This window comes from Anopheles stephensi, chromosome 2, assembly GCF_013141755.1.
Source record: "Anopheles stephensi strain Indian chromosome 2, UCI_ANSTEP_V1.0, whole genome shotgun sequence".
NCBI lineage: Eukaryota > Metazoa > Arthropoda > Insecta > Diptera > Culicidae > Anopheles > Anopheles stephensi.
The window spans coordinates 21,630,647-21,915,051 of record NC_050202.1 but is presented as its reverse complement, the minus strand read 5'-3'; the positions used below and the strand labels follow the sequence as shown (position 1 = coordinate 21,915,051).

The 284,405-nt window shown below is 44.4% G+C and overlaps 16 protein-coding genes and 1 long non-coding RNA gene across 58 annotated transcripts in view; 7 read left to right on the top strand and 10 right to left on the bottom strand.

Annotated features, from left to right (window-relative positions):
* Nucleotides 1–5,931, bottom strand: part of LOC118503182 (esterase B1-like) — an 11,500-nt gene extending 5,569 nt beyond the window's left edge. The window contains exons 1-3 of the mRNA XM_036036158.1: nt 5,071–5,931; nt 4,738–4,992; nt 1,532–2,562 (exon numbers count right to left, since the gene is read on the bottom strand). Of these exons, the coding sequence (XP_035892051.1) occupies nt 1,532–2,562; nt 4,738–4,992; nt 5,071–5,352 (1,568 nt within the window). The 5' untranslated portion in view covers nt 5,353–5,931. The remainder of the gene's footprint in view (nt 1–1,531; nt 2,563–4,737; nt 4,993–5,070) is intronic.
* A 17,519-nt stretch (nt 5,932–23,450) lies between these two features.
* On the bottom strand, nt 23,451–27,405 carry LOC118507434. 4 transcript variants are annotated; one of them, XM_036045909.1, is made up of 5 exons: nt 27,283–27,405; nt 27,136–27,199; nt 26,485–27,066; nt 26,023–26,422; nt 23,451–24,713 (listed from the first exon to the last, which is right to left on the bottom strand). In XM_036045909.1, exons 2-5 carry the CDS (start codon nt 27,146–27,148, stop codon nt 23,534–23,536), a joined length of 2,175 nt encoding a protein of 724 aa, XP_035901802.1. In that variant the 5' UTR covers nt 27,149–27,199; nt 27,283–27,405; the 3' UTR covers nt 23,451–23,533. The 4 variants fall into 4 exon arrangements, with proteins under 4 accessions (XP_035901802.1, XP_035901805.1, XP_035901804.1 ...); XM_036045912.1 differs by having other exon boundaries at nt 26,485–27,063; nt 27,136–27,219; nt 27,283–27,394; XM_036045911.1 differs by having other exon boundaries at nt 23,459–24,713; nt 26,485–27,063; nt 27,283–27,369.
* A 451-nt stretch (nt 27,406–27,856) lies between these two features.
* Nucleotides 27,857–42,219, top strand: LOC118506245 (protein FAM117B-like). The gene is made up of 5 exons (XM_036043116.1): nt 27,857–28,867; nt 34,983–35,360; nt 35,440–35,591; nt 35,668–35,916; nt 36,001–42,219. Exons 1-5 carry the CDS (start codon nt 28,561–28,563, stop codon nt 36,217–36,219), a joined length of 1,305 nt encoding a protein of 434 aa, XP_035899009.1. The 5' UTR covers nt 27,857–28,560; the 3' UTR covers nt 36,220–42,219.
* A 9,054-nt stretch (nt 42,220–51,273) lies between these two features.
* LOC118507108 lies at nt 51,274–56,762 on the top strand. The gene is made up of 3 exons (XM_036045110.1): nt 51,274–51,836; nt 54,694–54,821; nt 54,952–56,762. Exons 1-3 carry the CDS (start codon nt 51,738–51,740, stop codon nt 55,067–55,069), a joined length of 345 nt encoding a protein of 114 aa, XP_035901003.1. The 5' UTR covers nt 51,274–51,737; the 3' UTR covers nt 55,070–56,762.
* Nucleotides 52,978–54,187, bottom strand: LOC118507109. The gene is made up of 3 exons (XR_004905587.1): nt 54,048–54,187; nt 53,506–53,943; nt 52,978–53,246 (listed from the first exon to the last, which is right to left on the bottom strand). It is a non-coding gene; the product is annotated as an uncharacterized LOC118507109 (long non-coding RNA).
* Nucleotides 56,763–59,148: 2,386 nt separating the features above from the next.
* LOC118506867 (protein HID1) lies at nt 59,149–63,756 on the top strand. The gene is made up of 4 exons (XM_036044603.1): nt 59,149–59,614; nt 59,949–60,995; nt 61,063–61,153; nt 61,239–63,756. The coding sequence occupies exons 1-4, from the start codon at nt 59,549–59,551 to the stop codon at nt 62,708–62,710; spliced, it is 2,676 nt and encodes an 891-aa protein (XP_035900496.1). The 5' UTR covers nt 59,149–59,548; the 3' UTR covers nt 62,711–63,756.
* Nucleotides 63,757–66,619: 2,863 nt separating this feature from the next.
* On the bottom strand, nt 66,620–96,335 carry LOC118506298. Of its 7 annotated transcripts, none has more exons than XM_036043244.1 (6): nt 89,120–89,454; nt 88,215–88,701; nt 77,693–78,232; nt 75,468–75,689; nt 74,549–74,773; nt 66,620–68,144 (listed from the first exon to the last, which is right to left on the bottom strand). In XM_036043244.1, the coding sequence occupies exons 2-6, from the start codon at nt 88,622–88,624 to the stop codon at nt 67,952–67,954; spliced, it is 1,590 nt and encodes a 529-aa protein (XP_035899137.1). In that variant the 5' UTR covers nt 88,625–88,701; nt 89,120–89,454; the 3' UTR covers nt 66,620–67,951. The 7 variants fall into 7 exon arrangements, with proteins under 7 accessions (XP_035899137.1, XP_035899136.1, XP_035899133.1 ...); XM_036043243.1 differs by lacking the exon at nt 75,468–75,689 and having other exon boundaries at nt 89,120–89,188; nt 89,222–89,246; XM_036043240.1 differs by lacking the exons at nt 75,468–75,689; nt 89,120–89,454 and adding an exon at nt 95,124–96,335.
* Nucleotides 96,336–100,700: 4,365 nt separating this feature from the next.
* On the bottom strand, nt 100,701–104,229 carry LOC118508063 (ADP-ribosylation factor-binding protein GGA1). Of its 2 annotated transcripts, XM_036047518.1 has the most exons (6): nt 104,021–104,226; nt 103,762–103,922; nt 103,536–103,673; nt 102,965–103,451; nt 102,604–102,666; nt 100,701–102,211 (listed from the first exon to the last, which is right to left on the bottom strand). In XM_036047518.1, the coding sequence occupies exons 1-6, from the start codon at nt 104,052–104,054 to the stop codon at nt 100,959–100,961; spliced, it is 2,136 nt and encodes a 711-aa protein (XP_035903411.1). In that variant the 5' UTR covers nt 104,055–104,226; the 3' UTR covers nt 100,701–100,958. The 2 variants fall into 2 exon arrangements, with proteins under 2 accessions (XP_035903411.1, XP_035903412.1); XM_036047519.1 differs by lacking the exon at nt 102,604–102,666 and having other exon boundaries at nt 104,021–104,229.
* Nucleotides 104,230–108,188: 3,959 nt separating this feature from the next.
* Nucleotides 108,189–143,460, top strand: LOC118505783 (zinc finger protein 189). Of its 15 annotated transcripts, none has more exons than XM_036042084.1 (13): nt 109,479–109,631; nt 111,667–112,058; nt 112,164–112,452; nt 131,902–132,044; nt 132,125–132,192; nt 134,386–134,604; nt 134,775–134,914; nt 135,475–135,610; nt 135,690–136,182; nt 136,265–136,767; nt 138,355–138,998; nt 139,071–139,334; nt 140,330–141,455. In XM_036042084.1, exons 3-13 carry the CDS (start codon nt 112,321–112,323, stop codon nt 140,411–140,413), a joined length of 2,826 nt encoding a protein of 941 aa, XP_035897977.1. In that variant the 5' UTR covers nt 109,479–109,631; nt 111,667–112,058; nt 112,164–112,320; the 3' UTR covers nt 140,414–141,455. The 15 variants fall into 15 exon arrangements, with proteins under 15 accessions (XP_035897974.1, XP_035897973.1, XP_035897977.1 ...); XM_036042089.1 differs by having other exon boundaries at nt 111,667–112,062; nt 134,413–134,604; XM_036042083.1 differs by having other exon boundaries at nt 111,667–112,062.
* Nucleotides 143,461–148,619: 5,159 nt separating this feature from the next.
* Nucleotides 148,620–248,475, top strand: LOC118504922 (protein yippee-like CG15309). 10 transcript variants are annotated; one of them, XM_036040006.1, is made up of 7 exons: nt 148,759–148,827; nt 168,220–168,284; nt 239,675–240,330; nt 240,515–240,735; nt 240,917–241,134; nt 241,205–241,313; nt 241,383–247,750. In XM_036040006.1, exons 5-7 carry the CDS (start codon nt 240,989–240,991, stop codon nt 241,470–241,472), a joined length of 345 nt encoding a protein of 114 aa, XP_035895899.1. In that variant the 5' UTR covers nt 148,759–148,827; nt 168,220–168,284; nt 239,675–240,330; nt 240,515–240,735; nt 240,917–240,988; the 3' UTR covers nt 241,473–247,750. The 10 variants fall into 10 exon arrangements, with proteins under 10 accessions (XP_035895890.1, XP_035895896.1, XP_035895899.1 ...); XM_036040007.1 differs by having other exon boundaries at nt 240,424–240,735; XM_036040001.1 differs by lacking the exon at nt 240,515–240,735 and adding an exon at nt 214,244–214,331 and having other exon boundaries at nt 148,761–148,827.
* On the top strand, nt 148,774–205,679 carry LOC118504921 (ras-related protein Rab-23). 3 transcript variants are annotated; one of them, XM_036039995.1, is made up of 3 exons: nt 148,774–148,827; nt 168,220–168,284; nt 203,419–205,679. In XM_036039995.1, the coding sequence occupies exon 3, from the start codon at nt 203,827–203,829 to the stop codon at nt 204,496–204,498; it is 672 nt and encodes a 223-aa protein (XP_035895888.1). In that variant the 5' UTR covers nt 148,774–148,827; nt 168,220–168,284; nt 203,419–203,826; the 3' UTR covers nt 204,499–205,679. The 3 variants fall into 3 exon arrangements, with proteins under 3 accessions (XP_035895888.1, XP_035895887.1, XP_035895889.1); XM_036039994.1 differs by lacking the exons at nt 148,774–148,827; nt 168,220–168,284 and adding an exon at nt 189,648–189,784; XM_036039996.1 differs by lacking the exons at nt 148,774–148,827; nt 168,220–168,284 and adding an exon at nt 189,684–189,784 and having other exon boundaries at nt 203,806–205,679.
* Nucleotides 215,717–218,360, bottom strand: LOC118504919 (UDP-glycosyltransferase UGT5-like). The gene is made up of 3 exons (XM_036039990.1): nt 217,825–218,360; nt 217,336–217,753; nt 215,717–217,262 (listed from the first exon to the last, which is right to left on the bottom strand). Exons 1-3 carry the CDS (start codon nt 218,078–218,080, stop codon nt 216,380–216,382), a joined length of 1,557 nt encoding a protein of 518 aa, XP_035895883.1. The 5' UTR covers nt 218,081–218,360; the 3' UTR covers nt 215,717–216,379.
* On the bottom strand, nt 218,265–220,827 carry LOC118504920 (UDP-glycosyltransferase UGT5-like). 2 transcript variants are annotated; one of them, XM_036039993.1, is made up of 4 exons: nt 220,568–220,827; nt 220,259–220,444; nt 219,778–220,195; nt 218,265–219,709 (listed from the first exon to the last, which is right to left on the bottom strand). In XM_036039993.1, the coding sequence occupies exons 2-4, from the start codon at nt 220,371–220,373 to the stop codon at nt 218,827–218,829; spliced, it is 1,416 nt and encodes a 471-aa protein (XP_035895886.1). In that variant the 5' UTR covers nt 220,374–220,444; nt 220,568–220,827; the 3' UTR covers nt 218,265–218,826. The 2 variants fall into 2 exon arrangements, with proteins under 2 accessions (XP_035895886.1, XP_035895885.1); XM_036039992.1 differs by lacking the exon at nt 220,568–220,827 and having other exon boundaries at nt 220,259–220,558.
* Nucleotides 248,476–256,463: 7,988 nt separating the features above from the next.
* On the top strand, nt 256,464–260,922 carry LOC118506142 (WD repeat-containing protein 35). Its single transcript, XM_036042889.1, has 6 exons — nt 256,464–256,834; nt 256,923–257,213; nt 257,283–257,852; nt 257,920–258,322; nt 258,386–258,489; nt 258,603–260,922. The coding sequence occupies exons 1-6, from the start codon at nt 256,811–256,813 to the stop codon at nt 260,799–260,801; spliced, it is 3,591 nt and encodes a 1,196-aa protein (XP_035898782.1). The 5' UTR covers nt 256,464–256,810; the 3' UTR covers nt 260,802–260,922.
* Nucleotides 260,873–266,370, bottom strand: LOC118506144. 4 transcript variants are annotated; one of them, XM_036042893.1, is made up of 7 exons: nt 265,461–266,370; nt 263,516–263,614; nt 262,498–263,323; nt 262,010–262,431; nt 261,705–261,942; nt 261,556–261,639; nt 260,873–261,480 (listed from the first exon to the last, which is right to left on the bottom strand). In XM_036042893.1, the coding sequence occupies exons 1-7, from the start codon at nt 265,904–265,906 to the stop codon at nt 260,896–260,898; spliced, it is 2,700 nt and encodes an 899-aa protein (XP_035898786.1). In that variant the 5' UTR covers nt 265,907–266,370; the 3' UTR covers nt 260,873–260,895. The 4 variants fall into 4 exon arrangements, with proteins under 4 accessions (XP_035898786.1, XP_035898787.1, XP_035898788.1 ...); XM_036042894.1 differs by having other exon boundaries at nt 262,498–263,320; XM_036042895.1 differs by lacking the exon at nt 263,516–263,614.
* Nucleotides 266,371–266,498: 128 nt separating this feature from the next.
* LOC118506143 lies at nt 266,499–276,035 on the bottom strand. 2 transcript variants are annotated; one of them, XM_036042890.1, is made up of 11 exons: nt 274,391–276,035; nt 271,362–271,553; nt 270,952–271,294; nt 270,628–270,879; nt 270,287–270,421; nt 269,498–269,930; nt 269,366–269,399; nt 268,642–268,882; nt 268,487–268,570; nt 266,894–267,268; nt 266,499–266,818 (listed from the first exon to the last, which is right to left on the bottom strand). In XM_036042890.1, exons 1-11 carry the CDS (start codon nt 275,308–275,310, stop codon nt 266,603–266,605), a joined length of 3,225 nt encoding a protein of 1,074 aa, XP_035898783.1. In that variant the 5' UTR covers nt 275,311–276,035; the 3' UTR covers nt 266,499–266,602. The 2 variants fall into 2 exon arrangements, with proteins under 2 accessions (XP_035898783.1, XP_035898784.1); XM_036042891.1 differs by lacking the exon at nt 270,287–270,421 and having other exon boundaries at nt 274,391–276,031.
* A 2,168-nt stretch (nt 276,036–278,203) lies between these two features.
* LOC118507746 lies at nt 278,204–283,563 on the bottom strand. Of its 2 annotated transcripts, XM_036046748.1 has the most exons (9): nt 283,072–283,563; nt 282,586–282,979; nt 281,467–281,571; nt 281,289–281,402; nt 280,877–281,203; nt 280,171–280,756; nt 279,984–280,115; nt 278,652–279,911; nt 278,204–278,577 (listed from the first exon to the last, which is right to left on the bottom strand). In XM_036046748.1, the coding sequence occupies exons 1-9, from the start codon at nt 283,202–283,204 to the stop codon at nt 278,341–278,343; spliced, it is 3,288 nt and encodes a 1,095-aa protein (XP_035902641.1). In that variant the 5' UTR covers nt 283,205–283,563; the 3' UTR covers nt 278,204–278,340. The 2 variants fall into 2 exon arrangements, with proteins under 2 accessions (XP_035902641.1, XP_035902642.1); XM_036046749.1 differs by lacking the exons at nt 282,586–282,979; nt 283,072–283,563 and adding an exon at nt 282,216–282,471.
* Nucleotides 283,564–284,405: the final 842 nt, after the last annotated feature.

The following is a 284,405-nucleotide window of genomic DNA, read 5'->3' as shown; positions in this document are numbered from 1 at the left end:
TTGATTAAAACCACACCATTCTCAGCTCATTGCAGGGCACCTAAGAGCACACTGCCCAATATACTCTACCCATCCACTCGGATGGCTTACCGGTCGATGATTGATTACACTGAGCATCAGCAGTACCTCTCTGCTACGCCGAACGCTCTGGCCTGGCCTGTCTGCCTCCAATTTCAACCGCTGATGGATGGATTCGATACTTCGCCTGTCAAACCCGGCCCGCCGAGGCGACAGTATTTGCATTTGAAATGCGCAAATAAAGCGCGCGCGTATGAATAAAGCAAATATAATTCAACAACCCGGTGGCCACACGGACTCCCCCAGGCACGAAATGAACCCCCGCGACAATGCGCGAACGTCGAACGACCCCGGCGCTCGGTGGGTTCACATGATTCAATTAAATATCTGTCACGGAGCTCACGGGAGATACACTCCCGATGCTGGGAGACTGTGATGCGTTCAATTACTTGTGAAAGTTTGTCGGTATGTTTGTTTGTTTGTTCATGTGCTCTTTGACATGTTGTTACGGGGCATCGGAGACATCGGAAGTGATACGTACGTGATAAAGGGCAGACAGGTGGCCAAAATTGGGATTATCCTTGGGTGATGGGTGATAGATAATTTGATGACATGTGATGAGTTAATGCAAAGCTTCATTATTCTTGGACCGGTACAGCAATCTTAATCGTGAGAATCATAATGCATTCTTAGAATCTCAGTAGAATATGTAGAATTGAAAGCAATTCAAATAGGACATCGTAATCAAAACAAAATCATGTTTCTTAAAACAAGAATAAGCAAAAATGTTCAGGTGTTTAAAACCAAACTAAAGATTATAAAATACTAGCCGATAGATTTTCAACATTAATTGAGCAAAATATTTTAAATCTAAAATTGTTAGCTATCAGAGAGTTTTTTCAATATTTTTTAAATAGACTATTCCGATTTATTAAATAAATCTATTCCTGCTAGACAGGCCTATTAACATCAAGTAGCCTATGATTGCATATTTGACTTTACTCGTTGCATACTTTTAGGCGAATTTCGTTTTATAAACTGATATAAACCTATTTTAATTGCATTTTGAGGCAGTTAAAACCCAATGATAAACATAATTTATTCCTATTATTGAAAACTACATTAAATGATAAAATAACAAGCTTTTTTCCATAAATTAATTGAGCAAATAGTTAATAATCAAGAAGCAGTTAGAGGAATGCATGCAACCTCATGCTGCAGTAGATTTTAATGCAATTTGTTTTTAACAGAATGCATTCAATACCTTCAAATGCTGAATATGTAATAAAGGTTTAAGTGATCATACACCACACTACAATGATATTTGCTCTGCCGATCGCATACTTTCAGGCTGCTTTATGTGAAATGGTGTTAGCAAATAACCACAAGACAAGTATGTGAAAAAATATATGGCCACGAACCACCATGGCCCACTATGCACCATCCGACCATGCGCCAAATTGAAATGATTGATGAGCATTGCACACGAAACGCCCTCGCTGCACACACTTACCCATATTTGATAAAGTTGCACCACAGCCGCAGCATCCGGCGCTGTACACGACGCTCCGTGCGATACGCCTGCCCGTCGATATCCTGCCACCGGCGGCCACGGTAGAGGTAAGGCGTGAACAGATAACCCAGCTCGTCACCATGCATCGGTCCGGGCAAATCCGGCCGCACTATCTCGTTCCGGTAGTACCAGTGCTTCGCGTACCCGAACGCACCGTCGTACGCGAACAGATACCGGTACACCGGTGCCCGCTGCTGAGTTGCCGCGTGCCGGATGAAGTACTGGATGCCGTAGATAATGTCTGCCAGCGACGCGAGCTCCTGATGGAACCGACGCCTCGACACTGACCTGTTGGACCGTGCCTGCCGATCAACGTACTCTTCCAGCAGCCGGTGAATGATCGCGTTATCGTTCGGGAAGTTTATCGTGGTGTGCGCGAAATCACGCTCGAGAAAAAGGTTCCCGTGCTCGAGTGTCGTGTAACCGACCAGCAGCGGAACGTCACTTTCCGGCGGGCCGTTGCGTACCCGGGCGAACGGATCCGCACCAACGATCCGTAGGTCCGGCTCCGGCCGATAACTGTCATCGGACGGCAGGAAACAGTAGTAGTACAGGGAGAAGAAATGTTTGTGAAATTCTGGCTCCGACGACATGATCTGGGCGACCGGTAGGGACTGGAGCTGTTCGCGGCTGGTGACATCCCGTGTCCGAAGGTACTCCCGTCCGCACCGGTCCGCATCGTAAGTGTACGCCCAGGATTGCGTCATGCTGCCGCTCATGATGATCGCATTGTGGAACAGGCCCTTGGCAGCGGGCGAGTAGAGATGGTACGTCACCGAAGCGGCACCGGCACTCCAACCGCACAGCGTTACCCGGGCCGCATCGCCGCCAAAGTGGATGGCATTCCGAACGGTCCAACGCAGCGCCTCGAGCTGATCCAGCAGTCCGAGATTCGCGTTAATGCCGAGGTCCGGAAGTGAGAGGAAACCGAGTGCGCCCAGACGATAGTTGAACGTTACCACGATGATGCCCTGCAGGAAGAGCGATTGGTGCGATTAGTCATAATCCTGAACCTCGAGTGTTGGCCTGATCATCTGAAAACACCCCGACAGCGCTCGAGCCTACGGAGGATGACGTGCACTGTTACGAGAGCACCAGGCTACTGAGCCTAACTCAATCGGATTGCTAGTTTTATGGCTTACCGGTTGAAGGTGAAATTTAAATTCCGTTTAAAATTTGGTTTTTATTTTAATTAATCCCTTACAATGACGATGCTCTAGCTAGGGAAGTTTTACAAGTATTTTGTATGTCAACAGAAACTTTTGTTGGTTGAGTGTCATTTTCTACTACACAAAGTTGAGGATACATTAATCAGCAATAATGTGCACCAAAATCAATTCAATCAAATCACTCTTAAAGGTCGATTGCATGCAGGCTTAGCTTGATCAATAAATGTCATTGAAAGTCAAATTTTACGAAACAAATCATTTCCTTAATAAGAATCGGGCGAGAATCAACTGAAAATGAGCATATCAAAACCCTTCAAAAGGCTTTTTGCACTACCACTTCACACCATGTAATGAAAATTTAGTATAAGCCGGTATTCACACGATAGGACCGGAGTTCAAATCCCATCCGGAACGCAGGATCCTCGTAAGCAGGACTGACTATGCAGCTACTGGTAAAATCAAGTAACTGAAGGCCAGAGATGGCAGGCCCGAGACCTTTCGAGTATGTAGTGCCAAAAGAAATTATTGTACAAAAAAAATGTAAATAATAATGTAGCAGTGTTTCAAAATTACAAAACATATCTTTTCAATATCATTTTATATTTTTACACACAGTTTCTACACAGTAGATGCATTTAAAATAGAAGATAGTCAGGTTGACGAATCTACTTAACGGGTTTGGCTACCTTCAATGCAATTTTTACAGTCTAGATACAATACAAATAAAGAAAACTTGATAAACCTTTTGATATGACTTAACGGCGTCTAGCCGTCATAATTTAAATAAATAAATCTCTAGAAAAATTAACTGAGGAAAGTTTTTTTAATAATACACCGTACAACGTTAGAGCATTTATACAGAGATAAACCCAAACCCTGTATTCCTCAACGCAACGCAACGCAAAGTTACATTAAGCAAGATAATTGTGAAGAATGCACTCTGATTGTTTATTAAGACAATATTCTTTCTAGGCACTAAAACCTAGAAAGCTAGCTTTCCGTGACTTAGTTTTACCCGATACTGAATAGTCATTCCTCTCTCTGGACAGACTGGACTGACCATCGAATCTGGTTACGATTTGAACCCCGGTTCACCTCGACTACCAGATTTCCTCAATTTTTTTACTTTTTTATATTGTATACGTAATGTAGATTTTACTATTTACAGGCTCTAATAAAAAACAACATAAAAATTTTAAACAAAAATTGATCTTAGATACTATTTAAGCGTTTCTAGGTAAGTGACATAAATAATCGCATAGCTTGCAACATGTATTTGCAAGCCAATTAAATTCAATAATGAAGAAAGTATAATTTAAAACTGATTTGACTTGATGTTTCCTAGTTATTCAACTCACTTTTTTCTTCTTTCCTTCCTTGGCCTTATATCCTCAAGACGTCTCAGAGTCAGTAGTCATTTAGGGCGGTCTGAAAGGGATTTGAACCCCAGTCCTGCCGTGTAAATACCATCGCCGTAATCGCCTCGGCTACCGGATTTTTACAATTTAAATATTTTTTATTATTGTATAAAACTTGTAAATTTTACTATTTACATGATTGGCTCTAATAAAAGATAACATATAAATTTTAAACACACTTTAATTGAAGAAGCTCTTTAAGCGTTTCTAGGTAAGTGACATAAGTTAGTTAGTTAGTTACGAGTAAAATTAAGTCACAGAAAGCCAGAACTGGCAGGCCGAGACCTCTCGAGGTTGTAGTGCCAAAGAAAAAGAAGAAGAAATATCGGTTTCACACCATATAATATGAAAGGCAAAGTGGAGAAGCTGGATAACTCCTTAAATAGCGAAAACGCCTAAGACAATACGTAATCGCTGCTGAGGTTAAAAATTACTGTCATTTTGTTTTAACATAAACTAAAATATACATTACTGGTACTACTCCATTTGCAACCCACTAATACTAAATAATAGCACCAATCAATTAAATTCACTCTCACCTAAACCATCCCCTACCTACCTTCTCCACCAGAAACTCCGGCCCGAAGATGTCCGTCTCAGACGACCCGACCACAAACGATCCACCGTGTATCCATAGCATCACCGGCCACAGCTCACCGGCCGCCGCATCATTCGCCGTGTACACGTTCAAGTACAAACAATCTTCACTCGTTTCCAGCTTATCCGTGTGCGCGGGTGGCTCATACACTTGGAGGCACGCTTTCGAGACGTTTCGAAAGAGACGAGCCCCCTCGAGATAGTACGGTTGTGGATCCTGCCAAGAAAACAACGATCAGCCACACAAACCAACAGCGGTTTCGCGAGCGTCCATGGGAGGAACGAACTAACTCACCTCAAACCGAAGCTCACCGACCGGAGGCTGTGCGTACGGTATGCCCTCGTAGGCACAGTACGTCTTCCCGCCGTACGTGTGACGCCGCGAACCAACGGCAAGACCACGGTCGAATGCCACCACACACTCGGGCGATGATGAATCGTTGCGATCGGCCGTAGCGCGTTGTGCGGGTGAGCCAGCCGATGACAGTGTCACGACAAGCGTTACCAGCAGCGTGAGCGTTATCGACACGACCACCAGCACACGACACTTTGCGGTGGGCCACCGTTCGTTTGCCATTCGGTGGACCAAGGAAAGCTTAGCCGGTTCCGGAGATGATGACGAATCCTGTTCCTCCAAATATCAGTGTCACGGGAATGAATTGCACTCCAAGCGTCCGGTACGCAATCAGAGCTTTACACGAAGAAACCGCAACAACACTCCGAAATTGCACCCGCGTGCAATTCTTCATCGAATGCAACTGCCTTCCATGCCGGTGACTGCCAATTGCACATTGCACCAGCGTCACGGTCGCCACACACACACACACACACACCAAGTGCACTCGGTCGCTGTGGCACTCCTTGTAATGCACCTGCACCGGTTGCTGCTTCTTCTTCGCTGTCCACTTCGCCAAGATGTTTGGGGACAGAAATTCAAATCAGCCCAGCGCGCCAACACGGTGCTGGTGCATTTTTACGTCAACCATGGTACGGAAGGGCCATACACACACACACACATACACACCTTCAATTCAATTACACTCGTTTGTTGTGCATTCTGCTTGGTGACATTTCGGGTTGAGACCTTTTGCAAGAAGTGCTGGTGAGGTAGTGCAGTGATTGGCTCACGTTGGAGCTCGGAATCAAACTGAACGATCCGTATCGAAGGGTGTCGAAGAAATCCGAAATCATCGCTGAATGTTGCCTTTATACCACGGGGAAGCTAGCCATCTTCCAACACTCGTTGGGCCATCATGTTCTTTTTTATGCGTCCCCAGGGATGCATTTCGGAAAAGCGATACAAATCAGTTTGATATAGAGACGATCGGGTTGACGTCAGGCCCGGTAGGGCTGGATAGAATTTGAAGGTTAATCGGCGCGGGTGGTTTGGCGCGGGATATCGGAACCATATCTCTGGAGGAATGTGCGTTGGATCGATTTTGCAATGCTTGCAACGTCTGGCGATCGAACAAAGGAGTGTCTTATGATTACATGAGTAATAGTAAAATGGAATTATAATTTATAATATTTTGCAGACTGTAAAAAAAAAGTTATGCTTTCTGGGATCTTGTGGATAGTCTTCAAAGATTTCACAGGTTAGGCTGGTGTCATTAACATGACGTAACCTGTCAATCACCCCATGATGTACGATCCCACTAATTCCATGTACATTAATGATGTAATTTCTTGAAGCCTATAAATCTTGTCAGTGGATCTTTCGTGGAACCGATATTCAACCACCAACCCATTGCAGCCCGATAGTCATCAGTCAACTGTGACTCATGTGATTCGCCTAAGCTACCTGCAGTTTAGCCTCGAGCCTTTCTAGAGATCTGCGTTCTATATGTAAAATGCAACGCAAAATCATGATCAATGTCGGGGATATTATGCACTCATTCCCTGGAGGGGCTGATGTGTCCCACTTCTGAGACCGCTCTAATTGTTGATGACGACAAAGCTGTACCGATGTTCTCTTCGGTCAGATGTGCGGTAATAAAGCGCTTCTTGTTCGTATATCCGTTTACTTTAACGTTTGGTTATAGCAAGGTGAATGTATGAAGTAATTACAAGAGGATTTTTGTTTATGAAGGAATAGCTAATATTTTAAGAGTTTCTCCCAATGTAAAGCTCTGGATGCAGTACCTACGTACTCTTCATACATGAACAGCGTTGTGAGACAGAAGGTCCATAGAACGATATTCCTCTTGAAGTCTCTGGAAGATGGTGCGGTTGAGTCACACATCTCACACACATCTCAAGCGCGTTACAAGTTTCAGTCAATCTAACTACTCTTGGTTCTAGCCTAATTCATTTATTTTCTCGTTTATTACAATTCCGAAATGTGACGGCTTAACTCTCTTAAGATAAATTCACCACAAAAATTCATACACAGTGACAGATCGAGTCCCTTGGAGAATTCCTAACCAGAATGAATGTTGGAGGCCCGTAACACGTAGTTTTAGGAGGCCCCAAGAGGATATACTATACGAGGCTCTCTTATGGAGTTCAGGAGCACTGCAAATGGTCCCCATGGAGTCTCTCACAGTTTACAGCGGGACGCAGGATATGAGCAGGAAGCAAGGCATCAGCTTAGTTTGCTAACAAAATAATCCGTACTAGATCGTACAGATACTTTTTTTCTGAATTATATAAGTACGGTAGTGCATGTTGTATGTTTCTGGTAAGCAGTACTTGCGCTATCGACGTCTATTCACAAGTCGCTCAAAATCTAAAACCCCTACTAAACTTATGTTATCACAGGGTAATCGCCGAAGTGCCTAAAACCTATCTAAAATTATGAAAAGTAGGGACTATGTTGAATTTTTTTTTAGAGGAGATCACACTCGATCGATCGAGAAAGGCATTACGAAAGGCATCAACTATAAGTAATGTTGTGTCAAGTAGCTTTTTTGAAAGAGGAGGCCTCCTGGAAGCTCCGCGCTTACTACGGCCAAAGAGCTTGAAGAGTGCGAAGAGCTGCCTCATGAAGTCAAAGTGCTACCTCGTGAAGATGAAGAGTTTGAAGCATGTGAAGGAATCCCGTGAGGAAGTTGAACTTGAAGAGTGTGAAGAGCTGCCTCGTGAGGACGTTGAGCTCGAGGAGTGTGAAGAGCTACCTCGTGAGAGCAAAGAGCTTCAAGAGTCCGAAGAGCTTCCTCATGAGGTCAAAGAGCTACCACGTAATGGCGAAGAGCCAGAAGAGTCTGAAGAAGCTCAAAGAGCTATTTAGTGAGGTCAGAGTGTCATATTGAAAAATTCCTCTGTCTCTCTCTCTCTCTTGCACACAATTAACGTGAACCTCTTCTACTCTGTCTCGTTCATGCGGAAATGGTCGATGACGATGGGGCGTTGGTACTACTAGTGAAATATGCATTGAGCTTGAGAACCATTTTGAAATAGAAAAGTGCGTTCATATCCCTCAATTTATTGAGACGAGACCTCCCGGTAGCTGTCGAGCTCATTACCCAACACTAGTTATAAGTGTTCTTTGATAGTTATGTTACTCAGTAATTGGATGTTAGACAGTGGTATTCAGCATGGTCGGCATGCACGGAGCAATTGTCTCATACGATCTTTGACATGTTACCCCTTTTGAACTGTCTCACTGATCACCACATCCACAAAGAAATCCTTCCGAAATTTCCCGACACATCTTCATTAGTAAAAGAACCAAACAAAAAAAAGCAGAAGCCCCCTAATCTGATCCATCATGAACCAACGAACGGGGCCCTGCCCTTTCATTCGTCTGCCCACAGGCGAAGGGGAACAAACCCTTGCTCACTAAATTGCACACATTCCCTGCACGTTGGTTTGGGGATCAATTTGTAATTTCACCGAGCTTTTCCAAGCAATTAGAGCAATCGTCTCGCTTCCATTGCCAGCTGTAGGCCGTTCTGCCATTCTGCCTCGGCGTGTGATTGTACGTCTCGCTCGCTCGCTTAACAGAGAGTTAACACACATCGTTCGTAATCGTCAAGTTTGGGTCCCCGTTTTTCCTTACACGAGTCTTATGATTCCGTGTACGAAGAAGGAATGAAGCTTAACGCCGCACACACGCACACTGGGTCCGGGGCGGATGACTGTACGATTAATTTTAAACACATTCCCCAGCGTTCGTCGGTCGGCAGGCATGGCCGGTCTTATCTAATTTCACCTGTCGCCTGTTCTAGTTCGCTTGGGACGGAATGTTGGAAAAGCGTTTTTTTTTTCCGTGTGTGTTTTTTTTTCGTCAGCGTGCTCCGGTTCCTAGTACGCCCTCTACCATTAGCAAATTACATGTCTTCCATTGGTCCCGGGGCTGTCCCGGTGCATACGTCGTCATACACGGGACGACCACCAACCACAACCGTCTGCATCGGTCGAGTTCTTAAACGAAATACTCATTCGTGACCGTGCTCATTTGTGTGTCTGGCGGGGTCGGTTGGACAAGGCTCCAAGGGCACAAGCATCGGGGCACCTCCGGAGGATGGCGCTGCCGGTATTTAACGTTTTAGCACTGTGAAAGCAACAGCAAAAAATGTATACTGGAGTGATGGCAAAGCGAGAAAATTACACGAAAGGTAATCGTTAGAAAGGTTTGCCACAGGAGACGGGAGAGATCGGGGCCGGGCTGGCAAAAGGGTGCTGGTGGCTTACATTACATTTAAAAATACCTGCTTCATTTGAAGGGACTGAAGCAAATGAGAGCCTTCGGTACGGTGTCACGTCCCTTTTTTTTTTCTTTCCATGCTCTATCTATCGTTTATATCGTATTCCACCATTGAGTTGATCCTTGAATGGGACAGGTTATCAAATTACAATGATACACTTGATGTGCTGGTGTGTGTGGTGTGTGTTCTTTGTGTGCACAAAACTTATTAAAGATGTACGGTCAGTGTGGGCTAAAGGTTGTGCCTGAGGGTCCTAACCTTACCTTTCGGCGGGTTTGGATAGTGTCAATTTGGAGTGCTACACTTTACCATGGTCAGTTAGCTGTCCAAACAAACGCCACTGGTAAGGATAATTGTCATATTTTATTTTTTTCTTCTATTTATCTGCACTTTGATGTTTCTCCATGCCTATTTTTTGAATAAGTATGCTATAAAGTAAAATACTATAGTACTCTGCTTTTGATAAGAGAGTACGTAAGTCAACATTTTTTCCATCCTTTAAAGTATTACAATAACTCAGGGTTTTTTTTTTGTATTTTATAATGATCAAGGTTTTTCAGTTGATAAGGCAATAGCATCCGTTTTTATGGTAGGCTTCTTAGATGAAATAGCAAACAAAGCTAGTTGATTTGGAAACGGCTTCAGATGATATGGGAATCAAATACCTTCTATTGTGATGTCCTCAGATTATAACATAGAAGCCGTTGGCTGAAAACCCCTATAAAAGCTATTGCCTTATCAACTGAAATCCGCTGCATGTTTGTTTTCTCATGAGTGTCCAAAACGTTGAAAACTTCTTCTCCGTTTATTGCTTTTTTATTCATTCAGAACGGCTTTCCTCTTTCACTTTAGTCTTGTGCATATTTTCACGTTTTTATGTATTTATAAGTAACTAATAATCATTTTTCTTTTGCATGTTTTTTTTTATTTTGCCTCCCTTCATCAATTAGCTACCATAGAATCAGCTCTATTTGAATTCCTTCATCTTAGGTAGTTTTTATATTTATTTTTCACTTACAGGGGTTTTCAGTCGACAAGGCAATAGCATCCATTTTTATGGCAGGCTCATGTGATGAAATGACAAACAAAGCTAGTTGATATGGAAACGACTTCAGATGCTAGGGAAATCAAATACCGTTTAATTGTGATGTCCTCTAATGATATTGTCATAGTAACCGTTGATATTCCACGCACTTACTCGAGCGCTGAAAGGACATGTACGATATCAAAGGCTGCTATGAAAATCAACTAGCTTTGTTTGTCTTTTCTGATTTATGTGCACTGTTTTTATATTTTACCCTATGTTTCTTCATTTTTTGCCCATTGTTTAATTTTTTTATGGTCCTTTATTGTTGTTGCATTGTAAGTGTGTTTTTCTTTTAATGAGCCTTTTTATAGTAGATTTTTGCTTACATTTTCTTTATCCAATATACATTTTATCAAAAATAATTTAAATATCTTGTTATTGACAATACTTTTATTTGTTTTCTTCATGTTTTAATCCGTTTTTACTACTTTTTTCCAATATTTCATTTTTAAACTCGCTTTTTACATATTTATATCGCTTTTCCAATGAATTTATCATATCTACTGCATGTACTAGACTGTTACATTCTAGTTCTTCTAGCAAACATTAACTTCTAACTAATCAATATTCCAAACGTAAAACTAAATTAAAAATGCTACACAACTTTACAACATTTTCTCCGAATCCTTATTGCCAACAACGACCGACAGCTGCCGTGGTATGTAATAAATTTGCTCATTGATGAACCAGTCTACCGGGTTGTTGCCTTTCCGCGCACTCATTCATTCCCACTCGTTTGTGCAGAATGTGCAGTTAAAAAATAGGTGTGTAAACAGTTCGCAGCACTCACCTCGGTGCCATTTTAACGTACGTGAAGGTATTTCTCACCATCCCTTCATCGCTCCTACCTCGACCCCCTCTGTAATGAGGGGAAACCGTTAGTGAATTAAATTTTCTTAAAATTCTACCAGAATTCTACTACGGCGGGTTTGCTCGGGTTTTTTTGTACGTATGTGTGTTTCCGCTTCTACGGCTCCTTCCAAGGAGCTCCACACAGAAGAGCAGATGGATCAAATGGAAAAGTAAAAACCCTGTGCACGGTTGGTAATTGTAAAACTGTGTACGGTTGGGGAAAAGCGTTGGAATGCTTCTTCTTTTCTTTTTTTTTTTTTGGTGCCGTATTTTGTTCCGTACTTCTTTCGATATGCGGAGGTTCAGGGCAAATGTTTCGTTCGGAAAACTATGTGTACACACACACACAAGCGCTACACGTCAGTGGGAAGTTGTAAATGGAGATGAAATTAGAGCTGGGCAAGGAACAAACTTTGGTGATTTTGAGAAATATAATTTAAAGTGGAAGTGCACCGTATGTGTTTGTGTGTGTGGATCGCAGGTGATTGAGACCGGTGAAAAGTGATAGTTAGTAACAAGTTTGGTAAAGGGATACGTTTCAAGTGGTGGAAATGCGAGTTTAATTTACAGACGTAATGTGTCTTTCGGATGTTGTTTGGTTCGGTGAGAAGAAAAACTTGAGCAAACTGGATAGGGGGAAAAAATGGAATGGAATTTTATTGCTATGGCTATGGCTCCATTATGAAAAAAAATGTATGCTTGAAAGAAAATATACTTCTTATGAACAAAGTTTATGGAAATAAATATAATTTTTTCATAATTTAAAAAAAGTATATGAATTTTAGGAGGGGTGGCCTGGTGGTTGATGGGATAAGGACACCGGTCTTCATACGGACCGGGGTTCAAATCTCATCTGGACCGTTCCCCCGCGGTGAGAACTGACTATTCAACTACGTGGCATCATTAAGTTTAGATTGCCAGAAATAGCAGGCATGACCTAAAAGGGCAAGAAGAGAGAGAGAGAGAGAGAGAGAGCGAAAGAGAGAGAGAAAGAGAGTAAAAAATATTATAAAAAAGAAAAAAAATGAAATATAAAGAAAACTTATAAAAACAACAAAGGTATAAAGCAAAACAAAACCTTAAAAATCTACTCAAAACTGAACTAAATGCTCAAGTAAAACCAAACGAAAATAAAACTAAAATGAAAATCATGATATCACAACGAAATAGTCAACAAAAAAAACAAAAATAATCTCCTCAAACGTTGAAAAGAGAAAAGAAAATCAAAAATGCCTTAAATTAACATGATAACAACAAACAAACATAATGTCAAAACAATTTGCTGCATAATTAACAAACAAAACAGACTACACCATTTTAATTGCCCGCTAATCACCAAGGACGCTCGCTCCCGGGGCAGGTGTTCAAGGGCGCGCGCGGTAAACAACACGCCAATAGAGAAGAAAATTTATGTTTTAATCATGTTTCGCCTCTTCTGTTGTTCACCTACGGCCGGCCCGGCCGGACGGCCTCCCTATCTAATCATTGACGATATGATCCGAATGACAGCGTTCGTGCGCGTGTAAATATTTGCAAACGTGTGTCACGAAAAATGAACTCTCCTCATCTAATCGAGGTTCTTTCTTTTTCATCTTTTTTTATTTTGAATTACGAAAAAAATCGACAAGCGAAAAAAGGAATGAGACGTCTCCTATTATCAACCGTAATGTTGCTGCTCCAGTGCTCAGTGACGGTTGATTTCCGTTGATTAGCGTAACGGATCGGTGCTATTTTTTTACTCTATTCATGGTTTTTTGGGAAGGAGAAAAATCGACCAAGTGAAATGGTGTCAGCGAAACGTTACCTTTGTTTCGATTTTCCCGAACAAAAGAGAGCAAAGCAAGGGGGGAACAAGGGAGAACGAGGCCTTAGCATGACGACTTCATAAATAAACATAGAAATCAGTCAATGCCAACCTGCGTGGCTGCCTGTCTGCCTGTTGGTTGAATATTACGGTGAAGGACTCATTGCCCTGCTGTTACTTCTTTTCTTTTCGAAATTAAACTTTTTGCTCCTTGATTTGCTGCTCCTTCTTCCTTTGTGCGTTTCGTTTAACTTGCATTTGATTTTTCCTTTCTTCCACGACCTTTGTTTCGATTTCTAGTATGGTGTTTTGTTTATTTTTCTTCTATCGCTTTCCCCCATTTTTTCCCAAACTGTGCGTGGGTTTTCCTTAAAAATTATTACAGAGGTTCGCATGTTTGCTTTGCTTATTAACTTTTCCGCTACAGATTCATTGCTGATTCGGTTGTTTGATTCCCTCTTAGGAAATCAGGGGTTTCTGGATCGATGGCGGCATAACCAACCGTGTACAGGGGAGAGAAAGGAGATTAGGAACACACTCTCTAGTATGATTCACACATCAAACAGGCGCATAATGGACACGCTCACTCATACGCAAAAACCGAATGCCCCATTACAGCATTAACGGTAGGGAAATTCAAAGACAGGGCAAGGGATTCCTTTTCTTTGGTTCGTCCGGAAATGCTCAAATATAAGTTTCGCATTTTTTACTGTTGCAAATATGACTAATCCTTCTGGTCTGGGAAGGTGGATTTAAAATTAGAGTGGTTGCGATGCACTGCACCACTGGTTAACGGCCAAAATTAGCTTTCCTCTCGTGTTCCGAGACGTGCGCATTTCATTTTGGACACTGGCAAATGATTCACCCCGGTCATCATCCGATGCGTGTGTATCCGTTTGTTTGTTAGCCTTCCTAGGGCCAACGACAAAGGGTGTGAATTTTAATGGCTGTGAATAAGATGGTTCATTCATTACTGGCATGACAAAGTGTTAGATCGATTGAATCGACGCATCACACGTGGTATTGATGTGTGTGAGTAATTCGTTAACGATTAATTAGAGAGGCACGACACAATGTTACATTGAACTTCGTACGGAAGATGGCATGAATTTCGTGATATGCGTACACGACAGTACAGTACAGAGAAAAAATATTTGGAATTAGAAAAAAAGTTGAAAGTACAGAAATAAATATAATTCCATTAGTGTCATTGAGAAAAGAATCTATTTTAACGTTTGAATGATCTTGAGTGTATAAGAAACAGAGAGAATAAACTGAAAAATATTAAAGTTAAAAACAAATAGAATAATGTAAAACACATATAAACCAAAACGAACGTACAATAAATTAAACAAAAATAGACAAAAAAATCCTTTAACAATAAATAAAACAAAGAAAACATCCGAGAATAAATCAGAAAAGAAAAATAATGTTATAAGAATACAGGGTTTTTCAGTTGATAAGGTAATAGCATCCATTTTTATGGCAGGCTAATCCCCTCCCTCCCAGCGTACGTGCAAGTACGTACAATACCAACGGCTACTATGACAATATCATCTGAGAACATCACAAAAAAAAGGTTTTACTTTTAATGGCAACTAGCTTTGTATGCCATTTCATCGAAGTAGCCTGCCATAAAAATGGATGCTATTGGCTTATCAACTGAAAAACCCTGTATTTTGAAAACACAGCGCTCAGTTACTAATAAAATTTATCAAAAACATGAAAAAAATACTAGAAAATCATGGATTCGAGAGAAATTATGAATTTATTTTTATAAAATGGATTCAAAACATAACACACATACACAAGGCCACATTGTTAGCCATTTTGATGCAACCTGCTAGGACCCAAGCAAACACCAAAAGATGCCACATTCTTCTACTGATGTGTAGAATGTTCACAGAAAACCAGAAATGGCAGGCCGAGACCTCTCGAGGTTGTAGTGCCAAGGAAGAAGAAGAAGAAGGTCTGGTGTCTGGTGTAACCACGCAAAGAGTAAACAATAACCTTATCGCTTTTGTTCTGTGGGTTTGGTAACGATATCTACCATTGATCAGCCTATTGCGACATAAATTTCCTTCTCTTACCTTCTATCAATCTCGGTGGAAAAGCTATTTCAGGAACAGTAGATGATGCCCAGTACATGTTTCTGCTTTGACAACCTCTAGAAGCCGTGGCCTGGTACTGCTAGCTATCTGTGAATTTATCCGTAGCTGGACAGTAATTCCTGCGTAAGGGGAGGCGCTCTTGCTGATATTTGAACACCGGTCCTGGCCATGTGAACACTGGCTTCTCTATCGCCTCAGCCACTGGACCGCCCCGCTACACTACATTGCTAAATTGACCTAGTTGCTTAAACTCATTGCGTATTTACAACCACTGTCCGCACATTTCACATTGTAACGTGTGTTTAGCGATGAATATGATTGATATATCGAATCCCTTCCAACGTCGTACGCGGGAACGGAGGATTGACTATCCAACTATTTGGTCAATAATTTGGTAGAAAGTTTTGTAAACCATTTGATGCCCTGCATGGTCTAGCTAGTAAGTTGAGGGACTAATAAGAAGCTCCTTTTTTATTCATTTAGATCGACCTGATATGAACGACCACATATTAAAAAGGGGGACCCTATCGCTTCGAAATTTAAAAAACCAAGCCATAAAACTGGCTAGTTGTACTCAAGATTAGACGCAGTCCACAGGCGTAGTCTTTGGGCAATATTCAGCCAACGAGATTATGCATTTTGGAATTAAAAGTAGCTGATTTCACAAGAAAGCAGTAGTAAGGAGGTCTAAACGAAAGTTATCACTACATAGTTTTCAAGAAGAATAATCTAAATGTTTTCCATTCCTTTTTTATTCATGGAGAAAACCGGCACACAGAGACCCACGAGGCCTTAGGCGGTGATCATGCCCTGGGTACTGCCAGACTTTTACTGACAAAACCCTCCATAAGCCTTCGCCTAACATTTCCAGGTTAGCAGGTGGGATATTACTTCGGATATGAGAGGTTTAGAGTTATGCGTATTCGACACCGCGGTCCCGTGCTTTCCATCGTGACTCCGGAGCATCAGCGTTCAACCCGATACTCCCGAATGTCAAAGTCAGCATGGCACCGTGGGAAAAGCGGCCGACGGCAGGTTGTGCTGGTACGCCGAGGCCAGCAGTCGACGCTCACGCCTAAAAATAAACCATAACTATAGACGTCAACTATTTCCCGAAGGGTACGTCTCGGTGCCGCGCGTTGACTATTTGGTAAGAATAGTCAGGTGTTTTAGCTTCACAACCACCGAACTGGGTACTGAAAGAGCTAATGAGACTCTTCCAGTGTCTAGTGGAAAATAGTCACCGTGCAATACAAACGACTTCACACATATCATAGATCTCAGAGTCACAGTAGAGATCACTTTGCGACATATCATCTACAAGAAGATGAAGCAAGGACCAATGAACTGCCCGACTGTTTATAATGGTAGTAATTATGTGGTATGTAGCAGGTACTCTTATGGTAAAAATTGCCAAAAGGACGCATACACCATTTCACTCCAGGAAACCGGAGGAATGCGATCAACTCCAATCAGTGATGATTTTCAAATAGCGACACAAAACCTCACCAAGCATACAGTCATCATACGACATCAAGAATTCGAAAAGGTCTCCACGGCCCCGATTCAGATTAATCACGGATCACTGATGATCGATCAACGTCTTGTTGTCAAACGTTAGGCGTTTATTTAGTAAAACACTCGTTGTTCTTCACATTGGCCATGTTTTTTTTTTCCTTTAATCTCTCTTTCTCTCTAAAAAACACACGTATAACATGCCCAAGAGCTCACTATTTAAAAACGCCAGAAATTTCCACCCCTGAATCCACCACCGTACCACCACACGTAGCAAATGTACACCAGCAAACATACGAACAAGAAGGTAGCGATATTGGCCACGATACGACCACTGCGACTGTAGCATCTGTTAATTAGCAGAAGAAGAAGAACAACAACATCAAAAAACACATTGAAAACAAAAAATACTTCACACTTGAGCACGGTGTTAGTACACGACGCTGGTAGCGTACCCGCAATTCACCGGATCCAGGCATTGGCACGAACATCCCAGCAGCTCCAAAGTAGGCATGATGACTGCAGCCTCGATACTTCTTCTCACCTTGAAACGAAAAACTTTCCCACACGTGATGTGAAAGCTGGCAGAGTTGCTTTAGTACTTGGCAATGGTTTCAAACCGGGAGTGCTATATAACGATTCTTCCGATCAACGATAGCAACATATCTCAAACTGAATGTTTGAATGCTACATAGGTAAATATTTGCATCTCCTGCGCAGCGAGTCACAGCTGGATTAACTTTCTTTCCGATAAGCAATGAATAACTATGCTCAAACACGGAAGTCACTCAAACACACCACTTAATCATCGATTTTTTTGGAACAGAATTTATTGATGAGTATCGAGGTTTTAGCGTGACATTACAATTTGGACTATCACAAAACACTTAACAACTTAATCATACTGAATACTTGGTCGTCATAGTGGGCTTCTGTCGGATATCGTAAATGGCTTCCCTAATGCTGTTTGGGCAAAAGGTTTATTTTTAAACCTCTCGGTATTTGCACATTTCCTCACACGTTTCGTTTGGTTGTATAAAAATAAGATGTCCAACAAATTGTTGGTATATGACTGTGACTTCACTTTACGTGGCACCAAGCATGCCCGTCCGGGCGAGATTGATATAAGATATTTGGTTTCCTATATAGAAAGCTTTGGCAGAGGAATAGAACATTTACCAACTGTAAGGTTCACTTTAGCTCACTGAGATGAGGGTCGCAGTTGCGCCATCCTTCCAAGCGCTTCTTGCATCACTTAAAACCGTGATGCAACACTGCACTTCTTACTGCACTATTTGGAGAACGTTAAGCACTTCTTTACACCACTTATCACCTAGGTTCGGTATGGGTACTTAGATCACGATCATGAACTGCTCCAGAAGATGCCGACGAAATCCCGGAATGCGTTCTTGAACGCTTCGCCCGCATCCTTGCCGCGTAGAAAGTGAAGAAAGCCAACGTACACCAGAAAACACGTCAGTACGCACAGGAACACGTTGGTCAGCAACCGTGCCATGCAACCGTAACAGCTGGAAGAAGCGCAAACTTTCCTTCAGTAACAACATCCACACGATTCCCCGTGAACTCGCTACTAACCTACAAAGTATCGGTTCCATACACTGGGCGAAACATCCCTTACGCTTCTGTTGCTCCACTTTGCCCATTCTGTATGCTGCTTACGTCGTATTGGAACGTCTCTTGCTAAACACTCAGGTTGACACTTGTGACACTTGCGAGCGTGCGCGCGAAAGATGCTGCAGCAGAGATCTATGAGGGCGTAGAGTCAGTCGAGTACTGTGCCGCTGCGCGGTCCCGCCAAGGAGTTGTATAGTGGCGGAACCAAACGTTGTGGAAGGAAATACCCAGCGCCTGCTTCGTACGATCGGCGCGATCGACGAGCGCGACGGGGCGACGTACAATTATCAAAATAATTTACGCATCATCTCGTACGACGGCAGTGCAGTAGTGAGAAGCCAGCCACGCGCCACGAGAAATCCCTTTCGCAAAGCAAACTTCACAACATAGCAGACGCGTGAGAGAGAAAGACAACCGCCGTGCAACCGCCAATGTAGAAGGGAGGGGGGCCCCCCCAAACAATATGACTCAATGTCCCGGGCCCCAGACCAACTGTCAGATAAGTGAGTCACTCCAATCCCAGCCACAGTGTCGTGCGAGGAATCGTAAGGTTCGACGAGCCTCCGTCCGTGATGTGTGACCCACATTGGATGAAACCGGTTCACGGAACTGATAACTCGCCAACGGGTCAAACTACTTGATTGGATATATGCATGGATCTGCATACGCTAATGTCATCGTGAAGAATTCTCGTGATCGTGAAGCAGGAACCTGTTTCGCAACCGATCATCACAACACGATCATGCGTTTGATATCTTGCCAGTCTTCACGATTGTCACCTTTGCGTCGTTATCGACAGGGGAAAATCGGAAGTTACCGAAATTCCCACCTACTCTTCTACCAGGTTCCGCTTTGACTCACGACCAGTCGACGAACCGATCACCTCGCCTCTGAAGGTCTCCCGCGGGAACTACGTCACATAACAGCTGATGGTGGTGCAGCCGAATGAATCACAATCGTACGGTGCGCGCAGCACGCGCATATTAACACCGGATTGGCCGATTGAAATGCATTACGAGCCCACACAAGCACGCTCGCCCGGAGGACACACCCCTTCGATAGTAACAGGAGGAATGCAATATCAGTTTGGCGAGGTAGCTAGACTAGCGCGATCGGATACGAGACACGATTGATAAGTTGTGCGGAATTTGAATCAATTCCCGGGAAGAACTACGAATTAGAAGTAATTAAACACAGGCACAAACAGCATTTGAGCATTGTGCAGATACGGATGCCATTCCATTGCATCAAGGACAGGGAGTGCAACTCATCGCCCGGATCGTACCTTCATAATCCATCGTTCGATGATGACGGTTTTCTTAAGCGCACGGCTTACGGGTGGAATTATTCAAGGTGTAGAAATCACCGCACAGGAGAGCCGGCTGACGGGAGTGAGTGAGTCGTCAATTAGTCAGGCCGTCCGATGAGTCACGATGCATCATCCACAAGCGCAGTGTTAGCCCGGGACCGGGTGACAAACATATCTGCCATTGATGGATCCAAACTTTAACACCTTATAAGGGCATGATCTAACGAGCGATAGACGAGTTGAGGTGTCCGTCTATCGATCGGGATGCATTAGCGGAACGGAGCAGGGTGAGATAATTTAGGGTTGCTTTTTTTGGATTTTCCATACTGTTCCACTGTTCCAGGGGCAAGTAATGGAGTGTCTAAAGGGCTATAAGACAGTGGTTGAACAGTGTGCTTAGCATAGACATAGACATGCAACCGAATACGAGATACTTATCACCTTCATCCAACCGAAGAACGGTAGCACGGAATTCTCCACCTTCTTAGAAACGTGAACCGCCATCTTGAAATTGCACCAAGAGATGTTCTGAGGAGATAAGCTTATTGTTCAGGGACTTAAAACTCTTCCTCAACGATGTAACGTAGCTCTCTAAACTCTTTACGTGCTTTAAGCTCTTGGATTTATAAATTCAACATTCCTCCTTTCTTTCGCCTTTTGTCCTTGTTGGAGATAACATTGCAACTAGTGATGGACGGGTCAACCCGAACCTAACCGGATCGTCAGAATCCATGGCTCCGGGACTCGTTGCACCAACTGGTCGCACTCGATTCCTATGGGGACTCACTCGACACCGGATCGATCCGTGAAAAGAGTCGTATGACGCCATCACTAATTGGAACAGCTTTGCTTTTGGCGCGTTTTATGTGAGCTTAGATTGACTATCAAACGTTACAGTGGAAGAACTGGAACTCTTTACGGTATGTCTTAACTCCACCTAAGTTTGTGGAATTAACTTTATTAGTCCTGCAAAAAAAATGTGGGACATGGGATGACTTTTTCCTGAAACCTTAAATCCTTAACATTAGAAGTTCTGATTCTTGGGGACTCCGCTTCGAAGCCCAACAGCATTACAGGGGTTTTCAGTTGATAAGGCAATAGCATCCATTTTTATTGTACTCTCCTTCGATGGAATGGCAAATAAAGCTAGTTGATATTGAAACGGCTTCAGATGATAGGAAAATCAAATACCTTTTATTGTGATGTCCTCAGATGATATTGTCAAAGTAGCCGTTGGTATTGTACACGTCCTTTCAGCGCTTGCACGGATTTCCTTATCATCTGAAGCCGTTTCCATATCAACTAGCTTTGTTTGCCATTCCATCTAAGAAACCTGCCATAAAAATGGATGCTATTGCCTTATCAACTGAAAACCCCTGTATGCTTCAATACCACAGAAACCATCCACTGTTAAATAAAGAAGTTAAATAAAACAATAAAAAAAAAACTCTTCAAGAAACGTTCCTTAACCGCTCCACAACTGGCCCGGCGTTACACCGTTACACATGGTCGTAAAACACGGAGCTACTTTTTGCTGGTTTAATGTACCGTGCACCAAATATGTCAAATTCGTCACGGGGCAGAGGTCACGAAAGCACCTTGATGTAAATGACACAGCAATTGGGCAACAGAAAACTCCAAACGAAAAGGCACGAAAGTATGATGATGGAACTGACGGTTAAAGCTTTTATCCTCACAAACACACCCACACACCTGCAATTTCATTACAGTTTTAATAGTAAAAAATCGCAAAAAAATTATGAAATCAAATACGATAGAAGAGATGTGATGTAGAGAGCGAGAGAGAGAGAGCGAGACAGAAATGCTTTCTCCACCATCCATCGTACCATGTGTGAGTGAAACAGAAGAACACACATTTTTTCACAAAAGTCCTACGTTTTTATGTGCCCCGCTTCCCGTATTACATTACATTTTACGTTTGCACTTTAAAAGCAAATGGATTCGGCCGGGCAAGTGCACGTTAGCCCTTTCACCCTTTTCCAAACAACATGGTAGATTACGTTGGGTTTTTTGCTGCGTTTTTTTTTTTTGTAATTTATTTTCCACCGGGCCAGTGTAGCAAGTGAGGCTTTTAAGAGAGTGCGATAGCTTTTTGAACCTCTTGGAACCGTTCTGATTGCTCGGCCGGTCTGTGGGATTCGGTAAATAAATTCATGTAACGCTTGCAAGTGCACAATTAATGCACTCCACCCGGCACAATTTCCCAACATGGATGGAAAATGGCTTAAATGGATTCATTGGAACTGGTTTTTATACATCCGGTCTACTGAGATGTTTAAACAATTGGTAAAGAGTTTTTGCCAAGCGGTCATACCAAAGCCTGAGGAGACTTCTCCACTCTAAATACCTAGCTTCGAGACGGACGAAGCTGGGACTGTACAGAACATTTATAGTCCCAGTACTCACATACGCCTCTGAGACATGGACTCTGTCCAAAACTGACGAAGCCCTCTTAGCCGCGTTCGAGAGGAAGATGCTCAGAAGGATTTTTGGCCCCGTATGTGTGGAAGGACAATAGATGAGCCGCTACAATGACGAGCTCTACGAGCTGTGCGATAATCTCACCATCGTGCAGCGAATTAGACTCGCCTGGCTCCGGTGGTCCGGGTCACGTCATGAGAATGACACCGGACGACCCAGCCCGTAAAGTCCTTTTAGGCCGCCCACACGGACAGAGGAGGCGTGGTAGGCCCAAATTGAGATGGAGTGATGGCATTGATGCGGCCGCCAGAACGGCCGGTATAACTGATTGGTAGACAATGGCGCTAAACCGTGAGCGGTATCGAGGAACGTTTATCATCAGCAGTTTTTGCTCGATGATTAGATCTCGATCTTCACAGAGCTGCTAAGTTTCTTGAGGAAGAGGTCATTTTCTGCGAACGCCATTATACCTTTATACTTAAATTCCGGTCTTTCTAACGGACGCGTCAATGCAAACACAGCGTCTCAAATTGGGCCTACCAAGGCAGCTTCAACCATGAAGACGACCTAAAAATATTTAGCGTGACCCGGCAGACTATGCTCCGGACCGACAACAGGACCAAATCTATCGAAGATTGATGATTCCCCATTCACAATATCGAGGACTTGGGACAGTTTAAAGGAAACTCAACTACATAGTGGCTACTCCATTTTCCTGCTACACAACCAAAAAATATTGAGATGCGACTTAAGCGGGCGGTAACGGACGACACGGCAGGGCGGGGGTTCAAATCCCATCCAGATCGCCTTCCCGTACGCAAGACTGACTTTAACTTTTCCACGGTTCAATCTAGTCATACAATGGCCAGAAATGGCAGGCCGGACGGGTAAAGTCCAGAAGGCGTTGATGTGTCCAAGATATTGAATATTTGCAAACCACGGCCCTAGACTGACGGATAATACCCAAAAGCGGATGTAGCCAAAATATGTGGGAGCGGTTGAAGCTCACCTCTCGCCACATAGTTATCACGGGGCACTTTGAACCGAAAGGCGACTTTGAAGATGACAAAACACTGGCTCGAGTGACTAGAAAGATCAACAGGTTTTTGAACAGACATCCACATTCAAACTCTGCATTCGGATATGCTTTCGAGATCTAAATACAAAAAACATTACATACAGTCATCAGCCTTCTTGTTCTGAGTACCTGAAGTCTGCATCAGAAGCATACGAATGTCATCAGATCAACAAACCATAACGCGTCCAAAAGCTTGATGGGTTTAATTTTTGTGCTCATTTCAACCAAAATGTATTAATATTTGTAATCTCCTGTGATTCCACGGATTCAAACCCTTCACTGCACTATACTCGCGACCTTTCCCGTCTGCTTCTGATCCTGCTTTACCACAGTGCGGTAGTACTTTTTGTCGTACAGTGCCTTCTTGAAAAAGTATTTCCTTTTCTTGTTCAACATTTTTTGCTTGCGGCCCGTTTGCGGGAAACAGTCGACGGCGAACTCACTCAACCCAGCAGCTTCCCCAACCCCAACCATCGGTATCGTCCCATCATCAACGTCCAGCACGAATGGATTGTCCGTGGTGGTTGATACAGTTGCTGCGGCTGCTGCAGCTGGTGGTGGTGGGGCTGCTGCACCCGCTACGGCAGCTACTGTACCGCCCGTTGCTGTGGTTGTCGCCGTGCGGGATGCTCCCTCCTGGGCTTGCTGCTCCTGGCGCAACTTCAACTTGTGCTTCTTCCCGTACCAATGTTGACCGAACAGCTTCTCGTCCGACACGATCAGGTTGCAAGTTTTGCAGTAGAATTTCCCCGACGGCATACGGTACAGCGACCAGTCGGTTTGACGGGCCGGCGCCGACAGGCTGCGCAGAATCGTATCGGACGCATTGAACGGTGTCGTCCGCACGATTACACCCATCGAGCGTGCCTTCTTCACGTGTTTGGAACCCTTCAGGTGGGTCACCATCTCCGACCGGGACGTGACCGATGTTTCACAGATCAGGCAGAAGGTGCCGGTTTCGTCCACACAGTCGAGTCCTTCCTTTTTGCGGATCTCCTGCTCGAGCGTGGTTTCACCAGATTTAACCGGTGCACCAGATACGGTCGTCGGTTGGATGGTGCCTGTGGGCATTACCGGTGGGTCGGATGGTTTCGTCCCGACTTCCTTAACCTCCTCATCGCTGTCCACATTGATCGTTATGATGAGCTGTGGTTTCGGCAAAGTGGAGTTTTGAAGGTTTGAAGCCACGGGAGTGACGACGGGCGATGAGAGTTGCGGCATCGAACCGTTTGCCTGCGAAAGTGACTCAGCGGCCAGAACCTGCGCAATCAGCTGCTGAGGTGGTTCCGGTGGCGGTTCTAAGCGAGTCCGCTTCGCTTCATTCAGTGCCTGCTCTTCGTGCGGCAGAGGTTGAAGAAGTCGCTTCTTTATCACCACCGGCTTGCCGGCGGTAGATGGCGCTGCGGTCGATGGCATTGCGGCAGATGGCGCCACCACGTCGGTTACTATATTTGTGCTATAAAATAGAAAACAGTGAACGCCATAATGCGGGACATTGGTTTAGAAACTAATAGCTTTGAGGCGCGAGTTATAAATGTGTTAAAGCCAAAAATAGATCGCATGTACCAGATGATGCTTTTTCATTCGCCTAGTTTTCCTTCTTGAAGGAGAAAGATTCAGCTACATCCACTCGCAATGAAAACCCTTCTCGAACCTATACTACCGTTCTAGCTTTCCAATATCTACCTTCCCGTGCTTCTTAGTTACGAGACACAGGACACCAGCGCCGCAGTCACGGGGTTCGTCGAAAGCACACCGCACCGCAACGATGCCCGGGGAGTGCTGAAATAGAGACACATCACGGCAGGGAAGAAGACGAACGTTCAGTTCCTGGTTGCGCTTGACTGGCCGGCTGTGGACTGGAATTGTTAGCTGTGGTGCACCACCTTGTATCGACGGCCATCAAAACCAGTCATTGTTGCGACCCGTCGTTGGTGCGACTCGCCCGCGCAATCACTTTCGTTTTCCGATCGCTTTCGCTCGCTGATCCTATTCCATCGTACCGTAAGGGGCGGCATCGAATAGGATCCGAAATGTAGGGGAAAATCGGAAAACGGAACTACTGCACTGCACATCCCCGTTTCCTTTTCGCTTCCCCCCGTTGCTCGTACGTTTTTGTGCTTCCGGGTTTTGTTTTTTTGTTTGTTTACCTGCCTACCTGTCCCACAATGGTGCCCACTCGGACCAGCATGGAAGGTAACGGTACGATTGTGTGGGAAGGGAAAATAAGACAGAGCTGCCGTTGCTGATGATCGACGCAAAATTCCAGACCGTGATTTTCCTTATTTGACTTGTGTGAACAAGGGGATACGATTTCCATTCGCTTTCCTTCGGGTACGATCGTTTGCGAGGGTTAATTAAATGGAAATTGAACCGCTGTTCGGTAGGATTGCCGTACAGGCTGTTCTGGCTGTTTGATGATAGCATGTTCTTATAGCTTGAAGATAGATTTGCCTAAAGGTAGGCAATCCGCATGACGTAGCAGCGGCAAAGTCTCCATATAAATTGATGAAAAAGGATATCAAGCGAAATATTTAGAAATAATTATGTTTAAGGTTAATGACAGCAAAGGATATCAATATTATACATTAGTCAGCGTCCGATAGACCCATGAAGGATTCAAGAACATTAAATAAAACTTATCATCAAAATCATAATCGCACCAGAACAGACTGTAACGACAAACGACATTGAGACAACACCCGCTAGAATCTCCCTCTCTCTCTCTCCTTCAAAGTCTCACAGATCCTCTTTAAGATACTTACGTTCGAATCCATTTGCCATCGGCATTGAAATGCCCATTGCCGGACGGTAGCTTCTTCCCATTCACCACCATCCAGTGCCGTTTGCCGGTGTAGTGCTGATTGGCATGCTGCACCGAGGTAAGCACCAGATCGCACGCCTCACAGTGAAACACCGACTTGCCGATCGCTGCCGTATCGGCGGCCAGCTCTAGCGGCGGTCGCTGACGTACCGGCATCGGTGTACCCGTATCCTCACAGTACTCCTTCAGCCATTGGTTAATCTTTTTCTCGTGCGACTTCGACTGGTAGTGGATGTTGGCCGAGATGTGTGAGTTCATCCGCGTGCGGCAGAGATTGCAGTGAAAGTCGCCGAACAGTAGTTTCAGCTCCTGGGGCAGTAGCTTTTCGTCGTCGGGATTCACTGCAATCGGTAATGGAGCGGTTAGAATGAGAAAGGAGGAAGTCAGCTACATGTTACCATACAGTATATAATGGTTCTCGTGTGTAGCTCGTTCTTCTTCTCGTGCGCTGGAGGTTTCGACTTCATTTTCCCATCACGACGATTTTTCATGTCCGGCGCACCCTTGCCCCGGCCTGGGTTATTCCCACTGGCGGGTCTCATTGCTGGCGGACCACCCATCAGGGGTTTTAATGGTTGATGAAAATCGGGCTGCATCATGGCTGTTGGATCCATCGGGAACGACTGCATCGGATCAACTGGCTGCCAGTTGACAGATCCCGCGTATGGCACCAACCCATTGCCCAGCTTGTACTGCTCGTACTGCTGCAGCTGGTACTGATAGTGACGATGTTGCTCCAGATACTGGCTGTAAATCATCTGCTGCTGCTCAACCGTTTGCGCGTACTGTGTCTGCTGTACGTAGTGTTGGTAAGCGGCACACTGCTGCTGGTAGGCAGTGTACGCCTGCTGATAGTTTCGCCACTGTTCCACGGCATTCGCAGCCGATGCCGTCGTTTCCGGATCGATATCGGGTGGTTTGGTTGGTTCCACTGGTTCGGCAGTAGACTTTATCACATCTGGTGCAGACATGGTGTCATTAGCTGCTGATTGAATAGAATTTTCTTAATTACAGTCATCACTTCACTTTTTTTCGCTTCTTTGTGTCCACCAACCTGTGTCACTCATGCGGACCCGGCGAGACTGCTACAAACCAAGATTTGATTCGCAACACACTATCTGAAATGGAATTAAAACACCTTTACGAGTTTGTTGCAACAAAACTTGAGTAAACGCCGATGTTTTTAGAACTCTAAACCCACTTAAAAACAGTTTATTTTTAGTAAAATGTAGATTCCACGCGTGCCTTTCTTCTTTTATTTACGGTGAGCGTTTGTTGTTGACATTCTGGATGACAGCTGAGCGGGCACTCACGAAACAGAAAGGAAAAACACATTCCCCAACTAACAATCTCGTGCAGATCCAAACAATTCGAATCTGTTGTGAATCGAACAAAAATTATCAGAACATCGTAACTTTGCATAGTTTGATCCCAATTGTATACATTTCTCATTCACCATGCTCAAAAACATCAATATATAAATTACAGTTTTAGTACAGCTTCTGATTTGTGTCTCATCATCCTCAATCAGTCAACAGATATATTTATTGCGTTATATTAAATTTGCTTGTTTTTTACCAAAGAGCTCCTGTCAAGTCATGTTATTCTAGTGTGTGAGCATGTTTTTGAAGGAATTAATAGTTTTGTGCTAAAAGTAATCCACAGTACTAAATTTGATGTCTTCGGTTATTTTGTTAATTGGGTACCACCGGAAGGCTCTGCAGTACTCAACCCTTTCCTGTAGCCCTGCTGACAGCCAATGAAAATAAATAGTCAAAACAACACAGACTTTGGTCGCACACAGCCACACAACTCCTATTTGTGTGGAACGGCACGGGCGGCTGGTACAAACACTTTATCATGCCCATATAATCTACACACTTCGAGAAGAGAGATTGAAATGGTCGCGTGAAGAAGTTGTGCCGAGTTTCGAGGGCTCTTTTCGCGTTGGAATCGTTCGTGTGCAAGGCCACACAGTCGCAGTTGCCCGCGGTAAGCTGAAATGTGATTCGATTGGCACCAAAATTCATCGCTAAAATCGTCACCAAGAGTTCGAATTGGTGTGAAACTCGAGATTCTGCAGTTGTGCACGCGTGTGTGTTTTACGTTCCGTGGTGTCCGTACGCGCGTGTGTGTGTGTTGTGTGCGTGTGTACATGACGACCCTCTCCGGTGCATTGCTGCACATTGATTTTGTCTTTTAAGCAGTGTTTAAGCGGCAAGGGCTGCCTTGAAGCTTTCTTTGTCCCCCCAAAACTCAGCGCCCCAGGTTTACCCAAAGTGCGCCCTGCCACTGCACCCGGTTCCGGATGCACCGTGCATGGTACCGTGGTACCCGGGTGCAGCAACTTAGACGGCCCATGGTGATCGTTTGCAGTGGCCGCTAGGAGTGGAAAACGTAGCGAGGGAAGCAGAGTGCTGCATCCAACCCACCATCCTAGACGACCCGTCTCGTCCGGATCGACAGCAGCACCACCATCATGTCCAGCCGTGTGCGAAAACACAACGAACCGATGAAGGCATTCGTGCCCGTCAGTTCGCTGCTGCTGCGAGGAACCGGATCCATTCACTGTTCGGGCGGAAGTTCCGGTACGAGCGCTACCGGCCAACAAACCGGCAGTCCCAGCAGCATTGGCGGTGGTGCGGCCAGTGCCGGTTGCGGCACCACATCGTACGCCACCGGGGCAGGAAAATCGCTGTCGGCAACGTTGTCCCCGCCCGTCCGGCACATCTCACCGGAACATGCCATCTGTGGCAATCGGAGCCCGGGCGCACTTACGTGCAAAGGTAAATGAATGCCCCGCCGGTGGCGGAAATGAATGAATTTGTCCTATCGGCTTACAGTTGGCAGGCAGGAAGGAAAGGGACCGGAAAATTCACGCTCCAGGAGTGTGTATGATGGATGCTATTTATCGTCCCTATCCTTATATGTGCCTTTTTTTCGTTGTTATTGCCTTCATACATCTCATACATGTATATACGTTTTATCCAACCAACTCCACGGTTCCTTTGTCGAACGTAGCCAGCCCTCCTTTGTGTGTGGAGTCCGTCCCCACATCGCAAACAAAGCACTATCCTTTTGCGAAAATCGGTCTCGGGGAAAAACATTCCCTTTTTTCCTTTCGCTCTCGCCTGCCAGTGGGCTCTCTCTCTCTCTCTCTCTCTCTCTCGTTCTCTTTATGTCATGGTAGTGGTGCTGGCTGCATGTGTGTGCCGCTATGGGACACACAAGTGCATTTCCCATCATTCGCATCAATCGACATCGTAGTAGCAGTAGCATTTGCAACTCCAACACGTATCTCACCTACGCCACCGGGTTTGTACTCTACTACTACTACACGGCGTAATTTTTCCCCGCTTTTCCCTGACCCACTGCACTACGACGTTGCTTGGTCGTGTTACCGGCATTGCCGACCGGTACCTGTGATGCTAGAGATGTTATTACCCATCTTCATTTCATGTTGCATGAAGAAACAACCATTTTTTCGTGTATCTAGTAGTTATTACATCTTTATTCCTTAAAAACTCCCTTTCTATAGCCCTAAATCACTGCTCGAATATCTCTCAAAAATGCGCCTAAAAGTATGCAATCTGTCACATTTTCAATTTAGTTGCCTTTTTGAGGAAATCATGAAGTACTTTATGGTTGAAAGTAATGTACAATTCTCTCCAAAAACTTTTATCGGTGCCGTTTAAAAAGATGCAAAGAATGTGTAACGTCTGCGCACAATCTGGTACGCACAAAAAAATACGCACAATTTGTTGAACATCGACGCTCAATCTGTATGCCGGGTGTAGATTGTGCCGATTATGTGCAAAATGAAATCAAAAGTTATCTTAAGAGATAGACATGAAGTAGGACCGAATCTAGAGACGGATAGATTAATATATTGAATCAAACAAACAGAAAACTCTTCAGTTAATTTAATGTGTTAAGTTCAACAAATCGTAATACTTTAAGGATATTATTATTTCCTAAACTTGCTTAAATGCCTTAAATTGTCTTAAAAACTAGAGATTGCATAGTCTCTAGCTTTGATTGATTTAATTTTACTCATAACAATATAGTCAGTCCAACGTAAGGAGAGACAATACGGCTGGGATAAGATACTGATCCTTATGCCAATTTGGCAGTTATTTGAAAATTAATCTTCTCAAAGTTGTATAGCTAAACCGAGCTTCATCAATAGCTTGAAACCAGTAAGCTTCGTTTCCTTCCGCCTAACGCAAAACCTAGTTCGAATAAAACCTTGCAGGTAACATTTGTTAATGAAAAAAAAACACTGATTTTTTTTATAAAGCATTGATTTAATGTACATGACAGATAGCTTTACTTTAATTCCGATATCGTATCGCAAAACTGAACATATCCTCAAGGAGAGCCATTCTTCTTTTGCGCCTAAATGTATGCATTGCAACTTGCTTCACTTGCTCATAGACGAATTTTTTAAGTAGTCTTAAGAAGTTGGGTTAATAAATTGATCAAAACATAATAGAAAAGACAGCTATCAAGATAGTCTTACGTTGTGGATAACACGGTAAGCCGCAGTGGACAATGTGCATGCAAGGACATCTCTGATGTCTACTAGACAACCACCAACGATTTCTAATAAGCATCAATTTTGTGGACCGTATGAATAAGCTGTAACCATTGAAATGATATTTAAATTCATTAACCTTTAGCATTCTCTCGGCAACTGGGATTGTATAATTTTCTTTCCCTAAATAGATTAAGATACAAAACAATTTTCATCGGTGGAGGCGCCTAGTACCTGTCTCTGTCTTCGCTTGAAAAACATAACTATACTAAGGATTCTTCGGTGATTTGAAATTTGTTTTTGAGATAAGCTTTTTGGGGTCTTCGTAAAATAATTTATTGCCAATTTAGTCAATGGCCAAACATGATAAAAAACGCCTCATGGCAGATAAAAAAGAAAATTTACCGGTTTTCCAAGAAGGTTCATTCGATGTATCACCGAGCCTAGTGCTAAACGTTCTACCATTAACAACGACAATATGCCCGTTCGTTGACTTCGCAGTAAATGTCACGTAAGCAATACATTAGCCGTAAACATTATTGAAAACTGGTGTAATCCATCAATCAACATTCACCTACACCGATACCAGGTATTCCAGAGAAGGAAAGCAGAGCAGTATTGTTAAACCAAAAAATCTCACTCCCGGAGCAGTTATTTTCGACGCTGTTTGTCCATTCCGGAAAATTGAACATAAAATATCAAATTCAAGTCCACCGATTCGTCACAAGAGCGAAAGACAGCACAACACACGCACACACAGGTTAGTGATGCTACGCACCACACTACACTACGCAAGGTCCGCTGTCCCGCTCTAGCGTGCCCAAGGACTCCCACCACACCGAGGCATCACGCTATTTATCAATGAAAATGCTGTACGTTTACGGTCCCGGAATCTCGGACCGAAACCGTTGCTCTATCTCTCTCTCGCAAAACACACAGACGCACACACCCACCGTACGCTTTATCTCCGGTGTATGGCGTGGCTCCCTGCTATTGATATTGTTCCCCGGCCGGCCCCCCAAAAAAATGCTGCTCGCTGTGGTTGTGTACACACAAACACAGGAAATTGTGTACGAAATACCCCCGTTGTCCCCGTTGGAGAGAAGGATATCTTGCTACATTTTCGCTCCCAAGCCACGGCAAACACCCGGCGTGTAGGCGTTTATATGTTAGCGAGGCCTCCCGGACCGGCTAGAAATAGAATCAACCAACCGAACCGCTGGGGTAGCAGCAAATCGGAAGCTGATCGAGCTGGAAAAATAAGGAAAAAGTTGGAAAATTCCATTGAGAACTCGTGTGCAAAAAGGGCACTTAACCATAATACAGATCCGCGCAAACAGTGAACCAATGATAACGGTCTCTTTGTTTGAATGTAATTTTAGCTCACTCACTGGAATTGAAGCAGATCTTCGCTAATGAACAGAGAAACACAGTGCTAACATTTACCAATTGTGTCTGTCCCCCGGTTCGGGAGAAAAACAAAACCCGGTAAATGCCCCTCCGGCGGCAGCGCCAGAAGAAATTCCTTCATTAGCGGCTGTTGTGTTGATTGCACAAAACACAAAGCACTCACCAACACACACACGCACACTCCTCCCGGCACGGGAAATTCCATTTTCATACTCGGAACAGAGAGCGAGAGCAAGAGCGAACAGGATGCGAACGAAACAAAGAGCGCCGCTTGCACACAAGGATACTCATTCAATCAACGCACAAATAGTGTCCTTGATCTTCAAAACTGAATGCACGCGCGTACCCGTAGCGCTACGGTGTGTCCTCTCCGTTGTGCAAACCTGCTGGCAGTCGGGCGCACCAAGCGGTGGTCCTTTTCTTGCTGCTCTCCAACCGTACCAGATGCATGGTGCTGTCTCGCCGTGTCCTGTGGAGTACGCTATGCATGTCAGTGTATGAGTATGGTCTTGAAGAGCTTGGAACACTATTCTGATTTTCCTTGTATAGCCAGCTATGTTTTACTCATTTTTTTTAAGCTGCCTGGAAAACCCCTAAACGACCTCAAAGCGCTCTGTCCAGCGGGATTGTTAATTGCGAGTTCGCTTACAACCGCCACACCATCGGGCTACTTGCTGCTGCTGCTGCTAATCGATTTGGGTTTTCCATTTCCTGCCATTTTCATGCGCAACACCGGTGCTCACGCTTGTATGTGTATGTGTGCGCGCGCTTGTGGGCAGGACATTACACACGGTGGCGCGGAAAGTGCAGTAGTAACGAGTGCGCAACACAAACACCACTACACCGACATAATTCCCCCCAACCACAAAAACACCGGTGCGCGTGTACGCATGCATACCATTAGCACAGTTATCCTTGAAATCATGGAAACCCACGACGACGACGACGACGGCATAATGCAATGCCGGTGTACACCAGCATCGTGTGCATGGGCAGAGTGTGTTGCAAAAGACGCGGGCCTGTATAAATCATTCTATCGAAGAAGGGTTGCTTCAATACACCATCCCGCAGTGGGTTGTGTGCGTTGTTTGAGCTTATTTTTAGAATGATTATCCTAGTCACTCTGGGACAGGGGGTGGTCATAAATGGAAACAAGCTAATCTAGATTGTCGGGAAGCCTATACATCTTGACATTAATTTTAGTTAAAGCACTTCAGTACAGAATATTATTAACTTAAACTAGCGTAACTGCTCCAGTTTTCGGCAGTGTACCTATTTTTGGCAGGTCGGCAAAAATAGCAAAATTATGGGAAAAATCTCAAAAGAAATGATCTTTCAACTACTTTTAAAGGAATACATAATTGTTTATTCTTTATTTACGAAGTGGTGAAGCATTTAGACCGATATTTACCGAAATATCGAAATATTTGTGCCGAGCTCAAAACATTTCGTAAGATTGGCTTTGTGCCGATAGTTCGGCAGTTCTGAGATTTAGCAAACTAGAGCGAAATAGGGGTTTCGATTTTTCTGAACAGCAAAATAAGTTTAAAATTTATTCAAAGCTCATTGATAATTTAAAAATCCAATAAATGATTATTATTTCACTTTAAAGGCTGCCGAAAATAGGTACAAGATAAATGGTTGATTTTCAACAGCTCAAACCAGTGCAATTTCAGAGCGATTTTCAAGAGACGTCAAAATCTGTCAAAAATTAATTTTTTTACGGCCCTGCTGTATTGCTCTAGTTGGTAGTTTTTTAACTGTTTAGCTGTTGGTAGTTTTTAACTGTAGTTTTAACTGGCTGGATTTTCATACAGCCTTTAAAAAATGTTTATCAGTTTTCGCTGTAAGGCATTTAAGACTGGAGGCGCCTAGTACTTCATGAAGTAATTTAAACATCTAACCCTTTTTATTGTCGATAAGGATATACAAATTGCATGTTTTTTATTCCTTTATGAAGAAATATCTCTGCCAAACCCTTGTACTATGTTAAGAAAACAAATTACAATTACAACACACATACAATACTAATACTGAAGGTTGGAAATGCTTTAGGATAAGCAAGCTTGTAATATACAAGGTGTTTTAAAAGAGGAATTTTGTTTCTTTTCCATTTAAAGAGTTGGATGGTTTGAAAGGAGGGTGGATTGCTATATTTTCGGCTACTTTTATCATTTATTTTGAATCCTTAGAATGGGCGGTCCGGTGGCCGAGGCGACAGCGGCGCCGGTCGTCACACGACAGGGTCTGGGCTCAAATCCCATCCGGACCGCTTCCCCGTACGTAGGTCTGACTACTTTACTACGGGTAAAATTAAGTTGCAGAATGCCAGAAAAGGCAGTCCAAGATTTCAAAGTTGTAGTGCCAAGGAATAGGAAGAAGATTGTTAATAAATTTGTGCTGGCCGGTGGTAGAGGTGATAAAGGCACCGATTTTAATACGGCAGGGCTGGGGTTCCAATCTCATCTGGACCGTTCCTCCGTAATGAGGACTGACTATCTAGTAAGCCAGAAATGGCAGGCATAACCTAAGATGTCGAGTGGACAAGAAGAAAGAGAGAAAGAGAGAGACATTATTAGTTCATTTGATATAAATTCTTTGCCGCAATGCATTTTTTAATGGCCGAGATCGCCGAATAACAAACCTAAAAATACTAAAAGAAATTGCTTGAAAGTGACACGCTCGTGGTATCCAAATCTAAAAATACTTTTTATTTCTTGTCAGTAATCAATAAAAAACGCTTAAAAAATCGAAAAAAATATTCTATCACGTCCTTGTCCTATGCCTACCCATAGTGCTCGATAATCATGCAGAAGGATTATTTTCTATGAGGGTGTCTTATGCGTGACGGAGATTTTCTTATTGCGTACCTTATCACTAAATATTTCATACATCGAATTCTTCTACTAGAAACTAATAAAATGTTTTCTTTGCTCTTTTCTTCTCGATTTTAGGCAAAATTCTCAACGATGGATGCATACGGCGCACGGCATCGCTCGATGCACTTTATCTGCGCCCAGCCCCAGCCTGGAGCCTCGTGACGCCAACCCTGCTGCAGCTGGACAAAGCAACCCAGACGGACGAATCGTTTCTGGAGCGAACGCGTGGTACCGCAGGTACCAACATCGCGGGCATCACGACGCTGTCCGCAGCACAGGCATCCGAAGTGGGAGGTCCATCCCCGTCGTCCACCTCGTCCTCGCCGGTCATTACGCGTACCGATGCGACGACCCCGACTGATCTGAAGATGGAGAAAGTGATACGACAAAGACTGCAGCGTACGCATCGCGGTGAACATTCCGTTAGCTCCCAGACGCTTAGTCCTAATCATGGTGAGGGATATTAGTTTGCGAAAAGTACTCCAAGCGCAAAGGAGCTTATGCGTTTGCTTGGTTTTATCTTCCCCAACAGCAAAAGCAAGCCCAGTGTCGATACCAACACGTACCTGTCCGCCCGTACACATACGGCCGATGCGTAACTCTGTCGAAGGACTCAATCAGGAGATTGAGAAGCTGGTGCTCTATCCGGGCCAGCAGCACAGCTGTCGGGCCGAGCTCGAGATGGTGTGTTTAACATTAAATCTAAAAAAGTATAGCAAAACAATGTAATATTGCAACTCTTTTTCTGCCTGTCTCGTAGTACTCACGCGGCACACCGGAAGGCCATCGTGCACCGCTGGCCGATCTGTTCCATGGGGCCGGTGCCGTTTCGCTGGTCGGCGGTCCGGGCGATACGCGCTCGGTCAACACGCAAACACCGCTCGGCGATACACTGTCGTCGGACGACGGTAGCCAGAGCACATCGCCGGATGAGGGTGCCGTCACGACGAGCGCATCGCCTAGGATCAACAAATTCTTGGCCCGCGAACCACCGGATGGTTGTGAAAAGGTACGGTGGTGCAAGCATCCTTCCCCACGGGAGTGAACGGATTTTTTTTTTTTGCTCAATAACAATTTCCCACTTTCGCTGCAGGTTAATTTAAAACTCACTGAAGCCGATACCAGTACAAACACGGCCTGCTTCAAACCGTGCACCACCGCATTCCAGCTGAAGCCATCGCTTGGGTCCGCATTCCAGCCACTGCAACCGCTGCCGACGCTTAAAACAACGCCGGAAGCGGACGACGATGATGACGATGGGCGGCAGGCGGGCGAAGCAGCGGCCACCGCGGCTTCCACCGCTACGGAGTAAAACGTTTGCGCTATGCGTGTTTCTTTTTCTGTTTTCCGTTCTCCTGTGGCCATTTTCATTTTTCCATTTTAAACAAGCGAACAACCTCCTTAGAATGTAACGGTTAGATTTTAATATTATTGCGTCTTGTTTTGCTCCGTTTTTTTTTTTAAACCCCAAAACACCGATTGGTTTGTTTCGTTCCGCGTAGATAACGCGCACCGCGGTCAAAGAAACGAGCATGATTGTAGGTTTGCCGGTAGATTCGTCGTCTCGATGAATCGAGCCGGGCACGGACCGGTAGAGGAGCAGCAGACTGAAAGGAATGTGAATGTGAATAGTATACAAAACAATTTTGTATGGGCATTTTTTGAACGAAGCAAGAGCCGGCAGATACGGTTCATTCAACGCAAGGACATCAGGTATAAAGGTAGGAAAGGGAACAGTCACACAAATGCACGGCATCCTTGGTAGTATTCATAGTGCAAGTGCAAGCATGCAATCGTATGAGGGTGAAGCAGGAAAGTGATGAAAAGGCTAACCTAGGGAAGCATCTTCCCACGTCAATAAGCAAGCAAACTCACGTACTCAAGTAGCATTTTTTGGAAGGCATTTTTTTCTATCGAAAAAACTACTAAATTACAGTGAACCGGAATCGCGCAATAAAAACACACACACACACCACGAGCAATTCGTACTATCATATTGCCTTCCGTACGCTAAAGCTGGAAAGGATTGGTGGTTGGTCGTGTGTGTGTGTGCGTTTTGTTGCCGATTACAACAATAAATAACCAAATCCTATATACACACACACACACACACGCAAACACACAGCAAAACCAAACTTAAAATCACATCTAATATACAGAAATATCGAACACAGAGTACAGTGTGCACACAAGGCTAGGAAAGGACGACATTACATATGATAATGTGGAAACATAATTATGAGGCTCTTCTTCGAATGGTTGTGTCGATCCAGCAGTTCGATGCACCGTAAATTCTTCATCGTTTTGTTTTTCCTTCTCTATATGTGTTAATCTGCCATAAAAGATACCTTACCGTACACACGGCGCCGCACGGTTATTGTACACGTTAAGCGAATCACGTTGAGATGATTGTTTTTTAAATTTGTTTTTTTTTTTTCGTTTTATTATTCAACACTCATTACGACAAATTTCTATGTTAATTTTAGTATATTGTTTTACGTTCTATTATATTTTAAAAATAGACTTATGAAATGAGCATTTTTTTTACGTTTTTTTTTTTTGTTTGTTTGTTCTTATTAAACTTTATCTACATAATAGCGTCACCGAATCACCCGGAAACCGGAAACACGAAGAAATGATAACAATAATAAAATAGTATACAATAAGCACACACTCACACATAAAGAAAGTAGAAAAGCGTAACTAGAGCAAACAGAAGGCAACACAAAAAAAATCAATCACAAAGTCACAGAGAGAGAGAGAAAAACAAAAAGGAAAATGCAAAACAGTCAAACGAGCAAAAAGAAGGAAAAACACACAACCGAAAGAAAAAACAAACACAATATAAAATCAAAAACATGGCATCGATATGATAATGATGAGCGTGTGAGGATTTATATTTTTGCACTACAGAAAACATTTTTTTAACAAAAAGCCGAAATGAAAATGAAACCGGAAAAGTCGCATCCATTAGTAGAAGGTGCAATCAAAAGCAAAACCAGGACCAACCAACAACAGCAGATATCGCTAAACGGCGGAAGGAAAGTAGTAAAAATGGCGCAAAATGGCAAAAGAAAGGCAAACACTCCTAAACCATTCCACGCGGTGATAGATTGGCAAAAGAATGAAATTGATATACATTGTTTTGCTGTTAATTTAAAGTAAGAAACAAACAACTCTGGAACGATTTTGCTATGTTTCGTTATATTCGATTTTTTTTTTTTGTTTAATTCGTGAACCAACTTCCCTAGCAACCTCCCAAATGAACAATGTACAAATCAATCGTCTTTAAGGATTTTTTTAACATTAAGCATCTTGATCATGATGATGGGCTGGAAAGGAGGTGAAACCACACACAAAAATCGCTCCCAAGAGGACGGTTTTGGTTTAGTTTAGTTAGGCCAATGCCTATGTCCAGCAGGCTTACGGCCCAAAGCCACTGTCCGATTAGGCAAAAAGGGGCAAAAGAGGGCTTTGTTCCCCTGATTTGTTAACCGTAAAAGCAGCGTGATTTTAACTTCTTGTTGTAATTTCATTTATATAGTTTCGTTTTATTATGTTCTTTTCTTTTACAGAAAGGAATTATTTTAAAGGATCATTTCCTTTCCTTTTTTAATCATCATCCATTAAAGAACCCATTTTAGCAAACTGTGTTTTGTGTTTTATTTTATTGTGTATTTTATTATATGTGCTTTAATTTGTTTTTGCTTTTTTATAAATTTAGCTTTATTTTTACATGTGTTTAATACATTTTAGGCTTTCTTTTCAGTTTTTACTGCTTAATTTTTTTTTAATATTTTATATTTGAATTGATTTTATTTTTGATTGATTTTAAAAAAATGGCTGCAGGAGGAAACGAAAAGAGATAAACAGATGGCAGCAACAGCAAAAAAATGATGTTGCAAATGTCTTTCGAGTGTGTTGGCAAAACTAGAGCTTGGAGAACATGCAAATTGTAGCTCACCATTCGCAATGGGTATGTGTGTAACGCTATGGTGAAACTATCTCTAGAAGATCGATTTTATTCCACCTTACTATTTTATGCGGTTTGTTACATTGCACGGGCAAAAGCAGGACATTTGTTCCCCTCCCCCAAGAAAAAAAAACTTATGGCAAAAGAAGAAAAAAAAAAACACCCAGTAAACCTGGAGCACGAAACAAGAGCAAAGAAAAGAACTGATTTATGTGTTATGAATTCGTTATGAACGAACAAAACTTTCGGCCGTTAGGTGAGCAGATGAGCGAGCGAGCGAACACAGAAGGAAACAAATTAAAGTAAAACAAAAAAAGAAATTAACAAAAAAAAAACGCCCCCCTATATACATTATTATTTAGCATAGGTTATAACGGGGTAACTGATAAATTGTAAGCAAGCAGAGAAGAAACATATATTTATTACATATATTTTTTTGTGTTAAGTGACAAATATAACACGAAAACGAAATCGACCCCTGATTGGCAACATTAAAATACGAAATGCTAGTGCGTGTTATTTATATGCCGCGAGAGAGAGAGAAGTAAAACCACCTCCCAAAATAAAAATTAATAACAAATGCAGAAAAAAACGAGTTTAGTGAACGGTGCACATGTTTAGGCTAAATCGTTGAATATCCCTTAAAACCCGTTTGCCTGAACGCCGAATAAGGTTGGTATAATTAAAAACTTCCTTACCGTAAAGTGATGAAGCCCTTCTGCATGCTTGACTGTACTAGTCTGTGTCTCAATGTTTTTGAACTGGTCAAAAAAGGGGGTTTGCGCTCATCAACAACATAACAACCACACTCTGTGAACATAAAAAATAGTAAAAAAAAAACATAGCAAGAAAAGAAAGAAAAAACACAAACTATAAAAGTGCATATGATAAGTACATACACATATATATTTTCGGATACGATAAATAAGAAAAACCAAAAACCACGTGCACGTTAATAAGCCAACTAGTATCAGAATCATACGCTAGTTAAAGCAAATTAAAAGCGTCACAGTACGGCTAGCGGCCCTAAAACCAATCGAGAACGAACGATCATAGATAGAACAGTTTGGAAAAGAGGAAGAAAGAAAAAACCGGCAGTAGCAAAATGTGGAAAAACAAGCAAAAAAAACAAAACACACACGGAAAACATGTGCCTCGCCTTTGGCTATTTTGTAAAAAGAGAAAAAAAATGAAACAAAAACAGAATTTAAAAAAACACACTCAAACACGTACAGAAAACAGAAAGCAACAGCTACTAACAGACGTAAAAAACGGATAGAAAAAAAAACACATCGAAACAGTTGTCGCCATCGTTCTAACAGACACACAATCAAACCAAACCATGAAGAGCAAACAAAAGAAGCAAACACATTGAAGAACAAAGTTTAAATCGTTCATAATCTTTAGAAAACTGTGGGAGAAAAAGAAACAAACACAGAAAAGAAAATACGTAGTAAAATTAACAGAAAAAAAAACATACACGCTCACACATGTTTAGGATGTTTGTAAAGGAGAGAGAGAGAAAAAAACATATAAATTATAGAAGAAAAAAAACTGTTTCGGAGCTTTAACAAATCGAACGTAAATCTTAGTGTGAAACCTGTTTGTGTAAAAAAAAAAGGAGAAATCTTAAAGTTTTGTTTGTAAACTGTTGTAGAACTGTTCGCACCAAGGAAAACAAAAAGAAGTAAACGAAGAAAAAGAACATAAAACAAAAACCCAAGTGAGAGATAGGAAGAACAACAGAGAGACAGACTAGTACAGATCAGTTTCCAACAGAAGTAGGTAAATGTGGGAATTAGCAAACAGGCCGAGTATATGCGTGAGAGTGTGAGACTGGAAAAGTGGGAGTGGGTGGGGGGTGGGGGAGGCGTACTTATTTTCTCCATTTTGTGGAACTGATAATTCTGAACCAACGGCATGGTGGGGGACTTACAGGGTTTTTCAGTTGGTAAGGCAATAGTATCCATTTTTATGGCAGCCTTCTTAGATGGAATGGAAAACAAAGCTAGTTGATATGGAAACGGCTTCAATAATGCCTCAGATGATATTGTCATAGAAGCCGTTGAAATTGCACGCACTGACCCGAGCGCTGAAAGGACGTGTACAATATCAATGGCTACTATGAGAATATCATCTGAGGACATTACAATAAAAGATCTTTGATTTCCCTGTCAGACGAAGCCGTTTCCATGTCAACTAGCTTTGTTTGCCATTTCATCTAAAAAGCCTGCCATAAAAATGGAGGCTATTGCCTTATCAACTGAAAAACCCTGTATTTTGTCAGGCGCAAGGATACAAAGATGATTAAACAAGCACACCAACACAAACGCTCGTAAGAAAGCTTATCTGGAAATTAGAAGAAAAAAAAATATGTGAAACAAGAGAAGACAGACATAAAAACTTAACAACAAAAAACAAACACGAAAAACGGTCATTTAGCAGGGTTGTGGAATTAGAAGTTGTTTTCATTTTCTAATTTCTTTTGAAAAAAAAAAACAAGGAAAAAACTCCAGTTGCTTTTGTGTTTAAGTAAATCCGCACATTAAAAAAGTTGTACATCGCAAGAGGTTGAGCGAATAGCCAAGCGCAAAAAATGAAACAGTAAAATGAATCCATTTGCACTGATCAAAACATGAAAGTGAAGCAAAAGCGATAAACGAAACAAGTAAAAAGGCGATCGCACTGTGTAGCGAAAAGTGGAAATAAAAGCTAAAAAATGCATCACTCTTTCCACAACACAAACCAACACAAAACCGCATACGTATATTTTAAAACAAGCAAAACAAAGAGGCAAATGGTATCGACATATCGCAAAACAAGAAACAAAAAACAGATAGAGAAAATCAACAGCAAAGCGTTGTAGTTGTAGAAGGAAAAGCTCCAGAAAAGCCGTGTAGCGCCTCTGTAGCCGTGTCGAACGGTACCATCAGGACACACAAGAAAAGAAAAAAACGAAAACATAATGAAGAAACATATATTTTGCTCACATATACGTTATCGTAACAATGTGTTTTGCTGCATAGAACGAGACAAATGGTGACTGATTGAAAACGGACTGAAAATTTGCAAAAGAAAAAAAAACTGGAGGAAAAATGTAGAACAGAGAACGAAACAGAACAAGCAACAGAGTTGTAATAGAGAGCCAGTAATGCAAAGAAAGATAAAAAGAAAGGGGAAAATAAAATCCACTATTCGAAAACCAAAAACAAACATGAAAAAAAGACTAAAGCCGGTATAAAAACAAGATAACAGACATGGAAAAGGCAAACAAAACCCAATACTAAAAATATACAGCGGAAATCAAGCGAAACGGAGCAGTGTGTGGAAACAATAAGATGAAGCGACGTATGAGTGTTTTTTGCGTTTGCTGTTGACTGAGAAACAAATAGCAGTTAATAATCAATCAGCGAAAACGAATGAGACCGCAGCCTGACCCAAGCGCTTAATCTGTTTGCTTTGACACATGCGCTCCTCAGTGTACCATCTGTCATGCTGGATTTGTTTTGATGGGGGCGACCGAGTGGACGCGCGCTTTCACGTTACGCGTACGCCCGTTATGGATTTCTCCTTCAGAATTGTTTTGCCACGCCACGATTGGGCGCGATTGGTTGCGAATCAAAATTCTTTAAATTCCATTCTTCCTCCCCATTTGAGTGGGAGGTGGGGGGGGGGGAGGGTTGGTATGCTGGAGGCGCTGGGAAGTAGTTGTCCATTTAATTGATGTCATCAAATCCAGCGAGCGTACGGCAAGTGCACGATCTACCGCCATTCGATCAAGTGAGAGCATTGGGAAGGCGGCGAGTGCGAAGATTTCAATTGCTCGCCCAACCAAACATCGAACGGTACTGTTTAATGCAATCATGAGTTTAATTTAAGCCTGTTAGTGATGTAGTTACGTTTGCCTGGCGATGCACCACGAGGCACTAGCCCCCCCCCCCCCCCCCCCTCCCCACGGGTACAGCGAAAGAACGAGATAGAGTGAGCGTCAAGATGTCTGCCACGGTCTGGGATGGCTCGTGTGTATGCACACTCGCATGAAGTCATCCGATCGGACGATCTCAATCGATTTGTGTAGCGGTACGAGGCATCCAATTGGCACCGGGCCTAGCCTACGGGTGGTGGGACTGTGCCAACATCGACGACAGTATGTCTCGGGAAGCCACGGTTGCGGCCATCATGGACATACCACCGGGCACGTAGACATTGCGCGATCCCAGGCGTTACTCCCCTCGAGTGTGGGACAATCGAACCAATTGATGGCGTTCTAAGCCACCGAAAAGGGCCGACCATGATGCGGGTCAGCGCGATCAAGTTCACGGAAGATCGCATCAAGCATTACTTGATCTTTCTTAATTGGGGCGAACCTGCGGTGTTCTGCAACTGCAGCACTGCCCCGCTACGTCACGGCGGTCAGAAATTAGTGTCGAACCACATCGTACGATCGGCGGAGGTAATCAATTAGCTACGGTGCGCGCCCCATCAACTCATTGCGTCTCATCCTGTCTTAGCGGGTGTCCCGTTTAGGCGTGAGAACTGCGTTGCAAGATAAACCGGCAAAAATCCCTCCCAACATCCTGCGCTGTGAAGTACCTTCACACGCCAGGCGTTCTGTGACACACCTCTCTTATCGCATGTACTAAATCAATCACACTACTCGCACTGTTTTGTGTGCGGTCGCGTGTGGCTTACGACATTCCAGAAAGCAAATGACGACGCAACACAGGCCCGACCGCTTATCAAGTCACCCTGGAACTGCACCGGAGCTGGCTCCAAAGGATCGGATCTAGAGGACAAGTTCACGTAAACAGCCGGACCAGAAATGACGCATTAAAGTGACGTTTGCCCCCGGGGAAACTGGGCGATCGGCAGTGGACCGAACAAATGCAAAACTTGTTTTGTGTTGTTGTGTTTCCAGTGTAATTGGGTGCATTGCATCGCATTGGAGCACACGCAGTTCAAATCGGACGAGCCCCCTTGCTTTGTCCAGCTTGGTGCGATCGGGGTGGGAACCGGTTTTTTTTATTTGCCACCAAACAACAGGTATTTTCCCGTCCTGAACGTATTACTAATTGAGGTTATGTTGTTTTGTTCGTGCGGAAGTTGTACGCGAACAGTATGCACCAGTGGGCGGCAGCTCCCTTACGCTAACCTCATTAACGTCAAGCTGTATATATAGCATCAGTATGTGAAATGCTTCCAACGACTAGGGTAAAGCGAGAACCTTGCAAGCTGTCATCTCTTCCGACCACGTGGTCGATTGACGGCGCCATTTGTTTTACCTCGCTTTTCGTGGAAGGTTGAAAGCAGAACGGAACCAATTCCAGCTAAGAGCCATGACCATCGGAGCCACTGGTAGTGAGGAAGGCATGAAATATTGCCCATTGACCGTTTTGTTGTGTTTAGCACACAAGTGCCGCCAGTTAGCAACAACAGTGCAGAGGCTTACAGGCTTACAGGTCTTACAACAAGCAAAACACAGAGCGTAGGGGAAAAAAGGAGGCCAAACAGGGTACGGTTCAGAACGTAACTGTCGGGTGGTCTTTGCCTCTTAATCGTCCATCACCACCACCAAACAGCGGGAACGAATCGCCGTGAAAAGCCAGAAAGCCAGAAGCATTTCTACCTTCTCGAGCGCAGGTCCAAATGTTTGCCAAACGGGTGACCGAAGAAGAAAGGTACAGAAAAAAGGTGTTTACCTTTTAATGATGATCAGAAGGCATTTCGCTTTTACGGCGGGCCCCCGTAGCGAATGTTGGCCGGTACTTTTCCACCACCAAGCACCTCATGCTTTCTAGCTTCCCCATTCCCGGCTCAACTATTTGTGAATGGTGTGCGGCGGGTAAATCTGCAGGTAATATCCCAGCATCGCTTATCGCCCTACGCTTCCAGGAAGCGTTCGATGCACTTCCAATTTTCCGTCCAGAAGATCGATCACCCAGATCGTTCCTGGAAGTGCGTACCGCTCGTTTGATCCGTACTATGTCAGGAATGTCACTCCGATCGCCTTTCGGCAAGAGATCATTGCGCCTGGGTGCACTCAATGGTGGCAATACTATTTTTAACAATCGGCGGAGGCCGTCCGCCTCTTTACTGCACCGTTTACCGTAATTCTACAGACATCGGCCAGACGGTGTGACACAGTTTTCCACGAAAACAACATCATGCGGATCGGAAGATCGATGGCGGACTTTGTCCGTTGGCGGGCCGAGTTAGGTGACCGCCAGGAATAGCTCCCAGTGCGCGATCTCACGCCGTTATGATTTTAATATTCGTCCAAGTTGCATCAGCCGATTTTTTGTGAATGAACGCCACCGCGTCCCCTGTACAAACGAAGTAAACTTACCCAGGTAAACGCATTCGTACTCTGGGTCTGGGTTACCTTTCCCGAGCCAACCGGGGTTCTTGGCTATTTGCCACCAATATGTGTCCTGCCTTTCTTCCTCTCTCTCTCTCTCTATCGGACCCTCTCTATATAGGGCTTGTTGTGTTAACATAGGTGTTATCGGAATTCTAGCCAATGTTTCTTCTCTCTCTCTCTCTCTCTCTCTCTCCTTTCCTACACCGGGCCACAATTTTTGGTACAGTTCCAAGCGATCGTCGGCAGAAAGGGTCGTCGGCGTTGGGTTGTTGTTTTTTTTTTTTTTGTTCGTGTCTGGGTACAAACCGTTTGCATTTATAGAACTGCCCGGTTTGTGGGGTAAAAGGGAACGTAAATATGTACATGCAGCCCGACGGCGGTGCTGCGAAGGTCGTGTACGATGATTACCGGAACTTCGGTGTTGCATCATCCTGCGATGCACGTGCTTGCTGCATACGTACGCTGCTTGTGCCTAGACCAGGTGGTTGTAGTTTTTTTTTTCGGCTGTACCGAACAAAATTCAGATTTAAAAGTAGATCAGTAAGCCGTGTCGGGTGACTGGTATGCGAAAATAAAACAACGACGAGAATTGGATGGGTCAGCTATATCATAAGCAGCTGTATGATTCATTTGATTGCTTTGTGTGACTTGGTTTTACCCGTAGCTAGACCACCAATTCTGCGTAGGGAGAGGCGCAATCTGGATGGGATTTGAGCTCCCATCCTGCCGTGTGAAGACCAGGGCCGCTATCGTCTTGGCTAGCGGATCGCCTCAAACTAAGCCGATATGAAAAAAAGCATAAATCCTCATGGATTTAACTTTTTAAACTGATTCGACTTGAAAGTAGCTCAGAACTTTTAGCCCTTACGATATTTGTTCCCCTGCTGGAAGATGAGCTCTCATGAGCCATCTCAGCGTATCACAGCTGATCTCTTCTTAATCTGCCCCATGTACGGATCATGTACATGTCTGCGTTTTGCTAAAATTCTAAGGAGACGTACAGATTGTATGTTAACTTCTTAGGCGATGAAACCGCTTAGCGGTCTAGGCCTGCAGCTACAATCCACGATAGTCTCCAACGCTCCACTTCAATTTTAGCCTACTACGCCTCCTCTATCCGTGTGGATGGCCTAAAGGACTTTGACGGACTCATGACGTGACCAGCTCACTAGAGCCTGACCAGCTTACTTCGCTGTGCGATGGTAAGATCATCGTATAGCTCGTAGCGATTCCTCAATTGCCTCCTTCAACACATACGAGGCCAAAAATCCTTCAGAGCATCTTCCTCTTGTATCACTCCTACACAAACCAGAGATTGTTGGCACGGTCATCACCGAAAGCCCATGATGTCTATGTCATTAGCGTATTCCAGGATCTGATCGACAGCCTTCTCTTCTTTTTCTTTGGCACTACAACCTCGAAAGGTCTCAGCCTGGCATTTCTGGCTTTCTGTGGCTTGGTTTTTACCCGTAGCAAGGTAGTCAGCCTTGCGTACTGGGAGGCGGTCTGGATGGAATTAAAACTCCGGTCCTGCCGTGTGAAGACCGGCGCCGCTGTCGCCTTGTCCACCGGACCGCGCCTTTTCGACAGCCTCAGTACTCTCATAGTATGTCAAACCAGTACAGGCACTTGCCACCTAGTTATCAAAATCTATCTTCTTATACGACAAGTGCGTCTTCAAAATGGATGCTGTAGAGTTTGATCCATCATGGAAACATCTGAAGCAATTAAGAATTCTATTAAAATGTGTCAAGTGATACTGTTCAGAGCTTTGAGCCTCATGAAAATTCTTTTTTTTTTTTTTTTTGGTAAGGAAAGAAGTTGGTTAGTAGAAGGAAAACCATCCTTATTTGAAAGCAGTATAAAATACATGATATAATAAAGCTAGTAATTGTGTACATCTAACTTCTGTGATTCCCGTCCAATACTTCTCGCTTGCTTCAGAAGACTGGTTCTAGCCTTGGTAGGCGAACCCCCCCGTTTCTTTATTGAGTCCAGAACCACATCCCATAAACAGTGCATCCTGCATTAAATGTCGACTAGTGTGTCTGGTTCATCATCATCATCATCTTCATCGTAAACATCGTGCAAAAATTATCATTATTACTTTACCTTACCAAAAGCCCGGCCACACGAGTTCCATGCGGCTGGCGAGTCTTCATTCCTTGTTCAATCGTTCCAACCAGCCCAGTGCAGACCGGCAAAAGGATACGCGAAATGATGTGGCGAACATCCACAGTCCACCGGCGAAAGGGAACTCATCACATCCGCCAAGCGTTGGTCGTAAAATATTTGCTTCAAATGAGCTTAATTATGACGTGAACCGCTGGGAATGCTGCGGGAGAAAGGCCAACGAGTGAAACGACCAGCATTGCCGACCGACCGCCAACTTCCAAATGATCAATGATCGAGCCAAACGAGCTCATTACGGGTGTAAAATTTAACTACCGCGCGAGCACGCCGGAACGAATGAGCAAAGTGCTTGCTTGCTTCCTTTCCGCGTCGGTTCACACCGGTTCGGAGCCGGAACGGAACCGGACCTAATAAAAAAGGTCGGGAATGGATGGAACTCGGAGGATGGATTGTTCCCGAAAGAGTGTTTGCCGCGCTGCATTATCGTCCCTTTTGACATTTAAACTAACAGAGAAGCGGTATTAAATCCCAAAAGCACCAAAATCGCCCTAATGTCAATGTTTATTGGCTTACAGTTCGGTTGGGTGGTTTGGGTTTTTCCCCAGACGGGATCGGGCGTAAATTGAAAGCATAATAAGTGTCCCAATCAATATTCACGGGAACGGGATGATATAATTCAATCAACCGTCGTCCTACAAATGCGGCCGCCCCATGGCGCGTTTTCGTCGATGCGTCATTTGCGGGCAATGTGGCAACTCTTTTTTTTTTTTGCTGGTGTCCACCCATATGGGCAGGCACGAAAACAATCGTACGGGAACGGGAATCGGCAATTGATCTGATTGCCGCGGGAAATTCGCGGCTGTCACCACAAGCCTGGTGCGAAGTCCACTTGGTGGATTGATCCTGCGGCGAAGTTTGATGCTGATCGTTGGGCGAAAGGAGACTTTACACTAGACACATTAGATCCGAGTGTGTTTTTGCGGGATGATTAGGATACATCTGATCAACTATTTACTCGTAGTAGCTCCATATTCTTACTTCCTGCTGAGAGGGTAGCTGACCATACGTGCCAACTGGCGTAGACCACTTAGACTCTCGATCCATCGAAGCACCGAAGAATCGAATTCCATCGAATGTCGCCTGATAATTGATGTTATTGCGCATTAATCGAGCTGAAAAGGCGAAGCACGAAGAATGGCACTTGATGTCCTTCCTTTTTCCCCCCCTCGCCTCCAGCACTCCCCATGGATCGATCGATCGTCCCGCACGCTTCGAAAAGACACACAAAAAAAGGGCCAAAGGCGACACGTTTTAATCGTGCGTATGCGTCGATTGGACGACCGATCGTACCAACCTCGTTTCATTATCACAAATTAAGCTGTTCGCCCCCCCTGCTATCTGCCCGCCCAGTGAGAACATGGAGCATGGAAAAAAAGCAAAACACGACACACTGTACGAAATGTCCACTCGCCGCACGAGTATGTTTTGTTTTGAGGTTAGGTCACGCTGACTCATGGAAGAGTCCTACCGGTGGCGTCTGGATGCCATTTTTTTTTTTCGCTCGCTTGTACCGTACCGAGATCAGCAAAACAAGCACCATGAGACGTAAATTCCAGCTTCAAGATGTTGTAACATGAGTTTTGTTAACTGTGCCAAAGTCCCCGGGGGAATGACAAGCGTTGTGGGAACAACAACAACTACAACCGCCTGCAAACGTCAACGATCGAGTAGATCGCCCGCCAAAACAACGGCCATTGCTCAAAACAACACGCGACCTGCGTCACGCTATAGTAGACGCCATGAGACATAAAAAAATCATCACATCACACCATTTCTGTACACACACACACACACACACACACACACACACATACAAGGTTGGAATCTTCGATCGGATTGGCATTGAGAATTGGCGGAGAGAAAAGCAAGGAAATTGAACGTAAACAAAGATATAAATTAATTTGCCGTTGATGCGTTCGGGTTTGCTTTTTTCGGGGGGTGGGGCACACACACACACAGAGCGTCACGCTTTTGGGGTGGCTGACCTATTGCGTGTTTGTGGTATTGTGCTTGTTCCTATGGTTAAGATGTTCGTGGGAGCATCTCCTCAAGGGAATCTGGCGAATGTGGGACGTCTGAAGCTCGAAGTCCCTGGGAGAATAACAACTGATATAGACAACGATTTTTTTATTTGGATGAAATATACTTTTAGAAAGATTGCATTAATTTTATTATATACCAATTCTGGTAAAATCCCCTATAATAATCCAGTATGCTCCATATGAAATCTATGTGTCAAGGACTCCTTCGTTAAGGTATTCAAAGATGCTGATGGCAGAATACTATTTATAAATATCGGTACCATCTCAACTGTAACAAAATTTCTTTCTGAAGTTTGTACAAACTATAGAACAATTTGGTCCATCAGTTACATTCCAGTTCTTCGAACGTCCTTTCCTACTAGTCGTAAATTTAAAATAACCGTTGGGGTTCACTTACAACGCTTTGGTTCTCACGATGGTTTTTGGTGGGAAACTCCAGTTCCTGTCTGGCTGACCCTAAGCAGTGATGCCAGATGAAGTAACAAAGGATCCTGATTCTCGGTACAGTAAAGGACAAAAAATAGGGTACAGTCCTTACCCTGCTAGCATCAAGATTCTCAGGCATACAGTGATGTGAAGAAAAGGATCCTATCCAGTGTTGCCAGACAGTGCTTTCGTTTCCCACGCTGGTTTTTGGTGAGAAAATGTTGGCCACTTCTTTTTTCTAATTTCCTTAACAGTGATGCCAGACCATCAAGAGTCCATGTACAGTAGACGACCGAAAAAAGGGTACAGTACAGATATTCTAGTTAAGAAATATCTCTTCTATTTTTTTGGACAATGCCGAGGGTTGCAAACTTCAATCGCATATATTCCCTAGAATAAGAGTGATTTTCTCACACTTTTACCCTGGTACATCTTGAGAACATATCCCTGCATTTTTTGTCAGCCAAAGTGGAGTAGTAATTATAATATTTCTAGGGATTGTTCGGTGACTGAGACCGAGTAGCGGCGAAAAGTCTTGACACGACAATACCGCATATCGAATCACGAATTTCTCCAAAAGGACGAGAAGTCGAATGGGGCTACTTCATCATGATTAAGCTTAAGTGAATATATTTTCACAGGCAGAGGTTCTCACGTATTACAAATAAGATCAATCGATTTTTAAAGTTTTTAACTTTATTTTACTTCAATTACTCCTAACAACCGTACTACGCAAAAGAATCGGCTATCAATTCGAAGACCAATCGACAGAACATCATTCGATTAGCGTATCGCGCTCACTAGCTCAAACTAATCAGCCGAACCACCCATTTGCCCGGCCCGGCATCTTGCGGCCCGTTCTCATAAGCCACACGTGCATCCGAGCACGTGATTGTAGCGTGCGTTGGAATGTATATGGCCCTACCGAGGGGCAACCAGGGAACGCAGGGTAACGAAATAAAGAGAAGAAGAAAAAAAAGTCCCACCGAGTGGCGGTATCGCTCTGAAACCTCTACCAAAAACCCCTTTTTGCCCGGACTCCTGCTTTCAATCCACATTCTCGCCCATCGGCCGATGCATCCCGTTCACCGATGCATTCTAATCTTCTTTGAAACTGTGAATGAACAAAATCAATTTGTCGGCAACGGTCTCTTCCTCCCGCTTTCTCCCGTTTCTGCTGCCGTACCCTTACGTCGGCCAGTGTATGCACTTCGGTTGCAATCAAACAGTGGCAAACGAGCTAGAGCGTGATGGAACGAGCGAAACGGGAGCACGAGCTAGCGAGAGCGAGACAGAGAGAGAGAGAGAAAGGGAGCGCGCGCGCCTTCGGTCCATGCGTAACGCATGCCGATGCGGCGGGTTGGAACGCTCGGATGGCGCGCGAATGCCGCTTTCGGTTGCCGCTGGTCCGGCATAAATTGTTCCGATCCGGGCGCACGAAGCTCATTCGTGTCCCAACATCGAGATCAACACAACTGTTACACGGAGAAAAGAAAACGCCGGCGCTGCTTGAAGGAGAAGTTTCCCAACCCCTAGGAAGCAAACGACGCAGGTGCCGCGATACCCATTGGTTTGGCGCAAAAACAGGTTGTTGTAAATCCAGCGTGTGCATTCGTGTGCGTTAGTGTGACATAAAAGTGAGAAAAAAGGAGGTGTTTTCCGAATTTTCTAAGAAAAATAAGCAATAATCGGCAGAAGGATCGGCTAGAGAGACTATAGAGAGCCTAGTTCGCTGAAGCTCTAAGCAAGGTTGCAACGGAAACGATCCGTCAAACGATCGGTGCTGGTAGTAGTTGCGGAGATCGACTCAAACACCCGAAAGTGACAGTTCAAACATGGCACACAAACTAATATCCTGCAGTGCCTTCGTGCTGGTGGCGCTCTTCGTGCTGAGTGCAGTGAACGTATCGAGGCAAGCGTCACTTTCACTACGGGTAAGTGTTTGTAGTAATCTTGTCCGTGTAGCATGCCTGTCAAATTTAAATCCCTTAGTGTACCTGTCAAAAATTGGTAAACAAAAAAAAATCAGTGCCACCAACTGCTAAGGTTAAAAGTTTTCGAATTCCAACCGCAAGATCAACTATTCTGAACCACCCTGTGCGCCGTGGTATCCCTGGTCATGTTCTTGACTTTGGTTCCAACGCAATAACCAATAACTTGAGTCCCCTGGTGTCGTGTCTGTTGTGTGCTGCTTCCCACCAGCCGCCCCACCCGTTCTGGCGATCGCGCACCAAAATATGCGTTGCTGCCCGATTTGTCTGACCTTCAGAATGATCCAATTCGACCGACCAAAGCCAAAACAAACCCCTCGTCCGTGTCTTCAAACCCGTCTCTCAAGGCGGCTCTCATCTTGCCACCCATGCCATATCGTTGTGTCGTTGCGTTCTGTTTCGACCAATTTCTGCACCCTGATCGCACTGAACCGTACAGAACGAAAAGAAGAAAAAAACAAGAAGTACGGAAACGATCCTCTAAAAGGGGAGCGCGATATCGTACACTTCAAAAGACCGCCGGAAGAAGCAAACGAAAAAAAAAAACAACAGAGACCAGTAATGGTCCAAGGGCCCGTGCTATTAGTTCGTATGGCAGGGCGCGCGTTTTCGGTAGCAAATTGGTTTATGTAATAGGGAGCCCCGAGTTTCGTCAATTTATTAAATTGCTTTTTGTCCACAAAATTGGACCCTAACCCGCCCAGGCCAGGCCCTCCGTCGTTGCCCGTCGTGGGGTGTTAAGGCGTGCGTAGCATTTTCGGTTCCGTTCAGCTGCATCGGTTGCAGCAGGGAAGCGCAAGAGGGAGCCAACGGACGACAGACATTTCACAACTGATGCAATTTTTGGGGAAAATCTCTTATCACTAGCATGGTAACCTTGAAGTTGAGGTGCTTTGTGGGTAATGGTTTTAGAACACTTCCAACTCATTGCGTCTTAGTTAAGGACGCCTGCCGGGGTTTAATGGGAAACTGATGCAATAAATAGCTATAATTAAAGCGGTGTACGCCTTCATTAGCAGGTTAATGGCTCCATCCTATGCCAAGAGGATGTGTTTAACTACTGTATTTATTGGTGTCATCTTGAAGTAATAGGCACTCCACAATATCTGGACATCTTGCTGTAAAACCACCATTTGTAGCTAATTAATGTCCACTAATAGTGTAGTTCTGCAAAGTGTGGACCAGCGTTAACATCTCTGTTGAAGTTGGTCGCGTCTGAAGATTTTTCCTTTTAAGGTCGGGAAAAAACCGTTTTCCACCCGTCGATCGAACGCGCCAGTTCAACGTCGTCTAAATTCATTGGAATTAAGATTTCTTTTCCATCTTTCCGTGCGAAGACCGTTGGAGATGCATCTGTCCAAGTACGTTAACGAGAAAAAAAAACAAATCATTTACTGATATCTCTCCCTCCGGGCTTCCCCACCCACTTTACTCCCCCCATCCAAGTTTTCTCTCGACCGCCAATGTACCAGTAATTGGATGGCGTTCGTGGAAATGGATTCTTCGGCGAGGACGTTGACAGATTCGCTCGAAATTACTTTCGGATTCTGTGGAACTTTGGGGGGGGGGGGGGAGGACAACTAGTCCAAGCCCCATCACTCGCCCTGCTCACCTGCTTTTGTTTCAATTTGGCTTTCCGCTTCTAAGAAGCTGATAATCTTCCACTCGAGCGGTGCTGCATTGACTGACCTGCAAGGTTCGGTGCCTTTTTTCGGTTTCAAACCTATGTAGCACAAACCCCTCCCGCGAGTGTGTGTGTGTGTGTGTGTGTGTGTGTGTGTGTGTGTGTGTGTGCTGCTGGCATTTGCTATACTGGGCCCGCCGCCTATCACTCCACGTTTACTCATTCATTCATAAAGTGAAGAGTAAAGTTGTTTACACCCTGCCACAGAAGGTCCGCGTGTCGTGCGCGTCGTGGCGTTCGCCGACGGTGCGTACGTATGCAAATATGGTCGCGCGTTCGATACCTCGCGCTTTTCTCTTCCAGTTGTAACGCGCCTCCGCGGAAACCAAGGTACATTCTTCGGCGTAGGGTTACGCACCAGGCCCTCTAACCAAAAAAGAAACAAAAGAAAAAGTTGGCAAAACAATACATTTCTTGCTTGTTCGATGGTGGCGCCCACTGGGCCAGTGTCATGTAATCCGAGCTCTTACCGTGTCATCAAATTTAAAGTGGATAGATCGGACGTAAAGTCGAAAGTCCACCTGGGTGGGGTGAGCACCTCGTGGTTCGGATGTGTTCGCTGCTTTGGAAGGTTGGAAAAATTCTGGAACGGTTTTTGCCTCCCGCTAATGGTGGCTGCAGATTCCGACTGCACGATTGACACGCTGCGTGCGTCATCGGGCGATCACAGTGCTGCACGTTTGAGCATCAACCGATGAACCGTGGGCCAAATGTTTACACATTGATTTATAACGCCCGGCAAACGCAATGCATCGGAGTTCCGTCCCGTCCGTCGTTACTATTGATTCGCGATAAGCAACTTCCGTCAGCCCGGGCAGCAAGTGCCGGGAGCCCGCGAGGAACGATAGACCGACTTCGTTCCAGTGTCCTGGGTGTGTGTGTCTGTGTGTGTATACACAAGCGAGCACGAGACTTGCAAATGCGCATGCCTGGACTGATTTGGACAGGTTGGGCCGATCCCAAACGTTCGTATGGGATCTTATCAGGGTTCCCTATTCCAACTATCGCCTGTAGGGACAAATGGGCCAGGGGGGGAAAGTGTCTCACATTAAGGAGCTTAACCTGATTTACCCGTTGTTTTACATCATTCTCGTTTCGTTCCTTTGTTTTATGCAGGTTTTATCACGCGGAGAGCGATCCGTATTCAACCAAACGCACAGCAAGACGTGCGAAGGCAACACACCGTGCGGTTGGGCTGTGTACGTCCCATCAACAAGGGCGATCGATAACTTCATGCAGAATACGTAAGTGTTTGACAGCTTTCACTTGACACTTAGCCACTTAGTATCGTATTTGACATTTGTTGTTTCCCCTTCAACTTTACAACTATTCCTATCTCTCGTTCTCTCTCTCTCTCTCCCACTCTCCTAATAGATGCGATTGTGAGAAGCTGAAGCAGTGCGTCCGAACGGATGACGATGTATCGATCAGCGCGTACGTCTACCGCTGCCGGGAGCATCCTTCCAAGGCGAAGTCGGTGCCCGTATCCTGATCAGCTCACCCGGACCGATCCGGCCCCCTCCCTTACAACTTGTATTGAAATTCCACCGTGGCAGCATTACTCCCCTGCATTAAGTCCGGAGTGTGCATACTATGTAATTACTGTAACACCTGTTATCCACTAAACATATAACGATTTAGAAAGGACAGCCATCCCCCCCCCTCAACACACTATATAATATGCTGACAGCGTTTAGCGTACGTAAGAATACATCAAAAATAATATTTTAACCGTAGCAGACGGCTCCTTTATCCTGGTGCGCGCTGAGTGGCGCCCGTCCGGTTAATGGTGTAAAATATTTAAAAATTTATTTATATTCGCTTACTTGTTTACTTGTTTCTAAACAAAAAAAAAACTTCGTTTCATTGTTGCGTATCTGATATGACCCGTGTGCTTTATCTCTCTCTCTCTCTCTCTCTCTCTCTCTCTCTCTCTCTCTCTCTCTTTGTCCCTGTGCTTACTAAACACTAGTTTGAAGGAGGATGGTTTTAATATTTTATATAAGCTAGAAGTAACACCTACATATGCTCATTTGCGATTCCCCATTTCGGCAAACAAACTGTGGGGGAAAGATGTGAAACCTACTGTTGGAGCTCTTCCCACGTCAACTATCCTGTCTCTCACCGTCTCTCTCTCTCTCTCTCTCTCTCACTCTAAATATATTATAAGACGACGTCATATTGACGCTATCTGCTCACGTTTCGGTTCGATCCCGCGCGTTTTACTACCTTCACTCACCATACACACCACTGATACGGTCAATGCTACATTTACTACACCAAGCTCACAGCGTTCCCAAGAACGCTAGTGGTGGTCCAATGGTTACTACACGGACGTTAAATAAACCTTCCCATATCTTTGGAAAAGACTTGATTAAGCTAAATGTATACTACGGTAGAATGAGTGAGCCGCACCCAGCCGCAAAAGGTCGCAAGCATCGCAACCGCTTTGGTGCACTAGGTGTAGGTGCTAGTTTGCACTAAGAAGCTTTTCCGGGTGACGTTTGGAAACGTCACTCAAGGCAAGGCACCCCCTGCGAAAAACAAAAAACCCAAATGCCACCATCCCTCCTAATCCATTTATGCTCGCCTAGTTTTGTAAGGTTAAATGTTAGCAGTTTAGGAGTGACAGGAAGTTTGTGTCTATGAGAAAACGAAATTTACATCTATTGTGTACATGCTAGGAATCTCCCGAATTCCCGGGTTCCCTTCCGGAACCTGTTGGGACACCTGTTTTTTGTTTGTTTTTGTTTTTTTTTTAATTTCTCGCGTACTTAAAGACGATGCAATAGGGCAGTTGCTACCAGAGTTGCAACGCTAGGTAATGATAAGCATTCAATCGGGACTCTGCTGCTCTGTAGGAAAGGCACGCGCAAAAAAATACTACTACCGTACATCAGATCCACATATGCACACACAATAGCCCCTAACGAACTGCTTCTCGAGAAGTATGGACAGCCCTTTTTTTACAGTCAGTATTCAACAAGCTTCAACTCAAATTCCAACTCCAGTTCAGTTGCTACTCCACATTAGTGCTTCGATAATACCCCGCCAATATTCGATTACCTGCTCGGGGTAATATAAGATCCACACAAACAGCAGCCACTAACGTGTAGGTTTCGAACGCTATGCAAGAACATTTAAAAATGATGAAATAAAACACCTTATCAGAAGCAGCTCAACAATTACGCCATTACACCATTAATTACATTCCGAAATCCGAACGCTAAGCTACTACTCCGAGTACAACAAACAACGATGGAAAAAAACGGCGACGGGTTGCTCATCACCGTAAAAAACAGCTTCTTAGCTTGTTTCTCAAGTAGAGAAGCGGTTTTGTTTACTAGTGATGGTCGTACTCTAATCAAGCGCACAAACGTGCGTGTTGGCGTGGCCCTTTCCGTGCACCGCGGTGGATAGAAAATTCCAGCACAAGAGAATATGGGGGGGGGGGGGGGGTCCGAGCCTAACTTTTCCACGAAGCGATACTACGCAGATTACGCATGATTCACGTTCTCTCGGTGTTCCATTGCGTAGCCTTGAAACAGGACAGGAAGGGACGGTGTCATAAACCCACAACCCCGGTGACCGATTAGAAACCGACCAAGCTGAGACGTGGGAGGGTGGGAGGGGGGGATGAGGGGCATGGAGTGACATCATACCGGGAAAGCGAAGTCAGTTGCAAGATAAGACAGTTTCAGTTAAGACCCAGATTGTTGACCCGAATAGTGCGGCGGGTACAGGAGTACTCCGGTTCCTGGTGGATTTTTTTCAGATTTTTAGGGTTTCTGGGAGAACATTGCCGACCGATCCGGTCCGCAATCCGGTATCGGTCGGTAGCAGCTTCAGTTGCATTTCGATTCTTGTTCTTCTGCTGAAAAAAAAAACCTAGAGGATTCCTGGTTAGCGCATCGCATCAGCTAGATCAGATCCGCGACGCAGTTGCGTATTGCACTTAGAGGACTTAGACAACAATCTGGGGGACATCAATCGAGCGTGAGCAATTGCTCACCAGAACAAGCACCAGAACGCTCTATCGCTACATTTATGCTACACCGATTGCTGATGGACAGCTTGGACGGACGTGTCATAGCATTGATCAGCCACTATCGCTCGCGCCCCGTACACGCTCCTACCATTATGCCGATGGGCGATATTGTGAAACTTTCTTTTTTCTGCTACTCATGCTGCTACTATCAGCAGCAGCATGGCGTATAGTACAGGGCGCTGCACAGCCCCATTGACGTATGCGCAGGTCTCCTTTCGCGCGCCCTGCACACTTTAACGCTTCCGAAGGACCAAAGTTCAATAGTTTGCCCGGCCACAACTTAGCATACGGGCTGTTGCAATAAGACGAAATGTTTCACGGCTGACTGTCGGGAATCCACACGCTAAACAATTCGGCTCCACAAGACGACGCCCTTGCTAATCGGGCAGGGAAGAAAGGTCATTGAATGCTGGTGGTCCGATGTGTAGCAAAACACGGTCGGTGTAATAACAGGCTACGGGTGTATAGATAACAAATTTGCTGATCGGGGCAAAAAATTCATTCAAGAGAAATGCACCGTCGAAAACCGGCGCGCCACTATGACGCTTGTGTACCGCGAAGTGGGAGGTATGCGCGATCAGGATGTACAGGAACGCGGTACGATTATGGGTGATGAAGGGACTTTAACATTCAACTCAAGTATTATTAATGAAAATTTTGGCTGGCCGTTTTATTACTTATTTAACTGATGGTTCCGGTTAGCAAATCCTTGTAGCAAATCCTTGGCAAAGATGCAGAACAAATTCCTAAGGACAATTCTATTGGATCGTACGCTTGTCATAGCTTAAGGTGAGCTCTGCTCGCTTCTTGCTCACTACTTTAAGTTTTGGTAATTTTCCAACTTTTTAAACTGCTACTCTCAACTGTACTTTCTTCATGGCTACTGCCTTTGAACTGTACCCTCACGGGATCCTCAAGAGATGCCCCTTCAGGCCTTCATTATTTATACTTACTCGCAGCTGGATAGCCATCCGAAGTACGAAAGGCCATGCCGATCATGTGTAAAGCATTTTACGCTCTAATCCTATCGTGTGAAAGGCTGCAAATGCATCATGCCGCTTATGCTGGATTTGTTTGCTCCAAAGTTTCCTTGGGCTTGCAGAAGTAAAAACAAACACATTTTTCTGTATGAGTGTTTTTTTTTAAACTGTTTTAATATAAATTTAAAACTTGCTTCACTTATCACCTTAGCAATGCGGCCTAGCTGTTCTTTTGGGATAAAAAATAATAATTTATAGTTGGTTACTAGCATAACAGAACCCGGTATGATATCCCATCTGAAAAATTCCTAAGAACTTATGATAGACTTTCGAGCTAAAAGTTATTTATGAAAGTTAAGAACGAAAAAAAACTTTACAACCATTAAATAGTGCAATTTTACTATTTCTATAACCGAAAAACTATAAACGGAAATTTGTTTTTAAATTCAAAACAACAAAACATTTATGAAACGTCAGATTTGTGTCCGTGGCGCTGATGCGCTAAACCACTGTCCACACCTGCTGTCTTCGTGTTTTGCCTGTATTGTCAAACTATTGCATGTATTCGTGTACGTCTCTTGACGGAGTGTGTATTTTTTCCTATTGTATCCAGTTACTTTCCACGCAATTTTTCACGGCTCTTCTCCGGTGCGGACTGCATGTTTAATCGTCTCTTGTGTGGAAAACTTCGTATTATAAGTTAATCCTGTCCTTTAACCATTCCGAGAAGCAAACGACGACACACCCGTAGTGCAAAAACTTTACCCTTTTTCTTTGTGTGTGAAGAAAAGTCGTCATTTTTCACACCGTCTGTGAGTGTTTTTTTTTCACGTCCAGCAAACAAAAGCATAGCCCCATGAAGCAAGCTCCGCTCGTAGCTTAGAGACCGTTTTCTCCCAGTCTCGTGTCTTGTGGCGTATACGCACCATCCGGCGGCCACAAGATGGGCAATACGGACACGAAGCTAAACTTTCGCAAGGCAATCGTCCAGCTGACGAGCAAAAGTCAGGTGAGGTGGTGTTTCATGCTTCTGCTGGTAGAATGAAGCAGAAAAAAGCAGCAACAACAACAACATTACAGCATTATGATTTCACGGCGTCCACCATCGTCGACGTGACCGTGCGCTGGTTGTGTGGGTGCTTTTTTCTTTCTTTCTTTCTTTGCCCAGCAACGCGCCGTTTCGTTTATGACCCACTAACTAACATATGTTTTCGGTTCTTCCACCTCCCACGCTAATGCTCATCACCACCCACAACCGCCAACACGGTGCACTTGCGTGTGTGTGTGTGTGTACACGCGCGCCACCATAATCATCGCCTTTATTATCCACGCCACATCCACAGCCGATCGATGCGAGCGATGACGCATTTTGGGAGCAGTTCTGGTGCGAACACAACACACCGGTGCAGGACGTGTTTGCGCTGGTGCCGGCAAACGAGATACGCAAGGTGCGCGATGTTATGCCCACGAATTTGGCCACGCTTTGCTACAAAGCGACCGAAAGGATGGTACGGGCGGTGGACAATAGCTGTAGGACGCAGGGCGAACAGCAAACCGTACTGAACTGTGTCCGGCTGCTAACACGTATCCTGCCCTACGTGTTCGAGGATGTCCAGTGGAAGGATTTTTTCTGGTCCTCGCTACCGTCTGGCAGCGAGAAGGAAGAAAGCGGATCGATTCCACTGGCCCAAAGTTTGCTGAACGCAATATGTGATCTACTGTTCTGTCCGGACTTTACCGTAATTGGGTATCGCAAATCGGGCCCCGAAAAGGCGGAAGAACTCAACTCAATCGACAGCTGCGAGTACATCTGGGAGGCTGGCGTGGGTTTTGCCCAATCGCCACCGCGCAATGGAAGCATGGATGCAAGGCGTACGGAGCTGCTGAAGCTGCTGCTAACGTGCTTCAGCGAAACGATGTACCGTCCACCGACGGCCAGCGATGAACCGAACCGTTGGATCGTGCACTTTACCAGCGCGGACAATCGGCACGCACTGCCCCTGTTCACGTCGCTGCTGAACACGGTCTGTGCGTACGATCCGGTCGGTATCGGGGTACCGTACAACCATCTCCTGTTTACCGATACGCTCGAGCCGCTGGTCGAGGTTTGTCTGCAGATTCTAATCGTTACGCTCGACCATGACATTACGAGCAATGGGCCGGCACAGTCATCCGCCTACATACACGACGACAGTACGATTGCGGACAATCTCTTCATTAACTATTTGTCGCGCATCCATCGGGATGACGATTTCCAGTTCATACTGAAGGGTGTGACGCGTTTGCTGAATAATCCGCTGGTACAGAGCTATCTGCCGAACTCGACCAAGCGGCTGCACTGTCACCAGGAGTTGCTCGTGTTTTTCTGGAAGATTTGCGACTATAACAAGGTAAGCAATGGTGCTTAAAATAGCGGCCAAATGCTAACTTTACCTTTTTTTTTCCTTTTCCCAATAGAAATTCCTGTACTTTGTGCTGAAAAGCAGCGACGTGCTGGACATACTCGTTCCGATACTCTACCATCTCAACGATTCCCGTGCCGATCAGTGTAAGTACCGTCTTACCGTTAATCGCGCCTCTAAGCAAGCTAATCCACCAGCAAACTAATAACCATTTTCGTTCCTCCATTCCAGCACGCGTTGGTCTGATGCACATTGGCGTGTTTATACTGCTCCTGCTGTCCGGCGAGCGTAATTTCGGCGTACGGCTAAACAAACCCTACACAGCCACCGTACCGATGGACATTCCCGTCTTTACCGGCACCCACGCGGATCTTCTAATTACCGTATTTCACAAAATCATTGCCACCGGGCACCAGCGCCTTCAGCCGCTGTTCGACTGCTTGCTAACGATTCTCGTCAACGTATCGCCGTACTTGAAAACCCTTTCGATGGTGGCCAGCATCAAGTTGCTGCATCTGCTCGAAGCTTTCAGCACACCCTGGTTCCTGTACTCTGCCCCGTCCAACCATCATTTGGTGTTTTTCTTGCTGGAAATCTTTAACAACATCATCCAGTATCAGTTCGACGGAAACTCGAACCTGGTGTACACGATCATCCGTAAGCGACAGGTGTTCCATGCGCTCGCTAACCTCCCGACGGATGCGGCCGGCATTGCGCGGTGTCTCAGCAATCGTAAGGGTGGCAATAGTGGCGGTGGCGGGGGCGGTGGACGAATGGGTGGTTCTAGTCAGGGGTCGGCCGGTTCGAAAAGTTACGCCGGGCACGATGATGATGCCGCGGATTATCAGCAGCGAAAAGCGGCTCTTACTGCATCCGGTACGGGAAGCGATTCCGTCGGTGGGGAAGATAGTGAGGAGGACCGAATTTCCACCCGAACAGCGCGAATCGGACTTCGCGAGTCAGACAGCGCCAGTGAGCGTGACGTCGGACCGCGCATCGTCGGTGATGAGGATGCTCGTAGTGATATCGTAGAAGAATCGATGGAAGGTTCCCGGCCGGCACAGGAAGCCGAACCAGGCACGCTGCAGGCGACGCTGCTCGATACACCCAATCTGGCGCAAATCACCGAACGTGAATCGGCACACCCGAGCGATCTCGCTAGTCCCTCGTCGCCGGATTTACCTGCTGGCGTGCCCGAAAAGCTCGCCATAAGCGATGAGGAAGAAGCGGAAGGCGCGAAGAAGGCTGGCACGGCTGATTCGTCCCCAAGCAAAACACCTTCCCCACTGAAGCGTTCCGTGGCGCAACGTGGAAGTCTACGCGTAACGCCGGCCCCGGCCCAACAGCACGGTTCGCAGGTGAAACAGTGGCAACCGACACCGGAGTGGGTGCAGTCGTGGCGCTCGAAGCTACCGCTGCAAACCATTATGCGCCTGCTGCAGGTGCTCGTGCCACAGGTGGAAAAGATCTGCATCGATAAAGGCCTTACCGATGAGTCGGAGATACTGAAGTTTCTGCAGCACGGCACACTGGTCGGTTTGCTGCCGGTACCGCATCCGATCCTGATCCGAAAGTATCAGGCGAACGGTGGCACGACCGCCTGGTTCCGGACGTACATGTGGGGCGTGATTTACCTGCGCAACGTCGACCCGGCCGTGTGGTACGACACGGAGGTGAAGCTGTTCGAGATACAGCGTGTGTAAGTCAACGGAAGTCTGGTAAGCAGAAAACTGTTCTTATTCCCTCACACTAACAAACGCCCCCGACAGCACTGTCATCATCTTACGGACGCTTTTTAAATGCTGTTTCCACTGTACTGGACTGGTTAAAGTATGATGCCTTTGAATGAAGTAGCATAAGAGATAGCGAGAAAGAGACAAGGTCAAGATCCTCCAACAGTTATAGGTGCAATAAGCTTACCTTAAGGGGCTATCAAACCCCCCCTTTACCCAATATTCAATTCTGATCGACCATTCCGTCTGTAGCTGTCATTTCAAAAACATCCAAATCCTAACTTAAGTAAGATATGCCCGTTCAAGCAAAAGACAGGCACTCAAGTAAAGTAAAATGCGTCGCCTCTTACTGAACACCTTTTTTTAACGCGTCCTTTTCGTTTCGGCCATATATTTTATCCGCTTAAAGTGTCAATACGTGAAAGCTTTAATGTAGTGCGTGCGTGTGTGTGTGGAAACCAGTGGGAAAATAGCTTAAACTACTACTTCTCTATTTATGTCCTTTTTAATTTGTGGCAAGATTGAATCCGCTCCCTTTAAGAGACAAAAAATCTAAGAAAATCAATAATAATAATTATTTAAAAAAAGAATGCTAAAACTCTTATAAACTTTGTAAAAGAGGCTTTGATACATAAACAGCACGCATATTCGTGTAAAGCATACAAGTTTACGTAAGAAAAAAAAAAACAAAACAAAAACCCAGTTAAGAGAAGATAAAACCCTCTAATAAATGAAAGGAAGGCAGGGTAAAGAAAAACAGAGAACAGAAGGGAGGAACAAACCCGGATAGAAAAATAGGGCCGATGTGCAAAAGCATTCTAGAGGTTAACCGTGTGCGCCTGACGTAAACTAACTTAAATCAATCAAATCTATATGACATACAAAAACCCAATATAACATATACAACCATACAATAATACATACACCTCTATATATATATATCGTACTGCGTGTGACGAAGCAAAGGTGAGCACACGTTTGCGCTTTCCTTTATCGCACGAAGACTGTGTTATAAACTGTGGTTGGTTTTTTTTTTCATAGTGATATAAAAAATATTGAGAAGAAGTAATTGCATGTTTAAATAACCCCTTTTCGGTGTAGTTAGTAGCAGGTCGATGATGGGATTCGTTCTCAAGTCTTGTGCGATGATAAAACTCATTTAAAGGGTTTTTGATGATACAATTGACAAGTATACTTACTTACTTACTTACTTACTTACTTACTTATCAGGCGCTACAACCGCTTTGCGGTTTTGGCCTGCTGCTACAAACCTCGATACCGCACACGGTTTAGCGCCGTCGTCTGCCAATCCATTATCCTGGCCGTTCTGGCGAACGCATCAACGCCATCACTCTCCATCTCAATTTGGGCCTACCACGCCTCCTGTGTCCGCGTGGACGGCATAAAAGGACTTTACGGGCTGGGTCGTCCGGTGTCATTCTCATGACGTGACCAGCCCACCAGAGCCTGACTAGTCTAATTAGCTGCACGATGGTGAGATCATCGTACAGCTCGTAGAGCTCGTCATTACAGCGGCTCCTCCATTGTCCTTCCACACATACGGGGCCAAAAATCCTTCTGAGCAACTTCCTCCCAAGCGCGGCTAAGAGGGCTTCGTCAGTTCTCAGTCAGAGTACTGGGACTATACACATTGACAAGTATATTGGTATGATATGGGGTTTGAAAGTAAGTCAGCAAGGTGTTGACTTGTTTCGATGTTTTTACTGTACTTTTATTATGATTCTGCAATAATTGCTTCAATATTATCCAATCCAATTGCTAAAAAGGTTTAAATAGTCTATTTTAAAGTCAAAATTTTATTGGAGTGTTCTTTTACATCAAATAACGTGTATCAAATTACCCGATAAGGTGTTAAATGCCATAAGTAAATTATGATTTATTTGCCCTTTAAAACTTCAGAAGACTGGTGATGTGGCTGCAACACGTTTGATTGACGTGGCCTATTTGCGACAATTTCCGTACAGTAAAACAACTGGTTAAAATGTTGATTGCCTTGTCAATTATGTCTTCAAAAAACCCTTAAATATTACTGTCGTACATTTTCCCTTCCATGTTCTCTTTCTGTTTATCTCTCTATCTACGTTATATGAGAGACAAATGAAGTCCAGTAAGTCCAAAGTCTCTTTAATCACTAACCAATCATCAATCGTTATTCACATGAAAATTTTACAAGATTTGCCGAACTAATTCTGTTTTAAAGACCTGCTTAACCTAGCCAACTCATCAGTTTTACCAGTTAATTGGCTCTAAGCTGCTACCCTTGAAAGCATCGACAGGTTTTGACCTGGCATGTGTTGCGTTCCCTTACCTTTTTCTTTGCCCGCACCTGGACTGCGCGTCTGGGTCTGGCTGGGATTCGATACCGGCACATCGCTGGTTCCCAACTGTTCGTAGCATCCGGGTCCTAAAAAAATAACCAAACGTTTCTAAAATAACTGCACACGTTTATAAAAATTGGTCTCCGGTGATGCGGAGCAGCAGCAAAAAGATTACAGTGTGACTTTATTGGTCGGGCTGGCACTGGCAGTCCACTCCGGGACGCTATCCCACTACTGCTTGCCGCGGAGACTCTTAGCTGCTGGTTTTCACCCCTCGCTCGATGTGTCTCTCCTTAGCCAACCTGAATGTCTCGGACTCCTCCGTGACACCCATATTGACGGCCAGCTTAGTGCGGACGCCCCGTCAACATGGCCTGGTCCAGCACACAGGACTCCCGCCCTCAAATCAGTCCGTAATCCGACCCACGAGTAGCCGCGTTACAGGAGACGCCACGCTCCCAGTCGAAGAAGCGTGCGTTAAAACTCGTACTGCTGGTTCGGCTCGGTCGGGTCGGCCAGCAGCAGTGCGTGCTGGCACCCTTCGGCTGCTTCGCCTGCTGCGCTTGCTGGCATGTCTATTTTTAGAAACCGGACGACTAGCTCCCTCTAGCGAGCGCAGTGCCGGGGGAATGTAGCTTGCATGCAAGTGGGCGGATTGTATGTAACACAGGCACCCCCCGCTCGATTATCCGTGTTTGCATAGATGTTGACGGGCAAAATGTGGCCAAGTTATGCTTCTTTCAAATTCAAAATAATCTGAACAATGAGATAGGCTCATACCGATCAGTATTTAAACCGGCTTATTAAAAACTTATTTAAAAATTACCTACGCCAGATGAGATTTGATACCGGTCCTGTCGTGTGAATGGGATTTACCATCGATATTATTATTAAATGTTTATACACGTAACTTTCTTTCATAAATATTCCAAATACCAAATTCTAAATAATCTATTCGTTTTCTATTCTAAATTCTAAACTAAATTCGATTCGTTTAGTTGTATATGAGAAGAGGAGTTGAAAATTTTAAGAATAACGCAAAAAAAAACATCATTTAATTTTATAAACTTTTATTTTCTTAATCATTTACATAGGACAGTATCGCGTGGAACAAGATTGGTTGAACAGTTTATAGGTGTACGGTTTCTTAATTTCGTAACATTTTCTACTGGTGAAGTTATAGTCTACCGTATCCAGCTCGGCCTGGCTGAATAATGTAATACACTATCGGAAATAATTATAAAACCCGATGTATAAGCTGTGTGAACTATTAAAAAGCTTATATATGGATTATAAAAATTAAAAAATAATTTTCCAATTTGGTTTTACTGGCTTCATCTTAAATCATCAAACAATTTTAAAAACACTCGTCGCTTTTGTAGTGAGGAGGACTTAGTTAATTTAAAAAAAGTTCTCCATTAAAAACGCCCAAATGAAGCGTTTTTCTCTTTACTTATTTAATTTTGAAACGCCTTCAAACACACGTACAGACGAATGTCTTTATAATTATTTGAAGGAAACAAACGGATAAAATTAGAAATTATGATGCTGTTAATGTTTTCAATTTATTTTTATTCTACCATCAGAACACAACGTGGGGTGGTATTATAATTATTTCCTTCAGTGTATTTTCAATTGGTTGGCTTTATGTTTGTTATTGCTTAGTTTTGATTTTTTGTTTTCTCTTGCTAGTTTATGCATGTGCGCAAACCATCTCGCTATGTACAACGCTTATTATAAAGCTTCGGTTGTATGTACAGAAGAATGCTTCCTTCGCATCCATTGTCACAAGTATACGGCAGATCTCGCTAATTAAATGTACAATTTTTTTTTACAGTATACAGTAGTTGCAGTAGCAGTAGCAGCGTGGTGTTTGAGTTTCCAAAACTACCATCGAAATACATCCAATCTATTATTGCTAGCTTAGTTGTGTACATGAATAAATACGTGTTCCCACTCCCCAGGGGTGTTGTAGCCCTAGATCTGATGGCTGTAGGTTGCTTTAGTGAATTTACGTCATGGAGTCTACTTACTAATGTTTCCCTATCGTTCTAAACAAACACACGCACACACACACGTACATAGAGAAAGCTTCAATTTGATGCATCTAAACATTTACTAATACTTCTACCACACCGCACTAACTTGGCCACTCTACCCTAGCAGATCAGATCAATGTGGATGCGCAGCATTTTGCTGTAGCTTAGGCGATAAATACTCAGTTTGCGGTTGACAGTCACACGCGATCACATCCCTTACGGTACTAACCGATCTACCCCTTTGCTTCTTCTTACCCTAAGCGCACCTTACTAACCTATCCCGAATTTATTTTGATCACCGTTTTTCTTTAATTACATTGTCAGTTACTGCCATCTCATGCTTACGAAGCTAATAGGAATACGTTTGAACTGTGTTCCTCACCCGCAGGGTTTGAACCGATCCGCGGGCGACGTACGCTAAACTGCATAAATAATGTTTCACTCACTCTGTGTCGACAGTTGGTGGTGACTTACTACTTAACCAACAAACAAAAAAGAAACCCTAAATACTACTACAGTTCGCAAGAAACAGGCAATAAATAAGTGTACAGTACATTGACTTTAGTGAACTCTCGCAGTGAACAGAAGGATGAACGGTGTGCTTCGTAATGCGAGACATTCATCCTCCAATGAATCCTGTCAATCGAAAGTGAATTGGCCTGCTATCGAAATAGTTGGTTCGTTGCGTTAATGAGTTTCCTCCAATATCTCCTAGGTTCACACCTCGGTATCAGTACAATTCATTTTCGCCCAGAAGGATCTGCACCACGCACATAAGACGTCCACTTCGGCCATCTTTTCCACTATCCTATGTACAGCGAACGCATTCCATTTTAAAACTTTCTATTGTCCCGCAGGTGGGCCCGTTTCCGGCGGATCTTCTTTTCACATTTGTTCCACCAGGTCCGTTTGACGCATACCGTTTCCGGCTTCAGCACAAAACACTTCATCTGAACGATGTTGAAGAACAGTTTGCCGACCAGATTGGCATCACTGGAGTCAGCCATTTTGAGACAGGTACGAAATCTGTAGACAAAGACAAAGCGGGTAAGGGATAAAAATGAGGTTATTAATTACATCGTTTTTGTAAATTGGTTCATATTTCTTAAAAATAAGGTCAAAGAAAAAAAAAGAGAGAGAGAGTTGAAACAAGAGAGACGTAACGCAAAACTGTTTGTTGAAGCTGCAATAAAATGAAACGGAAACAAAAAGACAAATTAAAAAGAGAATGTAGAAACAAAAATCGTTAAATTCCATAATCCTCCTCCGTCGTGTTTGGAACTCTTGTCCCATAAAACAACATCTAATCACACTTTATTGCACACATGTTTGATGCATCATCATGCCCGTTCGTGGGGGAAAGCTTGGACATGCTTCACCGATCATCATCCTCCTTTTTGGGAATGTAAGCTGATGTGTTTTTTTTTTTTTCTTTTGTAGATTTTTAGGACGATTTTGAGAGCGATTGCCGACTACCACGATGGGACACGATGACAGCAGCAATAAAGATTACAATCTGTGAGCATTTCTGCTCCTATTTTATTGAAAGTGTCGATGATCTATGATGTGACGTTTTTTGTTTTTCTCCTTAGGATAAAAAGAAATTGGAGAGCACCCACAAAACTACACGGGAAGGACGATGAGATCCACAGATCTGACAGAATCTAATTTCTTTAAACGGATTAGAGTGTAGATAGTTATCGATGGCAAATTGATGCATTCGGGTATGGATTCCAAGTAGAATGGATTGGTGGTTTAACATTCAATAACCTTTTTGCGTTGCAAAAATACCAAGAAATCTGTCATGGTGTTGAAGTTCGCAAAAAGGAACAATTGAAAACGCTAAATAAATCATCACCTTTTATGGGACATCTTTTAGGAGATGTGCCGGGGGTTCGAAAAAAAAAAACTACTTCTGGAAACTTTACACTCCAGGTCCTAGCGAATAAGGACATCACCAAGATATGCGATCAAAGTTCTCAACTAAATCACCAACGTTGCGCTCGCCATTGCGCAATGCGATTTTACGATCCGCACGAAGTAATCGCCATCACAGGCCTGCCGAACGCATAAAACTGCCATTAGCACTCATTTTGCATTGGTTTGGTGCGCCATTCCCTCGAGTAGTACAGTTCGGACACTGCATCAAGGGACCAAAAATTACGACCAAAGTCCTCCTTCGTCGCGGAAATTCGGAAATCATTGCAATCGAAACCGAAGCAATTAACGCGGTTCACGCGCGTGTGTCCTGTGACCGTCATTAACGTTTGAACGAACGTCCCTAGGTTCAGATTAATGTTAGTGGTAAGGATTGTTGGTAAAGGTTAGGGGTAAGGTTGTCGTCGCGCGTTTGACTCATTACTTTTGTTGCTCTTTTTAGGTTAAAAGTAATGTCCGCAAAACAAACGGAAGCACCTTCGGGATGTCGTAATTCAACTGGACCACCTTACCCAACCACCACGACTGACAAACAACCCAACGAGGGGGGGTCTGCCGGTGACATTTTTATGGCAGAAAGACAGCTCCACTAAGGACCAGAAAACGAATGTCGTCTTTGATTCCACTCGGTTCAGGGAACGATGCTGCCCCATTCTACCGGGCTTTGCAACGTACAGGTGCGAAAAAGGATGAACCGAGCATGGTAAGTCCTCCTTGTTACATGCATTTAAAAACAACGAACTCCTACTTATCCCGACAAGCAAGCATCCTTTTTGCTGTCTTTAGAAAACATCAGCAGGCTCCGTACAGCAACGGAACAATGTCACAAAAGAAGGACAAATACAACATCCCTCGGTGTGCGCGCGATGTCTGGAAGGTGGGTAACATGATGCACCGTCGCCCTCCACTGTGGAAGTGGCTCGTAACAAATGCTACCCTAACGCCCATCCAAAAAAGACAATTCCTCGCATTGCAAAACTGTTCGCTCACTTGCGAGAGAAGATTGTGATTTTAATTAAGATTTAACGAAGAAATTAGTCCTTCGATTTTAAAGAGTGCGGAAGCCACAGAAGAAAACATGATGCAAGACCATTTGGCGACACTTGAACTGAAGAGTGGATAAGCGTGTGCGGGTGATTGAATGGTGTTTAAAACACTGGTAATGATTTGCTGACTGGTCTGGAGCTAATGCTGTGGCATTAGCGTTTATCAACCTGGAGCCGTTCAAACACTTGAAATGAATGCGAAGAAGATGCTTTGCAAGAAAGTTGTATCTCAAATCGGGAACGTTTTGCAGGGCTTTTCAGATGGTTGCGTAGGTGCAATAACGTGCTTCGGAATTCTTAATCGATTAAGCTTCTCAGATGATATCACAATTGCAACACCTAATTTCACATCCTACATATGCTAGTCCTTCCAACTTCAACTTATACTGTTGTCCATTTTTTTGTGAGCAAAAGCACCTTAGAAACTCTGTTCTTTTATCTCTTGAAAGCATCATGACTGGATGCGGCCGTTTTGGTTGGCACAATTTTCTTAGCACCTTCGATTTCCTTATGGCGCGCTTCAATGATTTCGTCTGAGACTCATTATCAGATTTATTAAATTAAGTCTTGAGGTTTCCCGTAAACTGAAGAGTGTATATCAAAAGGCGTGAGAATATTACTTCCACTGCACCTCGCGTCAAAGTTGAATATTCCAACAATTCAGCCCGTTGTTGTCCGCTTGCTGCATTTTAAGGCGCTTTCCTATTGGAACGATTCGACCGTTCGGTTTCGAAAAAGCACCGAAATTCAATCAATCAAACACACCGCAAAGGGCAACAAAGAGAGAGAGAAAAAACTACACAGAATACACCCATTTCTCGATACGCACCGCGCATACTAATAGAATATGACAAATTTATCTATGATCTAGCGCGACCGCACCAGGGACCCGGGCACAGCTGCTGCTATCGACGGTTACCCTTACGCGGTGCGTTGTGTATGCTGCGCCTTTGGATGCTTGAGGAAAGCAATCCCTGCCCCGATTTGAAGTGCGAGCATCGACAGCCGAAGGCCAGCTCTAAAGCGGGTCAGTCAAGAGGTTCGGAAATCAATGACAGATGTCCACTTTTCAGCCCTTTGCGTCTGGCAGGGTAGCTAGGGTCGTGCCTCTGGTAACAACACTGCCCGGGATATGTATGTATAGATGATGGTGGTCGTTGCCAATCTGGCAAATTACCGGAAACAGTAGCAAACGAACGGGATACATCCAACGAGATCGGAAGATTTCCCCGCAGTGAGCGCAGGTACTATTATGGGGGGGCGGAATCGGAAGAGGGCGGTTACATCTTAACTGCACTCGAGAGTCGCTGCTCGAGTGGTATCACTTTCTTGCACGCTTTCGCTCGCATTAACACGCCACCAACCGTCCACCGTACGGAGGTCGTTCGCATTCTTTCTAGGCCTAGCAGGGAAGTTCTTCCCTTCAGCGGTACACTGTAACGAATCGCAAAAAGGGTCGGGTTCCTGAAACGGTGCTACCAACACCGTATTTATGCGAAACCATAAATTGCAGACACAATGGTTGTGAGGCGCGTGTGTGCCATCCGGGGAAGGCTCAAAAATGTTTGCCGGAGAGCAGCAGAACTGCGCACTTAACCCGGAACAGTCAAGACATTCTCATGGAGATGATTGATATGCAGACACGGTGAAGGAATCAATTCCGTCCCCTCCGGTCACCTTTCGCAGCAGCCGGGTTATACTTGATACCACCCTCGATACGATCGGGACAATTAATTCCCATTCTTGATCAATTTGTACGTCTTGCTGATAAAAATCTGTTCGTCTACGGGTTGCTCCAAGGATGGATAGAACAAATCGGTTCCGAATTCCAGTGTCCAGTGACATTCTTACTTTCATTCATTCTTACCCCCACCAGGCCAGATATCATATTGCCTAGAATATATCTTGCCTTTCCCGCCTTGAAGCTCACGGCACATAATTGTTTCTCATTACAAGACTAACTCTTTTATCTTCTTGTATGTCTGTAAGCTTCACCAAACATACGCCAAAGCGGAACCTAAGAGGAAATCCCAACCTCCAACAACGATTCCTAATCGAATCTCCAGAATCCAGAAAAAAACCCAAAAGATGCTCCAAGTGCTCATGAATTGATTGGTCTCTAAATTAATATTCTGTATGTTTTTCCTTCACTCTCTAATGGCCAAGCGGTTCAGTGCTGTGCTCGCGGTACAGCATGAAAAATTGCTCGTAATAGTAACCCACATTTGTGGTGGTGGTGGTGTTATCGACAAATTAATAACTTCGACTTTATCTTAACCGAAGCCTGTGTCCTAGACATTTCCAAGGTTTAGCTTGAAGATTACTCTCAACACATGCGTGGGGAATATGTCAAAAAAGAATTACATTTCCGATTGGACAGCTTCATTAAAATGATGCTTTCCGTACACGAAACCGATATCGTTTCGAGGTCTAGACGAACCTATCATAATTTATCAACGACGGCAGGGAATAACAACTCATTTCCCGTGTGCCCGCGAGCTTTTAAAATTATTTCACCTTCACAATTGAACCATTCCATCACTCATCTGCCAAACGAGGCAGTTTAAAATGGACCTGTTGAAAGCGGACGAAGCTTATGACGAAGTGCCCCTGGTACGCACCGCGTACATCCTGCTGGGCAGTATTGGTAAAAAGAACTCGAAGCAAAGTTGCCACCTACCAGGTTGTGGACGAGCGGTTATTCTATTTAGTCAATCAATTCACGAGAACAAACTCCATTCACCACCAAGGGATAGAGATCAAGGGTCCAGCAAATGGCGCCCTTCGAACGGCAGGAGGGCGAACAATAACTAGGACCTATAGCGTCAGCGTAAAGCTGTAGACGATGGTGCGTTACCCCCTAGAACTGCTCTCTCGTACGAGCACACGCTTCTTTGTCCACTTATTTCGATTCCGTCGCCGGCGACTTTCGATTTCGGGTGTGAACGAAAGGGCACGCATCATTAAAAACGAAGCCCTTGGAAGTCCTTGTTCTACGAACAGCGCTCAGGAAGAAAAGGGAATCCTAAACAAATACCCGCTAGAAGGCTGGACACGGTAGATTTAGTAAGCGGAAGGGAGTTCATAAAAACGGGAGAAAGAACTTGTAGCATTTAAGCATCCGTTTGTTTGGAAAAAGAATTACGGAAAAAAGGAACTTGCTGTGTGGTATATAGAATTCCGGTGGCCATTTTTATTCCCCGTACCTAACTGGAGTTGTAGAAACTGCGTGTGAAACTGTGTCAATCTTGCTTAACGATACGCAACGTTACATATTGACCTAATTCTTTGTACAGGATAACAGCCTGGGATAACAATGGTGGAGAGACTTCCCGGGTGAATCCGCTCCAAACACAGAATGTGCGTAGGGCTACGTACATAATTAGAACACTAAGAATGGCGAGCCCCCAACGCAAAATGGTGCGCTAATTGATCGAAATCTGACAGTAATGAGCATTTCAGTGAGACCGCTCCATACTCTCCATGATAAAAATCTTTCATTATTACATCCTCGTGATGCAATCGCCCTACATCGCCTGTACCATGTTCAAAAGAAGTCATGAGTTCCCAATCTAAAAATCACACCAATTTAATTGAAGCCCTCTTTCCAAAATTTCACTCTCTCTCAAGCCGATAAGCTCGGTCGAAAGTATGATCGAATCCATTAGGGCGTGACGAAGGTAATAGAGCCCTAGCGGAGATCGAAAGATATCCCAAGATACCTGAAGTTCGGCGCATATCAACCATGTTAATATCTCATCAACATCAATTCACGTCGATCAGACACATATCGGACACAGGCCGAAAAAACGTATAGAGAAGGCTGACCGAAATTCTCACCCATTCTTACAGTGGCATTCCTGTGTAGATGCTCCAGATCAATCAGGCGGCCTGCGAAGTAATCGAAACCTTTTACGGTGAACCGAGGACCCGGTGCGTGGGATCTTGGCGGGTTCGTGGTGATGTTTCAATTTAATAAACTTCCACCAGCTACATCGATCTCAATCAAACGAGCGGGTGCAACGATTTGTAAAATCGACAGCATCATTCATTATAATCAATTTTGATTATGAATTCGATCCCGTTTCGAGCAGAGCAAGGAACGACCTCCGGTGAGTAGAGCCGCCAATTGCCGTGTGAGTGCAGGAGAAAGGTTATTAATCATTATGTTTCACCTCCTTTTTTTTGCTTTTAGTATTACAAAGAGCTGGAGAAGAAATCCCAAACGATCAGAAGCTGAAAACATTGATTGGTGGACCCGCCTTCTCCCATGAGGAGGTTATGTTTCGGGCCCACTTGGTGCAATATTAACAGCATGTAGTGCGCAATGGCCCTGTGCACAGGCGCAGGATGTTGTGAAGGCTGTAAAATAATGGCACATAATGATACAGGATCGAGATATGATCTGCTGCCCCATCGTTCGTGCGAGCAGCATCCTCGAATTACCTCTCGTCGCATCCGCAGTGCATCAGCGTGTTGACGCGCCAGTTGAACAGATTGTACTTCGTCTCGAAGCCCAGTATCCAGAACGGGCAGGATAGGTCGTGCTGGCGGCAGCACCGATCGGCCTTCGAGTAGCCGCCCATTTCGACGTAGCTGCGGGCACTCCAGCCCTTGCCGCACCATTTTGTGCCCGGGACACGCAGCATGCTGGACAGGTCGCGTCGCTGCCTGTGGTGTTTTATTGTTGCATGAAGGTGGAATGGAAAAATGTGTTTTTGAATATTTGATAACGATTTGATCAAGTTTTCGTAATAGAAAGGGGGGGTTTCGGTAATAAGGTGTTGATTGGAAGGAATTTCGAAAAGGATGCTGGACGATCATTGACCGTCATTCGTCATCGTAAAAGGAGCGTATGAGGCGGAACAAAAAACGAAGCATAGGGAAGGATAATACCGGGAAGGACGATCGGGACAGCAGGCAGGTACGTATGCACCGTGGCACATAGCATCTCGCTTCCAGGATATCGACCTAACGATCGAATCCTGCTTTTTTCTCGATTTTAGCAAAAACACTGTAAACAACTGTTGAGACCATCACCACACACCACACTTCTCCACTGCCTTAGGCTTACCTGACGCAATGCTGGATAACGCTCGGTTGAAATTCGGTTGATGATACGGGTCAGCTCAGTGCGGCAGAAACGGCCGGTAACGTTATGCGGATACCATCCCCTAAAGAATCAGTCTTGCTGTGCTGTCTCTTGTTCTCTTCTCTCTCTCTCTCTCTCTCTCTCTTTGTCCTGAATATTTTCCTAAAACCCCGTAAGGACTTTCTCGGCCGTTCTCGAACACATCTCAAAGATGTGAACGAGGAAACAGACCTTACCCGTCCCTTTGTCCGTCTCGTAGGCCCCAAAACTAACCTCATATCGCAGCTACAGTGGCTGATCGTGAACGGCCGAAAATTGAACAGCTCCCAACAGGTGCCCATGGCCGGTATCATGATCTTGCAATGGTCGTGCTTACGGCAGCACATGTCCGCCCGGGATGCGCCTCCCAGCTGGTGATATACCGAGGCCGAATGCCCTTTCCCGCACCATTTCGTATTGGGCGACAGGAACCAGTCGGATACGGCACGCTTGTGCCTGGGGATCAGCCAGCAAAGGGTAACCGAAAACCCACCCGAACGGTGGAAAATGTGGAAATGCATTTTCATTTTCCATATTCGACCAGTGGCGAACAGGCGCGAAATGGCACAACCATACGCGTATCGCGTTGTTTGGTAAGAAGAGAAGAGGAAAAACGAAAACAAAAAATATAAAAAAGTTAATTAACTTGACCACAACACAGCATGGCTATGCAAAGCATGGTAAAATGTAGGGAGGTTAAAGCACAAACGAGGGTAAGCATAAACCCGTACACCTTTTAGCAATTGATATGTGATAACGAGCAAAAAGGTTAAGAAGTGCAGTTAAGGGCCCAGGTGTGTGTTAGTAGAAGCGTATAAGGTTAGTAGTTAGAAAGTATTAGCAATGTATCGGTTGTGCATATTAGATTACGTTAGCTTTTCTATATTAGTTTTTTCAATTCTATTTTCATAAATTTACACTAGTTATAGTAATTTTCTTGAGTTTGAAACTTGTTTTATCATTAAAGTTTTAGTTCTTGGTTTTATTCTAATATAACGGCCTGTCCATATTGCAATAATTAAACTTTTTAATTAAATCAATTTAAACTATTTTGACAAATTTATTATTTTTTATGTCGTTTTATTATCCTTCCTAAATTAAATTTAGGTCTATTATTGGAAGAAAAACGAAACTAACTAAAACAAGTCAAGAGTTAAATGCAACTAAACTTTAAAAAATTAAACAAATGAGTAAAGCATTATTGCTTATAAAAGCATTACTAAAGATAAAAATAAATCACAAAATAGCTGCTCGGAACATTCCGATCGGACGCTGAACATGCAATAATATGACGCTTCCGACTCGTCGATCGCGCACTGGAAGACGAGAGTTATAAAAACACATTCCGATGCCATTTCCTCGATAACAGAAACGAGCGAATACCGCAAAGGTCCGCTTACATCGTTCGATGATGAATCGTCCCGCAGCAGGCGTTGAAACCAACCACCTGTCGAGCTTTCGTCATCATCGTTCATCATCAGCCGAAAGTTGTTCGCTGCCTAATTTTCTATTCGTCTTCTTCTTTTTTTCCACAGATGCAAATCAAATTCCACTGCCGTAGAGAGTGGGGCGACGTGCGAAAGGATGAATGGTGGTGGGATGAAAATAAAGCTCCCCACTTTTCCTTGGTGCACGCTTCGACATCATCCACACCGAACCACCGACACCTCCATCCGGGGTGATTTATGGTGGAATGGTGCGGCAGCTTCCATCGATGTCGCTGCAACATGCAACATACCCCCGTGACAGGGACGGCCACAAGTCGTGCGACGGAAAGTGAAATGCGCGTGTGTGCTGTTTTGCTTCCCTGTTTTCTGTTCGGCGGGGGTCATAGAACCGAACTCTTCCGGTTGAGTCCGTACCTATTGAAGTAATCTTGCCGTCATCTCGTTTCCGGAATGGACACATCATTTAGCGACTGAATCCAGAGAGAGAGGTCAGCTCGCACCTTAATTCGCGAACCGTGGTGAAGGGTTAATAACAGTACCGTAAAGCAGGCTAACAACGGCACGTGGAGTGATTGGGTTAGATTCGTGCATCCAATGGTGGTGACTTAAGCGAGCGGTAAGCAACGAACGCGCATGATGTATTTATTTAAATTTTGATCGCCCCGGCCGTTTTTTTTTCGAATTGGCATTGGGCATTTCGAAATGCTTCCAAAATAGGACTTTGCAGAAACTAGCAGAAGGCTAATGGAATGTGGATGCCCTTGTCATAGTGGTGGCAGTGAGGTCTAGGAAACCGACACGAACGGTGCGTTGTTTCTGTGCATGCTAAAATAGGTGAAACGATATGTGCTACCGGTAGGTGCAGACGATGAGGAGCTTCCCCGTGAAACGAATGGGACTTTGGGATGGGTGGGGGGAGCATCGGGCGCTTGGTTAGTATTTGGGAAAGATGTGGGGCGAAAAAAAAACCCAAGGGAAAGGAGAAAACAAAACCAAACAGGCGGTAATTACCTTTGCAAGTTCTCGTTCGCTATCCGCTGATGTTCGGGATCGGAACTCTGCAACCCTTGTGCGATTTGCTTCAGCTGCATGTGCCGCACGTTGCAGCGCTGCTTCAGCTCGCGAAAGTTTAGCAGCTCCAGCAGATCGGCCGGAATGGCTTCCCGTGCGTGGAGCGGAATGTACGTCAGATTGCGCATGCCGAACGCATCGATGGTTTGGTGCGTGGCCGGCACGCCGGCCGGGAACTCGAACACATTGTACTGCAGCTCCTCCATCTCGGGCGTAACGATGTCATGCTCGATGTACTGCTCAAAGTCATGATCGGACACGAGCGAATGGTGTGTGCCGGCAGTTGCGCCGCTAAATGGTGAGGTAAAGTTGCGGGCACGGGCCTGGGAGAATTCGCTCGCGAACCGGCTGCGGAACTGGTGTACCATGGTGCGCTGCCGGACGTACTCGCAGTCCATCATTTGTCCCTCGCTGTTGTAGATGATCTGTATCAGGTAGTTGTTGGAGACCATCTGCCAGAGACTGAGGGTTTTGTTGGAACTAAATGGAAAAGGGAAGAGTGGTAAGGAAGAATCTCATTAGTTTGATTGCTTATGTTGTTGTTTGAACGGTTACCAGAGAGTGACCCTCGATAACCTAGAGGAACTGGACTGAACTGGAAATTTGCACGAGCGATCACCCAGCTTCAAGAACTAACCAGAATTCCAACCAACGCCTACTGATAACCGTCCATGAGCATCTCGTACGTTGCTGCTCACGGTGACCTACTTTATCCCGGGTCTGACCTGACCCGAACAGTGTAATGTTTTATTGTTTTTCCTTTTGCATATTCTAGAAAAATAACACCGATCACCACCGCATCCAGATTCGGAAAGGCCCACGATGGTCGGACTTTGACCATTTGCATTCAATGCGTGAGTTCGCGCCAGTAAAAGGCCGAACCGTATGTTTCGGCTGTTTGTTGAAGACCATCAATTCGGATCGATCAAATCCTCTCCAACTGCGCCTGTCTCGCGCACCATCCTCATTAGGGCATCGTTTATGTCACCCAGTCACTCACAGCGCATGGGTTGCATTCGGTATTGGAATCCAATTAAAGCCCACGGAAGGAATTCTCCGCCAAGCTTCGGGAAAAAAACATGGAAGAAAGGGTTAGAATAATTTACAACCATTCCGAAGACGCAACCTTCGTCCCGGTCCAGCGCAGCCCGACGCACTGATGAGATGTTCCAGCCTGTGGAGTGTTTTATTATCGCGTGGTGTAGCTTACGATTCCTTCCTTTCTTTAGTGCCGGACTTTTTTAACCGCCACAAACAACGCGCAGTGTTGACAGTATGAAAATTTACAACCATCAAATAATCCCGGGCGGGGGGAAATGAAAAAATCTCGCACGATCCACCAAACAACGAGGCCGAGTGCGTGATTGAGTTTGGAGTTACAAAATCTCGCAGATCGGCGTCCATCCGAATTCGAGCTGCGACGAAAACATTGAGCAAACGGTCCAAGCATGGACCGAACGTCCACAACTTCAGCTTTCAGACACACGCTTGAAACAAGATTTCGTCACTGTTTTATTGGACTTATGGGTACTCTCTTTGATGTACACACCGTATCGAAACGGCACGTCAATTCGTTTCACCATACCAGTAAGCTACTCCTTTAACGCCCACTTTAACGGGAAAACGTTTAGTGTGGTGAGCAAATTGGATCACTTGCGGGAAAAAGAGCGACCAAAAGAAAAGATGCAGGCAAGCAGTTTTTGTACCGAGTGTAACAGGGTTACCCCACTGGAGATGGCGTAGAAAAAGGTGCAAACGGTCAATCATTTATTGATGGACACCTTTCCCATGCCTTCAAACAGCGTGGCCAAATACCTGGAACGTTTCCGCAGTGCGTTTGTGCTTCTGTGGATTACGGACACTCCTTTGACAAATGTCTAGCTTAGATAAATTAGCATCTGTTTGAATGCATGATTTAGAGTTGAACGCAAAATTTCGTCGTCGTCGAATATTCTCACATGGACGTCCTGAGTGGTGTGCAATGTTTTGTTTGAATTCCCAAAAAACCGCACTTAAAGGACATCTCCGAGCGACCCTTTTCTCTCCTCCCTTGGAGAAAGTGGTCGGAAGCAATTGGTCTGTTTCCTTCGGTTCAGGAGCCCTGGGAAGCACAACTTAACGTAAATCCGATTAGGTTGTCCCTTTTTACATTTTAGATGCACACTCTCGGCGGGTGCCGGGACGTTCGGCAAGAAATTCGGACCGTCATCTGTGGGCGACAGAGAGCACGGGTTCGGGGGGATGTCTTGCACATGTCACGCGCCCACCCCACCCGCACGATTTCCGGCGTCTTGTGGTTGGCGCGAATTTCGGATGTTGAACCCGGGGTGGTGTAACCAAAAAAATCTCCTCTCTCCGAGTTGCGTACCATAAACCTTGGTCAAATGCGCTCGGAGGAACCACATACACAGCACGCGGAGGGTATGCAATCGCATTAAATTACCTTGAACTCAACACATGCGTCACACGGGCTATAGCTCGCCTGCCCAGCAAACATACCGTGCGCAACGGTTGCAGGAATGGAAGCCGCTCGGCCAACGCCTGTGCCGATGGTGGAATGTGCGCGGGGTAGAAAGGTCTCGCAAAAATTTGTGCTTGCCTAAGCTGAAAATAGTTGTTGCGTTTGTTTTTTTTCTTTTTTTTTTTGTTACTCATGCTTCTATTTCTTCGCCAAAGGAACTAACCCAACGGTTTTTTTTTTGCTATGTTGTTTGCTTTGTTTTGCAGCTCCAAATCAATATCAGCGAAATTCCACCTCGTAAATGGTGCGGTGAAGGTTAGGTTCCCCCGCATACAACGGAGAAGGAGGGAGCTCATTTCAATCACCACCACCAGCGGAGCAACAGATGAAAAGGGGTTCGTTTTGCTTCCGATAAGTTTGCGGTTTCTTTCTAGAAATGATTCATACAATTAGTCACTTCCTGTAGCTGGTCGCTGAATAGAAGAAAAAAAACGCACACACACATTCTGTTGAGCGTTTGTCGGCGATCGAGAATAGCGAGACCCTCGTTGGTGTTCAATTTCACCAGCTATGAAGAATAGCATCCTCAGCGATCTAGTTCTTCTAAGCAATGCTGGAGTGGAGCAACATATTGATAACGCTTTACCAGCCTATTCTTGGATGCCTTCCACCCAAAGATCCTATTATATTAGATTTTATGACTACCGCATCGAACCTAGACGAGTCGCATTAACCACAAAGAACCCAGTCTAGAGCGATTGGGCCGATTTCAGTATATTATTTTAAAGTGTCCGTGTCATAAACAATAATTAATTCCTCAGAACCCTTACGAGAACTTCACCCAAGCGGCATCGATTTATTAACATTTACGATCTAGAGCAGCGATCGTTTGAAGTAGTAGACCCAGTTCAAAGAAGTTCCCATCGTGGGATCTCCTACTCACGCACCTCCGCTAATAATAATGAATAATAATCGATTGAGAAAATCCTCCCGATGCAAGCGGTGCGCGCGTTCTGCCCAATTCAAATAAACAGTCCTGAAGCCGCGTATATGCGCCAGACACTTTTGAACACCGATCTTCAATGTGTTGCATCTTTACCGAGTGTGTTCCGTTTATTTTGATACGAAATGCACTGGAAGTCGATGGAAGCAACCCGCTTGGTAAAGAAGCACCAAAGCGTGCTCGTGTCGGATAACTTCAAGCGAGCCGACGTGTATCACGTGTGCCCGAGAACTTCGTCTAGCCGTGCATATGTGCAAGAAGCGGATTGTTCATCTCGTTTGTTTTCAAACAATAACTGACACCGTGAGGGCGTTCGTAGCGTGTGACGAGTGACAACTAAACGATCAACTTGTTGGCTGGGGCGAAATCTGTAAGCGGACAACGTGATCGGACCCAAGATCGGAACTCGGAAGACGAGCCTGTCGGGGGACAATTAATTAAAGTCAAACGAACGCTACCCCTTCTTTCGGTAAAGATTTTAAAAGAAAGGGTCTCCTCGGGTCCCTTCCAAAGAGCCCGCCTTTTCGATAATGATACGAATAGGAAGATTTTTTTCCTCTCGATTCCCACTCGCAACTACTGTGGAGACATTGAGATTTTGTCCCACGAATTTGTCCTTCTGTTTGATGAACGGAATTTCCAAACAATCTCCATTCTTCGATACGGATCTTGTACAGCGTTCTGAAGACTATTCACGAACGAATGGATGTGAAGGATAGTGCGACTTTCCTCTTGCTGCAGTCGGAGAGCGTGGACAAGGTATAAAAATAAGAAAAACCTAGCTAGAGAGAGAACCTGCTGCTCTGCCGCTACCCACGACAAATCTCCGCCGTGAGATATCCGACGTAAATTAAGTAATCGTTTTACCACGCACCACCACCGCATTCACGGTGCAGCGAAGCTGAAGCACAGAGTGAGAGTTCATAAAAATTTAGTGATACAATTTATTGGATAATCCGTGGCTTAATTGTCCGTCAAGCCGGCGGGCTTAAGATAGTATGCCGATCTGACGGCGACGTAACCGAGCTGGATCTGGAGAGAATTCTAAGCCTGAGTTCTATATATGTTTTACGAATCCAGCGTGTCCGCCAAGAGGTGGCGATACTTGGGGGAGATGTTAATAGTGCTTCGGAAGGGGAGAACATGGAATCCCAGAACACGAACATGATCGTATGCTGACATTTGGAAGCTGCTTCGTTGCAATACCTTCTTCCAGAACGCGACGAGATTAGCTCACGCGCTTGTCGGAATGATAAACGATGGCACAGTGAGAGTGTGTGACATCCTCCAAAAAGGGGACACTAATCGTTATTGCAGAGGGTGGGGTTGACCGTTAGAATTTTTTCGACCGGTGCAGCCAATTGAGAAAGATTCCCCCCCTGACACTAATGGATCGTAAACAGTTTTTGGCAAAAAATGATCTCAACTCTACATCACCAGGTTATGCAAATAAACCCTCATCAAATCAGCGCACGGGTCAAAGTGTGTGAACTGGCGCATCCTCCCATCGAACCTGACAGCAATAAATAAGGTAAGTTCGTCAGGCGCACGTGACGTTGTCACACCGTTTAATCGCTTGTCAAAACATGTGATCCGCTGGTGCTCCGTTGCTTGTTTCGTTCTCGTTACGAGAACGGACCGGGTGTGAACATAAATTTCCGAAAAAAAAACCCCGGTTGCTCCCATGCAATATGTTGCCGTTCTCCACATTCTCCAAATATCGTGTCCTCGCGGGAAGTTCTTTGCAACACAGCACACATACACACACATGGTTTAGTACGGGAACAACATGCTTTCTTCCCCCCCGTGTTACATGTTTAAATAAGATCCAACGTGGCAGTGAACCGAGGCGTGAGAAGCAGACCTCGTCCAAGTACAATACCTTCCGGACGTTCGAAGCGCGACGCGTCCCAACCGCCACAAAAACTGTCTGCAAACCCACGATCCTGATGTGGACGTTTGTGTGGACTTTCCCCCGAACCGTAGCGCCATCCACGCGTTTGACGCGAACCGGTAAGTACTCATTGCTGTATTTTGCACACATCAAAAAACTATCCACATCGAATGACTTTTGCTTCTCTATACTTCTTTCCCTGCTTTTGCAGTCCACAAAACCTGAGCCACAACCTCTCTCGCATCTCGTATTGAGCCGGCGCGTACTATAATTAGGCGTACGAATTTGGCAGCCAGCAGCAGCGGCGTATCCCGCCGCCATTCCGAAATGCGCCGTGCTTTCATTCAAGCGGTATTTCTTTTTTGCCTACCGAGCAGAAGGTACATTCCAACGGTCGGCTAACACTGCTAGACAGCCGTGGGAGCGGCCTCCCCCCTCTGGCAGTGGAGCAGCGAAGAGCCGCAAAAGAAAGACCTCGAAGAAGTTTTCGTTTCTTCAGGGTGTATTCTTCTTTATTTTTTTTTGCACAATTTTTCTCTCTCGTTTTTCCTTTCTGCCAACGCGGTGGTACGGAAAAGTATCGTACGATCGTACGATCGTGACGTGACTTAGCTTTCAACGGATACGGTGTGGTGTGTCTCTGGCGTACGGGATATACGATACGGCGAACTACCACAGAGCTTCCGCCGTGCTGTTCGGAAGCGGACGTCTGCTGTCTGCTTCCTCTGCGGCGATTCCTAGCTCACGTACTAGGATCGCACAACTAGCATAAAAACCCGCCTTTTCCTTTTGCTGCCTAATGTTTTATCATTTCGTTCTAGGTGGTTCTACCCGCACGAGCATGTGTTTGCACAGATGAAACAACTTTATCGTTGCTACTGACACCGGTACCTTTATGGGTAGCGGCTTCTGCCCCTTTTGGCAGTCCAACAATCCGGAGCACCCACGTGGATGCGCCAGCCGACGCTAATCCGAACACGAGACCTTCAAGCGATGGTGGTGACAATTCCCAGGCGACAATTATTATTATTGCGAATTAAATTAAGTGTAAATCTGCCTAATCTTGTACATCCATCCTCTGGTCTGCAGTTTTCCACAGAGGGGACTTTGTCGGCACAGAGCAAGGATGCCATATCAAATTGCAAACAAAAGACACAAATTCGCTCGGTGTTGCATCGTGGGAAGTGCTGGGCAGGGTAATGAAAAAGCGACACACGCGTAGCAACCCCTCCCCGAGACCTGCATAAACTCCAGCATGATAGCTTTCGCGCGTACATTAAGGACGCTGTTCATTTCGCTAAAAGTCCTCACGAGGTGGGAGAGCAGCAAAAAGTGGGCTAGAAGGAAAATTGCTTTTAATGTTTTCATTATCCTGTGCCCCTTCGTTCGGGTTGTAGAGTACAGCTTGCACGAACGCTGTCGGCGTGTCGTGGTGACATTAATTGTCCCCTTTTTGCGCTGAAGAATCACTGAGGCACACAATAGCCACCATCCAGCAACCTCATCATCATCATCATCCACGTAGGCCGTCGTCCTCGGCGTCATCTGGATCGGTTTCCGCATGGAAAATGTATTCCCAAAAAAAAAGGATCAAAGCGATGGTAGGCAAACGCGAGGGGTAGCACACTCCCTGCTGCATGATTATGGAAGGTGCAGATGCAGCGTCCGCCACCTCCGAGAAGCATGTGATGATAAAGATTTGTTTAACTCTTGAACCTGTTGGTGAAGCTGTTGGAAGTTGTTTCCGAGCAAACAATGCCCACAACGCTACCCTTGTTTGTCTCGGGAAGTCAACGAGCGTGATGGCATTGGAGCGGGTCAAGTGTGTTGTTCCACTTGCTTGCGCCTGCCTCCACAAGGTGTGTGGAGGTATGCTAATAACCCAGAACGCATCACGCAGTTCATATGACAGCTGTTGTCTCTCTTCCTTGCTTCTAATGACTTTTCTCTTTCAACGGGCCCCTATTTGGGCGACTCCTATACCGCCGGTCCTCCTCGACCCGTTACTAATTGAGCTGTTTAAGAAAAGGGTCAGACCCGGGGGGGCCAATCAAATGGGTCAGTTTATCGGAGTGGATTTTATTTATCGGTTAAGTTCAATAAAACTTGTCGCCAGTTTTTTCCCACCCGAATCAACCTATACGAGCTTAGCTGGGTCCACTTGATTCTCGTCGAGTGCGGTAACATCAGCCCGCGTGTTCGAATGTCAAGGTCTGGGGTGAATGCGATTTAAGTCAATCGCACTTTCCCATTACTTAAGCCACTCCTGCCCGGGGGAGTCCGTAAGCCATGCTCAGGAGTGGCTAGGAGAAGTGGAACTCGGCTCGGCTAGAAATTCCTGGACCGCGTATCTGGACTAGTGGGAACAACATTCGATTACCGCCAATAAAGGCGGGTCGGGACTCCTATGACGAGCAGCTTTCGATTGCGTGAGATGTTTCCTCCAATTGGAGAAATAAGCGAATCGATAAATGGAGCAGGGCGAATGCGACTAACGGCTCTGCTGTTGCTATCGCTAGCACCGGAGACAATATGTCTAAATTGAGTTTATTAGGCATCAAATGGCGATGCAATGTCAATCAAGCGGGTATAGAGCGAGTCTTCTCATTCTTCTTCTTCTTGCCCGAAATTCGCACCACATTTGGACGAAGATCACGCCACGATCGAGAAATTCGAACAAACCGGCGTGATCATTAGGCATGACATTTACATTGGCCACTAACGCTGTTCTCGCGCTCGATATTTTTAGCGCCAGTACTGCAGGATTTCTTTGGGAGTTTTCCTCCTTTTTTTCTTTTGCTCTCCCGGCAATCATCCGGTTTCACTTCTACCCTAACAGAAGGCGATATTTCTCCGAACACATTATGGGAATTTTTAAGACGACACAAGCCGAAAAAAATCGTTTGTAAACAAATCGCTTCAACGACCACGCACACGACGCACCGTGCAGAGAGCTCGCAAGGGGAAAAATCCTCCTAGCACGACGCCAACAAACTTGCACATTTCTTTCTTTGCCAGCTTTGCGTGTCCGCTCACATTGTCTTCGGTCGTACATTTTGTAATAACTCGTCTTGTGATACATTGCAAATTTTCGCTTGACCTTACCCCCGCCGCCGCCGCTGCCCCACGGTTAGCCACCCGTTCACGCGTCGTTTCAATTATGCAATCGGTCTCTTAAGGGTCGGTGTGGCGTGAGACTGGCACAATATACCCGACTACGACTTACTACAGCAGCAGCGTCGTAGATCGTCGTCGTCGTTGGCGCGAACGATCGTATGATCTATTTTCACCGTGTCGGTGGCGTTTTAAAAATAGTTCCAAATTTAAACGAGAGATTCGCGTCCACTCGAAGCAATCCCGCCATGTGTGTGTGTGTGTGTGTAGTACTATTGTATTTTTGGCGAATTATACCGATGTGCACCCGGCAATTAGGTGTGGCGGCGGCCGTGGCACTACTAGTATAGAGGGCGCCACCACAATCAATTTGACAGGCTAGTGTAATATCTCTCTCTTGTGATAAATTGTCCTGATAGAGAGACACACCCTTGTTCAACTGAAAATTTTCTAATGCTGAGGCAGCGATGCAGAATGAGATTCTATCCTTGGACGTGCATGCTACTAAACCCATACGTTACCCATTACACTATGTCGTCCGCTCGGATCATCAGCAGCACATGCCAATGCCCAGGCGCAATTTGATTCTTTGTAGTGATCTCTTTTAGCTGTATGTAATCAATCCGTACCAAACCAAATTCTAGAACACTTCTTTTCCATCCTCTTTCTATTCACCACTAAATTTGCCTCTCCTTTCCATTACAGCTCCAACATTCTCATCTTCCATTTATTCGCAACGGTCAAGGTAAACTGCCTAAGTCAGCGCTCGCAGTAAAACCGGCAACCAGGCAGGCAAGTCGAATTGAATCGAAAATCTTCGCTCAATAAATGTTGCTTTTATTCTTAACATTCGTTTGCAGCAAACATCACGCCACCGCGGAACCGATCGAAAAACTACATCCGATCGGTCCGCTTATCAGCTTAACCTGTTTCGCGGTATGTGAACCACCATAGAACGGAACGCGCAAAATCACGCCACGCCGGTTCGAATTTCAGCCTGAATCGAGTTTCCGTCCAAGCGCAATCGAGTTTTGGTGGCGCAAAAAAAAAAAATACTCGAACTTTTCACAATTCCGGCCCGGTCACCATACATAGCCGATTATCATACAAAATGTATGCACGACGCCGATGGTACGACGATCGATGGACGCTCTATTTACCCACCGTCGTCGTAAAGGGGGAAGCGAAGTTTGGCCACCAATTTGAAGTTGCAGGAGAGAAAACTGCATAAAATATAAAGGCAGTACAGAGCACGCCTCAGTACAGTTGCTACCGAGACCAATTTGCACCTATTCCGAGTGGAGCTAACATCCTCCTTCTCCTCCATCACAGCTCAATCCTATCGGTCCTAGTGCCTTAGGTTCGGGTCCGGTCAATTAGGCAAGATTTGCTAATTTCCTAAAAAGCCTCCTACGGTAAAATCTCTGCCAGCGGGATCGAAATCTTGCTGCCAGTTTAAACTGAAGGACATTTCATTTCTCGAGTAGGTGGACTAACAACCGGAACGTCCGGGTTTGGTCAACAATTACACCCCCACCACTCTCCTGTCGTTGCTGATGAGACAATGTAAGAAGGGCTAGAGGGAAGCCGTGTACCGGCTTCGAACAAACTTTGCTCCAAATTGCGTTCCGGTGGGCCTTCTTTATCCTCGTACGCTGACCATCGGCAGTGCATACGGTGACCGGTGATGATGACATCAATTAAACGCTCCATCTCCGGGGTAATAATCGACGAAAATGACACTTGAAAATCGTCCATCATGGGGGTTGACAGTTTAAGTGCTAAACTCTCTGTGTGGCGCAATGTTCTTCCGTACAAGTCCAACTTCCGGACACACGCAGAACGGTGTAGGGAAAGGAATGAACTTAAGGATGCACATCCTGAAGCCGTTTCAAATCCGTTTTTTTTCACAGCTCCATATGTTTTGGCCTTCAACGACGAACACGAACTGGACGTTAGAATTTTGGGCAATCGATATACGATAACTTACCTATTATCGGCTAGACTGGTCTCCTTTCCGATGATACCGTTCCAACTGATGCGCCGCTCCCGTTCGCCATCGTTCAGGTAATCGATGAGAATATAATTGCCGCCATTCATGAACTTCTGGTGAGCAGCATCAGCATCACCACCACCACCACCACCTCCACCACCATCGCCGATGCTATCGAACTCCTGTTTCGTCACCTCCCGATGCAGATGGTGTCGAGTGTGATGTGGATGGTGATGAGTGTTTACACCGGGCACAATGCTGTTTGCTTCCAGCTGAACGGACCCGGCTGCTGTCAGCAGCAGTAACGCTAGCACGGTCACACACCACCTGATGACAGCTAGGACCGATTCTAGCTGGGCAAGATGCGCCTGCTTGTTGTGAACTTTCACTTTTGCCATGTTTGCCATGGTTACGCGCTGCAGTAGACGAAAACTTGCACAAGGACACCACTGCTGTACACTGGGCAACCGGGGCGTGTGCGGATCTGAAGAAGAGAGCACAATACGACAAGAAAAGGCTTTAGTAACTCAAGGATTATAACACGCGTTACGTTCTTAAAGTAGATTGAAGAAAGTCCATTAATCCATTGTTCTTTTCTTTTGCATTTCAGGTTAACCATCTCAACGACACAATCTACTCCACAAATTGCACCTTTCAACATTTACAACACAGAAATGTAGAGCAAATCCAACAAGTTGTAGGAACACAGTACGCCACCTCCGGTCGATCACTCTACTAGACCAGAAAAACACACAAACGCTAATTGGGCGTAAAATTAGCTTTTTCGCGTACTCGCCCGGGAAGAACTCGGACACAGGTGGACGCTCTCCGATCGCACCAGACGATTATCACTCACTGTAACGGGGCTTTCAAACTTCCTTTAAGCACTGCAGCTCACTTACTTGTTGTAGCTTTTGCACTGAAGAATGCTATGCTTAACACACACCGAAACTGATATCCTGCAGGTGGAATAGCTGCGCGGCTGAGGGGTTGTATCAAAATAAAGCCACCACACACGCACGTACAACAACACGTTCAACCCAATCAAGCGATCAGCGTCACCCGAAATCGAATCCGTTTGCACTGCAATATTTACCAATATCGGATATCCCAAACCTTCCAAACCTGGTGAAGTGGAACGCTCTCGAAATTGCTAAACAGTTGTGAAAAACAGTGAAACGTTTTCATCGACGCTCCCGCGATGGCGTGTGCGCACAGACTGGCGGCAGACAGCCGAATAATGCGCCAACGGTTCGAGACACGTTGGTTTATACGAACGTGCAATTTTGCCAACGGTCGTTTCTTAAGCCTGCACTACTACATGCGCACAAAAGCCGGAGCTACCGGCGAGGCGGCGGCTGCTACTCTTGACGGATCGCAGTCTCAAGGCACGGGGCACGGCTCAGGTGTTTCACCCGTTAGAGCGAAACGATGACGTAGGTAGTCTGTGTTTGGTGTGTGGTGGCCAAAACAGGGTGGCCTCTCAGGGTGGTGAACGAGAACGAGTCCGGCCATCTTTAGTTTGGTGTGGCTATCGCGCTTTAGGAAGCTTGATGGAGAAACGATCGAGAATTTACGTCAAAAACTTAACAGTTTGCGTAGATTGTCGGTGCAGCAAGTAAGTTTAGTAAAGAAAATTCGCATTACCCAATCACTAATGAATCGTTTTTCTTCACTTTTAGGTTTGTGTGTAATTAACACACCCGATTCCCGAACGCTCATTAACATCGATCGGATGTTCTACGTATTTTAGAAGTGATCTACCAAAAACAAAAAAATCACATCGTTAATTAGACCGTGCATGACATCAACAGTAGTATCTTCGGTGGCTATAATTAATCCCACCAAACTGCACTGTCATTATCAAACGTTCTAAAGCTTCTCGCAAAATCGTACCCACCCTGTAGGAAAGGGTGGACTCCACCAAAAACTGGATGATGCCGCTTAAGCCTAACATTGCACCATTTACAATTGAGCTGCGTGACGCCGAATCGGCTTTAATGCGTACTTTCTGTACTCGTGTAGAGTGTACGCAGATAAGAGTTAGGGAAAAAAAACTGCGCATGTCCTATTACGTGGCCGCTCCCCTCCCCCCACCCCCCTTACACGGTTCTGCAGAAGCGGCTCATGATACCAGTACATCGGAAGACAAGCTTATCTTATCACCGCTGCTTCAACACGATGAAGTCTTTTTAATGGCTTGTTTCCAGTACTAGTATCGGTGGCCATCAGTATTCCCCTACGGAAGCGGCCCACCTGGTCGGGGCCAACCCCTCGTTTCGATTCAATTTGCAAGACTCATTGAGAAACTTCCTTCCCGAAGGGGGATACAATTTCTTATGTCAGGCCACAGGGGACCGTTTATCAACGGCAGGCAACCTAAGGGCCTAATTTCTTGGTCCGTACACACGCCGCTTTAGTACTGGCATGATTGCGCACACCTTGACTGTTTGTTTGCACCTCCAGGCCCAGGCCTCCCCGACCGGGCACCTCGGGTTCTCACGCTCCGGCACGTTGGAACTCCGTCCAACAGTTCGTGGACTTGAGACGATGAAACACGATCGCGTGATACTGGCGAACGGTGTGTGTTAAAATCGTACGATTCATGACGTTGTACCATTCACCGGCCACGAGTTGCGTACTTGACCTACCGTGGCGCTATATATCTCATTTCGCCAACTCACACGAAACCAGTCGGTGACGTGGAGCTACGTCAGCTCCAATTCTCCAATGCACAGAGAGAGAGAGAGAGAGAGAGAGAGAGAGCGCGTGCGAAACTCGTGGCCTAGCCGGTAAAGATGCAGACAGAAGTCTCGGACGATACTTTATACAAATAGCGTATCTTTCGTTTTCGCATCGATGATCGGTGGCCACCACTTTCCCGATCAGGCGCACCAAAACGCGCAACCCGATCGGGTTTGATGACGAGATCGGTTCAGTGTTTTCCTCATTTCTCGCTCTTGCTCGTTTGAGACGAACGTTAAAAACGATCTGGCCGGTTTGATCGGTTCGGCGAGACGCACACCAGCGCACCTACGACGGGGTGCAGACAGCGTAACGGCTGTCTGCAAGATTGCTAACCGAATTTAGAAGCGTGAGCATCTACCTACCGGGGGGGGCGAAATACACGGAAAAAATATGAATGATCGAATACTGACCATCACCTGATCTTTTTGCGCTCAGTAAGCACACACCCACAGTGTGTATTTCTGGGCTTTCTTGTGAGTCACGCTTAAGGTAGCTATTCCGCTTCTGTACTCCGGAAACATCGTACGATCGGTGTTTGTTTAGCTTCGCGATGATGCATCGGTGTGACTGTGAATAATAAACCGATTACCGAGAGCTTTTGCACCCTCACCGGTGTACGGCGTTAATATAGCGTGATACTTGCTGTGACGCCATCGTTCTAGTGAAGTCTCGTGCGACCTTGCGCTCCGTCGCACAGTCGCACACTTGCCCGAACACCTGTACACTTACGGTTCCCCTGTGGGGCTAGCTTGTGTTTACAATTACAAGCCATTCGCAACATCTGATCGGTGTAGAGTTGCCTGCATGTTACCGGGTACGCGGCCATGATGAGAAAGTATTAATCGTGAGCGGGTATTACTACCCGATTACGTATTTTTGCAGCGACAACAGGAGTAAGATGTAAAAATAGCACAAAAATCATCCGATCGCAATCGATGGAAAGAAGCTTAATCTTATTTGCATATTGGAAAGATATCAGTCCGAATGAGTCAGCCTAAGGTGATGCACAGGAAAGTATGACTCGCTGATTAATCTTCTATTATTTTCATTTTAGATTTCGGAATTGCTTCCTCCACACGACGATGTCGACGGTGAATCAGAAGGCACCGTACGGGAATCTTTATCGGAACATTTTCGGTATAGAAAATATTGAGAAATCCCAACATCAAGCTTTAGTCGATAAAATGAAATCCTCCCCAAATCGCAACTCGCTTGCATAAAAACGCAAAACACTTATTTGCGCAACTTGTTTTGTCGCGTTCTGTACCCAGGCACTGCAATTAGTATCTAATTTGCCTGTTAGTCATTTGTCGACGACTGCAGTGTCACGTTCCCATCCTGCCCAGCTACTACTGCGTACGCGATGATGAAAACAAACTGATAAGTTCTAACCGGCCTGCTCGACCAATCCGGCGCCTCTGGCCGTACGAGTTTGCAGGGCTTACGTTTGATTGAGTGATTGGCATAATGCAAGGCGCACTCAAGATGCGATCAACACAAACCCCGTAGGGAGGTGTGTCTACATACATACGGGCCGTTGCTGATCGTCGTAGGTCATACGCCTTCCACGCTGCAAGCGTTCACAGGGAAACTCGTAAACCGGCGGTAGCACTGTGCGTCCGTCACGCATTGACCCACAACCGTGGACAGCTTCTCGCGTTACTCGACGTACCGGGCGCCATTAATCGTCTGTGCCAATTATGACTCTATTAATTTGGCGGATTGAGCAAACAGATACGCCGCAGCGAATCACTGCGTAGGTGTTATGCATTTAATTGCATTCGCGTGGCTTGGATTTCGGCCCGCCGAGAAGAAGAAGAAGAAACGTTCGTGGTTCGGACGGGGGTAGAAACATTTTAATGCTTTCTCGCGATCGCGATCACCGATTGATGGATGCAATTAATGGATGCAAAGCGGGTTTTGCCATCCCGTACCCACTAGGGGAGGTAGGACCCTAGTGTTCGATCAATTCAAGCTGTGGTCAAGCTTTTTAAACACATTCTTCTCTGTAGGTAATTTGTATGGGAGGGAGTTTAGCTAAAGGAAAAGCGGCAAAAGCGACTTCCTTCTTCATCTGCCTCCACATGCGAGACTTGCGAGTCGGGTTGCCGCGTGGGCTTTAGAAAAGTTTGGAAAATCCCGCCCGCTCGTTTCGTTGCGCTAATATCTTTGGAAAATATTATTTGTCATTAAGCTAGCACCGCAGGACATCACTCACAGATTATGAAGGGCGTTAATATGCGTTAGTGATTAAAATATTGAACCGCGTGAGCCAGCCGACAAACGAACGAGCAGCGGTCCATTAGGCGGTTGGCACTAATTGAAAGACATCGGCCGACTGGGGTCCTGTAGGAGGTGGAGAAGTAGTTTTTTTTTTGAGAAATGGAAGTAATTATACAATGTTATGGGATGAATGCTTGATTTTATTGAATGTTGCCATAGCTGTGTTCAATCATTACGGCTTTATGTATGTTTAATGTTATTTAATCATTTATAAGTTTTCTCTTGGTCAATTTCAAATTAATACGTGTGAGTTTTCTTACATATGTACTCTCAGCTAGCTTCTTTCTTTAATATTCTCTTGTAAAGGTTGATCTAGAAGATGATCCTTCGTGATATTGATTTTCAATCAGAATTCTGGAAACATTTATTCTGTACTTAATACAGATGATCTTCCGTGAAATGAATTCTCTTCCATCAGAATTTCTATGCAAATTCATCCTGGCTCTATAGCCTCAACTCAAGAAAAAACATTCTCCAACAAATATTCTTACCATTCGTTAATAGATCGGACTGGATTATCTGGTACACAATCCGAGTCGTCAATAATCTGGTCGACCGTGTGCAAGATCGTGTCCCTGATATTGATTTTCCAAAATAATTTTTATATTACTTCTTCCTGGCACTACAGTTGCCATGCAAGACAGGCTTCCGAGGATCTTTATTTTGTACTTGACACAGAAGATCTTTCGTGGTATGAATTTTCTTCCATCAGAATTTTCATACAAATTCATCCTGGCTCTATAGCCTCAACTCAAGACTGTCTCCAACAAATATTCTTACCATTCGTTAAAAGACAGGACTGGATTAGACACCAGTGCGACCGTGTGATAAAAAGGTGACACTCCGTTTTTACCACTTGGACGGATGGACTTGGAGTTTACGACGTTTGAAACGCTTTTAAGCCAATGAGCGAGCGAGCATCACACTAAATTTGTTGGACACATTAGAAAAGCTGTTTAAAAATTAGTTTATTTAAAACATATTATCCAACAACTCAACACTGCTTAGCTGCGTCAACAGTAGATATCTAAAATTGCCATTCAAAAATATATAAAATGCTATAAAAGCGTTGCCAATCAATCTGGAAGCATAGGTGAGAATGAAAGCTTTGAAAAATTACCAACAATTTGCAGAAAAATGAAGTAGAAGCAATCAGGGGATTTGTTTTTCGTTTTTTTAGAGACTATAAGTCTTTTAGATCTCATTCGCCTCTTAATAGCTATCAGGCGAGATTTTTAAATCTTTCGTTAAACAAACAGATTTTTTTGCATTACATTTAGCTGACACATTTTTTAAATTAATAAATTGCTCTTCTTGTTCTTCTTCTCTTTTGGCCCAACGGCCTCTTAAGGTAATGCCTGCCATTTCTGGCTTACTAGACTTATTGATACCACATAGTTGAATAGTCAGCATCCACTATGGGGTAACGGCCCAGATGGGATTTGAACCCCGATCGTGTCGTGTGAAGACCCGCACATCCTTATACAACCACTAAAAATGAATAATAAAAACATCTGTCGAATTAAGGAATAGTTCAATATTCTCCCCTGATTGTTTCTGCAACTGCAGCTGCAAAACTAGATAAAAAATTGGTAGTCTCAACTACCCTGTCGGACATTCTGGGCTTTGAAAACTATTTAAAATTGCTTATATTTTATACTGTTATAAGTCTCATATTTTTCTTATCTATTTAATAATAGTTTAATTTGATAATAACCACAAAGTGTTTGTTTATTCATGGGCTGCATGCATGCATCTCACTAAGACAATTCAAACGTTCTTGACACACTTGCAGCAGAAAGTAACATTGATCATCATACTTGCTTTTTGATTAGTAACACGTAAACTGATACCTAATATATTACTTAAACTCACCTTAACAAAAAAAAACACTCAAACGCGATCGTTTGCTAACAGCCGATCACTTACACACCGTACCGAAACACTTAAAGATCCACTTGTCACGCAAAACGGCACTGTTGTAAACTGTAACTCGATACCGAACCGCTCAAACACACGCGGGAACGCACGGAATGCCACTTCTTGGAATTTTCAGCGGCCTAACACCGGCCCGATGGCAAAAGCGAAGGAAGGATTTAACATATAAATATGCAGAACCATTGAACCACGCGCAACACAATCCGTGGTTCGGCTGATTGTTTTAATTATCCGCTGCCGATTTGCAACGTTTGACACACATCCACGGTTGATTATCACGGTGAGGTGTCGTTTTATCCAGGATGTTAGATTTAGGTTCTTAGGGTGGTTAAAAAACGACAAATCACTTCCAGTCGTGAACGTCCCAGCTAGTCACACGTTTTCCACCATAAATTGAACTCTTTCGATCGATCAAAATTACACGCTAGTCAATATTTATTCTATCACTCGACTCTCATATGAGAGCGGGAGCAGCAGCCATTAATTCGATTCGAATGCTCACCAATAAAATGATCACCGTGCGGGTTAATTTTACGCCCCTGCGGCCTATAAAATCACACACCGCAATGCGTTGCACACACTTCACACCTCGTTATGCACTTTTTATCGTTTTTTTTTTTTTCCTGCCGCGGTTGAAGATCGCCGGGATCGAGCATCCAGTGAAATGCCTGGAATTTGATTCCCGTTCCCGATTGCACCGAGAGCCACCTCTAACGAATCTGCCCGATTGGGCTGCTTCTTCACCAAGCAAAAAGCACCTTACGAAATCGGCAAAATTTATTATCTTTTCAATTAAATCAATCGCTTGATTGCATTATTGGCTTGCTGGTTTACGAGTTATGCCCCGGCGGGAGGGCCAATGGCTGCTTCTGCTGCTGCTGCTGCTGGCTGGCACAGGATTATGATTACGAATTTTATGCTTCTTTTGCACACTGAAGCACCACAGCGGGAATACAAGTTTTTAAAACCACACTTTCAAAAAAAAGCCTGTCATTCGTTATCATGAAAAGGCTATTAATTCTCTTTTTTTAGTTTAATCGTTTTTTATGAATTTCAAGTTTTTTTTCACGAAACAATTCTCAACGAAGCGCGAGTATCCACGACGCGAACACCAAACGATCCGCTCAACAGGACAGCCGTTAACGGTTTGAACGCGTCGAAGAAATGGTTTAGCCCTCAGACCGTCGTTCCATCGCCACGACGCATGTCCGCATGGGGTGGATGCTAGCGACAGGTTCGATGTGACGGACGGGAGGGGGGGTGCTCGTGTGACATCGCATCGAAGGGAGCGCAACATACTCATGTTGCATGGTAGATAGGAACGAAATGAGTGGGCAGCTGTTCAAGAAAAAACGGAACTTAAAAATTTAGTATTTAATTTAAAAATGCTACCAAGAAAAAAGTTGGTTAATAGACGTTAGAAGTAAAAGAAGTATATTTAATAATTTAAATAACTTACTAAAATTTGGAACTAAATTATTACAAAAATTAGGATATTCTATGAAGTTTACTTGATCGTTTCTTCAACCTTTCTTCACGGTTGAACTATGAATAACTGGTCAAGATAATTGAATTAAGTCTTCCGAAGAGTTTAAAACACCTTTTGGAGATCGATGCCCAGATCACCCACATAAAGGGTTCGTGATCTTACGTTGTCGGGGGATCTTACGTACGGGGCGGTCCGGTGGCCGAGGCGACAACGGCGCTGGTCTTCACACGGCAGGGCCGGGGTTCAAATCCCATCCAGACCGCCTCCCCGTACGTAAGGCTGACTACTTTACTACGGGTAAAAATTAAGTCACAGAAAGCCAGAAATGGCAGGCCGAGACCTCTCGAGGTTGTAGTGCCACGGAAGAAGAAGAAGAAGATCTTACGTTGTTGTTCTACAAACAGACAATGTGGCGTTCAAAGTAATTTGATTCTATACCTAGCTACTTTCTTTATTTTTTATATGTATTCACCGAAGTTTTATAATAAATGCTGTAAAGAAACATGTGCGTAATTGAGATATTATGGCTTACGTAGGGATTTAGGTATCTGAGCAGCAGATTCCTAGCCTCCGTGACTATGTTCCAGTTCCTCGACAGTCAGTTCTGTGTACGAGGAGACAAGTTCGGATAGGATTTGATAGCGAATCTTCCATAAGCAAAAGATGCAATCGAAATAGCCCCAAAGAAAGGCTGAATAGCTTGAATAGTCCCGGTGTGTCCTATAGATTCATTCTGGAGTCTTAATGTGTATATAAACAAATATCCTCTCTCTTGAAGTTAAACTGTAATTTTATCAAATATTTTCTGACCTTTATTCATTTTTTTCTCATATATAAATTACTTATCGTACATCATTTTAAGACTTTTCTAGAGCGGAAATTCCTGAGAACTTACCAATCACATTACGATCACCTCCCGTCAGGCGCCATTCATCTTAAACGCTTCATTGAGATGCAGCTTTTGCTCCAGAAAGACACAACACGCCGGCCATGCTATTGTCGAAGCCGATGCACCATTCCCGCACCCATAATGACGATGGACGCGACCGATGTGCTGATGTACGTGGGCTTTCGATTATGATTTGATGGCTTCGTAAAAAAAAAAAACAAAGCAGAAACCACCCTGCTCTCATCTCCTGTCCTGTGCGCCATCCATCCATTTGGGGCAAGTTATGTGCGACCGTAAAACAGTTAATTGGTTGTTAAAACAGTGCTGTACTTGTAGAACGCGCGCCGTACCAAAGATCCAGCACGGTGATCGTCTCGGATGATTTCTCCAGAAGGGATTAACGCCGGGACGAGCGCGTTGTTGATCGGTCGGTGTGTCGGAGATGCGATGAACATATTTATGGCGCACCGACCATCGAACGATTGAGTGATAAAAGTTCCTCCCCATTCCTGCCTAGCGCGTGTATGGGTTTGCTTGCTGGTTTGCTAACCTTTAAGAGGATCCAATTTTCTAGCAAACTAAGGTGCAACATTAGAGAGCCCATTGCTGGTGGATGAAAGAGAACGAAAAAAGAGGCCCACGAGGTGGAAATTAAATTATTGATCCACGCTGAGGCATGTAGATTATTTTACAAGTTTACGGATGTTTTTGCTGGAAAACTGGAACAAGGCTGGTAGGGAGAGAAACGTATTAAAAATGCTCTGGGTAATTTGGATTAAGACGATAAACTCTGTGTGTTTAAGTGCCTTGCTTGTTTCGTACTGTGGTTGAGGTTCAATAAAGATGTCCGACGGATCGAGTGAGGACTCAGACGACACTTTGTAACAACAACAAAAAAACGTTTGGCGCAGTTAATCTTTCTTTCCCAAAGGTTATGCAAGCAAAGAGACTATGATCATCCATGATCATCATGATCAATTTAGACTACAGAGCATCACGGGTCTTCATACGGCAGGATCGGGGATCGAATCCCATTCGGACCGTTCGCCCGTGGTCTTAGCAAACCAGAAATGGCAGGCAGAACAATTCTATTTGCCTGAAAACTGATCGTTAAACATTTAATTGTTTTAGATCTGGTTTGGTACATGAGCTAGCGTTACAGAGTCAATAATGTCCAGAGAATAACCTTCTTCCTTTACGATAAACAGCCACCGACCTATTCTTCCCGGAGACAGTTAATAAAGTAATCAACTTACAGTTTAAAGTCTCCCCTAGCTGCTGAGAGGGAACCTCCATCTCCAATCATTTTCGCTTACGCAGCTTTACAATCGCTCGCAGTCTCCGGACACCCCCTGGGCACGATGTGCAAACAGAACACCACAAAGAAAGTATCGAGAAGAGACGATTGTTGAAACCCATCTCCCCATGCCACATTGTCACCAAACGGAAGCTGTATAAAACAAAAACAAACCCCCCAACCATACAAACAAAGCCCCTTAACATAAGGGTTTAGGCAACCGAAAAGGGTTTTGGAACGAAACGGGGGGGGAGAGGGGGGGGGTGGTGAACGAAACACACTGTTGAAATCTCAATTAACCATGGCGTAAAGGAAAGTGAAGTGGTCAGCATACAAGTCGTGTGCAGCGCAGCACACGGGGAAATGCGCCATAGCAACGGCTTTGCGCTGACATGATTTGCTGCTGCCCTTTTGGCGTCTTCGGCCCGGCCAGCAATCAGGTGACATGTTGGACAGACAGACATCTTCACACGAGGCGGCTAATTGGTATGCAAGGTGTTTCTTGTGTGTGTGTTTTTCTTTTTTTGCTATGTCCATCGGTTATCACACACCGCCTATGCTGCTCGCGGGCTGTCAATCGGGTTGCGCTCATTTGCGCTGTCAGGGGTTGAATTTTAAAAAGCGTTTCTTAAGACCTTAAATTGACACACTGGAAGCTGCGTAATGGGGTAGCAGTGACAGGTGCAGTAGCTGCTAGCAGTATGCCCCTCGCAGTAGCAAACCTCTAGTTAGAATAGTTTAAGTAATTAGGTTCACTGTTTGAATTTGAATCTTCCTTATAAAGCGTGCTACTCGGGCCAACCGTTGCTATGCAACGGTCGCGTGCGCATCTGGTCCTAGCGTAACGTCGCATGCATTCTATTAGGTTGGTCTAAAAGTTTGTTGTTTTTTTGTTCCGGGACATTTTTACACAGTTCTTTTCGTTCTAATTACTTTGTGTTGAGGCACTAGAATCTCTTTGCAGGCGTGGTCTACCATGGCTCTTCTGTTCTGTGTGGAATCACTAAAAAGATTTTACAAGCCGAGTTGTCCGGTGTCATTCTGATGACATGTCCAGCCCTTAGAAATTCACTGCACAGTAGTGAGATCATCGCATATACTCTAGAGTCAGTTATGGACAAAGTCCATTTCTCAGTGGCGCATATGAGTATACATGATCTTTGCAGTTCCAGCTGAAGGTCGTTGCCAGCCCGTCGCTTTTTGAGTGGGGAAGATTTTCCGGGCTATAGTATGACCGGACCGCTTATGACTTGTCACTTACATGCTATTCTGTAGACAGCGGTGCCGGTCTTCACATGGCAGGACCGGGATTCAAATCCCATCTAGACCGCTACCCCATAGTAGGGGCTGACTATTCAATAAGTCTCAGGACAGGCTTGACCTAGGAGGTCGTTAGGCCCAGAAAGAAGAGAAGAAGAAGGAGCTATTCTGTTAAAAGTGGTCCAAAATCAACGAAAAGAAAGTCAGAGTGAAACTACTCTTGTGTCATCTTCTTCAAGATAAAATAGATCTCTTCGGCGGGAAGCACTGATCAAAAAACCTTCAAATTGAAGTCCTTTAAGCTTAAAAGATTTTTTACACAAAAATCAACATTAATATTAAGTTTCAATTGTATAGCCGAAAGCACGTCCCCGAAGAAGCTAACGAGCTGTTAAAAGGGCTGTCGTTAAAATTACCTTCACGCCCTTAAGCTGACACTCAGCACTAAATCAACGCGAGGCAATTTTACGATTTTGTATGCTCCAAGGGGTTTACTCCCAAAATAATCCTTTCACTTCCATGCCTCGGTCTCTTAATTGCATTTAATTTTTTTACACATAAAAGAAACCCATAAAACCGTTTTATGCGTATCCGTTTAACTGGCATCATGTGTATATGCTTTTGTTTTATTATTATACTTATTATATTCGCCTACTATTGACTTCGTCCACTCCACTCGATCGTTCGCATCATCTGCCCCCGCCAGTAAGCTGCCGGTGCTGCCAGGCGTTTTTGCGTAAGCTGCTCGTCCTTGGCTACGGCTGCACCGTCCTGATTCATAATCTCAATCACAGGGTTCCGTTTTTGCTTGCGCGCTACCACGCATCCACCACATCATTATTCCCTTACCGACGGTACCGCCTGCATTACGATCGATTCCTTTATCGGGTCCGGATCATCCCCGACCCGGTACGTTAGGATGCAGGTCAAATCCACTGGCTCGCCGGTCGGATTGGCCAACAGCAGCACCTGCGTTATACCGTCGGCCGGTGGCCGGAACGGTTTCGTACCGGGTAGACTGGTGGCGGATGGTGGCAGCAGCCGCAGCTTGCACGGCTTCCGAACGCTCGCATCGAACTGAAAGCTGGGAATGGTGGTACGGCCCTGATTGATGGTGGAAATCACAATCACCGTCACGTCGGGCCGTGGATGGTCGGCGGCAAAGTTAAGCGTAATTTGAAGGCCTTCCTTATCGTCCAGCACGGTACGCGACGGTTCCCGGCTCGGCTGGATGCTATCCAGATCGATCACAATGTCTGCGAGCGCTTTCAATTCCGGCTTGGCGACACTTTCGACCGGCGCTGGCGGCACTTCCTCCGCGTTCGGGCGGGATGGTTGAGATGCTGTAGCCGGGTGCGCCGCTAGCATTGGTTCATCCTCTTCCGATCCGGCCCCGATCGGTTCGGGCTTTGGTGTTGAAACAGATTCGCCTACCACCTCTTCGGACGCTACCGACGGTCCGGAAAGTAGGGTCGCCTTCATACCGCTTATAATGGAATCTAGTTCAGGAATGGATTTGCTTGACGTGCCAGCACCGCTACTAGAACCATTATGGGATGCTACGCGTGTGGGTGAAGCGGTCTTCGCTACACTACTACCCGCCGAAGCTAGCGGTGAAGCAACGCTGCTCGCACTATTCTTAATGCTGCTTAGGATGGAATTCAATTCCATTAGATTATCTTTGGATTTGGTGTCATTCGCTTTTAACCCGTTCAGACCGAACGTGGGCGCTGAAGGTGTACTTTGCGCAACGGTTTCCGGCAACAGTATACCGTGGCTGGCCGTTCCGTTGCTACCGGTCGATGAGAATATGTCGCTCAGATCGTCATAGTTCGAGCGTTGCGAGGTAGTCGTCTCTTTGTCCCCACTCTGTCCCTGCCCATCGCTGGACACATCGAACAGCGTCTCCAGTGGATCCGGTCCGGTGATGTTCGGTGTGTAGCGCATGGCGGGAAGTGTCGTGGATTCGTCGCCGGCGACAGCTCCACGCTGAGACAGGGTTGCCCGTTCTGCCGGTTGCTGGTGCAGCACTTTTACGCGATATTTGTCCAGCGCTAGTGTAAGCGCATCGTTGACTTCGAATATTTTTTCTGCAAAAGAAGTGATGGAACATCGATTAGGTTTTTTGTTAACTGATTTCCGGCTAGAATTCTTCAACAGTATAGGTAGAAGTAAAAGAAGCGTACAATTATAAGCAGTTAAAGTAGAGAAAATAGCATCAAATGAAATTATAACATGAGCTCAAATTAGAACAAATTAATTATTGGCCTACAGTAACTCTTTTATTTATTTCGAGGCGCTTTGGAAAAAAAAATTCCTATGTTGAAAATGTAGCACAAGTCGTTGAAAATTAATCGAAGTTTTGGGGAAATTTTAGAATAATTAAAAGAAGACAGTTTTTTTCCAAAAGCGCCACGAACTAATTTATGCATCTTTACAGCAGCAACGAGAAAAAAACAATCGTAAATGGTAATTTACTAACCAAATTCACTAGCTAAACTCCAGAATTTGCCTACATTCTTGCATCCGCTCTCAAGTGACTGAACTGTTTGTGTGAAGATGAGTGGGAACGTAGGTTGGTGGAAGGTTTAATTAGTGATTCGTTGTGGAGGACGCGATGTTGGTGATGATGAGGGTGAGATGGGAATTGGACCGATGGGATGATAAAATAGAGAAAGTAGACAGAGAGAGAGAGAGAGACACACAATTAGAAACGGAGCGAAATTAACTGAACTAAATACGTTTCCTTTTTACAATTATATTAGCTGTGCCGAATACGAATATGTGATGCATGAAGGGTAAAGCAAATACTGCATCCCGCCCTGCCCCCGCTTTACACTTACCGAGCATTTCCTCGCTGTGCTGCGTTTCCTCCGCCAACCGGACAATCGTCGGATGGGCACTTTCACACGATTCGTAAATTTCGCTCAGTATCGCCAACTCATCGTCCGACGTTTCACCGGCCCGATACTGGTCGAGCATCTCGTTCAGCAGCTTCGTGTTTTCGGCCACCTTCTGCAACTCCGACAACCGGCGGCTTTTCATCTGCGTGCGCCGCTCCTCGTCCCGATACAGGTTCTGTATCAGCAGGTTCGCTTTCTCAAAGTTTTCCGGCTTGCCGCTGCTGATGAGCTGCTTCAACTTTTGCTGCTCCTTGTCCAGCACCGGTCCGCGATCGTCCGGATGCCGTACAGGTGGCCCGCGGATGATTACGTTCTGCTGCGAACGATGCTGGATGCCCTGGGTGGCAAGCAGATTGTACGCTTCCTGTATTTTATCACAATCGCACGGATCGTACTTGTTCGTCCAGGTGAGCAGAATGTTTAGTATCTGTCCGGCCAGAAACAAAAAATGCAAATGAATGTGTTATCAATTAGGAAGCAGGTGGGCATTTGCTTATCGTAGACCACTTACGCGGTCGGAAACTTCACGCGGCGTTTGGTCACCGTTGTACTTCTTCGAAACCATCTTGATCAGTTCGTTCAGAAACCGGAACTTGTTAATCTCCGACCGAAACTCACGACCCAACGATTCCATACACTCCTCCAGTGCCTGTGCGGAGAAGGAGAAGAACACGGGGGGCACGCATGTAAAATGCGGGGTAAACACATATTGCATGAACGGCAGCTTCTTATCACACCTCTAGCGCAAGCAGTGATTCCTTCGTGTTGGGTGATTGTATCCGGCTGACGAGCAGCTCCCGGGCCATGGACATCTTCGATGGGTCTTTTTTCAGCGTCAAGCAGAACTGATCGATTGCTGACACGTCCAAATCATGATTATTCGGATGGACGGCTTTCCCTGTGGAGTAGAAAGACCAGCGATTGCGAGCAACGATGCGAACACTTTACATCAGAAAGCCAAAAACCGAAAGCTTTTCACCACCTCAATATACTTACGCAGATAGCCATCGAGAACCGTGCGTACATCCATCGCTTACCAACACGAGGGCCGAAAACGGAGGACAAAATACTGCACCAAATATTGAGGGGGGCAACAAAATCAACACGAAATTTTTGCAGCCGCAGCAACTTTTTTTCCTTTCCTTTTTGCCTATCGGAACGTATCTGCGCGCCGTATCGCACGGCGACGGTACGGACGGGTGTCTGTTCTGAGTTCCGTTCGCAAGAAAATGCAGTGCTTTTGTTTGTTTGCTCTAGGAACGGTAGACAACCGTGCCGCCCCATGTGAACTACTGCACCGTGCGTTATAAACGTAGCTTTGTCTATTTCTACGAAACTGTCAATTCTTATTGTTTTGTTTTGGGTGCGATTCAAACAGGCCGTTTTTTATGTCGCTTTCCTGGAAAATGTTCTAAACATCCGTAAATGGTCCGATCGGAATCAATTTACTCACCAATCAACGGGAAAACGCCTTCGGGCGGGCATTCGTGACGTTATTTATGGTGCACGAAAAGAAAAATGGGATTATTATTTATTCCGGGAAAGAAATTCGGTTTGCAAGGGCCGAGAGTTCGGTGCCGACCAGCAAAATACTCAAACAATCAATTTCTTCTAATGGTACGGAATGGGTAGAAAAGATTGTTTGAAAAGCATTTGTTTAACAACCTGGTCCTGGGAATCGACTGCAGCTTCGCGCACGGAGACGGCCAGCAAAAGCAGGCCCATAAAGAGAAATCAAAAGGCACTTAATTTTGTATATCATCTCCGTGTATCGTATCGTTGTTGGTAAATTTCATACTTTACCGTGTAGTGCTGGTTCTCGTCGTTTGTCTCGTCGTCGTTGTTGCCTTTAGCTCTTTATTTTCGGCCGATGACACCCCAGAATCCTGGAATCCGCCATTGGAGCATTGTTTGGAGGAAGAAGATACATATTTTGAAGCGTTTGGAGATAGGTGATACCGTCACCAACCAGCCCTTACCGGGGCGAAGGCATTGTGGCGCGGATGCGGACATAAATTAGCAACCGATTAGCATGATTATGACAAATTGACATTAAAACCGCGCGTCCCTTTCTGAAGGCCCGGCCAAGAATGCAACTGGGCTGCAAAAGCTGCCTGAAGGCTGTACCTTGTTTTTGAACGCGACACATCCAGCAAGAGAAAAAAAAAGGACGCCGGTGGAGAAACGATCGAGAATGAAAGATGGCTTTAAGAATGGAGTTCCGGGAATTCTTAAGACGATGAAGCATTCTCTACAGAGAAGTTTGCATTTTTGGGAGTTCATTTTTTCTTGGGGGTCTTGTAGAAGTTAATCAGTTGTATCTTAAAATAAAAAGATAGAGCTTAGCAGCTACATGATTGACAATTGAATTAACCTGCAGGTGAGACGATGATAATCTGAATTCGTTTCGGAACAGAGCAAAAGTTACCTTATTGGACCACAAATCACATGGATTCCTCACCCTACAGATCGAGAAGCAACTACAACAAGGCCCAGGAAAGACCGATTCTTGACCCTGTTTTTCACATCGTCTCATCTTCGTCTGAAGTTTGCGGAGGTGCTCGACATGACGTCTGCCAGCAAGGATGGACAAAGAGTGCAAAACCCCTTCAACCCACGGGAGGTCCCATCATGCGCCAAAAACATCCACCAGAAACAAATAGCCAGTAACGATTTGTCAATTGTTTCGGTAAACACTGCAATTATACATATTGCAGTGGTCCCTCCGGTCAGCCTCCCCAGTTTACTTCACGAGACGCAGTGGTCTCAGTGACCATTTTGCAGGTAATTGACTCTAATTAAAAACACCAACAGTCCAGCTACTTACTGGCAGGAAATGGTTACCGAGGAGAGATTCAACGATCGTCACCCTGCGCGATCCGATCGCCCCAATGGTATCCCCTTGGTGATCACCTCCCTGGACGCGTTACCTGAACAGCGTGCGCACCAAACTGATACGCGTGGAAAATGACCCGCGAGACAGCCGGGTCCGTTTGCCAAAAAGGATCGCAGTAAATAAAACCAAAGACAGGTTTCCCTTTTATGGTTCCCGCTCATCTTCTGCGCCGCTCCGTCGTGCCTGCAGCTTTTAAATCAGGGCCCGGTTTCTGGCATTCCCTTTGGTGGTTTTGCTTCGCCGCAGAGGTGGTGCCATTTTTTGGCAGATTTTAAATTATATCTCCACTGCTCGAACAACCGATAAACCGACCCCGGGGAGAACTTTTGGAGAAGCCTGGGATTGTTCTTTCTCGGTTCAAGCGACTTGCCCAGTGCGCGATTCGTACGCAGGGTAAGTGAATGTGGGAAGTGGACGAAAAATGAATCACACAACTTTCGAGGACCTCACCGTGTGCGCCCACGTAAAGGGTCTCCTGGGGTTTGTGTGGTGTGTGCTAACCTTCAAGAGGGAACACACCTCTGGGATGCCCCCGAGAGTGCGTGCGTACGCCTGTATGCATGCCGCCAGTATGCGTGGCCCTGGTGGACAGCAGTTAACTTCTCCCAAAACTGGTCCGCGATACTGGTGAGCTTGATTAAAAATGCATGATTTAGTGCACGAAGCAGCAACACAAAAAAAAAAAACGAAGGAAGACATTTTCACCGAAGGCGCTTTAATTAATATGTAACGATCGTCCGAATCACTTTAACGGTGGTGCAAAAAGAAACGGGAAAAATCAGCAATACGGTAGGCAATACCAGGGTCCAAAAGTTTGCTGGTCGTACGGACAACACGATTCCCTGGTAGAACAAGTTTTTGTTTTTTTTTGAAGCTTTGCTGGTAAATTTGATGACTGTAGCGCGCGAGGCACCAGATGGCTTTATCACGATGAAGTGTCGAATCCAAAATTAATGTCCTCATGTTCTGAGTTGCTGGTGTACAAGAAAAGGTGACATGTTTTTTGTAGGTATATCATCCCGATGGATGTATCAAAGCTACATATATGATGGAGATTAGAAAATGGCAAGGACATGACAATCCAATTAGGAAGATTAGCGTAGGGTCTGATCAAAATTAAATGGAAAGAAGAAAAACAGAAAGGTAAGTCAAGTATCTTGATAAGAAAATGGCGAAGTACCTGACGATCGTTTTGTTTTGGGATGTGCACAGAATGAACACAGAAATGAGACGATTGTGGTGTCGATTTCCACACGACAGGGTTGGGGTTCATATCCCATCCGGACCGCCTCCCCGTACGCAGGATCAATTTTCCAATTTCACCAGGAAAAAAAAAGTCACGGAAAGTCAGAAATGGCAGGCCGTGAGCCCTCGATTGTTGCAAACGGCTTACAGCCAATAATAACAAATGGATTATTTAGAGATTTCACACGAAAACCAAGCATAAAATGCGGCTAAAGTCTGAATAGATAACCACCCCCCCCCCCCCCTCCCCCCCACTTACGGACACTCATTTTTGCAACTGAGTTAAACAAAAGGGTATATTTTTCTGACTTTTTACTGTAATTATTTATTTATTGATTATTAATTTATTATTTTTAATTATTATAAATAATTGTTACAAAGATTTCTCACAGTTTTGCTTAACTTTTACCTAAATTTGGCTAAAGTCTGAATAGATGCCCCCCACTCACGGACACTCATTTTTGCAACTGAGTTACCTCAAATTTAGGTAAAAGTTAAGCTAAAATGTAAGAAATCGTTTTAATAAATGTTTATAACAATTAAAAATAATGAATAAATAATATATAAATGAATACTTACACTAAAAAGTCTGAAAAATATACCGTTTTGGGTAACTCAGTTGCAAAAATGAGTGTCCGTGAGTGGGGAGGATATCTATTCAGACTTTAGCCTTTTTTACATATTTTTCAAATAAAACACTCACTTAGCCCACTAAATTAGCAATGAGAGCCACAGCTTCAAAAAAAAAGGAACTCACACTCATACAAACAGATCTCACACACTTGAGTTACGCTTTTTGTTATTTGGGAATCTGCTCGTTGGGTACGGCTCATTCGACAAAAGGTTAATCAATTCACTCACACACATCCCCTACCTACACAATGCATACACAAAACGGTTCCACATAGCCCATCTACTTGTGTGTGTAAGCGCGATAGATGACGGCGCGTGTGTGTGTGTGTGTGTGTGTGTGTTTGTGTGCGCTTCTTAATTTAGAAAGCAAGGCCTCCGACACATAGGAAAGCCCGAGCGCTTCCTAGTATTCGTAGTGCTTCTGTCTGATCAGGTTGTGTGTTGTGTGTGGTGTACGCTGTGTTGTGTCTCTTCTCTACACTGCCTTCCTTCTACAGTGTCCTCCTCCCTTCCCGCACCTTTACCCACCCTTTCACTCGTTCGCATCCACACACATCGCCACCATACTATTCTTCACCTTTTTGGCGTTGTGTGTGATGCCGTGTGACGATGTGTGTGCGCGCGCGCCCGCTCGCTCTCCCTTCACAGTATGCACCCTGGCCAACACGGTCGAAGTGTTGGCGTTTTTATTTTTCCTAACCTCGAACCGTACTGTTTTCTTGTGCGTGACGCGTGTGTTTGTGTGTGCTCGCATTGCACTGACGAAATGTATCGAAATTGTGAAACGCTATAAATATTTGACACAGAAGTCTCCGTGTGCTGGGCTGTAGGAAAAAAACATTGGCCAGAACTCTCTCGAATTTGTTGAAGCGAATGGGAGCGACAAAAAAAAATGGCGGATACAGGCAAGCATTAATAATTGCTGCGTCACGCGAGAATAAACGCGTCACGAAACGGGAACGTTCGTTCTGTCCGAAAATCGTTCGCCACAGTTGCTGGGCTTTTTTCTGGCGGGAACCATATCGCGGACGTGCGTGTGCGAGCGCGGCAGGCCTTTTTTGATAAAGTGCGTGATGTTGAAAATAAAACACCACCACACGCTCTCTACGTCGGTCACCTCTACTGCTGCGCGGTAGCAACCACCGAACGAACACACGGAAAGCACGGCTGGCAGTGTGCAAGCAGCACCCAAGCAAGCCATGTAAAGAAGGGTGTGGTGGTTGCTTCACGTCGGTTTTCTCTCCTCTTTTCACCCCCCCCCCCGCGCCATCGGGTCCTTTGTACTTGCACTGGTGGTGGAGATTATATCCTTGTGTAGTGCTTTTAAAGTTGATTTTTCCACAGTGTGTGCACAGCTGCGTGCGCGTGTGTGTGCTGCTACTTTCATGAATAATCTCTCTCTCTTTCACTCTGCGATGCGTGCGCGCTCTTTCTCCCTCTCTCTCTCTCTCTCTCTCTCGGCTGCATGATATTTCTGCTAGCGCCGTTTGACAGCGAGCAAAACCATCACCATTTTTGTGTTGGTAGAAGCAGCTCACACACGCTGACGCACACGGTGCCACAACGCAAGGCGGCGTACCTGCAGCACGCATCATCATCCCGTTCCGGTGTGGTTCTTTTTTTTTTTCCTCTACCGAGTCACGTTGAGTCGCGTGACGTGTGGTGTTGTAAATGGAGTGTAATTTAATGCAAGATTTTAGAAAAGCAAAGCGCACTGCTTGCTGGTAGTCGTCGATTGTACGAAAAATCGCGTGCGCGTATTCGCCCAGCGCGCGGTGCGCACACACGTAAGCGGCAATTCGGCGTCGCGTTTTGTAGTGTGTTGTTTCTCCGGTAAGAAATAATAGTGTGCGGGATGTTAATTACAACCGGAGAAAAGCGATGTATACACACACATCGATTGCATTGTGTGCGGGATGTGGAACGTGTTTTCATAACATTTTAGATACACGCGTGTGTTACAATTGATAAAAAAGCGTTTTGCTTTGTTTTTTTTTTCATTTTGGCAACAAATAAGTGACATTTCGTGTTCTCGCGGTAGATATGCGAAAGAGCGAGCGAGCGGGCAAGCATACACACTCTATGTCTCGCTTTCTCACACTCCGTACAAACTGTGCAAACTCGAGATGCGTTGAGCATCGAGCAAATAGCGTCACGTACCACTAACGTGTAGGATGCCGTTTGGTGCTTCCAAAGCCTGCTACTTGAAGCGTTCTTTTTCCCATTTTTTCTACTAAACGCCATCCACTTCCGTCAAAGCAGCCGTGTTTTGCTCTTGTCAAAGCTGTCAATTGTGTGTGGTTTTACCGCACGGACGAGTGTTGTGCTCTCTCTCGCAGGCCACACTCTTCTGCCCCGCATTATGTTTGCACACGGCAACGCACCCGCCGGAGGGACTGAACACCGAGCTGATGAAAAGCTGTGAAGCTGTGAAACATAAAATAAAATGGCGGCAGCACAAAAAGTGACGCTCGTGCCGTGTTTGTTTTCCGACCGCAACAGTATTGCGTGAAAATGTTAACGTGCGTTCGCTCGAGTTCACTCTAGTGCAAGATTTTCGCGCGCTTTTCAGTGAAAACATACATCTACAAAGGTGCATGGAAGCTGGTAGAGGTGTGTGTTTGAAACGTGCGTGAATGACTGCTGTGTGTGTGTGTGTGTGTGCGTGTGGGTATGTAGGCGTGCATGCTGGTGCCAGGCTATACACACATATATCAGTTCTGCGCGTGGAGTGCGTGGTAGCATAAGAAGGGCAAAAGGCAGCAAAGACAGAGATGAAAGACACGTGTGTGTGTGTGTGTGTGTATGTTGGCGGCTGTTTTCCGATAGCGCGTCGGGAAAACTTCACACAGGGAAATGGAATCGGGCATCACCAATTATCTCTCTTACCACATCGAGGGCATTCCTCGCAGTGTGGAGGACGTTCGTCAGCTTCATCGCGCAGCACTATACCTCTCTTCACGCACACTTCGTCGCACTTTCTCTCGCTCGCGCGCCTGCACCCTTCGTTCGCGGGTGCTGTGGGAAGCAAGACAAAGAAAAAAATAACAAAACCGTGGCGTGTAGATGTAGCTAGAGGAATGTTGGTAGAACACATATCCATGCTGCTGCCGCCGTCGCTTGTTGTTGGTGTTGGGAATGTTCGGTTTTGTGGCTGTGTGTGCACATGGCTGGGTGGGTTTTCTGCCCGGGAAGCGGCGTGTATACGCGGAGTACGTCACACATCACGCAAATCATGATTTTGCTATGTTTGAGTAAAGGCATGTGCGCCGGTGTTTTTTTGCAAGTGTGCAGAAAAAATGCAAACATACCTTTTCCTATGATACTACACCAAAACCGGTGGTATCACATGTTCACGCAATGTGTGTACAATGTGTATTTGTGTGGCTTGCTGGGATGTAAACAAATCCGATTTGACAAGTCGGCAAAGCGGCTGCTCATGATGCAAATTAAGGAATTGTATGCTTCACAGAGCTTCACAGTTCATAAAGCAGTTCTTCTAACATTGAATGTATCTGGATCGCTTGTTTATTAAAAAAAAATGGTTTCCATGAAACTTTCACAAATTTGTCGCGAATTTGAAGCGACCTTGATCAATGCTCTATGCCCGTCCTACATACATCTCCTTGATGTTAACTTATTTACTTATTCTATTGAGTATTGTAATGTGATGATTAGATATTTCCAATGTTATCTATGTAACAGCTGGAGTATCATAACAACTGTTAAATGATATTTTACTATTGCCAACTATTTTCCTATTTCCTTCCCAATTTCCATCCTTTATTGTGTATAGAGTTTGCACACCAAACACCCCGGCCAATGCTCAAGTAATTAACATACTAATAAAAATCCATATCTGTTTCAGGCGGCGTACCTCACAACACACCCGGTGAATTCTACTGTGAATGGATCGTGTCCCATCGAAACGCGTGAAAAAGTTTTGCCGAGACCCGTCTGCGGATCGTGTGAAAAGGTTCATGTGTTAAGTGTGTGGTTCGATTATTTTTTTTTACTCTGCTTCTACCCTCCGGCACGAGAATTAACATAGGCACCGCGTGTCGCAAGTATGAGTGGTGTCAGCGCGTACTACGATTGTTAAATGTCAACCACACACTTTGACGACGGGGCGTGTTGACGTCAAAACAAAAATACGCGAAACGGAGAGCAGCAACACAGCGTGGCGTGTTTGCAATGGAAATATAGGTGCGCTAGGAGGAATAGGTCGCTTCAAAGTGCTTCAAGAAAGTGAAAACAAACGTAGGTAAAGTGGTGTTTTAGGAAAAAAAAAGACATTGATACAAAACCATATACACGGTTCGCAAGGTGTGCTAAAGTGAGTTTTGTTACTGCGTATCTATCTAGTGTGCGTTGCCAAGCAGAGCTAGAGTTGATAAGAGGAAACCCCATTTGCAACATTTCGTTGCAACGCAACCCCCCAGCGGATATCGCGGGATTCTCGTGGCCGTGTGGCAGATAAGAAGAGTGAAAGAGAAGCGGAAAGAAAACAACTCGCGCCAAAATGTGTGCCGCGCAGACAAATGCTCCGACCAGCTTTAATTACGCGTGGGGCTTTCAGGAGAACCAGCGGTCCGACTCGGTGGTGGAGATCAGCCCAAACATTAACTACACTGTCGGCGATGGAACAGGCGCGGTACGTTACTCACTTTATGCCTCTCACTATCCATTTACAGTAGCTTAGGATCTGAATGCTTTAACCCTTTATTATTTATCCGTTCGTTTTCGTTAAATCATTCTTGTTTCGTGTGCTTATAATCAGTTTACATGGACCCTTCAGGGTGCAGAGTGTACTGAGAAGAAACTGTTCAATGATTGCTTTGTTTATTCGAAAAATTCAACCAACACCACCAACTCAATTAGCGGGGAAGTTGAAGGAAAGGTCTCAATAGAATAGGATTGATTGTTCCTTCGCTTCTTCAGGATGTTTAAGGTGACCTGTTGAGGTATCTTCTACAAGTAAATGATGGCTTTCATGTGTGGCCGAAGCTTACCAAAGGACAAGTTTGACGACTGGAGAGACTTAAGTCATGGAAGTCAGACATGGACATCCTAAGAACTCAATTCCATCCTATGGCTTAGTAATAGTGCGAGAATTAACCGACAATTATTGGATTTTTTAAAGTCCTGAAATTTACAATGAATTTTTTGTGGACACTTCACAACGTACGAACTTACGTCGGTTTAAGCCGTCATAGTCGAGCGGTCAAGAGGTAGATGCTATGAGCATCAGTACTGAAAATAGAATGCCACTTGGATAGAGGATCCTCTTTGTACGCCAAAAAGCCAAGGAAGTCAAAACTGGTAGGCCAAGAACTTCCGAGGTTGTAGTGCCAAAGAAGAAGAAGCCGTTTTACACACCTCCTTGCTGGTATCACTAAAACGTCTATCGACCAGGACTTCTTCTACCTCAAAGCTCGAAGGTTCAAAAAGTTTTCGGTTGAATTCGATCGAAAGTTGAGAGCTTTACGTTAAGCTATCCTTTTAACTTAGCTGTGTGCAGCTGAAAGGGTCAGGAACTTGTGGTCGGCTAGGTGATCTAAAGTTTTTTTTTGTGACAAAAACTGTACAACTATTTCGAGATTTCACTTGAAGATGTCGGATCGTCTACCAGTTCTTTCAGAAAATTATCGCTGATCCCCTATAACGTAGGCCTTACTATCCAATTAAGGATAGTTTAGTTCAAAAAACTCAACGAGGACATGCCAGGACCTCTTTAGGTTATAATGCCAAAGAAGAACAATTCCTGATGATAGGGTAGACGGAGGAGACAAGGAGTAGATGCTAACCAATAGTTCTATTCAGCAGGTGTAATAACACCTGCATAACTGTACAACCACCTCAAAAGCCAGGACAACGCTGACTGTCATACTACATCCACCTGATGCTTATTGTCCTTCCCATTTTCGGCAGCTCTTTTTCCGATTCCACCAAGACCAGTGCGACGGATACTTTATCCTGACGTACGTATCGACGTATCATAGCCAGTGTGTGCGCGATGGTAATGATTATGCTACGACGGGGCCCGGTTAGGATATACAGGGATACTCTCACCCAAGGATTGACGATATGTTGGTGGCACTGTTGGTGGTAGTGTAGTGGTTGCTGTTTCCCCTCATAGCGTTCTGCTCACTTTTGCGTTCAAACCGACTGCCTCTGTGTTGTCGTCGTTGTGCGTGTACGACATTTCACTTGTGTGCCGAAAAAAAAACAAATATCCCCGAAACGTAAGGTACAGCATAAAATAATGCTTCGTCGTGTCTCGCTCGCTCGCTCTCTCTCTTGCACCACCACCATAACATGATTCAGCCCAGGCAAGTCGTGTTAGGAGGAATGTATTGGAATGACAGCCACCGTTCGAGCGGGCAGAGAGATGGCGACGTGTGAGTGTGCGACGACACGCGTACAGTGAGACAACGGGTGGGTTTGTGAGTTGCAACATACTACAACATAGCGCGCATAACCACCACCACCACCACCACTACCACATCCAGTCCGCCTGCCCGCTCTGCTCGGTGGCGGCCGCCCGATGCGTGTGTCCGGGGAGTTTGTTTTCATCGTGATGATGCGAGGCGCCGATACACAACTACCATCTACCCGGCGCCATGCTTTCGCGTCGACTCTCCCATACATTGCGAACGTGCGTGCGTGTGTCCACCGTGAATGTGTGTGTGTGCGCGTGTCTCTTCTCCTAGGCTCTTTTGGCCGGCTGCCGGTTCGCTATCCCACCGGTAAAATATACACAGTTTTATTTTTCCCATCCCCCGTGGTACTAATTCCCTACCGTGCCTATACCACCCCACCTACACTACTGTAGGGGCGAGTCATCAATGGTCGAGAGTGCCCGGGATATGGGTGTTTTCGTGCTCCTTCACACGCGTGTTTAATTTGCGCTCCGTTCTCCTGTGTGTTGATGATGTTGCTATGTGTGATGCTCATCAGACCGATGGGGGTGATGTTGTGTGTGGTGTTGTTACACGCTCGGGACACCCCGGGATCAGATGTTTTCGTTGCTTTTTCTCACCGCGCTCCTTGCTGGTGTGTTTGTGGAAAGTGCAAAAGCGCCTTCTTGTTTGGTTGTTTGTTTTGATTATCATCTTTCACCGTAGCTAGAGCGTTACCTGTGATCTAGCGCGCGCTGAGTCACTGCCTGCCTGGCGTGTCTGTCAAATGCTTCGCAAGGTCGAACATTAACATAGATAGTAGTAGGCCATAACAATAAGGAATTTTTAATCAAAGCATCCTGTATCTAGGCTCTAGCAGAAAAGGAAACTAACAAGACATTCTTTCTTCTCGGTCGGTGCTGGTGTACAGGGTCACCACAGTTTTCCATACGTGTGCTGAGATCTAGCCTCTTTAAAGAACTCTAGCTACATTGTTTGACACACGCGAGAGAGAGAGAGACGAGCCTTTATCGAACAAGTACGGTGACGACACACACAGCAAAAAAAAGGACACACTTTCGCTCTGTGTTATCCTTGCGCGCTGTGTTGCTGTGTGGTGTGTTGTGCCGCGTGAATAGGTGTGTATGCAAGACACTCGTCCGTATCCTTACCAGCTCACACACACGTGTACCGTCGTGAATCAGGGAGCTTTAAATTTGGGCATTTGGGTTGCTGCTGTTGCGCTGGTGTGTAATAATATTTCTTCTTTACTTTCGTATGATATTTTTGGAACCAAACCCCTCCATGTGTATGTGGGCTGTGTTTGGTGTCTACACTCTGTGTGTGTGTGTATATCGAATGTGCACGTGGTTGGGTATGCGTGTGTGTGCACCCTCCTAATAATATGGTGGTGTTGGCGAGCGGGAGAAGCCAACTGCACTAGGCGGCGCACTTCGGGTATGTTGGGGGTGTTGGTGTGTGGTGTTTATACGATGCTGCTGCCGCATGTGTCTCTTGTGTACAGCAAGCAGGCGGCGTGTGTCTATAGTTGTTTTGTTTTGGAAACAGGTTGTTTGACACAGGCGGACGAGCGAATGGGTGTGCGCACTTTAACAAAAAGAGCAGACCACACACTACCAGCAGCAGCAGCAGCAGCGACCAACCTGCAGGGGGGGGGGGGGGGGGGTGTTGTGTTTTGGCACACGCCTCTGCTGCGTGCGTATATGTGTAGTATCAACCGGCAGCGAGCACCACATCGTCTCCCCCTCCTGCTATACCACCGTTCCTGACCATCGAACCCAATGGCTTGATCTCGCTGTGCAATCCCAATCCCAACAACATCTCCAACAAGTGCATGGGATAGTGTGTGCCCCGGTTGGCTATGTTGGTTGTGGCTTCCGTCGTCATCGCGTCTCTGCGCGAGTGTGTGATGTTGGGGAGGTCTCGACTATACGTACCGCCCTATCGACGCAAACCGTGAGGGTTTCTGATGGTGACCACCGGTGTGCAAACTCATACATACCGGCGCGCTTGTTTCTTCTGCTACTACTTGCCAGCCTGCCTATAGCTGTTTGGTGTGTTTCTTGCTGTTGTTGTTGTCGGCTAGCTGTCCGCGGTGGTGGATCGCGGTGCCTGTTACTGCTGCTGTTGCTGCTCCTACGACACTCAAGTGTTTTGCTTCAAGTACAGAAAAACGGTGCGAGAAGGGCTCACCTCAGCTTAGTGAAATTTTGATTAGAGCGTGGTCGTTAGTCATCATCACCATTGGCGTTGTACGATGGTGGTTGGAGCGATGGTGTTGCTATACATCCCAGTCCCCTTTGGACCAAATCCTTGATTAATGGGCTGCCTGTGGAGTGGAGTGTAGCAACACAGTAGGCAATGAAAGCAGTGGCAGCAGTAACAGCAGCAGGGCCTACTACAAAAGAGTCCATCAATCACAAGTGGATGTGTTGTTAGCCTAAAGTGTTAACAGAAGGGGGTGCACTGCTGTGCCGCCGTACGCTTTTGGAGGAGATTGCGTCACCTGCGGTCCCGTTTTAACCCAACTCGAATTGAGCTCAGTTGTGGGAAGCATTCATAGTTCCCATATTCTCGAAGCAGATTCGGCATGGCAGCTTGTATCCGAAAGAGTGTAAAAATATTGATACTGTGTTTTCCGAATCGATATATGTGCGGCCCATCTTGCATAATCATAGTCCGCACGAAGAATCTACCAAATGCACACAGGGTGAAGCTGATTGCGTCACACGAGCATACGCTTGGTTCTCGCGTGGCGTCTCTGTATGTGAAAAAAATGGATAAATTTGTTTTTTCTGCTCCTTTTAATGTGAAATACTGTTCACCCTGAAGGAATGAAGTTTAAAACGTGATATTTTAAGTGAAAACGCATCGAGAAATGTTTCAAATAAGCATTTTTCGCTTGCGTTGGAGCAAAATCCAAGATGGCGGCTTTTTCGTCAAGCTGTGAAAACGGCCTGCTGCTGCTTACCAAATCAATATTAGGGTGTGTGCGTGTAGCAGCGCAATGGGGGATGTCCGCTGAGCGTGTGACTGAGCGAGAACGAAGGCGAATGAACAAGCGAATCGGTTATATGTATATAAAGCATAAAGCGGACGGAAATGTGTGTGTGCGTGCGATCGAACGGGCCCTTGTTCGGTTGTATATAACCACATCATCATCATTAGCTTACGACGTAATTTTTTAAACGTTTGAACCACCCTGTACAAGAACCGACGCGCACACACGCACACAAATGGCGTTCGTTTAGACTTAGAGCAGCATTTTAGCGGGATGTTTTCTTGCACGCAGTGTTTGCGTTAATTTGGGTTAATAATTAATAGTCAATTTATGTTTTTGATTGTCATAATAGAAGAATCAACCGGGATGCTTTTCAGCTCGACGCGACGCTACAATTAAATTAATAATTTCAAAAGAATATTATCTCCACTAATCCCACTGACGCCTGGTCTGATTAGCATTGGCGTGGTAATGACGTGACTTTTCTAAACCCTTTGGCGGGTGGTGGGCCACACACTTTGAGCGCATCGTGAGATGCATGTTGAGAGAAGTGGTTAAGCGAAAAACGCCATCGTTGTTGCTTCTTATTTTTGTACTTGCAGCCAGTGCCAGGGAGAAGCGCCATCGAGTGTGTGCGTGTGTGTTGGAGAAGCCGGGGAAAAGGAGTATGAGGGTTAAGAAGAAACGGAAATACGAACACACTCGCACAAGGGTACGCGCGCTGTTTGTTCGTATTTCGCTGTCTAAGCAATGGTAGCGATGTATTTGATATGCGTATGCTACGTTGCCGTTGTGTGCGAGCGTTGCTTTCCCTTCTCTTTCTGTTGACGTTTCGCCGGCTCTCTCACTTCTCAATCTATCTCTCTCTCTCTCGCTTGCTCGTTCTGGCGCATGTTTCACGCGTTCTGCGCATGATCGTGCACTCCCGCGTTGGTGTGAAGAGAGCAGCGCGCACATATATATGCAGAACGTATAGTGTGCTCTTTTTCCAACGTATGTGCAGTACAGCACGCTTTGATGAGCCTGTTTCTAGGCGCGCAGAGACCAGCATACATTTTTTTTCTCTCTTCGGTATAGTGCAATGCATCGGGTGCATATAGCATGAAGGGTTGAGATGAATAGAAGTGTAGGTCGTCTGTGTCATGCATCAAAGCTCATAACTCTTCTTCTCCTAACAGCCACTGATCAATCTTACGTGGGAGAAGAGGAGATATGGTGATGTAATGGGAAAAATAGCTTCCAATTGCCTTCTTTAATTTGTTTCGATTGGCAGTTGATAGAATTCATCAAGGAAATTGTGCTTGCCCGATAAGACGTTGTTATTATGCACTTTTCTCCTATAAAGTAGATGACACTTACAGACAGAGCAACAGTAGAGAGGTAAACAGAGTACTTGAATTCTTCAATGTACAAACACACAAGCGTCCCCATGTAGAGTGGCAATTTAAATCACACGTGCTGTGTGTTTGCTGGAGAATCGACACACTTTACGTCATTCATTGGAACTCTTTGTATGTGTGATGAGATGTACAAATGCGTATGTGTGTGTTTGTGTGCATGTGTCCACAATTTCTAGCCGGATTTCGGCGGGAAAACCGTTCCCCACAATCCAGTGTTAGATTGCAATTTTTCATCAGTAGTTCGCACGTGACGTGCGTCCTCGTCAGAAAACCGGCCATCCAGCAGATCCCTACCGATGCTGAGATTTCAATCAATGCATGAGGAGTTTACATGATGAAAGTTTTTACAGCACATGCAGCGGTCCTGTTCAATATGAAAAACCGCAATATTACTTTCCGCTCGTTGCAAAATGCAATTTATTTTCGCCCAGCAGAGCAGAGAGCCTTGCCTTCTGATGGTGTGCGGCCCGTGTTGCGTCATGTGCTGCCAGGGCGCACAAAATGCGCCACCACCACCCACCATCATCATGATTCCTCCCCCCCCCCCCCCATCTTTAGGAGATCATCTGGTTATGCTTTTCGGCGGTACAAACGTGAGCCGCTCGTGACTATCGGTTAGTTGGTGGGTTTTTCCACCCGTCATGCATCACACCGATGGGTCTAATGGCAGTGGTGGCGGTTAGGGGGGTTATCAAGAAGAAGGGAACGGAAGGGATGTTAGTTGCAACTAACGAGCGTTTGCACTGAAATTGCCAGAGTGTAAGTACTGACTTAGGCTTCGTTTCTAGGTGGAAACGCTACTCCATGGCACAGTCAACCGTGTATACAACAAGGTTGTGACCGAGCGAGTCATGCTGTGGTATTTTTTTTTAATGTTGCACTTTGGATACTCTTTGAACGGGGGGGAGCCCTATTTTGACATTATGAGTTGTGTGCAGTGTAATTTATAATTTGTGCCATAAGCCCTCTACAAGTCTGATGGATGGAGGTCCTACATTAACTGAGGTGAAGGCTTAGAGACTTAAACAAGCTCAGCTAGCTGGTAAATATTTAATTTACACTCAGGAAAGAATTAGCAGATTATATCGTAAACATAGCATATGACATGATAATTTTCGTAGTATCATTGTTCAGTCACTTTTGCTATATCAACTGTGACGATTGTGATAAAAACTGATACTGATTTTTGTTTGCAGTTTATTAAGTTAAAGAACAGAAAAAAAAATCAACATCTTGGTAAGCTGCATTTCTCTCCATAACAGCATAAGGAGACAGGATTTTTGGAAGTTCTTATACCGCCATGATGACGACGACGCCAGTCATTGTAGAAGCACGATCGGCGCCTTATGCTAATGGGGTTTCCATTAGCATACCGCTCCCGTCGGTCGAAGCCCGGGAACTGTATGGAACTTGGCGGTGGAACAGGAACACAACATTCACCACGAAACACCATCAGTTCCAGTTGCTGTCTGTCGCGCTGTGTTGTCAAGAGGTTTTAGAAGTGGGAAATTCCTTCAGCTGTGTTTGCCCTCGCTTCTTCGCGTAAACATGTCCCCCCCTCCCGTGAACGTTCTGTTGCAAACGAGTGGTGTCATCGTTATTGTCGTGGTTGCCAACATAATTTTGCAACCATGTCTTAGGACTTCCTGTGAACTAAGCATGTTGCAATGAAGTTCGTTAGTAGGTAATTGTGTTTTTGTTTCAATATTTCTGAGGATTTGCGTTTCGCAACTCAATTAAATAACGAACGCCGATTGCAGTTGTTATAATTGTTTCGCCTAAATTTATGCAATCTTTTTTTCAAGCCACTCTTTTAATAGTCGTCAGAAGGTTTTAGTGGTGACAGTTTTCGTAGTTCTGTCTGTCGAATAAGTCAACGTTGATTGGCATATTCGAATTGCATACCTCCCAGGCGCACACAATCAAGAGAAAACTCGCAAAACTTGTACGATTTCCTATGCCACTGTCGTAATTGCCCATATATGTTAAAGGTGTACATCCATACTTCTCCATGGGCGAAAAAAAAGGAAACCAAACTCAACCAACCTGTTATGTTTACAACTCTCGTCTCCGTTCGAAATTCTTTCCTACCTAGGTATAGAACCCTTGGAAGACCTGTTCAATTGTGTTGTGTTGAAGATGAACAACGGGTAACATGGGATTCCTTTTTTTCGTTTTATCGAAAACCCACCCTCGGCATGAGCAGGAACCACCGAAAGCTAACTCACAGTCTCATGCTTTGCTGTTAGAGGAGAGATTTTTAAGCTTTGCGTGTCGGCTGGAAGCGTTCCGAAAGCACGACGAAGAACTGCACGGCGTTGGAGGCTTGTGCATGCTCAACAACTCATGCCAAGTCCTGATGCTTTTTCAGATATTCAACAGCAAAATCATAAAGTCGGCTTCTTGGTTCTCGCTTTACTGTTGACGTCCCTATAGCGAAAAAGGGACTTTGTTCTACCGTACTCGTTTTGTTCTTTGTTCTTTTTTTTCTCGAACCATGCATTCGGAATTGCATTTCATGCTGCTACTTCTCTCATACGGTACGTGAGTTGGGAAGCGGGGAAAAAATGAAAAACAAAGATCAAAAATTCAATTCGATTCTTTGCGCCTGAGTTGTCTTCTGTTCTTTACACACTGTGGCATTTTTTATTTAAAATTGTTATATTATAAATAAATATTTTAATTTGTTTATTTTATAACAATGGAGGGTAATGATACTAGTGTAATTTTAAGGAAATATCTGCCCAAGCCCTTAGTAAACTTGGCATTAGAAAGGTTGTAACCCTTTTTTTAAGACTTCGCATACTTGCTTAATCTCTTCAGAAAGGGCCAAACATTATCCCGATCCGGGGAATCCGATTTATTCGCCACGCCATCCATCTACATCGATCGAACGCTCTATCTAAGCAGCCGCCTGTGTAAGAACCCTTTGGAAGGGTAGATGAGTTTACAGAATCTAAAGGATTTTGATTTCCATACATCAACATAAATCTTTTTTTCGTCCCCGCTGCCCCACAGGACTCGTTCCGTGAAGGGAATTAACTCCGTATGGTTGTTGCTGCTGTGCCTTAATCCACACACATGCGGTATGCGGTATGCGAATAATAATAAGGCGTTGGTAGGTGAGCTTGGAACAAAAACCCATCGGGAGCGATTGGTTAATGTATTCTCGTCCAGCGTCGTCTTCGTACCTTACGAATTGCAAAATTCGTGCACACCACATTCATATTGTCAATTGGATGCGTCTGGTTTGGGATGGAATGTGATTGTTTTGTGTGTTCTATTGTCAACAATGGGCTGAGATATTTACGGGCTTTTTTCATCGCAACTAATTTTTTTGTAAAATGTGATTTTTTTTTTCAAATTCATGTGCACCGAGGCCTCATGAAGATTATGAGTAAAATATTATCTAAAGGATGAGGTTTAATAAAGAGATAAATATGATCTTCTTGCAAGCTGAGAACCAAATTAAGGGCACTATGTTTCGGCCATATCTTCTCCTTTTCTTCTTCTTGGTCTGTCGATCCTGAACATGCCTGCCATTTCTGGCATACAAGACTTATTATTATTGGGGCGGTCCTGTTGCCGAGGCGATAACGGGCGCCTATCTTTACAAGGCATGAACGAGATTCAAATCCCATCCAGACCGCCTTTCCGTCTAGACCGAGATCTCTGGAGGTTGTAGTGCCAAGGAAGAAGAAGACATATTGGTACTGGATAGTCAGTTCTCACTGTGGAGGAAAGGCCCTGCTGTGATTTGAACCTCGGTCCAGTCGTGTGAAGACCGGCGCTGCTGTCGCATCCGTACCATCAAGGGCCTCCCCGTTTTCGGCTACAGAGATATTATTATTAAACTACTGCTTGGAAGTTATATCTCAATTCCATAGACCCTTGATGATCTGTTGCATCACATTCTCTACATTATTTTATTGGTCTCCAGTAAATTTCTTTCGGCTTATGGACACAGTACCGTGTATTATCCGTCCAAGGATGATAGAACCGAGTAGCTCGTTTTTGATATTTTTTCTAGCTTTACAACCTCATCAACGGATAGTGTATATGGGCTTCCGGTCTGATGACGGTAGAGGCGACAATGGCGTCGGTCTTTACACGGCTGGACCAGGGTTCAAGTCTCATCCAGGCTGTTCCCTCGTAGTGAGGACTGACTATCCAACTACGTGTATCATTAAGTTTAGTAAGCCAGACATGGCAGGTAGGACCAGAAGAGACCGTTAGTCTAGTTTGTGTCTCATGGAAAGTATTGGTCCGCCTTGGGCCAATTTGGTAGTGTGTTTGAACAGTATTCTTAACTTGCATTTACTTTGCATCGTCAACACCTTCATTTGAAAGGTAAAAGTAGAAGTTCTGGCAGTTTAAATTGAGGGTGAAAATTACTACTGAGCAGATACATTGAAATTGAAATCCTTGACTTGTCGGTACAGTTCTAAAGACTTTTATGACAGTAAATTGACAGTTCTCAATATATTCGTGAACAAGACGAGACGTTTGAGGATGATCTTGAGGACCTCGGTTTTGTCCTTTTTGGTGGTCAAAAGCAGTCCGCATCTCGGCAGCTTCTTCTCTTGAGAACCGCATTCCAGATACATAGCTGGGGTGATGCATAAATAAAACCCCACATCTTAGATTGTGATGTACATCCACCCCAAAACGTATACACCGACACAGCTGAGGGTGTTGTCTCCTCTTTGAACCAAAGCCTCCTTGACCAAAACCAAAACACCATAAAGCGCGGCGACACACCAACCAACAACAAAACCTCTGCGTGGCATTGGTATGCGAAGGAATGTTGCCAGCCTCTTGCCAGCCGCCGTACGCTTGAAGACGCTGTACACTGTCTGTGTAGCAAGGGACCGTGTGTCTGTGTAGGCGCGCTAAGTAAAGGTGTGTGTTGGGTGGTGAAGATGAAGACGTCCGTCCGGCTTCCAAAGGTGGTGAAAACACGCGTGTGCGTCTCTCGCGGTAAACACAGGGTGGTGTGGTAGAAAGTCGCCAAGTGTTTGGGTGCGTAAGAGTATGCCGTACACCATCACACCATGCTCTTTTATGCTTTTGCTTGTGTGGTCTAGCGTGTTGTCTCGTTGCGCTGTGTGGCTCGGTGTGTGTGTGTGCGTCGAAGAATTTCACCCAGGGGCAGGATTTCGCAAAGTCAGAGTGTGCTGCTGGCTTCTGCAATCCAGCAAGCGAGCGGTTGGAGGTGGGCGCGTGTGTGGTTTGTTTACTAACAAATCGATTGTGCGTGTGGCTTTGACAGATCGGATCACTGCTGCTGATAGGAGGGACGGGCAGAATATTATTAAATAAAATAAGAAATATGTAAAAAGTATGTAATAAATAATTAGCAGAGGTTTTTATTAAAAAAGCCCATTCTCGTTATTTATGCTAGCGTAAAATTGTTGTCCATGTACACAGGAGGAGGGCACAAGCAAGTGGATAAAAGCACGTGTTTCTATCGCACACACCGGTCTCTGTGTGCGTGTGTGTGTGTGTGCGTGCTTTCCGGACATCAAAGTATGCCACACTGCTTTGATCCAGTTGATACATGCGTGCGTATTGACATAAAAGCCTCCAAAAAAGGGGTGGAAAATGATTGCTTTCCGGGGCGCTTGGTCAGTGGTGAGGATTTTTATGTGATAGTAGAGGAAGTTCCTATTCTCTCTCTCTCTCGGCATTATGCCTCCTCTATGTGTGTGTGTGTTTGCAATTGCATAAATGGGTGTTGGTGTGTGGTGGGTAAAGTTTGCTGCCGGTGGCGCTAACACACTTGTTGTTTACCCACTTATAACAAGCGGAACGAAAGCAAAGCAAAAGCAACACACAAGTGACACACAGTGTGGAAGACGGCTTGAACTTGAACTTGGCATTGGAGCGTCTTGGTATTTATGGTTGCATTTTTTTTGTTATGTAGAGGCTAGCGCTCAGATTCGGATTCCAGTTTTGGAAACAATAAACCATAAAAAAGGCCAGGTATGCTTCTCCTTGACGCGTTCTTCAAAAAATGTAAATTAATTATGATAATGGTGGTTTGTCGCTGTGTGAATGACGTCAATGACGCGTGAGAGTTGATCTTGGTTTTAGAGGTTAATTTAGCTTCTTTTCATCTCCGGCAGTAACATAATCAACCACAAATCTTTATCGTAAGACTCCCTTTTTGCGATAGTTCTTTCATCATTCAACGCCATGACGTCTGGACGCGGTTGTCGGCAGCCACACTCCGATCGGAAGAAATTAACTCAATAAATTGAACTTTATTCCCTCCCTGAATTGATGACTGCCGGCCGAATGGAGGTCTTTGAAAAATGATGATGACACTGCGAATGTTCCTCCCGCCTACCATCGGTTGGCATCGGTTGTGTTGGAAATAATAAATTGGTCGCTTCTCTAGCGCGCACCACCAGGGCAAATATCGTTCGGTACACCGATTACTCAACCGATTCCGTTGCTGTGTGCACGTTTAAAGATCAGCGAGAGATCCCCTCGCGATCAAGATTAATACACGCGATCGTCTTGATGCTGCTGCTGCTGCTGCTGATGTCGAGCGACGGGCACGGACCAATATTTCAAGATGCTTTTGAAAGGGTGTCGAGTTGTTTGAATTGAGCTGAAAATTGATAGTTACGGTGAAGGTTGCGTCACAGTCAGGGGACAAGCAAGCAGCACAAACAGCCACACTACCGCGTTATGAACGCCAGGGTTGGCATGATTTCAGTATGATCTTTGCAACCTCCACCGTCTCCATTGCCCTTAGCTTAATATTGGAACGACAAACCCCCGTGTGGACAAGGGACCGATGTTTGCGGTTTATTTATTGCTAGAGCGAATGCATCAATAGTTTGCTGTCGAAAGTTTTTTGCTATAAAAAATTGGACAATAATTTAGAGTTACTTCAATGACAAGCTTATCGAACTTTTTTTTTTATTCTCTCGTCAACTTAAAAGTTTAACTAAGAGAAACTTACTAGTTCGTTCGTTCGCTTCTTATTGCATCAAGATTCGTGACCTTATTCTGAGCAGTTTACTTGGTGTAAGACGACCAGTTTGTGTCTTTTGTCGGTCGAAAAATGCGCTCACTGAGTATTTTTCCCTTCTTTTTTCTTTTGATTGGCAAAGGAACTAAACTTTGTGGTTGGGATTGGAAACATTGCAAGAAAAAAGTTTCTGTTGGCCGAGACTCATCTTATTGTGAAACTGTTACCGTATTTGCTGCATTTTGCAAGAGTATATGGTTGAGATGGGAAGGAAAACGAATGTTGCAATTATGCGCCTAAATGTATGCAATCACGTATAATTCTAAGTCAGACAATCTGCACTAAAGCGTAGCTTAATATTATTTTACTTCTCAAATTTAATAAGCATTCCACTGAAACAAATATACTTGAAAACTGTGTGCATTTGAATGAAAATAGGACCGCAATTCAGTCCTGCCAGACCGAAGTGTATATCTCGTACCGAGCAAGATTCAGATAAGCGCGAACGCGGCGCACTTGTAACGCACGCTGTTGAATGCATTCGATTGTGTGATGTTCGGTCGATGGATCGTTGGCTGGGAAAAAAAGAAGCATTAGCATGCACAGTACATAAAATAGCAACTTATATTCCACCCTGTGAACACACACAGTTTTTTACTCTTCTTGCCAAATGTACCATTGGAGTTGGGCTCTTTTTAAACTCAACCCTCCAAATAATTATCATACTCATTTATGTGAATTTTGTGTCTCGGATACGCTGGTGTGGGGTGTGTGGAATGTCACCACCAGTTACCAGTCAGTTAATAGCTTGTGTTGAACTATTAACACCCGCTTCACACAGGCGTTTCTGCACTGTGTGCTATTTATTAGTGCCGATAAAGCTTGGCGGGAGATTTTCGAGCTCGTAGGGCATACGCCACGAGTGACTGCTGCAGGGACACGGCTATGGCTTATCTGGCCATAGCCAGATTATGGCTTTTTAAAGCAGCAATTTATTTTTAAGGCTAAATTATTCCCGTCTAAACTTCATTTTTGCTCAGTTTATATTCGCATATAGAATCATGCACCTTATAAACTTAAGCAAGCCGAGGAACGAGGAATGTTTTCAAAGTATGCCGGAATTTGTAACAATATTAAACGGTTATCATCAACATACTTCCATTCTATTCCTTAGCTCTCATGTGTGTGTGTTTCAAGGGGAGATGATGCTGAATAGAATGCGCGTGGTATGTTTGGTTGTTTTCCCGCCAATTTCTCATACAATTTCCTGCTGTCGGTGGTATGCGTTAGTATATTTCCCGGACAGAAGAAGCCCGGGATGAACGGTTTGACTCTGCTACATACACCAAACCATGCTCATAGCAGCGACGTTAAAATGATGGTTCGATGTGCCTGATGATGACGATGGTAATACACCACCCTACCATCCCACTGTGGAGCTGCTCTTTTTCCCGGCCGGAGAATCATGGTAGAATGGTTTTGGTGAGAGTGTGAAGTAGATTGGTGCTTGATGAAAAGGTATATGGTATATATAGCAATTTCCACATCTCGGTGGTCTTAATGGGGGGTGGGTTTAATGATGTGAAGAGCGGGTGGATTTCGGTTAAAACCGGGGGAGACTGGTACTGGCGGTTTGTTGTGTGTCCTTCGTTTTGAACCCCGTGGTGTGCGTGCGTGTGTCTGACTTCTGAGAAGAGTCGGTCGGAGCTGGAGAAGCTGTATCGTAGCGAACCATCATCATCACCACCACATTGTTCGCATACTTTGAAGGCAAACAGAATTTGTTTTCATTTTGTAACTCGTTCGTGTCTGTTTTTTGTCGGGGAAAAATCCTTTTTCATATTGATTGAACTAATGGAAGGAGAGCAGAGTAGGACTTATGCTTAATTTTTTTAAGTAACAAAATGTATTTTCGAATTTATTTTGTTGGGTTAAGTGTTAAAATAAATGATAGATTTCACCAGAACAGGTTACTCCGTCCATGAAAAGAAAAATCGCACGAGCGCCTAAATGTATGCAATAAGTGTTCGATTTATATTATTTTGGACTTTGTGCTACTGTTATGCCTTCATTTGGACGGTTATTTGTTGGAATTAAGTTATACTTTCTATTATAGACGATAGTTAAGCATATCATCTCCGCATCCCCGTATTTATTTGCCTATTTCTGCTTCGGGAAAGGATGATATTGGAATCTTGTCAGGGAATGCGTTTTATTTTTTGCAAAGGAGAATTGATTAACATTTTGGTATGTTTTTCCCCCTTTCGCGTATCGCGGCCATAAAAAAGCTCTGAAGATCAGAGACAGCTCACGATGTTAACGATATGCAGTTTTTTTGAATTCTGCTCATTTGTATCTGTGTGCAACCAACAACAGATCAGGTTGCATTTACAGAAAAAATGATTCACATGGAGATGCTGACGAGAAAGTTTTACCTTTGCCGTGGACAAAAAGCGTGATGCGTGGTTCTGCTTGTTTTCCCGATAAGGGCAGATTTCGAATAGTTGAAGTTATGAACTCGAGGATAGCGCTCCGGTGTGTTGTGTAGAGGGAGCAGGTAAGGCACTAGTCTGAAACATACACCCACTAAATTCGCCGGATGAAGGATGAACAATGAAGCATACCAGTTTAGATTGTCCTGGATGGGGGAAGGGTTTGAGGTTTTTTTTGGTGGCAGAGCACGGGATGAATCCGATTTTTCGCATCGTATCATCGGCTTCAATCCTTCTCACATCTGTTGTTACCTTGCCGGGTGTGTGCTGAATCGGGATGAGGTCCTCTCATCCACCCTCATCCATAGGAGGTTGTTTTTGTATGTAACGAGCTTTTCTGTTGAAACCTGGTGAGGAATGATGATTGATTTAGAAGGATTGTGGATCACATGGTGCTCAGGGTTTTGCAGTTTGCATCCCTATAAAGTTTTCCACTGCTCCGGTTTCACGCCAGTGGTCGATATGGTCGATATTGGAGGAATTTGAGCTGATTATTAGGGAAGGTTTCCTTGCTTATAAATTGGATCATGTTGCTAAGATGATGGATAACGACATACACGGGCATTGGAAGTGAAGAGGGACCGTGGCATAGCTAGAAAAATGGAGAGATTAGTATATAAAATTGAATATAAATAACAATTGTTGATTGAAACGGTGCTTGATATTTCATAAATAAAAAACAAAAGCTTTATCACAAACTAGCAACAACAAATATAATTCCAAAGAAATGAGCCTTATATCTACACAAAAGAAAATAAGATAAATAATGAACGAATTCCCCTATTTCGACATAGAACAAGGAGAAAGCAAGACATTGTTTACTGCAGAGATATGAACTTAAGTAATTCAACACTTTTTATTTATATTTCTAGTATGATGGCTTGACGTCGTATTGACTTATTCAACACTATTTCTATTCTTTTCCTAATTGAATGACGTTATTAAATAAAAAAAGATCAATTCTTCAGCAAATGACTCACATTACATAATATCCACTTGGTCCCACCAAATCAAAAATAGCTGTATGAAAGCGTTCTTAAAATAGAATTTATAAAAATTAAAAAAAACGTCAAATTTCAATACAAGTGAGACAAAATAATATTTAAGAAGTAATAAATTTTTTAAAGTGAACAGAAACATAATTTTGATCTGCAATAATGGCGGATGTTTGTGATTTTGAACCTTTGATCCATACAGTAAAGGTCACCAGAATAGGTCCACTTCATGTTTAAAATTCGTAAAATTAGGGCTATGATGTAGATTTTAAACGGATCGACTCAGTTTTTTTGTTGTAAAACTTAAGAAAATGTAAAAATTGTAGAAGTATCGAAAGCAGTCGTTTGAAAATCAGGTATAAAAGTGGTCTTATCCTTTTGTATGTCCGTCATTGTACTACACCTCCACCAAGCCAACATTGCGCTGTGTAGCTAATTTGTTTTGAACATTATCTACCACGGCATGCAATGGATGCGAGAGATGCTCAGCTTTATGCGCTATTATGCTACCACACGATGTTTCCTTCGATCTCTCTTCCTCTCTCCCAAGGTGCCCTGTAGTGGTTGGCTGTGGTTGGCAAGAAGGAGGCTTGCCTGTTTGTCGCTCCGGTACATGTGTATTACCAGTGTGTAACTGCAACAACTCTCCCCTTCTCGTCTTCACTAACCAAAGCATAGAAATTTCGATATTGACACAGAGACATGCCTCCGAATGCTTTCTCTAGCCTCTGCGTGTATGTGTGTGTGTGTGTGTGGCTTAGCCAACAACAGCACAACACAACATGGGAGGAGAGATGGTGGTGGGCCAGCATCGCGCGTGTGTGTGTGTTTGCGTGTATGCTGTGCAGGCAGAGGCAACAAACTTGTTTTTAAATCTTATCCACCTCACACACATCACACTGCTGCTAAATCCTGCCTGTTCCATGTGTGGTCGGTCACTGTGGTTGTTGTTTTATGCTTTGTATTCGCTCTTACTTGTTTGTTTGTAAACATGTTTCTTTTCTTATGGCGGGCGTGTGCGTGTGTGAGAGAAGACCCCGACCAGACAGCAGCGCGATCAGCTGATTTTGCAGACAGAGATAATAAGAAAAAAAATAGTTGGGAAAGGAAACTTCCAAATCAAGTACAAATAATAGGATAATATGCGGTAAAGTTGCAAATAGTATAAATAGGAATACTTAAAACAAGGGACGCTTTAAAGAAAATATTATTTGTTTCATTTATGTTAGTCGTCCCGGGCGACTGGTTTAGTTTAGTCTTTAGTTGAGAGACATGTCCCCTCATTCGAGCCGTAAGAAGGCACCTTATCCCGTGAAGAAAATATTATAAAAGGAAGAACAACAATTTCTTCAATCGCAAGACAATTTTTCTTGCTTTTCCACTCCCAGAAAGCATATTTGTATGTGTCGCGTCTCTCGCACACATCGAGCTCGGGGAAAATCGACACCACACAGCAGCAGTAGCAGCATCGGCACCAGCAACATAATCGCGCTCTGCTGTTCATTAACATTATTATGTTTTTCCTTCTGGGGATGATAAATACGCACGTGCACACACACACAGACACTGATGCGCAGAAGGGGAAACCCGAGTTCGGTATGCTGTGTTGGGCTGGCGGGCGGCACGGTCACACACAGAACGATGCTTTGTGGTGTGGTGTGAGCACATTCTGTAAGAAAAGCATCGCACTCGTGTGTATGTGTGCATGTATGTGTGTGTGTGGTTTGTGTTATTTTGATCATCAGCTGTTTTTGACATTTCAGCTGAATGTCGCGGCGAACAGCCTCACCTTGCGAAAGACTGGCCCCTCACGTTTTACCTTGATATTTCAAACGTTCGAATGCAATCATTGAAACAAGTGTATTAGTGGTGGTTTATTTCATATGTTTTTAGTGTGCGAAATAAAATTGGAATAATAATCGTATTTAACCCCTTGGTGTTTCTCTTTTTTTTCATCATTTGAACACTCTTATACTATAGTAGTTAGCTGGCCATAAGTAGTTAGACATGATAACAGTTTAGTAAATGTATCAAAATTTTAAATAAAAATAAAAAAAAACATCATCCGGAAGATACTCATTGCAATGTTTTGCTTCTCTTTTTTTCTTCTCTCTTTTTCTCTATATTACTTCAAAAATAATCGTCATCAAATCTTCCATCATATACCACCACCCCCCCCACATTGACCATCGTATCCTGCCATCGTCCGTCCTACTCGTGGTTCATGATCGTCAACACGCAATGATAAACACACGCGTACGCGCGCACACGCACATAATCAACGCTTTCTTTCGTCCTCGTCGTCGTCATCCGTGCCACTCTCTGTGTGTGTGTGTGTGTGTTTATGTTGATGAAAACATCGTCCCAATGCAAAAAAACAAAACGACCAACAACACCACCCGGGCTGCAATCGGCAACATAATTCGGCACCATTTGAAAATTGGAATCACACCCCGCGCGGGCGGCCTGGCTGGCATTGGATTTAATTAAAATCGTTTCAACATAATGCGCGTGCCCTGCGAATAATAAACACACATCATCGTTGACCAAATCCACACACGCACAATTCACATCCACATCCACATCCTCCCCCTTTTGGCTCGAACTCAAACGGGGCTCCGTGACTCGCTCACATGGCCGGTCCGGTTTGGCTTCCGTGCCGGGGTCGAAATGTGATTTACCCGCCGTTGTTGTGGTTGTTCACGTATTCGTTCATCGATCGTTCTGTCCCCGTTCGTTCGTGCCTTCTCCTGCCGCCTACCTACCCTACCCGTTCGCTGTGTGCGTTTTGTGGACTAAAACAAACAGATGCCATACTTGCAGCTTCCGGACGGGGCTAGCATTTTGCTGAAGGATGGAAAGGGTGCGATCTCGCACGCCGGCAGCAAAGGCGTCCGTCGCATGATCCTCGTCAACGATGCATCCGCGGCGCTGCCCCAAGGAACGCAACGGTATGTCACTGCGCGTGAGACTGGAGGAATTTTACTAATTCGGGTGTTTTTTTTTCTTCTTTCTCTTTCTATCATTGTAGGATAATTACTACCGGTGGTACTGCGACAGCCGTCACTACCGGCCATGCGAAGAAACACGAAGTTATAAGTGAGCACACATATTTGTCTATATGCTACTAACGTCCATGCACGCATAGAGTGGTAGTTTTCGGTTGCTATGAGCATGATATTGTTGGGGCTTTACAGGGTTTCTCAGGTCAGTTCGGGTCAGTGTAACACAAACTCTCAAAAACGAAAAAATGTTTCCCCGAAATCATCGTACATGAAATTCGGACCATTATGGGAAACCTTAATCTCCTTTCAACTCCTTTAAATTCAAACTCAACAATGCAAAATGCCTAGTTAACTTAGCTGTTTTTCACGCAATGTTTATATCCTGCTTTGTACTACTTGGCTTAGTACTAGAATTCCCATATCAGTTGGGGTGGCCGAGTGGCTTGCGGCGCCTCTCGCATGGCAGTTCTGGGGTTCAAATCCCATTCAGACAGCCTCCCTGTACGCGCGGGACTGATTATTCAGCTCCGGTTCTCTAAAATCAAGTCAAAGAAAGCCAAAAATCCGGCAGACCGAAACCTTGCGAGGTTGTGGTGTCAAAGAAAAAGAAGAAAAATCATTTATTAGATCGGAAAGCATTAAAATATCTCAACTTAAAGCATAAAAAATCTAACATACTTATCTTTAAAAGTTTCTTTAAGTTTTGAAAAGAAAATCATATCAAATCATAGAGTTAACGAATGAAATTTAAAAAAATTAACATTCAGCGAGCTACTTGAAAGTTCTTCACCAACGCCTTCGCCTAGGCATTTTCCATTGTCTAATTGGGATTTTACGGAGTAGAAAGCATGTTTTTTTCATGTTGAGAAGAGTTGCCATATGGGGCGGTCCGGTGGCAGAGGCGATAAAGGCGCCAGTCTTCACACGGCAGGGCCGGCGCTCAAATCCCATCCAGACCGCCTCCCCGTATGTAAGGCTGACTACTTTACTACGGGTAAAATTAAGTCACAGAAAGCCAGAAATGGCAGGCCGAGACCTCTCGAGGTTGTAGTGCCAAGGAAGAAGAAGAAGAAGAAGGGTTACCATATAGTGTTACAATGTTGAACTGGGCCTGAGAAACCCTGTATGTATGAGGAAAGCCTTTTTTGTAGATTAATTGCTTGTTAACGATGTCTTACAATGGGTGAATTCATATTAAGTTGAGTGTAGGTTTGAATCATCAATTTAGATTCAAATTACCTGACTAAGTTCTAACTAAGTAAAATATTATCACAACAAGCTGCATGCATATAGATAACAAATATTACTCCTTCATTATTTATTTGGCCATCGCATTAGTGACTAAAAGAGGCGAATGAGGTTTTAGAGACCCAAAGCCTCTCATGAGTAGCCTTTTCATAGTTATTTGAGCTGTAAATGAGCTGTTGAAGTTATGGTGGGATCAGATCAGTATTGTCTTGTATGAGTTACTCTCGATCTTCTTCAACGATTATCACTTCATATGCTAGAAAATTATTAAAACTATTTCATACGATATTTAGTTGTGCACCTAACAGAGTAATGAGAAAAGACACTCAATTCGAATTAAATTTAGTATACATAACCAGATATAAATTCCTACCGCTGCATGGCACACAAAACTCGCATTTATTCAGGTTCAATGCTTTCAAATCGATAACAAATGAGTGGTTTTTTCGATTATATGTTCCATTTATCATAGCTTTTATTTCCCCATATGCCATCGAGTGAGTACGATGCGAATGTGCCATTCGCGTCGCGCTTCGTAGTAGTTATTTTAACATTTACCGTACACACCAAAAGGAAACACTATCGATTTATTATTAGCTCAATTCGAATGGGGGGATTTTTCCTTGTTGCCTGTCCGTTAGGCAATAAAGCGCGGGAAGATTAATGTGATGCGATGTGTGCGCTTGGTGTCCAATATAATCTTATCTCCTCGAAACCATTCTCTTCCGTTGGCTGCACATGGTTTCCTGCTTCGTTTTTTCTTTCGATTTCGTTTGCTATGAATTTCGAGCGTATTGCTCATATGTGCATGGAGTTGTAGTTAATGGTGGATGCATAATTTAATTTTCATTTAAATTGTATGTCACATTCAAATTCACCCTAGCGTGTGATATGTGTGACAATGTGTAGTAACTAACCATATAGTTTTGATTGTTTTAATCTTCTTTTTCAACCGCCTAACAAACTACTAACCAAACACAATGAACAAACTTGGGGAAATGAATGACAAACAAAAACAAAAAATCGGAAAATCAATTAGCTCAACCGAATACTACTACCACTCTAGCAAATGGCCAGATTGACACGAAGACGAAGGCGATCCTCACGACGAGCGGGGCCAGTGCGTTCATGTCACCGATCGGACCGATACAGCTGACGGCAGAGGAGTGCAACGATATACTGATGAAGCGGGCGGCCGCTGCAGTTGCTGCCAACAATCAGCATGCCATCACCAACAACAACGATGGCCAGCATACCTGTAAGTGCCCCGTAGCATTCCGTAAGACCAGTTCAAAGTGAATGTGCTGGTCCTACAATCTTACAATCCTACAACTAAATGTAATTCACAGCAGTCGAACGTTGTGTTCTCGCTTTATCTTCAATCTCTTCTGCCAACGATCTATATACCGTGTTCAAACTTTGTTACAGCGATTTCAGTTCAGGTGCAGAAAGTGATTCAAGGGCTGGAGGAGGGCGACGATTCACAGGCCACCACCTCCAACCACCAGATGAAGATTGAACCGACGCTAAGCATTTCGCCAAAGCTGGAAGCGGTAGAAATGGATTATGTGAGTGTTAGATCGAAACGTGCAAATAATAACGATATAGCCGCCAAACTAGTGATGGGAATAACCCAGTCAGTAACGTGCATTAAATCAGAGTGAATGAGTTAGAATAGAGAGTTAGAATAGTGAGCTAAATCTTATACTTACTCTTTAGGAGTAAAATCTCGAGGAATGGTTTAGCTCTCCGAGCCGACTAACCTACGTTTTTAATTCACTCAATACGTTTTGAATCACTCAATACGTTTTAAATCACTCATTGGTTTTAATTTAATACGAGTGAGTGAGTTAAAACGTAGTGAGTGAGTTAGAACGCAGTGAGTGAGTGCCTAATCGACACGGAGAGTTAAACCAGTAATGAGTTATTTTACTTATGAGTGAGTTAAAGATTTGAATCATTCACTCATTCTGACTCCAGATGCTCGTCACTACGTCAAGCTGGTGAATCTAGCATTTGTTCAATCAAAATTGACTGGACAGCTTAGGTTTGCTTTCTTTCTTGAATGCTTTCGAATTGCTTTGAACCAGATTTGACGGACCTTTTTCATTCCCCCTTACCTTACTAGAACGAGTACGTCCAGCAGGAAGCAACCACCCCGACACCGAACGTGGTCCCGAAGGAGCGTCCGTACTCGTGCGAACAGTGCGGAAAATCGTTCCTGCTGAAGCATCATCTGACCACCCATGCCAGGGTGCACACCGGTGAGTAGAGAAAGCTGCCCAGGTGATAATCCTTATCCGCAATCTGCTTTATTTATCGGTTTTGTGCTGCCACTTATTGTAGGTGAACGGCCGCACGTATGCGTCCACTGTGGCAAAGACTTTGCCCACAAGCACTGTCTGAACACGCATCTGCTGCTGCACTCGACCGAGCGCCCGTACCAGTGTCAGGAGTGCAAGAAGAGCTTCACCCTGAAGCACCATCTGCTCACACACTCGCGGGTACACTCGCGCGAACGGCCGTTCGTGTGCGATCAGTGCGGTCGATCGTTCCCGCTGAAGCGCCATCTGGTGACGCACAGCAAGTTCCACGCGGGCGAGCGCCCGTACGTGTGTGCAGACTGTGGGGAAAGCTTTGCCCAGGACGAACATCTGGTAATGCACTCCCGGTTCCATGGTTCGGTGAATCCGTTCCACTGCCGCGATTGTGGTGCTACGTTCCCGCGCAAGTTCCAGCTGGTGAACCACGGCAAGATACACGGCCGTGTACCGCACTCGTGCACGCTCTGTGGCAAAGAGTTCCTGCAGAAGCGCACCCTAGCGGCACACATGAGGTGAGCGGCGATGGTTCCAATTTCCGTCCAAAGGGGCGTCCTAGAAGTGGTGCAAATTAATGGCTTTTTGTTTTCCTATTAGAATCCATACCGGCGATCAGCCATTCCCTTGCATTGCTTGCGGCGAAGGGTTCCGCACGAAGTCGGAGCTGAACGCGCACAACCGTCACACGCACAGTGGTGTCAACCCGAACGCGTCCAACACCACCATCATCACGACCAACTCGGTTGTGACGTCGAACGCTCAGCAGCAACAGGCACAGGCACAGGCACAGCAGCAGCAACAGCAGCACCAGCAGCAGCACATCGAGGTGAAACAGATCCAGCACTATCAGGGTCAACAGCAGCAGGTGCAGGATGTGTCGAACGGGAACATCATCACGACGATTGCTGCTACCGGTCAAGGGTCGCCCGAAACATCGGCAAAGCCACAGTACGCTTGCCGCGAGTGTGGCAGCGCGTTCAACAGTCGGGAAGCGTTGGCACTGCATTTGCGTCTGCATACCGGCGACAAGAGTCTCATGACCGATCTGTGCGCACTGACCGCGGCAATACCGGGCCACTTGTTCCCGGCCGTCAATCAAGGTAGGTTCATGCGAATGACTAGTGAATGTGTCTTCTTGTTACTAAAATAATTCGGGATCAGGCTCACGAGGCTGAATGTATTTTGCCAACATTCTAACAATACGCTCAGTTACGGGGTTGAACTGGAAGGAAGTTTATAGCGAATGTTACTCATTTGTTATGCATACTAAGTCGCATTACTTTACACTAGTTGATATAATATAAGTACAAATTTTTTAAATTTACTCTCAATGAAAAAATAAGGGAAATTCGGCTTAAGTCTGAAATAAGACCCCTCCCACTCACGGGCACTCATTTTTCACTACTGAGAAACCTTAAATTCAGACTTGAGCCGCAAAATGGGCTAAAGTCTGGGCTAAAGTCTGAATAGATGCTCCCCCACTCACGGGCACTCACTTTTCGCTACTGAGTTACCTTAAAGGCTAAAGTCTGAATAGATGCCCCCCCCCCACTCACGGCACTCACTTTTCGCTACTGAGTTACGCAAAAGTGTATCTTTTTCAGGCTTTTTACTATAATTATTTATTAATTTAATATCTATAATTGTTATAAATCATTATTACAACATTTTTTGGCTAAAGTCTTAATAGATGCCCCCCCCCCCCACCCACTCTCGGCACTCACTTTTCACTACTAAGTTACCTTAAATTTAGGTAAAAGTAAAGCAAAAGTTTTATAAATTGTTGTAATAATGATTTATAATAATTATAAATAATAAATAAATAAATAATTACAGTAAAAATTGTGAGAAAAATACACTTTTGCGTAACTCACTTGTAAAAATGAGTGCCCGTGAGTGGTGGGGGGCATCTATTCAGACCTGAACCCATTTTTTTACACTTTTGCTAAACTTTTACCTAAATATAAGGTAACTCAGTAGCGAAAAGGGCCATGAGGGGGGGGGGGGGGGGGGGTGGCATCTAGTCAGACTTTAGCCGCAAAATGTTCATAAAAAAATAAAATGTTCCCGTAATATTATTTGCCTACAGTTTATAGTTATATCCACTAGTGTATCGTATACTTGTACACATTATTTCAACTGATAAACTACTTACAAACACTCTCTCACTCATGATTCCCCCCGGGGCAGGTGTTGTGCTGTGTGTTGATTCAGTTCTTTTCATTGTTTCCTTCACATGTACATATTTTATTTTTGTTTTTTTTTTATGTTTTTTTCTTCTCTTTTTTCATGCTCTTCTACCACCACCACTACTACTACTACTACTACTACACTACCACCACTACTACTACTACTATTACTACTACTATTACTAATGTTGTTTTTACCATCACTTGTTTTAATCACGTTATTCATTTTTTTTACTCTGTTTGGTGTGCTTTTATGATTTGTTTCTGAATCGATTAACCATCTTCATACGCTTTTTTCTAATTAAATTTTTAACGGTTTGCTTTAATTAATTTTTAACTACATCACGTGTGTGTTTACGTTACATTGGTAAATTTGTTTGGGATTCACCTTTGCATTTAACCATGCTCATGATTTCTGTGTGATATTTTTTTACCAAAACTCCACATAAATTCACCCCATTTGCATGGCCCCCCATATTTTGGGTTTACGATGATAAGAGCTGAAAGTAGAGTACCCGATGGTTGGCGGTGGCAACGCGGTGAACGGCGATACGATCATGGCGACAAACCCCGTAATACAGAACTCTTCCTTTCCAGTACAAATAATTACCTCCTCGGGTCAGGTGGTGCAGCAGCTGCAACCTCAAAGCCCTCCCCAGCAGCACCAGCAGCAACTGCAACAACAGGCACAGGTGGTGCAACAACATCAGACCCAAACCGTGGTACAGCAGCAACAAACCCAGCAGCAACAGCTTCAGCACCAGCAGCAGCAGCAACAACAGCAGCAGCAGCAACAGCAACAACAACAGCAACACCAGCAACAGCAGCAACAAACCGTTGTCGTGGCACAGAACAAACCCAAATCCCACTACTGCACCCACTGCGGCAAGGGATTCGCGGCCAAGCACGGGCTAATGTTGCACAACCGTCGTCACCCGAACGGGGGCTGTACCGTACGGACGCACGTGTGCGAGTGCGGTAAGGCCTTCTTCCAGAAGAACCACCTGATGCTGCACCAGCGTCAGCATCTGGAGCAGAATCAACGCACCGGCGGTGGGGTCGCGGGTGGTGCGGGTGCCGCCGGTCAGGCTGGTCAGCAGCAGCAGCAGCAAGCGTCCGCCGGTCAGCAGCAGCTGGTTGTGGTAAGTGCTTTGGTCCTTTCTTTTACAAGCAATCTGTATTGTAAAATATTGTTACCGTCTTTCCTCTGGCAGATTCAAGCCACCAACCAGGAATCGATGGTGCAGCAACAGCAGCAGCAGCAACAGGCAGCCGTTGCCGCTCAGCAACAGCAAGCGGCGGCTGCAGCCGCTGCCCAGCAACAGCATCAGCTGCAACAACAGCAGGCCCAGCAGCAAGCGGTAGCGGTACAGCAGCAGCAGGCTCAGCAGCAGGCACAACAGCAAGCACAGCAGCAGCAGAACCAGAACAATCAGCATGCGATGCGCAATCTGGTGATTGCGAACCAGCCCGTGCAGGTATCTTATGTAAAGTTACATTGATGCTTCCCCTACACGAGTGTGTTGTTGTGGAACGTTTGATGGCGTAGGACAGATCTAGGGAGAGCGAGGGCGAGCGAGGGAGAGAGAGAGGGAAATTAGGAGGATAGTGCATGGGGAGCTGTAGTTGTATGTATGATGAAGACTTTAAAAGAATACTTTCGATGTAAGTGCAGTATGTTGAACAGGCTTAGCGGAGGATTCATGTATAGCAATTGGTGTATTTTTCAAACCTTTTAAGATGATCCCTGCCATTTCTGGCTTACTAGACTTAATGATACTGCGGGAATTGGATGGTCAGTTCTTACTGTGGGGGAACGGTCCGCATGGGATTTGAACCCCGATCCTGCCGTATGAAAGCCGGCGCCGAAGACTCCTCTACCATAGGGTCGCCCCATGGGATGGGGATGCTAGGTTAATTCAATTTCTAAAGTCGGATTAAATCCTATTTTTTACTACGGTGTTGAGCTAGCTCTCTCGGCCTCTACACCTTAGTGTGCATGAGTCGTTTAACTCATGAGTGATTCAAAATCTAGTGAGTGAGTGAGTGAGTGGTTAGTCGACACGGAGAGTTAAATCATAAGTGAGTTGAAATAACTTTTCGTGATGGTTTAAATCATATCTATCATTGTTAAGATTTAACTTATCCACTCATTCTGACTCTATTTGAACTAATGTGGTCCATAAGTCTTGAGCACTTGACCCTTACTTAGGCACATGAGTTAGCTTTACCTTTTTATTTTATTTTGCTCATTCAATTAAATTTTATTGATAATGATACGTGAATGCGGATAGAGTTAGTACTAGGAAGCTTTTGTTGTGCATGTACTGCTTGTGTATGGGCTTGCTGCCGTTTGTTTCGATTATGTTTTTTTCTTCTTCAAGCTGGAATGTGTTGGTATTAATCTGGAATGTGTGTGTGTGTGTTTTTTTTCCGTTTCTCTCCCCTTCCTTCTTTTCCCCCTTCCGGCTAGGTGCAGGTCCTGGAAGGTAACACGACCCAGGTAATCAAGTACGAGATCATTCACGACACGTCACGCCAGTCGAACGTTGAGTGAGAAGAGGCGATGCTCCGTATAACCAAACCGGACGGTACGGAGGAAATGAAGAAGGTATTCATACTGAAGAACGAGATGGGATGAAATTTGCTTCACAGTGGTGGCCCTGCTACTAGTGCCGCTGCTGTCGCCGCCGCGACCACCACCACCACCAATGCCGGCGTGGTCGTCACGCCCCATCATTCCTCCTCTTCCACCATTGGTGCGTCCGCGAGTGCCACGAGCGAGTTGGGGAAAGGAGCACCGGCTCCCAACCACCACCACCACCACCATCACCATGCGTTGGTGGAGGGTGGTGGTACGGTGGAAGGTGTTGGAGGTGGAAGGGGAAGGGATGGGAATCACTATAATATGGTGGCGCAGCAACAGCAGCAGCAGCAACAGCAACATCATCACCCAGCAGCAGCGGTGGTAGTACCGGGCGTCATTGAGGAACCAAGCGAGGACGATAAGAGTACCATCATCATTAATCATCATCAGCAGCAGCAGCAGCAGCAGCATCAACACCATCACCACTACCAATCGCAACACCATCATCCGCGCCAGCAGCAGGAGGTGGTGGTATCGGTGGGCCAGGCCGCGGCAAGCCTGATTTCACCGAGCGATCATCATAACTATGCTGCAACCGTCACCGATACGCGGCTCGTGTCGACTAGCACCAGCGCGACCTACCATACCTACCATCACCAGCAGCATCAACACCATCACCAGCAGCAGCACCACCATCATCACACCTCCGTCGTAACGCTTCAGTCCGGTGGAGTGCAGACTGCGGAGGGTGGTGGCGGTAGTGATGGTGGCCAGGCCGGCGGACAGGAGCAGCATCATCTGCAGGACGCTGCTGCTTCGACGGCTGGCATTGTAAAGCACGAAAAATTCTAAGCGGTAAAGTTCGGTATGCAGTGTGTTTGCATATGCGTGTATAATAGATTCACGATGCGCTGCGTCGTGTTGTTGCTGGACGTCGAATTTATATTCTACTTTTATTCTACTATTATTATCATTTGAGCTTTTATTCGTAGCAAACACAAACAAACAAAAAGAAGAAAAAAAAACACTTTCAATATATAGGTTTGTAACTTTAACATCCAGTGCTTAGCGGAGCGAAACGGCCACAACACATACAAACGAACAGGTGTAGCAAAAGAAAACTAGGATACAATCTTTCTCCCACTCTTTTAGCCTGGTTTTTCTTTCAAAAACCCAAATTATTCTATTTTTCTTTTCCATTTTCTTTTCATTCTTTTTTTTTTACTCCTTTAACTGTTACACCTAACATTGTGCTTTTCCCACCGGGTGTTTAAGATAAAGAAACGCAAAAAAAAGTTTTTTTTCTTCCGAAAGGTCAAAGGACAAAAAAACAAACAGGCACCGAACTAACGAAAAGTTGTAAAAATAGAACTGTGTACATGGTATATATATATATATGTATATGTTAAATAATCCACATACATAAACACACACTCACACACAGTGCGTCATCGCAATCCTATGTACTACAATGTATAACGAGCAAAACGAGGTAAAATGTAATGTTTAGAGTTTTTATTACACTAATCTCTGTACAAACAGGGGCGGCCAGGGTTGTCCTCCTGTAATGCAGGGTTGTTGCTAATGGTATTGCTGCTGTGCGCCGCCATATAGTAGTAGTAGTAGTCGTAGTATGGGCCGTTTTGACCCATGTATGTATGTACAGTGAAGAAGTTTTTGGTGTCCTTTAAGAAACAGAGAAAATTACTGTTTTTTTTTGGGTCGGTAGATCAGATAAAAGTTAGGGCTTGTAATATAGTGAAAGGATGAAAGGAGGATGACAGCAAACGTACGACAGGAAAGCACGCCCGCCGCGCGTGTATGTACAGTGGATACATATTTTTAAAACGTGCTCGGTAGAATAAAGCCACGTGCACGCGGAAGTTGATGTCTATGAGCAACGGAAAAGGATAATTTAGTAAAGCATTGTACGCGTGTGTGTGTGTGCGTTTTAACATTTTCTAAAGCATGCCATAGCTTTTTAAATGCAATTAGGAGCTTGTACATAGGGCAAATTGACGTACAACAACTTAATTACAGCGGGGGGGGGGTTTCAGTTGATAATGTAAAAGCATCGATGCTGTTTGTAAGCTAAATGGTAAAGAAAGCTAGTTGGCATGGGGAAGGAGACTTCAGCTGGTAGGCGAATCAAGGACCTTTCATTGTGAAGCTACCAGATGATATTGTAATTGTAGCAGATGATATTGTACACGGCCTGTCAGCGCTCGGTAAAGTGCGTGACCTACAGGTATAAGCGCGAGCTTCTAGGCTTTGTACAATATCATCGGCTTCAATTACGATATCAACTGGTTGCTTCACAATAAAAGGTTATTGATTCCCCAGTGATCTGAAGCTCTTCCCCAATGTCATGTAGTTTTATTTATCTTTACATTATCAACACAAAAACAAACCCCTGTAATGCCGAATTACCCAAAAGAAAAACACACACACACGATAACACCTTCTCCGGAGGGATTCTCACCCTCCCCTCCGTATCTTGTATTAGTTTGTGGCCATAGCATGGAAGAGTACACGTATATGTAACAAAGAGAAAAAGTTTATTAGTTAAGTAAAGTAGCTTTGATTTCGGTTGACGGTTCCCATTTTCCCGTTAGAAGAATATATACATATTTTTTTAATATTAAAAAGAAAGGTGAACCATTATAGGGATAGTGAGGCAAATGTGGAATCCTAACTTTCTATTTTCATTTTTAATTATTGGAAGGTGCGTAGTAACTATTCTACTGTCCATCTGGTTTGTGGGGGGGGGGGGGGTGATGAAACCGATGTCGTCGAACCGTGTAGATTGATGCACAACTTAACGTGTGAGCCATACGTACCTTTCTTTTCAAAGCATTTGAGTTGAGGAACCGCAAGAAAAAAAACAAACAAACATAGATTCAAATCTAGATCAAGTGTAACATGTTGTTTCATTAGTTTTAATTATTTTAGGGTATTAAGTTCCGTTCTTTAGTCTGCTTAGTATCAACTCGGTTTCAGACATTAGTCCAAAAAAACAAGAAAGAGTGAAGAAACCATCATTTTAAGCCGTACTTTTCCGGTTCGTTTACTAGTTTTGAGTGGGCTGTTGCAACATCATTTAACAAGAAGAATCAGAAAACATCTCTCCCCTAGCCGTTAGGAACTAAGATTTCGCGCACGCTTTTAGGCAGGAGGCAGGAGCACAAACAGTAACACAGAACGACGAGTAGTAATGTTGGCAGTTGTATAAATAGTGAACATAACGTAAAGAAGTAACAGCTTCAAGAGAGAGAGAGAGTGGAGTGTGTGTGTTATACTTGTAAGTGATGAAAGCGATAGTGGGAACGGGACGGGAGACGACACAGTGTGTACTAAAAAAACTGCGGTAAAAAACTGTAAAAATCGAAGGGCTTCTAAAGTCCGCATTAGCATTATGCATACACACACCCAAACAAACACACACACACCCATATATAATAGCACTTTAAGAGGGAACGGGCGTCGCGTGTTTAAGAATACAGGAGAGACAAACAAACAACACAAAACAGCAAAAAACAACAATAACATAACTGGTCAAATGTAAGCGGTCAACAAAAAAAAAATGAGTGCAAAATACATTAATGTTGATATAAGCATTAGATCGAAGGATGTGGGCTGTGTGTCCCCGCCTCTGGCAAGCACAGACAGGGTAAGGTAGCGCGTGTAATGTAATTTTTGGAGGAGTGAAGAGTAATAGGCACACACAAACACGTAAATTACACAATAAAGGCACGGTAAATGAATAATCGGTTGGAGTTTTTATTTTTTAATTTTTAGGTGTCTCCGGAGTTACGTTTTGCCGAAAAAAAAAAATCTACAAGAAAGCAAATGAGCAGCACTTATTTAAAGAAAAAAAACACCATAAAACTATTCGGATTAGAGATGTGTTAAGTAATTGGTATAAATGAAATAATTGATGGTGGATAAATAAATGAAATATTTTAACTATAATTTACCGTTTAGTGCTATGAACTAACTTCTTTCAAACGGACTTTATTCCCACCTGTATCGTTTAATCCTGTACTGTTTGGCACAAGAATCCTAACAGTTGGTGTAGTCAGAATGTCTAAGATCAGAAGAGTCTGACTTGCAAAGATACGTCTGGCTGCCCAATATCGGTGGAACACCTCAAGAGCCTTACTTTGCTCTACCTTTAGTGTTCCCCGATGCCCTCATCATAACGAGACCTACATACACATCAAAGACTTCAAGCTAGTTTTAACATCATTAGGACATAAACCTCAGCAGTCTGAATGGACAGGACTTTACATCGAATTAAATCTGGATTTTCTCCTGTACCCAGCACCTTTCAATAATTGATCAAGTCAATTCAAGGCAGGCCATTTCGAGGATCAAGATCACAAAAATTTGTAGGGCAAATGATTAATCAGAAATTAATTCTGAAGGTCTGAAGGAGCTCGAGTATCCTATGTATACCTGAATCTGTTGCCTATGTAACGGTACAGTAAGTTGCAGCTATCAGTTTGGTTCAAGTAAGTGAATACAGTTCATGGTTTTCTTCTGGCTGCTTTTTAAAAGCCTCCGCTCCATAGCAAAAATGCAAATAATTGTCATTTGTGTAAATAAGACCTTAAATAATTTGAAAGAGACGACTTCCGAAGCTCCTTGTTTCAGCGTTCTGGATAGATTTAGACATAGTCATCATTTCCTGGGACAGACTAGACATGAACTCAACTGCTAGTCACAGACAGCTGATTTTAGTGGCGGCTTGCAACTGACTTTGTACACTTAAATTTACAGAGTTGGCATCCTCTGTAGAAGTGGCCAGTGCGGAGAAGATCTGATCAATAATGTTAAATCCGTTATTATTTGTTTGTGAAATTCAAATAATTCATCATCTCAAATTAATTAAGCTGTTATTTAATAAAACTTTAGAAATATTATTATTTTTTTAATAATTCAAAATAAAAAAATCAAAACGTACGAATAACACTGTGGTACACAGTGTACTAACATTGTACTACCACCACACCAGCAACAAATGCTTCTAAGCAGAAAAAACACGATACGTCCAAGTGAGACAGCAACAATAACAAGCCTCATGTGTTCTCGTTCCCACTCTCGCACTGATCATATCAGTAGAGTGCGTTTATAATTACCTCACAGCGCACGGAGATGCCAGAGTGCAGCATAATCTTATCGTTTGCTGTACTATAAAGAGATTCTTATTCTTATCACAAACACAATCTACTTTGTTCTTTTGTTTCCAATACTACCCCGTTATTGTATCAAACTGTTAACCCATCCGCGCGAATTATCCATTTGTTTACATCTTTACGAAACGTTCGAAACGTTGGTTGTATCGGATGTGTCACGCACACCATTACCCACTTACCTGTTTGCAGTGTATTTTGCTTTCACACCACAGCAGGCATCGGGAAAAAATGTGTACCGGGAGCGAAGGATGTGTGCGAACGGGAAGAACAAACACGCGCACCTGATTGTGTGCGTGCGAGTTTCATACTCGTTTGCATCTCGCTCGCTCGCTCGCTCGCTCGTACGCATGCTGCTTTGATGGGAGAAACAAGCACGCACACGTACACACAGCCCCCAGGCCAGAGAGCAGAGAACGGCGCGGTTCCAAAACAGTGGCGATAGTTTCTCGCTGGGACACCGAAAACCAAACACGCAATTTGTGTTTTGTCCGCAAAAAAATCCTTTCTCGGGCGGGATACAACGAACGGGTGCCTAAATTGTGCGTTTCTGCGGCTCGTGCTGCAAGATTATGTAGCGTTTAATCGCAAAGGACACACGGAAAGCTAAACATCGTGGCTGCTGGTACAAGTTGTTGTTGGGTGCGTTGAAAAGTGAAGTGAACAATCAAGCAAAATCGCACAAATCAAAGTAGGGCCTGCACTCACGTCGTGCAGTGTGTGTGTGCGTGCGTGCGTGTGTGAATCGATGGTAGTTGGAAAAAAAAAGAATCGTAATTGAGGCTCACCAAGCACAGCCGAGAGACAGACAGTCGGTCGCCAGCTGAAAAGAAGCAGGTTTGTGGGTTTGCGAAAGGGTGGTGGTGGTTTGTGTGCGGAAAAGGGAAGCCAGAGGGGGGGAGGACTGAGTCTCCGCTGATTCCGGGGCAAGGTTTATGGAGCAATCGTGAAGCGAAAGTGAACCAGCAGAAAGTGCAATTTTCCAGCCGTGACACCCGTGTTGTTGTTGTGACAAGTGGTGTTTTAGTGGTACCGTGTGCGTGCGTGTATGTGTGTGTGTTGGCAAGGAAAACCCTTCTTCCTCACCCGGTTGGGGAATCTGGAATCGTCGTCGGAAAATCCAACCAAGTTCAAACTGGTGCTGGTGCTGATGTTGACGATGGTAGAGAATGTTCTGGTTGCTGTGGTGGTATAGGCCTGCTACGATTATCACGATTACTTCGATGTGTTTGAAGAGTTGGAAAATGTTCTAGCAAGGAAAGGTAAGTGTATTTGCATGGAAATTCGGGGGACACGGTTGCCGTACATAACCGAATGGAAGATATTCTAGAAAACTGGGACGTGTATGCTCCAGGAAGCAAGGATAGTGGAGTTTCCATCCAATAAGAACATGATTAGAGTACTCGGGGAACTTAGTTAGCAAGTAATTTAAAGTACTTTGAACCATATCCCAACAGGAATCTTTGCATTATTCCCCAGAAGGGACGGTCAAATATTGGCATTGAAGCTCAAATGCTTTTTAAGTTTAAGAGAAATCCAGGATGTCCATGAAAAGTCTTAAAAGATCATGAGAAGATCAAACCATTATTGTACAACTAATGTGGATCGAATCCATCAAGCAGTTTCGGACCAGCATACGGCTAGTAGCAGATTAGTATATATTATAGTATAGTATATATTAGTATAGAATTAGTATTAGTAGACTCTTAAAATCACCATGTCCTGTTTGAATGTCTTGGCTTTTTTTGGCACAATTTTGTTTTGTTAAATAACATGGTCAATGTGTTAATCAGCTGTAAAATGTTAATCTGAAATATCCTATAATTGGCGCTCCTATGGCCAAGGTCCTCAATGGCTGAACTGTCTCCCCGTTCATAAGAAAGTGGCAGGCCAAGACCCTTCGAAGTTGTAAAATAAAATGTACTCTATTAACTTCTATAATTGCTATCTTCGTTGTCAGCGCCTGTTCGTATGCAATTCATATTTGGAGTATCATTTTGAGTTCAAGATCTGTAAGCTGGTAGGAATCACGTTCGTCGCATTTTTGGAACCATATCACGGCTTTATTTTTTCTCTTTGAGTTATTGATTTTTAAGATTGGAAATTGCATTGCATACTATCAGGCTTGCAGATACTTCAAACATTGTTAGAGTAAATATTGAGACAGAAGTCTTTCTACATTTGATTTTGCCAAAAAGTATGCAATCTGCACAACACAAAGACTTCAAAAACAGTCAAATACGTATAAGCTCACTTTAAAATCTGAGGGGTTCCTTAGCGGGAGAATTTAGTCCTCTGACGACCGTGCTAAAACACCCAATTGCAGCCTTTTAGGCGCTTTGACTTTTGGTTAACATTCCTAGTCTTAGACCTTAATCGAACTAAGTTTTTTTAAACCTATTCTTTCCTTTTTTAAACTTAATGGCCTGGACAAACTTTTCATGGGCATTTCTCTTATAGATCATGACTGAGAAATTTAAACTTATATTATTAATCTTTGCCTTGAACATATCAGTATTGGACCAAATAGTGTCCAAAGTCTGTGAGTTTTTCCATTTGATCAACTCTACCTTACAGCTCATCAGACGACTTAATAATTTACTTACTTCAATAATGATCTCGGTTTTTCCCTCTCTCTCTCTTCCTTTAGGTAACCGAGCAATCGTGGCGTGCACTGTGCTGTGTTACGCGTTACATAATATTGGTGTGGGTGGCTTGCAGTTCGCAAATAGAATCGCGTTGTTTACGTTTAACCAGCTTGCCCCGCCACATTCCTACCGTACCAGCAACAACAGATCGCTAGCAGCAGATCGTATTCCACGGAATTTCCACACTATTCTACGAGTATCATGAGCTTTTTTCTTTCCGTAGGGTTTTCATGTGGGAGCATGTGTTTGTGCGTATGAGTGTGGGAGGCGGGTGGTATGCAATAGTAGCCGGAGCCGGTGGAAAAAAATAACGATCGTTTATCGATGTGTGTTGATTCGATTACGTTACGGTTGAGTGGTTCAAGGGCGCAAGTGGAAAGATAAAGGGTAGTGTAATCTTCATTCGGAAGAGGCTGCAAGTTTGATAGAGGAAGGCTAGTGGGTGAATTAAAGTGCGCCGGTGCGTGGGCTGGTTAATTTTTCATCCAATCATCAATCAAATGCAGTTGTGGTGGATTCTTCAAGAACATCAAGATTTTCGGTGAGTTTGAATTACGTACAGATACAGATTTCATATTAAAATTGGGATAGTGGCATTAATCCTATATTCATTAGAGCTCACACGCCTGAATGTATACAACGAGACGGATAAGGATGAAATAATCTCTTGGGTGGATAGAACTATGAAAATTGACTCCTTCTACCACTAGATATTGGTTGTTATACCATCAAACATGATCGTTAAATAATGATTGCATACTTTCAGGCGTTGCGGTCTCAAGCTATTCATCTTCAAAAAGAAGGAAGGGACGGTGGCCTGAGTAATACACTTATGCCAGTATATCCCCGCTTTAACGAGACATACCATCTGCCACGGCACTCTCATTACATAATTGAAACAATTTTCATCCACGTGCTTCAGCTATTGCCGGCCATCAATCGCAAAGATAATCGCGAAATGGCAATGTTAGAATGGCAGCCAGAAGAAGAAAACCCCTGGTTGGACCCGGTTTTGACGGCGTGGAAAAACAACGTTCAGCTTTCGGCCCGATGTAATCAAATGAATATTTATGCTGTGAAGCATTCCTGGAAGCGCAACGGTTTCTTAAGCAGGGTCGTTCGGTGCGGTACTTCTCCGTAGAACCAACATTGGCACACAACAGGCAAGCACAGACACAAAGCTCGGTAGCGGCTTTCGGTAGCGCCGGTGTGGTGTTTGCGAAATTATGCTCGTTTGTTGAAACAAAGAAATACGGCCAGCTGTGAGTTTAAGTTTTCGGCGTCGGTTCTGCCGATGCTTTACGACGCCGGTACCATACAGCGCGTGCATTTCACGTTGAAAAATGTACGCTGAAATGCTCCGAGAAGTGTAATAATTTAAGCATGGCGAGCGGCTTTGAGCCTTCTGAAGAGGCGTACTAGACGTGCAAGATTATTATGTATTTATAGGGGGCGGTTTGTTTGATGGAATTGGTGCTATAGCTAGATTTTGGAACAAGTTTAAGGATACTTAGGTGTTATTGGAGAAGCGAAAAGCATCCAGGAAGTTAATATGAGATGTGAAATCAAGAAAAAGTCGATCGTTTGAAGGAGACGACGCAGAACAAATAGTGTCAGTAGTTGAATCATCTTCATCGCAAATCAAGATGAAATCGTGAAAAATAGAGATTTTGTTATTCGAATTGCATACCTTTAGGCGCTCTTTTCCTCCTTCTATCTTCTTTCTTGGCTTAACACTCTCTTAGGTCATGCCCGTCATTAGGGAAGCCTGTCTGGCTTACTAGACTTGTTGATACCGCATAGTTGGGTAGGCAGTCCTCACTATGGGAGAACGACCCAAATGGGATTTGAACTCCGGTCCAACCGTATGAAGAACGTCGCCGTTGTCGCATTTACCACGGGGCCGCCCCTTCCTTCTTCTGTATCACTAGTAATTAAAATCAGTTTAATGTTTTTCAATATGGAAGAAAAGCTATAAATATGTCCCGAAGGAATCCAAGCGAGCAAAGTAACACGCCTAAATTTATGCAATTGTAAAACGCAACGTCGATGTCAGTATATTCAATATTTGAGTTTAATTCTCTGCGGTGAAATTCAAATGTGAGCAGGATTTTCTACTATGTAGTTTACTGTTTGGATTGTGCGTGGGGCTTAAATTTGGTCCTTTGTATTAGGCACTCCTATTACTTTGAACGTGTCGATAGAACTGAGCGCGACACCACCAGTGCGCATCACTTTCGCATTTTATTATTAGCAACTCGTCATTTAGTTATGTTGATAATTGAAATGATAGCTGCCTCCATCCTTCGTAAACTGACAGCTGGTACGTCATAAATCAAGGAAATTGACACTGGCTGCAGTCAATGTATGGCGTCCCGTCGATTGGTACAAAGTACACCAGGAATCATACTGTTAAACAGTAGATGCATGCAACATCTATTCACTGAAAGTGCACAAGCACAGCTGTGTGATGAACATGGGCTCGAAATCACAATCGAGCTCGAGCGGAAACCACCGGCAAACACAACAAATGCTGATGGAAAAATCAATATCCATCCCCGGGGAGGAGGTGTGCCTCTGGTGTGCCAGATCGATTTCCTGGATAGCTCGTTCCCGGGTTAATGCTTCCTTTCGCTCTGCCTTATTCTGTCCACCCTACAACGGACTGTTTGTTGGGTCACGTTTAATCGTCAATCTCGTGTCGGTCGACCAGGCGTGTGCTCCAGGCTGCTACGTGTCAGGCGCTGATAGCCTCGAACGCGTTCTCAAGTTCAGCACCATGAAGCTTCATGCCCGTGGAAAACTCGCAAGTAATGGGTGATGTTGAATTATAAATGACAAAATGTGTGGCTTGCTGGTTTTGATTGCTGTTTGCTGATAAGGTGGACAGTGACGTTTATGAAATGTCTGCTAGGGGAAAGATTTAATCACAGCGGATTGTTCCCGAAACGCAAAGGGGTTTCTTTTTGTGGCAGAATGATGGCATAGGTGTTGCAGACATACGCACACTGCGATGAAGTTTGGTTGTTTTTGGTTAGTAACGCCTGAATGTATGCAATCCTAGTTTAAAGAGCTTGTTTTACTACCTTTTTAAGCTCGGCGTATGACTTTAAGATATAAATTGCATACTTTTAGGCGCAAGCATCGTAAATGATATCGTTACACCATTTCGTGGAAAATTATGTTTCCTTTTTCTTGTCATTACGAATTCCATTTTCTCCCCAACCTTTTCATACAGCCTATTAATTCCCGGATCTCTCGCAATCATACGTACGCATTGTCATTAACAAGCCGTAAAACCCGTGAATCGGATGATTGCCATAGCGAATCGTAATTTTCGTACGCCCGTACGCTGTAAATGTTTTTGTTTGTAAACATTTTCCACCTTTTCTTCGGAAAAACACTCCCCGTTAGCTCTCTCTCTCTCTCGCCATCGCTCTCCAGAACAAAGGTGGAAATACGTTTGAAGTTTCGGTTTCAATTCCAGGAAAATCTCTCTTCGCTCTTCCCAAGGGCAGGAAGCGTAAGGAAAAGCAAACCCCGATGGTCTTTCATATTGGTGGGCACGTTATGCAAATATTTTTGTTCATGGGCGCCGTACCAATTCACTAATGTTTATGTTGCGATTTTCAATTGGCAAGTGGTGGGCTCCTTCGAGCCACATGGTGTTCGCTTTTCCTGATGACAAAAAGGGGACGTGTAAAAGGCCTGTAACAGTGACGTATGTTTGTCAACTGAGAACCTATTTAATATGCAGCTCTCCTGCGAGAGGGTTAGCAACTGCGTTGTTATGAATTTTTGAAGAAGGTTGGGTAAAAAAAATATTTTAAGGCATTTGCCTTGACTCTCCAGAAATACCGATGGAGTTTGAGCTTAGAGTTCTCCATAGATTCTTGGGGTTCGATATAAAAAAATCTGCTTTTAAAATAATTATGCATTTTAATCTCATAAATGGCATAATTTCAAAAAAAAAAAAAAAAACATTAAAGAAACGATAACAGCAGCAGCAGAGTGTCGTCACCCAAAGTCCTTGTTCTCATTTTTCTGGATGCACTCCCTGACGACTGAGAGCATCCGTACTGTCGGTGTGTGCCAATTTTCCATGCTTACCCACACTCGTGCACAAATATAAATGAAGCCGAAAAGCGAAAAGGGAAAGGGAAAAAAAGAAGGAAAACGACCCCAAATCACAGCGCGAGTCTCGTGCCCTTCTGTTCCTGGTGGCCTCAAAAAAATCAAAACACACACACACACACAGAGGACACTAGAGTGGGTTCGTGCCAGAGCTGGGAGAGGAGGAAAAACTGTGTGAATGTCAACGCCATACATTGACCGGACCTGATTTCGGTGGTAGTTTGATGTGTGGAAATTTAGGACTTCTCCTCTCCCCCCCCTCCCGCCCATCAAAATCGGGAGCGAGCGCGAGAGAGAGAGAGAGCGCTGGAAACTATCGAAGCTGCGCAGTACGTTTGTTATTATTATTGTTGCCGTCTCGTTTCAATCGATTTTTCCCTTTGATCGTGTTGGAAAATGGTACAGAACGTGTGTGAGTGTGTGCGAGGAAGAGAATAGTACGCCCTCTGGTGGCCGGTACGCGAAGCTACGGAAGCGAATGGTAGTGGTGTTGTAAGAAGGGCTGCAGTGTAGTGGTGTTTGTGTAGAGGGTGGTTTTTCTGAATGGATCGTTGGCAGGTTGCTGCTGCCAGCTGTTTTGTGTTGTCAAACTTTGAACGCTCTCCCCATCCTCGGGGGGTGGCTGGTTCGTCGAGGGGTTGTATTTTGCTCGCGATGGTTCACCTCGCTCTCGCTCTCTCTCTCTCTCGCAACAATTTTCATCAAACGCGCGCGCAATTGCGTCGAGAAAATGGATTTCCCATCGAGTTTGTGGAGCTGTCGTCACATTGTGTAAAGGAAAACGAGCTGTCGGGGTGGTAATGTTGTACATTTTCATTGTTCAAATCATTCAAAACAATTAAAATATGAGTCAACACTGTAGAGGTTATTTATTTAAAAAAAATTGTGATGAAACCGTTCCTGAAACTAAGGAGTTGATATGATATTAGTTAATAAATTATCAACCAATTAAATATTCGTAGAGCTACCAAGGATACTTATTAGCTTTTGCAAATTATGCTACTATACACAGTATGCCTCCCAAACGTGAGGCTGTTTAATTTTATACCTAATTTATCATGTTTTCTTCTACTTGAAGGTGCAGTTTATTCGATTGATTTGCAACAGATGGCGCAACGTTTAGGACCATACTGTTAATGGTCAATGTTGTTTTATCAGCTTTGATCCCTATTTGTTGCCTAAAATATATATAAAATTTCCTACAACTCCTTATTGCACGGCTCTGTTTAGTTGGAACTTTGCAATCATATAGTGGAATCTTGCATACACTGAAGAGAGATTTGCAACGCGGCTATGGAACTTTTCAATCAGCTGTGGATTTTTTTCTACCGAATGTTTTGTCCAATCCTATTAAACTGTAAATTTGTATAAAGACATTGAATCGTTTGCTTACATTACATTGGTTGGAAATTTTGCTTTAATTCTCTTATAAAACTTTCATTTTCTTTCATCCATAGTTGCCTTGTAAAAATTGACCTCACTGTATGTAAGATTCCATTATATGTTTGCAAAAGTTTCACAACGAGATTGCACTTAGCTATTGTGTATTTGAAACATTCCCCTGAACGACTGAAAAGTTCCATTATATGGTTGAAAACTGTAATACCTTTAAGTCTCTCAATAGTGCAGCAAGCATGCTGTCTGTGCTATTCTGATAATTAGTGCCCTCAATATGAAAACTGGTTATGTACGTGTAGTAGTAGATAGTATGTCTATATTTTTTATCCTTAATGTTTTTCCATGTTTGCTACCCATGTCCGTCTATTGTACAGTTTGTAACAAAGTAACAGAAAATTCAAGTTTGGTTTTGCATACATTCAGGGAGATAATTCCTTGCCAGTTTTGGGCCCTCAATGTCGTAAGATTTTACTATTCTCTCCAGGTTAGGCCATTTATAAAGATGGCCTTGTATGAGACCCGTTAAGGTTTAAGTAACGCTCATAATGTACGTCCCTATGTTTTCCTCGGGCTCTAACACATTCCCCACTTCACCTGGCTTACTAGGTTAGATTAGGTTAATTAGGATTAGGCTAAGATACTAGGTTAGATTAGGGTATTTAGATTGTAAGGGAGTTTTTGATAAGTTTTTAAGGCGAACAATAAATGACATACATAAAACATAATAATAATCAATAGCCAAAACCCCTTAAACAGTGGCTCAATTTAAAAATTAAAAAAAAATTGTATTCACATTTAAACATTATGAAAAACCACTTAAGATATCAGCTAATTTATTTTTATCGTAAAATAAATTAAAAAAGCTTTTAAATCCGAGCTTAGACATAATTCCATGCTGTACTTCAGCAAGAGTATAAAATATCGATATTTAATTATACAGACTTGGTCATGCACTTTTCGCATCGCCCTCAGAAAAAGGTACCGTCTGTTACTGCGCTATCTGAGAAGACGAGCAAAAAGCGTAGCAGCAAAACAACGTAGATGCATTCTGCCGCAGTTACATTACGCAATGCCTCGGATCTTTTCCTCTTGCTCTCTCGCTTCCTTCCGTTCCATTCCATCGTCCAGTCGATTGTAATGCAGCGCTTGTCGCCGTTGTTACTGCTGCTGCTGCTGCTATTCGGTTGCAGTGTTACTGAGGTGCAATTGGAGCCCGCAGTATTGTTAGTGCTTTTATTACAACCACCTACTGTGGTGGCTGCTGCTGCATCCCTGGAGCATCTCCCGCGCGGGAACGGTTCGGGATGCTGCCAATGACACGGAAATGCATCGATTAGTCGTTTGGAAGCGGGTGGTTGCCGATTAGCCGATGACGATGGGAAGGAAGGGTGCCGAAGGTAGGCTGGCATTATGCATTCAAGATGCACCGTTTGTGTCAGGCACAGCCATAGTCAGCTGAGATCGACAGTGATCAGCGAGAGGGTCTGTTGTGTGTGTGTGTGTGTCTGCGCGCGCTAGAAGCAAATCGAAATCAAACGAAACGCGCAAATCTCAATCTCGCTCGGAACTGCACGCGCCTTTACCTACCGTGGGCGCATTTATTACGTGCGAATGTGTCGTGAGAATGAATAATGGGTACGGTGTGGTTGGAATTTAATCGATGATTTAATCGATAGTTTCAACCGTTGGATGTGATGTTGATTGTTGTGCCTCTGTTGTGGAGGAGGGAATGCAAAAATGGGAATGGTGTTTGCATTTTTATGACCCGATTTTGATTTATGCTTACCAGTGCATTGTTGTGTGTACACGCTTCGATGAGTGCGATGAAGGTGAACAAGAAAAGCTTTTAAGCCATACGGTGCTTACAATCAAAAGTTTCTTAATTTATTTAACCTTCGTTTAACTCATTGTTTGGATGATTATAACATGCGTGAAAAGCAAGGTTAAAAGGTATTGAACGAAATTGAAGGTTTTGATTTTTATCTGCTTCCTTCCTATCGAATAAGAGGCTGAAAAAAGCTTCTACAGTTTAACGCTTACTTGGTATGTTATTCAATGGTAGACTAAGTAATAAAGTGATTAAAGATTAAAGTGATTTTACCGAACCCGTTCAAGTTCACCGTAGTTGCTTGCATGCCGTGTGCAATAACTAACATCGTTACATGTAACTGGATTACCATCATCCATCTTCGTATCGAATAAAGCGAATGCAATAAAACGATCACAGCCATCCTCTCAACGTTCGGCATGATGGGATGGAATAAATAATGCATATTTATGGCCTTTCATGAATGCATTTGCCTTTTTTCTTTGTTTTATTTTACGCAGGAAATCAACTAAACGAAATGAAATAGAGCTCTTTGCACAGCTTCAATGTAAATTTTGTCATCCTTAATGTATGCAATTCGCATTACAAAGCCTTTTCCTTTAATATTTGTTATTATTAAAAATGCAGTCAAGGGGACCTGTTTTACTTTGAAATTTTCATTCCTTCCAACTACAATAAGGTAGAATATCATTCAAAATGTTGCCTTACATTTAACACCATCGAGAGTGTCGGCTATACTAATTTATAGCGATCAGGTTTGCCCTTGCTTGTTGGTGGCTCTGTTTCCTATCGCTGTTCGTTTGAAAAGCAAATTAAATAAGAACAATTTGGAACAACGTCTCGCTAATGCATACTGGTCACGCAGGAGTGCGCTCTACGGTGAAAGTATGACTAAGGGAACGCCTTTAGGGGCGGTTAATGTAAATAAAACTATTTACAGTATACACTTGCTTTCGGAGGAACATTAAGCATTTCAACATGGTTGTGGAATCGGAAAGGTTACCCTTTACTTTGCATACTTTTAGGCGAAGGCCCTTATAACGAGAGGCAAGTAAGGAACTTTTGAGAGTAATTTTCAAACATATTACATATATTTAGGCGTTTTCGATGCTCTAGATAAGTTTTCCTAAAATTATGTATTCCGAATGAGAAAACTTCTTTAAAGACGCATTTTTGTTGTTGCAAATAACCCTTTTGAAGGCTTTGTTATTAGCTTGTTTACTCGTTGCATCGAAAAGCGCCGTCGTCTGGGCGTCTTGTTGTGCCAAGGAAACTATAACGTTACTCACTTGGGAAGCCATTCCTAAGCTAACGTAAGGTTTATGGGGCTTTTCCTTCGGGGGGTGTAACTGAAAAACAAAACTGCGCTGAAAACATGCTCAAAAAAAAAATCCTCCCCAAAAACACAACCAGGTCATCCCCAGTAAGGATGATGAAGGTGGTACAAGATTAATGATGGTGATTTCAGTCCAGCATACTTACGATGCTCGGTGTTTTTGTTTCGGTAAGAAAGATTTTTCCATAAGAATAATAGAATGATCCAACATACTTTTTCTTGAAGTGTGAAATGTTATTCCAACCACCATAGTAGCAATAAAATAGTTCCGATGTAAGTGATCCCGATTATTTCTGGAAAGCAACCATAACGGAATCGTTCCCCCCCAATAAAAAAAAAACTGTCATCAAGGTAAAATATTGTTACGATGTGGAATGAAAAGCGAAAGCAGTTGAAACAGTATGGCAATTAAATTCATCAAAAAATATGCATAATGGACTACATCGACCTTCCAGCTCTGGACTACCTCCTTATAAACCTTTCACGATAGAAACGCGTTTCAAATGCCCGTTTCACCACCTATTCGCACTGTATCGTGTGGAGTGAAGCAAAAACAACAAAAAAAAAAGGCTGTGGAGGTCGCACAAATGATCCCGCTCATTTAATTGGGTCTGAGATTAATTTTGCCAACAGGGTCGGTAACACTCTACCCCATGCGACAGGGATGAATAGATTGCTTACTGCTCCGTAAGAAACTCTTGGCACAGAGAAAATGTCTTCCCCACTTGAACAATAAGGATAGAAAGGGTTTTTTTTTCGGGGTATAAAAAAATTAGCTTCGGTTAGCCTTTTCGCGGATTTTGTTTTTCGCAGTAAATGATGGTGATTTATTTTCGGTTTGTTACTGCGGCGTCCAAGAACGACGGTGTGTGTGTGATATTCATTGTTTCATTTATGTTTTCGACTCTTCTTCCTATTGTTGGGTAGCAGCAGCTTTACTTTATTGGTTTCAATTTTAAGATTGTTGTCGCCAATTAGCTTTGGGGCAGTTGAGAAAGAAAAGGTTAAATAATTGAGTGAAAAGGTGCTCAGTGTAGGGGTCAAAAATGGTTCACTTTCGGATTTAAGCTGTTGCAGCTTTTCTGCCAACAAAAGCAATTAATTATTGTTGCTTGTTTCAGTTAGGCTTGAGGAGAGGATGAGAGCAGAGGTGTCCAAAAGATTTTGTTTTAGAAATTAGGGGAAAAAAGTTTAATTTTATAAACATAGTTAAAATTCTGTGGAAATTCATAAAATTCGCCTTTTTTACGACTAAATGTATGGAAAAAGTGTTTAAAAATGTGTTACAAAAATCTATCATTTACTGTAGTTACAGCATACTATAACTACATGCAAAATGGTTTCAGTTTGTCATTTTCATGGCATATTGATAAAGATTTTTGGAAGAATGGAGACATAAGTATTATTCTTTTCATTCTTAAAGAACGGCCTGACTCGGTAGCCGTAGTAGTTGTCGTTATATTATTATATTATTTTTAATTTGCTAATAATAACTCTCTAAAACTAGTTAAATACATTAATTTATGTTTAAGTTAATCAAATATTTATTTTCTTCGAATAAATTGATCTCTTCAAAGAGGTAGCTTATTTAATATAAATTTCTTGTTCTTCTGAGGCAATTTCTATAGAGCTAATTTTGAATAATCCTTGCAATAAAATTGATAGCAGAGAATAAAAGAAATTTATATGTATAAGATTATAATATCATTAACAATTCATTCAATTTTACACCGTGCTTACTGCTCAATTTTTTGAGCCTTTCATACTGTAACGCCTTAAAGTATGCAATCACAAATTGTAAGATTAGTTATCCTAGTCACTCATGACAATATTAGGTGGTTTGACAATTTTTTTCCATTTTTCCAATAACGGTTCGATTAGTCCTAAACAGATCCATATGAAACTAATGATTAAAAAAAATATTTGCATACTTTCAGGCGCAGGCACCCAAAAGAGCAGTTCTTTGCTTTTGTTAAACCAAATACGGATTACATTGCATGGATTAACTTTAAACGGCTTCCGCATAAAGCCATATTTCTACCATCCAGAAAACTCTCCCACCAGTTATCGGTACGCTCCGTGTAGCATGTGCTCCGTTGATGATACATTAAAACAACTTAAAACGAATAAAACCACCATATCGTTACTGCTCCAGACAGTGCATTGCACTCCATCAGCCACGGAAACTGTGTCCATTCCAGTCCCGATGCCCGATGCCGTGGTGTTGTCCTTCGCCCGAATGGTGATTTTCTCATGCGCACACCGAACGAAATTGAATGAAAAGTATGATTAATGGTCACAGCATTATTGCTCCCACCAACCGTTCCGGGCGGTGAAAGATGGATCTCTCTCTCGCTCTGACTCTCTTCCTCAAATCCCAACCACCAAACACAGCGTTCGCACTTGAAAGCCGCGCGTAACAAATAAACAAAGTCAGACGTCATTTCTCCCCGTCGAGTTTTTGCCCTGCACAATACCGGAAGTGCATCGTTTTTACCACCGAGTGGCTCGACTTTGCCCGATGTTTAATGGTGCCCGCTTTCCGGTCCGTTCTGGTTGTCTCACACCCATTCGCTTTTCCATCAGGTTTACTGTTTATTCTATCCACGAAACGTTAGGATCCCGGACGTCCCAACGCTGGACAAAGACGTTTATCATTGAAACATTTCAATCGGCCCATTGCACTTTTTCCCTTGGGAGGGCGAGAATAGTGTGTTGCAGGTCATGACCTCGTGTGAGCATCCTTTGGGGAAGCATGCCGAATGATGCATCCTGGTCTGGTCTGTTGGCAAAGCGAACGCACACACACACACAGACATTCGCTGGGTGTTACCAATTAACAATGGTGTGTCGGGCGGCTGGTGCAAATAAAACAGAGCAACTGAGCGACCTGCAGCCGTTCTGTGTGTCATCGGACGCCAGCGATGCGCGGACGCACGTGAACCCGCAGCCGGTTCGTGTCCTTGCCGTCAAGTGGCGTTGCTGTTGATGGGACCGACTAATGTTCTTTATGGGGTCCCGAGTTAATTACCGGATTGATTGCCGCCCGGGTCTCGGTCGGTGCTTTACGAGGTTTTTGCAGGGTTTTGAACCATTTGCCAAGCGATAATTGGTCGAGCGGTGTTTTGTTTTATTGTTTTAATTTATCTTTTTTGTGGTGGATTATCTTCAAATCTTTTTTATCCTTTTTGTGGGTGGATGTATATTGTTTTAAATGAAAAGCAGTTTTTTGTGAATAATGTAGCAATTTTTACGGTTTCTTAAGTATATTTTTAATTTTATTTTCTCCAATTTTTAAATTCAATTGTTATTATTTACGTTAATTATTTCAGTTCGTTTTACTTTTTCCAAATTTCCGAATATAGTTTGATGCGAATTGTAAAAAAATTCCGTAAATGTTGTATTTTTTTTTCTTTCTTAATTTCTCGATCGAATCGCTTTTAGTTTTCTTTTTGTTGTCTATGTTCCTTTTTGCATTATTTTTTTATCTTAAGTTATTTGTAGTTATTTCAATCTATATAATCATTAATTTAAATTAATTTATTCTAATCGTCTATGTACAAATTATTTGACTTTTTTTTCATTTAATTGTTTTGTTTGTGGTGTTTTTTATGTTATTTTTTTTGTTCGTTTCCTGAGTATTTGTAAATTATTTTTACTTATTTTTTTATTTTCTTACTTAATTGATTTTATTCCTTAATCTACCTTGATTTTATTTTCTATTTCTGCTCTCTTTCTATTTAACATTTGTATTTTGTATTTGTATTTCTATCTTTATATTTTATATTCTTTATTCTTCTATGGCCTTATTTATTGTTTTCTATAATCTTGATAATTATTTTCTATTTCGTATAGATTGATGAGCTGCTCCATTTTATGCAATAGAATAATAATGTCTGAAAGAGTCTAGAATCACGATTTAATTAAACTGTTATAATTTTAATAAAGAACCCTACGCCTTATCATCGAACACTCTAACTTGATAAAGCCCTTTGTTTTGATTTGCATAGTTTTAGTTCGGTAAAACAGGCTGATCCGATTACGTCCGGGGGACCTACATTTCACTTATCCCTGAGCACCAATAAAAATCGAAGTTGCTAACCACACAAACCACGAAACAGCTCGTGGTGAAAATTCATGGCCACCCCCAGGCGCACCCCGATTCCAAATCACAGCCTCGCACATCACCGCAGGTCGCACACGTACGTGTCATAAAATTATAACTAAACTAATTTAAATTATGTTTATTACTTCTCTCCAAGGAGGCGTCTAGCCAGGCGTTCGCCTTTTCGCCACAGGAAAACTCGAATGGAGTAAGTTTTCTGAATTTCCATGCACACTCTAATCGGGTCCTTCCTTTGGTTTAGCGGTGCACGGGAAAGAGTTCCAATCGTAGGCGACATTCTCACGATATTCCGTTTCTGTGCATGCTGGGGTAGCATTAAACCATTGCTCAAACCAAGCTCAAACGTATATGCTCAATTTAATATTCAACTAGGAGTGTACAGGATTTAACTGTACGTATTTTGAAAGCTTTAATCTAAGGACCGTTTCTATCCATGCCAGATAGCAAACTTTTTTGTAAAACTTCATCCACGAGCCACAGTTGCATCGGCACATATCCGACATCCGGCAAATGTAAGGCAATGGTAATGCAATATCACCTTTTTATTGCCAACATCCTATTCGATGGCTTTTTATTTTCTTTTCCCGGCACACTGGCACGATTGGTCTAATGCCATGCATCTTCACACTTCGGTGCAGCTGAGCTTTTTGGTGTAAAAGTGCTTCGAACTTCTTCGGTGCCATCATTTGATTTGGTTGCGCGTCTTACGAATCGTACGTACGGGAGTGTGGGAATGTATGGCGACCAATTGCACAGCGGTGTATTATTCTTCGATTGGTTTCGATCCCAGCCCGGGTTAAAGGTATCATCTTTGCCTTTTGCCGGAAGATGCGACAAAGCCAATACGGAACGTGACACGTGCTGCATTAATCCAATTTGTGTGCCCGTGTTCTAGCTAGCTACGAGAAGTGCAGACGCTAGGTCATGGATCCAGTGATTGGTCGGTTGTTTAGGTCTTTGAAGGATGTACCATGTGCTGTGTCATGGCGCAGGGATTAAGATAAACATTGTGTGTAGGTTGAAGGATTAGGATGTTTAAGGTGTACTAAAGACGAGAGAAATGGATGATTTTCATTAAAACATTTTAATAATCAGTAATTTTATTCAAGGTACAAAATACAAATATATGACATATATCATATTTATTTTTCCTTTTTATGTTTTTAAATATGTCTTACTCTCTGGTACGTCACGGGTCCAGTATTTCTTTGTTAATAGAATAAAAAAAGACGAAGGGTAATGGGCAATCAAATGCATTTCAACGTCATCCAGAAGAGAAGAGCTTGTGTACAATAGCAGGGCAAGTATCCGTCTTTTCCTCTTAAAGGGACTTAGGCAGGGGTGCTCAGCCTGTTGAAACCTGATAAAAGGATTATGGGTAAAAGACTCGAGAAGGCCCCCCCTAGAATCATTTGTGTGCAGCACTGTGACCTATCATTTTTGTAGCAGTACAGTGTGATTTCCATGTGGTAAAAAATTTTTTAATGTAAACATTGTGCATTGTTCGTTAATACTGTTACTAGACAGCGTGTAGAGCATGATAATGTAGATTGTAACAAGTGATTTGAAATGCTGATATTCTTATTTTTCCTCCTTATCCGAATATCTATGCCAGGTAACAAGTATGCATCGAATCAATGTTTCGTTACCGTCCGGGAACGCCGTGTATGTTATAAGTCTGATTGGCCACCCCTAGCGCAACCAAAAATTAATATGTAGCTCCTGTAAGCCAAAATGAATGGTCAGGATAGGTGGTCAAGAGTGGGTTCTAATCGAATAATAAGCAATATTTCATTCGATTTTATTCGACCATCTTTGACCACTTTGAAAACACACTGTGAAGCTTTCGCAACGAGTACTGCGGATTGCATACATTTAGGCGTATACCTGTATACTGCAACCTCTAAAGGTTTCGCGGCTTGTCATTTATGGCCTTGGGTGACTTGAATTTTCTCGTAGCAAAGCAGTCAGCTCTGCATACGGGGAGGCGGTCTGGATGGAATTAGAACCCCGGTCAGAAGACCGGTGCCGTAATCGTCTCGGCCATCGAAAAAAAAACATACTAATTTTAAATTCTGAACCATTTGCGGTAGTTTTCATTATACTAATTTTCTATTATTGTTCAGTTAGCACAAGTCATCAGTAAACTTAGATCTGGAGTAACTTTGCGAGTATCGAGCTACAACCCGAAATAATTAATAATGTAAAAAATACTGTGCCGTTTATTGAACTAGTAACATTAATGGTTATCAGTGAAATTTTATATACAAACAAAAAAATCGATTCCTTCTTCTGCTGCAGGTTGCTCACCCCTACACAACAGCATCAAGGGCCAGCATTCTTTTTTATTAAATTTTCTGATTGGGTGACACGGACTTTAATAAAGTGCAATGGTTTTCGAAGGACGAGAAAATAGAAACATTAGACGAAAAGAGCGCTGTGTTGTGGAGTGCTTTGTGAAAGCGTCCTTTCACAAGACACAGACCATTTGCCTGTGAAAAAAGATCCGCCGAGACGCAGCTTACGAAAACTGTTTCCAATCAACAGCACAACAAGGTGGTAGACGTATGAAATGGAGACGTTTTGAACCATTTCCGTCGAGGGCGAGGAGGGTTGAATCTGTTCCCTTGTATCGCTATATAACCTACCCCAATGTAGAAGTTGACATGATGGATGTGTGTTGTGCGAGACCTGGTTTCTTAGAATTTCTTAAATCCTGCCTGCGCAATGCTTTCGCGCGCGTACCATTGTCGGGAGGAAATTGTGCGGAATGAATACACCACCACCACCGTCTACGATGCAGTAGACGTCGCCTTGTGTTTGCCGTTCTAATGCCATCATCGCCCTCAACGTCTCAGTGTTGATGCTGGACACACCGAGTGGAGCCAAAAGGAGAACCCGATTTGTGAACTTTAGTCGAAATGAATGTTGCTAAGAAGAGGGGTACCAGTAAGCCATCGGCAAGACGGTACGGAAAAACACACGCAAAAAGTTCACCCAAAGCAATGGGAAAGCAGCGAGTGCTGCTTTAAATTCTGCTCCCATGACACTGTCTCGTTGAAAGTTTTGTCGATGCAGACAAAAAAAAATACATAAACCAAACCGTTATTTTTCAAATAGATTGAGCCGTAGGAGAGGCGAGCGAGTGATAAGAAACGGGTAAAATGAAGCAAAACTTTTACCCGAACCCATATCCAACGCCAACTTGCCAGACCGATCCATTTTGGCCGAATGTTGTGCTTTTGTAGCGATTTGCTTCTTTTAGCTTGGGTAAGTGCAATGAATTTCGCTTCCTTGCTTTTGCTGCGGAATTGCATACCTTCTTCTACACTGTTTGACTTTGCGGAATTGCAGATAGTTTGGATAGAGGGAAAGGAGGGATAGGAGAAGCGAAGCTGGCGGTCCTACTCCAAATAGAGCGTTCGATTGTGGATGGAGTAGGAATAAAGGCAAATTGACTATCGGCAACACTGTTGTGATTCGGATGGGAAAAAAAATGCAGATTTATGAAAGTAGTTTAATTGGTTTGTGTTAAAGACTTAACAAAGTTTGGTGGAATGGATTGGGAGATTATACTGTTGAGGAAATAGGGAGGGAAACACTTTCTGTGTTTATTCAAGTATTTCAACGTAAATGGACTGCTGGCTAGGGTATAGTTCTGTTCTGTTGTATCTGGTGCTATAAGCGCCGGAAAGTATGCAATAGCACTTGTTTTATCTGACGGTGGGCTGCAATGAGAAATTTATCGACACTATTTCCCCCGAATATTTACGAAATACGAGGACTCCGGTATGTAGTAGTTTTCATTGTAATTCTAGCTATTAAAACGTCCATTGCATACCTCTTAGGCGTTTCCATCCATCACGAAAGACTTGTGACGCCAAAAGTATGTAATTTCTCACGAATCTAAATCCTTCCTTCGCGCACGATTACTAGTTAAATAATTCACTTCAAGTCTTGAATTGCCATAAACTGATTCTAAAAATCTTATTACTGTATGCGAATGATGTTCAAACCGCCCGGTGCAAGTAATCTATTGAACATTAATCGTCACGCTTCACGACGCTGTCGAAGAATGCTTACAAATTCTTTAAATTAAATTACGCTCATCCACACACCTGACAACATGTAGTTGAATAATTGAAGTCTGTGCATGCCATTCCCGTCTGTCTGGCAGGACTTGTGCCTTGCATGATCCGTACGGTTCCGCAGACTTGCTGCAAGAGATAAGTTTTCCTTGCTCTTCCAGAATACATCATCCGAACACTCCCACGTTTTCTCCCGCTCCCACAATCAACAAACTGTACCGCCAGATGCATTCGATTCGTCTCTGGTGGAAAATCCATCTCGTACCGTAACCGAAAAAAAAAAATGGAAAGAAGTGAACAAAATTTATGCCATTTGGGGGGGGGGGGAAGCGGAAATAGCGCCAGTCGAGTGCGCACATGGCGCACGAGATGACGATGAACCTGTGTTTCCGCGAACAGAAGAAAAAGGGATGACCATAAAAACCGAAGGAAGGAAAACTCTTCCGTCTGCACAAACTTCGCGAAGTCGGTTTGGACGGAAAATGAGCTACGGGTTGCTGGTGTCCCGAGCGTACCGGATGTCCCGAGCGTGCTGCAAAACTAGGTACCGGAGCTAACGACCTGCCCAGTAGGGCTGTCGGTGAAGAGGTTAAGGTTAAGCGACAACGAGCCAGACGGCCACGGGTGGCGATGTTCGGTACTAGTCGCAGAATCCTGAAGGCACACAGTGTTGGCAACCAGACATTCATCCTGGTCGTCGTTTGCTTCATCCACCTGCTATCAGACAAAGAAATTTTCTCACCACTTGCACTGCTGCCGGTGGGTGTGGGATGCATTGAGGTTCGGTCTCGGAATCGAGGTGGAAACCTAATGGAAAATTGCAGGAAAACCCTTTACGTTGGCTCGGGACTGATTCTGGGGGGGAGAGGCACAAAAAATCCCGATTCTGCAGAAATTCATGCAACGCAAGATGTGAGTAGTTAATTTGGGGAACCAGAGGAACTCGGGCTGTGTGTGGTGAGCAGCAGTCTGGCCTGGGTTGATTTTAGCAACAACGCTTCTTTTTATCGTTTTGACACTTCCTTCCGACGGCTCAAGGTGGGGGGGGACTGCGTCGCCTTGTTGTAGTAGATTTTTCACGTCCTCCACACGGAATGCTGGGTCAGTGGGTGTTTAAGCCTTGCCATGCTTCCGGGGCGGATATTTATTGCCGTCTGGCAATTTCCAACTGTGCAATCGAGTTGGGGCGCTGCATTATTGGCTACGAGGTGAACCACCGCGCACTGAGAGTTGGCTCGGTGATGCTTTGTGCCACGACCTATCCCAACAGAACAGTTGGATAAGGTAGGTCCGGTCCGTTTGGGGCTTCTTTTCGATCGATATCGGACAGTGTGGTGGTTCTTTGTTTCTTCTACCTTACCCGAAGGGAATAGGTTCTGGGCCGATGGAGGTGTGTGTACTAGACTTGGGACTAGGGTTGTTGTCATGGTGCTCCATACCCTAGAAGCTCCAAGGTGTGGTTCCTATCCGCCCGAAGGGTTTGAGTGACAAGGATTCTACCGGCTCTGGAATGGAAGCGTTTCATTGTCACCATTAGCAACACAATTTCATCAACTCCCCCCCGGGTTGCACTGTCTCAAATGTCCGAAGAACTAGTGTGAAGGAGTTGGGTGTGACGCGTTTTACGAGAGTCAATGTCCGGTGTAAGTCCCGGTCATGGATGGTTTCCAGTGTTTTTTTTTACGGTTGAAACCCATATCAACAGCGCGATCTCTCTGATGAATCGTTCACTTTGTGTCGCCTTGTGTCCTTCAGTATTTCCCGCTTTCCCGGTTACACCAAATTACAACTGGTCACTGACCCCGGTTGGTTTGAATCAAGCAGACACGGATCTCCATTCAATTTTATGCGCATTTGAGAACGAACTCAATCCGCACTCGAGATCTAATCGTAGGAAGATGGCAATAGGTTTGATGGGGAAGCTAATGTAGGGCGTTGAGAGCAGTAAACAAACAAAGAATTCAATAACCTCGCATAAACCTTCCCAGTTTATTTAGGTGTTTTAACGATATGTTCTAGAGCCGCAAATAAAAATATTTTTCAACCACTTACTACTAATAAAAGGAATTTGAAATGCTGCTCACCGCGTGACACAGTTGGTCCATGTGTTTGTATAAATAGAACCCAACTATCCCTCACCAAGAGATGAGCATCTCATCATCCATCCGGAAGACACCTACCTTTCCCGCAGCTTCCCGCTCGAAGATGACTCTCGGTGTGGGTAAACCGCCGACCGACCGACCGACCGGGTAAGGTGTCTTTCTAGCTTAAGAACCCACCGTCGTAAACATTGGCAACGGAGCAAGATACATATTTACACTTGAGATTCCTGTCTAATGGGAAACGCATTTACACACGCCGGACGGCATCAGAGCGTCGTTTGGACACACGGTGTTGTGGTGCATGTGTAATGTGTACTTTAAAGTGGCAGGAAGTAGAGAGATCGCTAGATTTTTTTTTGCTCTTGGTTGCATTGGTAGATCATTTATTTATTTTAGGCAATCAAGCGTATTACTCAAACGACAGAGTAAAGCAGGTCAACATGAAAAGCGTAGAATTTTAGCAGTGGAGCTGTGTTGAGCTCCAATGATGACGAAAACATTCTTCATTGGCACTACAACCTCGAGAGGACTCTCGGCCTGCCATTTCTGCCTTTATGTGACTTGAACTAGCAAGGTAGTTCGCCCTGTGTACAGGGAGGCGGGCTTTATGAGATTTGAACCCCAGTCCTGCCGTGTGACGACTGACGCCGCTCTCGCCTCGGCCACCAGACCGCCCCAAAGCAGTAAATTACAAGTGTTTTTATAAGGTTTTTAGATTTTTTAGTGTGAGGACCGTAAACAATTCAATGCTGTCTCATCAGTGCTTTCAAGATCATGAAAATTGATATAAAACTCATTTTTGCATACTTTCAGGCGTAGCTTAGTCCTCATTCCTCAGGCTCTTAGGTAGTAGCTCATTTTACTACCAATTTTACAGACCCTTCTAATGATGCTTTTCAATTTTCCATTGTACCTTTACAGATTTATAGCGAAGAAAAAAGAACCAAGACCTGCACCAAGAGTAGCGACGCAGTTAATGCTGACAGGTAAATCATGTCGCGAGTCGTAATGGCTTTGATTATTTCCGAGAGAAACAAATGTAGAGTAATGCAGGTTCCTGGAACGTAAAGACACGGAGCGCCATATAAAATGTGAACAGCTACGGGGCCCAGCTCACCCCTGAAGCATGTTTTACAGTGCTATTGTTACGTTTGGTGATATGTATAGCAAAGCAAATGGATTCTACGAAATGCGATCCTTTCGTAACTGTGCTTCATTTGTTTGATGATTGTAGATTTTGTTCGTTTTACTCTATATAAGGTCTTACAAAATGGCAGGTATTCCAGGTACCCTGTTCTTTCTATGGTTGCGTACTGTCTAACAAAGCATTTTATTTGATGTAAGAATCCTTAAGCTTGCTTCCTTGAAATGTACTGTATGGGCTACTCGGGAACTACTCGAACAAGTTGTTGCAGAATGGTGAGTCCTGACTCCCCCCCCCCCCTCCGATTGAGCTGCTGTTTGTTGCATCGTTGCAGTTGCAACATCGCAATGGAGCTCGTCCTGATAGCGAGAGAGAGAGCGGATTGGCTTTGGCACGGTTTTCCGTGTGTTTGTGTTGGTGTGATTTTACTTCCCATGCCCGATGTGAACCCGATGGGAAATGGGAACAAAGAACTTCATTCCGGTTCACTTTTAAGCTCGGTTTGTCTCGCTCGCTCCCATGAATCCGGAGCCACGGATTCATCCTTGCACCTTCATACAGCGAAGCTCAATGTCCGCTCCACTAACGATGCACTTCTGTCTGCTGCTGCTGGTGGTGCTGCTGCTAGGTTGTCCTATTTAACTGTACCAAAACCCATGCCCTATGTACCGACTATGTACAGTGGGTAATGGTACTACTACAGCTAGAGGCATCAACCCAAACACACACACACACAAACACCATAGTGCCATTAGCGGAAGGATCTGAGAAGCGAGTTGTATGATAGATAGCTGCTTGCAGGGTTGCAAATCGAAACTCGACTTCCTGTAAGCGAACTGGGTCAGGCACTGGCACTGTTCCGAAAAGAGGTCAACCCTTTTTGGTGGATGATCAATGCGCAGGAAGCTGTGGGACGTTGGAGGAGTGTTTCACCGAGCTCTCTTATATACGCACGGAAAAGTCCTTGAAAAGCGTCAGTAAACAAAAGCGTCCCTAGTGTTCGTTCTGGCTGACTAGAGAGCCATCCGGTGGCTGGTACGGGCCAAAATCGAAACGTTAAAAGGAATGGCATTCTAGTGCCAGGATTCTCCTATACCAACCAACAGGGAATAGCTTTCCTTCTTTTCTAGTACTCATTTTACACCATGTGCCACCATGTGTTTTAACCAGTTTGTACTTTCTTTTTTTTTGTCCTTTAATCCTTTCCGTTTCATTCGCCGAACATTCGTCGCAGTTGTCACAGCAGGAGTGTGCTACATTCTACCGTATACCACTATCAGCAGATAGTAGTGGTGGAACGAATGTAACGATCGGCCCTCGGTTAACTTTATTCTTCTCGTTATTTTTTTCAAGCTTAGTTTGTGTGTCCCACTTGGAATCGTAATTCAAATCGCACTCTTCGGTCGGCAGTAGGGGTGGAAAAACGATGGAAATAGTGTAAAACTTTTAATGTAACTTTTCATCGGGGGAATTTCTTATCCACGTCGTTTGATCGAAGATTGAATGGTAGTCCTGTACTACGCCTTTCCGTAGGTGTTCTTTACTTGAGTTTTATTGATAGTTTCATTCGCTTTGAATTTTTTTTTACTTAAAGTAACTTAGCAAACTTTTTTGCACTGGAAAGTGTAATTATATTTTGTGAGGAAGCAAAAAAGTTGAAAAACATTTACTGTGGTAGAGTGGCTTTGTCGTTCTAGTATTTAACTTAACATAACTTATTTTTTTATTGATCGTTACTATGTGCGTTTGTCTTTAAAATGATGCAATTCATTAATCTTAATTTGGAATTGGACATTGCGACTGTCTATTTATTGTACATTAATACTAACAGTTTTTAGGCAGTGTAGTGCCTGGGGCGGTACCTGGTGGTCTAAGCAATAACGGCCTACACACGGCAGGATCGGAGTTCAAATCCCATCCAGACCGCCTGTCTCCTCGTACGCAGGGTTGACTACTTTACTACTACGGGTAAAAGCAAGTCACAGACAGATAGAAATAACAGGCCGAGACCTTTCAAGGTTGTAGTGCTAGGGAAGAAGTGTGTGGGATTTCGTTTACCCTGTACTAATGAAATGTAATTGTCAAGTAGTCATGTGACGTTTGGTAGAAACATACAAAAGATCACTTAGATTGTTTATCTGTATTCAATTCATTTTTTTACCTAACTTGGTTGAGGAATTTTAAGTAAGTTCATTATACTTCACGAGTCAATTGGCATATGTTTAAAAAAAATTATAATTTTGCTTATTCATTGAGTAAACAAATCGCTTCGAAGTATTCAAAACATTAGTATAAAGGAATAATTGCATACTTGCAGGCGAAGTGATCATGTGAGGGAATGCTTTATGGAAGTATTATGATATTGTAATAGAATTTTATCATATCAGGTCAGATCAGATCAGATTGTCTTAAGGTCGTTAGGACTTGCCACAGATGTTTTATAAAACTCAATTGCATATATTTTTATTAAAATTCTATAGGAAAGGTCTCGCCATATTGCTCCAATTGCATACATTGCCCGGCAGCAAAAATCTAAAAAAGAATATATCATTCAAACGTTACCTCTATTAACTTCAATATAAACTGTTGCTCTAATAATTAAGTATTTAAGTAGAGCACATCAGAATTTATTGCCAATGTCTTCATTTTCTCGTCCGATCGTTAATGAAACTCGTTTGGAGCAACGTTTTTAGCAACAAACCGCCCCGGCTATGTGATATAATAATGTTGCTGACGACGATATGGATGCTGATGATGCTGCACACCCCTATCTATGCTAATCAGCTGTCAATCGGTTTGATCATCGGTGTCACTTTGTCGATGAACGATTAATCATTTTGCCGAGGATGGGACGAACCGTTAGCAGGCGGTTCCAGCCTGGGTGTGTCGGCAAATCTGTGTCACATAAAGCTCGGCTACCGATTAGTCACCCGTCGACGACGGTCAACCGGTAGAGCAGAAGACTTTGTAGCATGTTTTAAAGCCCCGCCTGCGGAGGCATCTCCGTACCGAGAGTGGAACAGTGTATGGCGTGTGGTACGGTCGATAAACATATTTGCATAATGAATCATAATTTCATTTTATCGAGCAAATCCTTGATCTTGACACTGGGCCGACCGGCAGAAGGTTGGTAGCTTTTGTTGTGCGTCCTGCGGGAGAAAGTGGACAGTGAGGCGTTGTAGCTTGTCGCTCTGGTAGACACCGGACACACACACACGCACACACTGGAGATGGTGAGCTGGTCTCCTTGATACTTCGCTATCTACAACACACTCCCTGCTATTGTGGGTCAATGCGAGCGGTCAGGAAGCGCCTGGAGCCCATGCTGTTACACTCTAGAGTTGCGTGACAATGGAGCAAACCAGTTCCCCTCGCCAGAAGTAGGGAGCGTAGATATGTCTATTGCTGGGGGTCCTCGGTAATTGCTTGGCCGGCGAAGTTAGCGAACGAGAGAGAAATGGTTAGCGCAGTTGCCTCGCTAACTGTGTCAGTAGGGAACATCCCGCTAACGCCAACGAGCTAGTCTTCCTGTAATTTATTGTCGCTTTTGTCCGATGTGCTAGATATGCGTGTGCGCCTAGAATGGCGGATGGATCGTGTGACGTTGAAGTAGCACACACGACCACCAAGATGACAGGTTGTTTAAAGTTTCCTGAGTAGCATGTTGACTTGCTTGCTGTGAGGATGTTCCCTCATAGCAAAGGATTCAGTTTAAATTGAATTTTGAAAAGTTTATCCAATTTCACAGGTCTTGCAATGTTGTGTTCCGTGTTTACCATGATACCACCATGCAGATCCTGCCTCTTTTTGGACAGCTTGAGCTTCAGATCACCTGCGTGCGTGCAATATCCGGCTGTCGGTGGTCGTGCTGTTGCATACATTTTACAAAACAATGCACCAACACACGTATCATTCATACTTATATTATGCTTCGTCATACTCGCAACAGGCACTTTTCTTCCCCTTGTGGGCCGTGTGTCTGTGGCGATGAACGGTGAAAGATTGACGGATCTGCACTAGTTTCCCTAGCAGCACGCGCGACAGCACATGTGTGGGCTGATGAAAACAAATGATCTGAAATTATGCACCGCCCGCCTGTCGTGGCGTATGAAAAATTGATGTTGCATAATTGATAAATGAAATAAGTTAATGTGAGCGAGACCTGGGCGCGTCTTTTGCTGCACGATAGAAGACGGTTCGGTGGACTTCCATGGGTGTAACTGCAAGTGTCATCCCTTGAGTTGAATTTGATCTAATTTAAACTACGGCACGAACTGAACTGAGCTGAACTGAACTGAACGAAGAGAACTGAAGGTTGTTTGCTAGCTTACGTGGTAGTTCTAACTATGTGTAGATTACTTACCTTACTATTTCGTTGGTCTTATTGACAGCTCTAATAGGTCAGTACTAAAAACAGATTAGATAGCTGTCAGCCAGTTGATTGTTGCAATATTTTAACACAACATCAGAAAAAAATAAAATACAATATATATATGTCCATTACTTGAGAAAAAATCTTGTTGTACTAAAACCTGTACTAAAAACACTAAAGTACCTAGACACGCTAGTCTCCTGATGCTTTGCATTTCTAGATAGTCCGGTAGAACGTAATGGAAATGCAAATTTCACTTCTTATTTACTATTCCCTGGACCTTTATCTCATTTTGCCCATCGGCACCACTAAACGCGCTCAAATAAAAATTTCCCTTTAAAATAGGACTTTCCCAGCGTTTTTTGCTCGCATCACACAACTCCCATTGCTCGTGCACGTCACTAGAAATCGAGCCAATGATTTTATTAGAGGCTTCATTAGCCACCGTTATTCTTTCGCTGCCGCTTGTGTGTGTGTTTTCCAGCGCCAACCGCTTTTGCTGATTGCGACCAATGAATATGTAAAACGTTCCATATCGCACACACCATAAATTCTATCTCTAAACAAGCCGCTGCTGGTTGGCTATGGGGAAAAAACGGCACAACCGGGCGCGACGACGATGCCACGTTCGCCAACTGGCCAAAGGGCGATCGTTTTCTAATTGCGCCGCTCGCCACTGGAAAATCCCAAGGCCTTTGGGTTGGTGCTCTTGTTTGCTGTGCTGTTGTGTGTTTGTGCCAAGCGGGACCTCCTTTAAAACGTTGCCCGGAAAAGCGTTGGTTCCCGGTGTGGGACGATATACGAGCCATGACTTGCATTCGATAGAAGCTGTAACATGTTAGCAGGACGCTTTTCACGCCTTTTTTTTGTTGGTCCTCGTTGTACCACGCGGAATGTGTCGCTTCGCTGGTTTGTTTACCCAACACCGACCAGCCAGCCAGCCCGCCAGCCGGGAGATGTGCATATGAGTGCAATTTCTCCTTGGTGGTCGAAACCACCACCATGGTCATGGGGCTGTTATGTTCATGAAAAATTCACCAGACATGTGCGACACGTCGTTAAAAGTGTGCTTTATATTGCCAACTTTAAGCGGTAGATTTAGATTTATTGAGTGCACAAACAGCGCGGGAAGGGTCAGTTTTGTGATTATTGTTCATAAAATTCCGAGTACTAAAACTGTTATACTCATCGGTTCTGAGACACGAAGCATACTATGCTCTCAAATCCTATGCTCTCAAATTGGGAGAAAAACGGTAATGGCAGCCTCAATACATTCGATGAAACAAAGTATTTTACAACGGCAAAACCAAAAAATCCTTACACGACACGCTGTCACGAACTGGCCGTATCTTCTGCTGCCAAAGTGGCATATGCAAATGCATTCCCTAACAGCTGATGTAGCTGCTGCTGCTCCGGGTGGCCAACGGCACTATCGTTTTCGGATGCTGGCTGCACGAATATTTTACCCATATCTATGATGCACGTCGGTTGGTCGTTGGCAACTCTTTCTTTACTTTACTCTTTTGCATTAAAAAAAAAAATTCTTCCCCATTTGTGACAGTCCCGAGAAAATGGAGCTCGGATTGGGTTCGGAAACTAAATTGCAACCCCCCCGGTAAAGAACCCCCGGAGTACGGTGACCTAGATTTTCGGTTCGGTGTTGCGTTTAAAGTCTGTTTGCCTTCATCTGTTGGTAGTTGTTCTGGCCTGCAGCAAAGCGAGTGCTGAAGTGTGTTTCTGTTCCCTTTGCGAAACGTTTTGGACGCTTGCAGTTACTTCAGCGATATTGTATCTGGAAAACAATCGCACCCTGGCGCGCGGGATGCTGCATGCAGCTTAGGTTTTGCGATGACAGTAGTGCGCGCCCTTACGTTTTGCTGTTTCAGCAATTATTTTGAATCCTTTCCTTGGCGTGTAGTGCTTGAGGATGGTATGCACTTAGAGAGCGCAGAGGATTGTCTTCCATTTGGTACTTTTTTTTTAAATGTGACATTGGTTTCATTTTTAGTACATGATTTCAATTAGAGTTATTGAAGAAAATCTATTAGGTTTAATGAAATTTTTCCTACGTACAGAATATTGTCCCATAAAGTAAACATAAGTCAGGGACGACCTTGAAGATCAAGCACAAGCCTTAATGCAATGTGCTCGAATAAATCTCCACTAAATTAAATGACATCTCCCTGTGTCCAGAATTTCCTGGAATATGGAAGGTATAAGCTTAGTAAGTCATTAAGTAGTATAATGAATCAGTAGCTCATTATGTGAAATAAGCATAGGACTTCGTGTTGGAGCAAGCCTTGATGCAGTGTTTTTAAAGATATTCTCTAAAGAGATCTCAAATAGATTCTACCATGTCCAGAATAAGGGCTATGTCATGTTTAGTTGGGAGATTATTCTGTGGCACTACAACCTCGAAACATCTCGGCCTGCCATTTCTGACTTTCTGTGACATACTTTTACCCGCAGCACGATAGTCAGTCCTACGTTTTACTAAATCTAGTCCAAATTGGTATGACGTAACAGGTCGTTATGCAAAATAAGTCAAAGGTTTGTTTTTAGTACATGGTTGGATGCAGTCTTAAAAAATTTATATATAAAGGACAATGTGATGTCTAGCGGTTTATTCTAAGTGCTAAATCTAAATCTACTTAACCAAGACCTAAATCTCTAAGCGGGACTGCTTACTTACTAAGTGGCTTATGGCTTACTTAAATTAAAACAGCACCCTCTGGCGAACGTCACGAAAAGCCTAGGAAAAAAAACTTTTTCTATTGAGCAGTATCCGACTATTCCATCTCTTTTCTCTCTCATTTTCTCTTCAATTTACTCTAAAATTATTAAGTATATCCATTAAAACTGTATTTAACAACATTGTTCCGTCTTAAATACTTTAAAAAAATAAACCTTTCCTAAGGACGTCATACTAATTGTCTCTTTGTTGCCCATGAACACAAGAAGTAATGATATCATTTAAGCTCACCCTCCTCCTTCCGCCTTGCCGTACAACTCGCCTTGGCAACTCCCCGTTGATTGCGTGCACGCTGGGAGGTAGTGTATGTTTGTATATTTTAACATTATGCAACTTTGTTATCCCCTTGGCAGCTGCTTGTGCGAGGCAGATGCGATTATTCGATTGCGTGATGTCCTTGGACGGTGTGCGATTGTGGAGAATATAATTTGTCCCATCTCGGCCATGATTGTGCGTCATGCTGCCATGTGTCCTGCTGCGTACGTGCACAAACGAGCACGACCGAAAGGATGCGGCGAGGCGAGGCGACCCGGGGTTATGTGTTTCGTGCAGTTGAAGTTAAGAAATTACCCACGAGATTACAAAATTGAATTTCTCACATTACTAAATTGGAACCATGGGAGATGGTGTATGTGAGCAGATAATATCTAGCTGCCGGGAATTGGTTGGATGTTGAATTGGGTGGAAAGACGTTGCCAAGACTGCTTGTTGAAAGCGATCTACCGAATGCCTCTTTTGAGCGTTTCCGATGAACCTGTTTCCATGATACACGTATTTTAGGGTGAATAAAACACCTTTATGGATACAAATAAAGTACTTTGATGTTCAAAATACGATTTTCGGTTGTTGGTGCCGTGACCAGGATACTCTCATATTACGTAGAGCGTTTTCTTATCAGAATCATCTTTATATGATTTCAATTTAGCACAAAACAAAGCAAAACAATTATAAATTATAAAGAAAGGTAGCCTCATTTGATAAGCTTTTTTATGGATTATGATGATACGCTCTGTCTCTTCGGCATTCTACCATATGAAGATGCGAAACGCTGAGCAAACCAACAGCTAAAACAAAACAGGAAAAATGGCACAAAAATGGGCGAATTCACAAAAACAAAAACTTTAGCAGCGTAACTTTAAAGGCGGTTCCGGTTCAGCATTCCTCAGGTCACCGACACCGACAAAAGAGCTTCGCCCAGCAATACCCACATGAGTAATAAAATAAATAATCGATTTAATTACCAACGCTCCAAAAACAAGCAACGGTCGGGCGCGCCCTCCTCCAGTTAGAGGTGGACCGACCGGACCAGAACCGTTCGTAGGTGGGTCACGAAATCCGTTGCGTTTGCCGGAAAAGCGAACAGCTTAACGGCAACCGGTGTGGTGGGACAGTTAGATCCACATCCATATGTGATGCCGCTTAAATAAGCGCTTGAGGTGTGTGTTGCTTGTTTTCTGGGGGTGTTTTTTTGGGTCTTCCAGAAGACAGCTCAACATGTGAAGGTAATGGCGAAAGTAAAGAAGAAAAAGAGAGCAATGAAACCGAGCTTTGGCTGGCAGAATGACGATGACGATAATCGTGTGTCAGGTTCTTCAACAGGTCGCGGTAACGATTTGGCGAAATTATTATTACCATGGTATCCGGGGCTGATGATGGCTGTTGAGGGCTGTTGAGCTAGAACCAGCGAAGATTCCTTCTTCCCGGGTGTGGGATAATCCTTTTGCGGCTTTGGTTGTGGTTGCCGGTCGTGATAAACTGAAGGAAGTAAATCGACACAAATGCTTTTGGTGGTGATGAAGGTAAATTGAAAATGGTTGAGATTTTCATATCAGGTGTACGTATTGTAAGACAACGTTTAAAAGTGAATTGTGATTTATGTAAACAGTGCAATCATTTTTGATACTATAAACTAACTTAAAATAAATCAAGGATTTCAAGTATCAGTATTTATTTATTTATAATTTCAGTATGACGGCTTGACGCCGTATTGTCCAAGTTTAGTATTTATTTATATTTTAATTATAACGACAAGCGCCGATTTTTCAAAATCATGTTGGGTAGGTTTATAATAATAATAATAATAATAATTTATTTTTAAATACTTAGAAAATTTTCATTGAACATAAAAAAGTTTGAAAATTTTGTGACTCCCAAATCGCGAAAAAACGAACAGTTGATCAACAGACGTCCAACAACTTGGACTACCTGTTGATATAGACGACAATGGCGCCGGTTTTCATACGGCAGGACCGGGGTTCAAATCCTATCTGGGCCTTTCCCCCAATGTGAGGACTGTCTATCTAACTTTACGATATCAATAAGCCTAGTAAGCTAGAAATGACAGACAAGACTCAAGAGGTTGTTGTTAGGCCAAAGAAAAAGAAGAAGATCCAACATTAACTAATATCATAATTAAGTCTTTTCTAATCGTTCAGTACATTATTAATTTTTATTTAATTTTTTTTTATTTTTAGTATTTCAGCTCATATACATTATATACGCTCTTTTTCATATTATTGTGAGTGTTTGTGATTTTTTGCATTTATTTTCTTATATTTCTTTTACTTTCATTAATTTTACCAATTTAATTTACCCAAAACATTTTGCAGGTTGTTTTTTATTTCATTCTCGATTTAAGTTTCTTTTGTGTATTACGTCTTGCTATATCGATCTTGTTTTTTTCGTTAGTTTTAATTAAAATTTTTTGTTGACAACTTTTATTTTGTCATATATTTTATTTTAAGTTTAAATATTTTTCATATCTTTACTTTTCATGTTCCTAATTTTTTTGTATGTTTGGTTGGCACTTTTGATTTTCTCGATTTTCTGTTGTCTTGTTTCTTAAGTTTGTTTCTTCCTATTTTCAATTTTCCTCTTAAGCTGAATAAACGGTTTAACGGTTCTCGTACTAAATATTATCTTTTTTTTTATAAAAATATTAGCTCTTTAGATTTAAAAAAAAAAAATTTCTTCACGAGAAATCATAGTATCAAACCCCTCATCATAACCCCGAGAAGCCCGCATCAAAACAGTCTCCAAATCCAAAAAACAGTCAACCGGACCTAGCTTTCACCACCCATCTTACATACCCGAAAGATCGCGCATTCCGCAAGCACTCCGGCAGACCGAGCTGCGTATCCACGCCTTCCCCCCACAAAACTGCATTAGCGTGTGCATTCGTGCGCACGTTAAATTCAAATCTCAATCATCCGCCCACCGCGTTGGCACCAATCGCGAACTAACCGCGACTCTTCTCGCGGGAGTTCACGATGTTTACACTGATTGTTCTAGAAATGTGCATTTCGCGCGCAAGTGTATGTGTGCGGCGGGTCTGTCTACTTTCTCTGCACACATTGTCCGAAGGGCACACACCCGCTACACGTGTGGAATTCTGTTCCGTTCTGGTGCAGCAGCAGCAGCAGCAGCAGCAGCAGCAGCAGCAGCAGCTGGTACGGAAATTCCACAAAACGCACCTACAGGCGCAGCAGCAGCAGAGTGGTACGAGAGTTTGCTTCCTCAATTAATTAAACAACGGTACACCATTGATGCTGTTGATGATGAGACTTTTTTCTTCCTTCTGGAGGCAAGGGTGGCAAACAGAAACCCAACTCTCTGCGGGATTGATGATCGGTGGTGGTGGTGGTGGTGGGTGATGGACGGTACAAAACGCGGAGGTTGGATAGTACAAAACGCTTGTCGTACGAGAGTTGGCTTAGAGCTGAAGTAATTGGATAGGTCTGTTGGATCATTTAAGGCAGTGGTGAGTAATCCGGAAAGTCAAACAATGATTCAGCTTGTGAGCAATCAGCATTTTTTATAGTGTGTGTTGTATTTTTTATCTAGAAATGTAAATAAATAAATCCAATTTTTACTACAAAATAGAGTTTTTGTATTATATTTTATTCTTTTTGTGTTTAATATTTCTTCTCCTTTATTTTATTCTCTTGTCTTCTTGTGTGTCTTATAAGGCTATTACGTAAGCGTATGTTTCTTTTCCATAGCTTTTGTTTAAATTTTATATCTTTTTCATATTAAATTTTATTTTTACGTTGGGTTTTTTTTATTTACTTTCTATTGTTTGCTTGTGAGTTACCTATTTTTTTGTCTTAATTTATCAAAGTCGCTTTCCGATTTTAATGTTGTAACTTTTTCAATTACTTAAAATGTTATTAGATTTTGATTTAATATTTTCTTTCTTTTTTATTTTATAATGCTGTGTCCAACTGTCCTATACCACTCATATTTATCTCAGTGAACCCATATTGAAGACCACTGCCGCCACACGTTGCAACCCGACGAAAGTACCCTTTCTGACAACAACACAAAAACCCCTTCATTACGGTCGAAAGTGAATCAAACACATTAGGCTGATGAATCCCGGAAAGAAACCGGGGAAGTATCATCCATTACCATTGGATACATCCATTTCAGCACACGTTTCTTGGGGATGTTGTTGTGCCCAGCCCGGTTCCGCGTGGAACGCTGGTGAAGAAAAGTGAAAATTTGTCGACATACTGTGGAAGTGCATGCCACGTTCGCCCATGAACTTCCTTGTTTCTGGTTGGCATCTTAACAGCGAGAAAAGGGGAACAAAAAGGGGAAAACATCCGCTCGCCCATTGTGCTTGTTTCCCCCCCCCCCCCCCTGTCGAATGGTTGTGTGGGATTTAATGTGCGCCGTAATCGTATCAACGATAAGCTGTGCACAGCCGATGTGCCTGAAGTGCAGCAAATAAATGCAAGCAATACAAAGATGCAACTCGCGGATGGGTGTGTGTGTGTGTGGGCTGTTTCAATTCGCGATTTATATGCGGTGCGGAAGAAAAAGGTGGTGAAAAGTGCATCGAAGATGTCGATGACACGTGGGCGAACGGTGGCCGGAGGTGTTTGGGAATAAATTTCTGTAAAATCAATGCACTGCCTTGAGTGTTCGGGTGAGGTTAGCGAGAGGTTGGCTGAGGTTTTATTGCGTGACTGCGTTCGGGGGCACGTACTGCTTTCCGTATTAAGGCCTTGATGGCGTGTATGTGTGCGCGCGCGCGCGCTCATGACGTCTGACATCATGATGTTGGGAACCTTGGAGAAGAAATGGATGTTGGAACTCCACTACAGTCCAGAGCAATAATATCTGGAAGATATTGGCTGTTGGTGAGAGGTGCGGTTCATGATTGAAAATATCTTGTGGTCCACAATTACCGGTTCTGACATTCCTGTCAGTATCTCCAATTTCTCGCCACCACCTTGTGGCCTTTCACGCAGGGGTTAAGGTTGTGCCGGTTGGTTGACCCATGGGTTTAATTTCCAATATCTCATCAACCTATCTCATCGACCACCTGAGGGTGCGGGTCAGGGATATCCCGCCATCCTGTCCTGTTTAATCCTATTTGATCGGGGGATATTGCCTTCACAATCGGATTTTCCTTGTCCGGCACACTCTTTCAGGAACAATAGTAATTAACCTAAATTCGATCCGAATTCGAGTTCCGGCAGTCGAGCACAATGGAAGTCACTTGTCAATTACTTCCTACAGTGAAGCAGTGTTGTGTCCCCATCGGTAAGGGAAAGAGAAATTGCAGTAATTCGAGTAAGTACACCGCCGCCACCGCCCATATCTCACATCGTCTAGTGTGTTTGTGTCAGACGACAGAACCCTTGGTACCCTTTTCCCCTTCTGACATTACGTAAGGTGGTGTGTGCACAAACAACGACGGGCCGGTTATTAAACGAGTTCAATCTTGCAATCTTGCTGCGCTATTAGACGACACTAGGCCACACTAGGAAGTGTGCTGCACAAACAAAGCAATACGAGATCCCCCTTTCGTATGCCCGGTTTCGTGCCCCATTGGACCGCAGCACCGTCTGTCTGCCCAGCGAATGTGACCACCCCGTGCTTACTGGTACGTTTATTTACGAGCTGTGAGCAGCTCTCGGGTCGGTCCATCGCCATAAATTCTAATGTTTGGCTTGGTTTTCCGGATTGTAACCTCTGGGACGCGTTAATTCTACACATGATTCACTCACTTCAACGCAAACGGAAACAAAGTCTGCCACTGCGGGCGGCGACGCAATTGTGTGGAGCTGGTTTTTTTTAAAGGTTTCAACCAGAGCAGGTAATATTTGAACAGCAATGCTAAGCAGCTAATGGCGGGCGAATGATAAGGAAGCTCTATCTTGTTGTTGTCAAACAATTCGCATGATGAGCTCATGTAAAGAGATGGCGTATGACTCTCCTCTTGGATCCTGATATCTTGGTGGGATGCTAAAGCTGTTGGTGCAATCGCTCCATCTCGTCTACCACTGATGGTGATCCCCTCACAGTAAGTAGACAGTGGATTGACAGTTTTTGAGCACCTTCCCGGACACAAGTAGGTCACGCCACACTGTCTGTGGCTGTGGTGTTTGGGGTTTTAGAGGGTGTTGTCTCGGCGAAAGATAAGACGATATCGGGTGCACGAACACGCGGCACCCCCTTGGTGCTTGGTGCGTACTCTGCGAACCATATCTAATCGGGCATCGATCGATACAGCTGGTTGAACTGTCAAATGGAATCAGTTGAACCATGCTGGAGAGTTCCACCTGGATCGTCCTCGTAAACCTAAACACTTGCCTGAACTACTACGATAGCGGACTGCCTCAACAAATATTGCTCCGATAAGAAGTGTTTGATCTAAGCTTTGCGATAGAAAGTCCGCCAGGTGGTGTTTGGTTTGGTTTTGGCATTATCTTCGATTTGCTCTCGGAAACGTAAAGGTTACATTTGATTGTGCAATTGTTTACGCCTATGAGAGTATGTCGGTGGGATTTCGTAGGCCATACTGGGTACTGATAAGGAAATGACAAAGCGGTGTACGATATTACAGAGTTCCTGAATGACAGATGTAGCCGTTGAGTCCTATATTTATCTTCTGGTTGGTGTATTTTTTTGTGCTTGTGAGGTCTCCAGAATGTCTTCATAGAGTGTTTGTTGATGTAGTCTAGTCATCATGTATCGGACGTATTTGCTTCAGAATTGTAGAGATCAAGAATTAAGGTACTTCTTTTACGACAAAACGTTATTACATTTTAAAATTGTGATGACTGTTTCAAAAATGAAATCCAATAAGTTTGGTTTATCTTTTCCGCCATCTTAAATATATTTTTTTCCATGGCGATACAATCTTGAAAGGTCTCGGACCGCCCTCATCTTAAATATACTAACTCCAAAACAATACAATTGAATATACTTAAAGCAATCTGATTTCTTTGAGGCAATTAACAAATTGCACACAATATAATAAATCAAAGCCCTGTTAAGCTTTTTTTTGCAAATGGAATATTTATAAGCTGACAGGGCAAAAAGATAGACACACAATGACAGTAAGTGAACCTGCCTGCTACGAAACGCTAGCCAAGAAAGTTCATTGCTGTCACAAAATGGTTCCCCTTACAATGCCACCGAACCCCACGGATAACATGGGTGGACGACGTTGTTGGGATAGTGTCGGTGGCGTGGTACCACATTAAATTAACCGGGCCAGAGACTATCCCGTGTCCAGCCAGAGTAACCGTTTGTTCGTCGTGACTTTTCTCGCGAAAATCGTTCCCCCGTTCGGGTTGTAGAGTGTTTCCAAAACCAAACCAAAACAAAAAAAATATCGCCATTTCTCTGTCCTATTCGTTCGGGGGGGGGAACTGTGAGAATGCAAGTGGAAGACTTTTGTTCGGCGCTGCTGTTGCTGTGGCTACTGGACAACGCTCTCTTATCATGTTGTGATACTTTTCTGTTGGTTCTTTCCGGAACGACCGTCGTTTCACTCGAGATACCGAGACGCCCAAGACTCTGATAGTGCTTGTTGCGGGTTTTTTTTTGTGGGTTGGTTGTAGCTGTTGTCTCGGTAAACTAACTGCGATTCATTTTCTTAATGACCAACGGTTTGCGATGACGGTACACCAGTTACCTCACGGAAAACTTTTAAAGTTTTTAACCTTTTTTTGGTCCAAGGTACATCAACTATCTTCATCGTTTGTTGTTGGATGCCTGGGCTAGTTTGTAGCTGTAAGAGCTATATGTTTGGACATTTTTTTAGTACATCTTACAGTACCTCCAAAACCTTGCAAGAGGGCAATAAATGCATGCCACGAGCTGGATACCGAAACGTTGGTTGAGTGCACCGACGAAGCAGAAGGATAGCGAAACGTGGCACAAATTTGTACGCCCTCGGTTCACTCGTTAGTGGAGCGAACGGGTGGTACGGCTGGAGTGGGAGGCCTATTTATAACGGCGCATTAAAACGGTTCACACTTTTATTGACTTTCGTTACAGGTGAGCGAGTTTTATGTTGTGGCAGGTTGTACTGGCCCCCCAATTTTTTTTGTTTGGGGGTGGAAACCTATCTTATCCTTTCAAACCCACCAGTGCCTAGCTCCTACACGTCTTGGCAGGCAAGGAATCATCTTCTCCATCGATTGATACTGTGGGTGAGTCTGTAAGGGTCGTAAAATTGATCACGGTTGAGGCACGGTATATCGAAGGATACTATCATCTATTAGCGTTTAATGTGACTTCTTGGACCCGCCGGCAAAGGCCGGAGTATTAGTTGTGATGTATCGCTGGTTGGCTTATAGGTTCAATAAAATATCGAGAAAATATTCACATGTGGGGCAAAAGACAGGAAAAGGGCGTGTCCAAGCGAAATGTCATTATTGGCAAGCAGGGATGTCTGTAGTAAAGATATAAAACTAGCTTTTCTGGATGGCTGGCGAGTGGGATTAAAGAACAAGTTTATTGGCTTGGAGTAATCGTAGGGTGGTTGGGTGGTTAGGCTGCGAAGAAATGGGATAAATTATAGCTTTGATGCATTAAGAAATCTAGAAACTCTGTATGTCTTCGACAATATCTTAGATATGTCGATATTGAGGACAATTTTTGAGAACATTAAAGCTGATTATACCAACGTTTTTTATGTAAAATGAAGAACAAGTTGAACACTTTAAAGAACAAGCGAGAACAAGAAACTCTTTAGGAGTCTGCTTTGTACTAAAATACAATTTTAGCACACAATTTGACAGCTGTCAAATACACAGCTGATCAGGATCAAATCTCTCTAGACATAATAATGACATCACACCATCTTGATAAGTTCTTACAATGAAGCCCAGTAATGAATATCTGATTAAGCTCCGTAACTGTCCCCGTTTGTGCTTCACTCAACGGTAGTAAGTTACCGTTACGCCGACTACGCAACACGTGTCCTTAGAGGACACCGCGTTCACTTAACACATTGCTCTGGTTTAAGTCTGGTGGCCTCCTTTCTGGCGCCTAAGCCTCCGTTTTATGATTCTTTCATGCCTTTGCTGTTCCACTGTGCTCTCTCTCTGTTATTACTATCGAACGACACGATCAACAAAAGTATCCCGGATAAGAGATACCGAGGACCGCTGGGGGAATGTCACTCTAGATCCATACGCCTTGCAACCTACACGCTGACCTCAATCGATCGCTCCTCATTGCTCACCGATAATGAGCAGTTACGGGCAATAAATAATAAAGAAAATCGTGGATATAGACGAACGATAGCGCAAAAGGAAGCGATAAAGGCGAAGGCGAAGGAGAATAAATTCTATGATTTAAAAGAAAAAAGCTCAAGAAAGACGTTCGATGCGTTGGCGCACCCGATTGCATCTTGGGGCTTTTTTTTTTGTTGCTGCGAATGCATTCTTTGTCCGCGGCGCATATTACGATGCGTTGGGTATGTGTCTGTGTGGCATTTACACACTGTTACGGCATCGTTGCGTCGTTCGGTGGCGTCGGCCATGCACTTGACTTTCTTTTCCAGTCGCCCGGGCTAAGACTCACCCCGGAAGATTAAGTAAGCCGTGGAGGAGCTGTGGAGTCGTGGTCGTGGTGGAATGTCCATAAATAGAGGTCGCCCATCGATGGAAGGAAGGTGCAAGGGAGGGAGGATGGTGTGTGGTGTGTGCGAGGGTTTGTTTGTCGTCCGTACGGTGTGATAATGAGCATATGGCGATGTTCGGAATTGCAAAAATTAAAGTCAAATCGATTCTGACGGTACAAGCTGTTAGCTTGTACAATTTTAGGATATTTGGTGCATTTTTATTAAATCCAGTGAATCAGTTGGTTTACTAGGCAATTTCATATTATTAATATAAATCTCTTAATATAACTGATTTTATTATCTTTTTGTTTTATTCAAGTATGTAAAAATTCAAATTTATTTATTTTAATATTCATTATTTAATTTACTTTGATAAACGTTATTAATTAGTTTACAGTGCGGGACAATATAGTAAAACCACTAAATTTTGCAAGAATTATTAAATTAGGTTATTTTGCAGATTGGAATAAACTTGGTGGCTTATCATGTGAAATTGAGTTGAACATCTTTTAGCAATACGGCCCGGCTTTTCAGTTAGAATAAAAATAAATTGAACATCGAAGGTAAAAGATTGTATAATTTATCAACCAGAAAATGGACCCTGATTTTTTGGTGCAATTTTGATGGAAAACTTGCTAAAATACGTCAGACGTGATAATTTTTTTTTAAATTATCTGCATTTTTATAGTTTTAAATCTTAATTTTAACTGATTTTAATAAAAATTGCCTGTTTATGGCTAAATATTTTATTGCTTTGTCCAGACATTAAATTCTTACGATTTTTTTTATTTGAATCTTTTAGTAATCTCTGAACGAACTGAAAATTGCGATTGAACACTTAAATATTTGTGATGGGTTTATCCCAGATTTTAATTGGCGGTCTTATTATGTTATCTTATTATCTTATTATATGTCCAACACTGTAATAAAACAATAATCAAATTTTTATAAACAGTTCATTAAGCAATAAGCAACAAACGTATAAATTGCTAATAACATGAGAAATGAAAATGTATGTATTAAAAATTATGCAAACTTAACTTAAATAGCACATATATTAAACCACTACCAAGAGAAAAAAAAAACAATTAAATCTATTTTAATTAAATACCAAAGAAATTTCCCCAAAAAGACTTCGCTCGCTACAGTTCACATGAGATAAAGCAACAAAAAATTAATATTTAAAACACACTGCAATACATCAACTATTATCATCGCTCCGGTTGCACATTGCATGTGCCCGAGAAGCATGCATTCTTGCATTTCCCAGCAAACATACACGCACACACACACACATCGTCACGTACCCACCTTGATTGCAAGCTGGAGAAAGGTGCATCCGAAGTGCACCTCGACTCCGTCGTTCGACTTATATGCTTCATCAGCACACACCTGTAATCATCATTTTGTGCGAGCATGTTGATAACAGCTTTTGCTTGATAGAGACCGCAACGCAGCGGGCGAGCGAGAGAGAGCCTTCATTTGTTGAAGATTTCGCTTCCCCCATTCGCATCATCCGTTATTTACAGCAGCGAATTGTGTTATGTTTCTGCTCTCGCAAAATCAGCTGTCGATGCTGGGAGATGCTTGCTTTCCACGCGTGCCGTCCGTGCACGAATTCTGTTATGTTGCGTCGGTGTTGCGCGACTATGCTACGGCTGACGCAATGTTGTACAGGTGCTTTTGCTTGGTGCAGGAGAGCGAGAGAGCGATTGTGTTTGTGTGTGTGTACAAGAAAAGTCTCTCTCTCTCACTAGCAACGCACGCGGAATTCGCTGGCGTGACTAGCGCGGAGCATACGGCGCCAAACGGTACGACAGAGCGAGACAGCTTGCCCCATGCTCCCGATTATCCGTGGAAACGCATCAACCAACTGGGACGGGGGATTGGTTCTCTTCGGTATGCAACGCAAAACCGTGGCGTCGAACGTACCGTCGATCGGGCTGGAAAATGCATTCGAAAATCGGCCCTCGAACAACACGGCTCGCTCGCTCGTCGTCACCGTCGTCAGTATCGTGGAGTGTGCTGGACCGCGTCGTGCTTTTGTTGGTGCGTGTACACTGTTGAAGGGGTTGTGTGTGTGTGTGTGTAAATTGGGAAAGATGAAAGAAGGTGGCCTGGCTGGCCAATCGTCAGGTGTGCTTGCGGGTGTTTTCGAGCCCAGAGGTTCGAAAAAGTGTTCGTGAATGAAAACCCTTTGAGATGGTGTTTTTGTGTACTGTTGTTTGCTTGCTTAAATGTGGCAAAAACAAGCGTTTCTCGTGCAGTTTGTGAGGAATTTGTGTTTGTTTCTTGTGTGCGTTTGTTTCCCTAAACTATGCGAAGCTTCTTTCCAATTAGATTCATCATTTACAAGTTGTTTTGGGACTTTAATGATTTATTTTTATTAAGCGGAAAATGTGATTTGTGTGCTTTTTGAAGGATTTTATCATACTGAGTGCTGTGTGGCCATCGTTCCTTTCGGTCGATAGATTTAACCGTCTTTCTTGCGTGTGAAGAAAAGCTTTTAATATAAGCATTAACACCACGGGCGAAGCGTTTCTTTGCGGGCGTAAAATTCTCTAACTAATAAAATGAGCAATTAAACCCATTTTTATGCTGGCTATTTTTTCAAAATACCAATTGTTCAACCGCTCGCATTATGAGAGCAATAAAATATTCATAACAATTTCTTTCGCCCGACAGATGGGTTTTCTTTAAATTTGAATCACATTTACATATTTCTTTTCCACATTTTGTGTCGCGTGTGCTGAAAGCGCTTTTATTGCAGTAATAACTTAACTAAGGCAAAAGAATTTTAAAATATTTCCGTTTTTCATGGCCGTCCATTTGACGTTTTCCAACGCCACGAGGTAGTTTTATTTCCTTTTCTTTAGGGATGAATAAACTTGAAAGTTTTTTCTCTCTCTCTCTCCCTTCTTTCCGTTTTATTGCATGAAGCACATGAAGAATTGCTTTAAAAGCATCTAGCGGACACACGCACACACACCGATGGACAATCATACCATCATTGGGGCGTTGTGCCTCCGGGTGATGATGTGATGGCCACGCGGTAAAGAAACTGAAGAACCAAACCAAGCAACGCTCCCCAAAAAAGTGGAAGAAAAACGAAAACTATCAAAAAATAAGCTCCAAAAATTGTTGACTCAGGTGAAGAACCGCGCGGCATAAATCGAGAAACAGAGAGAGAGAGAGAGAGAGAGAGAGAGACCGAACGAACGAACGCGGTGAAATAGAAAGCATAAAAAGTGGTTTGCGTTTGCGTGTGTGGTGTGTGCGAGCGCGCGCGACCACGGCGTCGCGAGTTTGTTTTTTCAATGCTTAAGCTGTTGTGTTTTGCTTCTGCTTCCTTCTTCTTTCGCGCTTGCACGTTTTTCTTCAATTATTTTTTTTCGCTTCTTTCGCTGGTACGTTTTCATCTTCTTGTGCCTGTTGAGATGGGAAAAAAGCATAAAAGAAGAAGCACACGCATCGCTGCGGCAGGTGTGAGAAAGTGTTGAGCCGTGCGCGCGTGTGTGTGCTTCGCGAAGGCTGTACGGCATAAAAGAAAACGCGAATAAAAATGGAGGAAATAAATAAAAGATGGTAAAGAGGAAGAAAACAGTAAATCGAATTCACGGTTAGGGTACGAATTTTTAGTTTCAACACACACTACTAGCCGCACAGCATTAAAGAAAACAAGTGAAAAAGTTAAACAAACAGCATGAGAAAAAAAAGTGTGAGTGGGTGAATGAATTACAAAATAGGAGAGGAGAAAAAAAATGTTTACAACGCTCGATTGAATGCTTAAAAGTGGGCGCTGAGAGAAGTTAAGATAGTGGAATGGTGTTCAGTAAAAGTGTTTGTGTATTTTTGAATATCTCAAAAGAATTTCTTCTTTTCAAAAGCTCGAGTTCGAATCTCGAATTTTAATGTGTGTTGTGATTTCCTTTTCATTTTTAAAGCTCAGTGATAGTGATTGAACAGTGTTCGATGCAGGACTTTTCTACGAAACAGGTGTTGCAAGCACTCATACCGCTCTAGAAGCAACAGTTTCATCCTTACACCGGAAAGGAGCAAATAGTGACCGGCGAAAATTAAGCAAAATCAAAGGAAAAAAATCTAGTGAAACCCGGAAAAACCCGTGGCAAAAAAAGATCCATTTCATCATCACCCAACCCAACACTGCCAGTATCAGAAAACCCCAGGGAAACAGAAAGTCGGCTGCGGACAGCAAAATCTCTTCAATAATCCTTCCGTGAGCGCGAATATTCTGGCTGTTCCGGTTTCGTCGTCCCCTCCGAAATGGAAAAGGCGTCCATGCGGATGTGCTACTAAAAAGCTGTGGAAACTCAACCGAACAAGGTAACGCTTCTGTCGACTTCTTAGGTTAAAGGCATTTTCGCTTACACTTTTCCCAGTCTAAAGGCGGTGGTGGTAGTAGTTGGTGAGTGCAAGAGGGAAAAGGGAAGGGACGAGGGAAAATACTCCGGGATGCATTTTGCTTCGGTGGAGCGGGCGGGGGGGAAGAGTTTTCCCACCAATGACCCCCCTTAGGTGGAGGGTGGTGCTTTTCACCTTTTTCCACTATTCGCGTACAAAATGGAATTTTTCCTCACGAAACGAGTCCCTTTTTGCTTCGTCCGTTTTGCGCTCTCTCGCTCTCGCTCTCGCAATCTCACTCTCTGTCATTCTCTTTAGCTTAGTTATAATTTTGAAGGTCGGGAAGGGAAATTTGGTTGACCGAGTTTTCATCGTAGATACTAACTTTATCCTTAACCGGGTTTTTTTCTCTATCACTACTACTACTACCAGGCGGCGGTTTGCTTTCCTATAGACAGATAGGTCGACGGCGGTTTCGTTCTTGGTTTTTTTTTAGTTTTTGACAGCATTTTTCGATCAAACATTAATTAGGCACTTTATCATTGCGAGGTGGCAATGCAGCAACATAGTTTGCTTGGGGGAAAACATGATGAAAAGTGTGCCTTAAAAAACCGTAAAAAATCCATCCACCCCTTAGAAGATAAAGAGTTGTAACGCCTAAATGTATGCAATTTGTTAGAGGACATGTTTTTAGTACATTTTTAAAATCTGTTCATTTCGATCGTGCGAATCGGACCTTGTTTTCGATTACATAAACCAGGCCGTGTTTACCATTGCGCTCACCGCAACCCAAGCCAATCCGACCGGCTGCCAATAAAGCGGTAGTCACGTGCTGTTTTGCGCGCTGTGGTGGGTTCCGAGTGCCAAAAAATCAAAACCATCAACGAACGCGCTGGCGAATGTGAAACAGCTGACTGTTTCCTCCTGTCGTTCATTTCGTTTGCCACTCTTCGTTTCTGCCGCGAAGGGAAAACACTGCACGTCCGGATCGTTTTTTTGTTTGTTTCGGGACACCCCAACAACTACGAGTGCCGGTGTGTCGGTTTGGTTGTGTGCCCCGCAAGATTGAGAGCTTGGGTGAGAAAATTGTGTTGGGGGGTTTTTCTTTTTTCCAAATGGGAGAGCAAAAACCGGGTTGTATGTATCGAATCCGGTTGGTTGGAAAGGCCGTTTTTCCAACGCCACCTCCCCCCACCGTTGACCGTGAAAAGAAAATTCCCATCCCATGTACCCGGTGGTCTCCTCTCGAGACGCTATTTATTGCGCGGTCAGGCTGTTGCGCTTTTGTGTGCGTTTCGTTTTCCGTTCTGTTTCCGGTACATCAGCTGTGGGTTTTTTTCTGCGATGTCGGAGTGTCGGTGTGCCTTTTCGCTTTATTATCTAGCGATGACCGTGAAAAATTGAACTGAAAATCAAAAATCGAGGTCCGTGCAGCCAAGAACCTTTGGTCCGGGGAAATTTAAGAAGGAAGTTTTGCGGATCGAGCTGGATCGATTTTATTTTTACCCGGTTTCCGACCACCTTCCGGTTGGAAAACGTTCGCCATAGAGCAGTGGCGATATCGATTGACGATATTATAAAAATTTAATCCAATACTCATCGGTATCGATTTTTTTTCTGCTGTGTGAGAGCGACGATAACGATTACGAAGGGGGAAAAAAGAATATACGATATGATTCCGTTCCGCACCGGCGTTCCAGCTTGAAGCAGAAGGATGAAAATATTTTGATAGGAAAATGAGGAAATAGAACACACCAAAAAAAGCGGGCAAGAATATTGGTTTGCATTTTGATTGTTGTTCGCCTGATCGGCTCTAATATCATCGGGGGATGGATTGGGTTTGCGTGATGTTTGCAATTTCATTCGTTTCATACCATCCTATCGCACGCGGATGTTTCTTGAAAAAAGTGTTGGGATTATGTTATTTCAATTTATAAAAAAAGAAATTGTTTATGAAAGAGTCGAATTTCGTATGACACACAAACACACACACAACTGTAGCGGGTTTTCCCATGGTGCCTCACTCAGGTGGAGTATCAGGTGGAGCGTAGTAATTAAATTTTTCCATGCTACGTTTGTGCGATTCTGATTTCATCGGAAAATCCCTTGCTCGGGGTTCCGAGTACTAAAACATTTCATGAACGATTTTTGCAGAACTGACGTTATTTTCTGTTATGAATTCTTTTCAATCAATATGAAGCCTTAAATTTCATTTGTTTTTTATTTTTTATTTTTTATTTGTAAGAGACGGCCTGGATCTATTTCTCCTAAAATTTATTCATCGTTCCTGGAATAATTTTGTCTGATATTTCATTTACGAATTCGATTGAATGCTTTAAAATTATGTGATGTTTTTTTATTTTTCTTATGTTTTTAATAATTTTTTTATCATTTTTTATTTACATATTGTTAAGTGCTTTATTTCTTATTACAAACTTTTCATTTATTTTTGTTTAATTTCTATTTCTGTTCTTTTACGATATTTTTTTCACTTTGATGTTTTTTAAATTGTTTGCTCTTTTTTTATTGACTTTTGTTTTGATTTTGCTAGTTTATATCCTATTTCTTTTTTTATTAATTTTGAAAATTATTATTTAGTTGCTTATCAATCGATTTTCAAAATTGCTCTTAAATATTTATTATTTATGTCTATTATGCCATGTAATTTTTGTCTTGTTTTGACACTTTTATATGTTCTTCAATTATAACTTTCTCCTCGATCTAAAATATTTTTTTTATTTTACTTCGTTTTTAAACACCTTTACAATACTGATTACTACAATTATGCTAATTTTTTGTTATTTTCAAACTCTTATAAACAAATTTTGTGATTTTAGCGTTTCAAATATGATTTTCGATTTTCCTTTTAAATCGTTTTAAATGTACTCTGCCAAGTTCACAAATTCCTCTCTTATATCTGTAATGATAGCAATTTTTAACAACCAATAGCTCTCGCATTCCATCCTATTGCTAAAGGCTTATCGTATCGTTTTGTCCATTCCTTCCACGGATTTGGGAATCATTTTCTTTACGTATCATCTTCTCTTTTGGATGCCACTTTTCCAAAGAACGTTCTGGACACTGACCTGGGTCTGTGATTGGGTCGTACGATATGATGCGACCTAATCTTTAAAGACGCTCTTCTGCTCTAGCTCCAGCGCTAGCAGTAATCCTTCTCAATCTTGTGTCCGTACCCTTTTCGAGGATTAAAGGGCAACCTTCTTTCGGGTTGGATCACTAGTTGGCTTACAATCCTTTCTGTCTTCCGTTTTTTGACACTATCCTCGTTAAATTTTGGACTGAAATTTAAATCGCCAGATAGATATGATTATCGCCACGAAGAAGGGGGTGATTGTGTGCGTGGGGAAAATTATACCACCCTATCGATCGGAAATCAAACACCATTAGAAATTGGGTAATTCTGATGTGACCTCTAGAGAGAGAGAAGGCGCAAAAAAAAAAGGATGACATCCCAACCACACCAAAAGAAGGTCAAGTGTATATTTTTGGCAACCACGGCGACATATTCCGATGTCCAAATACCGTCGAATGTTGCTGGAGAAAGAATTCAGATGAGTTCGTGTGCTCTCTCTCTCTCTCTCTCTCTCTCTCTGAGTGTATGTTGTTTATTTTGGACTCGTTTTTTTTTGTGCGTTGCGGAACGTTGTCGCCAGGAAAAACTGCCAATGTCGCATTCCTTTCGTGGTGAAAAAGAAAACAAAACTCCGCTCCGCTCTTGTTTGATCGATTCAAAACGCGCGCAAGGTTATGGCTTTATTTTGGCGCGCTTTTTCGCTTTGAAATTTGGTTGTTTGTGTGTGTTACGTGTTTTTTTTTTAATATTTTAGCTTAGTCTCATAGAAAACAATATCCAACAACAGATGTAAAAAAATAGAAAAAACAAAATTTAATCGTGCACGACAATATGCTTACAAATCATCTTTCCCGGTTTCATACCGTATCAGTCAACGAATTAAGTCGATTTTAACGATCCAACATGATAGCCCGACGTGTGTGTGCATGTGGAACAGCCGGCTGTAGCTGAATAATTTACCGTCGTACGCCCCGGAGCATTATGAAATGACAAAACGTCACGGCACGGAGTTTGACGGAAATTCAAAGCTGAAGCTGCTGTCTTCCATAATAAGGTAGAAGGTGCGGGAGGATTAGTGGAATTTCATCCATTTGTTTCCTCCCGGTCTGTGTCTGGAAGTACGTTTCGGTGTAATTGTAAACGGTGTGTTTAAAGACGGTTGTGTCACTGCGTGTGACGTACACGAGGTTTGATGTTTTTGCTTCAAACGCGCGTCTTGAAAAGGGCAAAGGTTGAATGGGGATCGTGTGGTGTGCGTAAAAGCCAGCCGGTTGCTAGTGGGAGGAAAAGTTTTCGCTTTCTCCCCCCTATCATGCCACTCTTTATACCGGAAATGGTAAACACGTATCGATGGACTGGAAATTTTAGACGATAAGGTCACACTCCTCATTTTTCCATTCGATTCGGGACGGTTTGGAATGATAAGGCTCGAAGGGGGGTAAAATTAGATTGTCCCTTTTGTCATTTTTAACGGTTCACTTAACTGCTAATGACATGTTGCGCAACCGATTCAATCTAAAAGTCGTTTGAAATCGATAGACATAAGCGACAATGATCTAATCGATGTAATATGAGGAGATCCCTCTCAGATACAATCGATCGTCTTAGTCGTTCTCCTCGAAAATTCTTCACGATCGCATCAACATCTTGTATCACCTTATATAGACATTAAATGTCGGTGCGAGAGGAGGGATCTTTCCAATTCTGTTAACAAAAAACACGTTCTACTGGAAAGGGCCAGCCATCTCAACATGGACACATGTTTTTCCCTTGCCTTATGTGTCCATGATTTTATGTCAGCAGCATCATCATGATCATCAGCACGGTATAGAATGGCGGTAATTTGCTGCACGTGGTGTTCCCAATATTTTATAGGGACGTTCAGAGGAAGATGTATACCTTAGCTAGCGCTGGTTCCTTATTAGGTTGTGAAAAATGCACCCTGGAAAGCGGAGAACCGACGGTAATAACGGTTTGAAGCAGATACATCTTTTGCGTATGCAATTGACAGCGGCAGTGGTGAGCAGCATTGGGATAATTGGAACGTCATGCGCATGTGGATGCAATTTGTGTAGGTTCACTTATAATGCTTACAATTTTGCTGCAATCATTTTGCTCGAACGGAGTCTGTAAATTTGATAGCGAAATAGAAAGGAAACATTCAAATGATCCAATTAATTGGGCTTTCTAGTTGGGCCAGGTTCACACCCAGGTTCACCACTCTATCTCTTGAGCTGGTTAATTTCGATGAATATTTATTTTCTGCAAAGGTATTTTGCAAAGTGCTAGTATGCGCTTTTATCGGTGAGAAATCTGGACAGCTTCCTAATGAGAGACGTGCATCATTAACATCGTTATGAAACGCATCGTGTTATCAACCTCATTGACTCTATCTAGTTGCTTCGTTCCAAGTAATAGAAGTTATACATTTTTTAGATGTTCGATAAGAAGTTCCTTGTTTTCAGATTACTTTGCTCTTGTTTATGGCTTTTTCTATTGTTTTGGAGCGATATCTGAAGAAGACTAGACAAACATTTACGCAATATTGGGCAATTGGGAAAGTTTCAGTCTCTATGCATAGGAGAAGGAATAATCATTAGATGTACCGGTAAGTTTTTCGATTTTCGTTAACAAGTGCTCATTATGAAGAATCTTTGAAGAATCTCCTTTGCTTTAAAGTTGTGGATATCACATTTAGGTGTTTACTGAGGAAATGTCGCAGAAATATTCCATCAAAAACCTGGAACTGGAGGGGAGCATCAGTGACTTATTCCTCATTCCGATTATCACGAGATGATCTTCGATCGATCAAGATGCATATTAAATTTATTATGGACCCATTATCGGTTCAGTGACTTGAATAGGAAAAAAATTGGTATTGGTAATAGTACTGAAGAAATTCTATCATATTCCTTATCCACTATAACTCCACAATTTCTGCCAGTGCTGTTGTGCTTAATACCTGGCTATCTATGGCTACACTAATATCAGAATATTCTCTCACTTCTTGGTCTAAAGATCTCTTAGCTCATACCTGCCACTTCTGGCTTACGAGACTTAATGATACCACGAAGTTGGATAGTCAAGTCGTCACTTGACTTGGGGAAACGGTCCGGATGTGATTTTAACCCCCGTCTCTACCGGTTCATATCATAATATTAAGTCTGTTGTATCAAGGGAAAGATTCAGTCAAGCTGAAGTTGTTTGTTCACAAACATATTTGCGACAATGACTATAGAACATTTTCAGAATTTGAGGTTCTTATGTGTACAGTTACTCCTCGGTGTAGGTACTGTAAGGAGTCCAATTGAGTTCTAATAGCATTTCAATGAATTTACTTATATATTTACTGCAAAGTTAACTCACTTTGCCTCAGGTGAGTATGACGTCGCTTGTCGAGAATGACATTAGGTTGAAGGTGACAACACTTCTTGGCCTAACGAAGTATTGTACCATGCCCGTCACTTCTGGTTTACTAGACTCCATGATACCATGTAGTTGGATAATCAAGTCCTCACTGTGGGCGAACGGTTCATATGGGATTTGAACCCCAGTTCTGTCGTGTGAAGACTGGCGCCGTTGTCGTATCTGCCATCGGGCCGCCAAGAATGATGTCAATACGTATGAATATTGATGCACAGTAGTAAAAATACATAATTGATTGATGGCGATCGCACTTCTACCGTCCAGCGAAGTCTAGCGTAAATAATTGACTGCTAGTGTGCGTTTTACAGGACGTTTTTCTACGATTCTTCAGATTGACCCAGATAAAAAAGAACTTCAAAGCCAGCAAAAACCAGTATCTGAATCTGACAGCTACAAACTTTTCGTTACACCCAGAATGTCCGCATATCTCAAATGAATATCTTCATAATAGACCTCCCCGTAAAGGTTCAACAGGCGCTTTGAAGTAGTTTGGAAGCTTAAAAAAATTCAAGAATTTATCGTCAATCGCTTAAGAAAACAGAGAGAACAAAAAGAAACCCCACACACATACATAGGTTAATGAGCTCCCAGATTACGGCCAGGCGGGACGGGAATCACATGTCTCCTCTCAAGTGCCGCAAGACTTAATTTACGTGGGACGAGCGCGCTAGCGTTTGTGCTGGTGGCGATTTTCTAAAGGCTCCATGACTCTGCGTCATAACTTCACCAAGATGGATGACTGGATACGGTCAGTCAGCGAGATTTGTCTGTTGAATGTGTTCTCCTTTGGAGGCTTTTTTTTTCTATTTACCTCAACATTGAGCCTCGAACTTCTGGCAAATGATTAATGGTAGCAGCCCGCTTTTCCCGTGTTTAGTTTCTTCGCTCGTAAGTTGGAGACCCTCACGTCTTCACCAAGACTTGAAATAATTCTACCGCTGTGGATATAGCTTTTCATCAACTGATTGTTGTTTCTTCTCTCGCCCTTCTTTTGCACACTGTAAAGGGATTAATTTGCGAAATCAGTGCACAATCACTGCTCAATGCACGGGCACGATACAATCACTCCACATCATTGTATCAATTTGTGTAACGGATCGATCGCAACCACCCAACGCAACTCACTCCACAACTTTGCTTCGTTCCGTCACGCCAAGAAAAGTGGCTCGCAGCATTATCATCGCACGGTTTCGCCCATTACCGGCCGGCGTATTGAATGTAATGCTTCGTCGCTAATAACTAGCGCCGCACACTGTGGCTGACCAATTAAAGTTAAAGTTATCAAACTGCGGCTGAAGAACTGTTTCTGCTTTTTCTCTCTCTCCAATGTTGGAAGCGTGGCAAGAGATGCTTTCACTCCACGGCTGCTGGACTGAGCTGCGGATCTTTGGTAAAAGGTACCGTCCCGTTTTTCTGTTTATCGTACTGTTCTAACAGTAGTTTGTGCCCGGAATCACTTAACGAGTGGCAAACTCTTTCACCTGATTTGAATACTAAGCTGCCGGACGATAACGCTTTCTCGCCGTGTTGCTGGACGTGGGTTGGAAAAGTTTCACTGCAGACACTCGATGTCGATAAAAGACAAAAGTAGTCACAAATTTTCCCGAGCAACATCTATGGTAGAGCCGGGTTCTTCTGTTATATCGTTACCCAGCGAGAGAGTTGGATTACACTTTACAATCGAATTACACGACGGCGAGCTTGACGATCTAGCAGACCGACGTACACCACCCTGCTGCGAACAGCAAGCAGACAGAATCAGTCATCTGGAGGCGCTCTATCAAAAACGCGCAATCCGATGCAGAAATTGAGCCGCCATCCGACGCGCGCGAAGCATTAAACTTTTGCACCAAAAAAGCATGGTGAAGGGTGGTTTTATTCATCGCAAAGGTGCTTCTGCTGTAGACGACGCCGAGAAGGAGCAGCACACAGCATCAAACTTGATGGCTGCTGCAGCTTGTTGTCTGCGGTGTGAACCTTTGCTCAGCGCCTTTTTCGCGGGCGAATGGACATTGCAAATGAAAGATAATTAGCGAGTGGTGCGTTCTCGACCGTTTGAGCTGGAGCAGTAGTTAAACGCGAACAAGTTTAGCATGGTTTTGGGATGCTTCTTTTTCGGGGTTTATTGTTTGCTCTTGATAATGCTTGCGGTTCTTTCGCTCTGTGATGGAATCGTGTGTTTTGACTGGGACGATGGGAAGACTTAGAAGAAAAAGAAATACGGGAATCCATTGCAAATATTTACTTTTGAGAAAATAGTTTGACGAGAAACCTTTGATGAAAAGAAATGTGTACTTCATGTTTACTTTATTTTTCAGATGAAATATTAAGGTTAAAAACAGTCAATTGAGATTGAAGAAGAATCAAAAAGAAAACCCGAGTACAAAATGTAATTAATGATAATCATTTTTTATCGTAATGAAGGATTAAACAAAGAGAAGAAGTAAATTGAGCGCCGAGAAAAAAAGCTCAATGAATTTAACAAATATCTCATGATAATCTCCTAATGATTGCATCTGATTCGCTTCTCCCTTTTTATGGACTCATCTACAATCTCGAAGGAAAACTGCACACCGTCAGCACCGTCTGTACGACAATGGTAGTATAGGATGGCTGCAGGGACTAGAGAATTCATTTATTGCTATCACCGTCTTCAGCTCCGTCAATTCTTATCTAAGCTTGTTTATGCTTCGTTTGAAAGGGTTGCCCATCTTCAAGAAGGCTCCACAGGAATATGAAGTAAAGAAAAGTTGGATGGTTGGGTGTTTTTATCCCCTCCTCTCTTTACATTTTAGTAACGGATTGAAGTTTCCTTGAAGCTATCTGGGACTATCAAGCCTTGGGAGAAACCACTGCTCGTATCTTTTTTTGTGTGATATCTGTAACCACATCTAGAACATGTCTTCCATGAAGATTTCTTGGAATTTTCAACCACCAGAAGACGCTTTATGTCATCGGTTTGAACTGGGCAGCTTTTTTTCCATCGGTACAAAACCTCATTCTCTTATCCGACTAGTGTCGCTCTGTGTTCTGCCCTCGAGGGACGACACACTTGTGGACTCGCCGCTCGTTCTAATGTCGCCCGGGGTAATAGTTCTCCGTAGCTTCGGAGCTCATTATTATATGTTTCTGCTCGGCGTGCAAACAGCATCCGAGCAGTATCTTAATATGTGGCGTCCAGGCGTACTGGAGCGAACGATCGTCATTATCATCATCATCCGTTTCGGACCCGGTTAGACCCGAGGGAGATCCGAGTGATGGTGAAAAATTTGTATCCTTCCCAAAAGAAACCACACAAAGAGGCGAGAATGTGACATAGTGCAATAAAGAAGGAAATCTTCACTTCACCGTGGAAAAAGTGCCACAATGAAAGTAATAATAATACCTTCCTACCAAATGCTCACTGCCGGGAGCGATCGGAGACCAAACAGAACGTACATATTAGTTGAATGATCTTAGATTCGCTTTGTTTTTTTTTTGGTTTCTTTTTGGCGCGTCATGCTGCGGTTTCCTTGAAGCGTGCCATTGAACTTGAGACAGGCGGCGGCGGCGGCGGCGACATGTTTGTCGCGACCGCCCGAATGATGTGGTACGATGACACATTTGTACTTCGGGTGTTGGCAGAGGTGAGACAATCGTTGGAGGCAGTGAAATGGTGGTGAAGAGTTTAGAAAGCAGCTGAGATGCCTAGGGCAACTGTCGATCGATGAATCAGCCACGAGCGATCTCTGGCAATGCAGTGTGAGAAGTTTGCGATGTGTTGTAGCTAATGATGTAGCTTTAGGGTTTTTATAGAGATTGAAGAACATCTATTGCTTATGTAGTTTATCTGAAGAAATTTTACAGTTAAAATTCTTGGAATTATATCGCAATTTTTTACTGATAAATGATTACCTCTGTCTTGATGCTGTCAGATTTGGCTGTTATCACTTATTTCCGCAAGATGGCGCTGTATTATTTACTACTAAGCTTCAAAATATCTTAGTCTACAATCTGTTGCCATAAACATATCGCAGCTCAAATTTCTGTAGAATTTATATAAACTTACCTTTTTGTACCGTAAACTACGTTGTTTGCTTCATATGATCGAGATCATGTAAATTTCCTACTACCAAAACACACAAATACACCATTCGCGCCATAACAGGAATAATGAGCCATCTCACCAGTGAAGATATGTCGCCCATATTCCTGCTCCAAATAAAAACCTCACCTTCGCGGAGAAATTTAATTGTAACACATCAGCGACACGCAAACCGAAGCAAAAAGGTTGCCTGTCGGGCACTTGCTGTCGTGACTCAAACACATTTCCGATGCAAAATTTCTCCAGTAGAGTAAACGATAAGTAAGAAAAAATAATACACTCCCGTCCATTTTATATTTTGTTTTTGGTGACGAAAAACCAACGATTTACGCTCCCATGGGGTAAGACATATGGGACACGCAAATTGGATGAAAGTTTTCGCTACGGATGCACTGTTAATTTGGGGATGGGAAGTAACGAGCAGCCGGGCGGGTGCTGGAGGTCGAACCATGTCTACCATGCTGCAAACAAAATCGCTCAATAGTGTCTGCTTGTTGGTTGGGAGGCCGGTACTGTCGGGCGCTTGTCATCTTCGGCTCGCGACTCGAGCGTGAGTGAGGATACATTTTGCTCGTTTTAATTTGACGCGGCCGAGAAGACGCTGTCGAGATTGACGTTGGTGTCTGGTGTCTTAGAGGTGGCGGCCCCCACAGGCTGGTGAGAACTGCAAACTGCTCAGTGTCTCATGGGTTGGACGGATGCAGGCTGTGTTGCTCGCTCCCTCGGCAAGCTGTAATGGTAATTGTAGAGCACCACCGGGCGGCAACGTGATGATGGGCGGCAACGTGCAATGTCAAGTTTGCGCCGTCTTTGGCTTCATTTAGGCAAGTTGATTTTAGCGTAAGGCGGGCTGCTGCACGACACAAAGAACTCCTGCGATTGAAAGGGGCGGACTGTGGAATATTATGGGAACTTGTTAGTTACCTACTTTTGCGGAGTGCGGGACAACTAAGGGGAGTGAGGATGGTGTATGTTTTCTCCATTGGGGGAAAGTTGGTGAAGAAATGGGCGGTGAGTTTGATGATGTCAGGAATGTCTTTTTTGTGGTTTTCGAGGTGAAAGATTTGTCAACATCATCCAGACAATAGCAACTAAGTTAGTATATCAAGTCATGAACGTAAGTTCATCGTGTCGATGGTAAAGACTTTGGAATGTTTCTTATGAGTTTAGACAGCTTTCTCGACTAGTTCTGAGCTGCTTCTACGTTGGCATGGACATCATTTTATGTGATCAAAACATACGGCGAAGAAATGATCTATGTATTGGACACCACACTCAAAAACAGCGTATCTGCTTATCAAAACTGACTCATAAAGGGGAAGTTTCTAGATAGCAAGAACTCTGCCTCCTTCCTTCAAGAATGCAATTAAACCCTAGTTCAAAAATAACTAATGGCTCCTTTATCGCTGTTGTTTTGCATCCCATTACCCGCAAGGTTAATTGTGGTCCATGGGCCATTCCTGTCCGCAAGTCTTCATCACCAATCGTATCTAGCATTAGCAAATCAAATTTACGACAGCAAAACGGCAACACACACACACAGGCAGGCCACATAGAGAACCCCTTACCGCAGGCGAGAAATTATTCAAAAGTCAATCGTACAGCTTCGGGTCATTGATTATAATACCATTTTTCTGTACACTGCACCTAGGATGGGGGGGGATTTTTCCTGTTTGTTGGGGGTAGGCAGCACGCAGAGTTCCCCCGGTGTGGTTGACTGTCTTAATGCTTATGGTTTATGCATTCCGCCAAATCGATTCTTTCAATCAATTTTCCTGTCTGCTGAGTTCGCTTTGAAGACGGCTAAAAACCTCACCAGCGGGAGGATGAAGTGCACTCGATAAGTGGAGGATCGTTGTGGTGTGAGGATCTAGGAGGAATAATATGTGTGATCTCACCCCGGTTCAACTGTAGCAGGGTTGTCGCGGGTGCGAAGAAGTGACACGCTCATTATAATTCTAGTCGCTCGAGTCGCTGGAGGGCCGTCGTCTGGTGAAGATTTCTGCACGGGCAAAAACTATCGCCGCTCGCTAGTGAGCAAAAGAGGCTAGCAACTAAAACCGGGCAGTGTTTCCATTTGGCGTGGCGATAGTAAAACGCTGCCCCGGCACACCGAGCTGTCAACGGTTTTGCGAAGGAAAAACAAACACCGTCCCGGACCGTTCTGGATTAGTTTGTTTGTATTTATTTATGTTAATCCTTTGCCATTTTCTTCGCTCATCGTTATTGCCGCCCCGTTTTGCATCTTATGTGGCAGTGTGTGTAGAGAGTGTTCCTCTTAACAACTCGTTCGTTGTTCGAAGATTTGCTGCTATGCAAATTTCCGATTCCTCACGCAGAACGCTGTGATTGACGGTTTGCTTCTTGTATCGACCGAGATGAGTTTTTGTGCTAGCTAAAATCGTAACTGATATCCATCGGAATCTGTGGAACTTTTGCAGAGCTACGATTGAGTAGGCTAACCCCCTTGCAAGGATGTACTTTTGCCTGTGGAAATGGAACTGCAACTGGCAAAGAGCTGATGGAGTACGGCAGGTTCGTTATAACGAACAGCAATCACGCAAGAAACTTATTTGTTATTTATGTTGCCGGGTACGATTGATCAAATTTCAATTTCACGGGGTGGGCTAGGAATTGATGAGATGCATGCTAAATGTGGCTGGAAGCCAAGGTTCCTTTCTACGGTGTATGTTAAATATTGATTCAATCTTGTACAGCGTTTCCCGATAGCTTTGACTGATTCTTCGATTAACCTTTCTGCACCTCGCTCGGTACTGACACTGGACTGTTGGAAAATAGTTGTAGTTATTGTGGTCATAGCTCTAGCACTAACGAATACTGACACAAACTCTATGTAGAAAAATTGTACTTTAAGCTGGACTTGGACTACGTTGGGTGGCACCATTAAACAACTCTGTATCTATTTGGCTGTATGGACTAGTTGTATAGAATTGGCAAACTACATCGCGTTTAAAAAAACAACTTTTTTCTCGTGTGTTTACAAATTTGCAGGTTGACGTACTATGAAAACTGTGTGTTCGTGTTCCCTTCCCTAGAACTCCCATGATGTGTACCACCGACGACTATCGGGCAGGGACTGACACTACTAGACCTTGCTGACCGTTGACACGCAGTCTTAGTCTAGACAACGCAACAATTCTCTTCGCGGTCCTCTTCACGGGAGTTGTCCTGTTCCATGTACTCCCTGTAGGCCTTGTGTCGTTATGTGTGTTGTAACTAATCCTTCATGCGTGTACAGAAAATGTTGGACGAGAAATCGATGCCCGTGTAAGGAGGTAATTCCGTGAGAGCTTCGAACATCTCCGAACATTGGAGATAGTGTACAAGATCCGGTTTGTTCTTGAGTGCACACGATTATAGCTCGTTTTCAGTTCAAAGCACATAGCACACAGCCTCACAATGTTAGAGGAGGAGCTGGAGATAGCGCTGAAGGTGATCGTAGTCGGGAACGGTGGCGTCGGCAAAACCTCCATGGTGCAGCGATACTGCAAGGGTATCTACACGAAAGACTACAAGAAAACGATCGGGGTGGACTTCCTGGAGCGCCAGATCGAAATCGATGGGGAGGACATACGGATCATGCTGTGGGACACGGCCGGTCAGGAAGAGTTCGATGCCATCACGAAGGCGTACTACCGGGGGGCACAGGCGTGCGTCCTCACCTTCAGCACCACGGACCGTGCCTCGTTCGAGGCGATCCGCGAGTGGAAGCGCAAGGTGGAGAACGAGTGTAGCGAAATACCGACCGTGCTAGTCCAGAACAAGATAGACCTGATGGATCAGGCCGTGGTGTCGTTCGAGGAGGCGGAAGCGCTTGCGCACGCGCTCGGCTGCCGGTTGATCCGGACGTCCGTGAAGGAGGACGTGAATGTGGCGGCCGTGTTCCGGTACCTGGCGACCAAGTGCCACCAGATGATGAAGCAACAGTACAGCCAGTCGGCCCCGATCAGCCAGCCGACGATCAGTGCCTTTAGTCCGACGTTTCAGTCGAAAGCTGCCAGCAACACGATCACCCTGACGAGGCCATTGGTGAAGCGCAAACCGCTCCAGAAGCGGTGCGGGATATTCTAGCTCCGGGATACTGTAGAATTAGTGTATCGTTACGTTGTTTTTCGTTTTTAGGATGTAGAGGAGGTTAGAGGTGCTGTGGTAGGGGGCGTGTATTGTTGACTGTGCAGATATAGAGAGCGTAGATCAGTGTACCTCAAGATGTCGTGCCTGCAGATGCAGAGTAGCCTAAGAATACTCAGTACTGGAAGACTATACCAACAAGTGCCTCAAGATGATTTTTTTTTGTGTAGCTAGTGTAGGAGTCCCAATAGCCCCAGAGCTTCGTAGGTTTTTCATCATTCCCAAAGAGAAGGAAAAATTGGACGAATGTCCCAAGGGAGTCCTCTTCCAGCGGTTCCCATTCACCACTCAAAGACAATTTTAATTAACTAATCTTGATTCTAAAAAAACTCCAGCTCTGCTTTATCTCTACAGCTCGAATGTATAATTATCTCTAGAAGCCATTCCCATGCGGCAATCCCCGTGGGCGGCTCCTCCGAGAGAACTAACCCATGAAGTCGAAAGCGGGTCGTAGATAATCTTCCAAAATTAGCGGTCTCGTGGATAACGGTCATCATTACATACCACTTTCGCGATGATCCCGATTAGCTAAACAGCATGCCGTAGGTAGGTGGTAGGTGGCCAAGCCAGCTAGGGAATTGCACACACAAAAAACTCGGGAGATAGGGAAGGAAAGCTGCGGCCCTCCTCCCAGCCACGGTGACAAATTTAGTCGGACTAGAAATAGAGGGAATCCGTGCCTGGCAGTGCAAAATTTCCCACACAGGAAACAAAGCGAAATCAGAGATCGCAGACACGCGGCGATGTTAATTAAAGGCTCCAAAATTCGACTGGTAAAACAATACTCATAATTAGTGTCGCTTTTGTATAGGAGGCGGCAGTTTCTCTCTTTCTCTCGGGAGTCTGCAAAATCATGCAAAAAGGGTGGGTGAAACAAAATCCATTAATTGTTCGATCGAACAAGCGAAGGAAGGAAGCGCACAGTGAGACGAAGTCAATCATGCTCAAACGGTACGTTACAGCTTAGTTAAACGAGATGGTAACGAGCAGCAGCAGCGGCAGCAACAGTAATAGTGAAGTAACCAATAGCTAGGGAATTATTATTGTAACGATTGTAGTGAACGAATGAAGAGGATGCCGAATAATAATGAACACAGCAAAAAGAAGTATCTAAAATGCCACGTTTCCTATGCGTTGAGTACTGTACGTTTATTGCCCTAAGGTTTTCCAGAACTCTTTTGAAGGGGTCTTTTGGGACGTGATGCGAATGCTTAAGATGACTGAAAGAAAAGAAAAGTATTAGATAATGATTGCAGCAAAAATTTACAGGAGGAAACAGGCTCAGTAAAGTACTAAAGCTGTGGAAAAAAGAAACAAAAACAGGAAGTCAACTCTATTATTCAAACTTTTGCTTAAGAAAATATTAAATTTAAAAAATCGAAAGAAAAATTAGAAACAAAACAAAAACTCACTTATTGAGACGTAAAATGAAAGATAAAAGGAAACGAAATTATATCTTCGCATGAAAGAGCACCAATTTATTCCCGGAAAGGCATACAAAAAAGAGAAGAAAACAAAACGAGTCAAGGTTTTAAATTGTGATCTCGTTATTGGAATTATTTTCTTCCGCTTACGGGGATCGTTTCTTGTTTCATTTGCTTTCTTTTCATCTTGTTGAATACTTTAGTTCACTTTTTTTCCCTCAATCGGGTTCTCTTGTGTGTATTTTCCGTTTATTACAACATATTTCGTATTTCGTTAATTTCTATAAAACTATTGATTTTTCCCTTTTTTCCACTTTTATGTTTAGATGTTTTTAATATTTTTGTTTTGTTTATTATTTTAATGTTTTTCATTGATTTCTATTTTCAATTGTTTTTTTCTTTGCTTTTAACGCTTTCGTTTTGTTTTTCTTTGTTTTCACTACTTTTTGTTCTGTTTTTACTACTTGATAATGTTTTCTTCCCTTTAAATGCGCCTGTTACATGTTGTTTTCAGTTTGCTTTATCTGTCTTTTACGTTCACTTTAACATCTCTGGGCAGATTTTTGAGCCTTTTTTTAAATTTCACTTTCATTGCCTATGCAGTCGAAATTTCACCCGTTTTCCTCACTAATCATTTGAAGCATCTATAACAAAATCACCACACAAGATTGTGTGCCACAAAGGGTGTGAGAAAGATTTACACCTTGCCATCAACATCAGTCATTTTCTCACACGTGTGGTGGTGCATCGCACCCTTCACTTTTTCTTTCGACCGGCGGTTTTTCCCTCTGATCGTCACTGACATGAAAACTCGATCATGTAATGCAAAGCCTTAACACTTTCTCCATGTCCACGCCCCGTGTTTTTGCGAGCTGTCTGTGGCACGGCATCGGATCGAAAGCATTTTCTTTGCCCAATTTGCAGGCACCGCACCACTCGCCACCGCATGATTGGAAAAGCGATCAGCCAAATTCCAACTTTATGGCTTGAAAACAAAAACAGGGAATTGTGACGGCGGAGAGCATCGTTTTTTATGCTTTCCTTTTTGTTTTGTTCCTAAAACACCTCATCCAATTGATAGGCAAATTCATTTCCCAAAAGGGAGCTTAGGGAGCTTTTCATCTCTTTCTCTCTCAGCATCTCCGTTCCCAGGCAGGCAGCGCTCCATGGGTGGTGGGACCGCTGTAAGCGAGGAAAACTATCGATAAAGTGTGTGTGTGTATGTGTGTGGTTTGGGAATTCGCACGATTTGTTTCGCTTTTCGCCGTATGCTTTAATAGTTTCGCAAACGTCTCCGGGATCGCAGGTGTTGAAAACGGGGAAATCAAAAACAATTCACCTCGGTGGGAAGCTGAAAGTAAGAAAACTGAATATTGCCAACAGGCTTTTCGCACCGTCCAGCGATACAACAAACGATGGATAGGGGTTGTCGAGGTGCTGATTACTTGCCATGAAGAAAGGGATACACGGTAATACGGGGTGGAATCGGATCAGCTCATCATCCCCAAAACAGCGGAACGGAAATACCTGTCCTTCGACGCGTACCCTCTGGGTGGCAAAAGCATTGGCAGGTGAAAATGGATTCTTTCTTGCTTCCCACACTGTGTGCCGGATTTTTTTTTTCTGTGTGCTTTCGATTTTTCCTCTCGTTCCATTCATTTCACTGCCACCAGAACCAATCAAGCACAGGTCGGTATGAAGGTGGTGGTGGTGGTGGTGATGAAGATTCAATCTTGCACCATTGTCTGAATGTTTCCCCCCATTGGGAACACCCCCTGAGGTGGCCAGGGATGGGTTTTTTGGGGAGACGTCACGCCACGGAGTTTCTTGCGAAGGCCACCCCAGAGTGTGCTGCGAATTGGGTTCGATTTTCCACTGATTGAATGCTGGATCTGTGGTGAGGCCGTGTGTGTGTGTTGGGTGGGGATAAAATTTGTTGTTGTTTTTCGATCCCGCACTGTCGTTCCGTTTCCCATCCCACTAATAGCACTCAGACACACACATACACACACGGCTGCGGACGTCAATCATAACCATGTTTTATGGCGAAATGGAATGGCATGGGCTGGGTGGGCTGGTGGTGGGCTTTTCTGCGCTGTCTGGGTTTGAAGTTTCGATGTGATTTGTGAGACATCAGCTTTGAATGTACGATTTGTGGCATGCTCCCAGAAGCATGGAACGGTGAAAGATGGATTGTGTGACGCTTTCTGTCCGGGTGTGTATGTTTTCACTTGTGGAAGCTTTCAGCGCGAGGCGTATGATATGTGTTCGATATGGTGGGGTTGCTACGAAAGTTGTGATACTTATTCCGAGCTTATGTTTGGGTATTTTATTTTAAAATACAATGCTCAGTCAAAGTTGAAAACCTAATCCAATTCGTGTTTTCATGAAAAAAATACATAATTATTGCTCTCGGAAAATAGATTGTTACTGTTCTCAATATCGTTTATTAGCCTTCTAAATTGCCATACTTTGAACAATTTTAATACACACCTAAAGACACTTTCCTTTTTTTTTATAACTGAACTGGTTTTGTTTTAGAATGACACCAGAAGACTTGCAAAATAAAGAATGTTATAATTAAAAGAATTGTTGAATAATGCATTTTAGGACAATTTATGGCTATCAAAAGCTTTCAGATAGCTTCAGATCCTAAAGTGGGAATAACGCTTAATGAATAATTTGAGAAGAAAATGATTTAAATTGTTACAGCTGTTTTTTTTTGCCTTCGAATTAACGCATTCGTGTATGGTGTTTTTTGGAGAATTTGTTTTAATACTGATAAAGGGTCTACAATTACACCACGGCTGATGCTGTCATTTTTAGAGGAAATGAGATATGATGGCAACCTTGTCTCCTTAGCATCTACTTCAACGCCACAGAGTTACTCCATATCTGAGCAACGATCTAAACTATCTAAAATGTATAATTAAACTAGCGATACAAAGTGATAAAAATATAAATTTCCAAACGTAATCCAACTATCAAAAGTATAAAAATATAAAGTTTAATATACCTGCCTATGTTTGATAATTTAATTTGTTAAACTATAGAAGACTATAGAACAAGACTGGCGCCGTGACCGCCCAAAACTCTGTAATGAAATTCCCAGTTAAATATATTTTGCACTGTGTTTCGGTTTATTTAATGCTGATAGCAACACTGGTTGTGTTTGCCATTTTTATTCCCTTTAAGCTTCATTTTTTATTTAATTTTTATTTTATTTACACACCAGCAATAGTAAAACTTACTTACTTAGTTTGATGTGATTTTGTCATAATATGTGTTTCAAAATGCTATTGCTGAGTTTTGGCTGTGAAACGAGCTCATAACAAAAATTAATGATTGGAGAAAAAAAAAACAAGTTGAACTTTTTGAAGCACCCAACGAAAAGCACAATGCGTGCGTACGGTGCGGCGATTTAATTTCATCTTCACTCTTTATACCACGCTGCCGAGAAGAACAACGACCCACGATCCTATTAACATCCCACCCTCTCCCCCACAGTGCTCGTTTCGAAAACGATTTGAAAACGATATTGCTTTCCCTGGTTTCATTTTCGTTGCCATTTTTCACTGATCATCCCCGACGCATAAACGCATTCAATGCCAACTGCTTATACAGCAAGTTTGTGCTCTTGGTGCAAATTCTTCTCTTCGATCATCGGTAATGATGCATGCAACATAATCATCCAACAAACGAGCAATTGGTGTGTGTGTGTGTGTGTGTGTGCTTCAGTGTGCTAGCATTTTTCATTGATTACGAGCGCATAATGGAATCAAATTGTCCGTTTCGAAGTTTTCTTTGTGGCACACAGCTTTAGGTAGGAAGAGTTGATTCTTCTTTTCTCTTTTAAATAACATTTTTTAAATGGCTTTATCGTTGTGGCTGAGAATCAAGAAATAATTATTCGAGCTAATTTTTGTAAGCCAAATAAAAATTTGCTTACATTTAGCAAAGTTTAGCGAATTTTCTTTACCATGGAGACTGGGTTTGATCAAAAATTTGACAAAAATGACGTTTTACCATATGGTTTCTCTCTTCCTATTCACCGGTAATTATCATAATCCCTATCATTATTCGATGGGAAACGTTTGTGCATGCAGTGGAGTGTGTTTATAATTTGCCTCCAATATGCTGCCGTTCCACGTTCTTGTCAGGGGAACCTTACCTAATAAAAAAAAAAACAAAACATATGTTCGGAGCGTAGCAAATGGTATGGTACAATAACAAGCTCAAATTTTTACCCACTTTGAACCGGTTTTTGGGAATGTTTGTCATTAAAGTTTCGGTCCCAAGTACCGGAAAGTGTTGGAAGGAGCTTGGTAAGGAGCTGATCGGTTCTGTAAATAGTGGTACAAAAAAAAAAAGAAAAATTGCACCCCACATGTGCGTTTGAAAAGAACTGCTTGTGAAGGTAGCAAACCATTTCTTTTGCATATGAATAACACCACAAGAGCCCAACCTGAAAGAACCCACCAACAGCTTTGAAGAAGGAGGAGGCTACAGCCTACGCTGCATGTACTCACCCTGCACGAGGTGACCTTCGCCTCCGACGCAAACGTGTGCATGCAGAAGAAGGTTCTCGTTTAAATTGGTCTGAAAATTTCATTTTATCGTAGCCAGTTGGGCATGTTTGGGCCGTGTGTTTTCGTTGGTATAGCGGGGGGGGGGGGGGGGGGGGGGGGCATTGGGAAGGTTTTGGTGGTAATGTTTTTCTCACCACCGTCGGGCACACGCAACCCATGTTGGGTCATTTAGGAGTAAACGAATGTGTGTGTGAGTGTGCTTGTGTGTAATCATCCACTACCTTTGCGTGTGGAGCAAGAAAATTCAAGAAGAAAAAAAGGAACCCAAAAAGTTCAATTGCCCTTCGATTTGGTTTGTTGTTTCGTTGCGAACGTTGAGAACAAAAAACAAAAATCTCCCAAAAAAAGTTTCATATTTTATTTAATAGGCAATTGGTTTTTGGGGTAAATTGAATCATGCCCCTATGCCGCTGTAATGCTCTTGTAATGAAGGTAACGAAAATGACGGTAAGCAGTTTGCTTTAATAAAATAACGGCTGGACCATTGAATGGCAATAAGGCTCAATTTAGAGTGTAATAATAGGAAAGAAATATAAGACATGCGTTGAAATATGGATTTTTAGGTAAGGAAATAAAATTATCTGCATTTATTAAGCGGGATTGAGCGTAAGTAAGTGTATCTTGATGATCCTACCGTTGGTTTCCCTTGCAATATTTGCCCTAAGTGATAAACGCCTGAAAGTATGCAATCAGCTCAATCTATGCTTGAATAATTTAGACAGCTTTTTGCATAGAATAGCTACATGAAGGTACTTTAAAGTCTCGTAAATCTTCCTAATTTTATTAGCTTTTTAATATGTATTGCATACTTTAAGGCGTTTGTATCCGCAAACAAAGTTTGGTTTACTCAACACGCACTGTCTGTCAAAATAGTTCAGTTTGTATTAGAAAGATTTCATAAATTTCTACATGTAATGCCTTAATACTATTCGAGGCAGGCAAGTTTTCTTGTCTTGTTTTTTTTTCTTGGGCGATCCGGTGGCCGAGGCGACAGCGGCGGCGGTCTTCACACGACTGGACCGGAGTTTTAATCCCATCCAGACCGCCTCCCCGTACGTACGTAAAGGCTGACTACTTTACTACGGGTAAAATTAAGTCACAAAAAGCCAGAAATGACAGGCCGAGACCTCTCGAGGTTGTAGTGCCGAGGAAGAAAAAGCTTTCTTCTCAGTAGTCTATTTAGTCTACATTAAGAATATTGTTAATAATCAAACACAATTGATGGACAATCTTCTGGGCAACAGAATGACTCGACGTGTAACTAAAGCTATCATTCATTGTGAAAACATCTACACATTGCCCCCCGGAACTATCCACAAACAACTTGATTCGAGACTGATTTGTGTTAAGCATTGCATACTTGCAGGCGAATGAACATGATAAGCTTTATAAAACCCTTGATGCTATGCAATCTTCTTTCTATTTATTAATTTTTTAATTGATTGACAAGAGAAATAATCTAAAAATCATCTTCGCCATTGCTTTACTGTATTGTGACAGTGACTCATATTGGAATCCTTCAAGGCACAAATTGCAGCAAGTTCCAATAGAACAGCTCATTAAAAGCAGTACCACAGAAGCTCAACATGCAAGCGATATTGGAAACAGATGTAGCAAATGATCAATTCACGAACTAACGAATTAAATTGATCAAGAAGCATTTAGAACTGTGCTCCTACTTAAATCGAGCAAGCATTTGTTTTTAACATAAATAATTTCTCACCCACCCAGAGTATCAACCACTCAGAGCATCAAACCACTCAGAGAGCAACTGTTTATTTTGCTATTTAATTTACGTCTGCACCACATGCATTACCGCATATTGCTGATTGCATACACAAACGGTAAAGCGTTAAGGATTATTGATCGGCGATCTTTTCAACGAGCAGTTATGCTGATTGAGGAATAAATAGCTCCACTGGACAGGTCGATCGATAATGATTTCACTTAAGCACTTAAGAATGGGCCAGGGATTAATTCCGCACGTTAATGCCTAGATCTGCAAGCCAGGCAAGAGTATTGTACTCTATAATCCACTTAGCGATATGCTTTTCCGATCGATGAAATGCAACATTCATGGTCATTAATGTTGTGCTTAAAGCGGCCTATTTTTCTTGCCATCCTCAAGATGACGATCACTGCCCAACACTCAGCTTGAGTTTACTCTTCAACGGTCGCGTTCTTCCGATGCCGACGACCTTCACGCGAACGTGTTGGGTTAGTTAGGGTTTCGGCATTCTTCCCTGACCGCGCTGTTTACAAATCGTTTCGCTTGGACACGTTTTCCGACGGAGTACGAAGAAAGCCCGTACAACCATGCGCCCGTAGCCGTATAATGTGAGGTTACGATCGTGTTCCTTCACGCATCTACAGAACCAGATTATACACCACGAAACGCTGATCTGGATGCAGGAAATTAATGCGCTCTCCAGTCACTTCACTGCGGTTGGGAACGGTCGGGCGTTAAAAGGGTGCGATTTCCCGCTGCTTTTGATGACTCGGCCTACTCGTCAAACCTGTTGCAAAGGTGCATCGGCGCCATAATGCTTCAAAAATTGCACAATAATAAAGGAATTCTCTTGGTTCGTATCAAAAAAAAAAAGCTGCCAGGTGAATAAAATTATCTTAAAACCCATCACCTGGAGTGGATTTTTGAAATTCAGTTCAGAAACTCACCTTCTTCTTCGGACGGTTAAGTTCGTCAGCGTTACGGTGAGGAAAAGAATAATAAAACAAATCCCGTTCACTCACTGCCGGTTGAGTTTAAATTCGCGGTCAGAAGGCGCATAAAGAACTCATCACACAGACCGCCCATTAACACAGCAGTACGACGCCCCGATCGTACTGGGCGAAAAACGCTGAAAGATCTCGGGGAAATGGAACGCCCCGCCTTCCCCTTATAGGTGGAAGCCGTGTAGGTGGTAGCTTTAAAAGCGTGTTCTTTTTGGAGGCGGTAGTTTAGCTACGTTTTCCGCTCCACTGAACAAAAAACCTCACCTAAAGCCGTAAACTCTGGGCGAGATCATTCGCGTCCGAGAAGAGTTGAGCGAAGGCTTTTATTCTGGAAGTGAAGCTTTCCCTCTTAAGCCATTCTAAACGGAGTTGGTATCACGCACTACCAGCTGAACGATCACTTTTCTTTATCAAGCTGTCTTTCGCTCGTTCCAAAGTTCCGTTTTCGGACGCAAAGTTAACGATCGAGCACTGTTGGGCGAAAGAAGATATTATGAAGCTTCAGCGTAACTTCGTTCGTAGAACGAAATGGAAGCAAATGTCGTTAAATGAGTTGCTGCACTACATGCCTTTCTTTGGATTAGTTCTGTTGAATCTGAACTGTGGTGGTGTTTAATGGCACTCTCGAGATTGGTTTGATTGGTTAACTGTTTTTTATTGGAGGGCGTTTATTTGTCTGAGCAAGACACTGGGAGAAAGGTGGCGCAGAAAGACATTAAGAATTCATTGTTTTATTGAAGGGAGATTCGTTTTCGGTTTATGTGGAAACGAGAAAGGGAAGAGAATCTCAGAACTGCCTCATGAAGAGAATGCAACTAACTGTTGCTGGTCGGTCCAAAATCACAGCCTGCTAGAACGCCTAAAGATCAATCAAATATATTGCTTTCACCTGATTGTCTTGTAAAGTAAGATCTACTTTCTCTTCTCTTCAATTCACAGGTACGTTTGGTGGGTCGTTAGAAAACTTTAACTGTGGCTTGGAGGTCGGTCAGACCGCTGGAATAATTAAACCTGATGGGCCTGAGTGGTAAGTGGTAACGCCCTGGAGTGTTGTCGTGTCCGTCCTCCATTGACAGTTAAGTTTTACCGTTTAGCTCGTCAACTGTTTAATTAGCACCATGTTTCAGATCAGCATTATCTAAAACCGCTCACCAACTTTCGATAACCTTAGCCCAGCGCGTTGGTGTCTAATTACTCCAGAAAGGGAGATCTCTAGAATTGGATCTGTATAATGACTATACGTGGAATACAAATTTGACATTTATTATTCGGGTCGGGTTTTTTTTTCTTATCCAAGCTTCAACTCTCCACTTCGAGTCTTGCGGTGCAGTTTACATGGGAAGTAAAGTATCACTTCTGAGCCCGTTAGTGACGTGTGAGTGACTTGCATTACAAAAATTGCGCTTTCTCGACGGTGAAGCTAGCGAAAATAATTTTACCACGTCATAAATTATGCACTTAAATCGATCAGTACACGGACAGAGTGACAGCAGCTTGGAAGCGATAATCGTCTTTGCCTCAGGAGCGCGCGATATGCTAAGTCTGGATGCCTCACTTTGTTGGTTGGTCAGTAACTGGAAAGAAAGTTCAATAATGCCCGTCGTTTGACATTAGCCGGTCGTTGACATTGTTTATTTATCACTCCACCGCGTGTGTTGATGCAGAGTGCGTTCCGAAGCTCGCCACTGTGTACCGGGCTAGTTTCTTTACGGCACCGGCACATAAAGGCCATTCACCCAATATGTGTCAATCGATTTGCGTCGCGTTTGTTCTAGCGTCCAGCGGCTTCCAGCAGGGGGTGTCCACACACCAGACATGGTCGTTCAGTTTGAGATGTTGTTTTTTTTTTTCTAACCCAAGAAACAACACACCACAAACCGGATTAAGCTTGCATGTGTCACGTCAACTGCAAATCAAGGGGCACCCTCGCCGAGCAAAAACCGTTTTCAAATGTCACCAGCTGATATCGGTTGACAACCCTCGGATTCGGTGTGCTAACGTGAAACCCACGTTCAATCGCACTGTTAAATTGGTGACGCTGTGGCGATTAATAACTCTTCTGAATTGAACAATCGCGACGAGACATGACAAATGAATAGTTCGGTGGGACCGAATGCGTGGAAGGGTAGGGGGTTGTGGTGAGGACTTCTTCGTTGATTTCTTCCTTCAGAATCTGACAAAGTCTAGCGATCGTTATGTATTATTCTTTTAAGGTCTTTTCGGGTGAGGTTCAGCAGGTTCTTTTTCAGAGATGTCCAACTCCAAGAAGAGCGAGTGTCTGATTAGAGTAGAGACGTTCCAGGACAACTGTGTTCTACAGTATAATGGAATATTTAGATTCTGGCGGACCTGGATGTATCAACAGCTTACAGCTATGGTGATATCACGATGCTTTGAGATTACAAAGGTCTGTATTAGAACTGGGTGAAATACCACCAATAAGCTAAACAGTATTTTTATTATATTTGTGTTTCTCTATAAAAAAGTGCTAAACTTTCAAGAGTTTGACATCTCTACCACAATGTCCACGGGGTAAGAATAATTCCGCCTGAAGAATTCGTAGATCCCACTTCACCCGTGCTGTTCCGCAGTTCCGCGAGACGCAGTTCTACTAAGTGCCACTTTGCAAACCGGTTTGCCGGCCAGTTGGACCTATTTTTCATCCACTTCACCGAGCACTCCGGTGCCAATTGAAATACGAAACGCACGTTTCCAGCCGTTTTGGTTTGAACATCGGATTAGCATGGTTGCGGGAAGAGCACGCTTGCTGCATTCGACTGGCAGTGAATACTTAATTGAGTTATAAGAAATAAGATTGCGTACGGTTCCGTTTGTCAAAACGATCAAATTATGTTTTCATTTCACGATTGAACGGTGCACCGTGCGCATGTGCTAACAAATCTAAGCTGCGCTACGTCCTGTCCGTTTGCTGCATATTTTAAGACATTTTGAGTGTTTAGCAGGCAGATGGTTATCCTTTTAGAATCATGCCTCTATTGCTATTCTTGGCATTCGTTTTATGGTAAAATACTTTTTGAGACTACTAATTGAATTAAAAATACCGCCAAGAGCTGACTATTGCTTTTTTAACTTGGCCACACTTCTTCTACAACACCAACTACAGCTGAGAGATATTGCCTTGAAGATAACAAACGTCATGAAAGCTACGAAACCCATCACATCTAACGAGTGACGCTGTATGAAGTTCATATCCGCACCAGGATACCTCAAATGGGATGCTCCCTTATGGCGAATGACGTACTCCGTCCAGTAGATGGCAGTGTCCATGGCACTTTGTGGACGATCTCGGAACAACTGTGACAGTCTTTTCACATTCTCCCGATAGCGCGGATCGTGCAGTACTTCGTTGATCGCTTTTGAGAACGTCTCCACAGTGAGCTCGGTATACTGCAGCACATAGGCCCAGCCTTCTTTCTCCACCTGCGCAAGGTTCACGGGTTGATCTCCAAACATCGGAATACCGACTATCGGTACACCATGGAACAACGCCTCAGCGATACCGCCCAGCCCACCATGCATGATGAACAGTCGAACGTTTGGGTGCGCAAGAATATCGTCCTGTGGCAGCCAGTCCACCAGCATCACATTAGCCGGCTTGTTGGGCATATCATGCGTGTCCCACTTCCAGATAACTCGTTGCTTGATATTGCGGAACGTTTCCAGAATGGCACTCAACAGTTCCGGCGGTATTGAGGAGCTCAGTAGGTTGGTTCCAAGACTAAACAGGATGACTCCTTCCTCTGCTCCATCAATCCACTGGCGGATGTCTTCGGGTAGTGGCGATGGCTTGTCCTTTATCTGTAAGCCACCCACCTCCACCATCGTTGGCACATACGGTCGGGGTGATCCTTTCGTAAAATGGTGATTCACAAACACGAGCGAAACATTGCTCCGGAGCTCATCGTACGCAGGGTACTGACCCGGTGGGAATAGCTCTCTGAAAGAAACGTTACCATTAGACTCTTATCAGACGTCTTGATACTGTCCGCCGCTTCGCAATTGCTACTCACTCGTAAGTTTTACGCTGATAGTACTTCCACACGCCAGCAAAAACTTCTTCAAACAGCAGTCCAGCAAAATTGGCCACCCTCTGCCTGAATGACATTGGGTTCGTTAGCCCCAGCATCATGTTCGGGATGGTGGAGATCGGCGTAGGATTTCCGACCATTGAATTTACAACCGCCATCGGTGCGTTAGGGCAAACGATTATCACAGGACACTTTAGTATGTGACTTACACCAAACACAGCGTCATTCATGATGCCGGTTATTAGTAGATCATAGCCTTCCGGTTCTTTTATAAGGTTTTGGAATTCTTGTGACCGGAGCGTTTTATTAACCGGGACGGTACTGAGTCGCAACATCTCCGGCATTAGCTGTAGCATTGCCAAGCGGGAGTTTGTGTTTTCAAAGATGGTTTTGGTGAAATCTGAGATTGCGGAAGGATGTTTAGTATTAATTCACAACACTTGACCAGCACTTGGTGAGCGGCTACCTTACCTGAAGCCCAAGGATCCAAAGGAACCGTAATCTTGCGATAGTTTGGCATCTGTTCTGGCTCCTTATAGGGGCTCACCATTGTAACGTGATGACCGCGGCGTGCCAATTCCTTCATCAGTGCATCCTGTACGATCACGTGCGATCGGCTTGGGCTAGTGTTGAAACCCAAAATTCTATACGCCGAAGCTCCATGTGGGTACAGAGTCCCGAACAAAGTCAAGGTCACTATCGTCACTACCCACTCTCTTATCACCATCTTGCTTAGAACGACACGCTTCTCCTCAGACGAGCAGTACAAACGAAACTAACCGGTCTAGATGTACGTTTGTGCCACACTTTATAGTGCGGAGCACAACAGGCAATTGCTCGATATGCTTTAACAGGTAGTATACTGATTGCGATGGATGTGAAACTGCACTTGATTACTACTCACGGTGAAGTGTATTTTATGTAAGCGTAATTTATTCAATTCGCTACAGCTGAACTTGCTACGGCTACACTAAGCACTGCCAAGCGCTGACTGTGTGTGGAGTGATGACTTGCACGTCATTTTCTGTCTAGGCGATTGTAATACAACAAGAAACTGTGTCGATTAATGTTATCGGTAGCTTGAGCGTTGTGTGCGTGCTATCTAATCGCAATGTCTCGGAGGTTAACTGATTGCTCTCAGTCAGAACAGCTGATCGTGGGAGAGCAGATGAGAGAAGGGGGATTTTTTTTTTGCGCGTGGAAGAAACATTTATGCAAACTCATAAATACTTGAAAAAAAATACAATCCGTTCATACTAGTATGTGAAGATGTGAAGGTCAAATATTGGGTTCAATATAGTTCAAATAAAAAATGAGACGTGAAAGAAGAGCCTTTTCTTTATGAGTGGAACAGTATTGTCTCTCAAATTCTGTCTAAATAATTTTGAAGAAGTTCATAATGGCTCTAATGGCATCGTTTAGGGCAAACTACTTTTTTGGACAGCTTGGATCAAGATCATAAGCAAGAGCAGACTACTGCGTTTTTAACTTGGCCACACTTCTTCTACAACACCATCTACAGCTGAGAGATATTGCCTTGAAGATAACAAACGTCATAAAAGCTACGAAACCCATCACATCTAACGAGTGGCGTTGCATGAAGCTCATATCCGCACCAGGATACCTCAAATGGCGTGCTCCCTTATGGCGTATGACGTACTCCGTCCAGTAGATGGCAGTATCCATGGCACTTTCTGGTCGGTCTCGGAACAACTGTGACAGTCTTTTCACATTCTCCCGATAGCGAGGATCGTGCAGTACTTCGTTGATCGCTTTTGAGAACGTCTCCACAGTGAGCTCGGTATACTGCAGCACATAGGCCCAGCCTTCTTTCTCCACTTGCGCTAGGTTCACGGGTTGATCTCCAAACATCGGAATACCAACTATCGGTACACCGTGGAACAACGCCTCAGCGATACCGCCCAGCCCACCGTGCATGATGAACAGTCGCACATTCGGGTGCGCAAGAATATCGTCCTGTGGCAGCCAGTCTACCAGCATCACGTTAGCCGGCTTGTTGGGCATATCTTGCGTGTCCCACTTCCAGATAACGCGCTGTTTGATATTGCGGAACGTTTCCAGAATGGCACTCACAAATTCCGGCGGTATTGAGGAGCTCAGTAGATTGGTTCCGAGACTAAACAGGATGACACCTTCCTCTGCTCCATCAATCCACTGGCGGATGTCTCCGGGTAGTGGCGATGGCTTGTCCTTTATCTGTAAGCCACCCACCTCCACCATCGTTGGCACATACGGTCGGGGTGATCCTTTCGTAAAATGGTGATTCACAAACACGAGCGAAACATTGCTCCGGAGCTCATCGTACGCAGGGAACTGATCTGGTGGGAAAAGCTCTCTTAAAAAAAAATGTTAAGAGTTTTTAGATCTTTTGCTACTTGCTACAGCATCATAATTATCACTCACTCGTAAGCTTTACGCTGATAGTACTTCCACATGATAATAAAAGCTTCTTCAAAAAAAAATCCAACTAAATTCACTACCCTTTGTCCGAATGACATTGGGTTCGTTAGACCCAGCATCATGTTCGGGATGGTGGAGATCGGCGTAGGATTTCCGACCATTGAATTTACAACCACCATCGGTGCGTTAGAGCAAACGATTATCACAGGACACTTTAGTATGTGACTTATACCGAACACTGCATCATTCATAATGCCGGTTATTAGTAGATCATAACCCTCTGGTTCTTCGATAATACTCTGGACTTCTTGTGATCGAAGCGTTTTATAAATCGGAACGGTATTCTGTTGTAGCAGCTTCGGCAAAAGCTGTATCATCGCCCAACCGGAGTTGGCGTTTTTGAAGATGGTTTTGGTGAAATCTATGTAGACAAGAGGATTCGTGAGCTGTAGCTTAACGAGCGCTTTGGGAGCGGCTACCTTACCTAACACCCAAGGATCGAAAGGAATCGTAATCTTGCGATAGTTTGGCACCTGCTCTGGTTCTTGGTAAGGGCTCACCATTGTAACGTGATGGCCGCGGCGTGCCAATTCCTTCATCAGTGCATCCTGTACGATCACATTCGATCGGCTAGGGCTAGTGTTGATACCCAAAATTCTATACGCCGATGCTTGGTGTGCAGGTGGAATTACAAGAAAGCATAAGGTCACTAGCGTCACTACCAATTCTCTTATCACCATCTTGCTTAGAACGACACACTTCTCCCCAGACGAGCAGTACAAACGAAACTAACCGGTCTAGATGTGTGATTGGTATACTTTATACTACAGAACGGAGAACGACAAGCAACATCTCGATATGCCGGATCTGCACTTTACTATTACTTAGGGTGTAGTATATTGTAATCGTAAGTTATTCAATTCGTTACAGCTTCACTTGCTATTGCTTGAGTAGGCACTGCCAAGAGACGACTATGAAGTGATGATAATACATATAATATTTATTGATAATACATGCACATAAAATCATTACTACTGACGCACCTACATTGGTTACACAAATACTATTTAAAACTCTACAACCTACACTTATAAATTTCTTGTAAAAGACGGTTGCAATTGAACCAGATTTTGTGACGCTCAATGTTATCGGCACCTTAAGCGTTGTGAGATTGCTCCCAGCCTGATCGTGGGAGAGCAGCTGAATGAAAAGTTACCTCACAAATCTTGCAAATTTGCAGTTGGTGAGAACGTGGCGCTTCAATATTCAAGGACCTGCTTTACATGTGCATGGAAGTAATGCTATTCCTTTGTCATGCGGTACCGTGCCATCGTTTCGTACCGCAACGACGATGCTGGTGTGTGGTGTCAAATTTTCATCCTCACATCCTTAACCCTACCTGTGTGCGTCCAAGAAGTGTAGCAGGGACTGGTGTATGCATCGCGCCATCCTGTCGCCGACGGAAAGATTCCGCTCTAGTCATCGATCCATCAGCATGAAAGACAAGAAGCATGTACGGGGGGGCGTATTATTTGCTGCATAAATAGCACCAGTTCCAACCATCATGCAGTATCGATTTCACTTTCCTACTTGGTGCTGTGCTGTACCGAAAGGAGTATGCTAAAACCGTGCACCACGTCGTATGCAGCATCAGCCGCCGCTTGCCGACATTGGGTGAAGTTTTCATGCTTAACAGATTTGGGATTTTCATCTTTCCGTTCTTTACTCTATCGGAGCGTTCCTGCAGCACAATGTTACAGCGCCAGCCCGCAAGTATGCTAACGCTTCACAGACCAGTCACCACCGCACACGGCCAGGATAAAATACATTTATTAAATGTTCATCCTTCACAGTGTCTCGTCTAGCCTTACAAGCTACAATGTACGTGATGCTCACCGCACTGTTTCGCAGCACAGTTTCGGCACGCTTTAATAGGGGTGATGTATGCAGCTTTTTGCCTACATTTAGGCGCCACAGTAAATCAAACTTCTGATTCGTGGGCTCTCCAACGCAACAGGATAGGTGTAGCGGCAATTATTCAAACAATCGCGTGAATACTTTGTCGAGAAAGAGCAACACAGATATCGATCAACGGTGCCAGCGAACCATGAAAATGTGTGCTTAATTACAATGAGCGCAACACCGCCAGCTCCTGAGTCCGGTGTGAACTCTAAATCACGAAACCTTGCGTTTAATTTGTTCTTCTTTTTTACCGAAATTATTGCTTATTTTGTTGTCCCTGACCTGACGCTCGTTCGGGTTTCGATTTCAATTCAAAGGGGGCCCAAGTGGGCCGTGTCAATCAATGTCAGTGTATTGCATTACCGGCGGTCCTCAGGCATAGCCTGGAAGGTCCTAGAAAAAGCTCTCCCTCCATTGCGGTGAGGTTCTGGTGGTAGCAAATGAAAATGAAACTTAGCGCCGGCACCATTCTGGGTTGAGCTGGTCGATCACGTTAATTGGATTACGTGATGCACTTTTGGGGAGTCTCCAATGGAGGACCTGCTAGAGGACCGGCTGTCTGTCGGAGGCAGCACTAGAAGCGTAGGTTACGCTTTTCGCAACGGCTACGGTCACTACTAACTACCCGCTGCCGCTGCCCCGATGAGGTTGATAAAATTAGACGAGTCTGTTGGCTTCTTCTATTGCGACGCGGGCACTATAAATGGTCCGACGGTGCGGTAACTGAATATTATAGCATTTAGGGGCTGTCCTATTTTTACGTGCCCAACAAACGTGGAGCGTCATACTATTAATAGCCGGTTTGTGGTAGGGAAGCTTCTACGCTGAATTGATTTATTATTCTAATTAATGTGTAGTGTCGGAAGTAGTTAACGAACAGTATCCAATATTCATTCGATCACCATAACATTGATGAGAGGTATCGTGTGAAGTTCTACCAATATGTTGAATTTTGAAGACTTCGATAGCATAGACTAAAGTATCAATAGCATGGATAGCATTCTAGGCATCGGGACTTATTCCTCTCTCTCTCTCACTACCCTAGCTCATAACGGGTCTAACGGGCTGGTCCGAAATATATCCGCACTTGGAATTGGGAAACCCTTCCCCATTTACCTCCCAGCCACATCCTCTCAAGTCATTGTCGATGTAGCATGAAGAATTTGGAAGAGCAAAACCTCACTTCGTTTTTTGATGCGCACCGGTTTCTTGCTATCTTCCTGCCTTTTAAGCCGAATTCTGTAAAAGCAGAATGAAAATTAAAAATTCCAATCAATTTCCGAACAATAAACACAATGCACAGCACACAGGCACACGAAGATAGACGTGCATTACAATCCTTTTTTTTTCGCCTGTGGTGGTTCGCTTTCCGTTTTGGCGGAATGCAGGGCGAGCCTCTGGGAAGTTGTATTCCGTTAATGAGCGAAGGTTCCCTCGGTCGGTTCGTTGATCTCATTCCATGCGGAAAGCAGATTAGCAACACCGACAGTGGAGCAGCAAAGGCGTAAAGGGGGGTGGGGGGGGGGGGGGTTGGCTAGGTCGTGCAAAAATCACACCACCCCCTCCCTGTACTCTCACCCCCCCCCCCCCCCCCCAAAGGAGGGAAGTCTTTCTCCAGCAAGATTTGTTGAGTTTCCCTGTCACGGTTGCTGCAACGGCTGACACGCGGGCCCTGTCACCGCCGGTGTGGTGTCAGCCTTGTGTCACTGTGTGTCCATCATCTTCACCGCGGAAGTAATGGTTTATTTTTGGAGCGCCACAAGTACCTGGCGGCATGGTTGTGGGTTCCGTTGTCTATCGTTAAACCCGAAAGTGGCGCCGGTTGAATGACACCCGGTGTGGGGTGTTGTAAAAGGGGTGCTCACAACACCTCGAGGAGAAATGTCTCCCCCGGGGGCGCTTTGAGGATTGCGCCGCTGTCGTTGTGGTCCAATTAGTGTGGTGTGGCACTTACTGTGACTAGCTTACTGACCATCGGAACTCGTTTCATTTCGGTACATTATTGGGACATTCGTGTTTTTCTTAACGAAAACCAATATATAACGTACTCGAGTTAAAGTCTAATAACAATTATTCAACTACACCGGTTAGTGAAAGTATTGCATACATTCGCGCAACATTCATTAATCATACTCATCATCAGCCATCGGAAGGAGTTAATGAACATTGCAGAGATAAGATTTGCAAAGGGGTGCTTCGTCTGAAGGCGTGGAGTTTTGTACAGTTATTGCCAAGAAAACCGCTGGTATACGCAAATCAATAGAGATAATTTGAAGTTATGAAAATACAACTTTAAAAATTTAAGTGTTTCATGTAGTATTCTCTGCTCCTTGACTGGATCTCTCCTCAAATGTATGGAAGAGGCGAATAAGGTCCCAAGGACTCAAAGCCTCTATGAATAAACGATAAAAAAATGTTCCCCAAATGTACAGCCTTGATCGTGTAAGCAAAGTTTTTTATAGTATAATCTTCCGTGCTTTATGAGTCAGAACGTCAAAAGAAGGGTAATTCAATTTGGAACTTGTATGATTCTAAATTGAGCTAACGGAGAGTTAGTAAAAAACCAATTCCTAAAATATAATATAAAATTCCAATTCTCGTAATTCACGCAAGCACTACCTGGAATGCATCGATTGCTTCCCCTTCAAATGTAACAGAAATTTTTGCCTAAACCATTTTAAAATAGCTCTACGGTGGGAAAAAAACTTTATTTTTTCGTTTAATAATTTAATTTAATTACTTTGGCTGGCATTAATTTGCCATAAGTATTAGTTAAATAGTGTAAAAAAGGGTGGTAGATGAGACAGCGGCGCCGGTCTGCACCCGGCAGGACTGGGGTTCTAATCCCATCCGTATCATTCCCCCCTAGAGAGTACTGACTATTCAACTATGCGGTAACAATTTCATCAATATTAGATGGTTTTATTATCATAAATAATTGTTAACATGGCGCCATGTCATATTATTTGAATTAAAGATGCATACAAATAATCGATTCGCCACTATTGCGACATACACTGTAAATTCAAAATGCGAGAAAAGCATCACACCCTAGAACACCATCAATCAAAACGATTACTGTAGGAAGTTAGCGTTGGGCCCTTGTGCCTGTATGTGTGCGTATGTGTATGTGTCTGTTTTTTCTACCCTGAGTCTACTTCACTTTCACCTCATATAGAACAACTTCAACGGCTTTAGTACACACCTCGAGTGGGTTAGTAATCGAAGTAATCGCACACTTCTGCGTACGCGGTGGCGTCGGTCACCACCCGGCAGCAAACGAGGCGCAATTATGCGCACGTCCTGCTTCTCGGAACATTAATTTTATAACTCTTCTCGGTGTTGGAGTGCTTTAAGCGAAACCTTTTTCCTACCAACCTTTTTTTTGCTTCCCCGTTCTCTGTTTGTTAAACCATTCCTAGGTGCGTGAGTGTGTACTGGAGAACGTGCTGCCGTGGCGTCGTCGCAAATTGAATGGTTGAAAAGTGGTCGGCCGACGGCTGGCACGTGGATTTAGGGGAATTTGGTGATTTGCGTAGCAAAAGCAAAACGATAATGATGGTGTGGTGAACTACTGTGAGGGTGATTTGTGCGGCCTTACATTCGGCGTAATGGCTTGTTAGTAATTCAATCGAGCGTCGAAAGAGGCTGTTGCGCGCTTTTCTCTTATTACCGTGGCAGATCAACAGAAGCTTTTTTATGTATTTATTATACTCTAATCAACGCCCGCTTCACAAGTCCACACCTACGTGGAGTGAACTGAGGCATTATTGCAAAACGCGCCTTCCCAAGACCGGTTTCCCAAAAACCTCCTATAAGCCTTTCGTGCGATCGATCAAGCTGGTGCCGGCTGTCCTAGGGCCGTCTAGCCATTAAAGCAAACGAAAGGGCAAGTCCACAACAAGCCGTCACCCTCACCCGTATATAATTCCCAAATCGGATCTGCGTTCACAGGCTGGTTGCTGGAAACGTGTTTCTGCGAGAAGCTTTTACTAGCCCGCAGTAGTAGTAGGTGGGCGATTGGGTTTTATGTGACCGATCTATCGTACCTCAGATAGAAAAATGCATTTGCATTTCTTTGACCTAACCGTGTGGTGAGTTGGTCGGTTGGTTTTGGCTTTTGGTGGACGCCTTAGTAGCAGCAGCGTAGAAACGTCCGAGCAGCGAGATATGCGTTGAGTAGATCGGATTAGTGAACGTCTCGTGTTGGGAGGGAGCTTACGAATTTGCATAAAATGTGTCGAAATTGTTGTCAGCAAGAGCAACCGCAAGCCAAAACTGAAAGTTGGAGAATGGTTTCCAGTTTCTTAAATAATGTTAGCCAGTCAAATGGATTTGGTTTTATTTTTATTTGCAGTCCATTAAATATTTTATTGATGATATTTTTTTTTCAATAGTTCTTCCTTTTGATATCCAGTTTTCATCTTTTTCAATTAAATTTTTAATTTTTTCATTGGTTTGAATCTATTTTTTTCTCTTTTATTTTATTTTCTTTTATTTTACTCTCTTTGTTTTGATTTTCAATTATTTATGTTAGATTTTATGTTCTGGAACTCTTATATTATCTTTTTGTATTGTTTTATATAAAATGTGTCCATATTTCTGTCACTTGTTTCAGCTGATTGAAAACTAAATGTTAGAAATAGGTTTGTAGCATTGCTTGCAGTTTAATTCAGGTTTTATTTTTATATCAACTGTTTTACTTCATCGGTTTGCTCTAGACATCTATAATTATTCATTTTGTCTGTTCCGTGTGCTTCTTTTTCTCTTATTTGCACTTACTTTTCGAAATACAGGTACTTTCAAAATAAATTGTCGGTAATTAAGTTTTTCACAATTTTTAATTTATTCTTACTCAATATTTTTCTATTTTTTTATTTATACAATTTATTTTTAGGTCTTACGTATGATTTACTTTTACTTTTTATATATTTTTATTAGCTTTTCCTTTCTTTCGATTTCCTGGAATGTTTTTATATTGATATATTTCTTTACAATTCTTTAATGCTTTTCGTTTGCTCACACTGTATTAATCTGGGCAATGTTTCACTTATATTTATTTACATATGCTTTGAATTTATATACCTACTTTTTCGATTTGTTTTGCATTCATAGCTGTTTTTCATATATAGTTTTCGATTTTTGTTGTGTGAAAGCTTTTCACGGTTAGTTTTCACTCAGATTTAATTTGAAATTATTCGTTTATATCATTTTTAAACCTGAAAACATCGCTCCTACATCGTGTATAAGATCGTCAACATGTCTGCAACAGAACATGCAACTTAACCTACTTGTTTAGATCCAAGCAATAGCTCCATCGGCCCCATGGCCCTTCAAAAACAAACCAGAACGGTGTCAGAACCGTGTGTGCGTGCGTGTGCCCTTCTCGTGTGCCTCAACCTCAACGTACCGCGTCACATCCGCCCCATGGTCTAGATGTGGTAACGGAACGGAGCGCCCGTTTCGAGGGCTGTTGCATCATAAAATAAACATACTCCCGGTTAGCAGCGAGCGTGGTGGTGGTGGTGGTGGTGGCGATGAACACAACCCGGACCACGAAGCGCCCTTACCACGCTTGTTTGGTCGACAGTTGCGCAAAACCGTCCCATTCCCGGTTTTGTGAGGGATCGGCCAAAGCCAGAACCTTTCCTAAGGTGTGTTTCCGTGGTTGGGATATGTTGCATGGTGGTAGCATAAACGTTGGGTGTTATTTTTTTCCTCTAAAATTAGCTCATTTACGAGCGTTTATGTTGCCCAATTTACCGGACCGTACGCGGACGGTCATTGGTGAGCTTAGGAAGAAATGGTGTTCGTTTCTTGTTTCATCGGCCATCGAGTTTTAATTTTCGATGTTTCGGTTCGCCTGTTTGTGTGTGTGTGTGTCTGTGAAAATGTCCCGGAATAAATGGAATTTAATCATCACAAGTTGAACGGGAAGGAAACTATTTTTTACGAGTCTCGTAAGATTCTTCTTCGTAAGAATATTCTTAAGGAAGAAAAACATCACAGTAAATGTTCTTAATTAAATTTAATTTATTACACGAGTGTTTTTTACTTTTTATTACAACATTGTACATCAGAAAATTGTGAAAAGGGCTGGACAATGGTCCCTCAGCGCCAATTATCACCCACTGCTCTGGGTGCCCGTTAAATGTCAGAATGGTTTTCCCTGCTCCAGCGTGCTCCAGTTGTAAACTGCGCCACCGAGAAAGGACTGTGTGGTTTGGGTGGTTTTTATTAGTTTACAACACTGACTAGTGGCCAGCTTAATGCAATAACACACACACACACACACACACACACGCGCACGCACACATTCGTGTTTGCTGAACCGATCGAAGGGCAGCCGCAGTGTGGCAAAGTGCAGTTGTGGCATTTATGTGGCATTTTGTAACGTTGCGCTTTGCACGTTCCTTGCTCGAAATACTAGAACCGCTTGCCGATGGATAAAACTACAAACTCGGACGATCGGCAAGAGCGTAAGAAAGTTCGGGAATAACACACATTCTATCGAGCGTGTAGTGAGTGTGCGTGTGACAATATTTTTTTATTTTATTCGAGAGTATAGAATATAAGTTAAGGGATTAGTTAGTTTGTCTTGTACGGTCATCAAACTTTTTTAATTTATTTATATGTTAATTTGAGAGTTTTACAATTAAGTTTATTGTATGCTTTACTTAAGCTTCCTGATCGTTTTAGCATGACGGCTAATTTATGTTTAAAAAATGTTACTTTATCATATTTTTGTGTCATATTTTTTCATTGGTTCAATTTTGTATTTTACTTTTATGTATTTTTTTTCGTGTTCACATGATATATTAATATTTTTCTTTATTAGTTTTGATTCCTTTTGCTTTACTTTGTGATTTCTACATTGTGCTTGTTGCTTTGCTTGTTTCATTTATTTGTAATTGATGTGCTTAATTACATAAATTTAATTCCTTCATGGTTTATTTTAATTGTTTCACGAAACATTCATAATAAGACGTCGATCAGAATTATAAATGTTCCATATAAATACATTTTACCAAATATTTAACAAGATCTTACGGACCACTTCTATTAAGAGAAAAATTAAATGCATAATGGAAGAAACCATGCCCTTGACATAATTCTACACGTGTCTTCTTCGAAGGCCAATCGATTGGCCGAACCCATTTCGTAAAACGCGGTTTGCTGCTCGTCCACTCCACGAACCTCTAATTGTGGGCGAATGATTGACATTCAGCATGTCACTAAATGCTGAAATTTGTCTACAAATTTACCATCTCCCTGGAATTGAGGTCGTTTTCGGTCGTGTGCGTGGAAAATGTTTCACCAAACCGAACGTACAGCATACCCGAACCAAACCTTGACATGGAACACAACATTTCTAAACCAAATTCCCGCTTCCTTCGCTCGCTTCCATCTGCATCCCCAGCACCCCTCCTTCCCTCCGTGCCAGGGTGTAAGATAGGATGTGTAAGTGTTGATTTTGTGTTTTCGTGTGAATCTCAACCGACAACCCGTGGGAGTACCCGCGAAGTGATGGGTTTAATTACTGCGCTTAGTGCCGACTGAATGTGGGGGTTGGGTTCGGGTATGGAAATTCGAACACCAAGCAAGGGTGGATCTAATTATTGACTTGTACTGGTGTGGTAGTGAAGTAGGGTGTAGGTGTGTGTGAAAACGTTGTAAAATGTAGGACAAATACTGATCGGTTTTATATCGAGACCGATGAAGTGTGGTTTAATTTCTTCCTTTTCGAAAGGTGGTAAGTGTTTCTCGTGGTGGTTGCCTGAAGATGTTGTAACATTGCCGTAGTTGTATGGGATCAGTAATTTAATGCAATGAACAAAAATACATAATCTAAGTATTTGTAAATTGACATTAAACAAAATTTCAAATATGTCCTAAAAGCTATATTTGTCATGCGGATTGCATATCTTTAGGCGTTAGTTTTAGCAGATGACATGATTCGTTGACTATCGGCACTATAATCTCCCTTTCAGACTTAAAAAAATTGATTACTTTAGTTTATTGTTTGTCACAACCCTTCATCCCCCCAGAAGACAAAAATCCACCAAAAAATATAGCAAAACCCCTTTAGGCTGCATGTAGTTGACAGATTGCATAACTTTAGGCGTTTTTTTTTCTATTCAGATGGATTTATCACGTTTTTGTTTACTTTTTAATTGCGATTCTATTTTTTGTCACAAAATACAAAAGGTCCCCCGGCTAACAACAGCTGTCATGTTCGCAAAAAAGGGGGGGAAGAAATTACAATTCCTTACGTAAGCATTTACATTCTGAGTCCGAATCCCTTCCTTGATGCACCGCGTGCCCATACATAGGTATTTATAATTTTTCGCTGCCAAGATCATGCCACCGTTGCGGTTGTTCCGTTTTCGGGTGATCGTGGCGTTTGCGGTTCAGTTCAATCGCCTAACTCGTGTCTGGGATGCACGATGTCCTAATGTGACCAGAAATAGACTCGAAATCTGCCAACCGGTTCACTTTCTCGACGGACGTCATCAAAACGTGCAGGCAAGTAATGAACACTAGCGATTCGGGGTAGTGCTGTTGAAAAAAAAGGGATGTTCCCTAACAGCTGTCCGATGCGTTGTTTCGAACTGGGCGATTGGATTAGGTTTATGAACGCGACAATCGATCTGTGGAGGGGGTGGGTTGAAACCTTTCAACGGTCGGTGGCATAACTGGAATAGAAATGGAGCAAAGTAAAAGACATGGTTGGCAATTGACTTCTTCTAAAGTGGATCATCGCAATGTAAACGCACATAAGCGAATTAAGCGGAAAATGTAAACCAAAACAATGGCAAACAAACAGGCGAAAATGCGTACAGGCAAGGCAGTACAAACAGCGCAGGGCCTGCCAGCCACACATGCATACACTCACACACACATAGAGGGCCAAGCTCAACCGCTCAACCCATATTGGCACCGTATGTACCAAAATAACACACAAATCGCGAAACCGTACAAGCGTTTTGTTTGGTAAACAAAACGGTACGAAAATACACACACTCGTGTTGTTGTAAGGGGTTGTTTCTTTTTCCGCTTTTTTACCCCGCCAATGTTGGAGTAAATCCCATAACACCGATGCGACATGGTTCGTGGGGGATGGCGCAATTTGTTTTGTTTAATCTTTTTTTTTGCTGCTGCTGTTTCGTTCTCACCTTGAGGAAGTGTGAAAATTTGCCCTGTCAAGCTACCAAGGGAGACTGGGTGACGCGTCAGAAGCGATTGTATGGCCGTTATCAATGGGATTATGTTATCGCAGGTTGTTGTAAATTTATTGGGAACGCGATATGGTAAAAAAATATTAATCTTGTAAACAGTTTTTAACAAATATTGAATCCTAACAAATTCAAATGTAAGAAGTGAAACAGAGAAGCTAACGGAGACAAATATTTCTCTTTAATAATGTTTTGTTTGTTTGTTATTTTACTGTTTTAGTTGTTTTTTTCCTTTTTCCTTTTCCTTTTCCTTTTCCTTTTCCTTTTCCTTTTCCTTTTCCTTTTCCTTTTCCTTTTCCTTTTCCTTTTCCTTTTCCTTTTCCTTTTCCTTTTCCTTTTCCTTTTCCTTTTCCTTTTCCTTTTCCTTTTTCCTTTTCCTTTTCCTTTTCCTTTTCCTTTTGCTTTTCCTTTTCCTTTTCCTTTTCCTTTTCCTTTTCCTTTTCCTTTTCCTTTTCCTTTTCCTTTTCCTTTTTCCTTTTCCTTTTCCTTTTCCTTTTCCTTTTCCTTTTCCTTGTCCTTTTCCTTTTCCTTTTCCTTTTCCTTTTCCTTTTCCTTTTCCTTTTCCTTTCCCTTTTCCTTTTCCTTTTCCTTTTCCTTTTCCTTTTCCTTTTCCTTTTCCTTTTCCTTTTCCTTTTCCTTTTCCTTTTCCTGTTCCTTTTTCTTTTCCTTTTCTTTTTCCTTTTCCTTCTATTTTTTTATTAATAGTATTCAACTATTTCTTCTCCTACTATTTTCTCTCACTTGTTTTTGATCTTTTCCTTATTTCTATTCTTTTCTTTTCTTGTCCTTCTTTTCTATTTCTTTTCTTTTCCTAAGTCTTTTCATGTTTGTCTTATTTTCCAATTTTTACCAGTTTTCACATTAGTTTGTACCATTTTCTTTTTCTTTGAAACGCGTTCTGATTATACTTTTTTCATTACTTCAATCGATGTTCTCATTAAATTTTGCATTTTTTTTTCGACAAGAAAGCTTCTACGGTTTGTTATCGTGAAAACAAAGAAATATCTCAGCGATACTAAAAAATCCATTCATCATTCAAACGCGCCTTAATGATCCTTGCATTATTGTTTTATTGCCCACCTGTTGTCCTACTTATCTGGCAACTGTGCGAATGTGTGTTCCGGCTTTAGTTTTAAGGTTAGTGTGTCGGGTAAATCGAGTAAAATTCAGCGTCTAGTTAGTTCGATTGGTCGAGCCCCTCTTTAATTAATGCGATTGTGCGTTTGTTTGTGTTTCGATGCGCCATTTTGCGATTGCACGCATTGAAAAATGGAAATTGCGCTAATTTTTAAAACAAACAAACACAACGAATTAATAGAAAACGCAAATTTGTAACAAAACACCGAAGCGCATGACTGCTGAAGGACAAAAAACAACCCAAGGTTAATTTGTTTTGTAATGCAAATGAGTGTGCCGTACCGAAAAGCGTACGTCGTATGTTTTGCGTTGAAACGATTAATAATGTTAGTACACAAAACTACTTTAATACGTAGAAAAGATTATTCTGTACAAAAAAAAAAAATCCAACTACGATCATCCTCCTTTAAAGGTGGTCTGTCTACGCTGGTGGGCTCGATCTGTAGGCATTCAGTACAAGATCACCGGTACGAACGAACATGGTGCAGCCTCCTTCGCGTGTGTTCATTCGCGCTATCAAGTCAAGGCCAACGCGTCTTCAATCATCCCCATCTGCCGCAGACCGCAGACTCTAGTGGAGGAAGGCAGAGAGACAGAAAGAGCGGCAAGTGAAAAAAAAAAGAAAACACAAACCATAACAAGACAACGCGCCAAACATATGTTGCGGAACAGGGCCATACGGACCCGGCAGATCGCGACGGCGACACACGCAGCTGGTTGTTCGACCCGCGACTCCGGGGGAGGGCACCAAAAGAAGGGCAACAACTCATCAAGGGAGGCCGAACGCAATCGTCATTGACCCGACCCGTGGGTAATGATGTTGGTGTTGGTGCTGTTGGTGTGATGTTGGTCAAACAGGCGCGTGTGTACACGCGATGTTGCGTTGGGTATTCCACCCGATCTTCATCCCCCCGTTATCAGCTGCATGTGCGCGACATTACGCGTGGGCCGCGTCTTTCCACTGTTCGTCGGATGTAAACAAAACGGTTGCGTTCGATGAGAGATGACCCCAAATAAGCGGACGCCTTTCCTGGAAGGCTGGTGTCGGAGGTGGATGCAGCTGGAGGTGGTGAAATGTAGAAAGACAAACAAAGCAATTGCTTAGGTCCCAAGTTACGCGATAGGCTTAGTCGACTGTTACTCGTAATCGGCTTAAGGTAGGGCGATAAGGATACTACAAAGAGCGGTATGGGGAGGACTTCTTCCTGTTTGCTCCAAAATGCTGTGTTTTTACGACGTAAAATGGCAAACAGCAGTGGCGGCAGCAGGGAAGCGTAAATAATCTTTCCCAGCGGGACTCTGTGCACTCAGCCCAGATGATAACAAGGGCAGGTCGGCGAAACGTCAAACCAATGTCGGACCATGTCTGCCAGATTGGTGGGGGATGTCCGCTTTGTTGATACTGTGCTGCTCGCACTAAGTGGGGTAGCGTGATGCACCGGGCTGTCCCATTTCGCTTTCCGGTGTAGTTCATTAATCGAGACACCTGTCCTTGCTCAGACAAACCGTGGTTCTGTGAGGAGAAAGACCTTCCTTCAAGTACGATCACACTGGATCACAGGATCACCCCTGTGGAGGTAGATGATCTTACCGCTTCGTAGGTAAACATCTTCCAAGCAATCCTTGTTTAACTACCCTTAAGTACACTGGCTTAAGCCTTACCAACCAACCGCCGGGATCTATGCCCTTTACAGTGTTTATTTCATACACCGCCTGTACATTGCTCGGGCTTCTACTCGCGAGTTTGGCGCAGAACGCTTCCCATGCGGGAGAAGCTTTGTTGAAAAGTAAAGGGGAGCAGCAACTAACAGACCAAGCCAGACACGGGACGTAAGACGGCGCCAGTGATGTGTGGTGGTACCGAACGGGGTAGAACGATCTCTCCTGGCGGTGGTGTGTATCTCTCTTTGTGTGGCTTTTTGCATGTAGAGCATGTGGGTGGAGGGGGGTTGGTTGGGGGAGGGCCACCCTTCAGGAGCATTTGCGGCAAGGGACGGGTAAGTGGTCGAACCCAAACAACCAATCTTGTCTCGCTGTTCGCGCTCTGTGTCTCCTACACCAACATTAGCCCCACATGCTGTTGGGTGGTATGGTGTGTAGCTGTGTTGGATAAAAGGTGGCAGAACGAGCGGTCTACTCTGCACTATGGGATGTTTGATGGGGAAAACTTATTTGAGAAAATTTTGGATGATGATCATCTGTTTGATTTGGTGCTTCCACGACTTGTTATGATGGTCATATGAGAAAGATCTCTTCCTTTTTTTAGCACGAAGCTTTTTTTAGCTAAGAGGTCTTGTCTTGCCTTTTTTGGCTTCCTTGACCTCATTATACTCGTAGCTGAATTATTAAAATTGATGATGGATATCAGGTCTACTAAAGCATTGTCTAGGTGACTGAAGGCTGAATGGTAAGATTAATTAATTAAGCACTATAAGCAAAGTGGATAAGTTCTATAGTCGGCAGAGTCGGTTTTTCGTGGGCAGTCCCAGTCCCGTGCTTACAGTCGGTAGCGTCAGTGACTATCCTGTGACTGGTAAAATGAAGTCAATGGAATTGGCAGGCTAGGACCTCTTGATGTTGTAGATCCTCTGATTAAAAAAGAAAAGAGTCTATTTTTCATTCAACAGGACTGATATTCCACTATTCTTCCAAAGCCCTATTGGGCTATGTGGTATGAATAAGATTATCATATTTGGTACTACATCAGAACTCTTAGGATAATTCACAACTGGTTTGCGCTTGAATGGAGGCTTACACACTTTGTACTAGTTAGGATAGATAATGTAAAGTACATTTTGCCCAAATTATTTGAACAATAGAAATATTTCTACGTCCTATCTTTACCCAAAAAACTCTCAGATCATGTTGAAATTTCTTCCCCATTTTTCCCGTTACGCCCACTGTGCGACTGTTCGATTCAAGCGCCGCGGACATCGCGGAATATACAAACAAAACCGCGACTCGCACTCGCAGGATGGTGTTGCGTTGCGTTGTTGTGTGAATGCACCGACGGACGCGCACACACACACACATACACACCCTTACCGGTTGCGGTCATTTACAGTGTGGCGAGCAGTTTGTGTTGGCTCCCCAACAAACTCAGCTTGATGCTGCGCTGTAAGTTCCTCCACACTTACAAACCCCCCTATGTTGGGGGGGGGGGGGGTGCCGTTCATTGTTGATCGTGGTCGTGGTCGGCCACCGTTGGTGCTGTGTATTGGTGATGTTTTTGTTTGCAGCAGCACCAGCAGCAGTAAGAGAAGGCAGCGTTCAGCAGGGCCCCGGGAGACAACGAACGGACGGACGCAAACACAGAAACGCCGTCGAGCGAACGAACGTGTATGGTGGTTCCGATGGTTGAAGCGTACCGTTCTGCTACCATATCAGTTACAACCGTTGCCGTATGAAGTAGTACGCAACACCGTACGGAAAGCGTTCCCTTATTGCGTGGCCCTCGGACAAGAACTAGAACTGAACCAAAAACCTTCTACGTGCAAGGAGCAATAGCAAGAGTTAGAGAAGAACCTCCATTTCCGTTTTGAGTTTCGCGGCTAGTTCTCGACGTCTTGTTTTGCATTTCTTGCTGGAGCTTTTCTTTAACCTCGAGTGCCTGTGTGTGTGTGAGTGCGTCCGTGTCTTCTATCCGCGAGACAGCTGTTTCGCGTCTTTTATTGCGTTGCGGTCGGCTGAACTTCCGCTGCCAGGCAAGCAGAGGTACGGATATGGAGTACGTGTGAACCGCGTGTGTTTTTGAATGCTGCCGAAAGTTTGGTGAAGTGTGCTTTGCGAAAGATCGCTCACTGCCGTGCTCTGGAAAGGTGTTGCAGCTGAACCAGGGTGTTAATAACCTGGAAAGTCTTCCACGCGTTCTAGAACCCCCCACGCCCCTGAACGGTGGACGATGGTCTTAAAGTGTTGCCAAAAGCGTGAATCCACCGAAGTTGTGTGCATTGTCGATGGTGTTCAGCGTTACCTAGCGACGTCCAGTTTCGCCGCCACAGTGTTCTACTTGCAGCCATTCCCGATAGTGGGTGCGTTTCGGTGCGCAAAGTTAGCCCAGAACCTCGCGGGTGTGCGGGAAGTTGAGTGCCCTTATTACTCTTTTTCGGGGTCAATATCCGGTGCCCGGTACTCCTCCGGCTCAGAGTTCGGTGAAGATCGCGCGCCGCACAGTGGTGGTGTGTAGTGTACAGTTTGCCCCAAGCAAGCAAGCCTCCAGCAGACATTTCTTGGACTGTGGCAAAATTCTCGTCGAAACGGGAAAAACAGAGCGAGAGCCGCCGTGCGATACGAAGCGAAAAGTTGGAGAGAAACTGTGCAGAGTAAGTTCTTTTGTGCCTTCCTAAGCTGAGGTAGTTTCGCCACAGCAACCCACCCACCCCCCGTTTCCCAAGATCGCGCCCCGATCGTGCTCCAGGAAAAGCACCACCAGCTCACCGGTGGGGATGATCTCCCATTTTGCGAACAAGAGGTTTCCGTTCGGTTCGGGGCTACTCTGGGTGGTGGAGGGTTTAGCTGGGGCCAGTGGGCAGCGTTTTAGGTCCTACCATGCTTGGGAAGAAGTCTCTTCACCTGGCTGGGTGGTTTGTGCGTTGAGCAAAACTGGTGATCTTGAGCACGTTTGTTGGTTGGTGGCGATCTACACACATCAGCCCCCTTTGGCTGGGCATTAGACTTGCCGAGAAAGAGAACGGTGTCTTGCTGCTGGTGAAGAGGTGTCCAACTATGTTTTCGGTGTGTGTTGCCGTACAAAGCGACTGGCGAGGTTTTTTTTTTTGTTGTGCTCCGAATCAGCGATCGGAGGTAAACCAGTCGCCGCGCCGCAGACTCCAAACGGATCTTGAAGCGCTCACGTTTGAGGGGCAAGTTTTTTTTTTTGTTGCTGTTGGTGTCTTTCTGCTTTTCTAGCTTCTTGCATCCGACAGCTTAGAGAGAGAAAGAGAGAGGGTGTGTGCGAGTGTAGTGTGGGTCTCGTACCGAGGTAGGTCGTCCGGTGGGTATAGGAAAATTGTGTCAGGCCTTCTGCGCGAGGCTCGACTTTTGAGCTTAATACGTAATTTCGTAGCGGGTTAGCTTGAGTGCTTCGCGGGCTCGTAGTAAGATAAATCGGGCGGGGAGGGGTTGAGTAGCGTTGGCTGTGGCGTGTGGGACCACCGACCGCAGCGCAGGCCGTGTGTGAGAGTTCGCGAAAGGCAGCAGCTGCCATGCGAACACGATGGCGCAGCTGATGTTGATGATGATGGTGGTGGTGTTCCCCGTTTGCGTCGCCGTTGTCGTTGTGGGTTTTGTTGTTGTTTTGTTGTGATGCGGTGAAAGTAACACACTGTAAGGAAGGGTGGGCAGTGTGTTGTTGCTGATTATCGCCGTTTGATATTGTGTCGTAGACGGGGGAAGATCGGCGAAGTAGATCGCTCGATGCGCCCCGAGGATAACCCTTCTAGCTTGTTGTGCTGCGTCAATGTTGCGTCGCACTGCCGGCGACGACTTAAATAACCCCATTTTCGCACAAGGGATGGGATATCGCTTCCGGTCGGCTTCAACCGTTTCCTCGTTACCTCGTGCGTAGATTAAGAACTGATCCATGTTTATGTTCGCTTTCTGTGCTCATGTCAATGACGTATATTTTTATTGGGCTGTTGTTGTTTTTTGGTGCAGTCAAGTACACTTGCAGCTACAATGTTACAGATTTATTGCGTAGCAATTTGTGCGATCGTGGTCCAGAGAGGCTACGGCTAAAGCTTCCCACAGTAGGAGCCACAAATGGACGACAGTCAGCTCTGGCAGAACAGTTATGTATCAGCACGATTACTACGTCATGGTGGCAAGTTTGATGAACCCCGTGGAGTACCACGGTTCCTGCTTCGAAGCAATGGATGTGGGAAGAATTAGAAATTCATTCTTCTTTTGCCCGTGCAGTTCGTCTCTGGACGGTGAAGCAAGTGGCGAGAAGTCTGGATATGGTTGAGTTGTTGCTTTTTTTCTGCGATTGATGAGTCTGCATCATAAAAGCAGAATATCGTATAATGTTACTCTTCTGAGTTGGGAGTCATAGATTGCAATAAACTATTATATGTTACGAATATTATGTACTAGATCTTCAATAGAAACTGACAGTGATCATCATTATCCCACAATTCATCAGTAGAATTCAGTAGATCAGTAGAATCAGTAAAACTGCTTGTGTTATTGCAGTTCTAGAATTGTGTTCCATGGTCTAACGATCTCATAGCTCATGCCTGCCATTTCTGATTTCTAGACTTATTGATACCGCAATGTTGGATAAGCAGTCCTCACAATGGTGGAATAGCCCAGATGGGATTTGAACACCAGTCCTGTCGTGTGAAAATTGGCGCCGCAATCGTCTAGGCCACCCAGGATTGTCTAGGTTCATTAGCTTTTAATTCTAAGAGCTATCTGAGGTACGCGTTTGTCTCAACCCATCCAATCCGGGTAGAACGATAACGATGTCTATCTGTATACCCCGAAGCTTGGGTATTCGGGGAAACCTGATACTTGAGCTAACAAATAGACAAATTGATGGGCAATTCCTGTAGTTCCAACAATACAAGATAAGATGTCCAGCTTGTTGGCACCTGTTCCAGGAAGCTATTACCCTTTATTTGTATAGTTCTATACACTCGAGAGTTACTAAGCTGTTAATAATATTTAGTTGGAGCTTTATGCATTTAAAATCCACACTCAATCGCAAGAGAATCACTTTCATTAATTCCACTCCAAAGAGCGCTCTTCTCGCCCTTTCGATTCGTATGATAAGTCGCTTCCAGCAAATTCTTTCACCACTCTCCTCCATCTCCATGACATTCACTCGGCCGAAGTTACCACACTCATCCCATGATTATGTAACGTGATTTAAGCGTACGAAAGTGTCTGCAAGTAAATAAAACCTTGACATACAGCCGTACACCGAATTCAGCACACGACGGCGGCGGCGATCGGTCTGTCCTACATAAATCCCTGTCGTCCGAGTGCGAATGTGCGGGATGAAAAACTTTCCCACCACTTTCACCTGACTGCGGGGAAGGAATTCCCGGGAGTTCCGTTTTTGCCTGTGTCCTTTAGCGGGTTGAAAGGGAGATGAAATATAGCAGCCGCAGCACGGGAGAAGGCTAAGTAAAAGAAAAAAAAAAGGATTAAAGGTCTACCGTGTCCTTGACGAGCATTGAACGCTGTAGTGTGACAGTCAATGAATGTGCCATTTGTGTGTTCGTTGTAGTAATTGAAGCTTAATGAAGAGAACCATGCCCATAATGATGCGAACGCGATTTATGCCTTATCATTGAGTGTTGATGGTGATGTTTGGAATTGATTGCTTTGAATTGCCGTACGATGGACACAGGCAAAAACCGGACAGACATTGTTTACCGAATGGTCGAGGCAATCGATGTCCACTAGCTAGGCCAGTGTTTGTTGTTGGCGTTACAATAACATTGTACGGTTTTCGAAATGTGATGTAATAGCGCCTTCCGAGTGCGTCAATAGTAATCCTTACTGCCAACACAAACTCACTTCTAAAATATGTTTCTGCTCTCTCCTTTCACTTACAGATTTCCAAATGGTACAATAGTACGGACAGAGACAGGCAGAGAAAAGACAGGCTAGAGCGTACGTTTTTCCGCGTACTACAAGCAGAGAGCCAGCACAGCACAGTAACAGCAGCCATACAACAGTCGTCGATTGAAGTGGACTAAGCGACAGAGGAGGAAAATATTTTACATTTGCGCTCAATCCAACTACTACCGTCAACCCCAGGTGTCGTCTGTGTGTTTTTGGGGCTAGAAGAAGGAACAAGTAAAACCAAACCAACAAACTCGGAAAAGCCGGAGGAGCCTAAATACTATCGCAGAAGGGTGACATTGGAGCGAGTGTACCGCAACGCTACTACTACCAATGTCTGTATGATCTGTCTGTTGATCGTAGTGTGCATTGTGTTGCCTAGGGAAGGATTCGTAACCTCAGCGTGCATCAGCTAGCACAGTGACCGGTAGTTGTTCGACGGAGGAGTGGTGTATAATTTTAAGGCGAAAACTCTAGCAACGCTCAAGCAAACATTTACCGTTCCTAAAGACACGGGCGAAGATCTCCTGGTCGAATCCTTGGTTGGTGCCGACAAACCTTCATCCATCCCGGTTCTATCCTGCCAGCAGCTTCTCACGGCAGGAGACGAATGCGAATAACGTTCCTGTTCGATCTACTATTTCAGGTAGTGATGCTGTTTTGTCTAGCCCCTCAGAACTTCATTAAAAGCCCTGAAACGTGTGACCATTCCTAACACCATGCATAACTCCTCATCTAGCTAATATGGAGAGACTGCTTCATCACTAACCATTTTCCATTCATGCGGTGTTTCTAAACTTCAACGCACAACTCCATCGGACCTTCTCAAGGAGGATCATCGGGGAAGTTGGTGGTTATTGTTGAGGTGGTGGTGGTGGTGGTGGAACACTAGCAAATCATCAAGCTACTACCGAAAACCGAAGATTGACATCGGGTGCGCGACAAGCGTTGTCCTCCCCGTTTTGCGATTGTCGATCCCAGTTTTGCGTCCGTACCGGTGTACCCTACCGTTGCCGGCCTGGAATCCAATCAAGAAAACGGTCCTACCCAGGTACAGGCAGTTCATTACCGATATCTTAGTACCATTGCCCGGTAGCTTTTTAGGTGTAGCATGAATAGTAGCAGTTGTACGTCGCATGTTCTTTCTCCCTTTGTAGTTGTTTCATTTGGATGGGAGGTATTCTAGAAAACTAACCTCACATTCCTGCGTCCATTGTTGCGCTTCTTTGCAGGAGGCGGCCAACGGAGGGCACGCGAACGGGCAATCATCATCGGCGTCCTCTTCGTCGTCCGGAAGTGGCACAATGGTGAAAACGTTCCAAGCCTACCTGCCGCCGACGAATCGAACGTACTCCTGTGTCCACTGCCGGGCACACCTAGCTAGTCACGATGAGCTTATATCGAAATCGTTCCAGGGCAGCCAGGGACGGGCGTATCTGTTCAACTCGGTGTATGTACTATTTGGAGCCTGGTTCCCGACGCGATTCGATGTCCCTAACATATCTTCGCCTCCTTTGCAGGGTTAACGTAGCGTGTGGGCAAGCCGAGGAACGCGTCCTACTGACAGGCCTACATGCCGTGGCCGACATATACTGTGAATGCTGCCGAACACCGCTCGGATGGAAATATGTAAGTGTGGTGGGACAAGCCCCCAATGCATCACAACATCTAATCACATCCCATGTTCTGCGCCTTTAGGAGCATGCGTTCGAATCGAGCCAGAAGTATAAGGAGGGCAAGTATATCATCGAACTGGCGCACATGATCAAGGAGAATGGTTGGGATTGATTTGCGTCGCCGGTGCGGCGCACCCGAACCAGCAGCAACAGCAGCAGCAGTGGTGGCAGCTCATCGGCGATAAACTAACCCGAACAGTCCAACCAACTCCACACGCAGTCCGCAGCTCATGCCAATGTTCCTGGGTACTTTCGTGCTGTACCGATGGCTTTTTGATTCACGAATTTCACACAGCTGGCTACGTGATTCGATTGCTCAGAGAGGATAGTGACGGGCACGAGGCACCGCTCGGGAACACGGTTGGTCTCGGTCTGCGTACGTTTGGATGGTTCCCTAGCGTATGATAGCGTTTAGTTTAATTTCCTTCAAAACAGTCTTATTAAGCTAGTTTTATCACACTAGAACATCATTTCCTTTTTATCCCATCGACTGGTTTTTTTTGTTCTTGTTGGTTCATTCAATCCCCGTCCCATGAATGGGCCTGGCTGGGGAAAGAATTTAAAAAAAAAAAAAGCTCGTTAGGATGTTAAAAAAGAGAGGGTTTCCAGCGAATTTCTATCAATACTGCCCTTGCGTTTTTTGGAAGGTCGGAAAATAACTAGCTACCCCCTACCGCCAGCGTCGTGATAACCAATACAACTCCTGCCCTTGTTTTTTCGTTTCGTTTTGTCTTACGGAAGGGACATTTGAAAGCGGGGGGGTTGATCCTCGTTTGCGTGCATGTGCGTGCGCCCGGATCGTATTCAGATGAATGATTAGAGCTCCCCGTTAAGAGGGATGGCGGATTTCCTTTTTTTACTAGTAGCGTAAGATTGGAAAACACACACGATTAACAGCTGAACAAAACTACACCGAGAAGCGTGCATGAGCTTTCGGAAGAGCAAAATCGTTTACGAAATGTGCGACTGCATGGTATGTCTGAGATTTGTGAAGCAAGCGTACGGAAGCGAGAGTGATATTAGATTTAGCTAACACGATAGAGAGAGAGAGAGCGAGATGCGACGAAGAGAAGAGGAGATGAATAAGAGAAAAATAAGGAAATCATTTAACATTTAAACAATGAACAAAAAAACAGAAAAAACTCATAAAATATGCTACATGATCCTTAAAATCAATAGGACAAACCCACTGAGCTCGTGCTGATGAAACTGATTCACACTCACACTTGCACGTGTGGTGAGGGGATTTGGGATGAAAGCATCATTCGTATTTTAGTCGAAATATACAAAACAACAGGAAACAAACAAAAATCTAATCAACACGCGATTTTAAGGTTAAGGCTTTAGTTTTATATTTTTTTGTAAAGACAGACTTCTCCTTTATGCAACACAACAACACCGGTAACCGGATTAAGCTGTGTGTGTGTGTGTGTGTGTGTGTGTGCGTGAATGTGCGTGCGTGCAATAAGTGCGATAGGAATGCAAGAGTGGTGTGGAATGATCGTGATAGCTGTATAAGGACTCAAACACTGTGACACTTGGTTTTTGGAGAAGAAAAAAGGTACACGAACAGAAGCGAGATGAGAATAATCAAAAAAACATCAAAACAGGAGAAGAGAAAAGAAGTAAAACTGCAAAACAATACATTTATTTCCCTTTTTTCACCCAAACATTATAAAACAGTTGCTAAACAAAATGGTGAACACTGAAAACCCAAACAGGAATCGAAAAGTTGAAAAATCGTAAATCAATTAACAGAATGTGAGAGCGAGAAAGGGTGTGAAATGTGATGCGTGTGATGTAAGAAGGATGTGCAAAACAACCGGATAAGTGAGCTTGTGCGTGCGCGTGTGATAAGTGCGATCTAACTAACCACCCCTCTTCGGCGCTGAATTTCGATTCGGACGCTGGTCCCAAAGCGTCCCCCTCGCCCCCCCCCCCCTTCTAAACATCCTTTTTAAAACTGTGTATGTGATCTAACTACTAGTTATTAGGCTACCACCCTTCGTTTCCTTCGTATGTGTGTTGAAACGCAGATCAGAAAATTTGAACCCGAACATGGAACCATCGTAACGATTGCTGATAGAAAACAAAACAAACATGAAAGTGCATCAACCGAGTGCGGAAAAGCGGTAGAAAATGCAAAACTGCACCGTACGAAACAAAACGATAGCAAAACAAAAGCTACAGAATCTGTCCACAGGAGTGCAGCTGTTACAAGTTGTTGGAAGTGAAGTGATACTGCCCATCGAGGAGTTCGGTCACAGCATTAGGTTCTAACGATACCATAACGCTAAACAGTAGTTTAAACTGAACTATCTAATCTACGCAAAACAACACAATATGGCGTGGCTGCGAGAGAAGAAAGTGAAGCAGAAGAAACAAACAAAACAACAACTACTGCCAATAGAACCAATTCAAAATATGGAACGATGTTATGTATGTGTGTGTGTGTGACAAAAACACTTGCTAGCCGGACATGTAAAAAAGCAACAGGACACAAAGCATAAACGAACACATAAAACCGCCTATAAACAATAAGACACATCGTGTTTGCGCCTTTCCTTGCGTGTATCGGGGGTTGATCAATCGAAATGATCGAACCCTCGGACGCATTGGATGTGCGATACGATGACGGATGTAGCTTTGTCGGTGTTTTTGTGCATCTTGTGTGCCTAGCGCCTAAGGTACTCGGTGAACTTCTTGTAACGAAAATGTGAACTTGTCTTGTTTCACTGCTTCGTTTTAAACTCCAAAATGATCTCCCTTATGTTTTCTGTTTTCTTATATTCTTTATCGTTTTATTTTACTTTATTTTCATGTTTTTTCTTCTATTGTTTTGTGTTGTTTCTTCGCAACACAATGCTTATGAAAAGTTTTATATGTTATTTTTGTATTTTTTTTTCTAAACTAACTTTTTTCCTAGTGGCATCTTTCAAATGTGCAGTGAATTTTTTTCTATCCTTTTTTTTTTTGATAAGTGATTTGACTAATGTGATGTGTGCGATAAGCGTGAATCGGTGTATGTGATGCTGAATGGTGGCTGTATGCGAGTGAAAACATGACGGTGTGGAGCAGGATAAAGGGGAAGAGAGGGAGAGAGAGAAAGAGAGAGAGAGAGAGAGATAGAAAACGAGCAGCAAACTCAATGCAATTCCTACGTTTTTTTGTATTAGAAGCAGATTTTATATGAAATACCATGTACTGTGTTAAAACGATGCGTTACATGCAAGTACTTTATCGGTGGAAAAAAAACCCCTAAAGGCTCAAATCGAGCATTATTTTTGTGAAGCCACAGCTACAAGAAAACGGATTATTATATAGTTTAAAGCAAACAAAAAGGAAGTGATTTATTTCAGCACTTAATAACGATTGCACCCATTATGAGTCGGTGTGGGTTTCCTCGATTTTTTCCCCCTTTCGTTCTGTTGTGCAATGGAAGATTCTTATTAGATTTTTCTCATCGCTGCCGTTTGGTGGGATGATATAGAAGCAGAGAGAGAGAGAGAGAGAGAGCGAGCGAGCGGGACAACGAGAGAAGGATAGGCGAGCGACCCAACAATAAGCCTCGGTTGGATAATAATTTTAAATTGCATCGGTTTCGCAAATTTGTTCTAATATCGCCGAAAGCTAGAACAGTGAAATATTATGTTTAACTGTCGTAAGAAAAAAAGATAAAACCCAAAAAAAAAACAAAACAAACAATGCAAAAGTGATCGAAACTATACGCTAAAGAAAAATTGGAACAGAAAACATGAAAGTGGGAAGCAGATTAAGCGAAGGAAAAAAGATTAAAAAAAACACAAAAAATCTAAACAAAAAATTAACACAACACAAATACACACACACATACAAGGAAGGAGCGAAGAAAGAAAATGAAAAAGGAAATAGACGAAATGGAGAAGGGGAGAGATAGAAAAAAAAACAACTACAGAATAATTACTTTATACACTTTGTAGGCTGTAAGAGATATATACAAACGAGGTAAAATTACTAGATAATACGTTGAATACTGCGATATGCGCGCGAAAAAGAGGAAGAGAGGGAAGCAAAAAGCCCCGAACAGATCGATGGATAACGTGAGGATGAAAGAGATAAAATTGTGTGAGTGCGGTAAGAAGCACGGTAGGAAGCACGAAAAATGCAAAGAAAAAAAAAACAAGCAAAAAAAGTCTTAAAAAAACTATTAAATAAAACACTTAACTGTTTCAGTAAATTGTTGTTTTAGTTTTCTATACTTTATTCTTTATTCTTGCTTGATTGTTGGCAGTTGGTTTTATCTCGTGATGCTTTTTTTTCGTTTAAAATATTTTTCTGTTTTTATATTATATTCATCATCTGGTCACCTTTGTTGTGTCATTTTCTCATCTTTAACATACTCCTTTTTTGTTTTCTATTACTCTTACCTTTATTTATTCATTTTCCTTTTTTAATATACTCGAACCTCACTTAAAACACACATTTATAAAATCCATATTTCATATCGTGCAGTAGAAAATCGGCAAACCGTTTGCATTTAGAAGCCAAATACTTATCGCCTCATTAAACACATACACGGTGCGAAATAGTTTTAAGCGCAGTCACGGCTCTACTCGTCCATTACACGTGCATATAGCTCTCACTGTTACACGTCGTTATCGTCGTCGTCGTCGTTGCCATGTTTATCATAATCATTCTCATCATCACCGTCGTCGTCGTGTAGTGTTGTGCTTGATTGTAGCCGCAGCGAACCAGCGAATCGTATTGATGTCGCATAGTGTATGGTAGATTAATCGAATTGAGTAGTGAGATCGGGGTAGATCGATAGCATAAAGTCGAAACAAGTAGAACCAAGTCAGGCAACGTTACGGAGTGTCGGCCATGTCATATACCGAGTGTACACATGTTTAAAACAGCAATCGAAGTTTTTTTTTTAAACATGGAGACACTTGTTATATTATTTGGGAAACGTGCCCTCTAACAGTGTCATAACGAGAGGCGAAAAAAACGTACGATCGTCCTTTTGTGGAAGGTGATCGCTTCTGTTACTTTTGCTAATACACGATCGAATTAGCGAACCAAATAAACCCCCTAACACGGTATAGCTTTCGCAAACGAGATAGGCTAGCGATAAATTTAACGTGATCGGAATAGTCGCCGTGTGAGACAAGGCATTGCACACAAAGGAAAGTGATAATAATTTATACATCTTCAATTCTTTTGTTAAGTATCTCTTCCGCATACAGGCTTCACCACAATCATCACCTCCACTTGACTGATTGCTCTCACTGATTTATTTGCAAAAAAGGAACAAAAAAATGGATACTAATTTAATTTAATAATTTAAACGTTTTGAAACAAAAGTTATAAAAGTATTATTAGCAGAAGGTAAAAGGTGGAAAAGTCAGCTAAAAAAAATTGTGATATTTCAAAACCAAGATAGAAGAAAGATAAGTAAAAGGGTAGAACAAAAAAAAACGGACGAACCAGATTAAAACATTTTGATTAATTTAACCAGAAACGAGACATGCAAAACGAATCAATAGTTGGTGCTGATACTGATACGCAAACACGAGATTATCAAGGTGAGAACGGAAAAAAAACAAGGGATCGTTACTATTACGGGGCAAATCTTATTCGGGCCTTCTGTTTGGAGTACGAGGATAATAATATTACTACCACTACCGATGTAGCCTGTAGTGATTTAATGCGTCATGATTGTGCGTGTGCGTGTATGTGTGTTTATGTGTGTCGGGAGGTTCCGGTGGTCTTATTTGTTTTTTTCCGGGATGCAAAACGAGTGGAACACACGATCGATCGATATTCCAGCAGCCAGCGCGCGTGGATTAGATTTTCCCCGGACGATGAGAAGGTTGTTCGTTCCTGTGTGTTGTTGATAAGTGATTTGAGAGTGGAATCAGATGCTGACAGCTGGTGCCTGGAGTGGGTGTTTGAGTGTGAGTGATTTTTTTTTGTTACGTTAGTTGGTTTATCACACACAATTATTCTGGACGTGTCAATTGTGATTAAATGGAAATAGCAGAGAAAATAAGGAAAAAATAGTTGGAAGTTACATTTGTGTTTGAAAATTAGTAACAAAACATAAAACTCAACCTTAAAAAAAAGAAACAAAAAGAGAGAGAAAAAGAGAAGGAAAAGGAAAAGAAGCAAGTGATACAAAGGTGAACAATGAAGTGAACAGGAAAAAACCCTTATTTCCTACACAAACCATTACAAGTTAAGCAAAACCGACCAAAAAAGTAGCAAATCAAGGACATAGGAAGAAGAAAAAAACAAAAACAGAAACAAAACAGTGATGAAAAAGAAACGTTTAATAAAGAAGGCACATCTCATTTGGCTAAACTTGCAATAGAAAATGGAGAAAAGGTCGAGACAGTAGCAAAAAAAAAACAGAAGAAGAAACATATTTACATGAATCATCAACCGAAACAGAAAAAGGAGGAAGCAAACAAAAAGGTGATTACGATAGTAAAACATAATAGAAACAAACAGAAAAGAGTGAGCAGTTTGAATGGCGAATGGCGAAGGAATGGTGTGAAAAACTTGTGAAGGGATTTTTTTAAACATTCTATTTTTCTACAAATAATTTCTATTTTCAAATCACACAAAATAGAACGGTAATAGAGAGAGAGAGTGATACGGGAAGCCTGAAAATTGGCGCTAATAAAAAATTATACTCAAAGTTGTATAAGGAACAAGGGGCGAATCTGGGAAACGAACAGTTGGAAAAGTTGGCGGAAAAGTTTGTAAAGTAACAGGCTGACTGCTGGAATCGTTGGAATTTTTGAATGCGAGACAAATCACGTCTGTGGTGAAGTGAGCAGATAGAGCGAAAAGGACCAGAATTTAAAAAAAACCGGAAAAAGGGGAGGCACCTCAAACAATGTTGCAGTCACTTGAAAGTATTACGAGAATTAAATTGCATTAGCCGATTTGCTTCACGGGTTTTTTGGCACAGGTGTCGATCAAGATCCACCTTGAAATTGTGTTTCCCACTCACTTGGGGAAAGAAATAAGAAGAAACAAATCGTTTGAAACTCGTCCTAAAATTAGTAAATCAAGCTTTGACAAAGGGTAGTACGAAACGAAAGTAGTACGAAAAAGTAAGAAAAAAACACACTCACGAAACAATAGAAAATTTGTGTGTAAAAATAGCTAGAAGAACGAACAAATGCGATCAAAATGAAAGAAACAAGTAAAAAGTCAGACGTAAACGAAAACGAAACGCAAAACATAAAGAAGCACAGAAAACATGAAGATGAAAAACCAATCAACCAACCAACCAACCAACTCACATGAAAAGCAGCCGTTTTAGTAAAACGGGAGACAATTTTAGCCACCGAATGCCAGAATGATGATGAATTGTGAAGAGGCGAAAGGAAGAGAGCGGGGGAGACCCAGACTTTAATGAGACAACATAATGCAACAACGTTTACTTACATTTGAAAAAAAAACCTAATCAATTTAAATGCAAACATGATAATAACATAAGGTGAAAAATAAAGAAAAACCCCGTAATGGACAAGAAAAACACTTAATTTACAAAATAACTTGTTTGTATGGGTGTGTGTGTGTGTGCTTTTTTGTAGGTGAGAAAGAAATGTTCCACCTCCACTCGCTGAATGCCGGCTAGCGAGAAATCCTCCTAAATTGGTCCGATTAGGGAGTTTGGGTAACAGGAGAGCATCCAGCGAGCATGTAGCGTCCGAATCTACCAAGCGAATAAGCAACACTCGTCCAACGAGCTTGTTAGTATGCGTTGTTATCATCGAGGGGAAAGCGATCGAATGAAAAAGCGAGACAGAATCGATTCTCCTTCCCTCACTCGCTGGATTGGATGCCGCCGGCTAGCGAGAAATCCTTCTGGCTTTGTCCGCTTGGGGAGCCTGGGTAACAGGAGAGCATCCAACGAGCAGGTAGCGTCCCGATCTACCAAGCGAAGAGGCAACACTCGTCCGACGGGCTTGTTAGTATGCGTTCTTATCGAAGAGGGGAAAGTGATCGCATGAAGAAGCGAGACAGAATCGATTCTCCTTCCCTCTCTCGCTGGATTGGATGCCGCCGGCTAGCGAGAATTCCTTCTGGCTTTGTCCGCTTGGGGAGCTTGGGTAACAGGAGAGCATACAGCGAGGAGGCAGCATCCAGATCTACCAAGAAAAGAGACATCACTCGTCCGACGGGCTTGTTAGTATGCGTTCTTATCGGAGAGGGGAAAGCGATCGCATGAAGAAGCGAGACAGAATCGATTCTCCTTCCTTCACTCGCTGGATTGGATGCCGCCGGCTAGCGAGAAATCCTCCTAAACTGGTCCGCTTGGGGAGTTTGGGTAACAGGAAAGCATCCAACGAGCAGGTAGCGTCCCGATCTACCAAACGAAGAGGCAACACTCGTCCGACGGGCTTGTTAGTATGCGTTCTTATCGAAGAGGGGAAAGCGATCGCATGAAAAAGCGAGACAGAATCCATTCTCCTTCCCTCACTCGCTGGATTGGATGGCGGTGGCTAGCGAGAATTCCTCCTAAACTGGTCCGCTTGGGGAGTTTGGGTAACAGGAGAGCATCCAGCGAGCAGGTAGCATCCCGATCTACCAAGCGAAGATCGGGACGCTCGTCCGACGGGCTTGTTAGTATGCGTTCTTATCGAAGAGGGGAAAGGGATCGCATGAAGAAGCGAGACAGAATCCATTCTCCTTCCCTCTCTCGCTGGATTGGATGGCGGTGGCTAGCGAGAATTCCTCCTAAACTGGTCCGCTTGGGGAGTTTGGGTAACAGGAGAGCATCCAGCGAGCAGGTAGCATCCCGATCTACCAAGCGAAGATCGGGACGCTCGTCCGACGGGCTTGTTAGTATGCGTTCTTATCGAAGAGGGGAAAGGGATCGCATGAAGAAGCGAGACAGAATCGATTCTCCTTCCCTCACTCGCTGGATTGGATGCCGCCGGCTAGCAAGAATTCCTCCTAAACTGGTCCACTTGAGGAGTTTGAGTAACAGGAGAGCATCCAGCGAGCAGGTAGCTTCCTGATCTACCAAGCGAAGATCGGGACGCTCGTCCGACGGGCTTGTTAGTATGCGTTCTTATCGAAGAGGGGAAAGGGATCGCATGAAGAAGCGAGACAGAATCCATTCTCCTTCCCTCTCTCGCTGGATTGGATGCCGCCGGCTAGCGAGAATTCCTTCTGGCTTTGTCCGCTTGGGGAGCTTGGGTAACAGGAGAGCATACAGCGAGGAGGCAGCATCCAGATCTACCAAGAAAAGAGACATCACTCGTCCGACGGGCTTGTTAGTATGCGTTCTTATCGGAGAGGGGAAAGCGATCGCATGAAGAAGCGAGACAGAATCGATTCTCCTTCCTTCACTCGCTGGATTGGATGCCGCCGGCTAGCAAGAATTCCTCCTAAACTGGTCCACTTGAGGAGTTTGAGTAACAGGAGAGCATCCAGCGAGCAGGTAGCATCCTGATCTACCAAGCGAAGATCGGGACGCTCGTCCGACGGGCTTGTTAGTATGCGTTCTTATCGAAGAGGGGAAAGGGATCGCATGAAGAAGCGAGACAGAATCGATTCTCCTTCCCTCACTCGCTGGATTGGATGCCGCCGGCTAGCAAGAATTCCTCCTAAACTGGTCCACTTGAGGAGTTTGAGTAACAGGAGAGCATCCAGCGAGCAGGTAGCTTCCTGATCTACCAAGCGAAGATCGGGACGCTCGTCCGACGGGCTTGTTAGTATGCGTTCTTATCGAAGAGGGGAAAGGGATCGCATGAAGAAGCGAGACAGAATCCATTCTCCTTCCCTCTCTCGCTGGATTGGATGCCGCCGGCTAGCGAGAATTCCTTCTGGCTTTGTCCGCTTGGGGAGCTTGGGTAACAGGAGAGCATACAGCGAGGAGGCAGCATCCAGATCTACCAAGAAAAGAGACATCACTCGTCCGACGGGCTTGTTAGTATGCGTTCTTATCGGAGAGGGGAAAGCGATCGCATGAAGAAGCGAGACAGAATCGATTCTCCTTCCTTCACTCGCTGGATTGGATGCCGCCGGCTAGCGAGAAATCCTCCTAAACTGGTCCGCTTGGGGAGTTTGGGTAACAGGAAAGCATCCAACGAGCAGGTAGCGTCCCGATCTACCAAACGAAGAGGCAACACTCGTGCAACGAGCTTGTTAGTATGCGTTCTTGTCGAAGAGGGGAAAGCGATCGCATGAAAAAGCGAGACAGAATCCATTCTCCTTCCCTCACTCGCCGGATTGGATGCCGCCGGCTAGCGAGAAATCCTCCTAAACTGGTCCGCTTGGGAAGCTTGGGTAACAGGAGAGCATCCAGCGAGCAGGTAGCATCCCGATCTACCAAGCGAAGATCGGGACGCTCGTCCGACGGGCTTGTTAGTATGCGTTCTTATCGAAGAGGGGAAAGGGATCGCATGAAGAAGCGAGACAGAATCGATTCTCCTTCCCTCTCTCGCTGGATTGGATGCCGCCGGCTAGCGAGAAATCCTCCTAAACTGGTCCGATTAGGGAGTTTGGGTAACAGGAGAGCATCCAGCGAACAGGTAGTGACCCGATCTACCAAGCGAAGAGGCAACACTCGTCCGACGGGCTTGTTAGTATGCGTTCTTATCGAAGAGGGGAAAGCGATCGCATGAAAAAGCGAGACAGAATCCATTCTCCTTCCCTCACTCGCCGGATTGGATGCCGCCGGCTAGCGAGAAATCCTCCTAAACTGGTCCGATTAGGGAGTTTGGGTAACAGGAGAGCATCCAGCGAACAGGTAGTGACCCGATCTACCAAGCGAAGAGGCAACACTCGTCCGACGGGCTTGTTAGTATGCGTTCTTATCGAAGAGGGGAAAGCGATCGCATGAAAAAGCGAGACAGAATCCATTCTCCTTCCCTCACTCGCTGGATTGGATGGCGGTGGCTAGCGAGAATTCCTCCTAAACTGGTCCGCTTGGGGAGTTTGGGTAACAGGAGAGCATCCAGCGAGCAGGTAGCATCCCGATCTACCAAGCGAAGATCGGGACGCTCGTCCGACGGGCTTGTTAGTATGCGTTCTTATCGAAGAGGGGAAAGGGATCGCATGAAGAAGCGAGACAGAATCGATTCTCCTTCCCTCACTCGCTGGATTGGATGCCGCCGGCTAGCAAGAATTCCTCCTAAACTGGTCCACTTGAGGAGTTTGAGTAACAGGAGAGCATCCAGCGAGCAGGTAGCTTCCTGATCTACCAAGCGAAGATCGGGACGCTCGTCCGACGGGCTTGTTAGTATGCGTTCTTATCGAAGAGGGGAAAGGGATCGCATGAAGAAGCGAGACAGAATCCATTCTCCTTCCCTCACTCGCTGGATTGGATGCCGCCGGCTAGCGAGAAATCCTCCTAAACTGGTCCGCTTGGGAAGCTTGGGTAACAGGAGAGCATCCAGCGAGCAGGTAGCATCCCGATCTACCAAGCGAAGATCGGGACGCTCGTCCGACGGGCTTGTTAGTATGCGTTCTTATCGAAGAGGGGAAAGGGATCGCATGAAGAAGCGAGACAGAATCGATTCTCCTTCCCTCACTCGCCGGATTGGATGCCGCCGGCTAGCGAGAAATCCTCCTAAACTGGTCCGATTAGGGAGTTTGGGTAACAGGAGAGCATCCAGCGAGCAGGTAGCTTCCTGATCTACCAAGCGAAGATCGGGACGCTCGTCCGACGGGCTTGTTAGTATGCGTTCTTATCGAAGAGGGGAAAGGGATCGCATGAAGAAGCGAGACAGAATCCATTCTCCTTCCCTCACTCGCTGGATTGGATGCCGCCGGCTAGCGAGAAATCCTCCTAAACTGGTCCGATCAGGGAGTTTGGGTAACAGGAGAGCATCCAGCGAGCAGGTAGCTTCCTGATCTACCAAGCGAAGATCGGGACGCTCGTCCGACGGGCTTGTTAGTATGCGTTCTTATCGAAGAGGGGAAAGGGATCGCATGAAGAAGCGAGACAGAATCGATTCTCCTTCCCTCACTCGCCGGATTGGATGCCGCCGGCTAGCGAGAAATCCTCCTAAACTGGTCCGATCAGGGAGTTTGGGTAACAGGAGAGCATCCAGCGAACAGGTAGTGACCCGATCTACCAAGCGAATAAGCAACACTCGTCCAACGGGTTTGTTAGTATGCGTTCTTATCGAAGAGGGGAAAGGGATCGCATGAAGAAGCGAGACAGAATCGATTCTCCTTCCCTCACTCGCTGGATTGGATGGCGGTGGCTAGCGAGAAATCCTCCTAAACTGGTCCGCTTGGGAAGCTTGGGTAACAGGAGAGCATCCAGCGAGCAGGTAGCATCCCGATCTACCAAGCGAAGATCGGGACGCTCGTCCGACGGGCTTGTTAGTATGCGTTCTTATCGAAGAGGGGAAAGGGATCGCATGAAGAAGCGAGACAGAATCCATTCTCCTTCCCTCACTCGCTGGATTGGATGCCGCCGGCTAGCGAGAAATCCTCCTAAACTGGTCCGATTAGGGAGTTTGGGTAACAGGAGAGCATCCAGCGAGCAGGTAGCATCCCGATCTACCAAGCGAATAAGCAACACTCGTCCAACGGGCTTGTTAGTATGCGTTCTTATCGAAGAGGGGAAAGCGATCGCATTAAAGCGAGACAGAATCGATTTTCCTTCTTCCTTCACTCGCTGGATTGGATGCCGCCGGCTAGCGAGAAATCCTCCTAAATTGGTCCGCTTGGGGAGTTTGAGTAACAGGAGAGCATCCAACGAGCAGGCAGCATCCCGATCTCCTAAGCGAATAAGCAACACTCGTCCAACGAACTTGTTAGTATGCGTTCTTATCGAAGAGGGGAAAGGGATCGCATGAAGAAGCGAGACAGAATCGATTCTCCTTCCCTCACTCGCCGGATTGGATGCCGCCGGCTAGCGAGAAATCCTCCTAAACTGGTCCGCTTGGGAAGCTTGGGTAACAGGAGAGCATCCAGCGAGCAGGTAGCTTCCTGATCTACCAAGCGAAGATCGGGACGCTCGTCCGACGGGCTTGTTAGTATGCGTTCTTATCGAAGAGGGGAAAGGGATCGCATGAAGAAGCGAGACAGAATCCATTCTCCTTCCCTCACTCGCTGGATTGGATGCCGCCGGCTAGCGAGAAATCCTCCTAAACTGGTCCGCTTGGGAAGCTTGGGTAACAGGAGAGCATCCAGCGAGCAGGTAGCATCCCGATCTACCAAGCGAAGATCGGGACGCTCGTCCGACGGGCTTGTTAGTATGCGTTCTTATCGAAGAGGGGAAAGGGATCGCATGAAGAAGCGAGACAGAATCGATTCTCCTTCCTTCACTCGCTGGATTGGATGCCGCCGGCTAGCGAGAAATCCTCCTAAACTGGTCCGCTTGGGGAGTTTGAGTAACAGGAGAGCATCCAACGAGCAGGTAGCGTCCCGATCTCCCAAGCGAATAAGCAACACTCGTCCCACGGGCTTATTAGTATGCGTTCTTATCGAAGAGGGGAAAGCGATCGAATGAAAAAGCGAGATAGAATCGATTCTCCTTCCCTCTCTCGCTGGATTGGATGCCGCCGGCTAGCAAGAAATCCTCCTAAACTGGTTTGATTGGGAACATTGGGTAACAGGAGAGCATCCAGCGAGCAGGTAGCATCCTGATCTACCAAGAAAAGAGACAACACTCGTCCAACGGGCTTGTTAGTATACGATTTTACAGGGTTTACCTAGTCACTTTGCGATTTGAAGGCCTTTTTGGTTTGTCTTTACGTATTGTTATTTCGTTTGATTATTTTTATTCCATTCAAATCTATTTCGACAGATATGATTTGCTTCAATTGACAATACTGCAATCGCGTAGAATCTAATAGAACTTTTTTCTTTTACGTATGTACGTGTAATGAATGTTTATTTTTAAATTTTGGATAGCTATTTTCCTGCCTTTAACTTATTTAAAATATATAAATGATAGTAAGTAAAATTATGCTTGCATTTCATGTGGATGCGGTGGGACATTTGTTTCGAAAATCATATGGCAGCCTTTGTAAAGTTACGGGTTAACGAAGTTGATCCCGCCAACGGATTGACCACGTGAAGATTGGTCAACCCTAAATCTTTGCGCCGGTTATAACGTTACATCCCCTTCTCGAATCAAACGTTAGACATCTTCCTGGATTAAGCAGGACCAGTTACTAACGGTGGACCTTTGTCGCACGAGATGGACTGAAGGCTTTTTTTCTTGAGCGTCCATCCGAGTGTTCCACGGTGAACTCGTTACGAATTTGTTGGGCAAAACCTAAGAAGGATACCCCTAAGATGAACTCTGGTTGAGGTGATAACGGCGCCGGCCTTCACTCGGCAGGACCGGGATTCAAATCCCACCAAAGCCGTCTCCCTGTGCGCAGGGCTGACTACCTCGCTAGTTCAATTCACAGAAAGCCAAAAATAGCAGGCCGAGACCTCTTGAGGTTGAAGCGCCTATAAAGAAGAAGAAGAAACCTAAGAAGGAAAACTCCTGCGGCTCGACACTCGTATGATCAAGGTTTAAAATGCAAGTGAGTTTATCAACAAAAATCCTGTCTTATATACTAAAGACAAAGAACCAAAAAGGAAAAGAACATACACCTACAGTGTCGGGCGTAACTTGATCGCGCATCATCATCATGATTATTTTCCAATCTTTTGCCTGTGCGTCATTTACCCTATTCGTGAGTGGTCCTTCCTTTATAAGCACTACGGATAGTGAGATAGCGCCTACATCGATCTTCCTGATCCTGATTGCTACTGATTTGCTTATGACATATTTTCGCCGTCTGCCTTACTAGCATGATGAATGCAAATTTTCTTACCTAACTCTGTTTAAAATGGCTTAGACTTTTTGCAAAGATAATATTGGTTAGTAAGAATTTATCCAAAACGAGAAAGATATTTTAATGATTTTAGATTGTGCATTAATTCTTACATGCCCATTCATTTTAGTTTTACTTTATTTTGTCGCATTCGCAAAAGCCATCGAACTACATCCGGATGGAATGGAAATACTCGATCAAAATGGAAATACATGTAAAAACCAACGAATAATGCCATTTGCATTGCAAAGCAACTCGGTAAACCCTGTATCGATACGAGAGGCGAGAGCGAATCGATTCTCCCTTTTTTCAGTTGAAAAACAACGCGCTCCCGTGCTACAGGTGTTTGTTTACAAACAACACCGTGTTGCGTACGCCGTACACGCGTATCGATGTGTGCGTGCAATGCGAGCGCGTCGATCGAACTGTCAGTTTGGTCGCTAGGCAACCTGCGCTACCACCACAAAACAGGTCACAAACAACGGTGCTTTTCTCTTCATACCGTACGGCAGTCCGGAAGCAGGTGCATTTTCCATACCGTTATTGTGCGTGAAAAAGGTGGAAAACCAGTGAAAGCAAGTGTTTACCTCGGTTCTCAAACGTTTCTGTGCCGATTGAATGTTACCGGAAACGAAACACAGCACAGTGCAGAATGTTTATTTACCTGAGTAAAAAGGTATGCGCTTCCGGGTGGGTGGGTTTGTTTGCCGACAATTTTCCCCACATTTCCCACAGACGCCATATTGGATTGCTTTCATCCGTAGATTGCCATCCCGAACAACACTCGGCTGAACTGCATCGCATGGAATAAGGACCAGGGGTACGTGGCAGTCGGCGGTGAGGATGGACTGTTGAAGGTGCTGAAGCTGGAGCAGGCCAGCAGTACGGCGGTGTCGGCCCAGCCGGGCAAAGCGCTGCAGGCAAGCAACCTTTCCATGAACCAAACGCTCGAGGGCCACAAGTCCGCCATCCAGGTGGTTACGTGGAACGAGTCCCAGCAGAAGCTAACGTCCTCCGACAAGGATGGCGTCATTATGGTGTGGATGCTTTACAAGGTTGGGCCGCGACGATTTCTTTCTTCTCCAAAGGGATGGCTATTAACATTCTCTTCTTCCCGGTTTTAGGGCTCCTGGTACGAGGAGATGACAAACGATCGTAAAAAGTCCACCGTCAAGGGTATGGCATGGACGAGCGATGGGCAGAAAATTTGTATCGTGTACGAGGATGGTACGGTGATCGTTGGTTCGGTGGATGGCAATCGGATCTGGGGAAAGGAGTTGAAAAATGTGTCCCCCACCGGCGTACAGTGGAGTCCGGACGGAAGGTTGCTACTGTTCAGCATTAAGAACGGCGAGGTACATCTGTACGATAATCAGGGCATCTTCGTGATGAAGCTAAACATCCAGTGTGTGTATCTGACGCCGGCCAAGAGCGTTACGGTGGTGGGATTGTGTTGGTTCCACAAGGGGACCTCACCGAGCCGGCCCGTGCTGGCGATCTGCTACGAGAATGGGCGCATGCAGCTGATGCGCAACGAGAACGACGATGCACCGGTGGTGGTGGACACGGGCCTGCAAGCTATTTCGTGCATGTGGAACCACGACGGTACGATACTGGCGCTGTGTGGCATGAAGACTAACCTGAGCAGTGATAAGGATAGCAGCCAGGTGCTGTTCTACACTCCGTACGGTGTGGTAAGCCATCGAAAACGAAACTTTATGTCCTGTCCCTAAAATAATTAACAAATTTTCTCCTTCACAGCACATCCGGACGCTGAAAATCCCGGGAAAAGAAATCACTTCCCTCTCGTGGGAAGGCAAGTCGCTACGAATAGCGCTGTCCGTGGATTCGTTCATTTACTTTGCCAACATCCGACCGGATTATAATTGGTGCTACTTTAACCGGACCGTTTGCTACCAGGAAGCGGTAGCCAATGGTGCCGGAGATGAGACTGATACGGTTACCTTCTGGGACACTAGCTCGAACCAGTGCTATGCTAAGCAGATTGACGCACTGATGTCGATGGCAGCGTCGGTCGATCATTGTGTGCTGGCCGTTGAAACGCGCATGACCGGGAAGGAGTTTAGTATTGTGAGCGAGGGCAAGGGAAAGGATCTGATGTATCAGCTGCTGGTTTGTAATTCAATCAGCACGACGGTTGACTGTGAGTATGGCGAGGGGCAGCATGTTTTAGAACGAAGGAGTAAACTTTTTTATTATGTTTCAGCGAAATACATCGACATACGGCCAGAGTTCATTACGATGAACTCTTCGCATGTGATCGTAGCCTCGAAGGATCACTTTTTACTCTGGCATTATCATACACCGAAGGTAATCATTGCTTCTTTGGCACTACAAGCACTGAGAATTTGACTCGATTCTCGTAGCTGGTTATATTTTATATTATTAATGCACTTTTCTCATTCTCATCGTTTTTTTTAAAGGGAGCTTCAACGCTACACGCCAACCTGAAGATCAAGCGCGATCGCAAATACCACATTGACGACACACCGGCCCTCGAGGTGCTGAACGATCTCGACTCAAAGACGGCCAACGAAATCCCACCCAAGGTGGACCCAAGTCAGGACCCAATCTGCTGTGTAGCCTCGTCCGAGAACCTGCTCCTAATCGGTCGTGAAAGTGGGCTCATCCATGAGTACACACTGCCCCACCTGGTGCTGCGCAATCGACACTATCTGCAGGCACGCAGCTACAAGCTCGCCATCAACTGCAACTCAACCCGTGCCGCCATGATCGACTGTAACGGTGTGCTGACGACGTTAACGCTTCGTGACGATACGAGCGAATCGGAACCGGCTGGTGCGTCCACACCTCACATCGAGCGGAAGGACGTGTGGGCAATTTGTTGGGCCCGGGACAACCCGCAGCTGCTGGCGATAATGGAGAAGACGCGCATGTACATACTGCGCGGTGCCGATCCGGAAGAACCGATCACCTGCTCCGGGTACATCTGTAACTTTGAGGAGCTGGAAATTACCGGCGTTTTGCTGGATGACATTGTGAAGGGTGGTGCAACGCCTAACGTGAAGGAGCATCTGCTGCAGCTACGGGTGAAGTCGCTTCGAGACACGGAAGATCTCCTGGCGCATGTTGGCATTGCGGAAGCGAAACAGTTCATCGAGGATAATGCACATCCCCGCCTGTGGCGTCTGCTGGCGGAAGCATCGCTCAAGAAGCTTGATCTCGAAACAGCCGAAGCGGCATTCGTCCGGTGCAGCAACTATCCCGGCATTCAGCTCATAAAGCGCCTGAAAACGATTCAGCTGGAGGCGCTTCAACGGGCGGAGATTTGTGCCTTTTTCGGGGAGTTTGATGAAGCGGAAAAGCTGTACATGGACGTGGACCGGAGGGACTGTGCGATCCGCCTGCGACAGACGCTGTGCGATTGGTTTCGCACGGTGCAGCTGTACCGGCTCGGGCCGGGCATCTCGGACCAGCAGATGGAGAACGCGTGGCGTGAGATCGGACACCACTACATGAGCATGCGGGCGTGGGACAGCGCCAAGGAGTACTACGAAAAGGCGCACCACACGGAAGGGCTGATGGATGCGCTGTACGCGTTGGAGCAGTACGATGAGCTGGTCGGGTGCATGCATCGGCTGCCGGAGAAGAGCCCACAGCTGGCGAAGCTTGGCCAGCAGCTAGCTACGGTTGGGATGTGTGAGCAGTCGGTTGCTGCCTACCTGAAGCTGGGCGATGTCAAATCCGCTGTCTCGACGTGCATCAGTCTCCGGCAGTGGGGTCTTGCGGTGGAGCTGGCCCAAAAGTACCGTATGCCGCAGATTAACACCCTGCTCAGCAAGCATGCGGCACAACTGCTCCAAGAGGGCAAACTGCCGGAAGCGATCGAATTGCAGCGCAAAGCGGGACGGTATCTGGACGCGGCCCGTCTGCTCGTCAAGATGGCCGAAGCGGAAGCAGAGAAGCGTTCGGATTACGTGAGGATAAAGCAGCTGTACGTGCTTTCTGGCTTGCTGGCCGAAGAGCACGTCGAGAAGCAGCTGACCGTCCAGGCGGCTGGCAGTAGAGCCGTTGTGCTGTCCCAGCTAAGCCCCGAAGATGCGGTACTGATCGAACAAATATGGCATCACGCGGAGGCGTATCACTACATGCTGTTGGCCCAGCGTCAGCTGAGAACAGGCTTGCTGCACAGTGCCGTTGTAACCGGCCTTCGGCTACGCGATTACGAGGATGTGCTGGAGGTGGAGTCACTGTACGCACTGCTCGCACTGGCTAGCTGTGCCGATCGATCGTTCGGTACGTGCTCGAAGGCGTTCATCAAGCTGGAATCGATCGAGACGATCTCGGAAGCACGGCGGCAGCAATACGAGGAGTTGGCGATCGAGATCTTCTCCCGCTATGAGCCGCACGACGGAAAGGTGAAGCACATCAGTTGCTTTACCTGTGAGACACCGGTCGCGGACTGTAGTACACTGTGTCCGAGCTGTGGAAGTCGATTTCCACCGTGCGTCGCATCGGGACAGCCACTGACGAACCCAACCGGAGCCTGGCAGTGTACCGGGTGCTATCACCTAGCGAGCCCGCTTGAGATCAGCACGCGCAAGACATGTCCCCTGTGTCATCGAGCTATAGCACCAGCGAAAGGAGCTGTCGAGATTTAAACGTTTGTGTTGTGAGATCGCTAGTATTTATATTTGGTAGACGGCGTTTTTCAAACGTTTTTTCACAGCTTTAAAACATGGTTAAGCAAAAATATCATATCATGATGTACCGGTTTACGTAGCTATTGTAGAACGTGCTCTGAGCGCGGGCGCTGTCGAAATCGATCCGAAACTTAAAGCCATCGATCACAAAGTTTAGCCGCTGCAGTTGCCGTTTGCTTTTGCGCATACGCATCGGAACGCCACGACCCTGAAAGCGGTCTGTGAACAGTACCCGCACGAACCGTTCGACCGGCTGATCGCGCTCCGTGACGTCCTGCACCTTCACACAGATGGCGGCCCTTTCACACACAAACAGCCGGCACGGTCCGGCATCGGCCGCGTGTGGTGGATTGCTGATCGTGACACGCTCATTGTGGTACACCATTCCGCACGCCGACGCGTGTTCATCGATCAGGAACAGTTCGTAGTTCACTGCCAGGTTATTTCGGTACGCGTTCAGATGTACCAACACGTACGCTAGCCGCTGGAATAGCTCCTTATCGATAGGGATGTTGAGTGAACTGTTCTCCGAGTATTTGACGATGAGTACGTTAAAGAAGCGGCTATACTCCTGCAGATGTTCGATGCAAAGGAACGTGAACTGCTTCACAGTGGAGGCGACACGATTGTTAAAGTTCTGTGAAGGTGCAAACGTTCCGTTCCGATGAGAAAACGATTCGTGGTGGTACTGTGCAGCCATTAAGATACTTACCGAAGGTGTCTGGCAGTGCTGTATCCATTTGGTAGCCTTCCGAAACTCGCGCAGATAATCAAAGTACGGATCGAACATGTCAGTCTGCAAAGCACGATATCAGGTGAGTGAGACTTGTATGGTAACGGTAGCGTTCTTCTTGAACCAACCTTTAAGTAGCGATCGAAGCAGCCACATATTTTATTCGGATCCATAAGCGGTTGGGCAAGATCCTGCCGTATCCTTTGATGGAGTTCCAAAATGGCTTCGAAAGCACTAATGAACGATGTCAACTTTGACTTTACCTCCGCGCTGAGCGTGTCCAGATAGAACTGTCGGTTTGCTATCAGCACCTCGATGAACTGCTGTTGCGCCTCAATCAGGGACGCTGTGAGTTTTTGCTCATCCCTGCAAAATGTTATCATTCTAAGATGAGCACAACCGAACGAGAGCTCTTCAGACGTACACTCCTTACCAAGTATCATCCGCCTCGTTGACCGTCGGCAGATCCTGCTCATCATCTTCTTCCGCGTCCTCCAAGCTATGTGAGGTGGTACGCTCATCCATCTCCACCGTGTCGTATATCACAGCCTTTGTCATCGCCTGCACTATCGCTACCAGCGGTTGAAGCTCCGTGACTGTGTCCGACTGTACGGTGATTTCATGCGTACCGCGAGCGCCGGCGTATAGGATGAGCCGGTTTTTACCTTCCTCCAGGTAGCACACCTCACTGTCAGCAAAGTGCCCTCGGTACTCCAGCCGTTCGCGGTACACCTCCACGTACAGGAGCAACTTTTCGAACGCAAACACCTTTCCGCTGTACTTCCGGCGCACGTTTGTGTCGTAGATGTCGACAACGAACAGGCGCTGAAACTTGCCCTGGTAGAGGAGATTTATCTGCAAGACAGGATAGGTAATGGTTTGAGTAAACGGGAGAGCGCTGTTGGAGACGTTTTCCCTTACAGGTGTGTCTCGGGCAGGATTCCGATTGCCTTCCGGCTGAAGGATGAGTGTGAGCGGTATGTCCGAACCGTGCTTCAAGCTGGAGTGTGTTGTCATCTGACCTCCGCTACACTGGCGAATGTCGTGCACATTGATCGCCTGATTAACGCGATCGATCAGTATGCTGAGCCGCTTGTCCACCTTGCACAGTAACGCCGTCCGGCGGCTCATCGTACGCTTTCCATCGCCATCCTTCAGCAGGTCCTTTACCATCTCGTTCAGCAGCAGCTTGTACCGTGGCAACCGCTGAATCGGATGCAGCAGTAAACTGTTCAAACCTAGCATATCGCCCAGATCGTGTTGAATCTTCAGGAAGTAATCGTTGTACCGCAAACGGACCGCTTCCGAGTTAGCTTGATGCATCGCAAACTGTACGTAGCAGTAGAACCGTTCGTTCTCGATGTAGCTGAGAAACACTTCCGCAATCTTTTCCGCCTTTCGGCCGCTGTCGGTCGAGGACGTGGATGACAGATTGGCCGCACGCTCCAGATCGGGCAGCAGATGGTCCCGGTGTGTGCGAAGGATTTCTTCCAGATTTATGAAGAGAATGTTTCGCAGACCGCGCAATGCGGTTGGAAGTGTTTGTGAGTACATGGCGGGCACATAGTTGCGGATGCCCTGATCAAGCGTTTCGATGTACTTCTGTTCCTTCTCGATCAGCTCGGTGATCACTTTGAGGATGTGGTCCTCGGGGGTGATGGTATCATACACGGATGGTTCCTCCAGATCCGGTGCGATCGTGTAGTAGCTGTTTTGCACGGACAGTGCTTCATGTTCATCATCGCTGCTACATGAAGTGGAAAAGATTTACTCTATAAGAGGCAGTGGCCAAGGTAAGAGGTTCACAGAGGGAGTACAAGAAGCAAAACCGACATCCGGATCGCTACCAAATGGACAGAAAAGCTGGGGTAAAACAATGGATAGCAAAAACTGGGGACACAAAGCGGGCTACAGTACGACTACACAAACGGCTACTCACGATGACTCAAACGAGGAATAGCCATCGGTTAAGCTGGGATCATCTAACTCTTCGTAGACCGTCTCGACAGGCTCGTGATTGGGATGCTTCGTATGGGTTCTGTGTGAGGATACGAGCACGATAAAGATAATCAAACGAGTGTCTCAACCATTATACACTGCTTGTACTGTAATGCGTTCACTTCCTGGTCTGTGCAACATAATTCTCAAGTGCTGATTGGTGCCAGTGCCCTTAGCTACTGATACTGGCGGCTGTGCCGGAAGCTTGTTGCGAGCAGGGCAGGCAGATAAACTGTTTTATCTACATTTCAAACGCATCGACAACGTACGATATCGATTAAAAGCGAAGAAAATTTGAGACTTTGATGGGATAAATTGTATATTAATTCAACTATGGCTTCACTTGGGCCTGTATGAGCTTCTACTGCATCATATTCGTCTACTTACGAAGTAGAAAGTTGCATTACTAGCTGCCTTGATGGGAAGCTGAGTATTGGTCGATGATGACGATTGCAAAGAAGTGTGGTTCTGGAAATCATTCATTCAATACCCGTCCAAAAACTTTTGTCTCGATAACATATAGAGACTTTAGGACTCTGCGAACTGATTTTTCTTTAAACGCACCCATGTACGAGGCTCGGATTTTACTGCAGAGGATACCCATAAATTCGCTTTCTATTAACCCGGAAAACCTCTATAGCACTTTCATCCGTGTTCGAGGTGGAGGCCATGTTGGGGTCACTTGAGTCCCTAGAGTTCCTAGCACAATGAATATTGTTAGATTAGAGTCTAGATTAGAGAGAGTTAGCGGTACAATAGAATACGTATTTACGTATTCTGCTCCATCTTCATGCCACACTACGCTTAGAATTTGAACCTATCGAGCGTACAGTACCTTAAGGATATACTTCCACGGCGCCTACGAGACGTGTCTTATGGACAGATACGTCTATGCCGTCATTCTAAATGCAATACCCTAGTTGGTAATTATAAAGTAATGGTGAAGGGCGCAGGTGGTTTTTGCCGGTAAAAATCTGGCATTACCCAGGGGGTGATCCCGATGTTCTCAACGTAATACTGGGTCGCCATGAAAGGATTCCACCAAGGGTAAAAAAAGGGATATACTTCCAATAGACGCGCTCCTAGATGAAGTCTCATTATCAGGGCAGTTAGAGCGAGTAGAGTAAAACTCAACCTAGTTGGAGCTGTTTTCTAGCAAAACAAAGATAGATATCTTAGAACAAAGATAGAGTGAATTCCTGTAGAAGAGGAAGTCATGATTGAAAAAAATGAACTTTGTCCAAATCAAAGTTCAATTATTCTGGCAAAAGATAAAGAAAGGCACATTTGGTCTACAGCGTGTGCACAGCTCATTAGACTTAGACTTCGTTGGTGTGATCGCTTCCACCCTGCAAACAGCACTGTTTGGGAGACACACTTGGACGTCATCTTCCACAAAACTATGATCTCCTGCATGCTGACGATGAGTCATGCTCCCATAATCCGCCTTAAAATCTATTCCCTACCAACAGCTGTGTCTGGCAGCGCGTCAATGTTGCGTATGGTGCAGCTATTTCAATCTGTCTCTCGTACCAGAGAAAAAAACCCCGACACACCGTCTACAATTTGTGAAGTTCAAACAAATTAAGGGGCCAGAAAAAAAAAGACGAGATCCCGCACACATAACCTACTACATTTGGATTACAAAATGATTCACCGGGAGTTAAGGTTCCGATGGAAAAAATGGGGTCTTTTACGAAGGGAAAATAAATCCATCGATTGTAAATTTCCTCCCCGTTTGTTGGTGTGTGTGTGTGCGCGCGCCACCGCCGTACCGTTATCAGTGCGAAACCATCAGCTTATCAGCCAGCAGAAGGTCGTATCGCGCCGAATGTTTATATAGAGTCCGGTGACTCACGCCTGCTTCTGGTTCTGGAAAAGCTTACCTTTCGTACACGGTATCGTATATCCTTTCGGCGATGGCGCTCGCTCGCTGCGATAGCTTGGTACGATCGTGCGCAGTAGCCAGGATCGGGTATAGCTGAGGCTTTGGGCCTACGAGCAGCGTGCTTTCCACCTTCGTCTGCAGCTTCTGTATCATCGGTTTGGTGGTTACGTGTTTACGAGTTGCTGACGGCGTGTCCGTCCCATCGCCGCCGGTTCGCTGCAGATTGGGGCTGCTCTGACGCAGTGCGATCGTTTCGAACCGGCTCGCTAATTGACGCACGGCACTCGGTGTGCCCGGCGTGGAGACTGTGTCCGCCCGCTTGAGCGAATCCATCGATGCGGACGTGTCGTCCGAAACGGAAATACCACTGTCACGCAAATCACGGCTCTGACCCAAACCTGCGAGCCTCGGCTTGGGAGGAACCGGTGGACGAAGCGGATGCATCTTCGCCGCGGTCGTATGCGTGTGTGATGATGATGATGATCACCGACACTTTTGTTAAACAACAAGGCACGAGCTAGTGGACAGACACTTCATATGGTAGAGGTACGTTTGGTTTGACGATGAAAGCACACCGGGAAGAAGTGTCCAGCCGATTGATTAGATAACGCACTGATTCAAGCCACCGCCTACCACACTGTTTCAGGTCCGAGGGAACAACGGTAGCGTACCGGCAGCGAACTCGCGAATATCTTCTACACGAAACGCCATCCGTTCAGTCGGAAGGTACAGCGCAAACTGCCCATTATCGATCACATCAACGGACGGCGTCCATCCATCGCGTGGAACGGGGGAAGTTGCTTATCTCTCACCCCACGGAGGAATGTCTACGCTTGCTATCACAGCGAGGGGCGAACTGTGGAGTGCGCTGGTGGGCGCTTATTTATTAGCGTTGCGTGGCGGTGTGATGTTGACAGAACTGTTTTGCGGCTAATTGTTAGTATCGGGTGCTGCCACGACGGTCACCCTCTGTGGAGAAAGTGACACTTTCGGAGAATCTGTGCTGTGTTGTGACCGTTGAGAGAGATCACGGGGATTTTGTTGTTGTTGCGTGAAACGTTGCATTTATTACGCTTTTTAAAAAAGCAGAGAGGTTATCGACTAAAAGACTATTCGCGTGGCTATTCGTGTTCGACTATTCTACGAGTGTTTAGCGTGTACCGCACAGTACTGCCCGTAGAACTTGTCCCGGTTGGCCGCGTTGCCGAAGTCGATCGGATGTTTCGCCTCGTTCTGCATCACGTTCAGCCGTACCTCGGACTTCTTGCTGACGCGTACGTTCGGCATCTTCCCGTCGCGTCCAAACCGATCGATAAACGCGAATCCGGTATACTTTTCCGTTTGGCGTCCAAATTCCTATCAAAAGCGGGATGAAGCACATTAAAGCATCCAGTGAGATTAGGTTCCCTCACTTACTCAAGCTACACTTACCCGCACGAAATGGAATTTAACGCACACGACCGCTCGCTCACAGAGCAGTACCCGATGGGAGCTGATCGTTTCGTTATCGTACCGCACGCGATCCGAGTACAGCACCAAACCCAGCTTGCCGGGCGATATCTTCTCGTCCATGTTAAACAGTCGATAGTTTTGGAACAGCAGCTTACGAAAGCTGGCCACCTGTACCTCGACGTAGGCCAGCTTACGGAACAGATCCTGATGTTCCATGCAGCCCGAGTTCATCTGCTCGGAGATCTGGACGACCAGCGCCTGGAAGAAGTGTTCGAGCTTGTTCCAGTGCTGTACGCACAGAAAGGTAAACTCATCCATCGTCGGTGCGACCATGCTGTCGGTGATACTGGACCGCTGTAATTAAAGTGTCCGGTGGCTTTTAATTGCAATGATTGAAAGCGACAGTAGACCAATCCAGTCTACCGGTTGCTTAATTTTTGATAGATGAGATATTGCTTGATCGATTAAGGGTTGCTTATCGGTGCACGGTAGTGGGTTAAGTGGAATCAAATTTGCTTCCGGATTACCTGTTTATTCTAACAAATCGTAGAATAAGTTCCGATTGTTTACCGATTTCGATTCTAATCAAACAAAAACGGCCCACTTAAGTAGAAGAAGTACCAGCTCAGCAGTAAATAGGAAGCTCTTTTTTTTGTTGTTGCTCGAGATTGTCAAGAATTGAGGCAAGGGCAATTGATTAGGAATTGTGGAATGGGGCACATGAGAAGTAGACTTGTGGTGCAGCTACGAGTGATTACCATATCTGTTGGGAGATTGATCACACGTCTCGGCATAGGTACCCGATAGCGAGCTTCTCAAAATACATGCTCAATAAACTCAATTATTAGGAGGGACATATTTGGAGGAACATATACCAGATGCAGGACTTACTATTCAGCTACGGATAATATAAAGACTCTGAAAGCCAATAATGGCATCTCGAGACCTTTAGAGCTTTTATTGCGAAAGAGGAAGATATATAGGAGGCAGTTACGAGATGTGTTAACCCAGTGATTACATTGCTCTGAGATTGGGACCAGGATTAAATCTAGTAAGGACTGTTTTTTCCCCGCAAGAAGAACTGTCCGACCAGTTCAGGGTAAAATAATTCAAGGATATCAGAAATCCTTAAAATGCTTGAAAAAATACTTGTTTTGCCTAAAAAATTGGAAGATCAAATCGTTCCAATGCTTGGAAATAGTCTTTTATGAAAACATCATTTACAATAAATTTTTTATATAAGAAAATGACCTATTTTGAACAAAATTAATCAATTTGAAGGACAAATAATTCGACCTATTGTATTTTACCGTAATTAGGAAGGTTAACGACCCATGGTGAACAATCCCTTTGAACTGTTATATCCACCCATGCGCTCTGTTATACAAATTTGAATTATTTTCATGGCGCGAAACATTTCATTTGAATGCATGAAACGTTTCATGAAATATTTCACACATTGTTTTTGATATGGAATTTCGAACGGAAACGGTTATTTTGAACTTAAATTCATGATTTTAAGCACATTTAAAAAAAAAAAAAAAAACAAAATTGTCCAAACAGTTTACTTACCGCTGCTTTGTGGACATTTTTAAGAATTTCCGCCGCCGGTTTGAACAGACGAATGTACTCATGGTGTACATCGAGCGCTCCATCCTGAAAAAGCATGTGTAAATATTTATTCTGGTTGTTCGCTTTGATTTCTCCCACCACTAGCTGTCGCTCACCTTCAAGTACCCGATGAACATCTCACACACCTCGTCGATACCCGTATCCGGCCGCGACAGGTCCTCGTACAACCGTTTGGCATGGAAATGCAGGATCCGATCATAGACGCGCATAAAGTCAGCTAACCGTGATGCCAGCTCGTCCGGCAGCTCGTTGAAGTAGTACCGCCGGTTGGCGGCCAGTATTCTGCAAAAGTTCTTCTGCATGGTAGCAAACTGTGCGCACGGTTTATCGGTGCTCCTGTAGGGGAAGATGCTTAGGCTGTGTTAGGAGATGGTTCCCTTCCGTCGAATATGCCTGACCAGCACCAAAACGAAGATTGTACCTTGAAGCACCAATAAGTTTACCACTCCTCCAGGGAACGGAACTCATCACCAGATGCGCAAGCGCGAGATGCGTAAACAAATGGGGAAGAAAAAAGGGACACGCAACGGACGAAACAAACATAGCGAACGGTGAACTGTACGTCCCAATTACACACAATCGTCCCCGTTTTCCAATTGATAGCACACTAATTTTATTATCAGACCACACACAGGGGCACACCTTGGCTGGAAATGAGTCGGGCGTCGCTTACCAGCTAACAAGTCGGTCGGAGATACATATGTACAGAGATGGGTGGTAGGTATGGGAGGGAAGGACACTTAGGACGAGCACATACAGTACAGCGGTCTCCCGATAATGCCGAAGCCACATAGATACCACCTCTACAAGCTAACGTACCAGGTGGTCTGTGAGGTGGATTCGTAACTTTCTCCTGAAAAAAAAAAAAACAAGAAACACACAAAAAGAATAATTAATCCTCACGTCCTCCCTGTTTTCCCTTGCAGGAACTCATCGGGACTTTACACTTACGCATACTACTGGCAGCACTGTTGTTGGACATCATGCTAGCGACGCTGCGCCGGTTAATCGTCATCACGCTCGGTATCCGGGGCCGCACCAGCGTATTGATCCGATCGCGCTCGTTCACCGCAAACTCGCGCATCATCTTCTCCACGTGCGTGGACAAACGCTGCGCCTCGTTCATGTCACCGCAGGTCACCTCAATCTCCTGGATGCCGCGCTTCCTCGCGTAAAGGTACACCTTGTTGCGGTTTTCGTTGTGGATACCGATTTCCGACTCATCGTACCGGCCCCGGTACTCGAGGTGGGTTTTTACCTTTTCCGTGTAGATGGCGCTTCGCTCGAACAGGAACAGCTTCGCCGGGTAGCGCCTTCGGTGATCCCAGTCGTAAACGTCCACCTCGAACATCTTCCGGAACTTGCCCTGGCTGAACAGGTTAATCTGGAAGGAGCAAAGGTAAGCCCGGTATAAGACATTAGCCGGGTAGTAAGACATGGCGGATGAGTCTTTCGCCCCAAATATGTGTTGGAATTCTGTACACCTGGTTAGTGTGTGTGTGAGTCTGTGTCCTCTGGAAAAAAACCAAAAACCTGTAACCCCTGTCAAGAGTTTAACTATGGTTAGTGTCCAACACCGTCCGCCACCACGAAGAAAAAACCTTCTTCCCTCTGATCTTGCATGCTGAGTGTTAGTTTTGTGAATCTTAAAGTGTATTCGAGGGTAAAGCGTCTAGGGAAGATGCCCCTTATTCAGTAGACACTAGTGCACCCAAATGTTTGCTCCTGTTCCTCACTCACGGGTTCTCGTTTGGCCGGATTGTGATCCTGTTCGGGGCGTAGTATCAACACCATCGGTGCATGTAGCGGACTGCTGAAGAGATCGGATATCGCAAGACATTGGTTCATGAGCTCCTGCCGCACACTGTTGGGACCCTGAGTTGTATACAATCGAGGTAAATTCGTGCCAATTTCACACACACACACGCAACCACGCTCACACAGTAATTTGGTTTGGGTGATGATTTTTTTGCAGATAAAAGATAAAGGTTGACACACTAGTCTTCACACGCAAAGAAACGCTGGAAACAGGTTGGACTGGCATTCTGTGTGTAGAGCACCGTCGCACGTGTCATACGCACCTCGTAGCACTCTTGGATGTCGTTGATGCTCATCGCCTCGTTTACGATGTCGATGAAGCGTTCGAGACGCTTTTCCGCCTTGCAGAGGATGCCGATCTCGTCCTTGACCGAATCGAGTAGCGTGTCCTCCATCTGCTTCAGGATCTCCTTGTTAATCTCGGCCAGCAGCAGTTTGTAGCGGGGCAGTCGTTGGATCGGCTGCAGCAGGAAGCTGTTCAGGCCGAGCTTATCGTCCACTTCCTGCTGACGGCGCTGCGGAACGATCAGAAGAATCACGTTTAAGATTTCGTATTTTAAAGGGGGTGGGGTAAGTGATGTACGTACCTGGAAGTAGTCCAAGTTCCGGTTGCATATCCGCTCCGACTTTGGACGATTGAGCGCGAACATGATGTAGCAGTAGAACTTGTCATTCTCCAGGAACCAGATGAACGTTTCCGCTATTCCGGCAATGCTCGCCCGATTGCTCTCCAGCATCGGCAGGAACTGGTTCTGGTGCAGGTTGTGGATCTTCTCGATGTTGCCGAAGATGTGATACTTTTGCCCACGGAGCGCCGGTGGCATATCCTTCCCGGTCATAATGCTGACGTAGTTCTCGATACCGCGCGCAAGGGTTTGTACGTAGTTTGCCTCGTTAGCTAACAGCTCCTGTAGAATGCTTGTTACGCGACTGTTTGGTGGGGAATGATATGGTCAGTAGCTTACACTCGCAAGTACCAAGGGCACCCGATACTTACGCCGTCTTGAGGGAACTGTTCGAGTCGGGTCGCACCGCAAACGGTTCCCCATCTTCCGAGTCACTGTCGAACGAGCTGCTGCTAAACTCGTCGTGCTCTTCGTAGTGTGGCGTACCGCGATCGATCACCGGTACGTGCATGTTGAGCGCTTCGGAAATCTCTGGCGCTGCTCCTTCGCCAAATTCGCCCTCACTGCAAAGCGGTAAAGCACATTTAGGTCCGTGCCGTTTTGTTTCGTTTCCAGTTCGTTTGGCAGTTTAGTCGATGACACGCGAGTCGATAAGGGATTGAAAGGGGATTTTCCCCGCGCACTGTTAACGCGGCTGGTAAACATGAGCTCAATTCCGAAAATAAAACACGTTGTGATAGTTTTTGTTTCCTCTCCTCTGTACAATCGGTCCGTTATCGGTGGACAAAAGCAGCGAGTAGTTGAATTTGTTGTGAGTGCTTGAGCGCCGGATTTAAGGTACGCGATGGGACAGCACTACCAATTATGCGAGCATGATAAGGGGAAAGGGCCAGAGCGTAATTTTTTTATGGCTAATTTTATTTCAATTTCCATTCTATTCGAGCCTGCCTCAACTGCTCCCTGAGGAGTGGTTCTATTTTTGCTGTGTCGGACATCGGCAATGAAAAAAAAAAAAGGCGGCGTAAGCACTACTCGCGTACACGATTCGATGACTCAGTCAGTTCGCATGGGTTCAAGTTCTTCCGCACTGTCCGCGAAGTGGCGGAGGTGCGTGCTTTCGCGCCGGAATCGCGATGCGCAAACCCATTTGATTCCACTTTGATCGTTTGACCTCGTGAGCCCGGTGTCTCGCGCACATCAAATGTGATTTCTTTGTGGTGCCTTGCCCCATCGGGCCAATCGAGTCAGTGAGAGTTAAATTTCCGAGAAACGGGCACTACCGAGCATGCATTATTCATGCTGCTGCTGCTGGCGCTGATAGAACGTATTACGACAATTGCATAACTGCTGCAAGTCTGTTCGGGGACTGTTCTCCAGTTTTGCCACTCCGTCTCTCTCTTCCTCTTTCTTGCCTTGTGTCGAGACCGGGAGTACACTTAAAGAGTAGTGGGAGGTGTACGATCGTCCATGGCTGTATACTTCCGCCGACCGGCAGCAGTATGTTTTGATGGATGTTACAATTTTTAATGCCTTTCACAGCTGAAGCTGGTTTGTGGCAGTAGCAATATGGCAAATGAATTGTTCAGAAAACGTTCTACCCAATGCCATGTCGCTTAGAATGCTTATGGCTTTGAAGGATGGAGTTATATTAGTAAGGCAAGTTAGGAGAAATATTATTTTACTGACACATTGTTAACAGTAGCTTCTGCCAATTGGAGTATCCACTACACATTTTCAGGTTTCTTCTTTGGCCAAACGACCTCTTAGTAGGTCATGCTTACCAATTCTGGCCTACTAGATTACATGATACTACGTAGTTGGATAGTCCGTCCTCACTACAGGGGATGAAGACCGGCGCCATTGTTGCCTCTACCATGCTTATAAGTGAAACTTTTTTCTTATATAAATTGCCTAGTTCTTGGAACTGTATCAATCACACTTGTATAGACATTGTATCGGTAGGCTGCAATTTTACCACTAGCAAACACAGGAAAAGCAACAATTAAATCAATTTGTGACTAAAAGCTATCTGACAACGGCAAGAAAATTCGTTAAAAATGAGGTTTGCGTGACAAATCTATTTGTTTTATCTGTTTACTAAGTTGACTTTTAGCTGTCTGCTAAGAAGAACTATACTATAATTTGCTAGATCAGATATCAAATGTCTAATGGACCTTGTCTGCTATGTCCTTCTTTTTCTTTCTTGGCACTACAACCTCGAGAGGTCTCGGCCTGCCATTTCTTGCTTTCTGTGACTGAGTTTTACCCGTAGCAAAGTAGTCACAGCCCTACGTACGGGGAGGCGATCTGGATGGGAATTGAACACCGGTCCTGCCGTGTGAAGACCAGCGCCGTTATCGCCTGGGCCACCGGACCGCCCTGTGTGCTATGTTCAAGACTTGTGATTTTACGGTCCTGTGTAATGCCAACTATAATTAGTGCGGCTTGACCCTAACTGGTCTAGTAGGGTTGATCTAAGTAGGCTGTGGAGCCCAAATAGGTTAAACCCTTCTAAGTCTCTCAACTTTCTAGTTTCAGTTATAAACCAGTTTTTGTCCTATGCGCCTATAAGTATGCAATTTATATTTGAAACCAGTTAGAACCCATCAACTATATCCGGACTTGTGGAAGATCTTAAAGAGAGGCCTCTGAGGTCTAAGTTATTCTATAAAATAGTTAAAGGTTGTAAAGGAAAATAGTGAGAAGTAGAGCCTTCAACGATCGGAGGTGATCTTCCCAAATGTTAACTAGCGGTTTCAACAAACATATTGAAGTATCATTCAAAGCACATGCGAAGATTCTTTACTAATACTAAAGTGTGTAGTGGAGTAATGGGTACAAAACACACACCTGTGTTAACGATACGTTCAGAAACACGACTATGAGTCACAATTGTCATTTTAACCTCATCAACCAGAAGGCCACCGAAATGATCACAGTTGGATACAGCTGTTCGTTCAGCAGCACGCTACAGTCGGCATCGCTCCCTGTCAAGTACTGCTTATCGAAGAAGCTACAAGTCTAATATTTATTTTATCCTCCTTCACAGTGCGGAGCCTTCTTCGGCGAACACGAAAACCGACTCTCGAAGGCTAAAAACTAACGTCCACGGAAGGGTCTGTACCTTGGAACGCTTCGAACCAAATCGAACGCCCTTGCTATACCTAAACCAAGAAAAACCCAGACCTCATGTGTCGCTGATTACTTTGTAGATCTGCGACCCCGATACGAGGCGATGATCGTTAGAACCGGGCGTAAGATAAGCGTGTTATCAGATTTTTGAGCGTATTTTTTTCGGTCTCATTATGATGTATGGTGTAGTTGTGTTTGTGTGGTTTATCACCCTTAACCCCTCCGACAGGGGGTGGATGAATGGGAGGGTGGGTGAAAGTGAACATACCTTCCCTTCCGCTCGGGTTTTCCGCTCTCCGTCTCCTCGTCCTCCTCCTCGTCGCTGGTATCGAACTCATCGTCATCGTCGATGTAGTCGTAGTACTGCTGTTCACCACCACCACCACCACTATCCAGCTTATCACCCTGCTCGCTGGTGTAGCTGAGCACTCGGGGTCCACCAACAACACCACCACCACTTTCCTCCCCCATCGGTTGCGTCGTTCGCCGACGTCGACTAAGCCTTTTCTTGCCCACCCCACTGACCGCACGCGCGCCACCACTCATCCGCACGCTCCGCGCCATAACACGATCTTCCGCACTGGCCTCCAAATTGGGCATCCGCGAGCGCGCCATCACTGGCAGCGGAGCTAATGCGTCTTGTGCAATTTCCGCATCGTTCGAAACGTCACTCGCGGGGCAATTTTCACTTTCCACCGTGCCGCGCACAACTTCAACACTTTCCACGCTCGGTAGCACTACTGCTGGAGGTGTGGGGGGCGCAGCGTTACCCCCTGCTTCGGTCACTTCCGGTGTGGTTGGTTCCTCGGTTACCTGCTGCAGGTCCCAGTGCGCCCGTGACGATCCTACCGCGCCCGTGGACATTGTGCACTGCTCCTGACGTTCCTGTTCGTGGCGCAGTTCGTCGTGCGACAGGTTCTCGAACAGTTGCGTTAGCCGTCGGACGTGCGACGTCGCACCATTACCACCCTTCGGACGACGGACCGGGGCGGGTGGATTGGCGGGGTTGACGGGGGTGATCAGCGCAGGGTCCTCCAGCGAGATACCGCTGTCACACGAAATGCGATCGGCAGCAGGTTTCAAGTGCGTCTGCCTCTTCGGCCGGGCGAATGACTGATGGATCGCCTCCTCAACGTCGTCGTCGTTGAGGTTCGTGATGCCACCACCACCATTACCATGGCCGTACATGCTGTTGTTTTCCCACCCACCCACTGGCGGGCTTGATATCTTGCGCAAACGGAGTCGTGTGTGAGCGAAGTACGGTTGGCTCGGCCGTTTGCCAACTCACTGCTCACGATCGCGCGAAGATGATCGAGTGCTGAATGGAAACGATGGATGGGCAGATGCGTTGGGCAGGCGAGCTCCGTTTCTACTGAGACTATGGGTCGAGGAGTTTTTATCGGGCCCGGGGCGCGTACACACACACACACACACACACAGAGGCAGTATGTTTTTCCTCTTTATTTGCGCTATCTATCACAGTTATCGTCGTGTTTTCGCGCATCCACTTACACTGGCGAGCGCGTAACCCCGCCACCAACACAACTGTCTCGCACGAACGCCAACACCAAGTTGCTGCCCGAGTGAAAAAGATGATGATGACTGTTTTCTCTCCCCCTGCTCTTTGCCGTACGCGGAAATTTAAACTTCACAGCACAGCAAGAAGCTCGATAATGGGTGCAGTGATTGGTGGGAGCGAACACTTCCAGCCTGAAGCCCACAACACACCAAACAAACTATCGGCTCGGTTCGGATCAACACTCCCTGGTCTGCTTCTCCCCGTGCAAAGAGATGCCGGTTTTCCTTCAGAATTTCCCTCCCCTCACGACACGTGTTTGCCCAGGCCACGAAAAACTGGACCGCCACTCGTAATCAGTGAACAGATACTGCACTCAGCGGTAGCGCGACACACTGGACACGGTGCGGAATTCCGTGACTCAGTTGAATGGCCGCGGTGTGTTCGTGCTTCCACACCCGTACCTAACGGTGTGTTGGTACCGATAAGGGGGTTGAGTGTTGTGGGTTTTTGTTGGGACAGCGAGACAGTTTTTCTTTCTGTCGATTCTCCCCCCACATTGATTTGTACACGCAGTCCGCGACGGTCGAACAGGTGTGTGGAAGTTAAGTCGATCGTTATCAGAGGCGCTGTGTGTGCGTAGTTGTCTCTGTGTGGAGCCACGGTATTATTGTCCCGAGTGCTGGAAGATAACACGATGCGGGTGATGTTGATGTTACCAACTCACAATCAAATAGGTGATCGATGCGATCGGTGAAATGCGTCTGTGGGAAGTGGAATTTGATGACACTGAGATTATAGTAGGAAGAGGCTTTATTCTTAGATCTCATGACTCACGGCTATTTGGGATGGAGGCGCCTCTTTTGTGATTGCCGTACTATTGTTATCACAGAGTAAACTTGAGGGAGAAACAGCGATCAAGCTCTTGCTGCTAGTGTGTGCTGATGTGAGTGAGTTTTATACTCGAAAGCCATTAAATCTTCTTCTTCTTCTTTGGCCTAATGACCTCTTAGGTTAAGCCTGCCATTTCAGGCTTACTACTCTTATTGATACCACGTAGTTGGATAGTCAGTCCTCACTATGGGGGAACGATACGGATGGAATTTGAACCCCGGTCCTGCCGTATGAAGAACGGCGCCGTTGTCGCCTCTAGCACTAGACTGCCATGTAATATGTTTTTTAAATCATTGTAACTAACGGGATATATTTTCTATTGAGTGAAAGTATAATTTTGATGAATGTTCCAAAAATATGATCTAGTTGAATTTTTTAACAACAAAAAATGCCATGCCTTATTGCTGGGATATGCTTAAGCAACGGTCATTTCACATTTATTAGAATTATCAAAGCGTTTTGAATTCTTATTAGACTTCCAAGAGTCGGTTATACTATTAATAGGAAGTTTCTTTCATTTTATTTCCCTTATTTGAAGAATTAGAATTATCGTGCAATATCAATACAGCTATCAATGGGTTTCGTAAACGAAGAAGTGTTGTACTACTCAAGATTCTTTCTACTTCTTACTCACCGAATTTTATTTTATGCAAGCCAATTAACGAACTATTGGATTGTATATAAATCATATTGTAAAAACAAGGAACAAGTTTTGCCCATCATAATCTATTTGTTTCATTACAAGAACAAGCAGATTCCGATAGCGAAAGCATAATCTAAATATTGTTTGCCTCAATGCCGTAGCTGACTGGGCGTAGTTGTAGCATTTGATAAATAAAATGGCCAACCACGAACCTTTTTATGCACGACCCTTACACTCATTATTATGGTGGCACCAACACTTCTATAAAATTGAACATCAAAAATGATGTGTTTATAAATCAAAAATTGATTACTTTTGGACTGCGGGATGATGAAATTGCTTATAAAAAAATATATTATTGAAATTCATATTATTTTTGAATATTTAAAATATTCTCTTATTTTACGTAAAATTAAATAAATTTGAAAAAAATAATCTACAAATTTAAAATAGCCAATGCATAGTTAGTATCGAACATATCGTTACAGCTCACGGCTCGGGACATACGTTACTCCACGCAATGATAACACACTCGCATATCCATTTCGATCAACTTCTTCCCAACTTCATGTACCCTTGACCGACACATTACCACTTGATGTCGTGGTTCCGCTTTGGTCGAGTTTTCCCAACTCTTTCATTCGCCATACACAACCAGCAACATATGCGTCTGTGTGCTAAACAACGCGATCAACATTGCATGCTCTTTCCATGTGTTTGTGTGTGCGTGTAAAAACTGATTGCTTTCCCAGATCGTGGCAGGTGGTGGGCTGCTTTTCCTCCACCAAACACGTCGCGTTATCACGCCGATAGATAACGCCAGTTTGGCAGTGCTGACCGACCTGGTGGTACCGTACCGTATCGATACGGATGATTCAGCGCGACCTTAATACTTTTCGAAACAATTGTGTGATATCAGCAGGTTTGCAGGCGATACGGGTATAACATTCCTGAAACGGTGCCCTTCCCCTCCCCGTCCCCTTCACCCCAACACCGCCGTTGTGGGCAAACCTTGGAATCCCCGCGAATTTAGTCGGAAGGAATAATTTATTGCTGACTATCGGTTACATCACCATGCGGCGTTTGCCGTCCACTCGCACACTCTAGTATCACGGGTCCCGTGTGTCGCGGGTCCTGCAGCAACTGGACCCTCACGGCGTCCTGCTCAGGTAACGTAGAAAAATGATCTTCGTTTCTCGCGCTCCTTCTGCTTCATCTGTGCCGACAGCGTGTTGTACTGTTCGACCGTGAGGTAGCGCAGGTTGCGCGACGGAAAGATGAGCGTCGTTTTCCGATTGTCCAGATAGACGTACCAGACGGTGCCGGTGCGCTTGCTCGTCCGGGCCGACAGTTTCGTGTAGGGACAGTAGAACGTGACACTGCTGTACGTTTCGACCTTATGCTGTGGAAGCGGTCAGAATAGAATGCTTAAGAATTGTTTTGTTCCACTCCTTCGCTAACCTGCTCCTCGCTTACCTGTTCAGCGTTGATCTTCATGCACAAGAGTCCAGTTTTCGTGAGCAGTAAGCGAAACAGTGCGTACGATCCTTCCAGCTTTACGATCTCGGAGTGTTTAACCAGCCCGATCTCGTTGAGAAACTGCACGTCCATTATCAGCTGCCGTATTTGATAGTTCTCGTTCACCCGACGCTGAATAAGCGCCATCTGCTCATGCACATACCGCAGCTCAGCGTGCTTAACCCCGGAATGATCTGTCCGGTCCTCCTCTTGCTGGTTCCAGATAACGCTCAGAAACTGATGGCACCGGTTGATGTACTTGATTGGCAGGTAGAGAAAGGCATCGATCGTAAGGGACGTCCCCGAGCCAGCTGTACCCGGCTTCGACTGACTGTTGGAGTGGTACTGCTCGAAACTCATCAGCATCGATTCGACCGTCTTCGTGTGCTCCACGTACCGGAGAAACACATCGAACTCACCGCGCCGTAAGCAGTCCTGAAACACACTGCAAAAGTACTGCAGATCACTGTCACAGCTGAGCCGTTCGTACTCCTGCTCAAACAGCCGCTGATTGATGGCACGCTGCATCGACAGCATCTCGTCCAGTATCTCCACCATCTCCTCCAGCTGGCCAGCAACATCCTCGGGCAGTGTGCGGATGTACAGATTCGTACACTCGTCCAGCGCACGCTCAAAGTTTTGCTGAAAGTGAAGCATCGTTTCGATCGAACCACACTCGGACAGGACGCTTCCGGTGCGCTGGGCGGCACCGGCTTCATCCTCCTCAGGAATTCCACCATTCGCCGGACCACTGAACACACTGAAGAAGCTGGAATCGCTGGCCGTGCTGGAGATGCTGCTACGGAAGCTAGAATTTCGACAGGAAAATGTGTCCCGCACTGCCGCCAACGTCTCGCTGCCACAATCGATCGCGAAGCTCTCCCGCTGATCCCGTCGATCGATGATCGTTTTGATGGCCATCATTATGTCCGGGAGGTGCGTTTTGCCCGGGTTCTGTATGTTAATCTTCACCTCAATGTCGAGCCGCTCGTGGCGACGGGAAGAAAGCTTCAAGATCTGTCGATTGGCAAAGTCAAACTCGATCTCCTGATGGGTGTAGTGGCCCCGGTACATGAGTGACTTAAGTTCGAGCTGCTCGGCATAGATCACGCAACGCTCGAAGACGAACAGGCGGCCCTGGTACTGTCGCTTGAGTCGCAGATCGTGAATGAACACGGGGAACGCACTGCGGAACTTGCCCTGGTGAAGAATGTTGATCTGGAAGAGAAGAACGGGAACACATGAGGCGAAACGATCCACGGTATGCATGTGTGAGATTCAGAAACTTACGGGCTTATTGCGATCAACATGCTCGTTGTCCTTAGGATACAGGAACAGCACTTGATTGTCGTGGTTCTGATTCTTAAGCACAATGGCCGGCTTGGGAACACCGAAACCCAGCTCCACCTCGTCGTCTTCTGCCTGTAATTCAAGCAAGCCTTATTAACTGCTCCTCGGTAGCACCTCAATGTCTCACCATTTCGCACTGCAGTATATCGTTGATCGTGACCGACTCGTTCATGATCCCTATCAGCGTCTGGAGCCGTTTCTCCGCCACGCAAACCTTGTGCAGCTGGGTGTTCCGACTGATTGCGCCCGGCTTCTTGACCAGCTGCTTGAACAGGCTGGTCAGCAGCAGCTGATACCGGGGCAGCCGCTGTATCGGCTGCAGTATCAAACTCTTCACGCCCAGCTTATCGCCGTGCAGCTGCTGATGCGCGCGGAAAAACTCGATATGCTGCTCGCACAGCCGCTGCGACTTCGGGTGATACATCGAGTACAGGATGTACCCGTAGAAGCTTTCGTTGTCGAGAAAGTGTACGAACGCGTCGGCAATGTGCTCCACATCGTTGCCCGCCGTCAGCAGCTTCGGCAGGAAGATGTTCCGGTGGAAGCGGTAGATGTACTGCAGGTTCCCGAACAGGTGATACTTCTTCCCGCTCAGCTCCGGTGGCGTTCGGTCGTTAAACACACCGTCGATGTAGGTGGCGATACCTTTCTCGAGCGTGTTGATATAGTTCCGCTCCGTGTCGAGCAGCTCTTCGATGAGGAACGAGATTTTGCTGCAATTCGAAAGCGAAATCAATACGTTTATCGAGCGTGATAACGGTGCTGTTGGGGTTTTTTGCTGATAGTGCTGCCACACGAACGCGTGGAAACGTGTGAGTTGAGCAATACGTTACATGTCAATATCACTTGGGTGAAGATGCGGTTCCGGTGATTCCAGTGGGCTGTCTCGGAACACGACGCCCTCGTCGAGTGAATCCTCGGACGGGGTGGTGCGTGGTTCGGTAAACGCTTGTATGCGAGCATCCTCAAACACGCCGTCGGAATCGTACGATGTGCGGGAGGAATGGGACTGGACATCATCTTCGTCTTCGCTCACGTTTGTCAAATCGTAACCGTGAAGTATCCGATGCAGGTCGGTAGGTGTGAAGCGTAGTGAGATGATGGTGTTCGACGCTTCGGCTGGTTGGTAGAACTCGTCGAATGGTGTTGTTTCGAAATCACTGAAATAGGAGAATTCGTCGAGACTTCATTAATATCTTGCTTTAAACGTAAACAATGACAGAAGAAAAGTGTCTCAGAACTTACGGACTGTAAGAGTTTAGATGTTTGACATTTTCTTCGGAGAGCCGCAGGTAGATGAACTCGTTCCACGTGTCGCACACGTTCTCCACGTCCGGTAGAGAATCTTTTTCAAAGTCACTAGAATTTGGAGAACAGGTTTAGTCTATGGACAGCAAGACATTTCACCGTTGTCACCACTTACGAACAGATGCTCCACCGGCCAGAATCTTCCCGATCGATGGTAGGCGTGCCCGGTGCAGTTTTCATGCTACGCTCGTTCCCGTTCGCTATCTCCCCGCTCGGCAATCTGCAATCGAAGAGCACACACTTAGGATCTACGTGTCGTCGGTGTATTTCGCTTTGTTTTGTTGCTGCTTGTGTAATCCCCGATTGGCGCATTCCTCTTCCACGATAAGCAACCCTCAAATCAATGCGACACCCAATGCTGCCGGAACTAGACATTGGGTCTAAAAATGGAGGCACGCGTGTTAGCTTTTTTGCTTCTGTGTTCTCGATCGTACTCGATCAATTTCAGTAGCTGGCAGGTGGTTCCTGGGCTGGCTCATAGAGGGGCGTCCTGCGCGTTTGTCCAGCTCATGTAAACTTCCGGAGTTGGAGCGTTTGAGTGATTGCTTTATTTTGGAACAGGCGCGAACACACCTTTTTTTGCCGTGGCTCAGCGGTTCCGTCAGTGACTTATGCCTGTGACGCACACGAAATGGATTGTTTGGCGTATTTCAAGAGTCATTTAGGATGTGACGCGTACTTTGTCCCTTGCTCGTTCTTGTGAGAATAGCAGAGTTCACTAATTGCCATTTACTTGCGAGATGGCAAGTTACTTTTGACCGGTAACTTTAAGGTTCTTGGGCAAGTTATTGCTAATAGATCTTCACGTAGTATCTTCACCATGTCTCAAGACTATCACCAATGTTCTTAATTAATATCACTTACAGCTCACAACGATCGGGACCCATTTTGTACCGCACCAAAAACACCTCTGTATCCCGTGGGACATTCCACGAGTTCATTAAACCGGTCCGAGACCTTCGCGACATTCACGGCCACAGGTATTCCACTATTTCACTATCAACGCCTGATTAAGTAATAATAAAACAACGTTTTCTAGTCCAGAACTACCGCTCATCGAACCTAATCAGCTGGCAGGGAAGTTATAGTACGGAGTTCGGCTGTTGCAAACCGAATTGGTTGAAGTTTGCCAACCAATCGACGCTTAAATGTAGTTCAGCTGTATCTGTACCTGTTCCCGCGTAGTACCCACGGACGTCCCCGGCATGTGCACCATAATAAACAGTTCCCTTACCGTTGGCTAAAGTCGCCACTATCTGCGCTTATCTTATCGCGCCCGATAACGCCCTGCTGGATGTCGTCGCCGCCGCCTCCAACGTGCTCGTTGTGGTCATCCTCGTCCGTAGCCACACTGGAGCTAAGCGAGACGGCAGAAGCCGTACCGTTGGACGTTAGGTTGGATCGTTTATCCGGCGATAGGTGCACCATGTACCAGGAGCGTGCCGTCGAAGTGGTGGGAGCTTCGGCCGAAGTAGACGCACTACCAGCAGCACCAGATTCATCCGCAAGACGCTTCTCCTTCCGGAGCCGTCCAGAAAATCGACCACCGAAATTGCGCTCCAACGTTTCCGCTGCACGGGTTTCTATTTTACTCACCAGATGGCGTACACTGATCTTCCGAAGGCTATCTGTGGAGGAGATAGAGGAAAAAAAACGTTAAGGCGTAATGTTATCGAAGTTCGCAAAAGGTGAGCAAAAATCTGCACCACTCGACATTGACCTCTTTTGCGTGTTGTTCTCACAGGTGGGGACGGTTCCGGCAGAATCTCGATATCCATCTGGGATGCTGCGCTGTTGCCACTGTGTTCGACGAATCCTAGCAACCCGCTAATTGTGCTGTACCGTGCACTCATGTTTGGTTCTGACGTCCCGTGTCACTTTGTAACCCCCCTCCCCCGTTACAAGGCACACAACAACTACGCCGAACGAACTTGGGGCGGAGATGTCCGCCCGTACAGTAGCCCGTCTTCTCACACTCACGGTAAAACGATATCTGAGTTGGCGCTTGCCGCTGACGGGTATGTAAAGGTGCGTGTAGGTTTTGCGATACGATCCACCTAGAGCGATAGCGGTGGCCAAATTGTTGCCGGGCCTCGAAATTGTTATCATTTACCAACTCTGGCATCAAGATCCTTGGTGGCGAGAAGAGGCAACAGTACTCTGAACTACTCTGCCTGTTTTCCTCATGTGTGGACGCCTACAGTAACGTATTCGCTGATATCTTATTTTATCGTAGTGTCGTAGCTGCTGCTTGATAAGATGGTACCACTTTGAACAAAAAATTCTCCACAATACTTTGATAGCGTTATGGGTGTTGGGGGTGTTTTAAAAATTGCGAGGGGTAGCGAATTGCAGCATGAATGCACAACACAACCAGCGACTCATTGCTGTAATGCGTGGTTGTAAGCCGTGAGTAATAACTACTGCAACTGTTCGTGGGACATGGGAAGGCAGCTAATTTCAATTGTTTCCTGTGTTCGCGATAGGTCTTATAAGAAGGTAGTAGGGGTGTTAACTAGACCTAATTGCTCCGTCATACTCATTGTTGTATGATAAGAGACGGGAATAATAAGGCAGCTTCTCATCGCCCTTTGGTAGTGAGCTAGTGGAAAAAGGTCGCCGCTTCAGCTACTGCTCAATAGATGGCGCCACAACAAATCACTTCAAATTTGTATTCCAAGTTCAAGTTTGAATTGAGATAAAAATGTTTGTACACAGGCTTAGCTTTTTTGCTGTTAATTTAATCTGTCTGTATGTGTGTGCCTGTCTGTATGTGTGTGTGTGTAGCTGCTTTGTGTACTATTAATTTGGAACGCAAATAGGATCGTACAGCCAGATAAGCTGTATCACGGGGAATAACCACACACCACACTGGTTTTCTTTGCGATGCCTTGTCCACTCTTGGGGCGAGATAAGTAAATTCTGGCATAATCATAGCAACACAATTAGCTCCAATGCATGCGTACTATTGCGTTTATTTCGAGGAGCACACTGACTCATCTCATTCGTATCTAATACCATTCTTAAACCCCTTCAGAAGCTCACTCGTTCCGA

What these genes read in the sequence shown, in the direction of transcription:
- LOC118504922 (XM_036040005.1), top strand. Translation starts at nt 240,295, where the DNA reads ATGCGAATAACGTTCCTGTTCGATCTACTATTTCAG. An exon ending in TGTTCGATCTACTATTTCAG is followed by an intron (nt 240,331 to 240,916) that starts GTAGTGATGCTG and finishes GCTTCTTTGCAG; the next exon opens with GAGGCGGCCAACGGAGGGCA. An exon ending in CACCGCTCGGATGGAAATAT is followed by an intron (nt 241,314 to 241,382) that starts GTAAGTGTGGTG and finishes CTGCGCCTTTAG; the next exon opens with GAGCATGCGTTCGAATCGAG.
- LOC118507434 (XM_036045909.1), bottom strand. An exon ending in CACGAGAACCATTATATACT is followed by an intron (nt 26,423 to 26,484) that starts GTATGGTAACAT and finishes TACCGATTGCAG; the next exon opens with TGAATCCCGACGACGAAAAG. An exon ending in GATGGCAAATGGATTCGAAC is followed by an intron (nt 24,714 to 26,022) that starts GTAAGTATCTTA and finishes TCTATTTTATAG; the next exon opens with CACAAATATAGTAACCGACG.
- LOC118506245 (XM_036043116.1), top strand. Translation starts at nt 28,561, where the DNA reads ATGTCCAGCCGTGTGCGAAAACACAACGAACCGATGAAGGCATTCGTG. An exon ending in GGGCGCACTTACGTGCAAAG is followed by an intron (nt 28,868 to 34,982) that starts GTAAATGAATGC and finishes TCTCGATTTTAG; the next exon opens with GCAAAATTCTCAACGATGGA. An exon ending in GACGCTTAGTCCTAATCATG is followed by an intron (nt 35,361 to 35,439) that starts GTGAGGGATATT and finishes CTTCCCCAACAG; the next exon opens with CAAAAGCAAGCCCAGTGTCG.
- LOC118506867 (XM_036044603.1), top strand. Translation starts at nt 59,549, where the DNA reads ATGGGCAATACGGACACGAAGCTAAACTTTCGCAAGGCAATCGTCCAG. An exon ending in AGCTGACGAGCAAAAGTCAG is followed by an intron (nt 59,615 to 59,948) that starts GTGAGGTGGTGT and finishes CCACATCCACAG; the next exon opens with CCGATCGATGCGAGCGATGA. An exon ending in AGATTTGCGACTATAACAAG is followed by an intron (nt 60,996 to 61,062) that starts GTAAGCAATGGT and finishes TTTTCCCAATAG; the next exon opens with AAATTCCTGTACTTTGTGCT.
- LOC118504920 (XM_036039992.1), bottom strand. Translation starts at nt 220,514, where the DNA reads ATGGTGATAAGAGAATTGGTAGTGACGCTAGTGACCTTATGCTTTCTT. An exon ending in TTTCGATCCTTGGGTGTTAG is followed by an intron (nt 220,196 to 220,258) that starts GTAAGGTAGCCG and finishes TTGTCTACATAG; the next exon opens with ATTTCACCAAAACCATCTTC. An exon ending in TATCAGCGTAAAGCTTACGA is followed by an intron (nt 219,710 to 219,777) that starts GTGAGTGATAAT and finishes TTTTTTTTTAAG; the next exon opens with AGAGCTTTTCCCACCAGATC.
- LOC118505783 (XM_036042081.1), top strand. Translation starts at nt 112,321, where the DNA reads ATGTGTGCCGCGCAGACAAATGCTCCGACCAGCTTTAATTACGCGTGG. An exon ending in CTGCCCCAAGGAACGCAACG is followed by an intron (nt 132,045 to 132,124) that starts GTATGTCACTGC and finishes CTATCATTGTAG; the next exon opens with GATAATTACTACCGGTGGTA. An exon ending in ACCCTAGCGGCACACATGAG is followed by an intron (nt 136,183 to 136,264) that starts GTGAGCGGCGAT and finishes TTTTCCTATTAG; the next exon opens with AATCCATACCGGCGATCAGC.
- LOC118506298 (XM_036043244.1), bottom strand. Translation starts at nt 88,624, where the DNA reads ATGGCAAACATGGCAAAAGTGAAAGTTCACAACAAGCAGGCGCATCTT. An exon ending in ACCAGTCTAGCCGATAATAG is followed by an intron (nt 78,233 to 88,214) that starts GTAAGTTATCGT and finishes TTTTCCATTTAG; the next exon opens with TTCCAACAAAACCCTCAGTC. An exon ending in CACTGTAGCTGCGATATGAG is followed by an intron (nt 74,774 to 75,467) that starts GTTAGTTTTGGG and finishes AAAACACCACAG; the next exon opens with GCAGCGACGCGACCTGTCCA.
- LOC118506143 (XM_036042890.1), bottom strand. Translation starts at nt 275,310, where the DNA reads ATGTACGGCCATGGTAATGGTGGTGGTGGCATCACGAACCTCAACGAC. An exon ending in ACATCCAAGAGTGCTACGAG is followed by an intron (nt 270,422 to 270,627) that starts GTGCGTATGACA and finishes TATACAACTCAG; the next exon opens with GGTCCCAACAGTGTGCGGCA. An exon ending in TGTTCATCGGGTACTTGAAG is followed by an intron (nt 268,571 to 268,641) that starts GTGAGCGACAGC and finishes ATGCTTTTTCAG; the next exon opens with GATGGAGCGCTCGATGTACA.
- LOC118507108 (XM_036045110.1), top strand. Translation starts at nt 51,738, where the DNA reads ATGGCACACAAACTAATATCCTGCAGTGCCTTCGTGCTGGTGGCGCTC. An exon ending in AAGCGTCACTTTCACTACGG is followed by an intron (nt 51,837 to 54,693) that starts GTAAGTGTTTGT and finishes TGTTTTATGCAG; the next exon opens with GTTTTATCACGCGGAGAGCG. An exon ending in GATAACTTCATGCAGAATAC is followed by an intron (nt 54,822 to 54,951) that starts GTAAGTGTTTGA and finishes CTCTCCTAATAG; the next exon opens with ATGCGATTGTGAGAAGCTGA.
- LOC118504919 (XM_036039990.1), bottom strand. Translation starts at nt 218,080, where the DNA reads ATGGTGATAAGAGAGTGGGTAGTGACGATAGTGACCTTGACTTTGTTC. An exon ending in TTTGGATCCTTGGGCTTCAG is followed by an intron (nt 217,754 to 217,824) that starts GTAAGGTAGCCG and finishes CCGCAATCTCAG; the next exon opens with ATTTCACCAAAACCATCTTT. An exon ending in TATCAGCGTAAAACTTACGA is followed by an intron (nt 217,263 to 217,335) that starts GTGAGTAGCAAT and finishes CGTTTCTTTCAG; the next exon opens with AGAGCTATTCCCACCGGGTC.
- LOC118506142 (XM_036042889.1), top strand. Translation starts at nt 256,811, where the DNA reads ATGTTTATTTACCTGAGTAAAAAG. An exon ending in TTATTTACCTGAGTAAAAAG is followed by an intron (nt 256,835 to 256,922) that starts GTATGCGCTTCC and finishes TTTCATCCGTAG; the next exon opens with ATTGCCATCCCGAACAACAC. An exon ending in AATCAGCACGACGGTTGACT is followed by an intron (nt 258,323 to 258,385) that starts GTGAGTATGGCG and finishes ATTATGTTTCAG; the next exon opens with CGAAATACATCGACATACGG.
- LOC118506144 (XM_036042893.1), bottom strand. Translation starts at nt 265,906, where the DNA reads ATGCATCCGCTTCGTCCACCGGTTCCTCCCAAGCCGAGGCTCGCAGGT. An exon ending in ATCCTGCCCGAGACACACCT is followed by an intron (nt 262,432 to 262,497) that starts GTAAGGGAAAAC and finishes CCTGTCTTGCAG; the next exon opens with ATAAATCTCCTCTACCAGGG. An exon ending in GCTTCGATCGCTACTTAAAG is followed by an intron (nt 261,640 to 261,704) that starts GTTGGTTCAAGA and finishes CGTGCTTTGCAG; the next exon opens with ACTGACATGTTCGATCCGTA.
- LOC118504921 (XM_036039995.1), top strand. Translation starts at nt 203,827, where the DNA reads ATGTTAGAGGAGGAGCTGGAGATAGCGCTGAAGGTGATCGTAGTCGGG.
- LOC118507746 (XM_036046748.1), bottom strand. Translation starts at nt 283,204, where the DNA reads ATGAGTGCACGGTACAGCACAATTAGCGGGTTGCTAGGATTCGTCGAA. An exon ending in CATCTAAACTCTTACAGTCC is followed by an intron (nt 281,204 to 281,288) that starts GTAAGTTCTGAG and finishes CTCCTATTTCAG; the next exon opens with TGATTTCGAAACAACACCAT. An exon ending in TGAAGATCAACGCTGAACAG is followed by an intron (nt 278,578 to 278,651) that starts GTAAGCGAGGAG and finishes CCGCTTCCACAG; the next exon opens with CATAAGGTCGAAACGTACAG.
- LOC118508063 (XM_036047518.1), bottom strand. Translation starts at nt 104,054, where the DNA reads ATGGATGTACGCACGGTTCTCGATGGCTATCTGC. An exon ending in GGTTCTCGATGGCTATCTGC is followed by an intron (nt 103,923 to 104,020) that starts GTAAGTATATTG and finishes TCTACTCCACAG; the next exon opens with GGAAAGCCGTCCATCCGAAT. An exon ending in GCACAGCGAGGAAATGCTCG is followed by an intron (nt 102,667 to 102,964) that starts GTAAGTGTAAAG and finishes TCACACAAACAG; the next exon opens with TTCAGTCACTTGAGAGCGGA.